Source organism: Anopheles cruzii, chromosome 3, assembly GCF_943734635.1.
Source record: "Anopheles cruzii chromosome 3, idAnoCruzAS_RS32_06, whole genome shotgun sequence".
NCBI classification, from domain to species: Eukaryota; Metazoa; Arthropoda; class Insecta; order Diptera; family Culicidae; genus Anopheles; species Anopheles cruzii.
This window is the reverse complement of record NC_069145.1, coordinates 80111849-80355422: the sequence shown is the minus strand read 5'-3', so window position 1 is coordinate 80355422 and position 243574 is coordinate 80111849. Positions and strand designations below refer to the sequence as shown.

General features: G+C 49.9%; 22 protein-coding genes and 1 non-coding gene across 25 annotated transcripts; 3 read left to right on the top strand and 20 right to left on the bottom strand.

Moving 5' to 3' along the window:
* Positions 1-2723: 2723 nt before the first annotated feature.
* Positions 2724-80958, bottom strand: LOC128274422 (bone morphogenetic protein receptor type-1B). 2 transcript variants are annotated; one of them, XM_053012620.1, is made up of 4 exons: positions 80907-80958; positions 30393-30500; positions 5442-5629; positions 2724-5379 (listed from the first exon to the last, which is right to left on the bottom strand). In XM_053012620.1, exons 2-4 carry the CDS (start codon positions 30478-30480, stop codon positions 4075-4077), a joined length of 1581 nt encoding a protein of 526 aa, XP_052868580.1. In that variant the 5' UTR covers positions 30481-30500; positions 80907-80958; the 3' UTR covers positions 2724-4074. The 2 variants fall into 2 exon arrangements, with proteins under 2 accessions (XP_052868580.1, XP_052868581.1); XM_053012621.1 differs by lacking the exons at positions 30393-30500; positions 80907-80958 and adding an exon at positions 20706-21619.
* On the bottom strand, positions 80330-80397 carry Trnak-cuu (transfer RNA lysine (anticodon CUU)). The gene has a single exon. It is a non-coding gene; the product is annotated as a tRNA-Lys (tRNA).
* Positions 80959-81197: 239 nt separating the features above from the next.
* Positions 81198-82610, bottom strand: LOC128272423 (ras-related protein Rab-14). Its single transcript, XM_053010228.1, has 2 exons — positions 82241-82610; positions 81198-82179 (listed from the first exon to the last, which is right to left on the bottom strand). Exons 1-2 carry the CDS (start codon positions 82421-82423, stop codon positions 81733-81735), a joined length of 630 nt encoding a protein of 209 aa, XP_052866188.1. The 5' UTR covers positions 82424-82610; the 3' UTR covers positions 81198-81732.
* A 367-nt stretch (positions 82611-82977) lies between these two features.
* LOC128271631 (60S ribosomal protein L34) lies at positions 82978-84142 on the top strand. Its single transcript, XM_053009233.1, has 3 exons — positions 82978-83017; positions 83306-83384; positions 83714-84142. The coding sequence occupies exons 2-3, from the start codon at positions 83320-83322 to the stop codon at positions 84054-84056; spliced, it is 408 nt and encodes a 135-aa protein (XP_052865193.1). The 5' UTR covers positions 82978-83017; positions 83306-83319; the 3' UTR covers positions 84057-84142.
* A 52-nt stretch (positions 84143-84194) lies between these two features.
* LOC128271754 (protein l(2)37Cc) lies at positions 84195-85740 on the bottom strand. The gene is made up of 3 exons (XM_053009383.1): positions 85624-85740; positions 85317-85424; positions 84195-85249 (listed from the first exon to the last, which is right to left on the bottom strand). The coding sequence occupies exons 2-3, from the start codon at positions 85402-85404 to the stop codon at positions 84519-84521; spliced, it is 819 nt and encodes a 272-aa protein (XP_052865343.1). The 5' UTR covers positions 85405-85424; positions 85624-85740; the 3' UTR covers positions 84195-84518.
* Positions 85741-85878: 138 nt separating this feature from the next.
* LOC128273361 (vesicle transport through interaction with t-SNAREs homolog 1A) lies at positions 85879-86961 on the bottom strand. The gene is made up of 3 exons (XM_053011304.1): positions 86815-86961; positions 86309-86718; positions 85879-86240 (listed from the first exon to the last, which is right to left on the bottom strand). Exons 1-3 carry the CDS (start codon positions 86903-86905, stop codon positions 86091-86093), a joined length of 651 nt encoding a protein of 216 aa, XP_052867264.1. The 5' UTR covers positions 86906-86961; the 3' UTR covers positions 85879-86090.
* Positions 86962-87134: 173 nt separating this feature from the next.
* Positions 87135-88584, bottom strand: LOC128271103 (general transcription factor 3C polypeptide 5). The gene is made up of 2 exons (XM_053008540.1): positions 88453-88584; positions 87135-88385 (listed from the first exon to the last, which is right to left on the bottom strand). The coding sequence occupies exons 1-2, from the start codon at positions 88582-88584 to the stop codon at positions 87135-87137; spliced, it is 1383 nt and encodes a 460-aa protein (XP_052864500.1).
* A 3710-nt stretch (positions 88585-92294) lies between these two features.
* On the top strand, positions 92295-95746 carry LOC128273793 (adenylate kinase isoenzyme 5). Its single transcript, XM_053011833.1, has 9 exons — positions 92295-92316; positions 92439-92603; positions 92691-92801; positions 93619-93761; positions 93835-94017; positions 94076-94578; positions 94667-94883; positions 94946-95110; positions 95360-95746. The coding sequence occupies exons 1-9, from the start codon at positions 92295-92297 to the stop codon at positions 95744-95746; spliced, it is 1896 nt and encodes a 631-aa protein (XP_052867793.1).
* A 1620-nt stretch (positions 95747-97366) lies between these two features.
* Positions 97367-101060, top strand: LOC128275527 (adenylate kinase isoenzyme 1). 2 transcript variants are annotated; one of them, XM_053014064.1, is made up of 7 exons: positions 97367-97413; positions 97496-97686; positions 98636-98743; positions 98963-99237; positions 99316-99400; positions 100328-100477; positions 100543-101060. In XM_053014064.1, exons 2-7 carry the CDS (start codon positions 97684-97686, stop codon positions 100627-100629), a joined length of 708 nt encoding a protein of 235 aa, XP_052870024.1. In that variant the 5' UTR covers positions 97367-97413; positions 97496-97683; the 3' UTR covers positions 100630-101060. The 2 variants fall into 2 exon arrangements, with proteins under 2 accessions (XP_052870024.1, XP_052870025.1); XM_053014065.1 differs by lacking the exon at positions 98636-98743 and having other exon boundaries at positions 97374-97413.
* On the bottom strand, positions 99409-100007 carry LOC128275528 (uncharacterized). Its single transcript, XM_053014066.1, has 2 exons — positions 99970-100007; positions 99409-99904 (listed from the first exon to the last, which is right to left on the bottom strand). The coding sequence occupies exons 1-2, from the start codon at positions 100005-100007 to the stop codon at positions 99409-99411; spliced, it is 534 nt and encodes a 177-aa protein (XP_052870026.1).
* Positions 101061-101071: 11 nt separating the features above from the next.
* Positions 101072-102149, bottom strand: LOC128271102 (uncharacterized). The gene is made up of 3 exons (XM_053008539.1): positions 101711-102149; positions 101338-101644; positions 101072-101270 (listed from the first exon to the last, which is right to left on the bottom strand). Exons 1-3 carry the CDS (start codon positions 102147-102149, stop codon positions 101072-101074), a joined length of 945 nt encoding a protein of 314 aa, XP_052864499.1.
* A 2301-nt stretch (positions 102150-104450) lies between these two features.
* On the bottom strand, positions 104451-122529 carry LOC128271672 (adenylate cyclase type 3). Its single transcript, XM_053009284.1, has 18 exons — positions 122322-122529; positions 121436-121607; positions 118866-119025; positions 118596-118745; positions 117296-117414; positions 113385-113496; positions 112644-112771; positions 112366-112524; positions 111622-111760; positions 110125-110229; positions 109608-109894; positions 109341-109428; positions 107852-107968; positions 107273-107468; positions 106217-106289; positions 106031-106103; positions 105552-105860; positions 104451-105482 (listed from the first exon to the last, which is right to left on the bottom strand). Exons 1-18 carry the CDS (start codon positions 122527-122529, stop codon positions 104451-104453), a joined length of 3627 nt encoding a protein of 1208 aa, XP_052865244.1.
* Positions 122530-128848: 6319 nt separating this feature from the next.
* On the bottom strand, positions 128849-133955 carry LOC128272560 (alpha-tocopherol transfer protein-like). The gene is made up of 7 exons (XM_053010386.1): positions 133891-133955; positions 131310-131664; positions 130946-131148; positions 130709-130859; positions 130433-130580; positions 130206-130362; positions 128849-130129 (listed from the first exon to the last, which is right to left on the bottom strand). The coding sequence occupies exons 2-7, from the start codon at positions 131416-131418 to the stop codon at positions 129716-129718; spliced, it is 1182 nt and encodes a 393-aa protein (XP_052866346.1). The 5' UTR covers positions 131419-131664; positions 133891-133955; the 3' UTR covers positions 128849-129715.
* A 354-nt stretch (positions 133956-134309) lies between these two features.
* Positions 134310-135262, bottom strand: LOC128272856 (uncharacterized). The gene is made up of 2 exons (XM_053010739.1): positions 134707-135262; positions 134310-134647 (listed from the first exon to the last, which is right to left on the bottom strand). Exons 1-2 carry the CDS (start codon positions 135241-135243, stop codon positions 134378-134380), a joined length of 807 nt encoding a protein of 268 aa, XP_052866699.1. The 5' UTR covers positions 135244-135262; the 3' UTR covers positions 134310-134377.
* Positions 135263-135485: 223 nt separating this feature from the next.
* Positions 135486-147685, bottom strand: LOC128271101 (uncharacterized). Its single transcript, XM_053008538.1, has 6 exons — positions 147558-147685; positions 141752-141971; positions 140944-141684; positions 137588-137728; positions 136396-136511; positions 135486-136328 (listed from the first exon to the last, which is right to left on the bottom strand). Exons 2-6 carry the CDS (start codon positions 141891-141893, stop codon positions 135618-135620), a joined length of 1851 nt encoding a protein of 616 aa, XP_052864498.1. The 5' UTR covers positions 141894-141971; positions 147558-147685; the 3' UTR covers positions 135486-135617.
* A 1680-nt stretch (positions 147686-149365) lies between these two features.
* LOC128275500 (eukaryotic peptide chain release factor GTP-binding subunit ERF3A) lies at positions 149366-154609 on the bottom strand. The gene is made up of 9 exons (XM_053014022.1): positions 154264-154609; positions 152562-152753; positions 152334-152480; positions 151908-152256; positions 151573-151846; positions 151419-151505; positions 151173-151349; positions 150928-151096; positions 149366-150855 (listed from the first exon to the last, which is right to left on the bottom strand). The coding sequence occupies exons 1-9, from the start codon at positions 154607-154609 to the stop codon at positions 150812-150814; spliced, it is 1785 nt and encodes a 594-aa protein (XP_052869982.1). The 3' UTR covers positions 149366-150811.
* A 1143-nt stretch (positions 154610-155752) lies between these two features.
* LOC128275742 (trithorax group protein osa-like) lies at positions 155753-159036 on the bottom strand. The gene is made up of 2 exons (XM_053014352.1): positions 157112-159036; positions 155753-157042 (listed from the first exon to the last, which is right to left on the bottom strand). The coding sequence occupies exon 1, from the start codon at positions 158850-158852 to the stop codon at positions 157167-157169; it is 1686 nt and encodes a 561-aa protein (XP_052870312.1). The 5' UTR covers positions 158853-159036; the 3' UTR covers positions 155753-157042; positions 157112-157166.
* A 2187-nt stretch (positions 159037-161223) lies between these two features.
* On the bottom strand, positions 161224-164251 carry LOC128275630 (uncharacterized). The gene is made up of 2 exons (XM_053014196.1): positions 164162-164251; positions 161224-163644 (listed from the first exon to the last, which is right to left on the bottom strand). The coding sequence occupies exon 2, from the start codon at positions 163079-163081 to the stop codon at positions 161735-161737; it is 1347 nt and encodes a 448-aa protein (XP_052870156.1). The 5' UTR covers positions 163082-163644; positions 164162-164251; the 3' UTR covers positions 161224-161734.
* A 9069-nt stretch (positions 164252-173320) lies between these two features.
* Positions 173321-179644, bottom strand: LOC128271100 (uncharacterized). The gene has a single exon (XM_053008537.1). It carries the CDS (start codon positions 179642-179644, stop codon positions 173429-173431), a length of 6216 nt encoding a protein of 2071 aa, XP_052864497.1. The 3' UTR covers positions 173321-173428.
* Positions 179645-202011: 22367 nt separating this feature from the next.
* Positions 202012-207050, bottom strand: LOC128274836 (multidrug resistance-associated protein 1-like). The gene is made up of 7 exons (XM_053013159.1): positions 206715-207050; positions 205977-206638; positions 204389-205885; positions 204237-204316; positions 202762-204124; positions 202322-202703; positions 202012-202263 (listed from the first exon to the last, which is right to left on the bottom strand). Exons 1-7 carry the CDS (start codon positions 207048-207050, stop codon positions 202069-202071), a joined length of 4515 nt encoding a protein of 1504 aa, XP_052869119.1. The 3' UTR covers positions 202012-202068.
* Positions 207051-208616: 1566 nt separating this feature from the next.
* LOC128275361 (multidrug resistance-associated protein 1-like) lies at positions 208617-214345 on the bottom strand. The gene is made up of 6 exons (XM_053013838.1): positions 214310-214345; positions 213401-213700; positions 211192-213335; positions 209666-211123; positions 209226-209607; positions 208617-209139 (listed from the first exon to the last, which is right to left on the bottom strand). Exons 1-6 carry the CDS (start codon positions 214343-214345, stop codon positions 208945-208947), a joined length of 4515 nt encoding a protein of 1504 aa, XP_052869798.1. The 3' UTR covers positions 208617-208944.
* A 1838-nt stretch (positions 214346-216183) lies between these two features.
* On the bottom strand, positions 216184-220953 carry LOC128271099 (ABC transporter C family member 8-like). The gene is made up of 4 exons (XM_053008536.1): positions 220933-220953; positions 220561-220836; positions 219818-220365; positions 216184-219565 (listed from the first exon to the last, which is right to left on the bottom strand). Exons 1-4 carry the CDS (start codon positions 220951-220953, stop codon positions 216184-216186), a joined length of 4227 nt encoding a protein of 1408 aa, XP_052864496.1.
* Positions 220954-223033: 2080 nt separating this feature from the next.
* On the bottom strand, positions 223034-231819 carry LOC128273266 (transient receptor potential-gamma protein). The gene is made up of 17 exons (XM_053011202.1): positions 231529-231819; positions 229791-229921; positions 229489-229726; positions 229240-229382; positions 228967-229156; positions 228703-228885; positions 227574-227685; positions 227040-227162; positions 226796-226942; positions 226471-226610; positions 225864-226132; positions 225686-225796; positions 225400-225595; positions 225146-225340; positions 224184-224745; positions 223612-224126; positions 223034-223507 (listed from the first exon to the last, which is right to left on the bottom strand). Exons 1-17 carry the CDS (start codon positions 231817-231819, stop codon positions 223034-223036), a joined length of 4020 nt encoding a protein of 1339 aa, XP_052867162.1.
* Positions 231820-243574: the final 11755 nt, after the last annotated feature.

The window sequence follows — 243574 nt, the reverse complement described above, 5'->3', positions numbered from 1 at the left end:
GTTCGAATCAAACCGTATTCGCATTTAATAACTAGACTACCCATATTGCCACGCTGATACTCTTTACGCAACTTTACTATTTCGGCTCGTGCTCGATGTTTGAGACGACGACTTGACCTGGAACTCAGAATTGCTGCGCGATCATTTCTCAGCGGACATAATGACCCGTTTTACTGGATCTACTGATATACTGGATCACCGAGGACTGGAATTCCATCCCATTTTAAGTCTTTACCACTTGGTGTTAGAGTATTCCGTTCCGTTATATTAATCGCCGCATTGCCCTGGATTGATCACTTACCCTAGATGGTTCAACTTATTACTGTTTTTTTTCAATAACCATATCCACCTTCTGGTGGAAATGTGTTAATGAATGTTTCAACACTGCCCACAACCATACGCTGATGTGTCTCAATTAGCCGTAATGGCAAACCGTTACTCAAAAACCCAGCGACAAACGCTGAGGTTTCCGATTGCGCTGTGAACTAGGCGCCATATCTGCCGCTTGGGTCCGCTTCGAGCTGTTTTCGGCCCCCGAACCTTTTGCTTTGCTGGTTGACTTTTCCATCACCATTCTGAAGCGGACCACGGCCGTCAACTGTCTCCCAGATCGACTCCGGTGCTCCGGTGCGTTGATTGACAGCTTTTCGTTACAAAAAAAGCGACGGTGCCTCGCTAACGATCGGAACCGCGTGAAGGCGGATGCTAAATTGTCCGGCACAGGATACGTTGCGTTGTGTGTTTTTGTTTTTCAAGGGGACCTATTGGTTTGCCCCTATTTTACATGTAAATCTATTCTAGTGGTTCATCATCGGCCGTGATGACGTGCTGTTGGCGCTGTTCGGTGTTCGAAACGGAACGGCACGGAATCCCGTGTCATGTGGTAATTTGTTATAGCTCGTTGTGGCCACCCTCCAACTGTGTTTGTCCGACCGTGCCCCGATGGTGAGCCACGCATGGCTTTGCGATGTTTCGAACTACTATCTCTGCCTCTCGAGTGCGGTTTCCGGCCGCAGTTTGGGGATGCTCCTCACGGGCAAGGGCAAGAGGGAGGAAGAAACCTGTCAAGTGACCCATCCGAAGCAAGAAAAACAATCAATGGATATTCCGTGTAGCCTGCGGTGGGTTGCATTTTCGGAGCATTTGCAGCTGTTTGCTGCGGATGAGTATCTTACTGGGCCGATGGTCTCACTTGCGACACGATCCGAACTGTGTGCGGCTAAAGCAATGACCCACATCAACTCAAACATGCCACACGCTTGTGATGGTTGCATCTCTTGTGCCGAGCATTACCTTGACGGATCAAATTGCCAACCGAGGATACTTACACCGGGGAGGATGAATGGATGTTGTTGGCCGCGTCCCACGGACGAAACATGGCATTCGTTAATCCAACCATGCGTGGCTTCCAACCGGGGCCAAGGAGCCGTCGGAGTGATTGTTTTTGTGGAGAAATTAATTAAAATTCGCTTCAAATACTTGTTATCGTCCGGCTGGACTCGTCCACCGAACAACTTGAACCTGGAGAAGGGTGCACGTCAATGTTTGCCAATTGATGGGGCAAGTGATAAAAGTGGACTGGATAACAGTCTCCGGAGGCAATGACCGCACCGCAAGTGCGCCGTCAATCAACGGTTACACTTTGGAAAGATGGCGTCAACGGAGCACCCGTTCCTGGACACTTGGAATGTGCGTCTAAATTCGTCTCCCGGTGGATGTTCTACCCCTTCACCGGCAAGCCGGGCCGGTTCAACCGGCGTCCGGAAGGCAGCCAGACGGGAGAACGCTTCGATCCACGGGAACCACCTCCCCCCGTTGGACTCTGACATTGAAACACTCTGCGCGAGGAAAATAAAACCACGGCCCCGGCGTCGTGCGTTTTCCCGAACGCAAAAAACGAAACGGAAATTCCAATCTGGCTTCGTTTTCTTCCGCCTTGCGTTCTGTTTGGTTCACAGTGGCAACGGAATACACAAATTTAATCTGAGCACCCACAACCACCGCCACTCCAGACGAACCTTCCGGCAACGCGGGATTCCGTGCCCGGGGGGGGCTGATGTGTGTGGACTAAAAATAAACAAAACAAACGGTGAATCCACTCGCCTCACTTTATAACTCATTCTGGTGCGCCGGGGCCGACAGTGGCGGGGTGCGTGGGAAAGATGGATTCCGCCATTCGCGCGAATCGCGGATGGGAGGATGTGGACAAATCGGTTACGTTTTGCCGTTTCCGTTTACTTGTTGTGCGTGTTTCACGGATCTACGAGCTCTAAATGAAATGTTTCTGCAGGGGGCAAAATTATTGCCATTTCTCTGCCATTACTGTCATCTTTTGTAAACCGTATTTAGGTTCCAAAAGTTTGAAGTTGCTAAATGTGCAATACCCATTGCCTACATTTGGGCGTTATCGAACTTGCAACAAAGAGTGCTGATTGTATTAAAGTTGCACACAACGTGGATTGCCTAGGCAAATGGATGACATTTTAGTCCACCAAGCCGATTTCTCACGGTGTCTTGGCTAAATGTCGACATGGTTGCTGTCCCCGCTATTCTGTACCTCGCCGACAAACGGCAATTCTACAGGGTGGTCAAACAAGCGTGTACTTTTTCATTTAGTTATAAAACAAAGACGGCTTAATGTTTTTCGAACTGATTAAACTTTCTTTTGAAAGGTTAATACCATTTTTTTATGGAAAACAATTTTGGTCAAATGTTCACCACATTTCATTTCATTTTATTCCGATTTCACAACTGTCGTACAGTAAGTTTTGCTCGCTTTCAAACACATTTTTTTCCAATACAAAACGCTACAAAAATAATTCATTCGTGGCTTTTGGAGAACCTTTTCTTCTAGTTTTCTACGCGCGCATACTATTAGACAAAAAAAAAACAGGGAAGAACATCGAGTGCACCTACAGTGCACGGAAAAAAGCTCTTAACCGCAGCAACAGCTCGTTTGCCCAAGTTTGCTTCCTACCTATGTACAACACAGACACTGAAACGCAGCACTGTAAGAGTAGTAAGAAAATTACACTACTTGTCTACCGTTTTGCCTGTCAACACCGAAAATGAAACGCTAGCCCTACAATCCTACAAAGAAAAACAGTTTCCACTACAAGCGATTCTACGCTACTTGCTTAAATTCTAGTGTTGTACTCCTAAAGCGCCTGAACCTGCCTGAACACACACCTCCGCCCTGCCCGGCGGCTCTTAACCAAAACGAAGAGCGCCTCGTAGGGCTTGCAAAGTGCGGCACACAGCAAACGTACTCTTGCGACTTGATTGCGTTCATATATGTACATGTAAATGTGAATCTCGACAACAAAAAGCCTTCTCTCGTATCGCCTTGAAGCGAACTGAAATCTATCAAATTATATATTGCCAAATCTCTCTTGGGTGGCGCGCCATCCTCTTTTCGCCTAGGTGCCTGTTTGTGTTAACAATTGTAGCGCGGGACATGCCGTGTCCCGGAGGGGGGTCCTGTTATCAACTAGCTTAGATCGTTACGGCGACGACCCGCCTCCCTATTACAATAAACGGAAACGAACCGTTCGCGCGTGAAGTAAAAGAATCGTCTCTTGACACCGCCATCGACCCGAATGCCGAATGGCGGAGCTTAACGTAAAACAAACCGACGCACGTCGACGTTTCAAGGTGACGTGTGCCGCACATTCCCTTAATTCTTCTAACACGCTCTAAACGCTTATCACTAACTTTTCTTCTATATGGCATACAGAGTAAACGCACAAAGACCCCACCAAACCCCAACGATCCGCGCGAACCGCGGGTGCCTTTGTGGTTGGGGGATCGGTTTCAGGGGTTCCCGTGTGAATGGATGGGCAGCTTAGAAAACAGTATGATGTGGCACTAACTAACAGTGGCACCGCTATTTACACACGGATCGGTCCGAGTTCCTCGATCACGGGATGCGGCGGCCAGTGCAGTGTTACGGCAAATAAATAAGGCGTGGTTTGCATCCGACTCCCACTCGGAAGGAAGGATCGCACCGGTCCCAGATTAAGTGGCTCGAGCAGTGACTGCCGTTTCTGTTGGCGTGTCTCGCCCTCCTCCGTCTTACACTATCTTAATCGTACAATCTGTCTCGAGCTTGACGAGCGTCTTCTTTACCCGCAGCGCCGTAAGCCGGACGGCCGGGCTCGGGTGCCAGCACTCTTGCATGATCTTCGATAATACTACGAGAATGTCCTCGTCCTGCCAGCGCTGCGGGATCGGGGGCCGGACACCCTTGACGCACACGACCGCGTACATGTCCTCGAAGCTTGGATCGGACGGCACCACGTCCTGGTACGGGAGGGCGTAGTCCTCGCAGGTCGTCGTGTTCTTGGCACTGCGCACCGTCGTGATGCAGCGCCGGGCCATCTCCCAGAACACCAGGCCCACCGAGTACATGTCGGCCATCTTGAAGCCCTCGAACATCTTCAGGTCGAGCGTTTCGCTCAGCACCTCCGGCGCCATGTAGCGGCGCGTTCCGACGCGCGGGTTCGGGGCGATGTGGATTTCGTCCGATTCGCTCGAATACTTCACCGCCAGCCCAAAGTCCGCGATCGCGCACTGGCCGTTGCGCTTGACGAGAATGTTTTTGCTCTTGATGTCCCGGTGTGCGATCGACGGTTTGCCCGGTGTGCCAAAGATCTCAGTGTGCAGGTGGGCCACGCCGGACGACAGCGACAGTGCCAGCAGCTTCAGCATGTGCGGATTGAGGACCCGCTTCTGCAGGTAATCGTGCAGCGAGCCGAGCTCGTGATAGTCCGTAATCAGCAGCATCTGCGTCCACGAGCCGGTCCCCTTGATGTCGGCCGCGATGAAGCCGAGAATGTTCTCGTTGCGCATCAGCACCGTCTGGTAGATTTCGGTCTCCCGGAACCAGGACGCTTCCTCGGTGGTGAAGAATATCTTGACGGCCACCCGCTCGTCGCGCCACTTGGCCAGCCACACCTCGCCGTACCGGCCCTTCCCGACCGAGTGCACCATCTGGATCTGCTTGGCGATCGTCCGCTGCACCAGCAGCGGCAGTCCGGAGCCGCTTCCGCTGCTTTGCTCCACCAGATCGGCGATGGGCAGGTGGCCGTTGGTCGTGTTGTAGAGCGAGTTCATCAGGTAGCCCGGCTTTCGCTTCTCGCGCCTCCGGTACACGCAGTACATGCAGGTGACCAGAAACACGAACAGCACCGAGCAGGTGACGATGGAGGCGATGAGGGCCAGCATGGGCATACTGTGCGGGTCAACCGGTGGCGGGGCTTCCGTCGTCGTCGTCCGCGGATTGTACTCCGGCATCAGGTCGCGGTTACAAAAGTTTTCGCTATCACAACACACGATACTCTTGCCGTGTATCTGCGGTGACATGGTTCCAACTTTGCACTGAAAGGATAAGAAATGGTCAGTGGAATGTTCGGTCAGTGGAATAGGCGCACTAGACCAACCTGTAGTAGTCCGCCGCCCTGCTCGGGCGACATACAGCCGTGACTCCACTCGGGCACCCACTGTTTCGTTTCCTCATCCAGGACCTCCTCGACCGACGCGAAGCAGGAACCACCCGGGCGCGTTTCGCACGTCCCATTCTGCACATTCCCGGGACAGTGGCCCTCGCAGTAACACTGGAGCGCACGGGCTGTGTTTCGGAAGAAAAACGGAAAACAATCGATAGTTAGTTTATGATTCACAGGATTCGGTGGGAAAGTCTGGCCTGTTCAAGGACAGTGTGCCGTGTTCAGCACCTATCCTTGGGTTGTTTTGCGCAGCAGCGCTCTTGGGGTTCCAATTTGATTTTCTTTATCGATGCGACGTGAGGCCAAGTTGATAAAGTTGATTCTCTACTTAACTGCGGACCATCATTACGGACGAAAAACGCGCTTTGGGCAATAATAATGCGCTTCGAGGCTGGAAAGCTTGCGTTCTACGCCGTACCAGATATATGCCAATGAGTGGAAACACGCTCCAAGAAACTCCCGCCAAAGAACTTGTTCATCGAAAGGTGTGTTTTTACAAAATTTGGCCATTTCCAAACGAAATAAATTTAATATAATTCTCCCGTGGTTTCTCACATAAAAGGGCGAAGTCACTAGATGGCAATTGCTGGCTGTCAGCAGAGGATTGGGATCAAATCAGGAAGAGGCTTATCACGGGGGGACTCGAAAAGGTTTGATTAATCGACTCTCGAGCGCCCAATGATGGCTGGCCTCACCAACGGGGGGCGCCATTCGTCAGTCGAAGGCTATCCGAGGCAAAACGGATTGAATTGATGTTCATTTTCGGGCTGATAACACCCGATAACTCGCGACTCGGTTTGAGCGGTTCATAGTTTTGTTGTGTTTCCCCACATCTGGGACTCGGTTCCGTCCACGGGGGCCGGTCTTCCTGTTGACCGGCCGAGGAGAGCCCCAAGTTCATTACCGGGTTGATTTTGAGCGATACTAAGATAAGCTTTATCGCAAGGGCCGTGGTGTTCTTGGTGATAAGAGAGAGGCTTCCCATCACATCGTGACAGGAGATGTTGTTGACTGGTGAATGCAAATGGGCAAGTAGTAAGGTGGTAGACGGCCAATCGGTGCTGTTTACAGACACACAAAGACACACAGCACACAAAGAGGTAACGCGCATTCGGCAAACAACGGTAATCCGCTGCTCAGGTGATCGTGTTGCACTTTTCCCCAGAACCGGAGTGGAATCGTGACCAGCTGATTCACGAAAAGAAATTCGCAGTGCACGGCGGCGACGCTGGCGGTGGACGCACCCCGCGCGCCATCATGACCCTAATAAATTACGTGAAACAAAACGGACCACGTTACCACGTCCTCCCTGTGTGCCAATTATGATTATGTGGCTCCCGTCGTCGCCACGACAGGATCATCCTTCAGCCGGCGGCCGCCAGGAAGGTAAACAAATGCCCATTCTGTAGGCGTACCGAAGCCGGCGCGTCCGGCCAACCTCCGGTGAAACTCGGCGCTTATCGTAAAGTGCGGCGAGGTTCAGGGTTTAACCATTTTTACCTCCGAAAAAAGGGTGCCGTTTTCGGGTTTCGGTCCGCCGGGATCAGTCAGGGATTGAAACTTGGCACGGAGCCACCGACGCGACGCGGGGCCGACTTAAGATACTTGACGCCAGGCCGGGTCCAAAAGACTGGGCTTTTTGCCTGTCGGTAATCTGTCGCCATTTCGCTTTGTCTGAGGGAGCATAAATTCGCATATCGATCGATGACGGTGGTGGGTAATGTGTGTGGGCAGAGAGACAATCCATCACCATCTCGGGGGGTTGGATCCCAGCATCGGGCATCGATCAATCAAAGGGGCGACGAAATCCGAATCCCGTCCGTCCGAATAGGTAAGGGTTGGTTCCGAATCATCCCTCTCACTGCAGTTCCTACCCTAGCATCCCGCCGTTCGTGATTTGAGTTTTGTCGAGACAAGTCGTACCCGTTCGCTTCGGTGTGTCTTCACCCCGGAGGCCACAGGGTGTTGTCACAGTGGCCCTGGCAGTGTAAGCCTCTTATTTATGATAGCCGGTGAGGGGACACAGTTTTCGACCACTCGTGTCTCAGCGTAAACCGTGCGTGGTATTTTTAACAAACCTCAAATACAACAACGTATCAAATACGCCGCACGGGACGAAATAGGTGGAAACGCTCGGTACTCTAGCCAAACACACAGCCACAGCCAATCTGTGTGTGACAAGTGATAAGTTTATCAGCACAAATGGTTTAATGGTTGGACAAATTGTACTTCACCGTGGCCGCTCGCACCTGGACCTGGGCTGGGGGGCTGGGATTGCAGGGAACTCTGTCCCCGTATCAGAGAGCCCTCCATCAGCGCGCCGCCAGTTGCACGCTAGGAGGGACAGATAAGGGTGCTCGAACGACGCCGAACGGTGGTGCTCGATTATACAAATTGATAGAGTGAACACTGCCATATTCTCCCCATTCGGCTTCAGGCTGTATCGACAACGATCGAGGTTTGGGCGACTTCTCGAAGGCGGAGGACGCCAAAAAACTTGTACCAACAACGCCACATGAGGGTGTTCTGGATTGCCTCACCAAACACATTCCACACACCCCTCGTCCCGTGTCCCACCATCCGTGCGCTTCCGTTCCGATTCCCGGGGCCCGATGGCGGGGACGGACCGCGGCGTTTTTTCTCTCCGGTTCCAGAGGCCGGGCCCAAAACGTTACCTCATCTCTAGGAAAAACTCCAAGACTTCGACAGAGAGACAGAGAGAGACCGGAAGACACGCTGTGGTGCTTCCCCCCGTGGCGGACACGCCAGCCAGTCAGACAGACAGCGAGCGAGCGAGAGACAGAGACCCAGGCATAGAGAATAAACAAAAAATATTATTTATATATTCTGCCTCATCCCTCGTCACGAGACCTATTTAGGGTAGAGCAGCAGCAGCAGCCAGATACGCGCGGCCACGGGGCTCTGCTGCTGCTGCTGCTGCCGCTGTTATTATGCTACAAACAAATGTGTACACTAAACCATCGACAGAGCATAACGCTAGCGGCCGCGCCTAGAACGCTCCTGGCCATCGCCAGCCAATAGTCTGGCGCAGGGCCCGCAGCAGTTTAATTGCTTTAGCATTCCTCTTTGGAGTGATACTAATTTTGGCTCATTTCGTCATGAAAGTCGCAAGAACCTTTATCATCATGATGAAGTCCGAGAAATGACCCACAGAGAATGCCTAAAATGCAAATGGAAGTGTTTACAACCAACGGCAACCAATTAGAACAAGACAGACACCCCCAGTCGAGAGCCACAATAATCCCGAAATCATGTTCCGACGTCCCTGGATCGGATCAGTACCCAGCACGGCCAAAAAAGGTGCTGGCAAACAAAACGGTCCCGCCCAAAAACCCGATTCCGCGTGATGATGATTGTGCGGAGGTTTTGCGATGTAAATTACACAGTGACACGCGTTTATGCTCCGACACCGAACTCTGCTCCGTCCGTGGGCGCGCATTGATAAGGCTCCGGCTCACCGCGACCCATCGCACTTACGTCACACGGTGACGACAGGCGCGCGCGCGCGAGGAGCATCTCAGTTGACAGACAGCTGACATCCTTCTTCCCACCGCGGTCACCATCCGCCGCCACCGCCGCCGCGCGCAAACTTGTTTGTTTGTGTTTCTGCTGAACAACTCGCTAATTGTTTTGATATTCCTCGCAACGGACCAACAAAAATGGAACCTGATAGGAACCTGGGCGGGGTGTAGAATCACTGCACGAAACCCTTCATTCTTACCCCCCCACGACAGACACGACGACACGGTGCCGCACCCTTTTTCGCGGGGGGCTTCCCATCATAAAGTTTTGGAAAAGTTTTAGAAAGCTTATCAAAACGCACGAACGTCGTGTTCAAATAACAACGAGCGGCACGCACGGTGACGTTGCGTTTTGAAAGAGGACAAGGGCTCAAGAATGAAGAGCTATAAAAGCCGAGGGGACGGCTAGCATTTGTCGCAGCATAACGACACCAGAAACTGTAAAGTCACCAACGGCAGGGTGCGTTGGTGGGATTGAATATTCTGGAGACACAAACACCAAACGGATCATGTTGGGCGCCCCCGACGACGGACGGACGGACGATGCCTCGCGCGCTCTCTGGAGGACATCTTATCTGTAATAAATTATTTCTCGGGTTTCAACCACAGACTTTACACCGGCCAGCCAACACAGCACAACGGCTGGCTGGCTGTGTCGCTCCTCTGTTTGGGTTCCGCCGTCAATCCGTCCAAAGAACTGATCGTGCCCCGTTCGTTGCCTTTTCGGGGTGATGGAAGAACGAGTTGGGGACAGAATTTGCATAACAAAACTCACACGCACACACGCACATTGAGTCGATCCCTTGCCTGCGGCCGTCAAGTAAGCATCTCACCCATCGGACGCGGACTGACTGAAGTCGCTTGAACTTGAACCCAGTATATGAATCTTTCTCGCGCGCCCCAAAGACACGGGCTGATGACGGCGTTAGTTTTGCGGCGGACGCTGGGCAGCTTCCCTTCTGAGGGAGGGAAGACGACGGCACACAATGACGCGCATTGTCAGCGAAGTCGAACGTTTTTCTTACTTTCTTTCCGTCGGTCGATGTTCCCTGACGTCTTCCAGCGGAGACGCTCCCTTCACAACATGCCAATCCCTTCCGGTCCTGTCCTGCTGGGGGAGGGTGATTTGTTGTGCCATTTATTTTCCCTCCCACATTGTGACACTTTGTAGTGCGCCGCAGACCGACCGAGGACCGAGTGTGCCAACGGATGGGGCGAGCTGCGCAAATGAAGCTGCTATTAATATCCTTTGCGTGTTGTTGTTGTTGGGTTTGTGGCGGCAGATTTTCTCTTCGTGCCAACGTCGTGAACGTGGCAGACAGCAGGGCGCAGTAGAAGCAGCGACAAGGGGCGACATACACGACGAGTACCCCCCGCACCCGGCACGGTGCGCTGTACGTCACGGATGGATAGCGAGCGACGACAGGCGGGCGGTGATGATGGACGTCATTCCCCAGATCATCTGGAGAGGCTAGAGATCTCTCCTCCATTTGGGCAAGTTTTGTTCCATCCAGACCATGTTCGAGAATGGAATTCCATCATCCATTTCCCGGAACTAGGTAGCGATCACCAAACATCGCCCAAACCTCAAGGTTGCCGATCGAAGCGGATCTGCGGAGTTTGCGTCCGATCGCCCGATATTAGCATACAGATGATATCGTCGTGTCGATCGTGACTCACTCGCGTGCGCTGTCCCGTAGAACGTTGGGAATCTGAGCGCGCGAAAACCTTTCCTGTTAACTTCACACAGCCACACGGAAGTTGTCATCCAATTTGCGCGACCACCGTCCAGCAAATGCGTCAGCCAGCGTGGCGTGGGATTTATGACGCGAGTGAGCACCTCTGGAGCATTGTGGAAATATTACGGACCACGACCCGGACCGCTAACGTAGTTAACCAAATCCAATTTGTACTATTTCGCCGGGTGTCCCGGGTGGGAAGATTACCGACCCCATTGTGCCCACGACGTTACGCCAGTCGTCAATCCTTCCTTTTCCGACGTCAATGGCGGCCGTTAAGGACAGTGTGTACTTATTCCTGTACTCCACACGGACATACACATAACGACCTCCGGGGGTCATTAAGGGGTTTCTCTAAAATTTGATGTACTGACATCGTTATGATGGACACCCCCAGATTCTCTCTCTCTCTCTCACTGTCCGCGTGTTTATGGATCGCACGCTGTGTGCGATCTCCGAACGATCCCGAATGTATATCGTAATTAAAATGGTGTAAATCGCGGGACCACAGAACCTAACATTTCCGTGGGTGTCCTCCCCCACTGGGCACACCCCTGCTGGCCAGCCGGATGTGCTCGGTGCGCTACATCTGTTTCGAAAATGCTGATTGATGCGCCGCGGGAACCCGACTGCTCGGGTGTTGGTGATCAGTGAGTGATAAATCAAAACCATATGGTCCTGGCATCGGGGGGACGCAACTGGCAACCTGCCCCGCGCGCGCGTACGATCGGGAAAAGATTGAATTTCGAATTACACACACAGATGTGCATTTGTGCTCTACGTAACGAAAAGTAGTTGATCGATTGCCTCTCTCTAGCAGAACTCCCCCTTTCGCGGTCGCGCCCCGCGTGATCTCACCGCGGTTCGGTAACGGTGTTCTCGGTTTCGTGAACCCGATTTCCCCTTGCGGCCGCCAGCCAATTCAACGCCTACACCATCCGACCTCACCGATCGACTTCCCAAACCAAACGCGGCGTGTGATGTCGACGACGACGAGCGATGTTGAAGCGATCAGAGATCGTTGATCGATCAATGCACACACCGATTCCGCGCGCAAGAACGCGGAAGGGGGGAGGCGCGGATAGATAATTTGAATAAACCATTTTCTAGCGCAACTCCCTCCCACAAACTCCCCCGACGGCGGTGGGCGCAACAATATGGTTTTTCTGAGAGCATGATCATTCGATCATGCGAAGCATCAGCCTCTCGCCTACGTTTATGCACAGCACGGAGCATTATTATAATTGTTCTACCGTGTAAAGTACTTCCTGCACCGCCCCGCCCGCCCGTTGCCCGCCGAATTCTTGGCTCGGAAGGAGCACATGCTATGCGCGCGTGTGCTGCTGCGCGCACGCCAACTTCCATGGCTAATGGTACCTCCTTTTAGCTCTTTTCGATCCACCGAGCACTTCCCCAAGGCAGGCCGGGAACGAACATTCTAATGTTGGGCGCGCGCGTAGGCCTGCGGTGGCGCGAGTATCCGCCGCAAGTCGATCAGCGATGGAGCGATGATGAAGATTTTCGAAGCCACCGCGCGAATGGTAATTTTCAAACCAAATAAGACGCTCTATTTGAGGAACGTTGAGAAAGGGAATGTTAAACAGTCGGGCGATCTTGTTTCCGATCGATTTGGAGCTATCCCTCACTCACCGCTAAGTGGTTCCGCTCACAGACGCACTATTTGTGCACGGTGGCGGCGGCGCAATTGCATCGAAGGTTGTGGCAAGTTTCGTCTTCATTAGTGAACCGTTTCCGGATGATTCCCTAGAGGTGCCCCCAGAGAAGCACCTCCGCGATCCGCGGGTTTTGGGGAAATAATGCTCTGCGCGATTCCGCCAGCGGCTACCGAGCTCATAAATTTCAATCAATTTCAAAGCCAGCCCCCCTTGTAATGGCCGGGTCCACCCCGGGCGGGTCCAAAATGGCGCGCTGAGCAACAATTGCTGCCAATTAATCATTTCGATCAGCCGAAAATAAAAACCATAAATTATACGATCGTGCGAGAAAGGGCGCGCTGCGTGCTGGACTGACACTCCGGAACCGGTCCGAAGCGATCCTGCCGGAGCGGCGGAATCGGTGGCGCATTTTATCGCGCGCCTGCCTGATTCATAAAACCGTTACCGACCCCGGGATCGGAAGGAGAGATTGATTTTAGATTCCACACCGTAAAGATGTTATTACCTCCAGAGGAGGCGGACAGAGAAAGAGAGACGGGAGACGAATGACACGAAGGTCGTCTCGCCGGGGGTCAATGACAAGAGACGGATGTATCGGGGGGTGGCCGTGATAGCTCACGTTTTGCTCCCGCCTCCCGCGATATGTTGGCCAACATTTTCGTCCGACATTTACGATCGCCGACCGCCCCACGGAACAAAAGTATTGAATAATAACAGGAAGTAGATGGTAGAGCGACGAGCGCACGCTTCTCCGGGGAGTAACTCCAGCGCATAAAGCAGCACACACGCCGATCGTGATCTTGACGTTCGCGCGTTCGCGAAAGAGCGATTACTACCATCCACCTCCATCTGTTGGGAGTGGGGTTCACTACCACCACTGCACGCGTGGCTCCGTGTAGCGACAACACCAACAACGGTAGCAGAAAGCCCCACACCAAATGGGCCAATTGATTATAATCTGTGTTTTTCTCCAAACCCTCTGCTGGGTTCCAGCCAGCTGCTCGCGGCGCGCAGCAGCACACGCCGCCATTCGTGCGTCCACCATCTGTGTATGTGTGTGTGTGTATGTGTGTCCGGGCAAAAGCGCGATCGCGTTCTCGCGTCGCGCGGCCACTTACGCGAGAGGAGCGCGCGCAGAACCCGTTTTAATTTAACTCTTCCAGCAGAACGCGACGGGGCGATCGACGGCGATATACACACACAGGATATCAGCAGCCCCTCGGTGGGGGCCACGTGTTAGAGCGAGAGAGCCAAGGCGCGCACACACACACACATCGACAAGCGCGATCGCGCTCTACAAACACCGCTATCGAGAGGCGACCTTCTCGCGGATGCATAATGACGACTACGGCAGCAGCAGCAACAACAGCATCAACCCATATGTTTATAATCGTCTAACGAAGCGACGCCCCAATTCTTCTCGTGTTCCCCTCCGCATTTATTGTGGGCCACTTTTCATGCCTCCTTTTCCTGCTCCATCCGAGCGTCACTCGGTTTTGCCCTTTTTTATGTTCCAAACACGTCAAACTGCACGATGGCGCGCAAAAAAGTACCCGATCTAATGGCCGGAGGGCGCGCAAACTCTTGCAAAGGTTATTAAATACACACCGTTTTTGTTTTGGCTCGATATGCTTCGTGCAAGGAGCACCACATGCGATCGTGTCGATCTGGTTCTCAGCATGCAACAAATGCTGATCAAACGCGCGATCAAAGGCACTTATTGGGATTGGAACCGTCGAATGCAAAAGTTCGGTAGCGTGGCTCAATTAAACAGACACCGAAAATGAATGATCACTTCGCTGGAAAATGACTCACACCCGGCGTGGCCCGACGTGAGAAGGAGTCGGAGTCGAATGCATGCGCGGTTTTGCAATTGCACAGCGGAGCGGACGCTGAGACAGCGGAACACCCGTAATTGCCCTGGCGAGATGAGAGGAAAAATCCCAATTAGAACACGAGCCGCGCGCACTCGCGGAACGAAGAAGCTAATTAATTCATTTCGTTTGATCTGTCGGGGTCTGTTTTGAGCAACAGATTTCTTACTTCTTAGGTCGCCAATTACGCACATTAGATAGTGTGCGGAATGGAAACCCGCCCGGAATGCTAATGCAGCATCGGCTCGGAGGCCAAAGTGAGTCTATTATTCGGCTGGTTAAAAATGCTAAAACCTTCGCGTTGGAAGCCGAAGAGCCCAAATCTTTATGCCCAAATGTTATCACTTGATGAGCCGCTCCATGGCCAGTCTCTAAGTAAGGAATTTATGAGACAGACTTGGACCACGTTGCTATAGTTTGAGATAGGACCGCGAAATGATTGAATTTAAAACAAAACCTAGCCAAATGACTTCTTTTTCGAACCAAAGACACATCTTTCGTCGAGCGAATGCAAATAGGGCAGGAGCCATCTCTTTCCACCGGCAATGGCGGCGGCGATGACTTTCGCGCGCGCGTTGCAGCCACGCAAATCCCTGGCCGCGGGGTTCATTCATAAAACTTTGCTCAGATTGCGTGCGCGCGCGCGATCCCGGACGTCAGAGCTCAGCATCATCCGCAGAGGGCTCCGTGGACACGCAGACACAGGCGCCGCGATCGTTGTCGATGTGTCGCCGCGTTCCGCGGTTCGGTGTGTGTCTGTCTCTGTATATGCTGCTGCAGCGCCCCCATCGGGATTGACCGTTGCTCGGAAGAAAGGAGGGCGCGCGCATAAAGAGAAGCTCTTATGTGCCGCGAGATGATGCACTATTTTTAAAACGAAACGCGCGGCGGTCATCAGCGGATCCCATCGCTCGGGCGGCTCGGTCGGATGCATTGCGCAATTCTGCGCCCACCCGACCGACCAAGCACTGGCAAATTTATTGCGATGTGCAGCAGCGTGTGGCCGTGTGTGGGTGTGCGGGCATTCGTTGCCAAAACAGAAAGCACTGGTCCTGGGGCGGACCCTGTCAAGTCGGCCAGGCCAGCCAGTCACAGCGTTTCAGAGCTCATTTGTCAATTGAATATGTCCGAAGAAAACATGACTCATTATGAGTAGCCTTTTTTTCCTATAACGTTGGATTGGAATGCCATTTGGGGCCAATTCGCCACAACCGCCCGCGAAACCGGGGCCTGTCAATGGAAGAGCTATTTCTATGCTTTGTGTGTGCGCACGACGCGGCGGCGAGTGATAACACCGCCGAGCGCTGAAGGTTTTGCCGCCGCGAATGATGTCATTGCGAAAGGGCGGCCGATCACTTTCGGCGGCGGCCCAAGTGTGACTCGCAACAAATACACACCCCAGAGAGCCCGGTCTCTCTTTTGGCCCGGATTCTTATCGTTAGCCCGCCCCGCAATATTGATTGCACCCGCGGGGAGACTCCGGACGGGTTCTCCATCAAAGTTTCGTCAAATCAGTGTGTGTCAACGCGTACGTGGAACGAAAGAGTCAAGCTCCCATCCGGTCCATTAGTAGCCAAACGGTATGTCGGGTTGGAGGGCCATTTATAAAACAGCTGTACTTCGGATTCTGAAGTCGTCAAAGGGTGACCCTCTCGCGTTGCTTTTCGTGGGGGGTTGCTTTTAAGTACCGCTAATGCGGTACTTAAATAAAAGAAATTCCTCGATCGTCACAAACGATCGTCTAGAGTCGCACAGCAGGACGGCCTAAAATTTTCCCCGTGCCTTTCAAACAAGCTGGGGCGGCGGCGGGTAAATAATTTAACAGCAACAGCAATTTCCATCTCCACGGTGTAATTAACATGCAATCCGGTGGTGCGCTTCCGAGAAGCGACTACGGCAGCCGCAGCAGTTGTTCACCATCGCGCACAACAACTCAGAGCCTGCGCCGGACAGATTTCCGCCGTATTTGCTGGATCAGTTAGCGAGTGGGAGATCCCACCATCACCACCACCACGCTACCGCTGCTCATCCTACGCAAAACGCGTCTTCCCGTGACAAACCGAGCCATGGGGAACAATATAAAGGTAAAAAGAGGACACGTCCCTGATCCGAGGGACGCCTTCGAGTTTCGACAGCCTCCTACGGATCAGCAGCGCACGCGCCTAACGAAGTGATCTACCGTATCACGCGGTGAGTTCGTGAACTTTCACGATCGCGATCGAGAGTTGGTAACCGGAAGCGTATACACGCCCGCGCGAAGGATTATGGCGCGTGAAATGCGGATCAAAAAGGGGAAAAATATGCTGCAACGACGACCACGCGCAAACAAATGATGCCCCCGAGATCGGAGCATCGAAAGGAACTGGGCTTGGTGTCCGCCAAAGGGGCGCGCGACATGAGCTGACATTTCCTCATTTATCATCTTTCACGGGCTGTGCACGGCGTTGGTGAAGTCGACGACTAGCCTTACGGAGTCCACGATCGAAGCGCGATCGTTTCTTATGCGCGCGATAATTCCTCCGCCACAAGACCTGGAGTCATAATAAGCCGCCACAATATGCAGAGCGGGGGCGACCGCCATAAAGGATGACGATGGCGCGGCGGCGGCGGCGGCGATGATGATGATGAAGAAGATAAACGATTAATGGGGGGCCGTGGGGGCGGCATGGCGAAAGTAAGTGCAATGAAGCACAAATAAGGAGAGATAGTGGGGGATGGTGGCCTATGAATAATTATGTGCAGTTGCAAAGGAGGCCCTAGAAAGTTTTGAGTTCCGACTCCGACCTTTCGACTTTTATGTGCGCTGACGTCGAAAATAGAAGTCCTGTTTAATGAGGATGATTGCAGACGAAACGTTTCAACCATCCGTTCGTTCCATAACGTTGACATTGAGCACCGGGCGGAAGAAACTACGATTCAGGACAAACTTTGGCCCCTTCGATCAACGAAAGAGTGCCTTTCTTATGGCGGCGGGACAGCGTTTTAGGACGCTTATCATAGTTCCGAAACACAAAACGAATAAACATAATCGTTCACGGTCTCGGCTCGCGGCCGAAACCAAACAATCCGTTGATAAGGCGCCGTGATTTGCAAAGTCCGCGATTTTGACAATCTAGAGCGTTGCGTCGCGAGGGTCATCCCCGTACACGGTCGAACTTAGAAGTGGGTTAGAACCTGACGTGCGCTGATCTGCGCTAATCTTTGGCGCTTTTCCATTCTGTCAGAGATTGTTGTACGGATTTATTGGTTTAGGTGTTTACTGCCATTTAATAAGTTCCATTAACTTCATTAATGGGAAAGAAAACTTGAAAAGGAGGCCAAATTTATGGTGATGGCATTCACGGGATCGATAAATGATTCATCTCAATGGGCCTCTGGTGGCGGCCAAGTCCCCTTTCACCTGCAGAACGCATTTCGATATGAAATGAACCAAATGTTTTACCATAAGCCACGGGCCCACCATATGGTCAACCGAGCGCAATCGCGTCCTAAGTGAGCAACCCGGCTCCATATATGGTCTCAAAAATGGTGGTCAGCACAAAAAATAAACTACCAAATGAACTGCAGCTCAGGACCCCAAAAATATGGCCGCATTTATTAATCAATGCAAACCATCACCAAAAAAAAAACATTTTATTTTTGTATTTCGATCACAAGCCTTTTGGTAAGGTTATCTCTGTAAAGCAATGTTTATCCCTGTTGTTTTTTTGCTTCTACATCTGGCTTTGCCTCCTCGGGATCGTCGTAACTCCGGTTCGTTGGATCCCCGGCAGTTGCCCTACATAAAAAGACCGTAACCTATCGTGGGTCTAAAACTATAAAAATAACAAAAATATGACCCACATGATGCGCTGCCACCGGCATCCTTTCCACTCGGGAGAGTTTTGTTTACCTTCCAGCAGTCGAGCGGCCTCCGTGTTTTTTGGGATTGCTCCCCGAATCGGTCGAGGTTCTTTCTCTACACAACCACAAAAAGTTAGGGACGAAGCTTTAGTTTTGGGAGATCTTAGAGTCGATCCCATTTGGAATTCCCTGAAGGAGCCACGAAGCGACGAAGAAACACAACACGAATCCCACCAGAAACTTAACGCCCAAAAATCGCCCCGTAATCCGAGCGGACTCTCCCACACAGCGGAAATGTGGAAATGCGTATTGGGTTTCAGCCCAGTCCGGGGACATTTTAACATAAACGGTACCTTTGGCAACACCATCCATTACTCTAGCCGGAGCTTAGGCTCATTTGAGCCCAGCCACCAACAAGAAGCAAGGGACATGCTACAAGTGAAACAAGGCGCACAAAAATCCCCGAACAGGCACAACGCAAAAAGGATCAAGAGCAACGACGAATGTTTGAAATTGTGTCTGGCTAACGGCGGCAAAAAAGTGCAGCATTTTACAACTAGAGCCGAGGCTCAACCATCCTCGAGCAATGTTTCTTCCCGAGAGAGAAACGATCGAATATCGAATGTCCCTTCACGGAGCACAGAGGCGAGGCCCAAAGGCGTCGCAGCGAAACACAACTCGAGACCGTTCTTTGTCGGATTCCCCTCGTGCGCCCCCTGGCCGGCGGCGCAAGGATAGGACGCACACGGTTTCTAGAGAACCGAAAATACATTCCAAAACACATATCCCGGTGGCAACGTGTTGTGTCGCATCTCGGCGCGCACTTCTTGGGCGTTATTTTTGTTATTCCTGCCCCGAATGGTGGCATTCATCTGTTTTCGCACCATTTTCGCTGGGGTGTCTGGCCTGTAGCAGCAGCAGCAAATTTCCCTTTTCTCGGTTCCACATCCCACATTCGGCCCGTGGGCCCGAGAGATCGGCACACGGACTCTGCAGCAGAAGTCTCGCAGTCGTGCACATTTGTCTTTCTTCGCACCATCATTGTACTCTGTGCTTTGGTGTCCCCGTCGTCTGTTCTCTGCCTCTACTTCGGGGACTTGCGGCGTAGATGCCCTGCCGTGCGTCGATTTCTGCAGAACGCAGTTTTTCTGTAATTTTCAAGGACGCAAATCGGTGTGGACGTTGTGTGTTGGGCCCGAGGGCCGCTGAGAAAAGACCGAGCCGGAGAGAAGCAAGATCCTTTCGCAAGTGAGAATATACATTTGAGGATGGCAATCTGCCCAGCAGCCAGAGAATAACGAGTTCCAGACATTGTAAGGCCTTCAGCGATTCCAGACATTGTAAGCCCTTCAGTTCATTAGTTTTCTACTTGATTTTACAGTAGACCAAAAATAGTTTCCGTCTTTTTGGGAACTTCCATCGGAAGCCTCTGCACGGCCCGAGAATGTTCAATGAGGCAGCGCTGTGAACTTCCGATTCGGATGGGAATCAGAATTTTCAAACTACACCGGAATAAATAATCACTTTCCTGTGCTCCTGTGGCAAAGCGTTCCACGGAATCGAAAGTTTCATAAAGAGAACCCGCGCGCGGAGCTTCAAAACGGAAACCGCGCCACTGCCTAATTAAAAACTTTTTCACGTGCCTCACAAAATAACGTTCGACCGATCCCCGCGTCGTCTCGAATGCTTCAAGAGGCCCCATTTCACGTGCTGGAATTTCAATGAGCAAGTGCGGCATTATAGGGATTACACCCAATAAAGAATAACGTCCCAGAGCGTCCCGGAATGATGAAAAACTGAACAAAGTTAAATATTACAACAAGGACCATCGTCTTAGGGCAGACAAATACCAAGAACCGACGGAAGGGGGCTTCTCGAAAGTCTCGAAGTCGAAACAGAACAGATTGTCTTGAAGAAAAACGAACCGAAAGCACGAGCATCTAATCATAACATCGCGATTATAAAATATGAGTCTCTTCCGATTCAATAATGCAACCAACACATCCCTCGGGCGCGCTCTTGGCTTGACACAGAAAAAAAATGGTACGGTTCACGATTCCACGGCGCAACGGAGGAGACAGGGCGCGACGGAAAGAAGCCCTCGAAATGATCCTTCGGAATGATAACTGGAGAAGTTGCTCCAATGCGTCCCGCCATCATTCCTTCTTCGTGGCCCGTAATTTCCCACTGCCTTTCTCGTGCCGTGCGCGTGCGATGTCCCCCCTTTGCCTCAGCTCGCCCCGGACGGGGATTCTGAGGAAAACAATGAACCTTTTGGCCGTGGCCGGCCGGCCAGGGAGAGGAAAAGGAAAGCAAAAACCACGCCACGCTGCGAGATGCGGAAAACCAGAATAACAAGCTGCGAGGCGCGCGAATTGTTGCGCGCCGTGGAAAACAAACTTCAAACGATCCGGGCCATCGCATCGCTCTTGGTCCGGGGGGCATGGCCGTATGGCCAAAGGCCACGCATAAATGACGGGGAGGGGGGAAGGAAAAAATATATATTTTCTAATTTATTATTTACCGTTTGCCTTCTTTTTTCTCGATTTCGGCGCCATGTCTGTGGTGCTGCGGCTGCTGCGGGATGCTTCTTATTCGGGTTTCTGTTCGCCTTTTGCTCTCCTTAGTTTGGCCCTTCCCGGAGCCCCTTTGGCCTGGAAATCGCGGGCGCACACACAGCAAACACACGGTGCTGTCACTGCACACTGTAATGGCGCCTGACCTGGCCCCGGTCAGTATGTTCGATACGTTTTCCTCCTTCCCTTCACGTGGTGGTACTACTCGTCACAGCCTCTTTCCGGCTCATTTTCGACGGGCGTGTCTCGCCGAAGGTTTGAACACCTTCCGGGTTGCTAGATGCCCGGCGCTATAATTCACTTTAAGAGTTTCTTTTTTAAGGCTCACAATGGGCTAGGATTGATGCTCCAATTGGCGCGGTATGGCACCGCAGTTGGTGGTTCGCGAAATCACTTAAATTGGATTGGCACACAATCTGCACCGGTCAGGTTATCAGAGACGGGGGTAGAGCATTAGGAGCTAATTATGCTGGCACGGACTTTTCGCGAGCCACTCCCGCCACCTTACTGTGTTATCAGCCCCTCGCCCGAACGCACTATCGTTTTTGTGGTCCGGTTTTGGAACTTTTGGTACCAACGAATGGAACAGAACGGGAACCGTGGAACTGTCAAATCAATCGCAGCCTGCTCTGGCAGCAGTAGATTACATAGCAGCAGCTGTCAGAATTCGCATCGCTCGAGTGTGCGAGAGAGAGGGAGGCGGTGCATCTCTCAATCTAATCGTGCTGCGTCATTTTATCACCATCTATTAAGAAACGATATAACCAGTAACGAAGGTATTCATCACGGCATATCGTTGGCCTTTGAACGATGGTTAATTTGTAAGTCGTTCGTGGCACGCGCAGCCAACTTTTGCCCCGTACTGTCGTCGTATTCTATTGCTCACTGCACGCACGACCCGCACGACGGGATCTTAGTTGGCGTGTAGATTAGGCGACACACACGCCTCGTAATCGACCCGACATTGACGAGAATTCCCGAACACCAGTTCCGTATGACGTAATTTCCGAAAGCCACGCCAGCTCCAACATCAACAACACACTTTACAACCGCAAAAACACACACGTTTCCTCAAATGGTTGATTGTTCCGGATCAATCGACGTCAAAGGAAACCCACTCGCGCGGGGGGTTGGCAAATATCCCGCCGCTGTTTGCGTTATTGAACGGCACACACGATAAACATCCGTCCGCTTATGACAGTAACTTCTTGGCGTTTGAAAAATCGATCGACGACGACGAACGAGCGCACCTCCGTCCGTGGGCAGTTTTTCGAATCGACTAAAAAAAATCTCAACTTACAAGCATCGCCTTGGCTCTGAGCATCGCCTGAGAGAGAGAGAGCAGGATTGAAAACATTGCACCAACACAATGCACGACCTGTGTGTGTACACACGCGCGCATGTTGCTTTTGTTTTGCTTTCGCCCCTGCTACCCACACACACACTGGCTCTCCGGTAGCACTCACACACCCAAGGCTCCCGACGGGCGTTCTCTCGCTCTCTCGGTGGGGCGATATGCTCTCGGCAATGTTTCATGTTTCGCTCGCAGCTATGTGGCGAAGGAGCGAGCGAGACGCACCGATGCTTCTCTCGCAACATGGTTGGCGCGCGCGGAAACTCTGTCCACATTCTGGCCAGAGGAGCCAGAAAGCGTTATAAATATGTGTTATAAATAATAAACGGTAGATCGCTCACGGGCGATAAAACATAAACATTCGGCCATCATCCTTTTTGCCTCCTAGCTGCTGCGCTGGTGCGCTGAACGAGAATCCGTCTCCACGCGCGCGGACGATCGCGGTTCCAGCCCAAACGCCCCGGTTGGCCACGATCGAAAGACTCCTGAGCCAGCCTGAGCGCTGGTTGAGGCTGGTCGTAAAAGGCGAACGCACACACCAGAAAAAGGGCCCCCGTTTGAATGCCGTTTGTGGGCGGCTACTAACGCGGGGACAATCTTTCGCCAGAGATTCAGACAGAATTTAAATTTCGACACGGAGAGGGTCGGAACTTGGCGCCCACATCGCGCGTAGATGCTCGTCCACCCATACATACCGGTTCCCCGGTCGGTTTTGGTGATTATTTTATTCACTTTTGTGGTTTCCCTTTTGGGATGGAGAACCGCGGTTTTTCAGGACAGTGACGGTCAGTGCCGACCATACAAGTGTTGTCGGGACCGAGAAGAGCCGTCAATCAGTTGGTCCTTCCTCGGATGATCAGGATGTGTTGATCTTCGAGCCGAATCCATAGAAGAAGTCGAATTAGGACATTTTCGATGCATGGAAAATGCCATCTAGCATTACGCTTCTTAAAAGAAACAGCAGCAGGATGTAGCCCGACGGAGGGAAAACAGTTTTGTCGGCTGGCGGGATCGGTGTCGCGGGTTGCGTAAACAAGAAAACAGTTTCCTCGCGTGGCCGCGGCCGAAGAAACGGACACACGGGTCGGTAATATTGTTGTGTATTTTGCAAAAATAGATTACCGACAGACGACACAGATTACACGCCGCCTCGGATCGACGATAGCGATCCGTCTTCGGATGTCCCGAGACATTAGCGCGATCACCAGCAGCAGCAGCGACCGTGGTGGTCGTGGCTCAATCTGCGCTAGACCGAGTGTCTGACGCCTAAAAATAGTTGTTTTCCACTTTGCGAGTGAAGTATGGTCGCTTTTCCGTTTCGTGCCGCATTTTCACCGTCTAGCAGCTTTTTTGTTCCGATTAAATCCGTCTCTGAAAACCATTTTGAATGAGTTGTCATCGTACCGTACGGTTCCTTCTCTGGGTGTCGTACGCGCCCACCAGACTGGGGAGGACGACGTCTTCCGAGTGTGATATATCGGTCTGGCATTAGTCGGGTCGGGCCAGCAACGCTCATATAAATTACGCTCTATAGATTGCGAGAATGTTTGCGAGGAAAAACGTTGGCGTTTTTCTCTCACTCTGCTGGCTGAAGATAATAAAAGGAGCAGCTAAGCTAGCAGCCAGGTCTGCCATGTCCATTCGCCCCAACAAAAACAGGAACAGGAATAAAACTATTCCACTTATTTGTCTGTCGACGACGAGAAGCATGCTTCGCGCCCAACGTCAATCAGGTTGATGCAGGGATTTCGAAACGAGTTTCTCTAGAGAGTGTTCTAGATTATGTTTCTTACCTTTATGCAGCTAACGTAAGAACTTGTGGCACCTGTGTCAGTAAATTAACTTCACCACCAGCGCACCCATGTAAACGGGAACAGGTGCCAAATGGCCTCTAATATTCCCATCGCCACGAGAACATTGGGATGCATTCCATGCATGCTGCATTCATACCTCTATCGCCCAGGTATCAGTGAACAGACAAAAAGTGCGATTTCACAAATATCCGCCAGAGGCCAGGCCAGAGATTGTAATACATCACCACAACAGCAAAAATAAAAAAAGAAACGGAGAAGGTACAGGATCGACGGCCAAACTTTCAGGTCCACCGGTAAAAGGCGTATCACAACACTTGAGAAAAATCGTATTTTACACCCGGCTGTAAGGAACCGAACGTCGTCGTCGGGCAAAAGGAATATGGTGGTGCCTTTGTGCTCCGAAGACGACGGGATGAACTGTCTTTACGGCCCGATACGAAACAAACGATCAAAACACAATAGAAAAGCTGTCTGGCCGGCCAGCAGAAGGGCCACGCCAAGGTGAATGCGCGTCCTGCGCGCACCGTTTGAGCAGCATGCTGGCAGAACCTTCTGGCAGCAACGCGGCAGGGAGATCCCAAAAATCTTGACTGTAATATTTATCTCATTTCAATACCGGCCATCATCATTTTTTACTTCCCTCAGTTTCTATACAACAAAATAATCGAAAAGGCAAACCACAGAACAGCTTAGCAGTCGGACGATAGGTTCCCTGGCTGCCCCGCCAGGCCTCGACCCGCCTGCCTGTTCGGTGCGCGTTCTTCGTCTTCTCCGTCGTCCGCTTTGTGTGTCCAGAGAGGTTTAGGTCCAGGAGGCTTCAGAGCGCGGTTATGATTTTCTTTTCGTTTCAGACTACACTGCTCTCTTGGGCTTGGGCTGCTGCTGCTCCTTTGCCTTACTCCGGGAATCGCTACAGGAATTGACGTTTGACTGTTTTTGTTCCCCGTTTCCCCTGCGCTGGCCGCCAGTCTGGGGTTTCGTTTCGTTTCTTCTCTCTGCACCGGGGGTTCGGGGTTTCTCCTTCGAATCTTCTTCATCATCTTAATTCTTCGTTTTGCTCCTTCTACTTGCCAGCGCTTTTGTTGTTCACAGATCGGCCCTGGTTGTCTTCTTGCCCCGTTCGTTCCACGAAGCAAAAGCGGTTCCATGGTTAGGCACGGTCCCGACGGCAAGTGGGTTGAAAAATGAACCAAACCCAGAGCCGGGCGACAGGCGAAGTCGAAGAGCGAGTGAAAAAAAAACCGTTCTTCTCAAGTGTTAAGGAATCAGATTTTATTATTACACTCGTTTCTTTTCATTTCACGAGTAACCCCCGCCAGGAACGACCGGGACCAACAACGGCTACAGATGCGCAAGGCGATCGTACGCGAGAGGTGGGACGATCCCCGAGTGCGATGATCGAGCATAGGAACGGATCCAGCTAATGGACAGCGACAGAATGATGGAAACACTTTTGACCGCCACAGGCCCGAGGATGGGAGTGCTTTTTTAACACGATCCTCCACCCAAACCGAGCTCGGTAGGTGCCTACGCGTGGTTAAAAACGGGAAGAAGACACTAAACAATAGTAAACCGTTCCCCGTACAGGGTTTCCTAACAAATCTCCACTGCTGCGTGCTGTGAACAATAAGTCTCAAGATACAAACTACGAGAACAACACAAGTTCTGGTCGATCGCTGAACCAACTTACCTTCGACATCACTTCAGGGCGAGGAATATAGGCAGGGTGATCAGAGATCCACATACGAGTAAAATGATGTATTTGGGGGAAGAAAAAGATCCCAACTTTACGCAACATTTATATGGGGTGGGTCCAAATAAAGAAAAATCCTCCCAGCATTTCGCGGCTACCCCTAGTAATAAACTGTTCGGAATTTCGCCGTATAGCCGATATATTTCAACACCTTGGAAGGCTGACAGGGCGTTGACACTCGCCTGCCGCTGCGTGTCGCATTTCGCGCCGATCGCGATCCCGCGCGCGCGCCGCGCCGTTCGTAAAGTATGGCCCCGCCGCGCACTTTCGACTCAATTTATATTTAAATCCTCGCAAAACGGTTGCTGTAACGTGATGGGGTGATGTGGGAAATTTGCATTTTAATTAAAATTTCTCCATCACCTTTGGCCGCAATAAAAAAAACGGTGGGGCACACATTGCATTGGCACCTAATTGCACCGGCGGCGCTGCACTAATGCCCGATTCTGAGCACGGGACATGCCGTGCTGTGCGCCGAAAAGTATGTCGTTCATTGTGCCAGTAATGAGTGCAATGAAACGTCTCAGGATTTTACGCATAAATTGCGCAAATTTATCTCGCCTCGTGTGGGACGACGGGCCAAGATCAACGACGGCCCGCCGCTCATTACCGGCTGAATTTGGCTGCCGTGCAGGATACTTTGTATGCTCCATATTCAAAACAGTAACGTGGGCCATTGCGACGATAACGGGCTCCATTAATAGTGTCTGTGGTGGGGTCACCACAGATGAAATAGTTACTAAAACGCCTTGAACGCTCGTAAGCCTATACGCAAACGGGCCCGGTACAGTGCATCCTTTTATCTTAAGTCGGTGTGCTCTGGAGGCTTTTGAAGTTCTTTAAGATAATCCAAACCCAACCCGCACGCCCCAATAATCCTCAATAATCCAATAAAAGAAACGATTCGTTCGTGTCAACGACATGATTAAGCGCTTATTGGGGGCCTCATAAAAAGGCGTTCATACTTTTCGTAGAACAATTTGCCCAAACTGAGCCACCCTACAACAGAGAGTAATTCGCGAGCGAAGGAACTCGCGAACTCGATTTCATTTGACGATTAAATATGTTTCCCATTTAGAAATCGCTCGGAATCGTTGCAGCGGCTGCGAAAATATTTCGCACAACAGAACAGAACACCGGCGCGCGCTGAGCTGAAATGGAAGCGTCGCACTTAATAAATACCGATCGCTGGTTGGCGGCGAAGAATAGGAACACCACAACCCGCGATTTGCATACGGCTGGGGGGCTTTGAAGTTGATGCGGAACGCCGCGCGCAAGAAGAATCGGCTCCCGCCGGGCACGGAGCCGGCGGACCGGAGACGGAGCGCAAAGGTGTGGCCAAAACGTGGCGCGGTTTATGCTTAAAAGCATAACAGTGTTCTCGTGTCTGCGCGTAAATTTGTGCGACCACCCAGCCCAGCGTCTCCTGCCGGATTATGTTCTCCGTTCTCCGTCCGTGCGTAGCCCCAACAGAACGCACCCCTCCCGAAGAAGGATGATCAAGTGAAATCGCGTAAAGAAACGCAAACAAAAACGAAGACGACGACGACGGCGAACGACAGAATCCAACGTTGGCTCCAAAGCCAACGATGGTGGTGGCTGCTGCCCACAGACAGGGCCACCACTGGAAAGAAAAAGGAGGAACGGAAGGAAGAACTCTAAAAGCTCCATGTGCCATGTTGATAGCGGCTGGCTACCGTTTGTGGGTCGAAAATGAATCACAATGTCTTGAAACCAACCGAACATTGTAGCAGACAGTTGTTTGGCAAGTTCCTTCGAGCACCCCCGGGTCGTTCTTGTCCTGATGTTATTTCTGTGGTATTTGTGAAGTTCAGACCGATTCAGGCGGGAATGTTGGTCGCAAGTTCTAATCATCCGTAAGAGTATCTTACTGTTCCGACTCCGACGTGACTGTTCCCCGATGAATCAACAACTGGCAACGAGATAATGTTAGTAATGAGTTGGCATTAGAGTCACCTGCTGGAAATCCCTACGAAGTCACATTCTACACACGCCTGATCTTTACACCGATCTTTGACGTATCCATCCAAACAACTTCATTAGAAATCTATCAGACCAACGTGCAACAATTATTACTGCAGGTGCTGCGCCCAAGACACGTTCCAGCGTTCCCCGATGGCCGCCGTGCTTGAAGCGCGGCAAACATTATTTCCACTGCATCGAGTGAGATAAAAAAAAACAACAACGGTGTGAACAACGAGCAATCGATAGCGAAAAACAAGTGATTTAACGCCGTTTTAAATGGTGACGCGAGACACGATCCACTTTCACGATCCACGTCGATCGCGGATCGAACGTCGGAGGGAGGGCCGGCGATAATCGCTGGTTGTGCGCGGGTCGCGCGGGCGAGCGAGAGCCTTGAGAGCCTATGAAGTGTCACCTGCAAGAATTACCGTGGAATGTTGAGAAGGAGAACTTGTCGAGGGCCGCCAGGGCCAGGGCTTGGCCAGGGTGGCTTTGCATACCGCGATAAGTACGAACTGCGAGCGGCGATCGACAGCCAGCGCGCGGGAAGCACAGATTGTTGCCGAGGTAAATCAAGGGATGTCTTGGAAGGTTCTACACACTAGGCAAGGGTTTCTAGGCATTCTTTGCGCCTGCGCACGGTGGCGCGGGCTTTGTTGGGTGCAATCATATTGGATAATGCCTGTTTGTAAATGGCCGCTGCTGGCTGCCTGTCGATGGACGCGTGGCCCAACAAGTAACTGGCCCGGGGTTGGCGTCAAAAGTGCCATAAAATCGCAGTCTCGCGGCCAGGACGAAGGAAGAACTGGTTTGTGTGGGAGTGTTTCACAAAATTGGGCTTTTTTGTCGCTTCCATTCACACGGACGCTGCACGGACGGTTACGCCAACACACGCCCGGGCTTCAACCAAACGGGGGGCGTTAAATTGTTTTACAGCTCCCATGGTGCCGAGCGTGTGCCATAACGCCCGTAAAGGATGATACCGAAGCCGCGCGCCGCGGACGTCGGAGTCATCGCACTCTTTCGGAAGTTTGCCTCGGCCGGGTCGTATCGCACTCGCAGGCGATAGGCGTCATTTGTTCTAACGAGAGCATGAGCATATAGCCAAAGTTTATGGCCAATATCATAACTTGAAATCAATTAAGCCAGCTGTAGGCCTGCGGGCCACAATGAGTAACACCGCTTGTGCCGTAACGAGGGACAAGAAATACATTACCGGCAATCCGCCAACAGTTCCGCCAACGCGGCCGGAGCTATATTGCGCAAAATCGCAGTAGAGTTTTGTATAGAACCCCGCACCAATTAGACGCGGGGGCCGCGCGGCCGCAAGTGGCGCAAGACGGAGCAAATCATTCAAGCATTTCATTCATAGCTTTTCGCTCGCCGATGATGCAGCCAGTTGGAACGCGGTTCGGTGGTGGTGCGCCCTCTGAGTGACGCGCGTTGTGACAGACCCCCTTTGGGGCGGAACCGAGGGGGGGAGCTGGGCCCGGGCGTCACGGGTTGAGCTGCCAGAGCACGAAACACCCACACGGTCGCCAGACCAGGCCGCTGTCCATAAGCGGTTCTCATTAGTTTGTGTTTCAAAGTTTTATCTCGGCAACATTTTGTTTTGAAGTGCAGTTTCGTTGGCCTCACCTCAGCATTGACCAAGCTCCTCTCGCGGCGGCGGTCCAGGCAGCCCAATCTTTCGCGAACGGGGCAATGTAAATTTCCTGTTCACTCGGCGAACGAGTTTGCGAACGCGGCAGGGCTATTCTAGGCAGGGTGGAGAATTTTCGATCCGTCTTGCTGTTGGTCCCCGGGGGTGGTGCATAACGCGTTTCGCGCGAGAGTGTGATTATTTATAAACTTACATAACCATATGACATACACCTGTTTCGGGAGATTAGGGCTGACAGGGCTGAACGCGATCGCGGTTGGCGCGATCGCGACTGCATCATCGGCCGGGGTCCGGGTCCGTAGTCGCCATTCATCAAGCCCCACCGGGCACCTGACGGTGGCGACGAGGAGCGTGATTATTTATTGCCAAAGACAAATATTACCGACAGCCCACGGGGTACTACAGCGCGGTCGTGACCGTACGCGCCCGATGCCAATTAGCCAAGAGCCAACAAGGCGTTGTGTGTGTCTACCACCGAACGGCCAACGCTGACAGCTGCTTCCTACTTCCTGTCCACCGCGAAAGACTTTTGCGCGACCGTGCTGGCGGATTCGCGAGCTACGTTAATTAATACCGCCCTATGTCCTAGTGTCCCACACACACCCGATGCTGTCCCGATTTATGCTGTCTCCGAAATCGTCCCCAGAACCGATCTACGAGCCATCTTCGTTTCAATATCCGTGTGATTCGAACGAATCAAAACACCAAATAAGTCCGCAACCCCGAAAAGGAGCCCCCGGAGCCGGATTTTCTCGTTCAACGCGCCAATCGATCCGATCGATGACACGGATCGATCGCATCTTTGGGGCCCCAACGCCCACCCGGCGGCGGTTTATGTCGTCTGTCGAATGCCAGGTCGGTGAAGCCGTGGGTTGACAAACTTGATACTGGGGGAAGGATGATTCACCTTTAGATCATCATGGTGCGCGGTTCGGGGTCTGAAGGTGAACTTTGCATAATTTATCGACCACCGAGGACCGGTCGTGAGGACATTCTGATTTTGATTTGATGAACCATTCACGCTTTGGGTCGATAATGATGATGGTGATTAGCCCGTTTACTAACCTGCGCCATTGGTGGTGACCGATTCCTGTGGATCATCTTGGTGTTCTTGATCGCGCCGATCATCGGGAACGGGCGTTTGCAGTTCCATATGTCCTGATTGTTGTGTCACTGAAATAAAGAATAAAGCGGGGATTTATAGCACAGTATTTCAAAGTGTTCAAGTAGAGAGATCAATACGATCGCCATGCGATGACGTTGGTGGTAGAAAGCGCAGATACTGTAGCGGTAGCGAACATACCATTCCGCGTTCGGATGGCAATTAGGCCGCATTACTTCTAATTAAGCCCCGAAGGGGAAATCAATCTTCGTCAGCAGTGCACCCTAGTAGCAGGGCTTGGCTCCTCGCGCACACATGAATCATATGGAAATTTTAATTTCAAACCGTCTGTCGCCAATTTATCCAGCCAGTGGACCCTCGGACCACTCGCGGCTGTTGACGCCGAGGAGGTCATTAAAGATTGCTTCGAAAATAACGGTAACGAATCGAGAAGGGTTGATGGTAGTGGCGGTGGACCCAGATTGGGTTGGATGGTAGCCGGTCGCAGGGTCACATTGCACGCATAGCTCGGGACGGGATTATTGGAAAGAATTACGCAAGCCGCGAAGTTTGTGAGTTGGGATGGTTCGATTCTGATTTATCAGCGTAGCGTTATGACTGTTGACTGTTTCCTGTTCCACTGGCGCCGAGTGGTTCAAGTGGAACAGAAAAAATGACACCGGAAGAGACCCCACCGAAACCCCGTTTCAAACGCAGACCCCTCGGAGCGATAGTGAGTGTTAGCGCGCAGGAGGAAGAAAATGTTATTTATGGTGTGCTGCAACCAACCTTATCAGCGTGTTTTTAGTCAAACTGTCTCTTAAATTGTCGTAATTGATAGAGTAATTGGTTCGGCAGAACCCCTCTCGGGGCTCGTGGCTCGCGTGAGGCATCGATCAGGCGCTGCGCCACGCACGGTGAAGTGAATTCAACGCGATAAAGCGAGAGCTGCACTGGCGCGAGGCGAGAACAAACGGTGCATTCAGGCGCAGGCAGCATAGGGGCAGCACACACAGGAAACTCAACATACTTGACAGATAACACGAACTGTTGACGCCGGCCGCAACATCGGCGCCGGGCAGGGCAGGTTGTTGAGAGTTTTTCACCCGCCGCCGCCTCTCGTGGCACACGTTATGTGTGTGTGCATGTAATTAAATCGAGAGCAGGTTGTGGGTCAACAGCAATTAAGTTCCGTTCAGTACGCGCGATCGTCGGGGCGAAAGCACGCATCTAGAACATGCTTTTTTTTCTGCACCCAGACCCAGGTAACCCACCCGGGGGGGTTTATTGCCACAGAACTACTGACGACGACGACGACAACTGCCTGGAACGACCAAAGTCTGGGTTGGGTAGCGAACAACCTAACGACCGATTTGTTTGCACCCAGCAGCACCGGGACCAGATGTGGCCAAACTTTTCAAAGAGAAAAAAGGCTGGGAATCCCAACTATTCCATGAATGTGCCTTGCGAGGACCTTTTCTTCTAAACGGCATCAGGCACCGTATGATGGAACTGGAATTCTTCCAACGTCCAATTACGTATTGTCTACCATGCCGACTCCGACGGCAAGTTCCGCGTACCTTGGAAACTTCGTTTGCAATTTACCACCTCGCCCTGCACCCGATCCTGCAGCAGAAAGAAAACTATTGGCCCTCGAGACCCTCGCATCACAGCTCCTTGCCAATAACGGTGGCCCCTCGCGATTTAAAAACGGACAGCAACACATACATTACCCGCCCGGGCCGGGCCGTATCCAATTTTCTTTCCACGGCACGCCGCCGCGGGTTCGTGTGCAATTTTTACTACCGGAGCGAGGAAACTTATCGTCGGCCCTAGGTCGTGGGTCGGTAGGAAGCACTTACTGAAACGGGGAGCGCGTTGCACAAAAGTGGGCTTGGAAGTCCGGCCAGCTCGTGGGTGATTTTTCACGCCTTTCGCCTGTGCGCGTTAAGGTTAATGTTGCCACCGCTCCCTCTGGTGGGAGGACCTCGCATTATGCTGGGGCGGCGGCAGCGACACAAGAATGTAAAGGGATCGCTTATGTACGCGGCACGTGCAGCCGCGTATTATCACAATCTAAGCCGTGCGCAACAACGAAATCAACAAAACACAGTAACAGGCAACAAACAATCAAGAAAAAGGGGTGGAAGCGAATCGATTGGTCCACGGATTGGTCTTTAGAAAGGAAGGCTTCGAGATTCGCGTGTGTCTGGCACGGAGTAGCATGAATTCGTTTCTAATTCAAAGCATTATTATGCTGCTCCGCGTTTTGTTTGTTCGATTTGAGTGTTGCGATTCGAACATGTGGCCCAACCCCGAACCGAGCTGTGTGTTTAAGAAAACGTACGTGCCGAGCAAAACGTGCTGACCACACGAGAGAGATTTGCTGCAGTTCCGTTCCGTTTTATGATTCCAAGAAGCGACGCAAACATCTGCAGCTGAAAATCCTGTCCCAATCCCGTCCTGAAAACCACACAGCATCAGGGCATTGTCAGGAAATCTGGGCTGGCTTTTTATGGCCTGGCTCGGCATGACCCCGTTGGGAGTACACCAAATCCACAAACACTTGCGCGCAGGCTGCCACCAGCATAAGCCACGGCACCGTGAAGTAATCCCTGTCAGAGGATGTGAAAAAAAACTCAGTGCCACATGCTGGAGAGTCCTTTTGCCTAGCACATCGTTCCCAGGCTGCTCCGCGGCGGGGGCGCACAACGAATGCAGGGCCTGGCCGGGCCGGGGGCGAACCGAAACCGAACATCCTTTCCACTTCACACGGTCACACACTTGGGCCCACGGTCACACATGTTTTGAGAATGCATAAGCATTTTGGACACCCAAGTGCAGCGTCTTCTTCTTCTGCTTCTCGTTGTGATGAAAAATGAACCCGAAACCCAACGACGACGTCTTGGCCAACGCAACCGTTTCAGGGAACGTTTCAAATGTGTTACCACACCACTACCAGCGCGAACCGGCGGAACTGAATATGTTTATGATTTATTAGCACCGAGACTCCGTGGCTGTGTCTGTGCGTCCGTGGTTCAGGCGGACTCGGGACCTCTTCCGGGAGAGCTGCAGTTCCTCGGAAGAGCCATTTAATTTGGGATTTTGGTCGGCCGCGAGTGGCGCGAGATTAACACAGGCGAACCTTTGATTCCGGCGTTTTATCCCGCGTTCCCGGCGCAATTTCGTTAAGCGGCAGGAAATGAGCATCATTTTAGCACTTTGTCGAGTGGGTCCGTCCCCGGGCGGCAGGATGGAAGGGCCGGCCGCGCGGCTGTGTATGTGTGAAGATTAAAATTTATTCTCTGCTCTCTGTGCTCCGGAAGGGTCTCCGCAAAGCAATTAATATTTTACCACAATAAACTTCTGCCAGCCTGCCAGCCAGCAGCCGGCGTGTGGCCGGAGAGAGAGAGCTTGACGGAGGTTTTCCTGCGGGAAGGTTCATATACTTAAAATTAGTTTACTAATTAACAGATGGCCTTACACAAAACTGTTTGGGAGCTGCATTCAGCAACTCGCAGCAACAGTACTCGAAATCGGTACGCTTTGGCGCCCTCTAAAACAGAGCTGGAACTGGGGCCCCCAGAGTGTCCTTTTTTGGAGTTTTAACTACGCTACCAATTCAGTCCGTGCTTCATTGCAAGAGCGCGCGAAAGGAACTGAGCACGATGTCTCATTAAGCCGCAGTGCTCTCTCGTGGCGGTGTCAGAGTTCCCATTTCGATGAATAATGGGGTCAAATTAAGCGAGTCGAATCCGAAAAGCAGAATTACGCCCGATACGGGGCGGTGTGGTCGGCTCGGCCGAAGACGAAACCACCACCGGATTGACCGGACAACATGCGCCGGGGCCGTTCTTAATTTCGTTGACATTAATTTGGCAGTGAGAAATTAATCATTGCTGTCATATTGCCGGCCGGTCCGGAGCCCAACAAGGGAAGTAGTGGAGGACACCGCACGCATCAACGCATAGAGTGCTCCGCGGTCCATCAAGTTTGGTCGGTCGTCGACGGACGCTCTATACGCAGAGCAGTTCGCCAAATATGGAAGAAGCTCATTTTGCCTGTTTTTGCCTCTTGCGGTTCATTATTCAATTGCGTTGCGTACTCTACGGGCACCGTCGGCACCGGGTGAAGCCATTTTTGTAGCCTCCAAAGCAAATTTGGTACGTCACCTGTAGGGCGCGCGCTGGTGGACATAAATGGAGCCTCGAGCGCATTTGTGGACTGCGAAACTGCGGTGGTGTAGGACCGATAAGTCCGCACGCACCTGTGAACTGCTGTGGTCTCTTTTCAGAGGCACTCCCTTCTCGGAACGTTCGTATCTAATCACGGTGCAGGATGTCTGCTGTAAGGGCTGCGTTATCAATCGCCTCGCTAACGAGCCATAATAATGGGCTTCGGCGTAGGCACAGCGCATGTAACTGTACCATTGCCGCGGTTTCCACTGTCGCCGGTTACTTGACAGGGGGCCTTGTAAGTCGATAAGGAGTCCCGCGGTCGGTTCATGTTGTCCTAAACTTAACAAGCAACAAACCATCGTTTGACATAATTCGGAACCAAGCACTCAGATACATCACAAAGATAACAGAGTTCTGCCAAACCGAGGCCAATTCTTATCAACCCGGCAGTTCCGGGAAATGTCGGCCGTGTCATCTTAATGTCTATTTCATGAAGCGTGAACGGAAGCTGCAATGCAAATGTGTCTCCCAATCAATTATGCGCATTCACAATGCGCCAACCAGCAAGCACCAAGCTCTGCTAGCGGCCATTACATCGTCGGCGGATGGGATGGCGACCCATCCGGCATAGAGCGGCCGCCGCATCCGGCCGCAGAGACCAAACGCAACCGGGACGTCGCCGGTAGATAAAGAACCCCGAAACAGAAGACATTGTTTCCGAATAATTTTAATTAAAAATTCAAATTTATCACACCTCTAGCGTGGCCGTTCCGAGAGAGTTCTCGGAAGGAAGCGCTCTCGCGACAGTCTACCAATCCTGTTCGGATCGGGGGGCTCACGGAAAATACGACGGTACGACACGATGGCGCGTCCGGGTAGCAGCATTCCAAAAGAGCACCACCGGCAGCAGCAGCAGCACTGTTACGGACCGGGGATCCGTCGCTTCCCAGGAAACCGGTTCCTTCCGACGCTTTTGGGGCGAGCGCGCTCAGATTCCGGCGACTTGTCTATAAATCTTCCGGCGACGGCGGCGGCCAGAACTCGTTGATGGCGACGCGCTTTGCGGTTCGCGCGGGAGAAAGCTTTCTAGGAAGCCATCAACCTGAACCCGAACCCGCGGGCGCGGGTAATTCTACTTTGTAATGTTTTTATGACTTATGCATCATTAATGGTGGCTAGAACCGCAGATTCGCCATTCGCGCGGCCCATAATAAGGCTGAAAGCAACACACGCGCAATAGAACGATGCGCTGCTGCTGCTGAATATCGATCGCAACACGGCCGAAAGCCGAGCCGAGAAAAGTGAAACGAATATGAAAAACGTTTTAAGACAGGAAGAAACCGATCCTCTGCCTTTATGCTTTATCCTGGCCCTGGCCGGTCGTCGCCTTGGCCGTCGTCGTCCGGGAGTTCCCTTTGTCGGAACGGAACGAAAGCGAAAAAATAAAACGGAGCACACACATTTTGTACGCCACGAGTCGGCGGCGCAGTTCAAAGGCGTTCACGCTTATCTTAATTTTTTGATGAACTTATTCCTTTCCCTTCCACACCTCTGGGGCCACCAGCTAACACTTCCACAGGGCCGCCCTGAGTGGTAGAACCGAGCCCAATGGAGTGCCCTCTCGTTTTCTGCGGCTCGCTCGCCAACCAATTTCGGGGCCGATGTTTCACGGTTCGCGGTCCGGACCGCTGGAAAAGGATGAACGCCGTGAGGGAATACTGAGGCGGCGCGGCGCGTAAATGAAGCTAAGTAATAATCCAAGTCGTTGCCGTTTAAAATTTGTATGTTTCGGAACGCAGGTCGCCACCATTCGATGGCTACGAAATGCGTAGCTAATGGGTAATAGGTAGAAGTTTCCGCGGGGGGGTTCCAGTAGCACGCCTCCTGCTAGGAACCTTGCGTGGTGGCACAGGCGCAGATCGCTCGCCGGTTCGCGCAGCCTGATAAGATAAGTAAGCAAGTGAGCACATTTAGACTCTCTACCGTGCCTTCGACACGCTCCGGACGATCAATGTCTCGTAAAACGTGTCCACAAGCAAGCAACGTTCGTCCGTGACCGTGTGGGGATCACTTTTTGATGGTGGCCGCGGATAGAGATATTAAAACGCCAACCAGCACACTGTGGCCCCTGCTGTACGGGGTTCGAGGAATGGAACGAAGATCGTTTGATAAGCGATAGCCGCGGGCAACAACAAATTATGCGGATCCGAGGGGAAAACAAATTGATAAAGGCAATTCGTTGAATCCGTCTTCGTCACCACCGAAACCGACGGCGAGCCCTGAAAGTGTTGCTTCTTCTAACGTTGCCCCATCAATTTAGCATACCCCGAACTGTCCGGAGAGCCCGGATGGGGAATCTAACACTTGGCGGGCGCGCGTAGCCAAACCCAAGAAGGTAGAAGCTACCGATCGCATCCTGGTCTTATCGCGGGCCGAGCGATCTCCAGACATTTTCCATGGCGATCACGCCGCGCCGATCACGATGCGCGGGACCGGCAGACGCCACGTGATAACGAAAATAAAATTAGTCAATGTTGCTGCCCCCGTCGGATGGCCGAGGCTGGGGCTATCAAAAACATGCTGCTGTTGCTGCTGGAAGATCGACGATTTTATTTCACAGCCCCCACGAGGACGACCCACGGCGCGCACGAATCCATCGATTGAATGATAAAACAGGAAAAGGAGTGCGCGCCTTCTGCGTGAGAGAGGCACACAGCAGTGGTGGTGTGCCGTAATCGTCACCGGATCTCCGTGCTGATACGAGCCTCATAAAGTGGCCAACTTTAGGGGGGCCAACCGAGGCACCATGGAATGGCGGAGGCTATGAAATTGGAACTGTGGAAGGAAGTTTCGGGTTACGCACGGCAAAACAAAAACAAAAAACCCAAATGTAAACAAATAAATTACACAAAGTTACCGTTTTCCGCGCAACGAAACCGGCTTCACGGCAAAAGATGGACATCTGAGTGATGGCAATAGTCGGTGTTCGGGTGAATGGTCGCAAAACCGCTCATATGTTCAATCAAACCGAAATTACGCTACTTTCCGGTTTGATAACCTGAGATTTGTCCCCGCGACCGGCTTGATAGTGTAATAAACTACGTATCTGATAAGTTGCTTTTCGACCAAAACGATCAGTCGATGGCGATCATCGCCCAAACCATTCCGGAAATTTTCTGTTAAAAATGAAGAAAACCTTGAGATGAGCGGCCAAATTAGGGACATGCGCAGTGTGGCAAGACTGGAACACGACACGAGGCGACCAACAAATTGAATGTAAAACCAACGGCTTGGTGTAATTATTTGTATCCCGCCATCGATTACGATCTTCCTGTGACGAGAAATGTTTTAATTACCGCACAGATTGTGGTGAATGGGCAAGGTGTTGACTGATATCGGATATCAGATTACGGCGCACGCAAGAGTCGCCCCACGATCGACACGGAATAACTGTGTTATCCCTTCGAGTATTCATTTCTTCGCTCAAGTGAAAGGACTTCGCGTCAGGATTGTTGAAAAGATAACATTTTAATCGTCCACATTCGGGGACTCACATTTCGTGCCTTTAATTCCCATTTCGAGGATGCATGCAAGAAAACATGTCCCGAATCAGATTCAAAATGGTTTCCTGTCGGATACTGCGAAAAATTATTAACAGCAAGATCAAAACGAAACCCAACAAAACGAGATACAACTTTGTATCCAGGATGTAGCCAGCAAATTACACAGACTGGTTTCCGGACCTAAAGGGACGTCAATCAATTTCGCCAGCAGCCAGCCAGCGGGGACCGCAAGAAACGCCCGTCCACAGTACACACAGAGGCGGGGGTCAAAAGACCTAGTGTACGATCTCATCATCTTGACACATTAATTTACCGGCCCAAATCATTCACAGCATAACAAGCGAGAAGCTGACTGACGGTGGCGAGAGGAGCGCGTATGAAAAATAAAGCCTTCACACCGCGCACTGGGCCGAGGATCACTGTGGCCTACCCCGTCCCGAAGTTGAGCAGAAAAACAAAACAACCCAAACGCAATCCGGCACGACGCCCAACTGGCGGACACGAGAGACACTGGATTTATTCCCGCATTCGAGCTTTTGATTGTCTCCTGACAGGGAAAAATTAATGTATTTTTTGGCTCGCCAAAAAGGCCGTCTATTGAGACCGTTCTTTGGCGATCGTCGAATGCGGCATATGCTCCGGTGCTCGATTCTATAGCGTTTAATTCAATTCTTCTCACACAAGACTTATGACGCGAAACCAAAGTGTCGGGAAGAATTTAGGGGCCTCAAGGAATGGATCCCATTCCTTAACACCGTCTGGCCGTCTCGCATATTTGGATAATCCCTGGAGTCCGCTTGAAGATCATGACGATCGCCCGGGGAGATTCAAGCGGTATGACAAATGTTGCTCCGCGACCCGGATCGACAATAAACGTTGATCATCTTGACACCAGGTCTCCAGAGGAAAAGTAAATCAAGAACCCCCACCGGTAAGATCTGGCAAATGAAGAATTTTGTGGAATCCCTCTTTTGGTTTCCAAAATTCGGCGTAGATTTTAAGGCTGATTCCAGAGTGTCATTTGTTTGCGGGTCACACGTCTCGCGACATCAAAACGTATCAATGGAGTAGGCATACGTCACCATTTGGACTACGAGACTCTGAAGGATCTTCTTCTAGACTCGGCCATCTCGGCTTCGGACTCTCGGGCGTCTGTTTTAGCGCGTGTATCGGTTCCATACGTTCCAATTTCTTTCCCAAAAAGAAAAGCGCACGACAGATGACGGGGACAGTGTCAAACCAGGCGAGTGACATTTTAAAGAGAGCTCGAGGAATTTATGCCGCGGCCGCGATTGAGAACGCGAACAACACATCGAGCATCATAAAAATGTTCAAGCCGGGAGTCCTTTTTTTAGATGGCCAACATACTTCGGAAGTTTATTCGGCCTCGGCGGGGGGATGGTCAAGTGCCGCCGTTTATTCGGAATGGAATGTGCACAATAAACCCATTCGGTGTGTCTGGGATCTTCTAGGCCGTTGGCTTGGCCTGTTCTTTTGCATCATCATGATGTTGGCCTCAATCTCTGGCCGGGCAGACGGGCTGCTCTCGTTTTGTTTGCTCTTTTGCCACCACCGCCAGCCGTCCCTCAACTGCTACTCCGCGGCTAGAAAGTGTGGCCCCCTTCTTGCCAGACCGGATACGTCAAGCGAGTGCGAGACAAACGTTTCCCGGTCACTGTGCTGGGCGGCGGTTGTGTCCACCCGGACGACGCGAAGGTTGACAAAATGCGGACGAAACCATACGTCTTCGCACTTGGTCTCGGTTCGAAAATAAATATTTATATGACTCTTATGCATATTCTGGCGTTAAGACCACGGGGCTTAGCGTTTCACCGAAAGGCAAGGCAGCAACCGCGCGGCCATCTTTTTTGACGGTTTTCTGTACTTTCGTCGCAAGTTAGTTTCACCATCCGAATGTCGTCGGGGATCGTCCATCGTCCATTTTCACGTCACATCGTCTGCGCGGATTTAAATACCGGCGGCGCAATAAGTCAGCAGGACGCGCAGTAATGCGATCGGTAGCATTAGCCGGTGGTTAATGATGGCGGCAATAACTGTTGGGCCCCCCCTCAAATTGTATCCCTTTTTTATGTGCTTGATCCAAATATACTTTAACGTTCGTGTTGCTTCGTTCGTTCGAGTGATCTGTCTACGCATTCGAGACAATTGTTTGTGCGAGTGTGACACGTGCCACACGTGGTCAAACCTCGGGTATGATTCAGCGGCAACAAAAAAAGGTCCAGAGAACGCTGATCGTGACATATTGAGTGGCAGCCATCGCGATCGTATCGCGATCTTTAATCTGAAGCCCGCAAAACGATGACTAATCGATCGCCGGGGGAGACAATTTATGCGATGCTGTTCTAGCCACGTTCCGTCACATGTGGCTCGAGCATTAGCATAAGTCGCGCTAGGGACTGGCCGCTCGCTAGATGCTCGCCACATCGGAACGGATTAAAGTAATGATCGCAGGGAATTCATTTTATTTCACTCAATGCCGAGATACCGTTTCATTGCTCGAAATTGCGGGCACAGTTTATGTTAATTTGTAAACGTACCGCGGAGCTGCATCGACGTGACATGATTGTTCGCGACACTTTTATGCCAGGCGACGGACCACCCCGAAGCTGCGCGTTTCGCGCGCCATTCACTCCGCTGGTTTCAATTACAACTACGCGAACAACTACGCGAACAACAATTTTGTACTAGAAACAGAGGAAACGAAACGAAAATACAACCCAACACTGGAGGTTGATATATTGGCTCAAGGCGGGATCCGAACTGCGGTGCAGCTGTCTCGCGCGGTTGAATATTTCCATTTTCCGCGGACCGCATCCTGCAGCTGGCCGGTCACAAGCAGCAGCAGACGGCTACTAATCGACGACGCACAGCAATAAGATTCCATTAAGATTACATCTGAATCTTTTACAATACCTTCGGCTCCAACGGCTGGCGGCCGAGCGGTGCTCAATTGGATTAATGCGAACCGAATTTGATATGTAAATGTGGGCGAACCATTTTTGCGTCAAACGACATTTGACGTATCCCATAACCGCCAAACACGGCAGAGGCACTCGCCCCCGGGCAAAGTGTTACGTTTCGCTAAACACGCCAAATGGACGAGTTGGAATTTACAGTTTTGGAGCTGGTGGCGATAGCGGCCATGGCCATCATCAAACGGAACCCCACATACTGTGAGTCTGTAAAATGTTTCAGTTCCTATAGGAAAAAACCGGCAATCCACCTACATCTCCGATAGCCGATAGCATTTGTGGACTGGTTTCGTTTTTGAGTGGTTCAATTTGATATACCATTTTTTATGGCACCGAACAGTATGTTAATCAGCAACGTGCTGCTGCTGTAAGAGAACTTATACTACGGTTGAATGAATATTTATGATAAAGCAGTGTGAAGATTGTTCGTAAATTATTTGCATCAATTTCCCCCAAAAACATTTGAACTATAAAATCGGTCCCAGACCCCCGGCTACCCCAGAAGGCTGGCCGGCAGCAGACCGCAACACGCGCTGTGGATGAGCTTTCGGGATACAAATTATACGACCCCAGCTGGTGATAATGCTTCGCACAGACCCGGACGCAACCCCCTAACAAAAGCCAGCAGCGGCAGCAGATGTCCACTGCAAATCTCACTAATCAACATAATCCCATTAGAACGGCTTAACGGCAACCGGTTGGCAACGGAGAGCGCGCGTATGGATAAATGAGTCCCGGATTCGATCCCGGGGTCGTTGGTTGAGCTAAATCTCGTAAATCCTCTTTAGCCAATAAAGGCGCGAATGCAGGTTGATCACTTCCACCACACGCGAATACACGATGGATGGACCTGCGTAAAAATCCTGCGGTGACACACTCCAGCGCGCTCAGCTCAGCTCAGGGTTATGTTTGCTCACCTCCTGTGTGTTGAGCGAAAACAGAGGCTACGACAACACGAACAACGTAGAACCGTCACAGCAGCGGCCCCCTTCGACGACGCGCGTCCTAACCCACAACGGGCGGCGCAAAAGTCAACGAGTGTCAAGTGATTTAGATAAGCGCTTGCGGATTGCGACGAAGCCGGTCGCTTGTCGCGCTGCGCTTCAAAATGCGCATCCAGCGAACGTTCCACGAATGACACTCGCGTCACTTGACACGAGGAGGTTTTAAAACTTCACTCGAAACGAAGCAAAAAAAATGGTAACAAATTAACATGAAACCTGACGGATAATCCGTTATTAACCACCGGTTTGTGCATGTAAAGCGCGGTGTCTTACTACTGCGCGATCGCGATGTTTCGCAACGATCATGTTGCATGTTGTGCTGCGATCAGTAACCTTTTGACGTCACATGGCGGCCGTTACCTCCTATAAAAGTGTCCACCGCTGCAGTTTGCTCGTTTGCTGACATCTTCGCTGCAAGACCTTGCGTTGGGGTTTTATGTCCGACACACGCGAACCGTTACCACAAGACGGTGACTACATTCCTTTCGAGCGATTGTCAACGGTAATTTGGAACCCTGTGACCGTGCTTTGATTAGACACTGATTGTACCACCAACACCATGACGGAAAGTGTTTGTTTGTTGGTGCCCAAAAATGGCACCCCAAAATTTCCAATGCCAATGTTTGGTGCATTTCTACGGGGTTTCTCTGCACCGGACAGTTTTCGTTGTAAAGATTTGCTCTGGACCCCTTTCGCACCGAAAAGGGTGGTGTAATTAAAACTGAAACGAAGCTGACAAAATGGTTCCCTTTCGAAAGTAGTCAAATTCCCGAAAGATGGCATTCGCTCGAATGCCGGGAATCATTAACCGCACACATCGGCAACGGCGGTGCATCACGAATCGCATTCAATTTTAATTGATTTCCAGTTTCTTCCCAGCGTCACAACGTGGGCCACATGCTTTCCCACAGCCGCCGGATTCGGTTACGAATGTGAATGCACCATTTTAATGCACCTCGATGCGGGGCCGATGCGTGATCGAAGATGACTCGCCGTGGTCAAGCATTTGCTCCGAGCACCGTCCAGCGCGCGTCCGTCGTGTCAGTCATCGGTCAAGGAAGGCTTTTTGGTAATCCTGCGGTCAGTCCGGCCAGGGGCCATTCAAAAGACGGCGTCGTCGTCGTCGTGCATTCAAGTGTCGCGCCATTGAGGTGGAAATTTCGCCCCGAACGGCAATCCGACGTGCAATTGAAACAAATCGGTGCAAGGTCCCGCCGGGGCCCCCGGTGTCGCCCGTCGCCGGACACATTCTGTGGACTGTGCGCGCGCTCGCGCGTATGCATCTCCACAAGTGCATGGTGGCGATTTTATCTTTCTGGCACCGGGCGTAAAAAGTATTGGTAACATGCACTTCGCCTCGGCAAGAATCCATCGTGGGGCGTGAGGATCGGAACGGTCATGGGGCCAACTCCAGGGTGATTGCCGAAGAGGCCCCACCGTTGGCGTGCGTGTCAAGCAGCAAATTACAATCTTCACGGCGCACGGCTTGGGCCGACGGCCAGCGAACCTGACCCCGGTCCGGATTGATGGAGCGCTACACACTAAAATAGCCGTTCATATATCATCCTCTAGATGCGGCCAGGGCACCATTGCATTGGTAATGGTGTGTCTAGCGGGTCTTCTGGCCAGCGCCAGTCAAAAGCGCAATTACGCAGTGTTCGCGGCGTGGCGGGTTCAACATTTTCTTCACTTCCTTTTACAGCCAGAGTGCAGCAGCAGCAGGATGGTGGCAAGAAATTGGACTTGACGGAACGGAGAAAATTACCCTGTACGCCGTGGAACGCGGTAGCACACCCGTACACCCGTGGCCCGGCTGCCGTGTCAAAGTGTTGACCGAAGGAGCTGTCCGTAACGGTAGAAGCTGGGCCCACCGGACCGGACGATCGGTGTCATTCGATCTGTATTTGGTTGGTTCTGTTCCCGAGGCTTTTCCGAAACGATTCACGGCGACCAGTAGGAAATGGTGACCAAAACAGGGAACTCGCGTGGTTGAAATAGTTCAAGAATGGACCCCAAGGCGGCTATGCCCGTTTACGGAAAGTCCTGGAAAGGGGGGCTGGCAATTCACACACGACCAGGCCGGGATGTGGCGGATCCTCGCGGCCTATGGCCATGCACGACGCGGGCCCAGAGAGTAGGGAATATGTTTAAAGTTAGTTTTAAAAATAGCCAATAGAGCTCGGCTTGTTTAGCATCATGCTGATAAAGGGAGACGCTTATTTGCTTCTCATTTTTCCCGCGGTGGCGAGCACGCTAAACGACCACCGACGCCGTTGTGTTGGGAGCATTGTTTTGAAATCGATCGCATCTTGTTTCCGCCGGTTTGGCAAGGCACAGCAGTTCTGCAGTTCTTGAAGGTTTGCACCCAGACAGAGGCACAAGCTGCATTATTTTCGCGCAGTCGACACGGGCCATGGTGTCACAAAACATCAGCCACCCAGAGCACTCCTGTCCTCCTCCTGTCCTTGCTGGCGTGCTGCTCCGTTCGGGTCGTTCGTTGACAGTTTCCCTGCGGATGCCATAAGCCAATGCGCCAACAAACGGTGGACCCCTGACGGCAAAATGGAAGCATAAATCTCTCTCTCTCTCGGTCTCTCTCTACCCTTTCTTGCCCACGACGACGACGACGCGACGACGGCGAAAGGTCGCCATTATGCGACAATGGGGCCGATGGCGAGGAAAACGAGCCCCCGGTTGCCGGTGCCAAGTATTGGAAATAATCTAAATAAGGCATATAAATTCGATCCCAGGCCCCCGGGTGGCATCCGCGCGGACCGAGCGGATTCTGTCACGGCCCCACCGGATTTTTGCTCCGCCGTAAAATGATCCTTCAGTTGGTGCGGAGCCATGCGCTCGGCTCGGCGTGAAGTTTTGCAAACCAACAGCAGCAGCATAACAATGCAGCATAATTTTATATCGCTCTTTGCCTCGTTTCACCGCGCTCCGTGCGAAATCGACGTAGTCAGCGCAAAAACAGAGGGCAAAAATCAAACGAAACGTGCGCCGCCCCGGGTTGCAATGCGATCTGCGCCGTTGGAGCGAAGCCCAAGGCAGCAGACGGAGCTCGGACTCAGGCGGATGGCGGATAGATTTTTATCAACCGCCGCCAACGACTGGCGTCCGGTTGACGCTTCCGAGCGGGCGGCCGCCAAGAATGCGGCGGAGAGTGTGCATCCGAGCCAATTCAATTCAGTGGCCATTCGCTGGGACTGTGGAAAAATATGAACCCGGCGCCGTTGTTTTTACGTTCTTTGGCCACGCGGATGTGTGCCACACGGATCGTGGCGACAAAAACTAATTTGAAGATGCCAAAAACACTTGGGGCTTGTGAAGATTATTCCCGCATTCGCTGACCGTCGTCGGTCACAATCCGCAATCCGTCGCAACAAACTAACCCAACACGCCAGGTTGGTCGGAGGGGGGCTAAAATTGCTAGCTACCAGGGCCGCCGCCCCTCGGTTCCTCTCGGTGGTGCAAAAGGTGGTCGCGTTCGCATAATTTACGCTTCCATTTTGCGCGCCCACTTCCGTCGGTTCCTGCGGTCGAGCCATCGTTTCGAAAGACTGCATCGCCGTGCGACGCGACGAACTTTGGTTCGCGGTGGCGACTACGGCTCGCATCGGCCGAGGGACGAGGGCACAAAAGGGATGTGCGTTCTCGGTGTTCCAACACAAGTTTTCCATTCGTTAACCAGTGCACCGTTTTGGGTATTGGGGCCGCGCCGCACCGCGCCTCGCCGCTGCACGACGACGTGGCCAATGCGAATGCTGATTATGTTGCTGCGCGGCCAACGGAAATGCAACCGCGCGAGGCGTTACTTGAAAGTATGGTAGTAGGAATAATGACAAAGGCTGGAAACTGGAGAGCCCCTGGCTCCAAATCCACGCGCGGTTCAGCCACACTGCGTGCACTCGCTGCTGCTGGCTGGCCGTCGCCACGATCTGATTGCTCGGTAATTTACAGGATTCGGTCCAACTTTGGTATTTTGTTCCAACTCGCACTTGGCCCGTCCTGTGGCTCGGCAATTCCGTAATTGCATCCCTACGGAACACTATTGAGGCACGGAATCGCCGTCATTAACAGCACCACACACAGCACACGGCAGATGGGTGCTGTTGGTCGATTTCTTAAATTATACCCTTCGGAATCAATATGATTTTCAAAGAAAGGACTCCCTTTTGGTGTTACGTGGTGTGGCGACCCGCAACGGGGTTATAGCTAAAGGGCAACACTAATTCTAATCACCCAATCCTAATCCCGCGTGAATCCTAATCCCGCGAGGCCAGCAAACTTTATGTTGTCTCCGACCAAACAGATTCATTGAAACGGTTACAGCACCGCGTGGCGGAGTCAGAAGGTTAACCGATTCGCGAACATTGTAGCACCATCCCCGGACGGTTCTCCGATCTCCGGTTGTTAAACTGCCCATAAAATAATTTAGCTTTTATTGTACTTTCTGCGCGATCGCGACGCGACGCTCAAGTCACAGCGATCTTCGCTGGGCCTGATTTCCGAGTGGGGCCACTCGGAATCTGTCCGACACCTTTCCCGCAGGGCCACTACTGATTCATCGTTAGCAAACCAAATTTTGTGACCCGTACCGCACCGGAAAGCGGGACATTAGCGCAAAATATGATTCGCACGACCAGCGACGGATAGAAATTAATTTTATAGTTTTATTCAATCACCCGCGCGGGCGCGCGCGCCACGAAAGCGATCGCTTCCTTCGGGTGGCGTGACGCGGACGAGCATCCTCCCTGACGCCGTGATCTTCGAGATGGCGACGGCATGGCGGCGCGCGTCTCCCCGCTTCGTGACCCCCCTGGGTTCCTCGTTAATTTGATCCGTTATTTTTCCGCACATATTTCGCCAGTCCGGCCGGGCGTCCGGGTTTATTTGATATTTTGCAGTAAATAACGGCGACCGACTGGCACAAACCTTCGTGTTTCCTTTCGTTATTTTATAGTGCCGATTTCGGCTGGCATTGGCTTTGGGTCCGTAAGACTCCGTGGTTTGGGAGTTGCTCACTCGGCTGCCCCACTGATTGATATCGATTCCGGTGTCGGGCCATTTTTGGTTCTCCGCAACCTTTACACGGAACGGACGAATTTAAGGACGGACCCCGGGACCATTACTCGGGCGATTTTCCCTCCCCGTGCCGTACTGTTGCCGATCGCATAGCGATTATCTGAGCATAGAACACGAAACGAGGCTGTGCTTCGTAAGGATGAGTCCCAAACTATTTCTTGCCCTCTATCTCAATGGACATTGTTGGCGAGAGGACCGAGAAACGTGTTCACAAAATTGAGCTGAAAATTCATAAACTTATCAAAATCGCACAGGAACTCCGCTGGCGTAAGCCGATCCGGAATCGGAAAAGGGGCTATAAAAAGTGCGATCCAACCACGTATCAAATGGCAAGAATGCACTCGCCGGAGAAGCCGAAACCGCGGAGCGGTCGTTTGGATCACCAAAGTGCAGTGCGGTGCAGTGCCACAGAGAACGCAGCGCGCCGGGAAATAAAATGAGCCAGCCCAAAATGCAAGATGACAGACAGCAGATATGGGCCGCGGAACTGTCGCGCTTTGGCGTCAGCGTGGAGCCATAAAAACAGGAACAAGAGAAACAGTAAAGTGTATAAAATTTGGCCCCGACGTTCTGTTGCCGTGGCGGCGGTGGACGGTCGGACCCCGAGGACCCTTGAACGAGGTGAAGTGTTGCGCGAACGATTTTAAACATTAATTTTATTATTAAATATATAAATGAATAAATTACGCCAATACAGCGGCGCTCCAGGTTGTGTGAACCTTGTTGGGGGCCGCTCGAGAATCATATCAGCATAGATCGTGTACACGGAGTCCAACATTCTCCAATTTATGGCCGTGGCAAAATTTGCGTGGATTAATAAACGATAGAATCAAAGCCGAAGCCTCTTCGCTCACGTGAGACGCTCGGGCTGGAACGGCGGATTCGGAACCCCTCTGGCCGACGATGATCTGGCCGCGCCGTTTACCATAAATCATACCGTTATCGATCTCTTCCTTCGAACAGATGGAGGTTTTTTGTCTCCACCGCCCCCTTTGACACACAGTTCACACCCGCGGCGGAAGAAGCTGCGCGAAGGTGGAACACACACCAGCATCAGCCTCCGCGAACAGTCCGTTTTTATGTGTATCGTTCGCGCATAATAGGCGCAAAAAAAAGAAACGCATTTCGCTTTCCATCAACCAGACCCAAGCTAGCACCAAAAGGCACCAGGCTATGGGGCCGCCGGTGGGCATTAAATCTAGGAATGGGACAAAATTATTGTGCCATTAAGTCTTATAATTTACGACAATCCCACCCATAACGGCGGTTAGTTATCATAACTAGCCATGTGTATTGAAATATCGACTCAAGCATTAGGTTTCATTCACGAACCCGCTCTGTCCGCCAGTGTTACGTCCGCGATGACTCACTGCACGCTTACGGGGCTCGCACGCGGAACTTGGTGTTCTTTGAAAGGATTTTGAGGCGCAACATCAGGTTCGTGAATGTCGAAATGTCGAAACAAGCAACATGGATTACTTCCAAAGCTTCCCAAAGCTTCAAGATGCACTAATTTTTGCCAAAAAGTATCATTTTAGGCCCCCCGCAGCCCTGTGCCGTGTTGTGTGCCGAAATGTCCCAAAGTTGAATCGCAAAAGCCACAAAAAGCCGCTTTTGCTGGCGTCGCCGGCGTGCGCGCCACGCGAAATGGACGCGATCAAACGTGACGGCTGATATGTTGTTTGGATACAGCAGAGGCGTCAAACTGACGCGCCTTTTTTTGCTTCTTCTCTTCCCTGGGCTTGGTTCGCCGCGTTCCACACGGCGTTGCGGGGGGAGGGGCGCGCCTCCCGTCCGTGTCCGGAGCACAAGCATAATAACGAAGGAATTGACGCAGAAAAAGGAATCCCGAAACGCCAAGGAGACGTGCCGTGAGGCTGTACGCCGTCGCCGTCGCGGCACGAATGGAACCTGGACGTACTGGAAGATAAATTAAAGTCCGTAAGCCCTGCTGAGTCGTGGCAGCAGCACCGAGAACGGAGTCCCAGCGCTTTTCTGCCTGCGTTCTGTTTTGCTTTCCGTTTTCGAATCCCGGCCTTAATCCGTCCCGGCCGGTGGGCGCTCCATGGAGCCTCGGTAGGCGCTCCGTATCGATATCCGTATCCGGAGCGCCGCGCGAGGTTCACGGCGAGGCCACTTGGCATTGGTGTGTGTTTCGATCTCGGTCGATTCGCCACACAGCATTCGCGTTTTGACGAATGCCCATCATTTCTGGGGAGTTGCCCGTGGCGTGTTGCCGAGATAATAATCGTTTTTTGCCTGCTGTTTTTTGCGTTCCGTGGCCCCGTGGCCCCGGGTCGTGCTCAGGTGCTCGGCAGCGAGCTGGCATATCCTGGCCAGCGGCGGGCCCGTAGACGATCACAAATCACATTAGAAGCAATCATCTGACGTTGGCCTGACGTCTTCCTGTTGGATCTCCTGCTGTCCTGTGTCTACTGTTGTGGGGACCAGCACCACCAGCACCGCTCGATGGGCTCGAAACTGCACCCGAAAAGAACCCACTGCGTCCGTGAGGGCCCCCGGGGGCCACCTCTTGGCCGGGGTGAAACCGGCAATTAAAATTAACATAAGTGATATTTAGCCTTACCCTCTGACTACCGTTTTCGGTGGAGCATAATAATCACGCTTTGCTCGGACGCGGCGCAGCGTACGGCCCAGTCGGGATCACAGCTCGCGAATATCAATCGCGAAACGGAACCAGTGCGAGGTCAGCAACAACAGTGTTTCGCGTTTGCTTTTTGTTAATGTGCATTTTTGCCCCATCGCTGCCGGCGGCCGTCCTTGGCGACAGAATTACACTTTCGACTCGCCCGGTCCGTGGCGCAAGCGTTCATTATGCTAATGCCAATTTTATGCTCCACGCAACTATTACTTCGGGGCTCCGCGTTATTACGGGTTCAGCACATTTTTCCGTTTGAAAACGCCATTCTCAAAACATGAACCGAGGCGCAGCCGTCACCGGGGCGTTTGCTCCACGGATCCGATTTCAGTGATTATGTTTGACACGGAAAGAAGAATCCAATCGCCTGAAACAATAAATCTTTCGCAATTAAGCGCTCATTTTCACACCACCACCATTCGCGCATAGACCACTACGGGGACCCCATGGCTCCCACGGAATCCGGCGTGAACACTAATTTATGGGAGATGGCCGATCGATCGATGCTTAATCAGCACACACACACGTTCGACACGGGAAGCTGCTGGGGCGATTCAAATCAATTCCTCCCGTCCGTATAATTAGATTATTCCACTAACTATCGATGGACCATAACTCGTGGCTTATCCCATCTTTTGGAGGTTTTGGGCACAAAATCCACCAGCGTACGCACCGAAGGAAATGGCACGTCCGCGTGATTTATGGAAGAAGAAAACAAAACCCGGAGGAAGACAGCCTGTCTTGTTTTGATTATCGCACGCATTGCGATCTTTTCACCGATCGAATATCTTCCACCGGCTGGCTGATGCCGTGATAACTCCGCGCGCGCGTATAAGCATATTGGCGGATTAAGATTACCATACAGACGGAATCTGAAAAAGGTGTCAACACTTTATAAAAATTAACATCCAAAACTACTATCCATCGGCTCGTTTGCCATGTGAGGGCAACTCAAGCCGTCCTGGAGTCGTTCTTGTTTGTCGGACGAATAAATTCCCCACAAATCACCGGCCAGTATTTGCCTAATTGAAGACTATTAACTAAAGAAATTGATGGTGTAGCTCGTTTTTTTTCCAGACCGCGAGAGAACTGCAGCACCACCAACCTCGGCCATATCGGGGTTGATGTGGTCGGCGGCCCCGGCAGATATCCCTATCTAATCTAAAGCACTTGGACGATAAATTACCCGAAAAACCCACCGAGCGAGCGAGCCAGAGCAAGAAGAATGTGTCGCGCACGCCACCGAGAAGAGGTGCAAGAATTGTGAATGAAAATCCAGGCCTTTCTTGGGAGAAAGACCGGACCAATCTTGCGTCCGCAAAGTCCGAAGGATCCACCCGTGAAGCTCTAGCTAAGCTTCGCCATCAGAGAGAATACGGTTATCTTCGTTGGCGCTGCCCACGATTATCTGGGGGTTTGTGGCGAGCATTTATTGCTTCTCGGCTTTCCTGGGGGCCAATGGGCCGCGCAACGTTTGCCAGAAATATGGCCCCTTCATTGGCCACACAGATAAGGCAGGCTCCCCGCCACGGATCGGTTGATGCAAATCAGTGTAGCCTTCACTATCCTTCAGATTCCAGCGGACCGTCGCCAGGATAGTCGCCGACCGACCGGGGCTAGAACTTCTCACCGTCGGTCACATCAAACCGAAGAGGGAACCGAACCGTACCGTCAGACACCCGGGCTGGTGTCGCCCGGGAGGTCTCCCTGTCTGGGTGTTATTTTAATTGGATTTCATTTTTCTTTGTCGGCAAGGCGTACGCCCTGCCGACACATCCTGCATTCTTCTGCCTTGTTGGACGGTTGGAGCCCGTCGTCAAACGGCCGTGGACCGAGTCGAATTATGGTAATGAAATTACCGTCAAAATTACCCGCCGAGCGTCCGAGAGAATGCGTCCATTTGTGTCCCATTCGTGTGGCTACAAAATAAAAAAACGCGCCACAAGGTTTGAAAAAATCACACGTAATTTGTCTCGATTCAAAGAGAAAGTTAACCGGCGGTCTCGAACCATTTTGGCACAACGATGACTCCCGAGGACGGATCGGCTGGATGTGCTGGTGTTTGCAAGGAACAGTGGCCACCCAACCCAACAACAGACCGACACAGATCCTTTTGCAATTAACGTCACCGGGGCCGGGATTGATAAAATGGAATGTTTATTTCATATTTTACTCACCCCGAAGGATGGCGCCTGCTCACGACAGTTTGATGTGGCCCGGGAGTCGTAAAACGGGCGAAAATGTCAAGCTACACACGTAACGAATGGCGATCCGATAGCAAAAACCGGCCGTCTCAAGCGCTGTGATAGACCGGAACCATCCCCGTAGTCGGGTTTTGGTCCCGCAGCAAAGGATTGGGCCCCCGAACATTTTCGGCCTAATGCATTCTCTGCCCCGGTTCGACCCGAGCTTGGGACGGTTTAAACTAATTAGAAAGCGCCTCGCAGCACAGGGAATGGGGAGGGGGGGAACTGGAAACATTTGAAAGCTCGAACCATCGAAAAACGGTTGGACCCGACCGCGATGGTTCGTCCTTTCTGCCGGTTTTGGGCCGCCGCCCCCCCAGGGAGCATAAATAAAGTTTATCATTTGTCGCGCTCCTTTATCGCGAGCCCCGGCACGGTGACGGGGGTCCGGCACGTTTGGCCATCGCCATCGCCGCGTTGAGATGAGCTCCACACAACACTGACCTTGCGGCGGGTGGACGGCTGATCGCCGATAGGTCGCCCCCCGGGGAACCGCCGACAAAACACGTTTTGGACCGCCGGCTCAACACCCGAAAAACTATTCCCTCCACCACGACACGGAGCGCGCCTGGCTATGGGTGGCTGAAAAGTGTGCCAAACCATAAACTATCCATTATATGATTGACTGGGATCGCTTGGTTGGGGGCGATCGTTTAGCGAAACGCCACACGAAGCAGCTTAGAGCCGTCCCTCGGGGCGATAATCGGCCACGGATCCGGCGCGCGTAAACCGTACATTTTTAATCTGCCCCGGAAATGGGTAATATTTTCCAACGAGGTGGTATTTATGAACCTCTCTCGCAAAGGGGTCCGAAATTTAACTGCAATGGAAACTACGTCTCTCAGGCCCAAAATGGGGGGCGATCGTCGAAGGGAGATAAGCAACGGGTTGACTTGGACCACCGGGGTCGTGTGGAGATTCGGGATCAAACCCGGCCCATCAATCGCACGGTTTGGGTTCCGTTTAGGCGAATCCGAAGACAAAGGGGTTTCAACAACGAAACAAATTAAATGTATGCATAATTAGGTCCGTATGTTAATTAGAGGCAGCCACCAAACTCGTGGTTGTAAAATGCCAAATACTGAAAAACCTTCCGCCAGCCAATAGGTGTCAATAGGACCAAAATGATAAAAATTACACTGTCCATTCGGGCAACAGTGGGCAATCGGAAAAGTTTCACCTTCCCGTGAAAACGAGCACCAACAACGGACCATCTTGGATACGCTTAATTATGATGTCAAATAACGCTGTTTACATCCACCGACTAACGGAGGCCGTGTATGGCCGCGCTCCGGTGGCGACCCGTGGGTTACTGCTGTGGGGCAGCATGGGGCCAGCGTAAGAAGCTTGAACCACCAGCTTGAATAAACAATAGGACCTATTCACGCCACTCATCACGCACCCGTGTGCCACCCAAGACGAGCAGCGGCCCGACGAGCTGCGCTGCCCTATCACGGACGACAAACGTTTACCACCAGCAGCATGCACCGCGTGCATGCTGTGAATTAAACAAACAAACCACCAGCAATCGAGCTGCCGTTTTCTGCTGCTTGCTGGTGCGATGTTTGCACAGCTCTTGTAAGATGATTGCAGTGTGTGACAAGCCAAACAACCCACATGCATGCATGCATGCACAACCCCGGAACGACCTGCCTGAGAACTGTCTCGACCCCTTTGCGTATCGGTCTTCTCAGATTTGAAGCTTTCGGTAGCGTCGCTTGAGATGCTAGCTGGGACTGAGGTTTCATTTTAGCATACATTATGGAACGAAAACATTTTCTTCGTTTCTTATATGCCCAACGGATTAATGTTGTGACTAAAAGCAACGTTTTCTGAAACAGTTCAATGGTCGCATAATTGCCTCCGAGGGTAATTGCTTTATTTCTAGTTGAGCCAAGTGTAGTTGTGACTCACAGTCGGGTGCAGCAAGAGTTGGCAGTTGGCACACTCCCAAGACCTCATACGTCCATCACCAGCGGTCGATGTAACTCAATACGCTTGAAGTGAGGCCACAGTTTAAGCCCCGACTCCGACGGTGCCGTACCGTTTGATCGTTTCAATCAAAGTCAAAGGCGACGCTCAACATTTATGCGATGCAACTTTACTTCACAGTTTATTAATTTACGTTTTAAAAGTTGCAAAATCAAAAAAGAAAAACGAGTTGGTAGCAGCTGCAACTAACGAGTCCTGCCCGTTGGTCGTAAAATATGTATAGTGACCAGAAATGGCCCACGAGCAGCAGCAGAGCGGTGGCATTTAGCACCCGAACGCCCGCCGCAGTAAACACTATTTTGGAGACCGCCACTTTAACGGCCGAGGTGATAAGGAGCAATACTGCAGCAGTACGACCTCCACCGGCTTGCACCCGGCTGTGACCCGGCCCGGGTCCGTGTGGAAAAAACGGGCCACCCCATTCCACGGCGGCGACCACGTTATGGGGGTAAATCGTTTTTTCGCATTTCCTGCGGCCATCCTTTTGCCCTTAATTTTTATTTTGTCTGCCACCGGCCGGAACCATAATTATTGATCATATTTTTTGTTCCTCAACGAGAGGTGCAATTTATGATCTGGTTCGGTGCCGTCGACGATGCCGAAGGTTCTCGGAGCGGTAATTACTCGCGCCACTCGCATGTACCACGCCGCCGCGCCGAGGATTACGAGCCCACCAATTAGCGATTATATTTTATTTGCCATATTTAAACATAATCAGGGAACCGCGCTGAAACCGTTACGTCGGTGCAGCAATTTCAACACTTTTTTAAGCAACTCGTGTCAGCACAGCACAGCACTGTGAATGAAATATTATTATTAAATGGAACTTGCGGATGCTGTGCGGGGCAAAGGCTTGCCTGCCTGCCGGTCGCTCTAACCGGGGCCAAATTTCGTTGACATTTACGGCGCAGAGCACGAAAGATTAATCATCATGGCCAGGGCGGGCATGCGACTGTGCGCAACGTGTAGTTGGCATTTGAGAATCTCACCGCCACTATCTCATCCCGATTCGTGATTCATTACCGTGAACAAGCTCTCCCGGTCCCGGAAATGGATTAATGATCGCCCATCGCGCGCACTACATTTCCGGGGGACTTTCCTTCCAAGGAAGGCTACGAGATCTATTTTTGACACATTTTGTCACGGGGACATTTCCTCGTTGCAGGCGCAGAATTTCACCTCAAACGCAGTGCCGGCGCACCGGATCGAATGGTTATGTGACGCAAGATGGACGCAGCGCACTCCGGGACTGCCAATCCTGTTAGAGCCCTTCCGGGCTTTAGAGGTTTGAAGTGCGAATAAAGCAGAACCAGCGCTGGATGTGGTGTGGCTAACAAGCAGACGGTTGACGTTTCGCCCTCATTTGCGTGTCCGCGTCCGGGTGATCTAATTCGTTGAGCGAACAGCCAAGTGGTGAAACCCTGGAAGTGCTGCACGGCCACGACGACTGACCGACGAGCGACCCAAATGTGATTTGAACGAACCAACAACAGGGCGAACGTATCGATCACACTGAAGTGGTCCCCGGTCGAGAGGATACGCTGGGACGCGAACTGGGCAGCGTGGGCCGTGAATATTCAACGCGACCATCCATGGCCAACCGACCGAAGTATGCTTTGAAGCAGCAAGACAACGCGAATGGAACCCCACCCCATTATTCAGAGGCAAACACAGCATCCTTTGTCCAGCAAACGCCACGAAGGCGCACGAAACCCACGAAGGCCTTCCGAGAGCCGTTTGTCGATAATGAAGTTCGCATCGGAATGACGGCGGAGTGATAGAGCCGCGTAGAAACCGCGTGGCAGCAGCGTGTTCCACATGCAAAATCGACACCCGAGTGGACATTCGAGTCCGTCGGCCGAATGACATCGATAATACCCCCCCATCCGGGGCGACCCGGCTCCGGTGGTGTTGGTCCAATGGTTCTTGATTTGCATAAAACAGCGACCTACAGCGAACGGACCCCGTAAATGCTGGCCCAATATGCTCTATGGGTCTTCGCGAGAGCAGCACGGATTTCGTACGGAATCACTCACAAGGTGATGCTGGACAGTGCGCGCCATGTTGGGACCGCGCTTCGGGGTACTCGAACCCAACTCCCAAGCGCTACTGATGGCCGGGGGATGTTCTGACGAGCGAACCCACCACCACCGGTATCGTTCACCGAGAAGATTTGCGTGTTTTTTTTGTCTCCTATTTCCCCGAACACAAATCGAATAATTTACGATAACTGCATTTTGATGAGGGTGATTCGTTGGAAAGTCCGCGGAACGGAAACATGTATCAGGCTGGGGAAAAAGTAATCCATTATTTTCTCGGTAGATGACTTAAGTGATCGATATCTCGTGAAGTATCGATCGTACAGTTTTAAATTTAGGCTTGTTTTAAAGCTGATACTTCACACTTAAAAAGATGCTTTCGCTGTTTATTGTTTGTTCCATTCGTTTTTGAGTTATAGGGTGTAAACAATGGAAGTCACCAAAGAAAAAATTGGGTATATTTTACAATTTTTGTTCGATAAAGGCGAAATTTTAAGCTAGGCCGCTGAAATTTTGCATGGTGTTCATGGTGCCGATGCTCTAACAGCTAGCTACGTTAAATTTTGGCTTCGGTGATCCTATTCAGTTATTTTTTATGTTAAAGCCTAGGCAGATACGTCATCGAAAATGTCGATAAAATCATAGAAATAAACAAAGTTAATCGGCATGTTAGTAGTCAGAGCATCGGTCAGGAGCTGAAGATTAACTATCAAATAGTTTTAAGCCATTTGCGCAAAGCTGGATTTAGAAAGAAGCTCGATGTTTGGGTGCCACCCTATTTACACCAAAAAACATGATGGCTCGAATTTCCATCGGCGAAGTTTTGGCTAAACGGGATGAAAACGAACCATTTCTTAAACGGATAGGTACTGGGGATGAGGAATGGGATACATACGACAATACTGTGTGAAAATAATCATGGTCTAAGCGTGGTGAAGCATCTTAACCGGTGGTAAAACCAGGACTCACGGCCAGGAAGGTTCTACTGGGTATATGGTGGGACTCGAAAGGAATCGTTTATTATAAGTTGCTCCCGTGCAGCCAAACACTAAATTTCAGACCTCTACTGTCAATAACTGCACCGTTCAAAGCTAGCAGTTGCCCAAAAACGACCAGAATCGGCCAACGGAAGAGGTTTTGTGTTCCATTAGGAAAACGAAATGTCACGCACGTCTTTAGTGACTCACCAGAAAGTCCGAGATTTTGTTTGGGATGTTTTAATGCATCCACCGTATAGTCCGGACTTTGCACTAAGCGATTGACACCTTTTTCGCGCATTAAAAAATTTCCTGAGTGATGAAAAACTGAGATCAAAAAAGGGTTGTGAAAATGGATTACTCCAGTTTTTCGTCAATAACGACTAAGCCTTTTACAAAAGAGGCATTACCAGCCTACCTTTGAAAAGACAACAAATTTTCCAACAAAACGGTACATATTTGACGTAAATCGGACCATCGAAAGTATCTTAAATAATGTTTTGAATTTCACCCAAAAATAATGGATTACTTTTTCCCCAACCTTATATTAGCATCACGGGTTTCCGCGGCCTGACGGAATGATCTCACGGACGCGACTGATACCCAGGCAAACGCGAATCTCCGGTGTGAAACGGTCCGGCATGAGTCACGGCCGAACGCTGACATCGATTTGGTGAGGCAATTCCGGGCTCATTTGACTTGGGTAATGAAATTTTAAGCGGCTACATACCTCGCGCTTCGATATCTACGAAGAAAAAGAAAGAAAAGTTTATGTCTCATTTTACCAACAAACATATTTTCTGTTTTGTAATAAAACTCAAAGCTGGGCCCCGCACGGTTGATGCCATGAAGCACTCGCCTTAAACGATTGCACACAAGTACGAGTATCAGCTCCCGGCCACTAATGGAAATCCTACGCGCCGGACGTGTCTGCGCAACAATGTATGTCCACAGCAGTGTCGGCGACATATTTTCGGACACTTGGCGTCACTACAGTCGCTACTTTGCCCTCCCCAGTGGGCGTCCCGCTAGAAAGGGAACCGCCGCGTGTGTTAAAACGGTGTCGCCGCTCGGTAGCGCTCATCAAACGGCTCGACAAGATGCTCCTCTTACGGTACCAAAAAAGGAAGATACAACGGAGGTTTGTGGTCGAGTTGATAGATAGATTTTGCGCCAGCAGACACTTTCGAGCTGACAAACACAGCACGTGAAGGTCGGCATCGTCGGCCAACTTCAAACCACTAAGCGGTTTAGTGGAGTAGCGCGGAGTACTGAGTGCTGAAAGTGCTTATGAAAAAGATTTTAGCGCATGTCGCATGGGCTATATTTACCGTGCAGTTTCCTATTTGCAGCTCCCTCACCGATGCTCCGGCATCACGTGAGTCTGGCGACGCCAAGTGCGTTTGTGCTTCCTGTTGCGATAGTTAAGACGTGAAGCGGCTAATTGCTCGGGGTCGCTATTTTTAAAGCCAAACACACCTCTATTCGATGCGACAGAGAAAGAGAGAACCAGAACGTGTTCCATAAAGGGGGGCGAAACTGATGTTTTAACACCCAGCAGAAGAAGCCCATCGTCGTCCCCGCTCGCCTGTCAAACATTCGCCGACAACACGGCCCTCGCCTGTGTCCCGCTCCCGCCCTGCTCCACACACGAGTGACGTTAATTAGCATTTTGATCGACGTTTTCCGCTTTCCAGGGAGTGCTCCGAAAGGGTTATTAGGTTCACTTTCCCTTCCTCGGTTCCGCGGTGCAGAGCGGTTCCTCTCGGCAAACTGGAACGCGTTATGATAAAGTGCCACTCATATCGCATCCCCAGCGTCAATGGGGTGGGTTTTACGCAATACCCCCCCAATAGCCGTGATGCAACTTTACACCTTCGAAAGGTGCTTGAATTGCGGTTCCGTGCTTGCTTTCTTACAACCGATTGATGTGGGCCCAGAATAAACAGGATGCCGGACGAGCAGGACGAGCTTGCAGCCAGAGACTGACAGGCTGAAATGCAAAAATCAGGTTTCAATCCACAAAGCCCAATCCGCCTACGATCCACGCGTGCGGTGGTGGTTATCCTCCAACCTTTCGGATGTGACGAGCGAGCAGCTGCGCACCGCAACACGTTGCGGTGTGTAATTTGAGAGTAGATCTGAAGAAACGAGTCAAAGAACGCGCCAAGCCACGAACGAGTGGCGGACCCGTGACACCCGGGACAGCGTAATAAATGTGTACGTACGGTAAAGCGCAGGTTTTGGTGCTGATGCTGATTCGCAAATGTTAAACTCATTCATTTGATCTACTATTTAACTCCCCATTAGTCATCGGGAAAGGAATTCGCGTCTTGATCGTATCCATTTCGGTGATCCTAGATGTGGTTCTTACTGCCACCGTCGGCTCCTGCATCCAACGGACATTCGACGGAACAATGTTGATGTCCTTCAACGATGCTTTCCGTGAACAATACAACGAATGCCAAGCAATTTGTAGGATCGAACATCACGAGGGATACATTTCAATAACCCAAAAATTTCTACATTTGGTTAAATATCCGATCCTCTATCAAATGAAACTATTTTTAGACTAACCATTAGCGCAGCCCAATAAAATGTAAGATCATAATAACGTTTAAGAGCCAAATAAAAAACAAAACTGCCACACACATTATGCCAGACGGCGTTCGGTGATATAAAGTATCCAAATTAGTCGTCGAACACTTTTCAACACGCTGCCGATAACAATGAGCTGACAAATTGCAGAAGTTAACGTTTTAAGACAAAATTTTAAACATAATCTCAAAATATGGTTGCGCCAACCCGTGACACCGGCTTAGTTTCGTAAATGGCAAGCGCTACCAGCGATTTTCGGTGATAAGTATAAGACCCAAAGGCCCGGGTTGGCCCCTTCGGCCTAAATATCACCATCGGGCATCGCGCGTCTCGGGGACGGAACAATGCGGATACATCGCAAAGCTGATCGTAAATAGTGGAGTTAGAAACGTTACCGTCATACTCGAGACGTCGTTCGACCGGTGGGATGCGCCCTGCCCGATAATGAGCGTCCCCCTTCGACTTTAGGATATAGACGGGTCTCGTACAGAGAAACTCCTATCGATCGGACGCAATCGATCCGACGGCCAAGTACCATTTTTTTTGGGTTGTCTGTATATTTTACATATTAATAAGACGACGCGAAGGGGCACGTTAGAGCCACAGTGTCGATCGATGGCAACTGTGCTATACTTAATTTGTGGCCAAACGAGCAGAATACTAAAATATTCTAATCCGCACACGTTACCCGACGATGCGATGTGGTCGATTTCCGACCATCCTTAATGATGATGACCCATGATTGACAAAAGGACCTTGAGATTTCGAAAAACAAAAAGGAACTATTCCATGAGTTGTTCCAATGTTTAAAATAAGGATAAATCGTAGGTTTTCGCTGCTGGTCATTAGTTTGAACGAACACTCATTAGGCTATTCAGCGGACCGCATCAAAAAATATGCTGCCTCTCGTTAGCAGCATTTTTGCGGATTAAACTTTCGACTTCTGGCCATTAGCGTTCCCATGTGTTTAGTTAAAACACGTTAAATTTAAATGCAACGTTTAAAAACAGCGAAAGCCCACTCCAGGACAAACATTCACACCAAAAGGTGGCAGCAGCGAAAAGTGAACATAAATTTAATTAGGTGTTTAATTTACAATCACAACGAAGGGATCCACAAAGGGGATCCATTCTCCAGATCATCGCAGGTATGGGCATGGGTTGCGCATGCTTTCAGACGAGAAGCTTCGTGTGGCTGGGCAGTGCCTTACTTCTCCGCGTGTGGAACCATAGCAGCATAACGAGTGAATGCGGCAAAGAACTAGACGGGACAAGGGCCCCCTCTGTCGGGGTGGGTGAACTTCCCTCCCGAAAGCATGGACGCACCAAAAGAGACGGAGAAAATCATGGCCGCTGGAAAACGCGGCTCCGACGGCAGCATAAATGAAACATAAAGCAATGGAAACCTGAAACGTGCGAGCGAACGGAAACTGATGTTGCCGGCCGGTTGTCGTACAACACAGCATAGCATAGGGCACCCCAAGGTCCCGGGCTCGACTTTTCTTCCTCCCAAAGCGCGAGGTCAAGGTTCCGACAATGTGTGTGTGTGTGTTTTTTTTGCGTGCCGATTCCTCTCGGCCAACCTTGTTTTCGACGCGACGTTGTTTCGTTCGATTTCGATCGTTTCCAGAGCTTATTGTCCCCATTACACACCGTACTCTCTCTTTCTCGTACGGTGCCAGCCAGCCAGCCAGCCAGTTGGTGTCCGTTTTCGTTACACATTCTTTCGCAAAAAACCACGCAAACCCGCGCAAACATAAACATAAACAAACAGCACGCAAAAGCGAAACCCCAAAGCGACCGAACGCCAACCGAAGTAAACCTAACCGAGGACCTGGGCGCTCGGGCTCGGAAGGCGACAAAATGTCGTACATAAATAAATTATTTTGAATAAAATCAATTCAATGCAATTGCCGCTGACGGTTACACATGTCCTTATCGTTTCGGCCGATGGGGCCGGCCGGAATGCAGAACGAGCCAGCAGAAAGCTGTGGGCCGCACTTTGGGGGTGACAATAGCACAATGAATACGGCAAGGCAAGAAATTGTGCGTCAAAAATATGGCTCGATCCGATCAACAAACAGTGCTTAGTGGGTTTCGAAATGGTCACAAAAGATGCTGCAGCTTCTCTGACTACACAAGAGCATTGTAAGCGCAACAATTTCTTAACCTTAAAAGTTCTACACCATAGTCCAGCTCCGCTTAATCCACTTCGATCCGATGCGAACATTGTCCTTCCACTGCCTTGGGATCCTTCCTGTGTGCCTTTGTACGTTTGCACCACAATATGCATAATGTTTCGTTACGTTGACTTGGCCAACCTCCCCGCTTGGCGATCGTGATCGTCGCGGCCCTTTTTTTCTTCCTGTTCCTGGCCTCTTGAGCGCGTTATTCCAATTAGCGACAAAAACACTCGGATTGATGTGGGGAGAAACCGACGAACTCGTTGATCGTTGTTATAGAAAGGCCATTCGACACGTTCTCTACAACATTAAAATTCATTAGTAGCGGTGTAATTGAAGGAGCACACTGTTTTTGTGTGGCCCCCAATCTCGTTAACATAGTTCTGCCCGTTGGCCACAGCAATGGTGGGTCGCGATGGCCAACAACAAAGTGTGACACTGCTGCTCATGTGGCCGCGCCCTCGCATAAAACTGTGCCGCAGCGTGTCGTGGGTTATCTGCGGACAGCACTGCGGAGGGGGAATGTACATTTTTACCCGATAACTAGTTCTCTCGGCTCGTTACGCCACGCCACAACGAGCGGGCAAGGCGTTGAAAACGATCAATTTGCGTAGTGCAAAAAGCTAATAACTTACACGGTCCACCATCTCGCGCGCGCTTAATGTACGGGACCCGGTTTTGCTGACATCTGGTCCGTGGTGTCTCTTCCTAGGTGTCTCCGGTGGTACTCTTTGTGCCGATTCGTTCGCCCATCATCGTCGGGTGCTTTTTGCTGGGAGGGAAAAGCGACGCGTTTCACTTCCTACGAGCAAATTATACTAAAACGAACCAGTGACAAACATGGCTGGCCTATGCTTAGCATCAGTAATTTCATCCAGTAACAGTAAAGGATTTCAATGCAAGAAATATATTATTTCTACTTTTGGCCTAAATTAATTCTGCCATTTCATGCGATACAAAGGACACCATCGCGACCCGAGGGTGCAGCGTGGTGTGAACCAACAGACCATGCATAAACATGAATGCATCAAACAGATTTCGAGACGCTCGCACACCGGAAAAAGCTTTCGCGCAAATCCCAAAAAAGGTGTCACTCGAGCCGTTAGATCCCTGCCGATGCTGGCGGGCGCGCGCGTTTGCGGAATTATTGACACCGAGCCGTCGTCGGTAAAATGCATTCAATGTTCTTTCCCTTTAGGCGAAAACGAATTCAACACCCTTCAAATAAGCAACAAGCCGGGACCAAGCTTCTAGCCGAGCACTGGGACCGGCGGCATACCAGCAGCCCCGACCCAAGGGTGTAAAAAGATATGTTCCCGCTCGTCTTTCCCTCGTGGCCCGGGAGATCGCATTAAAAATCGCCTTCGTTTGAAAAAAGATCTGATCGAGGCACGCAGAATGCCGCCAGAATGCACGCGACGAGTGCATTCGTTGGCCGCGGAGTGCGGCGACAAAACCACGGCGCAAGGCACCTAATGGCGGGCGAGATCGATCGATTTGGGCCAGAGAATAATTGCCTGCGCGTTGTTTTACACGCTGTTTGTAATGTTCACACTTCGTTTAGGTCTTCCATTCCACGGGAGGCTCCACTGGTCCCTCGGGACTCCGGGGCGGTTCCTTTGATATCCTACCCGTCCTACTGGAGATGGCTGCGCTGAAATGTGTCAACATATTTGGCCAACATTACTGAGCGTTGGTTTTTCTCTAAACTTGAAGCAAGCGAAATTTAGTTAAACATCCCGGTTAAACAGCGATGCGACAACATTCACGGAGAAACTTTTACAACTCTTCGAAACTAACCAAAAAACGACAATCGGTTGCGGCGGGATTTCGACGAAAGCGTCTTCGTTTTTATGGGGATCACAAGCGTAAATAATAGCACCCAGCCACCCGGTGGAGCCCATTCTAAGATTTACGATTGGGTGCTCCGTCTTCTTGGAAGACACACCGCCGTGCGCCGTGGACGCCGGCGGACGATGGTTGAAGTTTGTTTAATTAGTTAGGTTTCCGTGTGTCGTTTTCTTCACTCGCCTGATGTCCACCGGAAGGCAGTGGAAGGATTTGGAAGCAACGAAAAAAAAAAGAGGTTGCACAAACCGGTATTAGTTCATGATCGCACTACTAAGTGCTTGAGGATCGTAAAAAAACACCTAGACCCGAGGCGGTGTCACCCTGTGTCCGGTACGAAAACGCCCCAAAAGGCCACCTTCTACGTCAGCAACGAGATCGTAAAGCGCTAGGACGCACCTCAAAGGGCTATTTTAGTTTCGTAGTGTTATTACCTACACTCTGCCCACCGAATCGGCTCCAGCCGTCGATAAAAGTGGAATTGAAGGAATCCCGCACGATCGGCGGCAAACATCTCGCAAACGATCGCTACCATTCACATATTTGCGTAAGTTCGCGCAATAAAAAGCCGAAACGATGTTGTGAGCCTTTAAACGTACGGCAGCTTGACCGCCACTTAAAAGCATTCTCCTGTAGCGCAACGATTAGCCAGATTTTGAGATATTTTATCGAAAGAATGGAACGCAAACCGAAGTCAGAAATCGCATCTAACGGCGAGGCAAAATCGATCGCCTGTCGGGGGCAGATAAGGACGATAAAAGCACTTTTCATTTGAAACAGTGAACCGCCGGGAATAAAGTAGCAATCAAACGGGGTCCCAAAAACCGCAAAATGAAACAAGAAAGGACCGCCGCCGACTGGCGTCATAGAGCGGAACTGGTGATGATGGAAAGTACTTAACGTGTCGTTAAATGTGACACTTATCAATTGGCGTATTCTGCCCTTTCAAGAGGTCGACTGAGTTCCTTTTTAATGAGCCGATCGCTCAGTCCGAGGGAAACTGAAATATATTCCAAATGTCCGAATGTCGGTAACGAACAACGAAATTTTCACCCATAAAATTGTTGGACACAAATTTGCTACGGCTGTGTGCTGTCTAAATCGCCGCACGCCGAAAATATGGCCCAATAAAACGCTAATGAAAAGCTAATATTGTTGGCCTTGTTTGCCGTGAAGCTAGGCCAAGGGTTCGGTGGTGCGCTTCTTTTTCAGGCATAACAACATCTTTTCCACAAACCCGGGGCCGTCTAGGCCCGTTTGTCAACCTGTGTCGGTTTTATGATTGCTACAATTAAATCCGTCGTAAATAATCACATCTTCATTCTGGCTCCACACCGCCATGGGCCGATGGGCTCCGAAGCCACGAAGACGGCGCGTTAGGGGCCCACAACATTTATGAAGTCGTAAATCGGAAATCAATTCGCAATAATTGATAATAACACACAGCGAAACCTTTTGCATATTATATGAACCGAGCTCAGCGCGGAGAGAAACCGCTGCGAGGCACGCCAGACACTACACACCCGGTTTCGAAAAGGACACAATTAAAATTCGGAACACGCTGGGGCGATTTACGCGGCAGTTCCGAGCGTGCTATCGGCTCGTCGTACACGTCTCTCGTCGCTGCGAAAGATTCATTCATCGATTCGAGAGACAAACGATGAAGGCACATTTCCATACCAATGGTTTCCAATATACTGTGGCCTGGGGTGGCCGCCCCACGATGACGGGCTGTAGGCCGGTGGAATAGATCTTCAGTTTTAGACGGGTTTTAGCGTTCGGCGTTTGGCTTAGATACGATTTATACAACCATGTCAAACGGCGTGTAATATTCTCCAAGCAAAGAAAGGCTCGGCGCGTGGCCAAGCACTCGCGAATCAGCTATGTGGGCCACGTATCAACACAAATAATGGGGAAATAACCTTTAAGTTTAATTTCACATTCGATAACATTTCATTCAAACGTCGTCCCTTTTGCTGCCATTGATTTTACCCGTTATGGCATTCATAATAAGCACTTTGTGCATCAATCAGCCAATAGTGTGTGTGGCGCAGCAATTATTGAATTCAAACGTTACAGAAGAAATAGCGAAGGATTGCACAAAATTAATCGTTAGCCATTTCATTTGCCCATTCGTTTACAACGAGACGGCCTGTAAACGCAAAACGTCCACCCAAATGCGGTAAGCAACACCACCGCGAGCAGCGATAGAAATGTCTAAATCCAATTACAAATGCTCGTTTGCTCATTCGCTTATTGCCATATTGAATCCATTTACTCGATATAGACATACGCGCGCCCGTCCACCGGGCCGCGGGTCATCCTCTACTTCGGGCCCCGGACAGCTTAATTTCTCAAGCTTCGATGCATACGCACGTTCGCACGTCCTCCGGCGGTACCGGCGTTGAAGTGGGAGGCACGTCCGTGCCAAGAGACAGCTCCAACCTTGTGGCGGACGTACGGATGGAAGCGTCCACCATGCGTCCGCCACGGCAGGAAACGAGGACAAGGCGGTCTTAAAACAACTCATTGCACTTCACAATCCCACAACTTCCTGCCCTGTACCGCCCACTCGAGAGTGTCTCCGTAAACGGTAAAATGGAATGAAATGCACCGATTTGGTGAGAGATCGCTTAATGTCGCCCCGAGTAAGGCGATTCATCGTTACCGATGATTTATGGGACTGGAATACCCGATGAGGGGGGAGCCCAAATCGAAGGCACCACCAAACTAAGGTGCATTAAATTGGGGAAAAGCCCTTTTATTTCATCCGATTTTTGGTGCACATCAACCAGCACGAGATACGAATACGAAGTATGAGCTGGGCAACGTTCCCGGTACACTTCGACACCTCGCCCCAATCGATCGCATATAAATCAATCAGCCGCTCACGGTGAGCGCGGTTCCCTTTATATGGGATGCGCATAAATTTGACCGATGCCAACCGATGGTTTATGCCGTCCATCTCCCAACCAGCGTTCATTAGTAGTGTCGCCGATACGCGTAACATGGTGTCGTTCCGTTCCACAAGATCAGCGTGTCCGTTGCTAACTACCACCATTTACTGCTGCTGCTGCTGCTGCCAGAAAGATCAGATAGCCTTATCAGAAACGAATAGAAGCGACAACGGTTCGAATTTGCCACCGTGTAAGCCGAGAGCTCCTCTGCCGGGCCAGCGGGCGCGCGAAAGGCGTATGTGGATCGATTTCGTTTTCTCTAAATGCGAAATCGATCGCCGTTGATGGCGACGATGGGTCACTAAAATTATGGACCCTCCCGTTGCCCTCTCCGAGCTCGGGCCGGGCCTGCTGACAGATGCTGTTGTGACGTCCGTTTGGTTGATTATGCAAATGGCCGCTCGTCAGGCATGCGGTTTCTTAATTAAGGCCCAAGGTCTGGTCCGCATCTTCACCCGGCGCGCCACACAACGGGCAGAGAGAACGCCAGAGAGCATAATCGGTTTTTGGCCCGTTGAGGTGCAAACTTGGGCAATTTTAGCACTAGGGCACTGCTTTTTGCCAGTCCACCCACCTGGGGCGTTTTATGTTTTTGTAATGCCCATCCATATCCAAAACGGAACCCTGTTCGCGAGGATCACCCCCAGTGGCGTCTCACAAGCCATTCGAAAAAAAAACCTATGCTATTTCAAGCTGGGGTGGGCTGTCCGGCACCGCCAACCCGGACACAGGAACAGAGACTATTTTTTCGAATGGGTCTTCTCAGAATTCAAAAATAACCAACAACCAGTGCCGTTTTTGATAAGCCATTTCGGCAATACCAGTTTCGGAATCTTCTCTGTCTCGAACCTTGGCCCGTAATCACGGCTAATCCGCACATTTTTAACGGCAACTTCAGGCATCGCGCGCGTCGTGCAGCGCGACATCGAATAAAGATGGGGAAAATATGGTCGTTTATCGTCCCGCAAATGGCAGCGATCGGGCCAAAGCGTAGAGCCACGTCTTATCTAGCCCCGAACGAACATTACGGCAAATTTGTATTTTCACACTTCCTCGACAGGCCATAAATTTACCCTGGGCGGGTTCCGGTGGCCCAATGCGCGGGGATTAACTCGATACGAGCCAAAAAAGGAAAACGGACGTTCGTCGACTTTAATTTAGCTCCGTGACGTTGTGAAACGGTGAATTTTTAATTTCCAAACATCCAAATATCTTTCGCCGCGCGGTAGTGCCGAATGTCGATCTCAATTAAAGCCACCGGGGCGCACTGGATCATTTATCATGCGGGGTAATAAATTGCCAGAACCGACCGTCGACGGCGACGCGACGGCGACTTGCCACCGAACGGCGCGCGTTTGCATTCTTGCCCCGTCCATTTCGATGCGAACGGTGATGCATTGTGACACCGATGGCGGCGGTGCAAGGGTTCGCGCACGCATTAGTCCATCACGGCCACAGAAATGGTTGATAGCTGACAACAGGCGGCCACCGTGCGCCGTGCGTTCCGTGCTCGTCGTAAAGGCCATACACGGTTGGCGTGAACCTGTTTGTCGCCGAACTCTGGCGCCACATCCGAACATTCCCGGACACCGAAAGTGTGTGTTCGCACGCACGGCACGGGCCCTACCGATGATTAATTTCTTACAATAATCGACCAGTGGGCCCGTGGGCCCCGCCTGGGCGGCGTCGAAACTAGAGATGTTTAGCGCCATCTAAACATAGTTATGTTTCCGCATTCCCCGCAGTTCGCCTGGCGGGCGCCTCCGTTTCGCACCGGTTGGAGAAGATTCACCTTTAATTAGCCTATCGATAACGTGATGATGCTCCAGATGATGCCGATGGACATTAAAAAATTCCCGTGAAAGTGGAGTATCTATATTTTGCCGCAAAAGACAACACCTTAAAAATAAAACAACGCTTGGCCGAGTTCGATTCCGCAATATGAAATTACACAAATATGGAAAACAATAAGATTTATGGGCATAACATTGCATTGCTAATGGCGTTATTAGGTTCCTTAGTCAATGAGTAGCAATATTGATTGCAATCAGCAACCGTATGGGGCTCCTCAAAGCGATACTCCTTGTGCTTGTGATTACGCCACACAACAACCAACCAAGTCGTCGTCGGTCGCCGGGCCGGGTAATGAAGCCTGGCCTGGCCTCCTGCTGCACACAAAACCTGATAAGTAATGGAATTTTAAATAGGCACTTCAGTTCTGCGTGCATAATTTATTTGAACCCATTCGCTGGCCGTGTGCCGCTGACTGGGCCCGCACCACCAGCCCACACAAATGGCCAGAGCGCAGGAGAACACAGTTATGGTAACATAACCAGTGCCGCTCGAGCCGTCGATTTACGATCTTACGATTTTCCTGTGCGCCCACACGGCGGCGGTGGCCGCTCTAGCAGAGCCTATTCAATCAGCCGTGTGTTTTTCTCCCTTTCCGACGGCTTGATGAGATCTCGACCGCCGTTGGGATCCGCCGTTATGATCGGCGTTTCTGATTTCCATAATTTACATCCCCAAACGCACGCGCAGACGAAACGGGCCACGAAAGTGCGGTGTGCGATGCGAAGGCGCAAACAGCAACTGCGTTTTATTTGTCTTCGGCCAGCATAGAAGTGTTCAGCACACGGCAGTGTAAACCCACCCAGCGTTTGTGCCTCTTGAAAATCTCTCCTCAAGAACGGAAGACCGATTGGTGGCAGCAAACACCGGTAGCTGCTCTCCGGGTTGGGACCGGGAAGGCCAAAGAACAAGATCGGACCGTAGTCAACCCATCCCGGGTAGCCGACACAAGATGTACGCAACAAGCACTAGCGTGGGCTTACGGGCGTTATTATGGAGAATTATTAGCCCGCACAGGGACATGTACCGAGCGAATCATCTAACAAATCCTGTGCCTCCGCCTAGTGAAATTACATCCCCCCGCACGGCCACTCCAAGCCGAGGACTCGCCCGTCGGTGGGGCGTGCTGTGCGCTCCAAAATGAAACCGCGGGCGACCCGTGGTCGGTCTATAAATAATTCCTCGACACCGCCGAGAGAGACGGTAGCATGCACTTTCTTTTGTTGTTGAGCAACTCTGTGGAATGTGCACCGCGCGCGCGGAGTGGATAAATTATGCTCCGACGACGACGACTTCGGTCGGCCATGCTCCTCCGCGCCGGCTGTCATAACGGGCGAAACGGGGTGGGCTAATTTTTTATACCTTACTGACGGTGAAAAACACGGACCACGAGCAGCCCCAGCCGGCAGTCGCTGAATCTAGTCGCTGGGTAAGTGCAGTAGCAGTCGATATGACCGATGGACACCATCAGTGCACGACACGCGGGTCCGCCAGAGAAGCTGCGGCTAGTGACGGCACGCAATTCGCCTCTGCACATACCCCGCCTTTTCCCCGCCGATCGGTTGCGGGAGCGATAGAGAGAAAGGAAACGAATGGGACCAGCAATCGTACCCATTCGACGCAAATGGTCGCACTTTATCTCGTGCACGAAGTGAGGCAGCCATTGGGTTGTTATTATTTCAAGCAGCCTGGAGTGGTCTCAGCTATGCAGTTAGGACTAAAATAAACTTAAGAACTAAGATAAACCATTGGACTAACCTATTTACGATATTACTTTGAACACTTACCACTGACGGCACTCAGTTTACGTTTTAGGTCACTTTCAAATGGTTGCTATGATCGGATTGTCGAATAAAGTTCGATGGCTATATTGTCACAGCCATCTAGTTGACATTCAAATTTCTAACTTTCAACACGGCCATATAAACAACGAATAGTGCCTTTTGAATATGTCTTTCGTTTAATTTTGTTTTGTTCTGAAAAAGTAATAGTTCAATCCTATTTACTACGTGAATCCGTATCGCAGCGATCTATTAAAAGTCTGTAACGTTACGGTTTTTGTCCAGATATCCAGAAAAAGGAAATGAATAAAGATCTTAAGCAATTGATACACAAATGTGAAATATTTGTTCAAATCACCACCATACACAGTTATTTCGCCGTCATCTGTAAATCCCTGCGACCACTGACGCAGTTTCGAGCAATTTTTCAATTGTCTCCTTAAAAGGAACACGAGCGTAGCTGTCAGAGTGGAACGTGCAATTTTGCTCACCAATCCTTCGTTAGGGCTGCGATTTACGTAACAAACCGCATGATCGAATAATTGTACCGTTTCTACGGCATTGACCCACTTTTTAATCGCTCCCCAGACGACACCGGATGATTCACGCCTTCCTGCACGATCTGCATTATCGATCGATTCGTACGTCAGCGTCTGGGCGGCTGAAACGCCTGGTTCAGGTTTTTTTTTCGTTTAATTTTAACAAGATAGTTGCCCCTCACGATCGTCGTTGGTCCCCGATCTCCCGATCGGGGAGCGGCTACCACCACAAAACGGTAAACAAACACGCCAATAATTGCATCCATTCAAACATTTAGGGCCTTCGGGCACCCCATTTGGGTGATATTCAGCCTCCCATTCAGCTTGCCAACAGACGGACCTACCCGCCTCAGCACAATCGGTTCCCTTTCGCAAAGAGCGGCCTGAAAAATCGGACACGATGAAGCTACCGACCGGGTGGTTGGCAGAAGCGACAGATTTTCATTTTAGTGGCCATTAGCTCACTTAGAAGGTCCTTCTCGTTCCCCTTGGGGCTGGCAAGCACATCTTTCCCGCGGCGTGTGCCACCCGAACGAAGATGCTGCACGATTAGAGGCCCGCAAACGCCCATAATCGATCGAAATAGGAACAGATTGGGGTCGGAGTTTGACGTGGCACCGAACGAACGAACGAACGAAGGATGGGAAGCTATCGGAAAACACCGCGCACACCCCGTCCGGCGCAGATGGTTACCGATCGATCGAACGCTGCCCCTGCGACCCACTGGCAGGCGGCAGTTCGGCGGGATCCGTGTGCGATCTTCACACGACACACGCGGCATCCGTGTCCGTGTCTGGAAGTCTTCATCCTCGGTGTCTTTTCGGTGCGATGCTGGCGTTTTGATATCTTACTGCCAGCCTGCTCGTGCTCGTCCTGCAGCCACCCGATCGGTAGCCGTCCGAACGACACCGCGTTGGGGAAAGTTGGCTGTCGGATGTTTGCGCAATTCTTCACCGGGCCCGGGTGTGTTGGGGAACATTATCGAATCGATCGTTTTTTTCTTCCACCCATCGGCCTGCGAAACAACGTTTTGACCTTTAATGGGCAGTCAGTCGCTTCCAAACGCCCTGCGGGAAAGTGATCGAGTTTTTATCAGACCACCCGACAACAACCCGTTTCGGCCCACGGCCATACGGTTTCGCGCCAGGTTGCCGAACAAGGTTCCGAAGGCCCCGGGCCGTGGTCCATCCATTTTGGCTCGGGCAACCAAATATGAACATCCACCCATCGCCGGTAAGGTAGCAGAGCCGGAGGGTCTGCTGCCAACCCTGCTGCCGTTGCAATTGATATCTTTCAATTAAATCGTATAAATCTATCTCTGGTTTCGGCCGGCCCGGGGCACGATGCACTTTTGCATAGCCCCCCCGCGCGTGTAGGCCAATGCCCCGTTGCGCTGCTGCGGAACGGCGTACAAGTGTGTCTCGGGTTTTACCGCCTTGGCCACGACGACCGGTGCCCGGGTCAAATATAGATTTTCCACCCGATTGCAGACCGCAAGAAGGGGCTAAGTGATTATCATCAATCATAGTCCATATCGTATCGTTAAATGTGCATCGTCGATCAACCATCATGTCACGCTTCGTACTGGTTTGGCCCAGGCAGCTCGCTGTCTGTGTGAAGGTTTTCCTCCCGACGGTTTCGCCGGTTTTCCTGATCCACGGATGGTGGAAAATGAAAAATTATGATCATTGCATGGCCAGGTACAAACACAGGCCCTCGTTCGCTTGAAACGGGACGACGTAAACGGATACTTTATAGTCGCTGATAATCATTGCGGAGATATGCAGTGAGAAATTGAATAAAATATGAGCACCGCTAGAATGCCCATATTTTATGCGTTAACGAGACGATTATTTTCGTAAAAGGATAGGTTTATTAAATCATCCATTTGCGAGACAGCGTACGTAACCTTCGTTGACACGAAGATCTTTCTGCCCACTTTCTAATGCTTAGCGTTTCTTTCGAGACTAAAGTTGACTATGTTAAGAGCAGCAAAAAATCACACAAATGAGTATACGTCACTAAAATGCATCACCAGCCAACGATCCCTCAGCTCATCGTGGATCCAGTTTTGAACCGAAACTAGGTCACCCCTCGTCACGTCCGTTTGCCGTGGCGCCAAAAATGGGAAAAGATACATGTAATGCAAAAACCGAACCATAACCAAACTGAAACATCACGAAAGCGACCCCGCAGCCTCATCAGAAAAAAAGGGGTGAACTTCAAGAAGATGGACAGACACTAATTGCGAAGAACTGGAATGGAAAACGCTCTCCTAATGGTCGATGCAATACATTAACGAAAACGGAGAACGCCAAAAAAAGGAGGTGGCAATCAAAATCTCGAACAACAACCGAGCTCATAATGGAACACCAACACTCGACGGCGCCGGGCGCAGTTCAATAGTTCACCCCGGCACCCGGGAATGGTCGGATTGCCTGGGCTGGCTTGGGCCGAAGTTGGCCGTTCCGAAACGGCCAGCGGTGAAGCTAATTTTCATCAATCAAGCAAACTCTCGAAGGCTGCTAATTTGAATAATTAATTATTTTAATCAAAACCCACCACGCTCCGTACGCAAATACACACGGCGCAGCGCAGCGCAGCAGTCAAGCGATCGTCAAAGCACGTTTTTATGTGTGCACGTCGCCGCGCGATCGTCGTCGCGGGACGGACACGGGTCCACAACAAATGGGACCATAAAATTCATTGACGATCGTTTGTAACATATTTCTAAAATTAGCAGCCAAATACAATAATAAAAAAAAATACTTTTTTATTTTTAAGTCCCCAACGGTGAACCAATTGAACGCCCGCGCGTTCGTTCAATATTCGATTACGGGCTGGTATAAATCACGCAATTAGCCCGTCGTGTCGGACCACGCGTCCTGTGGACGCCTCGACGTTGCACTGCGCTGCTGCTTATCAGAGCATGATTATGCTTTCGAAAGGGGGCCGCCAATGCATCTCCTAGACGCAGCCGCAGACAATAATCGCCGCACCGAATCGCGAGGCGTGTAGCGCCCCCCCCTCCCATCGCCAGCACAATTTGCATAAATTCTTGCGCGCTATCGAAACCAATATCGATGCGCGGTGCGGGCCTAGGCCGCCCGTGCGCGCCACACATTAGTATGCGCGTGAGCAAAACGTTACAAATCACGCCATCACGGGATCGGCCAGCAGGGAGATCGAAGGGGTACACCATTTAATCTGCACGCGTAAGTGGCCATTTCCACATTGACGCGCTGCGCGCAATAAAGAGCCGGGTCGGGCCAGGGCCCCGACGTCGGTTTCTTTCGGGGCGCGGCGTAATGGCGTCATTAACCAGTCGCTACAAATTACTCAACTGACGCCCGCCCGCGGAAGGGCATCGGGAGCCACGGGAGTCTGGCAATTACTTCTACTACCGGCCCTGCGCGTCCACCGGCTGAGGAAGTCCCCGGGCAATCCGAATTCAATTTCACCGTCGTAACGTGGAACGTGCGCCGGTCGAACAATTTAGAAATAAAAATTGCCCTCCAATATTCATTTACTTTTCGATGGCCATTTTCCTCCATTACGGGTCCTCTCTTAACGGGTTTCTGAACCCCAACGTTTCCCTGCCAGCCCGCCTTCTAACGGGCGACGCCGATGCGTAACAAGCGCAACCAGTTTTAGGCTGGGGAAATGACTTTTTTACAACTGGCCGCGACCAATTGTCGTGTGCAAGCCTCACATCCTCACACAGCCGATCATGCAGCGATCAGAGCACGATTTAGGGGATCCTTCCGATCCATCACTTCAGCGCCTCGTAACGGGCCCCTGGCGGGTCACTGTGGCTCTGGGTGGAGAAGCGAAGCGAAGGAAGTTCGAGAAACGATAAAACGTTTAAGAAAATTAATTTCTTACCACCTTCTCGTCGAGCCGATCGTCGATGGGTCGAGCCCCCCTAATAACAGTCCCCGACTCGTCCACCGGACAGATCGTGCGCAGTTTAGGTGCGCGTCCCGCACCATTTGACGCCGTCTCGCCAACAAGTGGAGTAGAAGAGAAAAAAAAAACGAACGCCCAAAACGCATTTCGTGTGGCCGGTGGGGAGAGGTTCGGGTTCGGGAGCGCGTAGGGGAGGAGCAGGGCTAAAAGTGCTGCACAACAAACCCCGAATCATCTCGCCATCGGAGCCCATCATCATCGCACTCAACCGGGGGCCGCGGCCAAAAAACCGGGCCCACAGTCCCCGCGTCGCCAGCGCTAACGGGGTTGTTTCCAGTTATTATTTTTTATTAATGTTCCTGCTCCACGATGGACGGCCTTCACTGATCGTCCCGCGGGAGTTAAAAATTACGCTCATAATTTCTTCCGCTTTGCGCATTTCAGGGCCCAGCGCAACTCGGACGCGCTGGGCGGTGATAATCATTACGCAAAAAAGGTGCTCCCCCCTTATGTGGCGATTCTGATGTGCGATGGACGTGGCAGCCATCAGTAACGACCGAAATTGGGCGCCGATGCTGCGCGTACTGGGAAATGCATTAAAATCCCGTTTACCATTCTGCAGGGGGTGCCATTGGCACCTACTTTTTATGTTTTCGGAATTCGGGAGGTTTTGCGAAACAAATACTGATCGAAGGCTAAGCTTGCGCAGTGGTGAAAAATTATCTGCACACAACCACAGACAGACAGAGAGGACGCTGTACGATGTAATGACGAATAATTCCACTCATCGTGCAGTGTACATACGCAAGTGGCAGAAACAGACTAACTATTGAAAGGACCAACTCAAAGACATTGACCTTTTATCCTACATGGTTTGTTTCTCGTGCGGTCGATCATCGTGGAACCCTTGGAAGAGCGTAGCGAAGACAAAAAGATGCATGATTAATAACCACTCATTACAAGTTCGATTCATTTCGAACACTATTAACACTTCTTCAACAGCACACCTCGAAGAACAAGGCTAATTACCATGTACCGGCGCTGCGACCTTTAGGGCGCCCCGTAACGGGCCACACGATACGAACAGCTATCACGTCGCAAGTCGCGCCACGGCGAACTCAATCGACGAGTGTCACACCCCGGGGAATGAGTTTTCTTCTGCACTGCGTGCGGGGCCACGTCAAATCTTCCCTCACCGGACAGACTCATAAATCATGGCGAGAGAAAATTATCCTCCAGCGCGCGTTTGTGTGCGAACGCATCACACAGCCAGCGGCCAGCAGGTCAGTATGCACCTGCGATTGGGGTGCATCGATATGGAGGATAATTTACAAGCACCCGATCCCCGATCGCTTCTCCGCGAATAATGAGCACCGTGCGCTGAGGGCAATAAAAACATCCTCACCATCTCGAGGCGGCTCGATCGAACCTGGCGATACTGTTTTATGAATCCAGTCATTAAATTGGACGGATCAGCATTGCTCCGTTCTCACTTGACCGAGAGGGACGCGGCGAGTGATGTTTTCGACGTTGCTCCACACTCCAACACCTTTTTAGTGTCCACCCTAAACCCCGCTGGTGCATCCTACACCGGTTTTGATACAACCCGCCATAAAGCTGTGATTCCAGGCGTCCCGGTCACCCGGTTCTTCCCGCGGCGTAGCGTTTGGTCGATCGATTGAATCGATTGAACCATAAAAACCAAGGCAAACGATAAAACTCAAGAAGGCGCATTGAACAAACATAAAACCTCAAAAAATAAAACTAAGGAATCGTTGTCCGGTGCAGTGAAATTGGAGTGTCCTCTGGCAGCCTAATATCCATATCAAAGGCAGCGACGGGGACAGGAACTGTGTGACCTGTACAGTGTCAGTCCAACCAGCGCGGCACGGACCGAACTTTGATCAATAATATTTAAATTACTCAAAAAAAACCCTCATTTGTGCTGGATAATCCGAGAACAGAATATGCTCCGCGTTCGTCACGGTCGTTCGCGGCGTGACAGCACGGCGACGTCACAGCGACAGCAGAGAGCTTTCGGGTCTTCCGAACCGAACTAAGGTTTCTCGCTTGTGCCACTAATCAAGTTTTTCGAATATCACCAATCCGTGACCGTGACCAAATTGGATTTCGGTTCAAAGGAAAGCGTTTTGTTCTCTCTCTCTCTCCCTGCCGATTGTCAATCGGGCTGCGTGCCATATCGAAGCGGTCGTGCGAGCAATGCTCCCGAAGAAGATACCAGATTACACTTCCGGCTGCACGTAGCTGCTACACGACGCCGAAAGGGCGAGCGTATTAATTTCACAAAACGTAAAACAAAACGGCGCCTTCGGTCACGGTTCCAGGGTAACAAATGTTAAGCTGATGAGAGAAAAACCCGCCATCGCGAGCCGCGAGCCGCGCCACGACTATCTGGCGCCTGCTGGCCGCTCGCGAACGCTCCGGCGGAAAGATGGACAGCGAAGAAAGAAGAAAACGGTTGGTCAACGGGCGACGTGCCACGAGCGACACCGGGGGCAAGTGCATGATCGCCACTAATCAGCGAAACGGACTATCGATCATTTATGGAGTAAAGGGTACCAACCACTCGAAGACAAAAAGAAAATGATAAAACTTTCACAAAGGTTATTTTCTGCTGATCTTTCTTCGCTGAGGCGACATTTTACATACTTTGTCACAATGGATAAAATATTTTCAAAAATATTCAAGTAGTTCTCCCTCGGATCTTAGCCAGTAAAGGGTTCCCTTAAAGTTCTTAGCCAGATCAATCAAAACACGGCATCGGAAGAACTCGAGCACGTCCCTTGCGCCGCCGCGATGATCAAGCATAAACTGTGAGCGTCGTGGCTGGGAGAACAAAAAGATGGATGATGGGTGTTCGCACACACACACGCGGGCCACGGGGTAGAAGCCACCAGAATTATTCGATAGTGTCTATCAGATGTCAAGCCAAGTGTTGGAGAGCTCGAAACAAAAAGTGATCCGTTGATGGACACACCGACCCCGCTGGAAGGCGATCCTTTACCAGCCTCAGCATGATGATGATGATGGTCACGAAGTCACTCTTCGCGGATCAATGAGTGTTTCATTTTTCGTCCATTCTACCGATGGCCATTTTTGGGCCAATGGAAAGGCCCAGCCGGCGTCTGCCTGTGGGACTTTGTGTAAAGAAATGGGAATCGATTACCTCACGGACTAGTGGCGCCTGATTGGCATACTCTACGACGCAAGAGAGTCTTGTACGGAGCAAAAAAAGGAATTGGTGCGAAGAAGGTAGCCTTTGTTAATGAAGCTTTTAATAGCATAAAAATTGGAGGACCTCCTGATGCGTAAATTAGGACATACTTTTATATTACGTGCAACTATTTTGCTGCCCTTTAACTCACAACTCCGCTCGATCTATTTATAAAGCAACTCTCGATCGATCGCACGACAACTGATCCATACCAGCTTGGGCAACTTTTACGCTCACAAGACAACGAGTAGGATGCCATCTGCTATTAATATGTTGACACTGGCGCCAACATGCTCGTCAACGTGCTGATTGTGCTATCCAACAGTACAAAAAAACCGAGCGACCATTTACTGTTGCTCCGCATCGCGACGCTATTTCCACACGCGTACGACATGATATTTCCCCCGATGGACATTCCAGTGAATGTCACTCCAATTGTAGAGTAATTCTCATCCAGCAACGAGAAAAGTGGCCCTTCGCCGCATCAACCGTCGGTAGACGTTGGCGGCCACCGCGGTCAATGCCATCTCCTGTGTGGGGGACTGGTGTACGTGCCCGGCCGCGGCCATGTTATCGGTTTTGCAAAAACCCCTCGCCGTTCACCGGGTTACCGGAAGAAGACACGTACCCGGTTGTCCCTTTTAAGGGAAACCAGCAAAATACGCTTCGACAGGAGCGCTCCAGCCTCGATCGGTTGCGATCGGTGGCGGCTGCCGTGACATGGCTGGAAAGCTCATGCGCGAGCGCGTGCGATAATTTATGATCGAAATTGCGCGCAAATGGAAGCCCAGCGTCAGCGACAAGTGACCGCTACCATAAACGCTACCACTCGAACCTGACCGAGGCAACGGATGAAACGGGAATCACGGCGACAGCATCAGCGTCTTCTCCCGTTTGCTTTTTTGTTTTTGCTGCTGGACACACACTTTTCCCCGTACGGTCGATCGCAGTACGATCGTCTGGAAAATATTTTCCCATAATGCTGTTAATGATATACGCTGGCGACGAGTGCCTGTGCCGTGCCGCCACTGCAGATCACACAGAGTGGGGCAGTATTTACAGGAAGAATAAATAAAATTTACGGCAAACTTCACCGGTCAGCGACAGGCGGCGAAATATGGAATCTTCATTTTAAAGTACAATCAGGAGTCCGCTGGCGACCTCGAAGATGTGTCAATACTCGTATGACACATAGCTGCTCTCGTCTGCTGATGGAGGCTTTCGTTTGACCATCACCGAGATGATAGACTGCCCAGTACGCTTCATTACTTCAAATAGCCACCGAACGAACGCTGGTCGGTGGCAATAGACCCGACCAAGCCGGTAAATCAGTCGGTGGCTGGCTGGAATTGCAGGTTTAGCGGGCTGATAAATATTTATTATTTGAATTTCCGGCAAACATTACCGAGTAAGATTTACGCGCTATTTGTTCATTCGTCTCAAACGGCCACGAAAACAAACAGTCGCCGCATTCGGAATGAGGAGTAACTTGATCGTTTATCAAGTTTATCGGCTTGATCGAGCACAAGTTTGTATCGGAGTATGCTTATTTTAAATCAACAAAACAGAAAAATCAATTCATGCTCTACATTTGGCTAACTCTGGTCCTACTGGTTTCACTCCATTCATCGTTTCTTACTTAATACAATCCTACTCTTAACTTTATACTTTATCGGTAGGTACAAAGTTGTATTGCTACTTTGAAATCGTTGAATGTCCCTGAAGACGCAACACCAAACAAGAACAAAGGCAGGTTTTTGCTTGATGTCCCTGTGACGATTGATTCCCTGAGCTGAGGGATCACGCGCGAATCAGTTTAACGAAAAGTAAACAAGATAATGTCGATAAGTGGTGGCGCAACGGAAAAAATGCAATCTGTGCCACTTTTCATGTGCTATGGTGCCGTTTTTCTCCTGCCTTCGGCATTATTGCCTGGTGCGCGGCGTCAGAATCCTGATCATGAACAGTAGAAAAAGGCAAACGTGTGATGACTTCGAGTACGGCATGGGAAAATAGTGAGAAAATTCCATTTTCATCGATATGGTAGAGGAACCTGTTCTAGCGTGGGAATCGATAAAATGGAGCATGATGCCGGGATCCGGAAATGGTCGCCACGAGCTTAGGGAAACCAAACGGACTGTTTCAAAGCGCAACAGCAATTTACGCATTCGTCAATGATCGTCACGATACAAAAAATCCGATTGCAAATAAACTAATAAACTATTCCATCCGTTAAAAAATGCAAAATAATAATATCGACGCGCCCAGCGTGGGGCTCGAACCCACGATCCTGAGATTAAGAGTCTCATGCTCACTGAGCTAGCCGGGCCTGTTAGTTGATCCTCGCTGACATTCGCAAAGCGAGCGTTTTCTTTCCTTTAACCGTTTAGTTAGATGTTTGCCCACAACATTTTCAAAACTCTTTTTTGTGAATTTTAATGCCACATTATGATCTCTAAAGATCACCGATCACCATGATGGCATAGAAAGAGAAGGCAAAACTAGCTCAACACATGGTATCTGCGACGATTGTTGCTGCGATTTCTTTAACCGACAAACACTCGTTTCGTGGTATTTTCTTGCTCAATTGATAGAATTTCGTGCTTTCACAATGCACGAGAAGCAACCAGCACAGTGAAAGGTCCGAAAATAACACATTCTCATTCGCTTCTAAATCACAACAAACCACAGATTTCCAGGCATGCCATTTCTTTCTCGCGCACCTGTCGGTCCGGGGGCCGAGATTCCGATCGGAGCCAGGATGTCGCAATGGTTTGGGTAAGTGAGCGACACTCGCTTTCTACGAAATAACAATCACAATAGAAAATCTGCACCTACCTTTACCTTCTGCCGCCAAAATTGCACCGGAAAACAACGTAAACAACACTAAATAGCCACAAATACTCTCACCGTCCGCGGCCATGTTTGATCCGATCACTTTACTCCTCTTGCGATGTTCGTTGTTTTTCCAGCATTTTGACGTTTGGGGTTTTGTGTACAAATCAACAACATGCGATGTTTTACCGCACAGTGGGATGATTATTCGGGCTAAAATTTACTGAGTACAAATAATCGATTCACAGCAAAACGCACTTGTTTCCAATAATTTATTCAAAAAGCGATCGCGCTGAATTTGATTATTTAGTGCATTTTAAACTTACGGAAAAACTTATAATGTGTTACGATAAATACATAATATCGACGGATTAAATAATACGCTACACTAGCCCTACTAGAAGCCCTATAAGCAACTAAAACGCACTTTGACTGGTTAGCTTGATTGCTCGTGGCGCAATGCAGCAGATTCCTGGCTGCTCTACGATTGTTCCTGTAGGTGGAATAAATTGAATTATCTCCTCATCGTCATCACCGCACCTGATTTCTTCGTCGTTTGATGGCACTTTGTTGAATGTTTGTTCTCATAGCTTGGCAAGCGAAATACTCGCACAGCGAATAGCACTCCCGTGTGTTCCAACGTTGCTTTTGCTAGGACGGTTTCACTCAATGGAAGGCAACCGCTAGAAGATCCGCTGGTTGTTTAAAGTTCGATGATCAAATGAAGAATGGCTTGATGTGAAGATCTGTTGGCTTCTGGGAAGCGAACTAAACCGAGAGTGCAGCAAAGTCGAGAGTAAACGCTGCTCCAGCTCCATCAATAGATATACTAGCACAGGCATCCCGGGTCAGTCACCTCGTCCGGTGGGTGAATCTTGAAACCGTGACTCTCGAGTGCCTGCAGCTCAAGCCGGGAGCGGTTCGATTCTACTAGCGAGGATGCAATGTCGCGAAACATTTCCTCTAGGCCTTCGCCCGTTTTGCAGGACGTTTTGTACGTCGCACTTATCAGACTTTGGCACTGCTCGCAAAACGATTCCATGTCTGCATCGGTTACGGGTGGATCGCCACTTGCTTCTATGTCTACCTTATTTCCTACCAGGAATATTTTGGCATTCTCAGCATAGGACACAACGTCGAGCATGTGCTGCGAGAGCGCATGGAATGAGGATTCATTGTCCAACGCAAACACCAGGATGGCAGCTTCGGCAAACTTGTAGTAACTGGAGGTGACCGAAGCAACCCGTTCCATACCGCCCGTGTCCCAGAGTTGAAGCTGAAAGGTTCGTTATTTACTGTACAATTCATCCGACCTGTCGCCCTTTGTCCAATCAAACCTTAATTTCCTTGTCTCCAACACCATACGTTCTAGCGAAGTGGTCCAACCCGAGGGTAGATTTCCGATCGGTGGTGGTAACGAAACTGTTGGTCGCAAACCGCCGAAATATGGAGCTCTTGCCGACGCCATACTCCCCGCAGAGGATGATTTTCTGCTCCGGTATTCGCACCGATGCCATCATTTGCGACGCCCGTTGTTAGCTTTCTCCGTTAGGAAAACGTTCGAAGTATTCGCGAAGACCTGAACGGAATTGCTGCGGCACAGAACTCACCCAGAGCCGTTTTATGACTCATTTAATTCTGCTGCTGCAATTATTTAACCGATTGCTTCTTCCGGCCGGCAATAGTGTTTGAAAAAACACCTGCCGAGCCCGTGTAGTTGTTTCACTTTCTGCACTGATTTAATTAACAATCGCAGAAAATGACAGTCCTTTATTTTGATCCTGCAAAACGCAAGCTGTCAAAAAATGCGTTACCGAAACAGCTGCAGTAACGCCAAATTATCCCAAAACCTCTCTTATTTGTTATTAAATCGAAGCTTCACGCATAATTAGGAATAAATATTTTTTAAAAATGGAGCTTGAATTTAAATGGAGAATATGTGTTATTTTATTCGAGAAACATTACAGCTTAACAAATCGTTCAAACCACTGTCTAAAACGCAAGCTGTCATCGGTGCGTGGAGTCTGCGTTTCTCTGCTTCCGGGCAAACGTCAGCCGCCAGCTTCTCTCTTTCCATCACTTTACGTGCTGCCTGGTGGACACATTTAGTGAAGGTGCGAATTTATTTTTGGTTTTCTGGACAAAAATAAATATTATCTGTAAATATACTTACGAACGGTCGAAAGCTCAAGCATCGGACGATGGTTCTAGGCACAGTTTTGTTGGATTGTGTCACAAAATGTCCATAACCGGCGCTGGTTTGTTTTCTATCGCAGAACTTCCCATCGACAGCGAATGACGTTTGAGCCTTCTCCGATGATGCCGATGTTGCAATATTACTCTCTTCGTGATGTTAAAACCGCAAATCATTTACCAATCATTCGTGTTTTGCTTCGTTTTAGGTTGATTCGGTAAAATGGTCCAGCGACTGACGCTTCGACGACGCTTGTCGTACAACACCAAGTCCAACAAACGCCGTGTGTAAGTATTCCATCGGATTCTGCATTTTGTTTCGGTTTCTAGGATTTAGCTCATTCTCGTGGCTTTCTAAGATGTTGTGCACAAAGTATGCTACCATCGACTCACGCTACGCATGGTGCGTTAGTGTTTCGATGCTACTATTTGTGCTAGATTACCGGATGGTCCTCTTTTGCCTGTCTTGCTTCGAGGAAATGAAACAAGGCACTTCTTTAGTAGGATACAAATTGTTTTCGTCAATATTTTGCTTCGATATCCGCTGATGCCTAGGAATGAATTTGTTTTCTTTAAATGTTATTTAATCGTTCATTTGTCATCTTTTTTGATTTCAGTGTTCGTACACCCGGCGGTCGGCTTGTGTACCTGTACGTGAAGAAACAGCGTACCCTACCGAAATGCGGACAGTGCAAGGAGAAGCTTGCTGGTATCAAGCCATCGCGGCCAAGTGAGCGTCCCCGCATGAGCCGTCGCCTGAAGACCGTGACCCGAACCTTCGGCGGTGTGCTGTGCCACCGTTGCCTCCGTGAGCGCATCATTCGCGCATTCCTTATCGACGAACAGAAGGTCGTGAAGGTGCTGCGTGCCCAGCAGCAGGCCAAGTCAACCGGTAAGCCGCCCAAGGTTGCCAAGCCGACCACCAAGCCCACTAAAGCTGCCGCCGGCAAGTCGAAGTAGGCTGTGGCAACGATGATGCCTGTTTGTATAAACATTAAGGAAACACTCTTCAAGCAACAATAAAAACAGATCAGTTGGTGCGAAAAAGGAAATGATTCTTTCGTCAGTTTTTGAGAGTATAATACGAAACAAAAACGATAGGGTATTCTATTTATTTTATTTTCCCACAATCCAAATGCAGTGTACAACAATGCATTGTTCGGTGCGAATGACCTACGGGAACTGCCCAAATGTAGTGTACGTCCCTATTTTCCACCGGATTATTATCATAAATGCATTCCTGACGTTTTTGATCAATGCACCGCACGGTCGTGTCGTGAATAGGTCCACAAATAATAACACTCGACCCTTTCACTGCCTCCAGATCACGTACCAGTATTTGCACTTTTGCTTGACCGATGCAGAGCTCTTGGCTTAAAACATATTGTTCTTAATGACAAGGGAGCAGAGCAGCGCGTGCAATTACTGCGGAAGACCCAACAGTGTCTGCTGACCGGCCGGCAGATAGCTCACTCCGCGCGATCTGCTCATCTGGTAGGCAATGTCTTCGGCAGCCTCAATTCGACGCAGCTCGATTAGACCATCGCCAGATTCTTTCAGCGATCGGGCAAGCATCTGAGCGGCCTGTGCGTCACCTTCCGCCGTAATGATCGCAGCCTGTTTCATCTGCTCCGCCTTTTCGACCAAAAATCGAGCCTTTTCTGCTTCCTGCTGCGCCACTTGTTTCATCTCGACGGCTTGTGTGAACTCCTTGCCGAACGTAAGGTGTGTGATGGAAATATCGTCCAGAATGACACCGAACTGTGAGGCACGCTCGGTCAGATCGTCCGATACCTTCTGCGAAACCATCTCACGCTGGGTGATTAGCTCACCGGCATCAAACTGAGCCACCACCGCCTTCAGCACTTCGGTCGTAATCGATGGCAACACACGTTCGTCGTAATCCTGGCCCAGGATGGTGTAGATCTTGGGCAGCTGGTCCGGCACTGGGCGGAACAGGATACGTAGGGTGATGTTGACATTCTGCAAATCCTTGCTGCCGGTCACCACCGGTACATTGCGTGGTTGCGAACGAATGTCGAAAATGATCGGCCGCTGAACCCACGGCACAAAGAAATGTGTTCCTTCACCGGACACCTGCTGCTTGACACCACTGAATCGATCGAAAATTACTGCTCGATGGCCACCGTCAACTAAGAATTGAAGAAAAAGTAGGCGCACTTTAGACCATGAATTTGCCGGTGCCCTAATGCTACGAACCGTTATATAATGCAGAGTTTACTACTCCACCGACGACGGCTACTCCCAAACCCAGTTGTCCGAGACGATTCAAAAACTGTGTAGCCATTTTGTTACTTCAGGAGGTACCTGCAAACATAAACCATTGAAGTGTCGCAAATAGAACCTAGTGTTACCATCCAAATAACAATTGCATCAGCTTTTGTAAATGAGGTTAAGGTGCGATTGCCGATCTGTGTTTGCTTCGATTTTGGTTGTAACTTTTTTCAACTCAATTTCATCTCACAAGCGGTACTGGAATTTGCAACTAATAAAGAACATGTCGTACCTTGCACAATTTACCGGTTCGAACACTTTGCGTAACACAAAACGTGAATTTATCGCAGCTCCTGACGATTGTAGCAGTGCGATGTTAATTTGGACTCCGGTTGACACCGGGGCAGTGATGCCGGTTGAAACGATTACTGCGATGCAGTGTTGCCAGAAAGAACCAAACACAGCAAATATAGTACAATTCTGCGAAAATGGATTTAAATTAAAACAACGATCGCAGGATTGTTTATTAGGCATGTATTTTGTGGTTTATATCTATCAATGATACTGCATTAGAATGGAAACATATTTACTGGATTCTTTAGCAGAAAAGTAAAATACAATCTGTTAACGGTACATATCACAAAGCATTCAAACGGGGCTTAACTAAAAGCATTTCGTACCTACCTAAGCTGCTATATAACAAGTTTAAAGCAAAAAAACAAATTAAAAATCAACTGGACTGCCTCCGGTCAATGGAGTTTAGGAAATGGAAAAATAAATACTTAAAACAAGTACTAGAAATATAGCGACAACTACCACAACGAGGATGAATTTGTCCCTCATTGCACGCATTATCATTGAGTTCAGAATCCGCGAAGATCGACTCAAATCGGCGTCGGCTTCGCGAAGCTAAAACGGAAAAAACGCGTTAATCTTACGCTGTTGGTGGTTGGAGAGCACGTTCCCGTAAATATTACCCTTCCACGTGACCGCTGTATGGTTTCGCGCTGTTGGCTCAGGTCGGCCAAGACCTGCGCACCAACCTGTTCCGTTTCGATCGAAACCCGGTATGCATCGTTAAGATAGTTGCCGGTCCGTTCTAATCGCTCCGTGTTATCGAGCAGCCGACGTTTCTGATCTTCCTGTATGCCGACTTCGTCAAATTCGTCAACGGACGAATCGTAACCCGCCTTCGAGCGCACTATCTTTGCATTGTTGAATTCCTGTTGCAATCGTTTCCATTCGGCCTGATAGCAGTTCAATCGGGATGTATAGGCGGCCCGGGAAGTCTGCGGGATGTCACGAATTTCTAGTCCGATTTGCTCGAGCAATTCTTGTGATTCTTCCAGCTGGCGGTCAATGTCCGAAATGAGTTTGTTTCGTTCCGCTGCAAAAACAAAGCCAATCCAATGATTCAGAGTGAAGTGGAGTGAGGCATGCGATCTACCATATTCTACTGATAAGGACCATAATTATCACTTACCGCCACTACATGCAGCGATCCGACCGATTTGGGCAGTAATTTCAGCCGTCTGCACAGCGTATTGCTGTTCGTAATCTTGTACCAGCTCCATTGGTGTATGAATCACGGAAAAAGGATACTTTTCATGCCCTATTTTGCACCATTCAATCAAGGATCAACACTGCTTTTTCTAATATCGCGTCAATGTTTTCGTGTCAAGGCATTTGACAGTTTGTCAGTACCGTGTGCAGGGTTGCTGGAAGAGGCTTCAAGAATGACGAGCAAACAAAGCTTCATAGCAAATGCAAGGACAATATTGAATTTATTCTTTTGTTTTCTTATCAATTCAGTTCATCAACCGACCCCATGCTTGCATCTGAAAGTGGTTCATCATCCACTTCGCTTAAATCTGCCAAACCATCTGCATCCTCCGAAACGGAGTCCATTTCTTCGTAGGCTTCCGGATTCGATGCTCGCAGTTTGCGGATATTGTTCAGAACCACCTCCATCATTATGTTGCGGCATTGGTCATCGAAACGGTTCGGCAGCCAGCCGTTGCGTTCGTCGCAAACTGTCCCACTCATAGGAGATGGCACTTTGTTTAGCATTTCTTTGATTTTTTTCAAATGAATGTCACAGTACTGGTAGAATATGATGCGATGATGTGGGACAGTATCTTCGGTGAAGATGCTGTTTTCATAGGTGGGTTGCTCATCTTTGGGAACCTGCATACCGCCGATACGGTAGTTGAGTTTGCCCGTGGCACGTCGTTTAATTTTAATCGACTCGTGCAGCGCATCAATGGAGCGTACGCGAAAGTCCAACAGCTGGTACATCCTGGCTTCGAAATGCTTTCGCGGATCGTACCCATACCGTACCCAGGTGCCCCGCCAAGGGCCGTTCACGTAGTAGAATCCGACGGCTGGCAGAATCGTTGAGATCGTGTCGTGGCTGATATCGAACCGATTGATGTTCCGCAGCGCACTCTTGGTCCATATCGGTCTCGCATCGAATGCCGCCTGTATGTCTTCGATGTTCTTCTTCGGGATCATCCGAGTAGCCAGCATCTCCTGGTACTTTTTGTTCGATTGCGCCGGTATGGGTTCGGTCATGGTGTACGGGTGATATATGCCGTACTTTTGTCGTAGCAGTCTCGACTTTCGTTCTGCCGGAATTTCCGAGTCTGTCAATTTTTTCTCGCGAAGCACACTAAAATTCACCACATCCGTGCGGCTGAAGCAGGTCGGAGGCAGAAAGAACGGAATCTCGGTCTTGCGATCCAAGGGGCTTGTAGTGCACACACCTTTAGGAACGATTTCGTCGTGCAGGCATTCCACCTTTCTACTTTCAGCATTCCGATAAACCGGCAGCTGCTGAAAATCGCACATTGCGTTGAATTTGTAGATCCGCCGTACGCATCCGATAATTTTGGTCGATTTTATAACCGCTTCATCCGGATTCGTTTTCTTCCGTCGCACCACTACTTTGAGGGCTAGACCTGTTGCTCCTGCACCGTCAGCATAGGTCGGTTTCGCGAACATGCAATCGGGTCGAAAGCGTAGTTCTATGCGGCGTTTATCTTGTTCAAAGGTCTATAGAAAAACGAAAGGATCTGGATTGGCCAAACTTTGCAACCATTAGCAAACGATCGGCACTTACGGTACTGATTTCACGCAGGCCACCAAGTGTATGCAACATACGGTCAACGTTTGAAATCGCCCCAGGATACTCAATACATATCAAACTGTTATCGAACCGGTGTCCTTTGGACGATTTCGGTAGTTTTTCCATGTTTTTACACAATTAAAGAGAAAACTCTACTTCAAACTTTGATGCTGATTTGTGAAAACATTAGAACATCAACAAAACAAATGTCAGCAGGGCTGAGCAAAAAGATACAGTTGTACTAAAACAGGGCCGTAGCAAATTCACGTTTTGAAAATATTTCATATAATTTAAATCAGTTAATAAAAGTATGTGAAACATTCAACAATTCCACAAACTTCAGTAAACTAACAATTTCAATAGTAAACCACATTGTGAACAGTTATTTCCCATTTATTTCATGGTTTGATAATTTCTGTTACCATGGCTCATAGAAACTGGAACCGAGCACTCGCCTAACATATTGACGCTCCTGAAATCATTGGACATTAGTTTATCTTGCCGCTCTATTGGACAATGGGATAGTTTTAAATAGCTTTGACACGAATTAATGATTCATCCGTGAAGTTAAAACGTCTTAAGATTTTTTGGGTACTTGTTGTATCATTTCCAGTGTTATTATTCATAGTATCGAATACACGAGGCCGTTTATTTTGAATTATTCACGTTGGGAATTGAAGCAGGTGAGGCCGTGCTTGCCGTGTTGATTTTTAATAATTCACTCGAACAATAGCACGAGCCACATGAAAACGATTATTTGCCAATTCGTTTGCTGTGTGTAGTCTTGCGATAATTTCTTATTTGCATCCCATTGCCGCCAGTTCCTCGGCCTTGCCATGCAACACGAATAAGACGATGAGCAACAGTGACTGATGGCTAAGCTAGATGGCTAAGCTCTGTTTCACACATATTTCAAGCACGTGAAATTTTAGAGCGATGTATATTTTCTTGCTTATTTATGTATTTACGTTTGCTAATATAATACACGGTGTTACAATGTATATCCTTCCCATCGCCGGTTCTTGTTTTCTTTTTGCTGTGTCAGTATTTAAATTCAATGGCCGAGATCGTCAACCCGCTGATTAGATTGTACTCGTCCCATGACTGTTTCATAAATGATAGAGTGTATGATGCGACGAAAGCAGGTGAAACGGTCGAAGCAAAGAAGGTGGGACACCACCGTATCAAATCATAACCGTAGAAGCGAAGGCTCTGACCTAAAACGTGGACCTGATGTAATTAGCTCGAAGAACACTGACACCGCCAGTTGTCGCCAACTTTTAGAAGGGATCATTAGAGGTCCAGGACTATGCTTGCTTCTGTGTGAACTTTTTGTCCGTGTGACGCATGGCTTCCAATCATCAGCGCACCCGGTAATGCCGGGCAAGGGCGTTGAAAAATGCTATTAAAACCAATCGATGGGCAAAGAGGTCCTTCCAGTTGGAGCATCTGGTAAGGTTCCAGTAATTTGAAATAATTTATGGAATTTTCAAGATCGTCACGACCATTTGGCGATCGGAAACTTCACCGGTTTTCCCACCACCCAAAGTTCGTGTGCTTCGTGTTATGGCCAACGTTCAAACAAACTGGTACTTTTTGTTGCATATTTAATCAGTTTGAGGTAAACAGAAAAGCGGATACCGCGAAGAGCGACAATCGAAGGATATGAATTGAACATATGAAACAAAAATGGCTTATAAATGATCGTTCCCGCTAAAACAATTGCAAATACGAACTGGGCGCCTCCATCGAACAGGGAAAGCCGCCGCGAATCAGGGAACAGAAGCATTCTGCGCGCCCCAAGCCATATCAGGTATGTTCTGGGTACACTTCTTAGTGTGGCCCTCCTGGGTATCCTGGGTGGCTATACTATGTTCTGCGCTGCGTGACCACAAACACTGACACACACTCTGGTTGCAAGTGACGCGAGATAGTAGTACACCGGAAATGGCAATCAGTATGGGATCAGTGTGAAGAAGTACACATGGGTTCGTGGTCTCCATACGGACCTCCGCCAGGCTTCGGGGGCTACAATCAGCCACACGAGTAGCGTAGGAGCGTAGCACGATAGGTTCACGAGAAGCCGAATCGTCCTCGCTAACTATCAATTATTCAACCCCAGGTCCCGCTGGTAAAAAGCATCGGCCAGTGCCACGACAATGACAGTGAGTGTCGGCATTCGGGACGGTGTGCTTGTAACATGTTGGTCACGCTTTCTACGACGTGTCTGCTAATTTGTGGGCTTTACTGAGACCCACGATTCTCTACTGTTGCGCTCCAGGATTGCTACGATTTGGGAAAAGTGTAGTAAAAGTTTCGTCCATTTCAAATGTATGATGTTTGTGCCGTTTACTATCGCTGCGTTACGGTGAAACGGTTGGGAAGATTGTGTACTACGAGATACGATGAAGATTATCGGCTACGGTGATGATGGTCGATAGACTGTACTCGACGTAATGTTAAAGGTCGTACAAGTGTTTAAATGACTGACAAAAGCACATCATAGAGTGGTAGTGAAACAAGCGACTAGGTCGTCTTCTAGAATGCCCCGTGGTCAATAGTAGAACTCGTATGTTGATCTCTCGTAGGACCTCATATAGTGCACCTATGCCGGACGTACCTTTGTTTGGCGTTTTTGCCGTTGTTTCGATCGAACATATCGATTTTTCACCATTACTACCGGCATTAGATTGAAATCGCAAAGCACGTAGCTGTGGGTGCTGTGATGTTGGTTCAATCTATATGTGTCTGTTGGAAAAAGTGATACGAAAAGGGTGTCAGTATTTAAATTTTACTGAGATTTTTAAATTCTACCATCAGTGCGTGATTTTAATTTTACTAGGATTATGTTTTTTCATTTCATTCAAAAGTTCCCAGAGGGATCAAACAGTGATATGAGTGCGTTTGAAACACAATTCGAAAAGAAAGATTTATGGACATGGCGGACATGAGGTGAAATTACACTAAATTGTCGGTACATCTACATGCATGGCTCCAGCAAGCCAAAACATGATTAATGTTTCATTGAATGTACACTCAGGACACTTGCCGCCGGCATGACCAAACGGTGCCGTGGTCCGCGACAGACCAGTTGTTGTCCCCTGATCCGCTGATTCATCGGAAATTTGCTCACAGCACTCACGCAATAAAGCTGTCGAACGGTGTTTTTCCTAGCTCTATCTGCTTACTTTGAAGCTTCCATTCATTGTCCGGCGTTCGAGTTGAAATTTGTTCGTGACCAATGGCACCGTTAGACTCCTCTCCTTACTAATGTACGTAACGATCGAGGACATTTCATTAAACCACGGTTCCTGGGGGAGAACCTCTTGATGGTTTGTTTTGACGAAATAATATCTTATAGTACACTCTTATCGAGTTATAATTGTGTTTACTCCTGTGGCAACGTGCACGCTATCGGAGCGCCCGGTAGCGCCCCGTCCAGGCATATTGACGATCCGTATCCGCCCTTAAGCATCATCATTTTCCGCCACAAGGCCGCACGCGGCGTTCGTTAAGGGCTCTTCGGTCAGTGGACAGCAATTAAGTGGTGGCACCGTGAAAACACTTATTTCTTTTTCGTCGACCGCTCATCGATAGTTTGGTGTAGAATCAGATCAGTTTAAAAAGGTGGACAAGTGAAATAAAAAGTTGCACCGCACAGGAGTATTGTGCGCGACGAATACGGCAACCGCAGAGGTGGCGTACTATGACACCATCGGTGGCGATAACCTAACGATCACTTCCATTGATGCATCCTGGTGGGATCGCGTGTGTCGCAAAGGCATAAATTGATTGTGTACAACTATTTGAATATCACAATAAAACTCGAATGGATAATGGGTATTTGTCTAGATACAGGTAAGAGCGTCACATGATTCAAACCACAACTTCGCTTCGATTTGCCTACTGACCACTACTGGGGCGACAGATAACATGACCTCTTATGGATACTTTGTTTCGACTTTTTTGTATCGGTAAAGACAAAAACAACAGTGCGTCCGACATAGAGGACCCCGACTGGAAAGGTGGAGGACAAGGATCTCGTTCCACCGCAGTGCGCACTCCGCGGAGCGCCAACAACGGCATGCAGAACGTCGGCAAAGTGAAATTCGATCCTCCGAAAGTGCCTGTCATATTCGTTCTAGGTATGGCTCAGACTTTGATCCGGCAGTAATCTGGCCATATCTGTTAGCAAGTATTTTAATTTACAAATCACTGATTCACTCGTCCAGGTGGCCCCGGTAGTGGTAAAGTGACGCACTGCGATACTCTGATGCAGGAGCGCCGCGGTGTAACGCACATCAACATGATGGACTTACTTCAACAGTACGCCATCGGGAATGGTAGGTCTTGGTTTTCGGGATCGGTCGTCGCAAACAACACGTGCCAATACAGTAGTAGTAGAAGGGAAGGCCAGTCTGCCGCCGGGGCCAGTGTCTTATTCGTTAGTCATAACCGTCCGTTTCGGTTCATGAATAAATTCCTATGCAGCCCTGTCTACTGGCGATAATAGGATCATGCAAGTAAAATGACGGTGGCCAGTGGAACAAAATCAATAGCTTAGCGTAATTATCATTCGATACATCGTAGACATCTTCGGCACCACGTAGACCCCGCGACCAGACAACGTCAGAGCTTTCGACGTCCGTTTCGTCACGGCAATTTTCCTGCAAATTGTCAATGCTTTGCGCCTAACGCTGGGTCGGCCAACGAACAGGGGAATCGATTCCGTACAGTCCTGATGGCCAGTCCTCCGGCCGGGAGATAATTGCGACATGAACTTTTCATCGTTCGATTCCCACAAGAAGCAGAGCGCCGTCCAATTGACCATGAAGAATTTTACCCCTATCGATTTCCGATAGTCCTTGATTGGGTTCAGATTATACTGAGGGCCAGCTGGACCTCAAGAAATGTAGGATACCGGCGTAGGCAGAAAAAGACCCTGACAGGTTGATGAATTAATCAAATATTGATTGAGGTCAAATAGCGCACCTAACACAATCATTTAACCGAAACGCTACACATTACCATATCAACTCCTGTGGTCCGGACACCACTCCGGTTTATTGTTCTAGTTTAGAGCTCAGTTCGGGGGTGGTTAATTGAAGAGGATCCTCAAGGAGCGCTGGATTAACGAAACAAACCTTTTCCTCCCCACAGATATGCAAGACTTCTCCCAACTATCTTCGCGAACGGTAACGGAAGTACTGATGCTTGAAATGAAAATGTCCCCAGCTGCCAAAACATACCTTGTCTCCGGGTACCCACGATCGATGCGGGACGTTGTCGAGTACTCCGAGAAGGTTGGTCCGGCACATCCGGTGCAAGGAACGGGAAACTCACTCTATCTCTGTCTCTCTCTTTCTCTGTTCGCAGATTCAGGTAATAAATGGTGTAATACTGATCTCCTGGCGTCAGGCTGTACTGCAGAAGCAAATAGACTACGGTGCCAAGCTGGGCCACGTCGTGCTGTCGTTGGCCAAAATGGAGTTGGAAAATTTCTTCAAAAACGTCATGCCCGTGGCGGACTATTTCGATCAGAGCGACATGTTGATTGCGGTAACTAGTTCGCAATCTCTGTGCAAGGGGTTTCCTCTAAGAATGGTTCTCTTTGCAGATCAACGGGGAACGATCGCCGGCGGAGGTGTACAAAGACTTTCGCACCGCGGTGCTAGACATTCTCGGTGCGCAAGAGAATCAGGAAGCACTGTTAAACGGAGTCGCAGGTATGGGCAGGGGCGTAGATGACATTCCCGGCAGTATAGTTAGTGTAGACACGGCACCTAGTCAACCTAAGGTCATTGCAGCTCCATCACATCAAGTAGAATTAAACCATACGCGTACGTCTCCGCCTGTCGCCCGGCCGTCCGGTGAGCAGATGGCGCGCCCCACGTCCCACGGACTGCGGCAGCAGTCACGCACTGGTCTGCGCCAGTCGGCTCGTCACGATAACAGCGAGACGGCTTCGACCGTTGACTTCGGTGATGTGGAGCACGATCGTCCGCTGCCACGGAATGGTCGTGTTCCACCGGTTCTTTGGGTGATCGGTGGGCCGGGAAGCAATAAGGCCAGCCTGTGTCTAAAAGTGGTCGGCACAAACCCCGGGTGGGCCCACTTCAGGTAGGAAAGTGATGGCAAAATGAAACTAATGCCTTCCGTGGTTTACATTTCAATTTGACCTATTTTCGACTACTCTTTACTGTGCCAGTGTGGGAAGATCCTTGCGGGCGGTGGCCGAATCTGGACCACGGGTTGGGTCAGATAATTACGCCATCAAGGAGGCAATTACCGCCGGCGAGATGGTTCCGAAGAAGTCGCTGAACGCGCTGATCGAGAGCCAGTTGGGTCAGATGGCCGACAGGCGAGGCATCATCATCGACGGCTATCCGCGTGACATGGACCAAGTTTCGGAGTTTGAGCGCAAGGTAAATACGAAACGTAAACAACACCAAAAAAAAAGTAATATTCTTTCCAATTTCATCCACAGTTCAACCAGAAGCCACCAATCATTCTGCTGGACTGCTCGAAGCTCCAGCTTGGCCGTGGTCGTCTCGATGATACCGTTTCGTCCTTCAGGCGCCGCTTGGAACTGTTCCGGGAGCTAACGCTACCGATGCTCAAAGAGATGGACACCGCCGGAAGGCTCACCATCGTAAGTAGCGCGGGCGTTCGCGGCCGTTGGCCGTTTAGCAATATAAATTGCTCCATCGTCACCGCCAATCGAATAAGTTAATTTCCCCGATCCATAATTAATTGGGTGGAAGTTTGTCAATGGATCGCCCCGGGGGGCCGTGGGCCGGCACGTGTGCTCTTGTGTTTTTATTATTCACTACGTATCACTCGAATTAGGCATCCTTGAACAAGTAATCGGCAGGGTTTTTGTTCTGTTTGCCCACTCAAGGTTGATGGGGACACGGACAGTCCGTCGGTGCAGCGAGAGTTTGAGCGGATCGTGCGCGTCAACATGGAGCGTGTGTTGAACTCGGGCGCCACCGTCGACCCCGCCAAGGACTCCGATGTGCCGGCGGTCCAAATAGGCACCTTCAGGACCGTTCTACAGCGTGCGTCCCAACGGAACAGCGCGGATGAGATCGTACAGGATCTGGAACCGGACATGCCGGGGGCGGTGCCGACGATTAGCCACCACGTTAGTCTCGTCAATGGGCACCTGCCGGGCAACGGGAAAATAGGCAGTGGTGCGAAGAATGGCTTCGTCCCGAACGGACGACCGAATTTCCGCAACATGCTCGAAGAAGCCGACAGCTACCAGATTGATTCACATATTTAATGTTATTGAAAAATTGTTACAAAAAGTTTTAGGAACCCTTAAGTAAGTAAGCCGAAAAGCCGTCCCGTTCCTGGAGAACACTAATACGAGGGACAATCGCGAGGATTCAAACTTTGAGCAGGACTAAAAGTGGATCGTGTTAAACAGCTTTAATAGTGAGGAACGAGACGAAGCGCGATCTGAATGAGACGCTTTTCTATCTTGGCATTGTGCCAAAACCGGAACCAGCTACAAAGTGTTACACAGTTCGTTTGGTGCACCACATGGGAGGCGCAAGTAAAACATTAGTAATATTAGGGCAATAGCAATAATTTTCGTAGTTGACGGGCCCGAGGCAGACATGTTTGGCGTTAGGTTTCACCGTTTTTTCTGGTAGTATTCCACCGCAACGCCTTCACGACCTTGTTGTACCATATTAACGATTGTAAAAGCATCCATGCGGTACCGTTGAAATAAAAGATCTAGATCTAGGTTTTCATTAGTAACACGTGGCATTTTCATTGCGAATGTCCCTTCATCCCTTTTGAACGGGGATCAATCATCACGGTTAGTCTCTCCTTTAAAAAGGAATCGAGAGAACTGCACATCTCTCTCTCTCTTTCTCTCTTTCTCTCTTTCTTTCTCTTTCTCTCTCTTGAGTTCAGTTGAGAACGTTGTTTCTTTCTCTCTTGTCCTTTTATTCTCTTCGGTACACTAAAACTCTCTTTTTTCGCTCAGAAAAGGGTCTTGCGGGAGCGTCGGAGAGAACCGTTTACTACCAATGGGAGTAAGAGGATATCGATGTAAACAAAGTTTTCATAATTTTAGTCATCAAATTGCTGCACAAAATTGGGTTGTGGTTACAAAAATCGTGCCACCGTTTAGTACGAGAGTTTCGATCCAGAAACGAAGTGTCGTTTGAAAGGTGTGTCTGACGGAAAGGGTCATTGATGGTTGTGTTGAATGTTATCAATCCGCGTGGAGCAATATTGGAAACTCGTACGGAAAAGCCATTTGTTGTGTTACTCTATTGATCGTTGTGTTTTTTTGCCTTCGCGTTGTACGTGTGGCATGTTGGTATCCTGGGTCCTGGTATCATAATCGGTTGGTGTCAGATGGGCCAAGCTCATGCTTTATGCAGTTTTCAAGGAAACTCCGTCAACAGCCATGTGTCAGGGTTCTACAGAAATGTGACCTTGATAACGTTATGTCATTCATAATTTATCATTTTCAAGAAAACCTAGCAGCTACATGGAAATAAATGGCGGGTGTAATTTATTGAATTCTATTTCGGCTACAAAAGAGGTTTTATTCTACGCCTTGTTTACTATGCTTCCTTTAGTAGAGTTTTGGTTTGACCTACAAAAACACTTTCCACAATTAAAGCCCCTATTGTTCCATAGAATGTTACAGCTGCAAGGTAACTGATAACGGGGACACCTTAATTGAGGGTAGATCCATTCACACAAACGGGAAGTTCTCACTCACTGTCTTGTCGACTCTGTGGCTGTTTAATCTCATCTTATCGAGTAGATCTGGCTCCAGTATAAAGTGCTAAAGCTGGTGTTTGTTTACCGACCGTAAACAGTTGGTCGCCCTTTCACAACTACACAAACGCAACACCACCGCACTCATGCAAACGGGGTTGTTCTATTGATTCACTTAGCCCTAGCCGGACGGTTGTGGTGGTACGTAGAAATAAAAACAAAAATAAACACCGACCTTAGACGATCGACACCGACGCGCGATCTCTCCCGACAAACAATTCAGAACGCACACACGCAAGTGCGAAACTGACCGTGCTTAGACCAGCTGCTGCTGTGTGCCCCCTCTGCGGATCCGCGCGGCGAGTAATTGCGAATATTTAGTGGCAGCTTAGGAGCTCGCGTTTACACTAGCTAAGCTCAGTATTACTTGTGGATTTCGTGCAGCAAGCTAGTCTCATAAAGTTCGTCATAATGGTGAGTGAAAAAGGGGGCCCGACAGGCGTTCCATAGCGTTTTCCGTTACAACCCGTTCCGTGCTCATGATTGTGAATAATATTTAGTAAGCGTCATCTGCGCCCATCCTGTCATCTTCAGCGCACAATCCAATGCTGGTCCAATGGTGTTTCGTGTAAAAAGTATTGAAAAGAATACCTGATTCTGATTCCATTTTCATCACCCCAAACTATTGCGTAACAGAATTTGAACCACTGGCAGAGTATTGAATGAACTCGTTTTTCCTTAAAATCGACCAATTCGTTCGCCTTACAAGGGTTCACACTACACCGGGAATACGTCCGTGACCGCACGGGAATGTGAAATGTGTCGTTAACGACGTTCCCTAGGCTCAGCAACAATCTGTGCACGCCAATCTCGAAGCTGGTCGATTGGTGATTGTCTAAAAATAAGCCGGCTCGTTTGAAAATCCGACCCCCACCGAGTTTTCGTTGGCCGAAAGAAGGTCAAGACATTGAAAACGTGAAAATTTTCCCATGTAAACATGAAGGGGGTTAAATTACCCAAATTACCGTTAGCAGTTCGTGGGTCCAATTGGTTTTTTTTCAAATTCACAGGAAAATAAAAAAAAAAACGATCGCAAGTGTGTTATTGTCCGAGTTTGTCACTATTTTTAGGAACGTCCGCTTTTGGGCGCCTATCAGAGGGCAGGTGTTTCTAATTGTCTAGTAAATCACTAAGCTGAGGGTCCATCCGATGAACTGGGTTTTCACCTTTTTAAAAGTAATAGAAAATGGCCAAACGCACTATGAAACTGTTCACTGATCAACGCCATTGGGCGGTACTCTTTCGGGGGTGCCCTCCTAGTTGCTTTGGGGGTCCGTCCCGGTTATGCAATTACGTTGCGTCTACTTTTGTCTCCTCATTTTGGTGGCGTGCGATCGCTTGTTGCGTGTCCGTGTGCGCTTAGTTATTCATGTGCCACCAGATGGCGCTGGAGCATGAATCGAAAGCCAAGGAAAAGTCCGCCACTTCCGGTAGCAGCTCGCCGGCTGTGCAGCCCACGTACGGTGGCCACGTAAGTTGCAATCGTTTTTGTTGTCTGGCTCAACTGGTTCCACTACGATCTGTGTCTTGCGCATCACAATACAATAACGCTTGAACTCTGCTTTTAAAAATCCTCCTCTCATGCGATCGTGGCTTGTTTGCTCGTAATCAGCGTACAAGAAATTGTTGTTGAAATTCTGTGTCTGCCGTAACGTAACGTAAATCACAACACGAATCGATCTTGGTCTAGATGCGCGATGCCAACGTACCGATCATCTGGGTCCTCGGAGGGCCCGGCTGCGGCAAAGGCACCCAGTGTGCGAAGATCGTGGCGAAGTACAACTTTTCGCACTTCAGCACCGGCGATCTGCTGCGTGACGAGGTAGCGTCCGGTTCGGAGAAGGGCAAGGAGCTGCAGGACATGATGAAACAGGGCATCCTGGTGCCGAACGAGACCGTGCTGAAGCTGCTGGAGGCTGCCATGGTCAAGGCACTCAACGGAACGGTCGGATATCTGATCGATGGGTAAGCTGTCCGTTTCACGGTTGCCTTCGTGTGCGTTGGTTCGCTAATGTTGATTGGAATGCTCGACACCTACCTTAGCTACCCGCGGGAACCGGCGCAGGGACCGGAGTTTGAGAAGTTCATCGCCCCGGTGGACATCATCCTGTACTTCGAGTGCTCCAACGTAAGTACCTAGTCCTTGTGCACCAGAAACACGGTAGTGATGATCCAGAAGGAGGCCCCATCGTGCACGGACTGGACGTAATCGTCCTTATACGGGTCCAGGATGTACTTCATTTTGTAGTGCAACCCTTGGAGCTGCTTCTCGACCACCGAGCACAGGCACACGAACCGGTAGCGGGGCAGATTCAGATTGCGCAACCGATCCTTGACCGCTTTGGCAATGGTTTGGCTCATCTCGAGATTTTTGGCCGGATCGTAGACCCACTTTAGCAAATCGCCGTCCTCGTTCCGCACAATGAACTGCTGCTTGACGACCCGCACGATCATCGCCTTGATCTTGCGTATGTTGTAGTTCGGCACGAAGATCTCGTCGTCCAGCTCCTCGCGGTTGATCCGGTTATTGAGGTCCTTCGAAACGTCCTTGTACTTGTTCTTTCGGTTCGCCAAAGCGGCCGTCAACGTTTCGGAGAAACGCATCGGAGCCTGCTTGTTGTTTGCCGGAGGCCTAAGTGACGAGAGCACGGAGCAATTGATTTGTTTGGCACCCGATTCACGGCGGGCTGCACTTACTGTTTACTTCCGATTTTCATGCCACCCCAATTGGCCATCTCGCTGCCGGCCTCTGTTCGAGGGCGTGTTGGTTCAAGCGAGCCCGAGAAAGCACTGAGCCACATGCACTTTCGGTTGCAACGGTTGCAGTTGCCCCACATTTCGAGTGGGGCCATATCGATAAAATAAAAATCGCAATTAACACGCGCCTGACAGGCAGATGTCGATGGTTGGAAGTTTTGCATGACGTGTATGAGAAAAGCCAAGGACGAACGGCCAAAAAGTGTAGCGCCTCGTAGTGGCTGGCACAATGTGGGGAAAAGGTAAACTTGGCGAGTGAAACAGTTCTGATTTTGTTTTTCTGACACATCTGACACAGGAAACACTGGTGGCTCGCATCATGAAACGGGCAGCCGAATCGGCCACCGTCCGTGCCGATGATAACGAGGATACGCTCAAGACACGCATCGCCACCTTCCGGGAGAACACGGAAAAGATCCTCGTTCAGTATCCAACGCAACTGCGGCGGGTAACTAGCAGCTTGGGAAGCCTCTCGAACATCGTCTTCTAACCTCCAGTTTCGTTTCCGAGCAGGTTAACGCGGAGCGCGCCCCGGAAGACATTTTTGCCGACGTCGAGAAGGCCATCGACGAACTGTTGGTGAAGAAGGGCAAAAAGTAACGCGTCGGGTGCTGTTTCTGGACGGGCCTCGCAAAAAACGTTGCACTTCGCCTCAGCATGCAGCAATTTAGCACAATCACAGACCGCGATTCGGATTTTCCAGGACAGTGCACCTATGCGAGAGGGGGCGTTCGGACAAACAATTACGCTTAACAAGTTTCAATAATAGTTTGTAAGCGTTCAGCCAACGGGCAGGCAAGTGTTGAATTGAGTGTGGAATCGATCACCAATCGACTTTCTGTGTTTCCTTCGGAGTAGCCAGAGTAGCCGTCGTCGTCGTCGTCGTCGTCGTTTTCCCGGTTCTCGGAGTACAGTACGATGTTTATAAGCTAAAGAAAGCCAAAGATAGCTAAATTTTACAGTTTACCGTCTTTTTGCGCCACGCGTCGCTACAAGCAGCAGATTGTTCTAATAAATAAGACACCAAAACGAGCGGCGGTTTCTATGTATTAATCCGTTTTCTAGTTGGCCCGAGCCGATTGTTGGGTCGTTTCACCGAACACTTGCGTCGAATGTTGGGCTTAAACAAGGCAGGACCGGAAGTGTGCAGCTCACAGATGTACGGCAGCGCTCGGTTACAATTAAACACCTTCCAGGATCCTTCGTCGGTCAGCGCAACACACCCCGGCACCCGGTTCCTTCTGCCCGGGGCAGGGAAAGACATGAAGTTAGATCGATCGTGAAAAGCGCCACTTGAGCGCTACTTACGCCGGATGTCCAGGAGCCCAAGCACGGAAGGTGAAACACTCGAACCGCTCGTCCGCGGACGTATGAAACCGATCGTAGACGGATTCATTTAGGCCAACGTAGTACAAAGGTTCGGTTATAGAGGATTCATTCCCCTTCGCCACATCCGAAATAAACCGAGACAGGTGGAATGTTCTCATGTCACTGACCACGTGAGCAAGACTACCACCGAACGTTCGGCACGCGTTGTATGCCCTCGAGTAGTTCAGCTTCGTGTCCTCGAACAGAAACACACCGATCGACGGAATGCACGTCGCGTTTGTTGATGCTACACCAATGTGAACTAGATTAGCAAACTGAGCAACGTCGAGCACCAAGGTTGATGTTTACTTACGGAGAACCCTCCCGTAGAGGGTATAGTAATCGAAGCGGGTATCGTTCACGATCGTCGACAAATTGCGATACTCGGGACAGTCCAGCACCTGGCAGTTGTACAAGTCCGCAAACGGCGAACTGGTCGTGGTGGTGGTCTTCCACGGAGCAGGGGTGCTACTATTTTGGGCCAGCTCGTTTGCCACGTCGTACCAATTACTCCCGTTGCGCCCAGCGGGAGCATAATTGAAAGCCAGCCCTTGGGTTGTGCGTGCCAAATCGGCGCACTCGCGTACGGTTCGCGTACTAGCGAGTCCGACGATGTTCCGGTCCGATCGTTGGCAGTGTCGCAATAGGTGGAAACGGTGAGTTATCTTTCTGCCCTGGACCGCACATGTTCCCAGGGCGTCACTGTTGGAGCCACACTGAAGCACGAGCGCCAAAACGCCGAGTAACCGCATGGCTGCGAGTGCTTCGAATGTGTTCCGGTTCCGGACCTGCAGGCAACATTTATGGCATTAATATTGAGCGAGTTTGTGGTTACTCTGTCAACGCTTTGATTGACGGGACAGCCGCTTTTGAATGGAAATAATCAAACGAGAATCACGCTTTGACCGTTTGCTGTACTTGGCCTCTTTATTTCACCGCAATAGTTCCATCGCCAACTCCCATTAGTCGATGTGTGTGCCTACATTAGAGAAGTGGCTGGGCCGGCGGCCATCGGCGGATTGGTTCTAACTCATCTACTGGGTGGTTTACAGTTTTTTTGTGAAATGAAGCGAAAATGATGCGAATGAATCCGTACGTGCTGCGAATCGTTTCGTGATCGATTTTGTACTTAAGTTGTCGTGGTTTTGCGCCGTACCGTTAAACGGTGGCCAGGGGACAGTATAAAAATCCACCAGTCAGTAGAAAAATAATATCACTAAAAGAGTTCAGCTAGGTTTTGTCATCCGTGGTCCACCGGACTTGGTAGGTTCTGGTACTCGCTCTAAGGGTTAGTTACTACTGCGACTATCTTGAGACTGCAGAGAATTTGTATACACAATCAGTTTGTTACTGTGGCTTCTCCAGTATCCAATTTGCTTGTGTTTGGTTTGAACGACGACGAGGGGAAACTGTTAACACTCTTCGAGACTGATGCGTACCGATGACACACAGAGTTACGATTGTTGCTTTGCAATTTTACCTTCCTAATGCTACTTGCTACTTGTTTTCTCTCATTCGGTATTCTACCTGCAAGGGGTCGCTTTCGCTCCATTCCCTCAATTTGCCACCCTTTCATGCTATCCTTCTTATCAGTGTAAGTGTCTTCATTTATTCCTACGATTTTCTAACAACAACATCGAGCTTTTAGTTTCTAAATGGGTTTGGTTGGGCTGGTTTTAGGGGTGTTGAATTTAGCAGTGTTCACTCTTGCTGTTTATCACTTTTCCAACGTGTCACTGTGCCCATAACCCGTGGACCAACCCACTCTACGACGAAGCACAAACATTGTAGAAGAGCAAATCAATCGGTCGATGCGCGTTTGAATCACATTTAATATAGCAATGCCGACGATATTCGTTCCAATTGTGGTTTTGTTTTTTTATTGCCAATGCGAATCCTAACTGTTTCTGTGTGTTCTGTTTCACTTGGTAAACTGGTGTTTTTATTTTAATGTTGTACTTTCGAATGAAAACGGGACGTTTACAGCACTCAACGTTTGGGGTGAAAAGATGGATTAGCCAGAAATGAATGAATGATACACATAAATCCTAGCGTTAAAAGTATGCTTCTTAACGGCTTTGCGCAATCGATATGTCTTTTGACATTTAAAATATAGCTTTCTAATGCCTTCGCCGGCTCAAACCGACTTACGAAACGATTACGATGAGCTAAAGTAGTTCGCAAAATGGTTCATGTTTTCGTTTATGCCGTGTGCGGTGTGTCTCGTTATTCGGTGGAATGTATTTTACACACTGTGTCGTGTGATTATCATTAGAGCATTATCATAGTTAGACCTATAATACCCTCGTAACCGAATGTGGAACCAAACGGAGAAGTGTGATTCAGACGTGACTAGAAAAGCGTCTTATTTGTTTCTTCTAGTTAAACCTAACCTCCTAACGGTAAAGTGTGTAGCTTCGTTAAAATAAATCACCAAAGACTAGTTCCATTTGTGCAGCATATTAAAGTAAATATATTCGTTTCTGGCAGTCTTTTTAACCTTCGTTCTGAGTGATTCCGGTTTTCTTCCCTAATAAGTATGGTAAAAAATGTCTAGATTATCAATAAATTTTACAAGCTTCAACATTTTTATAAAACTCACAAAAGTCAAACGAAACCGGAAAAGATATGGATTTTCGAACGTTGCTCGCATAAATGGTATGCAAAGAGGACCCACCTCAGCAACCGTGTCATTAAAGTGAAGCAATTCAATATGGTCGGAGGCAACCAAGTTCCAAGCTGGTCAGGGCATTTTACGTTGTTCACGGCGGAGCCAGGAAAAAAAATAATACTTTTCCCTACTTCTCATCTTTCACGCATGGCGCTTTGAGAATCGCTGCTCATTTGTGGTTACGGACAATCGTGCATAACAGCAAAGTTTTCTGCAGTTGAAGCATTTCACATTTTTATCGTTAACTGTCGCATGCTCTAGACGTTCCGTCCATCTCCCCGGGCCATCGGAAACTCGCACTTCATGTGTTTTGTTTATGTTGTTCAACATTAAAGCTTACGCAAGTACGCATATCGAATTTCGTGGAGCGTCCGCAGCTCGCTTACGAACCATTTTCGAGCAGGGCATCCTTTTCTCCTTCACCAAAGTGGCGATTAGAAGTGGAGTTGGTGCTATTCTTGTCCTGGAGGAGCGGTGTCTGGACGTCGGTTTCATCGACCGTCGCTTCACTGCCGTTGAACAGACTCGACGACTTCGTGCTGGATTGGACGAGCTTAGTGACGTTGGTGTCGATGGTAGAACTGCTACTGTTGCTGATGGCAATGCTGGCGCTGGCCACTGTTTTCTCCGACACCATCGTCAGAGTGCTGCTCGTCATTTGCAGCTGCTGTGACTGCTGATGCTCTTGTTCCTGGTGCTGTGTCTCCTGCATCGTACTGGCCGCCGTCGAGCTGCTAACCTTCAGCTCTACGTACTCTTGATTGAGACGCACGCTGTTGGGACTGGTGGTGCTAGAGGACACCGAGTGGAGCTGGTGGGCAGGGGAGATAATATCTGACGGTGGGGCTAGGGCCGATGGGCTCTCCTTGGATTCGTCCACTTCCTGGACCGTCTCCATGGCGGTGAGATTCTGCAGGATTGGCGAAGCAGTCGAAACGGCCGGTCGCGGGATCTTACCCTGCAGATAGTAGGTCATCAGTTGACCCTTTCCCTTGACCGCCACCAAACCACGCTGCTCGAAGGTGTAACCGAAGGTTTGCAAGATTTGACACGTTTCCTCCGTCACCTGGATGGCCCCCGCTTTGCCGGTGCTCTCCATGCGCGACGCCACGTTCACGGTGTTGCCCCAGATGTCGTAGTGGGGCTTGCGGGCGCCAATGACACCCGCCGTAATCGGTCCATGGTTGACGCCCATCTTCAGGACGAAATGATTGAACGACTGCTCGTTGATACCCTGCAGCGCTTTCTTCAGCTCGAGCGCAAACTCTACCAGCAGGGCCAGATGTGCCCACCGAACCGAAACCGGATCTTCCGGTTTGACGATGCGTGATGGATTGAGACCGCTGGCAGCCATGTAGGTAGAGCCGATTGTCTTGATTTTAATTATATCTTGAAACTGCGGAAGTTCCAACAACTGCCAAAACACAAAGGAAAACTTGTAATGGACCCGATAGACCCGACCGTCGGCCCTCCCAGGACTTACCGCATCAAAGTCGGAAATAACTTCGTTCAGAAAGCGCAGACATTCCAGCCCCTGATTGTTGACCGTCTCCTCGGAGTAAAAGTCGGAAAAGTTGGGCATGCTGGCAAAGAGTACCCCGACTTCGGAGTAGCTCTGGGAGTAGAGCTCGTCGTGAGATCGCTTTCGGTTTCCCATAAAATGTTCGGCAACGTGCATCGGTAACACATTGTACACCAGGGCCTCGTTCCGCCGTCTCATGTCGCTGGCCTTCTCCTTCTGATCGATCACCTCAGTCTTCCACATGAATATAACACGATCTACTTTATCGATCTGGTTAGTTGTTTTGTAGATCCGCCACACACAAGAAAGAGTTGGAGAAAGAACGAAAACGAAATGGTTAATGTGCCGCGCCGTAATTGGAAGCTGCCCTCATCCAGAAGCATCATTCGCCGGAAATGGAATCGGAACAGTTTTCGGAGAGCAAAGTGGAGGTACATTACGTGTCGTGTGAGGAACGATAGCGCTATCGTAACGGCCACCAGCAACGCGGAAAGGGTGTAGCGCAAGGGGAACCTGCAAAGAAAAGCATCGTGAAAAAAGGCGTTCGCAAATTAGTACCCCCGACGCTGATTGCAATTGACGTGCTACGTGCTCAATATTTTATGCGCGTTGACCTCGATACCTACACGTTCAGGATGCCGAAGTCCTCGTTCCGGAATGCCTCGTCTAGGTGGAAGATGTTCACGTAGCAGTGAATTGCTGAAGTAGCGTGCCCACCACCATCGCCACCATCATGTCCATTTGCATCGGCGGAGAGCAAAGGGAAAATAAAGGAAAACATCAACAGCCATCGCTTGGGATGATTGGGTTTTCTCGGTAGAGCTTTCAGTGAAGGGATCTGGCCGGTGATGGTGGCTGGGATATATGGGTCAGGATGATAAGTTAGGGTTTTGTTAGCCTCCAGTCAAGCTGGAGTAGTTGCTTCACGAAATCTGTCAAGCGCAAAGGTCTGTGACCAACCTGACGACGTCCGGTACCGAGAGCTGTGTCAGAAAATTAAAATGTACCGGAGAAGAAGCACCGATGGCTTTTAAACTTCCCGGGCGTAAGGACATTACTTTTTAATCTAGACGTAATTAAAATTTCATGGCTCCCAGCACAATTGGCAAGAGTTCCGAGCAAATTACTGCGAAAAACCGATGCGGCCCCAATGCAGCGAAAATTGGCGAGTTTCATAGCAAAGCACAAGGACTTCAGCTTGCGACGGGAAATTTTAAACGAAAGACCTCTCACTGTTTAAAGAAATGCATTCATTATCATGGACAAGTTCTACAAAAACTCTGACAGTCCATCAGCAAGCCACCACGTCGAAGTTAGGCTCTGCGAGTCTATCACCGGTACATTTGAGGAGCACCAACGTAGTGCTGCTTCGAGCTTGATTGAGGATATGAATAAATTTAATCTGCTTCAGGCTCCAGACAAACCCCCAGCGGAACCATTTTCGCAATCATTTCCATTGCATTTGTGTTTCGCTCTCCTTCCTATTCGGAAAATGCCTTCTATTTGGTCTTTGTTCTTTGAGCCTTTCAAGTGAAGAGTAGAAGGATGAAGATCGTTTTAGTGCATTCGGTTCCGCTGCAGCGGGGTCACATTAGGGTACAGGGCGACTGGGACGGAATCGTGCGAAGGTGGGCCTGGCATAAAGCAATAGATAAGGCGAGGGATAGAAATGCAGTATTTACCGGTTATGATGATCATTAATAAAATTTTGCTGAGATGCGATAATTGCGTTATGATTGAGGTGGCAATTAGAATTAAAACGGTATAGTTGCTGAAGTACGATGGAAACAGACACACGCCCGACGGTTCCATCTCCGTCGACGCGAACGAAATGTTGGTGATGTTGAGGGCTTGCGGTGTCCGGTGTGAGGCGGCCAGCTATTGGGCGAGCCGAAACGTGCGAGCCGATGCCGTCCAGAGTCCGAAAAGAAGAAATACGAGACGCATCAGACCAACCGGGAGTAATCGAGTTAACGGTGGAAACTAAGGATGCTCGGAGGACGTGCTCACGTCACTTGGGCGCCTTCAGTCCAAGGCATCGTTTGCTTTGCGGAACTTTTAATACCGCTCGAACAAAGTGTGTGGCTCGAGCCGAGATGCACAAGGAACCACAATTCAGTTACCACGGCTTCTTCATTACCGTTTTCATAATTCGCGATAATCGAGTGCGTGATTTCCAGCAACGTTCCTCCACTTCCTCTATTTTTTCCACTCCCATGCTGAAGCGTCTAATGTTCGGGCGTGTTGCTTACGCTACTTACCATGTCACTCACGTTCGAAACGCCCAGCAGCAGGACGATGATGACAGCCGTGGACTTTCGTAAGCTGGTGCTGTCGTTGTATCGCTTGCTGTTGAGCGTGATGAATGCCGGCAAAACCTAAAATCGTAACGCACAGAGATGAGTTTTATGTTTTGGAAATCGGAATAGAAATCGACCCGCCGTAGACGTGACCTCGTGGAAGGCTTCTGTAATCATATCGCCCTTTATGTTGACACATGTGCTTATTGTTGGCCAGGGCTTGGAATTGCCAATGGCGATGATTCAATTTCTTCCAACCGTAAACAACTAGACCATGTGACCAAAAGGCATCTAAAATGGTCTCGTTTAAATTCAAATTTCACGTCCGTGGCTGGCTTCTTCTTAAGGTACTGAATCCGCGGAAACTGTGAGCGACAAGCATACTACGACCCCGTTCCGTTGGCACACCCTTGGCAGCTACGAATCCGATCGGGGACGTAGTTTTCTATTACATCCCATTACGCGTTCTATTGAGACGATTTTTTGTAGCGTTTGCAACGTGCCATCCTCCATTTTGCGATTCGCGCTGTTCAACTCGCCTCGTGTCATGATTATTCATTTCATGCCAGGATGTGCCCCCGCAGACCATTCCGCTCGATGATTTATGTGTGCGCGCGCGACACACTCACCGTTTCACCCTCCCCTGCCACCCCGTTCTCGGACATGTTTCGATAAAAAAGATAGACAGGAACTCTGTGTATGGCACAGTGTTAATGGTTCTAAATCGTGGAATGCAAACGATGCTCGCAAGGAACCCGCTCAGCTGTGAATCGTTTCCCGTTCCGAACAAAAGCTTCAACACTCCGAGTTTGCTTCCAACGGCGTGGTGTTACTTGGCCCATACTGGAACGCGAAAATGATTCCATAGGACGGAGAGAAACAGTTAGAAAACGGCACCGTAAGTATGACGGGAAAGTGTGAGAAAAAAGGGACAGCCATTGCTATGTCCGTTTCCGTTGGCCAGCGAGCTAGCTGGCTGGGATGCGGGAGCGGCCATATAATGCGGTGGAGAACAATGCGCCATGTTTTACACTTCGGCTTCGGTTCACACCACGAATGATCATCGTCGCACTCTATTTGTTCCTTTGGTTCGATGTGGCATAAAATCGTTATTTATCGTTAGCAACCCGGGGATGGTCCTGCTTCTCAGGGGATTAGAGCTTCTGCACTGTCACTGTGCCATATGGTGCGTGGCAGAGACACGCGAAAACGATGGAAACTTTACGACGGGAAAAGTTTAAATCGGTCGCTATCGGCCCCATCCGGAACCATTCGTTACGTCCCCGACCACTCCATTCTACAGTAATGAGTTTGAAGTCATTTAGAAGAACTATCGCAAGATTGTTGGAAGGCACTTCAGAGACAGAGATTTGTTGCAGTTTGCGTGTGTAGTTCAATATTCTCGTTATTACTGTTCGATAGTGCGAAACGGATCGGATGCTTTACTTACATCGGTGAGACTTTCCGCAACGGAGATGAATACCATGATGAAGATGATCACTAGCGGTGGAACCACAATTTCAAAGTGTACCGCAGTTCTGTCGGCCGTCGAAAGGTATGGGAATAGAAAAAGGCAAATTAAAACAATCGCTCACACACCATTTCGCACGAAAGTCGGCATCGCGCGACGTTCTTCGAATCCACTAATGAGCTCCAAGAGGTTGGAAATGAGAAAAAGTAAATAACGGAACGATAAACCGTGCCGATGGAACCGTACCGTGGAAGAACGAGAAGAGCGTAGACGATGGCTACGAACTGGACCAGCAGCGCGGCCAGCAACGGTACGGCACTGTGCGGTTCCCGGTACTCGGTGTAGGCCGTCTCGTGGTTCTTGTCGTTGAACGTGAGGAAGAAATTGGTATCCTTGCTGATTTCGCTGTGCCCGTCGCGGCTGACGAGCTCTTTGCGGAGGCGCATCTTGTACTCCTCGACCACCTGCTCGTCCTCCAGGTCGGGCCGCTCCGTGCCGGGCGTGGACGGTTCGTCTCCTGTGCCGCTGGCCGCCTGGGCGAGCGTCGGCGATAGGACCGGAAAAGGACAAAATAGCACGACTCAATGCCACAGACTGTGCAGCGCGGCTTCCGGGCACGGCGATTGTCGCTGCGCATCGCGAGATAAAGGTTGTACAGTGCACACACATACACACACACACAAAACCTATATATTCACCGGCAACCAAGGCAACTTGCAATGAAAATTAATTGCCTCACCTTGGCCCACGGCGGCACACTTACCTTAGCGTCGTCGTCCTCGTCTCGGAACGCTTCCGAAGGCCCGTCCGGCTCGATGACAACATCCTTCGGGTCGGCCGAGCCATTTTTGTGCTCCGACGGACAGAACTGCGAATCGAAAGGAGCCACAGTTATTGATGGGCTACGGTTTATGAGGCCTCAGCTATTCGCCGATCCCGCCGGTTTGTGAGTGGTTTTTCTGCGAAAATTCTGAAACTGATTTGCCTACCGTTTGATGCTGCTGCCGAACATTGCAGACGTACCGTATTCGCTTTATGGGGAGTGCTTTTTAGCCTGGAGCAAATCTCAATAAAGCCCGTACTGTGGGTGGAACGCGCTTCGGAACTGACGGCAATTTTCACATTATGATTAAGGTACCGAGGGAATTCACGAAGCGGTCAGCTCAGCGACGGCATCGAGAGGGACTGACACAGGAACGATGTGTAATTACATTGCTCACCGACGGAAAGCTCTCCGAGCTCCGAGCTACTCTCCGGACAAACTACAAATTAATGGCCATATTGAGACGGTCCCACGGGATGCCCGCTTATGTCTTCCGAGCGCTGTCTTCGACAGAACGGACACAAAGGCCTCTCGGCACAGGGAAGTGATTTAGCGGTTCGTTTAGGGGTGGACGATAGCATAAATCAACACCGACCACCGGCCTGACTTTTTTTCCGTTCCCGCGTGGAAACACAATACTCTACCGACTGGCCGGCCGGCTATTGAATATTTCAATTTGAAGTTGTCCTTGAGCGAAGCATTATGCTCGCTGGCGTTTACAATGCTCTGGCGAGCGTCCGGCGAAAATGTGTGTGGAAATGTCGTCCAAGGTTCAAGGTATCGATCGAAAATTATTTCGATTCCGCTTCGCTTCACTTCAACGAACCGTATTCCAACTACGAACTTCTCCATGGTGATTGACACGCTGCCTACAGTTTCTAGAGACATTCCGCATTCACGGGAACCTTTCGTCCATGAACGCACGGCTTTATTCTGTGAAAACTAGCAACTTCGGTCGAACAATGATTGTCTCGTTTAAAAATTTTAATCCATGCTTTTATTGGAATCCGTTGTTCGTCCCACCCGATACAAACCACAATCCACTTGCGCCCATTGCGCCTGTCGTCGTCGGTTTGTGCCTAAAGCGTTATCGGGTCGGTCGAATGAGAAAATGTGAAATCGAATTCCGCTAACAACATTTCTAGTGCTTCGATAATGGGCCCTCCCGAACGCGCGGATGCGAAAACGGTTTCGCAGTCTCGATTGCGCTTCACTTCCACTTGCCGTCTGAGAAGTGGCCATGGGTGCGTGCGTTAGACTGATTAGATTTTGGGGCGCGCCCGAAAGCGCCGTGATGAGCCGTTTAAAGCGTATTTATAGCCGAACCGTGTGTACCGACATGATGGAAAAGTTTACGATACAATCCGGAAATCCGCCACCACAACCGGTGAAAGCTCGGCCCGAAAATCAACAATCTTATGTTAATCATTTGCTTACCGGTTTCAGCACTTTCGAGATGAAATACGTCTTCAGGCCCGCTATTCGGAGCGCCTCTTCGCGCTTTTCGCCGTAGGCCGGCTCGACCTCGAACTCGCCGTTCAGGAAGCTGAGCGTTTTCTCCGAAAGGTGCACGCGCCTGTGGGCAGAACATGAGGGTCAGGAATTTGGATTAGGCTCGCTAGCTACCGCCGTTTTTCATCAGCCACTGTAAATCACATCATTAAACGAACGGATCGGCGCCGGCTGCTGCCCAGCGGTGAAGATTTCGTTTTCTTTTCTCGTCGAACAACGACAACAACAGCGCGGGGAGAGAAATAAATCTCAAACCAAGCCGCAGGCCAAAGGTGGTTCCGGAAGTCCGGTTCCCCCAAAGGACCCGTTTCCCGTGCTGGAAAGGAAAACAAACTCAAAACCCTTCTCCGAAACGGGTCCGCCGATTTGTTGTACGACCACGGCCTAATGGGACCACGGGGAGGCAATGTGTTAAGGCTTTGGTGCCGAATTAGTAGTTTCTTGGGATGTTGGGATCGTATCGTATCCGAGTCCTGCAGCCAACGTTCGGGTGTGTGTCATGTTCTCAAAGCACCAGCGTCACCAGCGTTCGGTTCCGGATTATGTAGATTTTTTCCTTCCTTTGCAGTCCGTCGGGAATACGCGGCTCAGCTTCACCGCATCGCCGCCGGCGAATGTTTCGGAAGATAAAGGCACTGCCGGCCGGCCCACGGCGACACGTGAACTTACCCCGCTTTGCCGCTGGACTCCATCTTGTTCGCCAGCTCGACATCCTTCGAGTAGACATCAAACTGCCATTGCCGCTGGCCCAGGATCCCGGCCAGCACCGCTCCGGTGTGTATTCCGACGCGCATATCAACGGGTGAGTTCGTTTTTTGCTGGACGTATCTGCCACGCACGCAGGAAACAGATAACGCGGGTCCCGGGAGAGAGAAAAAAAAGAAACGGTAGGTCAGCCGTGTGTACGGGACCGCGCGGTTCGCGGTGTTCCGATCTTCACGACTTACTTAATAGCTTTCACCATCGAGAGGCCCATGTGGACGCAGAGGACGGCATGGTCCGGCCGCTCGACGGGCGCCCCACTGATGCAGTAGTAGCAGTCGCCAAGAATTTTTATCCTCAGCTGTTGATATTTCTGTCGGTACACGAACGAAGAAGCCTCGGTCAGAGTGGCGTGACACGACGTGGAAAAGTTCGTCAAAGTCGGCATAAAAGTCTCGTCTGAGCGATGAAGTCTTCCCGATCTCCCGGTTGCCTTCAGGCGACCGGGGGCTTTCACGAAAAAAGCCTCCTCAACGACAATGACAAGACCGGCAGAAAGTACATAATGCTTTTTCCATACACAAACCCAAGCCCAAGACAGTGGACTTGCTACAAGAAGAGGAACTTTACGTTGACTCAGCGGGCGCGAACGCGTGGGGCAACGGCAACGGCAACGGAGGGACTATGACAGGCTAAAAGTGCTCCAGCACCGACACCACCGTCGTCGAGAGAGAAGTGCATTGGGTAACGTCGGTTTTCACTTTTCACCTCAAGTGACACACATATCAGATTCAATGCTGGGCGGGCGGGTGTCTGTGTTGGGCCATTACCCCTCAGCGTCCCGGCCGACGTTTGCTAAATTTAATTTATGCCAAATTCAGTCTAGCCTGCCTTAGGTCGTGGAACAGTCCTTCGTGCTTTGAGGGTCTGGGGTCAGGGAACGGGGCGTAGAAGAAAAAGATGACGTGCGATCCGTGCGGGCTTACCTCTGCCAACCGGTCGAAACGGGCAAACAGCTCGTTCAGAATCTTCACCAGGTCCTGGGCCGAGTACGTGGACGAGATGGCGGTGAAACCGACGATATCTGCATACAGGATACTGAAACGAGCGAGTGATCAGAGAGAAGCTGACAGAGCAGTACACGTACAGGTCGTTTTTTAGAATAACTGCGGCCAGGACGAATCACAATGGTGATGAAATTGAATGTGAACACTCATTTGCTGTTTTATTCTATTGATTGCGCGGCTCTAACGGATTTGTAGTGACGACATCGAAGAAAAGAGCATTTAAAATAACCGACCAGGACACACCGGTCATGGTCCCAATCACGGCCCACCACTAACATTTCGCCAGGTGTGCCACGTACCGGCGAGACAACCGCTCCACGCGTTGGTCTATCGTACCGAGCAATCAACATGCAACACATCAACACGCGGCCATATAAATATAAATAGTCCAACCTAACGAAAACAGTGGTTATTTCTGCGCACACACAGGCGAGCGCAGCGCACCAACGACGGAGGCCAGGCCACACGCCAGGCCAGGCCGGGCCGGGTGGTTTCCGGGCTCCGTGGAGATTTGGCAAATAAATAAACCAAAGTTGGTAAAATGTTTCACCCTTAGCGTTATGATAAGCAAACACTCGTTTGTGGTTGCCGTGCCGGGATCGTGCCAGAGCGAAAGAAATGTTGCCTCTACGGTTTTGGATGATTCGGAACCAAACACATGCCCGTGAAGTAATAAGGCATTTCTGGTGAAAACATGTTGGACCGTGTTCGGAATTACAGGGAGTGTCTATTTTTTGTGTAATCACAAGAAAATTCTGCCCCCGTTCGAAGAAGCTTCGGTGCTAAAAATGTTATCCAACATACAACAACGTCACAAGAATTGGCGTTGGTTAAGGGTGTTCTGGTAATTCTACTTACTGAATATTGCATTTTCGTCCACGGTCCAATTTAGTTCCAGTTATGCGGAATCTTATCCGTCATTGTGTTTTAGTGAAAAGCAAATTTAAGTCTAGTCGTTTGAGCAGCTTGCCGGAAAACACCTAGCGAAGGGACAAATTACTCTGCAAACCAATTTCCAAGCCAAAGATTATTAGCACCATACGAGGCTAAGACCGTTATCGAAGCACGTCAGAACTAGTTTCGGCGAAAGCACTCCGTAAGAGGATTATTGGAAAATGGTACGTCCCAAAGGTTCCGCCAAGGTTCGGTATCGGCCAACGACGTGATCTTTTGCAATATTGCGAATACAGGCAACTTCTCTGTTGTTCCAGTGTTTGCTGATAACCGGAAGCAAATACCCCGAGAACAGCGCACCGAATGCCACCGGTTTCGTAGCGATGGAAGCGGTTTTTCCTAGCGAGAAACTGCATCCGCCACGTGCGGCATTCACGTGCTTACGCTCGACACATTACGCTTCCGATACCCCATGGAGTCTTGTGCAACAGTTTTCCGTATCACGAACTCTGCTATGCCGCCACTTGCTGGGTGAAGTATTCCACAACGAATGAGTTTTAAGATTGGTGGCTTAAATGTTTCCACCGAATCACCACTGAGGTGTTTTCATCACTTTCCGGGAACCTAAGGCTATTGCCATCAACCAGATGGCTTACCGGCTAACGCTAGAAAAGGGCAAGCGACCAAACATCGCCCTGTTGGCAAGTTTTGTATTGTACCGTCCATTGTCCAGTGCCCATGTCCGGCCAAGTTGAGGGCTAAAACAGTCGCTTCTGACAACTAATTTTAACATGGACCTCGTTACGAAGGTCGGCTGCTTTTGACAGTGGCTGCAGTGTTTTGCGTATGACGGAACCAACGAAAGGGTAATTTAATTCTCCACCAAAACTCTCGTATCACCAGCGCGGCAGAAGCACTTGGAACCCGTCCGCTGTGGCATGTATGCTCTCGGCGGAACCGGCGCATCAGAAACAGGCGGAAGACGAGCGTGTAAAGAGTTGCAGTGGTTTGGTGAAAAATAAAAGTTGAGAACGAAACGTGCAGGCCCCTTTCAGGACTACGACGGAAGACTACATCGAGGCACCGGGTTGGAAAAGTGTTTCACTTGACAAAAAGTCTTCGCGTCTTCGCCGGAAGCCACTGCACACGAGGTCCGTGTGCACGGAGCGACAGGGCGCGCGCTCTTCATAACTCATTAAACAAACAATGGAAAATGTTTCTGTACCTTGTCTCCCGACAAGGTCGGATGGTTTTCGACTTTGCCGGAGCGAAACATCCGTCTTACACCATCTCGGGCAGCGCCAGCCAGCCTCATAGGGGCCGTCCAAGGACCTGTCTCCTGTCTGTAAATTGGTCTTCTTAAGTAGAAACGCATACACACTCGCATGTCTTGGCCAGGTCCACTTTGTGTGGTTTAAATACGGAATCACGGGCAACCTTTTCTCGGGCACAGACCCCGCCTGTGGAGCCTGTGCAGTCAAGCCAAAAGGTAAATGTTCTGTGTCTAAACCACATAAATTACCATTTCGTTTATCTCGACCAAACAAACGCGAGAAGCTTGAACGTAACGTTACTTTTATTAAACCACTCACAAAATCAATAGTCTGCATCGTATCGATGCAGTAGCTGCTCTCCACGAAGGAATCATCATGGTTGACCGAAATATCCGAAACCGTGTAGAGGTTGCATAAAAATGCTCTCAAGCGTGGACGGATCACCATCCGTCAGGGAGTTTTCGGCGCTAAAACGCCTTCACAATGTGGATTGTAGACAAAAAAGGTGATGGTGATATTTTTAATTGATTGGCGGTCGGACACAACTTTACGCTCATAAACAAGAAAAAAATGCGCCCCAACCTGATATTGTCCTTGAAAAACCTATTGACCCAAACGGGCATCGGTTCCACGAAGTATTGGATGATTGATTTTTCGCAAAAGGAGCGATGCTTCTAATAATCCCTTTTACTTTGGCAATCGATTGAAAACGGAATCACTCCGTTTGCGGCAACCCTTTTTGGTTCAATGTTCAAAGATTAATTTTTAATATTCTTTAGTGTTTTTGAAAAGTCATCATTTACCTACCAATACCCTCGATCACGGGAGTCTAAGCAATTCTGCGATCCGTGGGGTGAAAAACCTTTCCACCACGTTGGGGCTTGACGGACTGAGTCAAGTAACGCTCGGAATCTTACCCTCTTCCAACCATGCTATTGATTTAAGTGCTTGGTTCTTAACAAAAACAACAACAGTGGCATAAAACGAGCTCCCTTTGGGTATTTTATCGCTCCGTGCCAAACGCGCCGACCTTCACGCTTCCTTCTTATATGCCGATCCGTTGTCCAAGCTGGCGGCCATGTTTATTTACTTATGTTTCATTATTATGAATTGTTCCACGGCTTCCCGCAACCCGTCGGACCCGCCGTTGGTACGGTTATTTTCGTGCAGTATAGGGGCTGGGAGGGTTTGGGAAGTTTTACCACCCCGCCGGCCGCTCGGTACATCCTCCTTTCCATCGATCACAAACACGAAACCGTTGTCCTGGTCCCAATCTAATCAAAGCTCCAGAGGCTTTGCGCCCTCTTTCTTTTGCCTGTAATCGTCCCGCTGGCGACACAAGACTTTCAAGCATCACTGGAGTAAACATTATTTTTGGGCATCGACGACTGCGTCAAAGCACTTCGACTGCCTGTGTGCTCTGGGCCCTGATTGGCCCCCAGTGGAAGACAGAAATAAGGTACAATACATTACATAGCAAGATGAAGCAAGGCAAAAATAAAAACACCAACATCGCGAGAATGACACGCGTTGACACGCGATTGTTCACGTTGGCAACGATCGAATCCGACGGGACGGGAGGATTTGATTTGGGCGAATTGGATGTTTCCATACGCGCGACCCACGTGTGCGGGAGGGCTCCCGACGAGGGCGCCAACTTACCTGACGTTCTCATGGCGGCTCATGTAGATCTTCTTGAACTGCTCCGAGTTGGTGGACCCGAGATCCTGTCGCATCTTAACCGCAACGTGCTCGGGCAGCACCGACAGTAGCAATCGCTCCTGATGGCAAACGAGAAGAAGATGGGACGCAAATTGTTGGACAAATTAGATTACGTTAAAACTGACCCTGTGTGTGTGTGCGACTGACGGTGGAATGCTACTTTCGCAAGTCCTCTTCAATCACAGTGCAGCACAAAACAATTGCCATACAATTTACACACCCAAAAATAACCAACTCGTTCCGTTTCCGACAATGTTTTACGGCAAAACTTTTCCACCCCGAAGACACACACTTTGTTGGCTGCCAGGGCAGAAGAAGATAAAAACTTTGTTTTACGATCTCTCAAACCGTGGCCACTACTACTTTCACGGACCGGAAGGTTATAGTTCCACCGGGTGTTCAAGGTAAAATGGATCTTGACCGGCTATTGTATACATTGTACAGTTCGGTGCGGAAAATGCTCACAGAAAAAGTAAATGTTGCTTACGTGACCGCCATAGCGTCGTATGGACACACAAGTAAATTGTTAATAGATTGAGAGAGGATTTTCCGATGCGGTAAAGGATGTTTTCATGTGTCACATGAACCGGGTTCGATGAGCTGACCTTGATGTGAATGATTTATGAGGCACTCCGTTTCTCAAGATAAGGAATCAAAAGAACTCATTAGAACACTGTTTCTTAGAGCCCATTTCGACATGCGATGTTGAAATGAAATAAATTTCGTAACTAACTTTATCGCAACGCAAAGCTACGAAAATAAATTCAACAGAGCGCCACTATCGTTGCTATCGTTTATCGAATTAGCTTCGTTTTGGCCTTTCGATGGGCGGAAAGTCAAACTGTTGCATGTGCCGCTGTCATAGACAGACCGGAAGATAGAGCGAGGGAGAGAGAGCGAGAGAGGGTGATGAATCATGAAGCCCAGGTCCCATTGGTGGACTCAATCTGCCATAACATATTCTGCCAAAAGAGTCGTTTTCTCACACGAAACCCTCCAGGACGCACGCCACATTTCCGTAAGCTGGCCGTCAGTGTTGGTTGATTTATCGTGGCCTGCATGTTGCCAACCGACCGAGCCACTAGCCTACAAGCATCTGTTTTGGTGGCAGCATTCAAAATCGGGCGTAATGCGAAAACCAAATGCCGCTGGAGGCTGCGGTGGGGCCGTAAATCAATGCCCGACAATGTTCGGGCTGTTGCCTTATGATTGATTTATTCTAAACCCCCCGGTAACTGACCTGCTCCGCCGACTGCTCCTCGATCAGCATCTTCACCTCTAGGCCTTGCTTTGCTTCGAGAAAAGCTCGTCGTTGTTTGGCCTCGGCCAGGAAGTAGCACAGCAAACCGATCAATGTGGCCACCACGAGCAGCATCACGTTGGCTACTTGCTGCGAACACCGGAGGGCAGGATGAAAAATTTAGATTAAAAAAAACAATCGAGCATAGTGGCATAGTGAAACTGTTCCTGGTACTCCTGACCGCCCGACCGAAAGCCCAGTGGAACTTACCTGTTCCCAAAAATAGTTTTCCTTCTTCGCCAGCCCGATAATTGCGTTGACGTAGGTTGCAAAAGAGCCGAGCCCGAGCAGGATACCGGTGAACTTCAGCAACACGGGCAGGGTCACGTAGACTAGAAAATTAAGCAATATTGCCCAGCCGAGCGAATCACTGAAAAAGGGGAGAAGAAAAAAGGCATAAAATATTACTGACCCCGTGCTGACTGTGGGTGAAAAAGACGGTCTTCCGGTGGTTTTTGGGCATGAGAAGGCCACCGTGTTCTGCGCTTCCCTGGTTGGTGTTCTATTTCGGAGAAAATAATTTGGTTTGGGATTTGTGTGGCACCTTTGGAACGGGTGTTTTGTTACTCCAAATTTCCATTTCAACTCACGAGGGACCAACGACAGCATGTTAAGGGTCATATTTATTTTCCATCATCGGTTTGTTTCGATCGTTTAGCATAAAAATTTTGCATGGATTGAAAAGAAAGTGTAAACAATGTAACTTACATTCAACAACTTAGCTTGAGGAGCATCTTAGCTTAAGGAGCATCTCAGCATCAGTACCACCTTCATTAATATCATGACAAATTATTGGCCAATCTTGGGCTTCAGGCCACACTCATCCATCACCAAATTACTAAACTCATTGCCCTGAGCGTTGCTTTCCATCCGGCAAATGTATCCAATCAATAGCGGGATCACCCGACTACCATACCGCAATCTGTTCATCCACCCAGTTCCCCGCCAAAGTCGCACGGGATGTTACTTGTCCGATAATTAAGTTTAAATTAAGGGGCGCCTCCATTCGACGATGGCATGAATATTCATTTACGCTACTTTGGCCAACAGATCCGTGCTGGTGGACGCGTCCTCTGTGGCATATCGTTTGGTTGGATGAAGAGAATTTGTGTTTTCAGCCGACCGTGGAATGCTCTGTTTGTTCTACGCACGCGAGTGCGTAGGTGCAAATGGGCAAATATTAGTCACACAGGCACATGGGCACACACAAATGGTCCCCAAAAGCCCCATCATCGCACCCGGTTTTTGGATAAAGTTACCGACGGTACTGTCAATAAAATTAATGGACTCGTCTCTATCACGTGCCGGCTGCGTTCCAAAGCCTCGACACTCTTTCGTTTTCTGTTTTTCCTTTTCCAACCACTCTCCATTAGGGAGGAAATTGTTCATCCTTTTAAATCTCTCTTATCGCTATCATCGTTGCCTTCCAGCGCAACACAGGACGTTGCCGCTGGGCCGCTAGCTAATGTCAATCGAAAATTGATATTTGCTTCCATCCATTCATCAATAGGGTAACTACAGACCGCCGGCTCCAAGTCAAGCCAGGCAATGGGCCCATTTTGGCCCGTTGTGGAAAGCGTAGTTCGTGTGACCGATACGATCTGTGACACATACGGGACAAAATTGTGCCTCAATGCGCACTGAACAGACAGAACCCGGGCACGTTCGCAGAACTGTTGAAACAGCTCGCACATCATCTTACGACGTGGCGTTTAATAAAATCGCACCGCATGGCTTCACCGACAGCCAGAGTACAGGTGAAAGTTCAGTCCCATGGTTGCCACTCAATAGTTGCCGTTAATTGAACCGGTTAACCGGTCTTTCGGTAAAGCACCACCTGTCAGCTGTCAGCTTCCTATCGCCGTCGGTGATTAAACAGTCACTTTCGAGCGCGCTGATAGCTGTGGGCCCTTTCAACCCGATTGTCAACGCTCAACCTTCCGGGAGCACACCGAGGCACAATTAGATTGGAAATCGAGTAAAACACAGTTCCTGTGGGTGGTGAAGTGGAAATGGAAATAATTTCCAATTGCCATTGATTTACAGGACACGTCCCAGTGGGATTGGATTGGCTGCCGGCGCCCTCGATGAAAGGGAGGGAGGGACATATTATGTCGCATATTATGTTACCGTTCACCGACGCAGAAAATCCATTCGGAGCCAGCATTCTCGGTTCATTTCCTGGCTGCACCGCACCGTCGGCGAGCAAGGGTGCAGAGAACTAAGTTGTTATTTTTCTAAGCCACTCATCTTTCCGCAAGTCCCTGCCTGACCGCTCCTGTCTCCGTCCGGTGCGGTCTGGGCTCTTCATACTCGTTAGCTGCCAACGTCGTCGATCTGTAGAGACAAATCGGCCCCCGAGGCAGTCCCATCCGAGGAGCGATGCACAATAGCAAATCAAAGGAACGTACATTCCTCGCTTAGGTTCCAGTTTTCTTGCCCGGTTCTTGTACGTCTTCTCTCGCCGGCGGAGTTATAACTGACTCAGGCAGTCGTTCATTCGAAGTCGTTCTGCTCGAGCTGCCGCGTCGACGAGGAACATGAGTGATGAACAGAAAACATCACCCTCCCATCACCCGCTACATCCCGCCCTGATGCCGGTCACGGGGCGTGTTTGATTGGTTCGGTCGACTGCATTTCCGGCGGGACGGTCGGAAAAAAGTCCATGCCAACAAATGACATCGGGCCCGAAGGAGTCGGTACCGGGTCGGGCCCGGTACCGACTAAAAGAACCTCGGAAATTGTCTACCGAAGAAAAACACACAAACAGACACACTCACCGTGGTGTTACCGAGCCCTTGAGAAAAAGCTGCAGAAAGAGCTGCTTAATGGCGAGTAGCCACGCCAAATGCGGGGCAATTTCCCAGATGATACCGCGGAACCGGCCTCGCCCGCAGAAGCGCAGCACGATCGCCAGAGCTACGTTGATGGTCAGGAACACGCTGGTAACGGCTGTAGGAAATAAAGATAAGAGAAGAAGCGATTAGATTAGGCCAGTCGATACGAAGTTACGATTTAGAAGGAACGTGTCTCGTCCTGAAAAGTTGCCTGCCCGAACGACTACTTCGATGCAAACGTTCCACTCTACGGCTACGACTCACGCGTCACGAGAACTGTGATTGCGAAGTGTGCGTAATAAGTTAACAGCGAAAGAAATTGGTGCAGCGAGTGCACTTATTACAACGGACCAATTGGCCGCAAAAACTGAGTGCGATCAGTTGCGAACTGCAAAAAGCATAATTTGAAAGCAAATCAGGGCCCTCCGCGTAACTTATTTTAATCAAATGCTTATTCTCGGTACCGCCAGCTGTCTTTGAATTCTATTCCGCGAAACGATGGGTACGATGGGAGAGCGTGTAGAATAATTGGAAAAGTTTCGAGCGATAAGAAAAGTTCATTCTGCGTGGCACAGAGACACATCGACAGTAGTCCCGGCCCCGGAGTTGTTCCGATGCCGTGGTTTGACTTCGCTTCAAGTTCATTTGGACTGTTTAACGGTGGCCACAATTTACTTTGTTTGCATTTTTATCGTCCGGTCATCCGGACATCGTCGGGTAGCTTTCTATTTTTGAAACTCTCTCTCTCTTGCTCTCGAGTGTAAAAAATACGAAGCAGAAACGGCTAGAGACACACCTCTTCTGCCGAGCCGAGGAACTGTGCACTCACCTATGCTCTCTACGCTTTGACCCTGCGGTACGGCGATGGCCCAGATGTCGAACAGAATCGAGGCGATCAGATAGCACACGAAGGCGACGCGCTTTTGCTTCAGCGCGTAGCTCTGGTACAGCTTGTCGAGGACGGCATCGGGCAGCAGGACGCCCCCCGTGCTGGCTGCCTGATTGATTTCCACCGCCGTAGAGAGCGCCCCGTCCATCATGGCGCGACAGTGCTTCCTTCGAATGTCACCTGTAATAGGTAGCGACGTTGCTGCCTTTCCTGGTTTTTCGCCGAGTTCACTAGGTCACAGCCGCACACATCCACTGACGCACGTGTCCGATTGCCAAGGGATCCTGGTTTTTCACACTCCACAGTCTCACTCAGCCCGAGCACGAATGGACTCGTCGTAAACACAAGGTCTACGGCTACGGCATAGTTTCACTAGAACACGGCTCGACGGCAAGTGGCGAACTGAGTGAATGTCGATCGTCCGAATGTCTACCACGACGGTTACGACGACGACAACGACGACATCGATGCTGATGTGGATGATAATGCTAACGAATGTTTCGTAGACCAGAAGCACTTCGCTCACCTTTGCACACCCGATCCGTGCCACAACACTGCGCTACATCATCATCATCAAACAACGGCGACAGCAGCAGCAGCAGCAGCAGCTAAATGCTCATCTGCCACAGACACTAGGTTCGTCCACCGTGAAACAAGCTGTTCTGCAGCTGGCACTGATGTCGCTTTGCGATGGCCGCTTCGGTACCGTGTGTCTTTGGTGTTTGATTAACGAGATCATATGTTTGCCGCCTGTGAAGCTTTTCTATTCTGCTGTGTCACTTTTTAGCTCTGCTCGGTGCTGGCTTGTTACGGGCGCTATCGATTTATTCATCTATACAACGCCGAGATACAAGGTAAACAATTTACATGTTAGAAAGTAGTGTGATTCGAGCGTCGAGCTCCTCAGCCACATCATCTCTACTGAACTATAGGGCCTGAAGTATAGGGCAATGCATGGATTCCGCCTCACGAGCCTATTCGAAAAGTTCTCTAAGCTGTCCACTATTTGTAGCAGTGAATTGATTAAAAGTTGAAAAATTGTATTCATCAATTAAACACTCTTTACCGAGCACCGAGTCCTTGAGAATCATGGACTAGAGCTTTCGTTAAATTGCCATGAAGCGTCTGAACCATAGTGATATTAAATCGAATGAACGTTCCTCTAAGTGGTTTTATGGTCTGCTGCATCACCTGTGCACCCACTTTCACATCACATACCGTGGAAAAAGGTTATCCTTTTAGCCGCAAACACTTCCGGCAGAAAGAGCTCCAAGCTATGGCACATCTGGAGGGTCAAAGCGTAAATTAAACTTAAATCGTGAGCTTTTCATCGCGAGAATGAATGCATCGAGCTCTACACTCTCTCGTTGGCTATCGGACAGTGTTTCAAACAGATGTAACCGGCAAAAGAAAAAGCTAGCACGATCCCAAGAGTACCATTATTCCCGCCCTTTACTTCGTTCGAATGGTTTCTTGTTTTCCACTGTGAATCGACCATTAAAGCTAAACAGTTTCATGGAATTTCCTATCGTCCGGTAACACAAAGTAGTGTAGCATTACGCTTTTAGAACGCAAAGTCAACTTACACCCGGCGCGTGCATCCAATCCAATCAAGCCGTTGCTCGACAGCATCCTGCTTTTTGGAAAATAAGTTTACTTAATCGACTGTGAAACCACCAGGCGGCTCCATCGGGCGGTCGATAGCCCACCGGGCGTCTCCATTTGCTGGAACCGTAACGCCAAGTAGCATCATTTGCTCGCTTCGCAGCATGACGCGCATCTTGGCAGCCCCGCCCCCCCCCAAACCGGAAACGGATCTATGCCATCGCTGATAATGTGTTAACAGTCGTCGGAAGGTAGTTTGTTTGGCGCAGTTTCTAAACAAACACCCCGCGGTCTAGAACCCGCGGTTTCTACACATCGAATCCATTATTCAATCGTTCGTAGTTAAGCTACGGCTTGTGGTGTAGTTTATGTTTCATCTATTTATAATCACACTACCACCAGATCTTATCATCCCATCGCAACCAGCCGAACGAGTTGAACATCCCCATTGCAACCGCCAACCCGTGGGCCAACCGCCGCCAGTCGGTTTAATTGTTTCCGCTACGCCGTGCAGGTGTGCAAAGGCCTCCACGGAGTCCGGGGAGCTTCCGCGGTAAAAACAGTACATCGCACAGCACACATTTCAATTATGGTCTGTTCGACGTAAAATTTATGATGCCTCCCGCTAGTTTGGCAGCACCATGGAAATATGCATTCGGTTCTTTTGAAAATTCAATTAGGTTAATGTATTCCGTGTGCCCAGGTCAAGAACGTGAAGCATGTTGCGATTGTCCAAGGTAGCACAAGGGGAATAGACGGCTTCCACGGCATGGCAGTTTACATGGAAAAGCCATTGCTGGCAAAGCTGGTACGGCTATGGTGAAGTGAGCTGACGGAACAAATCGCTGAAAGGTCAACACTGTCAACATGGAGTACGATCGTTTGCCCTCCGAGTGGTGCCAAAATGTTTGCTTGGCACGGAGGTTATGTTAAAATCTCGACAAATCCATCCGGACATCTTGCAAAGGCCATTCTAGGTTTTTTGTTTGAAGGTAGGAGAAGCGATTCTGAACTAACCTTCACGATTGGCACGACCGAGATCATTCAGGAACCTGACATGATGAACGTACCAGCATTAGCCTGAGTTGCCATATTTTGGTTTTGTACCCTTAGTGTGGTTGGAATAAAAACATGGTCTCGAATTGAACCAGTCGTTCTCTGTTGTTGATCAACCAGAAAGATTTGTGTCAGACCAAGCTGCTTTTCGCAAATTGCGAGATTGTTTGGTAAACACCAATACTATTTTGGTTGCAGAGAACATTTGGACGAGGTACATTAACAATTTGTACTGCTCATCTTCCCGTTTCAGAAATCATATTTGTAACGCATGAATTTCGCTTTCGAATGGTCAGTAAGCGAAAGGCCCTTAGGGGGGGTAAACTACTTTCTGTCGCTGCGGTTGACTGGCTTCTTATCAATTTGTTTATCTTTTACGAAACTTTGCCACGGTTCGTCGTTTGCTTCGCTTAGTTTTCGTACGTCGGCCTTCCCTTACGGCTTCGAGGGTGTTCGTCTGGACCGACACATTGGCCAATTTATTGCTAACAAGATAGCAAACAGCAATCTTGTCTCACCAATTCGAAACTTGTTTCATTAGATAAATAACTGCCCGTGTTCCGGAGTTCAGCAACATGTGGCGGAACTAATTTGCAACGAGTTTAACATCTCTGGCGCGGCATATTTGGTAGTAGTAGCCAAATTTGCGATATAATATTTGCAATTTAACGCAACGACGCAACGAGTATTACCACGTCCCTCGGATTTTGCCATCAAGGGCTAAATGCGTGAAAGTAATTTCCGTAAATGAATGGGTTTATTTTCCCCAACGTTTTACCGAAATCTTAATCGTTTGATGCCACGCTTGGCCAAGCGCACGTTCCCATCGTTGAGATGAATATTTTAATCGAAAACATCCGGAAGCACTTACATAAATTTTGTGACCGACCTTCACCAATTCCCCGGGCGGGTCGGTGGATAACAGGAATCGGAAGCGTACGATTGGATACATATGTGACATTCTGACATGGTGGCTTTCTGAAAGCCGGCGACCGCTTTCGAACGATGTTCGCCAGCATGTTCATCGGGCTTTGTAAATATTTTTTGTCAACCTTCCAGCAATCGATAGTCGTGAATAGATAGGCGGATTTCAGGCGGACCGACTCTACTCTACGGGTTAACCGGTTTGAATAAATAACAAATCAACATTCGCATGTTATGGAAGCGCGAATCCGGACGATGAATCGTTGAAGTGTAACGTGGGCTGGCTGGATTAAATTGGAAAACAAAGTTACACCCGAACATGAATAAAATTTCAATGTCAGCTTCATTCGTTTGATGTCACAAGTAAAAATTATAAAAAGCAAACTTTCAACATAGGTTCGTCTGTAACGAAACCGAGACTCCCAAACAAAACGAAGAGCAACAAAAGAAGAGCATTAAGCATAATTTCTTCGCTTTTCTCAATACCACTGGAACTCGTCACGAACGACTAAATTTATTTCCATTTTACGGCACTTAATGACATTGTAAACCGATTATAATGTCAGCGCGGGCAATAAACCTGATACCTACAGCCATCTAGGAAAATGCTCCCCGGCGTCGGGCGGAATTTTATGCCCGAAAAGTGTTGAATATGACTGGTCGTTCAAATTGGGACCGCTCGCTGGGCACGACAACGTTTAACGCGTTTTCTGTGGAATATTTGCTTTGCTACGTTGCCGGCAAAGTGCTTTCGACTAGACAAAAGTTTTCTAGAAAATAATAGCTTCCATCCGTCAGCGATCGCCACCAGCGAGGTTAATTAGACGCATTAATTTTACGTAAATCATTTACCGTCGGCGACGGTCAGTCTAGTACCGCGTTGGCCCGCGTATAGATGCATTCACTGTGTGCACGATACATCAGTGAGAGAAACTTTAACTTATAGAACCAATCCGTGAAAGGTGGATTAACATTTTCGTGTTCTTCGAAACTAGTATCGAAACACGTTTTTCGAAAACTATGGCATTACTAGAACCAACTATACCCGGGTGAATGTCTGAATTATGAATTTCTTGTTGCGTAGTTTGCCATCAATTCTTGAGGGTTTTCTTGTTCATAGAAAGTTAATGCTTCTACCACATTCCATGGCCATTTCTCACACATACACACTGGCCGATGTCAGTAAAAAAGCACTGGCCGTTCATCGGTAAAGGACCTCTGAACGAGGTCATAGCAGCCGGCACTTGGTACAGCGATAGACGCAAGCTTTCTCCACATGTCGTGCGTTCGGTGGGCGTCCAAGAGTAAAAATAAAAATATCCATCAAACGAACACCAAGTTCACGCTACTCAGACGCCCCAAAACAATTCTAGGATTCCGGGTTCTGGCGCCTGTCGCACAAAACGGATAACGGCCTGGTTACGTAACGTAGTTTTTGCTATTCCGCGCCTTCCATCGGTCATCATCACCGGAGCCGCTCGACGTGGTTTGGATGGAACATCTTGAGCCACGAAAGCCTCGTTTACATCCCAAATTTGGCGTTCCACCGAGCCCACCGATCAACCGAACAAATCGATGCACGTCCACTGGTAATAGCACACTAACACCACCAACGCGAGATAAACAGAATTCGGAAAGGACTCGAAACGGCTTAAGCCTCAACGAGTACGCGGCATAAACGCGCACTCCGAGAGGCACTCGGAATTCGTGTCTTGAATATATTGGACGCACAGCACTTCACAAACTTCACCGGACCAAAAGCAGCGCCAGCGGTGGTCTCGTGTCAGATAATGATGGCCCGAGGCATATTCACGCGTATCCTGCCTCGGAAGAGGTCCCGTTCGCGCGCGCACTCACACTACTAGAACGCGTTGGCGAAAAGCGATAACGGCCAACTGCCCTGATAATGCACGGTGGCACGGTGGGTAGGGGGGTACCGCGCGCGAATCCACCACCATCCACGGGCACGAGGATACGACCGATTGCTTTAGTCACACACAGGCACACGATACGCGGCGGCAAGGAATCAGGTGACCCACCGTCGTCTTCGCCGATCCCTGGGGAGTGTCGCGGCACCACGGCTTTTGTGCCAGGTTAAGATGGAGGATACAACTACAGCAAATATCCTGCCACTGGCTCTGCTGTGCAATGTGCTGTCCCGAAGGCACACACCGAGCGGGACACGTCCAGGGATGTCAATCTTCACTCACAGACTGAAGCCAAATCTGGAACGGACGTAGCGGTTAATGGCTTCGCTCAGCTTGTCGCTTCTCGGCAACACTCAGAGAGTTTCCCCTTTTGCTTATATTGACGGGGCACCTTCCCGGTGAGATACCCGGAGTCCGGAGCCCTTTCGGGGGAACGAAATAGCCGACCTGGAAAACACGCGCCCGTGTGTTCATTTTCCAGCTCACCATTGCAAACAACATGAATAGATAATTCATACCGTATTGCCACATCGCAACGAACCACATTTCATTCATGTGGTTTGTAGCTTTTTAATACTACGAATTCTAAGCTCTATCGGAAATTTGTTTTGTGTAATAAAAGAGTTTTTTACTTCTTTGGACTTTATATTGTTTTGGGTAAAACTAAATTACCATTTACCGGTGCAGCTTGCTGCTCTCGTGGCGCGGCACTCTGTGTGTGTTGTGAGTGCCACGTTGAGTGCTGAATCCTTGGCACAAAGAGGGTCGTTTGAAAAGCGACTATTCTTCGTTGTTTGGCGCCATCATCCGCCGACCGGTTCTGGACTGTAAAGTAACTACTAAATAAGGAGGTAAGACGCAATGCGTAAGTCGTACTTCTATGACTGAAAATATATGCTTTATTTTGTATTTTCGTTGCTGCATGATAAATTAGTTACTGTTCGCTAATTATTCGTACTTTACGTGATCTATTCTTTCTCTCTCGCTTTATCTGTCTCGTTCTTCGCCCTCATCTTAGGACCGTTAAATATTTCTACCTGAATTGAATGTGAATAGCAAATCTGTTCTAGCTAAATATAATCGATTGTTTTGTTTTGTAATGTGGTTTTTGTTTCGATAACTTCCAACTAGAGTGTGGTGCGTGTACCGTGTTTGAGTATTTTGCTGGAATTGGATTTGCTTTTCGAATTGAACTAGATTGAGATTGCTCTTTTGCCATGGTAACGTTAAGTTCTTTAACCTTTCTTCAACTAGCCGTCATGTACGCTTGACTGTTTTTGAACAATATTTGCACTTTATGTATTTGATGAACTGTGAACACTTCCTATTAATCTCTCCCACTGTCTCTATTGTAACGAAATTTTGTCCTTTTGAAATTGACTTACTTTGATTTTGTTCTATTTGGTTTTTCTTTGCTACTTATCGCTCATGAGGAGGACATCACTGACAGCTTCTATCACATTTAAAGCCATTCTGCCTTCCATCGCGTTGATAGAGAGCCAAGCAAAGTGCAGCTACCAGCTTCCGGATTTCGCCTGAGTTTTCGACTCTTTTTTCCTCTTGGTGTGTAACTGTTGTTTGTTAAAATTTTGCTAGTAAAGAACACAGTTTCATACCGACAAAAATCCCTCAATTCCTCGTGGAAATAACTAACGAGAGAGGGAAAGTCGGCCGCAACTCGCTAACGTGTGCATAACTTTTTTAAATACTTTGTTTGTCTATTATTTAAGCTAACTCAAACGATTGTGTGTGACTAAGTTGTCTTTTGTTTTCTTTTGCGTCCCTCAGACCCCCACCGTAGTGTCTATGTTTTAATGCTATTTACTTTAATTCCTCCACTTCCTTCTCCTGGTCGACTTCTACGACGCGCGGTTCTAGGCCGTCGTAGCCGTTCTTAAGGAAAATCTCCTCAATGTTCTGTATCGAGCGGGCATTCCGCTTCGGGCTCAACACCCGCCGATCGTCTTCGTCGAACTCGCTGTCCTCCGTTTCGGTGTCTCGAAACTGCAAACTGTCGATACTTTCGGCGTCCCCATCGGCGTTCGCTAGCTGGTAGCAGCTTTCGGACCGATGATTGTACGTTTCAAGATCGATAAAGTACTGCTCGTTGTCCAGTATGGCCTGGCGCCATTCTGTGTTGTCGAACGGACCGAGATTCCCGCCGTATTCTGCCGGTAGCAGGTCCTTTGAGACGTACTTGTGCAGCGAGCTGAGACTGTTTCCGTGCAAGTGTATCTGAGCGAGCGCAGCGTAAGAAAGCATAACTCAATTACTGGCGAATCTTGAACCGCACCCAGCATCACTCGCTTACCCTTCGGCGGATCTTGTCCTTCAGGAATGGTTTGAGCACGGCAAGGACGGCATCGAAGTAGAACGGTTCGTGCAGCACGTGGAATGCTTTGAAGCGCAGCGGGAACGCTTCCTGTACCACCTCGACGGTTTTCCGGGCCAAATGAGGAGAGAGATAGCTTCGGAGACAGAAGCACACAAAATGTATCAAGTACCGTACAGCAAACGGGATGGAGCGCCATATCTTACCGAGCATGAGCAAACCCAAGTCCAGACATGTCCAGCAGCACCACCAAGCCACCGATCTGTGTTTCCGGACTGCGGACAGCGTCTTCCAGCGCTAGCACGTTACTTCGGAAGACATAATCCACCGGAATTTTATACGGATCACATTTCTCTTCAGATGCAGAGCCGGAAAAAAGAAATGCACAAAATACAAAAGGTGAGCTTAGAAGATAATGGAGGCACAGCATAAAAGGTACGATAGTAGAAAAGAAGAAAAACTTGGGTTCACCCAACACTTACCGACGCGAAACAAATAGATTTGCCGACCGTGCTCGTCCTTCTTCGGCAGCATCGTCTGTATTTGCATCTCAAGCATAAACTTCATCTCCGTCGGTGGGGACACTTTGAAAATCTCCGGGTATTCTTCCTTCATTTTGTAGTACTTTTGCATCTGGTCCGGAGAAAAAAAAAAAAGGTATTGCAAATCGCAAATCAGAGGGTGCACGGTCCGAGCGAAGGGAGCACTAGGCCACTTACCATTTTGAACGCTTTCTCGACGTCAAACTTTTTGGCGCGTAAAAATCGCAACAGAAAGGAATCGTCCCGCCGGCACCCGAGGTCTCGCTGGTGGTTCTCGTTGTAGATGTTGAGCTGCTGACGGAGCTGACGGATTTTTGTGTACGTCAGCTCCCCGCCCGTTTCGCCCAGCTCTTTTTCCGCCTTTTCCCGAAACTTGCCATCTGTCGGGGCCAGGGAGATCGGGCCCACAGGAACGGCGTAATATGTAAATGTGGAATGAGAAAATGTTAGAGAGGCCAACATCAGTTCCACCGGCAGTAATTGCACAGTGACATGAGAAATGCAGCAAATGCAGTCGTGAAGAGGCCGTTTTCCAACTGACCTAGATTTTTGTTCATCTCGTACTCGAGCATCGCATTGTTGTCGAGCGTCGCAGTTTTTCCGAAGATTTTCCGCGGGCTGTTCAGCGGTGTACTATCGTTGCTGGACATTTCTATCCCCCCACCGGTTTTACGGTTCCGGTTCGACGACGGTGGTATGTTTTGAGGAATTTTTAAAGCACCAACAATCGTATGGGAAAGAATGTCAGATAGGTTCCGTCGGTGGTTCCGTCGATTGTCGATTTCACTTTTCGAATACTGATGGAATTTTATTTTGAAACTTTGATTTCTGATGCCAATAACAGCCTTATTCTTTCAACACATCTTTCGCCCTTTGTTTAACGACACTGTTATTCACTGTAAGCATTTGAGAGATATTTTATGTGATTGATGGTTTAGTATTCCACTCTTATTAATTCTTCGTCGCTATTTCTTATGCACGCACTGAGCAATATGAGATGAAACTGTGTCCGTTGGCCTACGAAACAAACGTCAAACTATAATATTTTCAATCAGCTTTCGCTTTCTTCGCCTTGAACCGCGGTCAATTGAAAAATGGTGACGATTTCCCCGCCGTAGGATCCTCATTAAATTATGGACGCTTTAATACAACTGAGTAATTAATATGCCCATTGCTAACCACCAGCCGTTTCGTGGATGGTACCGAACTCGATACGGAATGAGGGAAAATCTTAACATACGATAGTCCGTTCACCGCGCGATGCTCTCTCCCTCTTTTCTCTCTTTATATCTCCGTAGCAAAAGGCATAATGCAAAGATTATTTTTAGAAAAGAACAGTTCCCAACCATTCTTCTACCGGCCTGCGTTCATCCGCTTCGGTTTACAAAGGGGAATTACCTACCGTGGGACCTTTAGATTGTCACCTGAAGGCGCCAAGCGCCGCAGCTTGTTTGATTGATATGTTTGAAGGCGTGAAGGCAAAAGACGTTGAAAGGAGGTGGTTTTTTTAAGAGTAAAATATTAGTGCGATGAATTTTCGATTAAAAATCGATAAATAACACAACGGCCAACCTAAACCTGCCCTACCCTATTGTCAAATTCGTTGGTACGAGATGGACGATTCAAAATAATTCGCCAATAGGATGGGTTAGTAGGAAAGTTTACTCTTCTTCTGTTCAAAATGGTTCAGCTCGATTTAAAACAGTTTATTCGGCTCGTATGCGACAATTTTATGTAATAAAAAATCCCCTAATATTTTTAACTAATTCGAGGCTTAGAACTCAGTAATTTACATATCTCAACATGTTTCAAAAACTTGCCACACGCAGGCACAACGAACTGCCAATCAGCGTCCCCTGTTCGTTGCGGATATGTCCTGTACGTCTACTGATTCGATCCAACAAACGGCACGGCCCATTTTCTTCGCTCTACGATGCACACACATTGGAGTATTTTGCATTTCAAATTAACAATTAACCACCGTTCGTGTGGGTCGAGCTACTCGAACTTTAGCTCGAAAACGTACCACCAGGTCGATCACGATGTTTAGACATCCTGTCGTCGATAATTGGAAACGGTCACGCTAAAGTGCTCCATTTGAAGTGAGTTTGCTGCAAGGATCTCGAGCACGTTGCAGGGAAAAGTTGCCTTCATCATGCAGCGATAAAGACGACGTGGCGCCAAAAACAAACCGGCCGTCCTCCCAACCACCGGTTCAACAAACATGGAACATGGAACAACACACTGAGAGTCGTCATCATCCTTGCCTCTCCGGCCATACCGGCCCTCATGGTTCTCCACACACGGACACACGGCACGCGTTACACGTTGTGAGATACTGCACGAGCTTGAGTGAGACCATCCTAAAGCGCACGCTCCGTTGCATGGCTGGCGTGCCTAAACACATCTCAAAAATATAAAAAGGGCGTCAAGTGGACTTTTATCGAGATTCTCGAAACAAGTCAGAAAACGGTAAAATGTGGTTCTTTCGGATGTGCTACGAGGCTGCCACGAAAACATTCCACCGCCCCAAATGCAGCGTTACGAGACGGATCACAAAATGGTTGCGAAAGGCGTCACTAATGCTATTTTGCATTCGGGGCGAAGCTTGGGAGTCCATAGATTTCTCACACCCGAAAGTGAACGTGGTGTCTCGAGAGGGGTCAAGGTGCGAATCCAATCCGGAAAGAATGAGCAGGTGTGAAAGTATTGGCACTTTTCCTTGCACGGCTCCCCGCGGAGACCACCTTGTGGTACACTTATTTTAGCATTAAGTGAGAAATTAATTACGAATATTCTCGGAAAACACAGCCACAGTGCACCATTCTACGACGTACGCTAAAAATGTGCTGAAATGGGACATGCAAGGTTTATTCTGATCTTGCGAAATTTCATTCACTTGCTGACGAAATCGAATTTGCGTCCACGGCCAGCGACTATAAATCACCGTTCGTGTGCACAATGGGAGAGCACTTTCACTGGCCGTTTTTCACACTCATTCCTCATTTTTTTGGGGTCACAAACTAGAACAAACTTTCAATCGCGTAGCTCCTTGAAAGGAATGTAAACTGGTCGTGCAAAAAACGGCATCTTTTGGCGACACCCTTGCTGGCGAAAGTTACCGAAAATTCTTCATACTGGCCCGCACTGCTACGAAACACTCCGCGAAACTACCACGAAGGCTCCCCGGTCCGAACTGGCACCGCTCGATCCGGAGAGGGCGACCGAGAGCGCCAACAACGCAGGGCGCGACCGTGATTTTCCGCATGTTTTTCCCGCTCACGCGCCACTCACGGTCGTTGCTGAGAGGCCAACTCGATAGTAAAAAACACAACAGAAAGAAAAACAAAAGGACGCAACACTCAAGTGTTGCCGCTCTCCGCGGCGTGAGCACGCCCGCGGAAAACAGATGTTTTCCCGGCGTCACACACACACCCACAGCACACCCACAGCACATGCTGCCAGTGCGTGCTGTCAGTTCGTTTAGACAGCAAAAACTATAGCTCAAAGTCACTATAGATTCAAAGTCATTTGATGTTGCTTCTATTCTATTTAGTCAAATACTAGTTTATTCCTTGTAAGATTCCTTGTTCCCACCGATCGATTGAATCAATCTTCAGAAGAGTCCGACGAGTCCTTCGACTCCGACGAGTCCTTTGAGTACGACGGGTCCTTCGAATCCGACTCCTTCTGTTCGTCTCCCAAACATTGGATCACCTTGCCGAGGATCTCGTTGAAATCAGTTACGGCATCTTGCACAGCCCCACCCAAGCATTGTTCGGTTTCTGCGGCCAGTTTGGCCACCTCCTTGGATGTTTCGGCCACCAGCTTCGCTGCATCGTGGACAATCTCTTGCACTTTGTTAACCGCTTCCGGCGCCTGTTGAACGCCAAATAGTTATTTAGAGAACCCTACGTGTTTGACCCACTTTAACTTACGTTTTGCAACGCGCAATTGATTTGATCCACTATCCAAGAGTTATCCTCGAGACACTTGCGTCCAATGCCGATAATATCGTGCACTTTGGACAAGCTAAATTTGATGTGCTCTTCGACATTTTTCTCAATCAACCGTACACGAGCCACTGTTGCCTTTGCGCAAACGCCTGCCTTGTCGCGCGCACTTTGGACCATTTTGCTAATTTCCTCCGGAACCGGAGCGAAACACGGTGACACTTTGGTCTGTAGCTCTTTCAGCACATCGTCGTATTTTGCAATTTCCTTAAGCACCTTGTCGTTGTAGAGTGTCTCCAGGTTCTCGATGGCATTCTCGACCGACTCAACCTCCTCTGCCGTACTTTGCCGTAGCGTCGAAAGGCTCTCGATGGCTTCTTTTGCGATGCCTTTGAGCAGATTATCAAACTCTCCAAAGAACCGCGTACGCGTTGCAAATTCTGCAGTTTGCAACTCAACCACCGGTCCAGCCTGGGACTGGCCGAGGCAAAGCCCTAGAATTGCCACTAAGAAGAGCTTCATTGTTTGGCACTTTATTTAATGTCCGATACTGATCGGTCGGATCCTCTGGGACGGACTTTATATAAATGACCATTTATTTGTAATCACTCACGGCCAATGCAAACTACTTGAAACTCTGAGGTGAATGACAAATGATAAACTTTCTTATCTCACGATAGCACGGTCGGGCATTTCGTTTGGAAATATTTTATTTTCTCCATACACTCTGCAGTACAAGTAAATTCACTTTGACGCTTTCTGTTTAGATTAACTCATGTCAGGGAACCACCGTAACCAAATCAATTTAATTTGTTCAATCGGTTTACTCAATTTCATTCCTAATACGTCGTTAAATTTTTTTACTTAGTAGCATAAAACATAATATTATTTATCAATTACTCTTCTATGACACACGCGACGTCTACTTTTTTGTTTTCGTTACTTTTGTGTTTTCCTTTCGGTTTTACGCCCTTGGCGGTGGAAGCACTAACTGCCGGAAGTTTCGCCTTTCCTCCGTAGACCAGCAACCGATCGTAATCGATGGCCCGTTCCATCACTTGCGCGTTGATCGCCTGGTAGTCAAACGTTTTACCACTCGTGCCACCGTACTCGTCGGGCAGAATGTCCGCCGGAATGTACTCGTGCAACGAGCTCCAGTTGGAGTAATGAAAGTGGACACTCTCCTTGATTTTTTTGCTCAACATCGGGTACAGTATGGCGACAGCTGCGTTCATGAAAACGGACGAATTGACCACGTGAAACTCGATGTTCTTGAGCGGTAGAAGATCCGCTTTCGCCGAGCCGACGCGAATGTTTTGCGGTGTCAGAAAGCGGAACCCCTTCAGCGAATATCCACTCATATCGATCAGGCACGTGACGCCTTTGTCGATCGTGTCCTGCTCGTTCAGCATCAGCTCGAACCAGATATCGTCCAGATTGGCGAGATCAGAGATGGCCATGGTCGAAAAATCGATCGCACCCAGCCGCGTTACGAAAACTCGCCGACCCCGTTGGTCACGCCGGTTCAGGGCAAACTTTATGTTCCGATTCAGCAGCCCTTCGTACGAGGCGATCGGTTTGTGAAAGAACCACTCGGGGTGTGCTTCCTAATGGGCGGAAATGGCTTGATTACAAGTTGCATATTCATTAAGGGCAATTTTCACATTCTTTTACCTTCAGTTTGATGAGCTTCACGATGCGCCCGAATGCTTCCTCTACGTTCCAGTCGCAGCAGCATAAAAAGCGACGCAAAAACATATCATCGCTTCTTCGTTGACAGTCATCAAAACCTGCAAAAAGTTCCAGATAATCAAACGATGCGAAATCTTGTGATCGTCTAGGCCTGCTGCCCAGAACGCAGGCACGAAAAGTGAATGCCAAAATTCGAAAATCGAAAATTAAAAGCTAATCCAGTGTATCATAGCCCAAGCTAATGACTTTGCTCGGTCCGTCATTAGTTTTGTTTGGCTAATTAATCACAGTCGATCTATACACGGTTCGTGTTCGGATCCACTCGAACTTGAGCAGCCCATTCCGCTGCAAAAGCCGAGAGACGGAAAAAAACTAATCCAAACACACCACATCACCGCGCATAACCTTGATAATCGGCGTCACGCCGAAGCGTTGACCATGACAGTGACCGCGCAGACCGCCATCGACCAGTCCGTTGGTGGAGGCTTCACAAACGAACCAGCCGAGGCACGTTGCGGCAGTTTTAGGCCGCGTTAACAGCCCATTCGAAGGAACTGTCAAACGTGGACCGATCGTTAGTAGGCACGATCGCTATTATTAGCTAATAGTGCACTTGGGTGGACTAAAACCCGAAACCTAAGGCTGGTCCGTAATGATCTCGTAATGAACAAACAGTATACTTTCACTGCATCAACACTAATTATTTCTTCATGCTGATCAATTGATTCTTTGCTTTGCTGCCACTGCCATCGCTCTTAAAATGTGGCACTGACGATGCCGTTGGATTGAAGTTTATTTGCATTTCGACTCTGGCACTCGAAACTCCATTGTCATTGCCACGATAAACAGCCCCCGTGTAGTCTGTAGGTCCCATCAGAGCTCAACTCTGATGGGTTGTTTACTTCCGATAAAGAACGACTTCCATTTACGATGCCGCCATCAAATATGCTTGATCGAATTGGTGCCATTACCAACCGCGGATGGAAACGTGCGTCGGAGTCGAATGGAATCGAACATGATATTGTCCGCTGCTGATGGATGATGATTAAATCGACGCACGTTTGGGGCCATCGTTAGGCTACACACACACACACACACATAAGCGCACAAATAACAGACATACTGACACGTTTCCGGTTTTCCGGAGCCTCATCGTGAAGAACGCGTAACTTACTTTCGATCAGCTTACGAAGTTCGATGATCTTTTTGGTAAGATCGCCATCGACCGAAACCTGCTTGCTATCGTCCACTAGCTTCTGCTTCTGGTCGCCTGAAGGGCCTTTGGGCATTGTTTTTATATCCGGCATTGGGAATCCTTGGGGGAAAAAATACAATAAGGTCGAACGACGTTAGACTATATTAACAATTTTACACACACCTTCGATTCCAGGCACGCCCCAGTGCGTTGTCGTCGCCACGCGAAATGATGCGGACATCTCCATCAGGTTGATAAGCTTGCGGAAGTTTGTGGATGTGCAAGGTTGCCAATAAGCATGGTTTTCGATTTAAGATTCATGCAAATGTGTGGCTCCGACTGTTATCGCTAACCCTAAACGTCGCCCAAGGGCAATAGCTGACAATACCCGATCAGAAAAGGCAGGTTTTTGTAACTTTAAATCGCTCTCAAATCCGATTTTCGAGATAAGAAGTCCTGGCCGATCCCACTACCAGAATAAGACATGTTTAAGAAATTTGTGTAGGTTTAGTTATTATAATTTAAACTTTTACTAAACCTGAAACTCTTACATATTTATGCGTAGAGTTCGAGCAACATTCTTTATTGTTTGACAATTGCGAACACATGTTTATTAAAGAATAATAAACGAAGCCTCCAACCATAAAAGCGGTGTTGGGACTGTATATATTTTATTACCACGCCACCATGCAATAAAACATACAATTAACAAGTGACACAATATACACTCAACGTCAGAGGTCAAAGGTGAACGAATTTCTTAGCCTTTGCAACCCATCCAAATGCTCGCGACAAAAGATATAATAAAGAAGGACTTGTGACTGTTCGTGAGACAAACAGTTGGCGGCTTTTGGCGATCTACTAATTGGTAATGCTATCGCCAAGTGCTTCGCAACTGCAGTCATGCTAATGGGTTTTAACTTGACCTCAACTGCCTGAAGCGGTACGGTCACTACTCACGATATTATCAATCAAATCAAAAACCAGATCAAAAAGCCTTTTCCGTTGAAACAGGCCACAGCTCTCGATCGATTCAAAACAAGTTTAAGAACTGTATTCAAAGTATCCATATCGAATATCTTAGCAAAATCTGTCTACATCAACCTTGACAGTTTGGGTCTTTTGAATATTCGGGGGCCACAGAATGAATGCGTCGACGGTCGTGAAAGTGGAACGGCAGGGCGGTGGAATAGCGCAAGCAACAAGGACGGCTGCGTTTCTTCGCGGGCCATAATTTGATCTTCCACAACTTTATCCAGCTTTTAGTGCGGGTCTAGTAATAACACGGTTTGCTTACTACTTCGGCACCGTCTGGCGACGATTCCTTTCTATTCCCACAGTTCTCCGCTGACGACGAATGAAAAAAATATATGTTGTCCACGGAATGGTTGCCCACCAGTAAGCACGTTATATTGTTGCGTGTTGCAACAGCACTCAAACTTTTCTTAACCTACCAAGCGCTGCGATAGGAGCAATAAAAAGAAGTTATACGGTGCGCAACTTCATTAGATGCCAGCATAAACGAAGAAATTTCAGGTGCCGGTTTTCGACGCAGCATACGCAAGCATGATCGCCATGCGTAATAAACAAGTACCGAGGGTGGGGACCGCCACAGGGGACAGGTACAGCACCTTGGCACCGAGCGGCTTTTGGGATGTTCCAAATTTGGCAAACCATTGTTTGAGCACCGTCGGACCTTCCACGCTTCGTCCGTGACCTCAACGCACAGAATTTGGACGTTACTGAGATCGTGTACGTACCACGTGGAGAGAGGCGAGAAGTTGAATTAAGCTCACAACCACAACAGACCGTAACAAGCTGTAGCTTATAAAGATTCTGTTCACGAAAACCGCCCACCGCACAATTGCGCGAAAGTGAAACTGTAAACCTGACCTGCCGCTCGTCCGTTGCATAATTTTCTACTCATTAACGGCCAACATGGCGCACCGCAGTTACTTTCCACTAGGTGCGCGAGTCGTAGCACCAGCACCAGTAACCTCCGTTTGTACGGAGACGACCGAGGAATCTTAACAAAACCGACCGCTTTGTGCCCATGACGGTAATACAAATCAAACGAAATAGGTTGATACTGAGGAGGGATTGCTTGGTTTGGGACACTTGCAGACGTACTTGGTCACACGAAATTTTGGTCAACCACCACCGAATGTGTGTTGAGTGAATTCAGACGAAAGACTTCAACGCAACTACCGACGGCGAACGAACGGGCCTCACTGTTGGCCTCACTTACCAAAGCGCGAAAACTTTACGCACAATAATCGGCACTCGGCGATCGAGTTTTGACTTCTTCACCGTCCGACGAACACACACCGACTGTTGTTACCGACCGGGAAACCGGATTGTTTTATTCGCCGGTGCGTTTACGATTGTCACTTTGTCGTTCGCACCACAAGACAGAACCAGCTGACGGTAGCAACAATCGACAGCGGGCAAAACGGACACGGTTGTTCCGCTAGCAAAACACTATTGGAAGCATATTTGTTTGGCTTATGTTTTCTTCCGATCGATTTTAGTGCAGCAATAAATGGGGGAATGTAATGGAATAAAAACTATTTTCGAAGCACTCAGTCGTCGCCGACGAATGCGTTGAACTCTTCCAAAAGAAGTCTAAGTCAGCAAATCAGTCGGGGTGAGGTTCGGCAAATAAGTCTTCTTCAACTTGTTACGCCAAGCACGTGCATTTATTTGGTTTTCTTTTTCTATTCACCTGTTGATAAAAATGCTAAGGTTTCATATTTTTTGGCGGTACTTTCCGAAACGTAAACTTCAATTGAAATGCTTAACTTCATCACGCTCCAAGCGGAATTCGACGAATAAGACTGATCGTTCAAGTAGAGACTGATCGTTCGCCAAAAGCGCAGAATCCTGGTTATTCTTTAGTGGCAAATTAAACCAGTAAACAAAAATTAATGGAAAATGAGCAAATAATTCAAATAAAATATTGTGAAATTTGTATCTGAAATACTTCTCAAGGAAGATTTCAAAGTAGCATATGAAAAGTTTCACGTAGCCACACGATCGGTTATTGTCTTCGCTTAGAAATTTAAACCTTTACAACGGTTACTAATTTAGCAATTGTTATTAATTTTAGTTTAAATACAAAAAAATATATAAATATATATATAGATATAAAAATAGAAAAGATAGAAAAGAAAAGAAAAGAAAAGAAGAAAAGATAGAAAAAACCAGCCAACACGTTGCTCTATATAAAGTCGACATCCTTTATTTTGTATAATTAAGAGTATAACTTAAAATTTATGTGCAAAATAATATCACACCATCAATTACGGTATGTGAAAAGAGTTATCATCAGCAACCTTCGTCATCCACTGGCTCGGACACGTAGCCCAACTGCTGAAGCTCGTCCACCACCTTCTCGTTCTTGCTCAAGTGCTCCAGCCAGTACGTGTAAGGATATTCCGGTTTCGAGCCTCCATAGCGTTCCGGCAGTGCCTCCGGGCCAATGTGCTTGTGAAGAGAGGTTCGATCGGAACCGTGGAAGAACAACCGCTGCCGCATCTTGTCCGTGAGCAACGGTTTGAAGATCTGAAACGCCGTATCAAACACCCATCCCTGGTTGACGATGTGGATTTGGCTCGTTCGCAGGGGCATGCTGGTTGCCAGCAGAGCAAGCATTTTCTGAGCCACGGCCGGCGTCAGATTCCAGGCGTGATTCAACGTCAATCCTTCCAGGTCCATAATGCCTACGCCACCGAGCACTTGCGACTGTGGTTCCAGTGAACCAACCTCCAACAGCAGCATCGTAGCCCTAAACAGATCCAAGATGGGAATGTTTGCCGGGCGCCATTTGCCAAACTTGAAGAAAATTACGCGCCGCCCTTCCTGGTCACGGTACGGTGAAATGGTGATGATATCGTCGTCTCCAAGCGAGCGCAATGCCATCGGGTTTACGTTTTCGTAAAACTCAGGATTGCTCTCACGAAAACCATAGTACCGGATCATCAAATTGTACGCGTGCTGCACATGCCAGAAGCGTGCCCGCAGAAATTTGACCAAATAATCATCGTCCACTCGGTGCGGAACGCAGTCTCCTTTTTCTAAAATGTAGAAACGTGCACATTAGACATATTTGGATCAGAGCATCACTACTTGATATCTGTGTACCATATATCATTTCTCGAAGTTCCTCGATCATCAAACTTGTTCGATCAGGATCTTCCCCCTGCGATCGCGCCACCTCCACGATCTTAGGCGGAAGGTCACGGTCCATGTACAGCTGGTGAATAACTCCCTCCGGTTCGGGCATCCTGGCACGGATAGAGGGACCTTTCCAACGACGACAACTGGATATCCTTGGCCCTGGTATTACAATTCTATGCTGTATCTGCGAGAACACGAAAATTTATTAAAATTTAGAAACAAACATTTGGCGCGTAGAGTAACACATTTTTGGCACACATTTTACAGAACGTGACAATGACCTAACTAATTTTCATTATTAATGGTTGATCCACAACAATCGTTTAATTTGCCATTTTCATATAACGTTGACACATTTGCAGTCCACTCGCCCCGAGTGCACCGAATCGGAACAGTCCAAAAAAATGGAAACGTGCGTCGGATGTAGAACTGGACCGTTCATTAATTATTTGATAGTGTTGCAGATTGGCCGGTAATTAGAGGATTTGATTGTCACGGCATTCCGGCTGACCCCGTTTGGAGCCCATTAAAGCAAATATTTCACTATCCACGTGGTTTCCATATAACATATAACTGAATTGGCACATCAATCGTGAATTTACACCAAATTTGTAAACCGTTTAACACTTACATTAAGGTGAGCTTTGTGCCTAATACTTTGAATTAGTTTTTTAACCATTTTTGCACAATTTTTTCAACGTTTGATTCTCAATAGAAGTTTCGTTTGATTCGGAAGTTGGATTCTCAATAGAAGTTGTATGAAGAGTTTGAAAAGTCTTCAGTCTTGAAATTAAAACTGAAGCCAGCAAGCGAGCCAATGTTGGCACGCATGTCGCGAGGTTTGAAACACAACTGGCCAGCAACCGGACCATACATCGCCCTGTGTTCAATATGTTCCTTGAGCGAAGACCCCCGATGGGTTTCATTCAATGACAAATCAGACTCGGGGAAATGTAAGGTCTCAAACGTCTTGAACGATGCCTGGTGCGAACGAGCACCAAGGAACTGCAAAGCGTGACACGATGTGTTTTTGGCTTTGCTTTCGACTGAGACCTCTTAACCTGTACCTTGCTGTGCGACTTTTGGCCAGCGGGGTAGTCAACAGTCAAGGCAGGGGAACGTATAATTTGCGATGAGCAATGCTAAGCAAAGTGGCCACCCGTTTCCGTTGAATTTAATCTCTAACATTTGTTTATAATATTTACTTTAGCCACGTCTCATGGGAAAATCATTAGTGAATATTTGCCAACACCAGAATTATGTTAAGAGATTACTCATAATAGTTTCATGTTCAATAACAAAGTCAACAATAAAGTCATTATTCGAATCAAAAGCCTTCCGATAATAAGCTGATTGCTGGTTACGATACAATACTGACTTTTATCGCGTAATAAAACATCATTGATCGTTTACATCACAACCGGCTCCCTGTTTCTCCCGGGCTCTCTAAAAACTGACCTAGACGTGGGCGCGTGTCATTAGAGGCCCTGGCTATTACGTAGTGATTTGTGACTAATCTAACCGGCAGACCTCCGGCAGTCGAACCCTTCAGCGAGCCTCCAGCATTGCGAATCGAATGTGCTCTCGATGGGAAACTGGTTTAGCATCCTCCAGCCATCGGATGAATGCACTATTGCACCGTCTAAATCTAGCAGGTTCCATGAGCCTGAACTTGACGACCGCGGCCGCGTCGTCGCAATACAACCAAGGTGATCCTGTTCGCAATGCACAATCCGCGGGTATCGGTTTTATCCATGAGAAACTGTTTTCTCCTTCGGGATATGTTCGGCAGGTCGTGCAGCTTTAGGCAGGCTATTGAACCTTGCAGTTAGGCGTGGAGTACGCTTTGACCTGATTTCCAGTCGGCATTGGCCACAAAACAATCCAATAAAGTACCATGACAAATCGCATTACCAGTACTTCTAGCACGGCAGCTGACCTCAAAACGCTGGAGGTTCTCGCAGGCGTGACACGCATGATAAAATGGAGCAACGGAGCGACTACTGCGGCCACGGATCGATGGCTTATGTGGACCTTGAATTATGCTATTGTTTTAACCAACGTCGCGACGCACAAAGCTATATCCCGAAGTAATTCAATCGATCGTACATGATCGGGAAATCTGACGCTGAATCTAGACCAGAGGAAGCGAAAAACGAGGTCAATGCTGCTGACTTCACTTCCATCTAACGGTAGTCAAATGGCAACGGTAAAAGGGTTGTCATGCGGTGATTGGTGTTATCTTACGGATGCGGTAACTGATACGCACGTCGAGGCCGAACTAACTGAACGTTTCTAGCGGCTAGAGGTATATATACGTCACTTTGAAACCTTCGATTCGATACGTTTGCATGTCGTAGGTTGATTAAATTTGTTGATCGCCGTTTCGAACGGTATCGTTTTGGAAAATCGTGTATTGTACCGTGCAGCAGACACTAATTCTACGAACGAACACTTATCTCTAATTCAATCGATCGTTAAGCGGCCCATGTGATGATACCTCCCATTAGCTGGCCTGGGAACCCAGCGTTTTGGCACACGTGTGCCTAGAATACGCGCTGCTCATATCATGCGTGATATCCGGGACGATCGAACGAGGTACTCTTACCGATTTGGGAACAGTATTCAAACCCCAGTAACTACCGGTACGAGATTTAATGGTCGCCACGTTCATGTTTCACCATAATGTTGTAATCTTCCGAACTAAGATCGAATCGTGCGTGGTGCGTGTTCTACGCTAGTTAATTTGCGTCACTAGAAACATTTTACATCAACGAGTTGACCAACCACTGGAGCTCACCATCCCTAACCGAGGGCTTTCGTCCCACTGAGCCACATATTCTGAACCCACCACCAGCCGCGAAACTAGTCTTATCGGCCCCGTCTGGACAACGGCAGAACCGGTTCACTAAGCCCCAACGAATCATCCCTTTTCCTTGTGTCGCCGATCCGGCGCTCGGGACTATCGATCGAAACGTGGAGACCTACAGTTTGTTTTAGCCTTCTTTTATTTTGTTCGCACCGCGTCGTTGACCCTTCAGCCTACGCGACGGGTTGCCGTGTAGCTTTGTGCTGAAGAACACGAAGTGCAAGGTTACCAATTGCAGATCATTTTTCATTCGATTCGCGTGAATGTTGCACCAAACCGGAGAGCGACCAGATATCGAGGAACAGAATGTCCTGACCAACGGCTTCCGGCTCTTGGCTTCTTTTAAAGTATGAATTTGTGGGACACCAGCAAAGACAAGTTTTACGATTCGTCGCATTTCGTTCAGTTCTTAATAGCAGCACTTTAAGTTTGATTTTTTAGGTCAGTTCCCACTTCAAGCCCTCCACATTTACGGTGACGCAATTGGCCCCGGGAATGACAATGGCGCGACGTGTCGATAATAACAGCAACCGAGCAGCTACGTGAAATCGGAAATGACCGCCACGTCTCTGTTTAGCGGTGACAATAACAATGGTCCCAAGTGAGTCGTATTCCACGAGATGCTGGGCGTAAATGAACAATAGGGGGAAAAATGCGAAGGTCTGAGACTCAGCATGAGTCAGAATGAGTTGGGCGCAATATAGGTTTCCTTAGAACGGGGATGTTTTAACATACGGAGGTTGAAAAACTCATAACCCCACATGTCCGCACATCTTCAGCACACACACTCGTCCCCCACGCTGGTGGTGGGTCAACAATCGTAGCGGCGTTCCACGACCACGCGACGCAGCGAGCGAAGAGGTTAATAGCATCAGAGACCCGCGCGCGACCTTAAACCCGGTCTAGGGCTCGGTTCGTTCCGATGCAAAAACCGGCTCCGGGGGCCAGTGTTTGATGGAAAAAAGTTCATTCTAACGAAGGGTTAGGCTATTATCCGCCCATTTAAGAATAGAACCGACAGATTAGCGGTTGTCTAGTGCACCGCCCCCAGGCGGTGGGCCTGTCCACACCGCGGCCGGCTAGGCTAGCGAACGGTCTCGCGCCCCACCAAATGTTCATCAAGTACTAGAGAATCGATTATTGCGGTTTTCAGCACGCAATCTTCGATCAGAGCCTCGGTTCTCGCTAACGACGGTGATCGAACGGTACGGTGGCACGTTCTCTGGCCCACAGCTGTCGGTTTATTGACATTTAGCGTCACTCTCGTGCTAATAAATTAGGTCACTTCACGCGACGAACCCGGCGGAATCATGAATCACAGCATCGGTCGGCCGATTATGATTCACACCGCAAGAAGAGACGGCCGTTAACGGCTTACTCAATCGGGTCGGGTCACTAAATGGAACGCGTACCATGACAAAAGTTCTATGACAATAAATAGAAACGAGCGTTTTGGGACCAGAGAGGTTCCGGATTTAACCAGTTTCCCTTGCGGCCGTTTGCGTGCACGATTTAAAAGACAGGAAGGAATGCGGGCTTAGAACTATCTTTTCCGGCTTATTTTTTGCGTCACCCACTCAGTGGGCTCATCAGGCAATATGACTTGCGCAAACATGTACCCCTTGAACATGTTTAAAGTCGTGCAAACTGTAATCGTCACCGTCGCTCGTGCGCTTGAACCTGGTTCATGTTATTCATATTTACAAAAAATATCCGCGCTTACAGTCGGTAAAGACTGGTGGGCATTGTGGACAGGGTTTTGGGCGTTTTTTGTCTGTTGTTTGGTACATTCCTTTAACTCCGTCGCATGAGAATATCTGTTCTATCAACGATTGAAACTTCCAGTTAACTTACCCTAACGCGGGCGCGTGTTTAAATACGCTTCTGTTAAAGTCAAACTCAGCTGAGTAAAGTGAGGGATTCTTATTCCACCAGAACCATTACTCAGTTTTTTAAATATTAGCATACCATTAGCACTTCATAGAATCTGGTGCCAAACTGATGTTCATACCTTTCCAGAGCCAGAGGGGCAGAATAGAACGATCGCACCATTCCCATTCTGAGCTTGGAGACCTTCACTTTCTTGCTGACATTACAAAGTGCTAGGTTTCAGTTGTAGCGGCAATCAATTGAGAAAAAGTGAAACATGTCAGCATCCAGCAATTCTGTAACTATAAATATGTATATTCCATTTCAAGGACCACACCGACGTCACCAGCAACGCAGTCAGCCTGCCTGGCGTGGAGGCTGTGGAAAGCCAATTGACGCAATCCTACTCCGACTTTAACCGTTTAAGTCAGTTTTAAGTACCGCCAGTCATTTCCATTTCAAGTACGCGATTGAGAGATAGATTTTAAAGTCAGCTAAATTAAAAGTAATCTTGCCGTGCGGAATGTTTAGAGTCAGTAAGTGCTTTCCCTATACGGCGATAGAACCAAGCACAACACATCTCGCACAAGGTCCAATACCGTTTCTCCCCTACAATCGAGGCCACGCAGCGATAATCCTTATCAGTTAATTGTGTTTGCCATGGGACGACTCTATAGAGTTGCGTTTTGATTTTTCAAGGTTTCTCGCCAGCCACTATAGTATAGCATGGATCGTTGGCTACTAACGTTTAATCCAACGGAAGTCGGACAGATTGTCCCCCAAAAACCCAACTTGGCAACAACGCTTAAACCCTCTCACGCAAGTATTCAGCCGTCAGCAGTGCCATAATTGGACCACGCTCGAAACTGTCCTTCCGAGTGCCTATTTACCCAGCCCCCCCCAACACTCTAGTGGTCACTTGAACGGATTGGAATAAATGCTTCTCTTTGTGACGCGATGTGACTGTTCCCACCGATCTCATCGCGCGCGATCCAAACCACACCGCAATTACTCCCGGCGAGCGATACGAACCCGAATGGAACAAAGAGGCGAACGCCACGAGTGCACACAGCCAGTTCTTGGGACTTCTTCTCCACCGGACGTGGGGGGGGCAGCACGGTTCTTAACTATGGAGTCCAGCCCGGCACCAACGTTCTGGCTCGACGCACAAACAGTAACTGAACTGGCCGGTTTGCCGCCGTTCACGATTTGTGTTTTGCGCTGAACGTACCACCCCTCGCCCTCACCATCGCCCTCGTTGTCCAGCATCGCATAAACGCTGGATGGATGAGTGTGTTTTGTTATGTTTTGTTTACACCATCATTCCGGTTCCCCCGCGGCCCCACTGTCGATGAACTCGGGCCGCTGGAAGCCTTGACGGAATGTTCCCTCTGGGCATGGGAAGAACGACTCGGCACCGACGGGTGACGCAGCACCACTACTTGCGTGGTACCGATTTGCTTGCGGCGGAGAACCTTCTTCCACCACGCAGGATAAGGAACGGGTTCTTCGGGTGCATTGTTTCACGGTGTCGCCAGGCCAGGCTAACTCGTACTATCGGTGCGACGTGCGGTTCTGCGTACATTCGGCACCAAACATGGAGCTCGTCATGGGGCGGGGAGTTTATATTTATTTATGAGTACTTGTCCTCGTAGCATAGAAAAAGCCAGGTTCTCCGCTATACGCTTTGGCTCTGTTATCGATCGGCTATCTCTGCACGGCGGTGTGTTCAGTTCAAATAATCTGCAGCATATCCGATCCAGCATGGCACGAGTGCGGTTGGGCACGGCGGTGTAATTAGCGAGTAAATGACCCGCGACACGTCGACACGAGCTATTCGAATTCAAGAACGATGAAATTGAAATAAAACACGTTATTAAGCGCGTCGCCCAGAACAGGTCTGTTGTTTATCTGTCGCGAAGGAACATTTATCAATTACGGCGCGCTTTTCTTTCGTATACTCTCAACCGACAAAATAATGCACAATGTTTCCAAAGAGACCTTTTTATTTTCATGTGTTTCATTCATTGTAACTTGTTTTCTTCTTTGTGTTGCTGATTTCTCTTTCTCTTTCTTAAAAAAAACGTTTAAAAAACAAGAGAAAAGGGCAAATAAATGTTCAGTATTCAATAATAATTATGACGATGCCTTATTAGGGGGAGTGGTTCGCCTTATTTTGATAAAATGTAACGGAGTGTGTGCTGGGATATGGATGCTGGAGCACTTCTTAGTTTGACCTTCACGCCACGCGCTTTATTATCCCACTTTTTGCGCCCCAAGTGTCTCGTTTTGTATCTTTATGTCAGTTTTTTCTGACGCAAGTTACCATAACAACCAAGCCTACGCATCTTTCGATTGCTTTCTATACTAGTTTTGAGCGCTGCGTTCTTTGCTTCGCTTGCTTTGTCGACAATCGTTTGGATGATCTTTGCGGTGGGACGCACGCGCGATCTTAGCCTTCCGACACTTATCACTTGTGTCGATGCTGAGAGCCCCCCCCCTCCCCTTATTATGTTTGCATCCCTTATCCCATTACACAGTGCGCCCATCGGTTCTGGCGTCTAGTTCGGTCGTATCAAAACAGCACACTCCAGGCGAAAAAGCTTAACTTAACGTAAGAAAAATTGAAGAACAAACAATGTCGCAAACGGATAAACTAATCGTCGTAATAGTATCAAATATTGTTCAAAGCAATGTGTAACAATCGGTACAAATGTTTGTGTCGCAATCCAAAATATACACACGACCGGTGGCGCCGTGCGCTCCCCTCCTAGCGGTCTGTTCAGTTTGGTTTCTCTCGCCCACCCCGGATGACAGACCCCCCCCCCCCCAACTCCCCAAAACGCTTTACGCGCGCGCGTTTGCTATGCTTCTCGCGTGACGATACATTTGTAAAACGAAGAGGAAACAAAAAGACGAAGAAATAGATCTTCTAACAGGCGATGGCGAGCGACTTTAAAAGTTACGACCCTGCTGCTGCTGCTGTTAACGGTGGCCGCCCTTGTTGAGTTCTTCCATCGGTTGCCGTTAACTGTGACCCACACACACCACACACACACCTTCCTTCTTGGTGGCCTCTCTCCTGTGGACATTATTGTTGGGGCACCCACAACAATTATTGCATTCTCGAAACTTGCAAACGCGCAAATGTAGCACGGCGTCCTGTACATGGTTCTGTTTAAAGTTATTGTTTCCGATGCGTTATTGGTATCGTGTGTGTGCCCCTTCGCCCTTCACCCAGAGAGCGCAATGGGGACGTACCACCGTTTTGGTAGGGTCCGTCCCTCCGTCCCGCCTTTCGCACCGCATCCCCCCTTTTGGTTATGATCCCTTTTTACACACATTTATTATGCTACTAGTGTTTTTGTTTCAATAATTCATTCAGTCCGCAATCGCGTGGTGGCGATCAATTGGTTTTGCCTGTTGGGATGTGTGTCTGAGTTCTCATTGTCTGTGTGTTTGTGTGCGTGTGTGTGTGCTGCCGCTTATCTCTGGTTTGGCGTCTGCTGTGTGTAAGCTACAATGTGTGAGAGCAGTGGTGTTTCATTATCTATTTCCTACCGAGTTTTCGCCCTCTTGATCGCCCACACAAGCAATTGATGCGCATTAGTTTCCGTGTGTGTGTGTGTGTTTGTGTTCTGTGATAAGCTGCAGTGGCTTGTTTTCTTTAACAACTCGCAAAAGGACAATAGGCTGGGTGTAAAAAACGCTCTATTCACACATGCCACCATCGGCGGCGGTGGTTCCGCTACGAGTTCTTCCTTCGTCGCCATGCTTTTCCGTTGGACAGGGACAGCGCACACACTCCCCGACACATCCTTGGTTTAACCCAAAGGGCATCGAAATAGTAGTTTACGGGATGGATTGTCGAGAAAATACTCAGGGGCACGGGAAGGACACGAGCGAAGGAACAAGCTCGAGCACACAGAGCGAAGCCCAAATAGGAGGAGCAGCAACGAAAGCAATATAGAAGACGACAAAAAAGTGATACTCGTTGCCAAGACGAGGAAATGCTGATTGATTACTCTGCGCGGCCACAGTATCCGCGCAATAGTCTCTTGCTTAACGGTGCGGCGCCGTGTGTGGTGCACACCAGCACGGTTTCTGATGATGCCCGTGGCGGCGCAGTGGCGCTTAGTCGTTCGTGTGGCCGCCTATGTGTAGACATGTTACGTGTTTCTCTCTCTCTCTCTCTTTGCTGGTTTTCTGTTGGATGGTTTAAAGACACTGCGTATCGCTGCCGTTGAAAAAACGTAGATTGTGTTGGAGTTTTGTTTTTGGTTTGTTTACTCCACAACCTTCAGCACCTTTCCAATGGCAATGGTTTTGTCTGCAAACGAAGCAAAAAGAACGTGTGTCATCGTCAGCTGCCGAAGGCAAATACTCTCTCCGTGACACTCACTTTCGTCTCGAAGCGTGAAGCGACCCATCTGAGGGAATAGTTTAAACTGCTCTAAGCATATCAATCCGGAGCATTCAATTCTCATGATGGCGACCTGATCCTGTTTCACAAAGCGCGGCCTTGTCTTGGACTTATCTCCCGTCTTCTTATCTACTAAACAAATAAGAGCCTAAGTAAGGGGAGAAGGAAATAACGAGAAATATATTAAATCGCTGACGCAAATGGGCCACAACCCAAGAGCTCACCTTAACAGTAATCTCCTCCGCCGCACAGTGTATATGCATCACCGCCGAGTATCCCGCACAAATGATTGACTTGTGTTCTAGGATGACGACCTGGGCGTCGAAAACCTTGCCCGTCTTGATCGGATTGGAAGCGTCACACAGGACAAACCCGGGCGAGACGTCCTCCTCCTCTATGCCCTGTGAAGAACAAGAAGTGCAGGCATTACAGGGTGCTCGTTCCTAACGCCACGAAACGCTGCGTTATACCTTAACTTTGATTTTGACGTTTTCACCTGGCCCCACGGATGTCACCTCTTCGTCGTCGGACCATAGCTGATCGACACACACTTGAGTCTGCAAAAAGCAAAGCGGGGGTCAGATCGGCAGGTGGTCAAACGTCATCGTCACGCATGCTACTCACTCTGTTGGGCATCACCAGCAGGTTGGTGCCCTTCTTCGCCATGCCGGATTCCACCTTGCCCATGAGCACCGTTCCCATGTCCTTGTACTTGTCGACGATGGGCATGATGAACGGGCCGTCGGTTTTGCGGTTGAGCGACGGCAGCTCGTCGATGAACGGAATAAAGGCCGGTCCCTCGTACCAGGGGCAGATGGAGTCATCGATTCGCTCCCGCAGCCCCTGCCCGGTGATGCCGGACACCGGCATAAACGTTAGATCCTTGAGTGGATTAAATCTGCCGGGAAAAACCAGTATCAGCCAATTGCCCGACGCCACGCCACGCGGTACACGCTCACCCTAGTTTCTTGAGGTATGGTAAGATTTTGTCCTTGCATTCGTTGTATCGCTCCACGTCCCAGTTGACGGTCGGGTCGTCCATTTTGTTGACCAGCACCACCAGATGCTTAACGCCGGCCGTCTTCGCCAGCATCGCGTGCTCTCGCGTTTGGCCACCCCGATCGAATCCGGTCTCGAACTCGCCCTTCCGGGCGGAGATCACGAGCACCGCCAGATCGGCCTGGGCCGCCCCGCCAATCATGTTGGGCACGAAACTCTTGTGTCCCGGTGCGTCGAGGATGGTGAAATGCTTCTTTTCAGTCTCAAAATAGGCACGACCAACTTCCACCGTTTTTCCCTTGTCCCGTTCTGGAAAGACCGTACCAATCATACTCCATGTCCGGCTTGTCTCCACTGGTGTCCCTACTGGGTGCCGCGCTGCTTACCTTCTTGATTCGTATCGAGGGCCCACGATAAGTACCAGCTTTCTCGCGATTTTTCACGTGCCTCGCGTTCGTACTTTTCGAGTGTCCGCTTGTCCACCATGCCGGTCAGGGACATGATCTGTCCACCGATCGTGGATTTTCCGGCGTCTGCAAGGAGAAACAAAAACGGAATTGCAATGATCACACGCGTGTCGGCAACGTGTTCGGGCCCCCATCTGTCTGACTTACCGACGTGTCCAATGAACACGACGTTCACGTGTTCCTTTTTGCTTCGACTTTCCTCAACCTTGGGTGGCTTCTTTTTCGACACTTTCGGTGCCGCGTCACCGTCCATCTCGCCATCCTCCAGCTCCATCTCTTCATCCTCGGGCGTCAGGATCGAGTCCTCTTCGGCGTCCCAGCTGTCGAGGGGTTCACTTTCTGTGAACGAAGCCAAGCAGCGAACTTAATGCATGGCGCACAATGGCAAGAAATAAACTACTCTCGGGGCTTCGTGCGTACGCTAAATTCGTCGGGTTCATTTACGACATTCCTACGCATTCCACGGCCCACGGCCGTCACGGCATGACGCCTAATCCACCCACTCGATTCCACTTCCTGCTGGTAGGGCAGCCACATCCGAAGGAGATTAGCTTTCTTCATCGTCCGTGTGACGTTGGTCGAGATCTTTTCTTGGTATTGAAGGTCTATTTTTGTCCTTTTTGGGTGGCGCGCCGTCCCGTACTGATTACCTTCGTTGATGGGACTTTAATCATCATCAAGCTCAGCAACAAGCGTGGCAAGACAAATCGGGTAAGCCACAGGCCAACATATGGGGCATCGATTGGAATCGACAAAAACTTTTGCATATCGAAATGCTAAGCGCCACTTTTTTATCTTTATGCTTTATTCTTTTCGGCACACACCTTGCAAAATCGCACGGGTCCATGATGACATCACCGCCAATATGGCGGTACGATAATGCCTGGGGCCTTAGTGTTGCAAAGGACCATGGGTCAAAAGGGCGAACAAATGTCTTGGTATCCATTTGTCGAAGGCTCAAGTATGTTCGTCCCGTATTCGGAGTTCGGTGCATCGAAAGTGGGCCCAATCCACCGTTCGAACAATGTGTTACCATTGTCTCGCTTCGGTCTACTGCATCGGCGGCTGTGCTCAATTATTCACCCGCAGGGACGATGAAAGTGGTACCAAAATCAATCCTTCCACTCAGCCAGACGATATACCACTAGAACCATAAGTGCCGGCCAACGAGCCATAACGCAGGCACATCGTAAAAGAAGCACTCCGAATCCCAGGATTGTATAAGGGTCCCAAAAGGATCCGGTGTAGCGCAACCCGCCCACAATAATTTCCCCGAAGCGCTCGAATATTGGCGGATCCTTGTTGGACCGTTGCCCATTCATAAAAAAACGAGGCCAACCTAGGGCCAGCGAGATCGGGAAAACCGTCTGCATGCCGCGGGCAAAGAGGACGTAGTTGCGGACTTTCGGAATGTTTCGTCATTCCGCAGCTCCTCACCGCAGCGTCAGAGGGGAGCAGCTAGCGTAAACCGGTACGCACAGGATTACGCGGTGAGCCAGACACAGCAGGCGGAGCATTTTTGACACATCATGCACCGCCGCTGTCATTGCGCGTTTCGCGGAGCGCAAACCACATGTCAACTAGGACCACCGCGCGATGGGAGAGAAATCGCCGCCCGCGAGAGAGAGAGCAAGAGCGCGTGAGAGCGAATTGAACTGTGTCGTTGCCATAGGCGGGGACGGGGGGGAATTTTACGCCAAAATGGAACACCGTCGCGAAACGCGACGAGGTCCTACCGAGAGGACAGGGAACGTTCATCAATGAAACTCGGTCCTCCGGAGCACGGCCGACGGGAAACGGAACAGGATGACCCCAGGAGTATCCCGCAAAGTAACCACCGAAGGTTTACCATTGTTTTCGGGAGTTTTGACCGCGTCATCGTCGCCCTTCTCCATGGGCGTCGGTGCCGACGAGGACGGTGGCGTTGGTGTGGCCGCTGTTGATGTCGGAGTGGTGGCACCACCACCACCGGCACCGCCCACTCCGCTGCTGCTTCCGCCGCTCGACGTGGCCGACGTTGGCACCGTTGGCGCTGGAGTGGCTGCCGTCGTTACCACCGGCGTAGCGGCGGCCGCTTCCTGTGTCGGGGCCGTCGTTGTGCTCGGACTGCAAAAGCTGGGCACAAACTCTTGTGCGTTCACGTTGAGCGTCGAGAACTTTGCGCTCATTTCGTTGTTGTCGCTATCCTGATCCATTTTGGGTCGCTCTGTTTGCTCCTTAATCGACGATTTGATTCTTTTCACAGCACGCGCGAACTACGGACACACGTAACGCTCCGCGGAACACGGGCCGGATGATCACACACGGCACACACTCTGAACGTGGCAGCACCCTTTCGTTGCGGTGCACCGGAATTTCACTCCCGACGTCTGTGATCGGAACTTTCTTCGATCCACTTGGGGTGCGGGCTTGAGTTCCGATAGCGCGACGGAACACGGGGCCGCAAACGTAGCGCTCTACGTGTGCCGCGGGGGAATTGAGGTAAAAAATGGGGGGGTAGAAATTAAAAGCCGAAAAACGGAAACGGAACGGAACCGGAGGCCCACCACACACCGAGAGAGAGAGGCCAGACCACACGCTCGCGCCACCGCCGCACCCCGCACAACTCCGTCCGTGATCTCGCGCACGCAACCGTGCGTGTGCCGATAAAACGGAACCGACCCGCGCGCCGCCCCGAGGAAACGGAAAATAATTGGAAAAACTTAGAGAACCAAGTGCGGAAATCGGCCGATTTCCCGTCGGTTCACACTCCAGAACTCGCTGGCTGGCTGCAGAAACTTAGGAAGCAAATTTTGCTGCAACCACACGCGCTCCGCTGTCACTGTCTTTTACCACATTCGTCAAAGATGGCCACATAGACGGATTTTTTTCTTCCTCTCTCGTCGGCTCAGCTACAAACTCGCCAAACCTGCGGTTGTTTCTTTCTCTCGCAGGTGCCGCTACATAGGCTGAATGTTTCGTGCTTTCGCCAATGGACCACGCGCTGCCGTTTCTTCGGAACTTTGACAGATTCACAGACTCTCTCTCGTTCGCGGGCTCTCTCACACCTCACTCTCTCGATTGCTTCGCGAGAGCTGTCAACGAATGTGTCCGTCGCGAGAACAAAGTTTACAGCCTCGGGTTCACTACTTTAGCTGCACTCATCTCGTTGGCCCTATGAATGGCCCCTCGTTGGCCTATTCTTTGTTTTGAAACGCCCGTTACTTGCTCGATACCAGTTTGCAGAACGGTTAAAGCAGTGCGACCTCATTTAAACGTATTATGCGTCAGATGCTTACAAGCTACGTGTACTTACTGCCAGCAACGTTGCAAACACATAATAAAGAAAAATGTTCCAATTCAGTTTTTTATTTCAATTGCTTCAACTCCAGCCAGCTGAACAAATAGTGCACTGTAAATAAATGAAAAGCACCTTTGCTATTTCTTTTTCTTCGAAAGCTTCAATGAATGGACAATGCTTAGAGCATCGATATCCTACAGTGTTCCTGTAGTTTTCCTACACAGCCGACGCCTAATACGAATTTGGAGCTCATGAAATTCCGCGGTCCATGAGTACGGTGAAAGATTGGCGCTTTTTTGAAGACCACTGAAGCTATTGCGAAACAGTAAAATGTGTTCAAAAACTTCTCCACATATGTGTGGGGGCATGCTCTAACAACATACCGTCCATTCTACAGGAAATACTTTGGCCCGGCACCGATTATTGTTCGATCGAACACCGCGTCACATTATTGGTGGTTTTAATCGTTAAAACAGCTATTCTCAATAAGGTTGATTTAAAATATCTGTGTATAGTAGTTTGGCGGTAGAGAAGTAGATAGAAATAGGTCACAGAGAGGGCAATTACAGAGAGAGCATAGTTTGTAGCGTCCTGATTGACGGAAAATACCAGCCTTTTGCTACTACACTTGCTGGTGGCGTACCGTTCGTATTGATTGGTTCAGTTTTTAATGCTAACACTAAGACACGACATTTCCCGTAAAGTAGGAGGTACAGTGAATCGTTTCAAAAGATTTCTACAGGAGTATTTTCAACCACAATATGAAAAAATGCTTTCCTAATACACGTTAAATTTTAAATACAAAGTCATGTAGTCGTTGCGAATGCTCTCGCCACTATTACCCAGTACTGCAGTTTAGGTTCGAAACGCTGCGATAGAGAGAGGTTAAATTTGGCCCAATGGACCAATGTCAGATTAACTGTTACCACAAAACTGAATACTACTTTATAGTCCATGTTTTCTGCGTCAGTTGGGTAAATAATATGATAATGTATTGAGAGAAATGCACATAATTTATCTTATATAGCTTGAGAACTGATAACCTTCGCTGTGTGAATAAACCGAAGTAGCAAAAACAACGTCATGAATCGTATCTTCTCGTAAATAGAGAGATCAACTAGCAAAGGTCAACCGGTTTTAATCCGAAGTGTGAGTTTCTTCCCTCCGTTCCATCTTTTTCTCTCTCTATCTTTCTTGTCATTAATCAAGTGAGTTAAATTATGAATTAGCAGGTTGCGTTCGCTCGTCCTAAAACTGCAATACTCACCACTCTCGAAATATGGAAATAGCCTCGCCTGTACTGTTTTCTCGCAAATTTTGCCTCTTAGTATACCGCCGATCTACGGGACTAGAAATGGGTAAAACTGGATGAGTACCTTCATACGTGTGTGTGTGTGTGTGGTGTTGGGTAGTTTACATAGCTACAATTTAGATGCGCCAGCGGATGATAACAGCGAGCGTAAATTACGGACTTAAAAGCCGACTCCGAGCAGCCGGAATCGGCCGGACATCAGCAGCGCACCGAGCGCCGTTACGACCGAAAGAGAGCTGCACGTTGCGGTGACGCCGCCACCCGTCGCTACCCGTTCCGATTGCAGCTGCGATGAGACTGCCGGCGTGACCGTTTCCGGGGCCGTCGGTGCACTCGGTGCACTCGGTGCAAGCGACAGCGGTGGATGATTAGGATCCGGCAAGAACTGACCGGTGGATTCGTAGCGACCGGGGATAAACATTTGTGTCAGCGGATCGTACTGTCCGGATTGGAAAATGTTCGTGTCCGGGATGTAGCGGCCGGGAGTGAATATTCCTGTGGCTGGATCGTACTCCCCTGGCGGGACGTACTGACCGGTGGCGGGATAGTACTGGCCCGGTGGGGCAATATACTGCTTCGAATTTGGACCCACGGTGGTCGTTTCGGTGGACGCAGGAGATACGGGGACCTCGGCAAGCGGAGTTCCAGACTCGGGTTCATTAGCTGACGGCTTCTGTTCCATGGTGGCGTTCTGATTCAAAATCATTGGCGCATCGGGTACTCCGGGTGGTGCTGACTGAGCGTTAGAGTTATCAGCGGCAGGGAACGGTGCTAGCGGAACCGATGGTTGACCATCCCCAGGAGCAGCAGGAGCTGGTACACCCGGTGCAGCTGGAGCAACTGGGGCTGCTGCGGGGGCACCTGGTGCCGGGGCCGCAGGAGCTGCTGCGGCCGGGGCTGCCGCGCCTTCGGCAGCCGCTGGGGGAGCATTGTTGATAATGGTTACACGGTCACCTCGATACTGACCTCGATCCTCCGGTCGGAGTGCGTTATAGAGCGCCGATCCCGCTGCACCGGCCAGCAGTCCTGTGCCAATGCCAGCAGCAATACCACCAACCCCAATTCCGGACGATTGTGGCTTATAAGCGCCCACCGGAATGGCAGCGATCGGGAAGGCAGGAGCCGGAGCGTAGTTTACGGGCGGAGCAGCACCACCTCCTTGGAACGTGCCGTGCGGAGCGCCATATCCACCCATCGGAGCATGATAACCACCACCGCCGAATCCTCCCTGCTGGCCAAATCCTCCCGGCTGCCCGAAGCCGCCCGGCTGACCCGGTTTGAATCCTTGACTGCCAGGACTGTACATCGGCGGAGGTTCGAAGCGTGAGTTCACGTTAGGATTGTTAGCCGCAGAGTACGGTGGCGGAGGCCCATGCGAGTAAGGTGGTGGCGGAGCACCCGGGGCCGAATGCGTCTGATGAGTGTTGTGGGTCTGCTGGACCGGGTATGGAGGCGGTTTGTTGGCCGTCGCTGGCTGAACGGCGGGTTTCGACTGCTGGTTGTTGGTATTCCAGCCAATGCGCTGCTGGTTCGACGACGAATCGACCGGAGCCGACGGTTTCGGAGCAGGCTTCGGAGCGGGTTTCGCCTGATAGCCTGAATAGCTCAGACTTCCGGGGTTCGAGTAACTGGAAGATGACGCGGTTGGCTTCGAGACGCGTCCAGAAGATGATGACGAAGACGAGCTCTTGCTGCGACTCTTGCTGCTCTTCAGCGCATCGGTCGTCGGTAGCAAGGTCGAAATGGACAACATCACGCAGATTGCCAGCACCTTCAGGCGCCTATTTTCGTAACCTGCCATGGCCGCGCGGGGCCGCACTTTCTCTTTCACCCTCGTATCGACCATAACTCGACTGCAAACACAACACCCGAAGGAATATTGCGTTGCTCTTGCTTGTTTTGGTCACTCAGAAACACTTTCTAAAATCCGATACCACACGTCTCCGATCTGCTGATGCAAAGAGGGACTTTAAAAGAAAACCAGCTAATGCACTAATTCGATTGTGGTTTTCACCTCGCTACGCAAATACGTCCACCTACGAACACAGTTTTTGAATGATTCAACCGCGATTCGCTAGCTCTCAAAAGCCAGCCCAAGCAAAATGTTTCATTCCGTCGAATAATCAATAGCCGCGCGCTAGTGTACGTGGCGCGTTCGTAACCAACTCGCATTGTGGTGTGCGTGTGCACAAAAACGTTAAACGTTTGCTAATATTGGTGATGAAAGTTTTTTCGTCATTTTTTTCGTCATCGTAATTTTTTCGTCATTTTTTTCGTCATCGTAATTTTTTCGTCATTTTTTTCGTCATCGTAATTTTTTCGTCATTTGACATTTCACACACACATTGGAAATTGAATTTGCTGCTTTTTCCCTTTTTCCCTTTTTTTTCAACCCTTTTCGTTCAAAACGAACGTTGCGCAAATTTACTTATAATAATATTTATTTGGCACCGATAAAATTGAATGGTGAATCCCGATCGCGTTGGAGTTACGACGACGTGACTCCTATAGGTGCAAGGAAGTTGTAGCTCCAGACTTCCAGTGGCGCTAAAGACACGGAATTTGGTTGAAGGATTTTGTGTTTTTAACCCGTTTGACGGGTGAAGGTAGTTCAGTAGGCCCCTGCGAAGAAACACCGGGTTTGTTTGTTGTACCGGTAGTGTCTTCGGGTCTTCGGCGATCGTAAGCTTACACGATCCACGTATAAACGCGGTAGCCTTCCGAACAGAGCACCACACGTAACAATGACGTCATAATGCTTGGTTTGAATATGGTGTAAAAAATAGTTATGATTCATCATTGCGCACCTGTCCAAAGTAAATGAATCGTGGAGCTGCTCTTACGCTGGCCTCAATGAGTAACACAATGTTACTGGCACAGGACAGCTTCCTTTTGATTTATACGATTCATACCCATCGAATGCTAATCTTTTTTCCCATTTGTTGTTTATGGTCATCGTATTGCGAAACTGGTCATTGCATAGAACTCTGTTTTGTGCGCGCGGTATTGTGTACGCACAGCAACATAGTGCAATTCGATGCACAATATGCGCTTCAAGGAAATCCCTCAAATTTCAATACCGTCACTTAACACTCCATTGATATAGTGGAGCCTTTGTGCCATAGCCTCGCCTCGACCGTTTTGATCGTTTGAAAGCAACAGATTGGCTCGTGTAATTCTATTTCACAACGTTCTGTATCCGCGTGACGTCACTAATGAAAACGAAACCGTTCTTCTTCGCTGCTCTGTGCGCTGTGATTTCTTTCTTTGTTGAATGGATTTCTTTAACGCCAGCTTCAGACGACGCTCAAGGTTCGCACGCGATTATCGTGAATTATGAAATTACGACAATCCACGCGAGAACACTCGATCGATTGAAAACGGTTCAGCGCGGAAAACACTGACCTTTCGTTTCCAATTGGCAAGTAATCGGTTTTTCGCGTGCCGACAAAGAAGGACCGTGGTTTGTGGTTTTTGTTTTTCAAATCACTAAAACGGTTGGTGTATGCGTGATGCATACCTTTGGGCGAACCAGTCTGGCCACGAGTTACGTGTCACATTATTAGTCCCACGTGTGTTCCCGCGGTTCGCAGTTTCGCGATCGCCATCGCCAGCTAGACTAGACCCATTAAAATAGAAACGAACCTTTGAGGGATAAATTAAGTAGAGTTATGTTTTATCGGTTCAAATTAGGTAGCCAAGAGTATTATTATTGCTGGAATTCCTTCACATGGAACAACAACGGAAATTGGGCTCTTAATCGTTTGCACAAAAACCACGCAATTTTGAATCTCCACCTTTGTCACGTTTCTCTGTCGTGCTCCAGGCCTGTTCAGGTACGATATTTGTTCATATGTTGTTCAATCCCATTATCGCGGCCATGTTAATCAACATATCCTCTGTTCCGCACCGCAGGGCCGCTTTTACGCAGATGATCATTTCGCAACACACACAAGTGGTACAGCGTATGTCGGATAACGTCATCACCGCCCCGGTCAAGTAACACATGCTTGTACACCAAGCTTTCGGCCAATGCGAAAAATTCGCGGAACAGGAATAAAAAACCTAATTAGGCCAGCGTGCGGAATTCCTTGTACGCAAAATGGCTCTCGCAAATGTCGGCAAAATGCTTATGACTATCTTCAGGCATAATTTGAACGTAATGTTCACGTGATATGTACGTACGGTCGAGAAAAATACACAGAAAGTGTGACTAAAATATTTATTCACATAATCGTTGTTTCGTGTTAGTTTGCTTCCTGCGTCGGCCTAGACTGAAACAATAGATACAACCAGTACCAACCGCATTGTTGATGGACTCAAACATTTCTGTCTCTAGCACATCTTTGTCTCTTCTGCAATATCGTTTGAACGTTTCAGTTGTTTTAGTTTAATACGTGTTTGTGCGTTTTCAGAAAATCATTTCAAATTACAATACAACAATACTTTTCCGGTGATAGACACCGTCCTCACCTCACACACACGCAGTGGCACACGATTGCTCTCGCCAACGAAACGGACTGATAATTAAAGGTATTTCAACATCGAAAGATACTCAACAACGATCCCCTCTTTGTCTACTGATCTCTGACATTAAACCTTGAAGGCAAACAATTTGATGGGAATTCGATGAACGATCGCACGCATTCGAGAATTAAGATCAAGATCGTTTCGAGCAAAACGGCACGCTATTTACACACCTGTTCCGCCGCAAGGGGCGGTTGAGTGTTAACACCGCAGATACTTCACAATCAGCGGTAGCAGCGTGGCGACCAGAGAGAAAGCGGATGTTAGATGGGCGGCACCACCCTTGGCTGGTTCCGCCATCGAGGCGGACAGATCGGGCTGCACATTGAGAGCCGAGCTGCGTGCTTCCACATCCGAACCCGTGGTGGCCGTAGTAGTGCTGTCCGTTGCTGCTGCCGAGGACGAAGTGCCATTGGTAGAATCTGGCAGCGGAGCCAGAGGTGCCATTCCGATAGGATTCTCCGGTGTGCGGTCGGTTCCGGCGCTCGTAGAGTCTGCCGCCAGTGGCGTAATTTCGGTCGGCAACGAAGCCAGTGGTACCTCAGCGCCGTTGGGACTCGTCGGCATAGGGGCCAGTGGAGCATCTCCATTCGGATTGACCGGGAGAGGAGCTAATGGGGCCTCTCCGTTAGGATTGGCAGGCGAAACGGGTGCTGGTGTTTCACTTGCGGCAGCCAGCGTACTTGCCCCTGCAACGGTTGTGGCAGCCGTTGTGGCAGTCGTTGTGGTGCCCTCATCTTTCGATTCTTTCGGTTTCAGCGCATCGAACAGGGCTGCACCACCAACACCAGCAGCCAATCCGGCTGCGCCAGCACCAAGAATTGTGCCGATGCCACTTCCACCGCTGGCGGGCTGCTCGTAGTGATGTACGGTTTGTCCCGGGTGTCCCTGGTAGTGGCCCTGATCGTAGTGTCCTGCGGGCACGTAGCTGGGCTGATGAGGGAATCCTGGCTGCGCCTGAGGGTAGTAGCCTCCGGCGGGTTGTGGCTGATAGCCCGGCGCTGGGAATCCACCGCCCGGATGCTGCACGGGTGCTCCAGGGAAGCCTTGAACCGGTGGTTGCCCCGGATACGACGCCGAAGCCACCGGTGGTGAGTGGGCCAACGAACCGAATCCTCCGGTGGAATTGTGACCATGCGAACGGTACACATTGCCAGCGACGATACCCGTGCCGGCAGCGCCCGCTACAGCCGCACCCGGATAGACACCACCACCAGCACCAGCCGGAGGAGCGCCCGGATGTGCTCCGGGGACATTCCAACCGTACGACGGTTGGTGGGGTGCAGCAGGAGGCGCCGAGTACACGGGTGCTGCCGGTTTCGCGACCATCGGCGGAGCGGCGTTACTCGGCGAGTAACTTAGTTTCGCGATGTCCGCATTTGCGTAGCCCCTGTGGGCGGTGGGTTTCGTGACACGTGACAGTGTCACCTTTCGGCCGTCGGCCACATTCGGCAGACAGAGAAGCACACAGAAACACGCGGCCCACAGTTGCTTATTTTTAGGCGAAGGCACAAAGCGCCGTGGACGCTCGCTTTCGACGCTGAACATTATGCTCCTCTGTTTGTGGTGTTGTGTTGGCCCGTAACACGTTTTCCTTTTTTACTCCGTTTAATCAGTGAAAATTCGAACACTTGTTGCGTTTCCCCACACTCACTACACTCTGCGGAGCACTGCCCGAGAGTCTCACCGATCGCGAACACTACCGATACCGAGCGGGAGCGCCTTCGAAATGTGGGCTACGAGCTTCGACGCGGGGAACTAATAATAGGTCCGCGAATGTTTCGGTTGCGATCACCGTTAGTTCGCCGCCGGCTCTCCCTCGGACCGTGGCCGAATTTACATACAATATCCACACACAAGGTCTTCCCGGTGATCGGGAATCGAGAAAAATCCCCCCGTCGGTCGGAGTGTGACGATGAGAGTTTTCTGGCGCGCAATTCACACAATCAGCAACACACGAGATCCGATGCGCGAACGGATGGCCGGTGCCTCTGCTGCTGTTATCGAGCCTCAGCAAAGGTGTGCGGCGCGTTAGGTGCGGTACCCGCCGTGTTTTTCGTTGAACGACCGTTTGCGGATGGCGCTGCGGGGTCCAACAACTCTCTCGTTATCTGCTTTTCAACAGCGACGACGGTGACGACGATGTGAAGAAAAATAGAAAAGAAACGTTACAACCCGTTGAAAAATGATCTCCACCGAGCAAATAGACGGCCACGGGAAGTGGTACGGATGTGTGGGATGTTTTTGCGTCCCGTGGCGTGTGTGTAGTTGTGGTCACACGGTGTGTTTGGCGATCTTCTCGTACAGGTGATAATGAGCAAACACGTATCGCGAAACCACACGTCAACCAGTGTGTGTCACTCTAATTTGCATTCGGCCAAAATCCGCGAATGAGCGATCGTCAGCTGTATGATCGAGGCAAATTCAGAAGCTTTAGAGAAAAGCGGTTTCACGTGACTTAAAAAACGACTTTTAATGAAAAGTTTACGTATTCGACGTAGCCACTAGATAAGTCAGGTGGTTTTGGGTACTGATTCCGAGTTTGATCCAATTTTTTATCGGCCACGAGGCGGAGGATTAATCTAAGATAAACTGTATAAACTCTGTCTGTCCAGGTCTACAACCTACCTCTACTGGAGGACCTTCCAACGCTGTAGGCTCTGCGCTCCGGACACGTCTGCTTTTAGCACCACCAACGGTTGAACGATAACTGACCGCGTCTGGCTCTGGCCGCTCCGTACGTACACTCCGGTGGCCCGTTTGATATCCATTCGATATGGCGCACACCAACCAACACATACCCAACCCGATTAGCACATACCTTTGGCCAGGGCAACGCATTAAAGGGGGAAGGAGCCAGAAAAGAGGAAAGGAACAACCGGCCCGATTGTGTGCGTGTTTCGTCACCGGTTGTGAAACCGAAAGAGGTCCTGTTCCTTAAATTTCTTATCCTGAGTTTGCTTCCACATCCTCTTCGCGCGGTAAGTTTTGGCGTTTGAACCAGGTGGCTAATGGAGAAAGAGGAACTGGCGAGACTCGAAGGACCTTCACGGTCCTTCGGGAAGTGAAAAACATAAGGAATTGTATTTTTCAACAAAACCCTATAGGAACCCGTGCTGGAACGTAATTGGGATTGGCCGTGCTTGAAAAGGAATTGATAAAAGTGTGCGAAAATGCCGTTTTTCAGCAAGGTTGAGGCTGAATGTAATTTTCTTTATTTTGGAAACAATTCAATTTCTATTAGAACTAAAAATTTGCACATTTTACCTACCGTGTTTGAAGTTTTTCAACATCCCTCAACAGCTACGTATCACACACGTGGTACATATCATTAATTTTCCGCCAATTATATGAATTAATATGTACAATTTGCGCATTCGCTCCGGCGAACAGCCATGGTCAACCTTCGGATTCCTTACCAACACGACGGCACCCAGAAGCATTAGTTTGTAAATAAAATGTGAATCATCAAATTGTTTCCACACCTCGGAACCGTCGGGATTAGAGAGTTAATGTGCGGGATGTGATTGTCGTAATTTACCCATTATAGTTTTCCACTGCGATGCCCTCGCAATTCAGACGGTATCGAGCTGGCTACCGTTTCGCGCCCTGTCACCGTTCTAGTAGTTAACTCCTGTGGACAACCGCTCCCCTCCTTTGGGGCTCGAATCGATCAGGGGGACTACCAACACCGGCCGTCTTTGCGTCACCGGGGTGTGCTTCCTCTGACGAAATGAGGCAGCACACCGCGGGTGGAAATTGTGTGTGGGGACTCGTTGTGTTAAGCGGTCATAATGGACGCGTGCGATGAAAGTAAAGGCGTCTCGCTCGTCAACGCTTTGCGCCACCTATTTTGGTGTTTCATGCGTAAAACGAAGCTATCGATTATCTTTCCAAACACGCAACACAAGAAACAGAAAGCAACACAACAAACGCACGATGCACCGTTAAAGATGCATCATTCACCCATCAAGGGTTAGATGACAAGAGTTTGCATACATTTAGGCGCGCTATAAAAATGTTTCTTTCCTTCCGGAAATAACAACTCATAATATGAACCAACGATTTCTCATCACACATCCAAATTTATTGAGCTTAATTGTATTTGCAGCCTTTCACACACCCGGGCAAGACATTTAGCCTTTAAAAAATGAGCCCGATTTTGAAACAATCCACCGAAACGGGTCCATTTCCGGCACGTTCGGTACGCTGCTGCTACTGCCGACGTTGGGCTGCTGTTCACTGGCTTCTGCCCAACGGACCGGTGATGCTTCCGTTTGGGCTATGGAAGCCCCAGATACCGGATACCACATCTGTACACAAACAGACCCGAGCAGGAAACAAATCAACCAAAACACACGAGTGTCCACCATAGTGGCAGCCGAACGGACGGTGTTGCGGATCAATTGCGACTGAACCACAACTTCTGCCAACGACGAGAATTTCTTTAAATGGGAAGGCGATAACGAGAGCTGATAGCTTACGAGTAGCACAAACATTTACATATGCGCAAGCATCTTCATCAGAATTGTGAGGCCTTGCAGTGCGATAACGGTTTGCACTGCGAGAGCTACAGGAATACATTGTACCGGTGGTGGATTACGATTCAAATTCCATCAAATTCTTGCTCGCACCATTGGATTGCTGAGAACCTGAGAACTGAGGGTCGTCTGATGATCGCTTTCTTTCTTCCACTTTCAACAATTCGCGTTCGCGTTCACGTTCTCTAACAACATTTAAGTACAATCCCAAATTATTAACATACGAACTAACATTCGGATCATCTCCAAGCAACATCAATTCCACTGGCGATGCTTCCGTTGGGGTTATGGAAGCCCCAGACACCGGAGACCACATCTGTACACAAACGGACCCGAGCAGGAAACAAATCAACCAAAGCACACGAGTGTCCACCATAGTGGCAGCCGAACGGACGGACGGTGTTGCGGATCAATTGCGACTGATCCACAACTTTTGCCAACGACGAGAATTTCTTTAAATGGGAAGGCGATAACGAGAGCTGATAGCTTTCGAGTAGCACAAACATTTACATGCGAGCAAGCATCTTCATCAGAACTGTGATAACGGTTTGAACAGCGATAGTTACTGGAATACACTTGCTAGACTGGCCCCCCGTTGCGTTGAGGTACCGATGGTGGATTACGATTTTGAATTCCGTCACATTCTTGCTCTCCCCGTTGGATTGCTGAGCTGCTGAAAATTGATGGTCGTCTGAGGATCGCAAATTTTCTTCCATTTTCAACCGGTCGCGTTCACGTTCTCTAACAACATTTAAGTACAATCCCAAATTATTAACATACGAACTAACGTTCGAGTCATCTCCGAGCAGCATCAACTCCACTGGGTCTAGGTAATCCTTTAGATTCGCAGCCGGATCCGAAAGCACTCCGGCGAGACGTTTCAGTCTATTGCTGGTTGGTGTCCGTCCGCGGGCGGATGTTTTCGGGCGGGAGTCACCGTAGCGACGGTAGTGGAACTGAGAGTAAGCATTTGGAACCGTGTCCGAGGTGAAGAAATCCTCCTTCCTTGGCGACAGTCCGTACCGTTGCCGGTGGGACTTGGCCGGCTCGAAGGCCGACTTCCAGTCCTTCCGGAGCGTCGATCCGAATCGGGAGCGCCAGGTGCGTTGTTGCCACGTTTGCACACGATTGCGAATCTTGGACTCAACTAGGCCACGCTTTTCGGTCAGCTGATAAGAAAGTAGGACCAGTGTTACCCAAACGAACCGGAGAACGTTCATCGTTTCTGCAAAACCACCACGTATCGCGAAACCGGACCACCGATATGCCACTTGATGCTACGTCTACGGATGCCGGAGCCCGTCTGGAAGTGAGCTGGAGCTTTTTGGCAGACGCACCAGACGCTCACTCTCTCGGAGGGTTGGATGATAATCAATAAAATCGGAGACAGACTGGCGCCGCCCAACGGGTGTGCCATCGTGTGTGGGAAAAAGTGTCTTCCAGGAAGTGAGAATCTTATCCAGACGGTCCACTTCATAAGATTGGCCTGCTTCGAGGGATATTCTGAGGAGAAGAGATGATCAGTAAACCTTGATGAATAGAATCGTAAACTTTCCATTTCTTTGTATCAATCATCCAAGCTATCAACAAGCGTTGGCCGCGGTTACAATGCCTAAACCGGAATTATAAACAGGAATGGAAAAATAGGAAAACAGGTTTGCTCGCTTTACTATTAGATCTGTACTGTTGCTCTACGCGATCGCGGCTTACACCAGTTCGACGAGTAGGATTCTTGATCTGCCTTGGCCCTCATGCACTCTTGTGAACTAGGTTGGCGCGCTCCCCTCCACCTCATACAAGCTGGCCCCAGTCTCACAAAACCGCCCTTAACCTAGTGGTGGAGCGCACAGTTCTCCGCTTCGCGTATTAGGTAATGACACCGTTCGTGCGCTTCCGGATTCCGAATCTGGCCATTGGCCCCGATTGCACCCAAGAAGTGCACGACTTCGACTGCGCGGACTCCGCGAGGGGAAATGGCAGTCATTATAGCATTCGGTTTCATCATGGCGAAGGTCGTCGCCGGCTCTCTCGATTGCGCGCGACTTGGACTAGAAACGCCAAGCTGCGTGGTGGGTTGGGCTGAGTGTGAAAATCAAAACAATCACGATCGCGATCCGGACCGGTGCCGGTGTGTAGGGCCGCGGCCCCGGCCCCGGTAACACGAGAAATGTCGGGCCGCAGAATTGTTTCGTGACCGGTTTGGTCCGAATCGGAAAGCGTTCGGCGTTGCGTTGGAGTACAGCCCCTCCGGTGGCTAGTCCGGTGGCTGGTTGGCTGGTTCGCGTGGCCACTCGCTAGCGGGCAGTGCCTTTCTAGCGACCGTAGTGAGTGGACAAACTGCCCGATCCCGATGAGACTTCCGTGGAGCTTTCCGAGGCCTGCGGTCCCGTGGGCCGTTTGGCTGCTCGTCGGGAGCTGTGTGCTGCTGCTGGAACAGGCCACCGGAGACGAAGCGCAGGATGCGGTCCGATCGGTAGGCGTATCGGACGTACAGGACTGGGACATCCGGTCGCTGTACCGGGTGCGCTTCCAGCACATCACACCGCGTACCCCAAAAGCCCAAAGGATGGCCGAGCGAAAGTCGAAACTGGCCAGCCGGTGGTCTGCCCTGAAGGAACGAATTGCGGAATTTTTCCCTTCGCGTCACACCAACCCACGGACGGTCGTGACCTTCGACAAGCTGGCGACCGATTTCGTAAACGTGGGCATCGTAAAGCTGGCCAAGGTGCTGGACCCACCGAAGACGCCGACGCGCAGAGCGAGGAAAAGCAAAACGGGGGCCACCGTGGATCCTCCGGCGCCGGGGGCTGAATACGACTCGCACGTGCTGGATGTTACGGAACCGACCAAGCCGAGCCCGGACGATGTAAGACCTAAACGGCGCGTTACCCTGCTTGTGGATCTACCGGAGTTTTTCAGCGATGACGACGACGACCCTAAGGCCAATGAACAGGACGTCGACAGCGTCCTAGTTCCCACAACACCCAAGCTGAAAAGAGCTCCGCCCGTACATCAGTTCCTACCTTCAAGCCAAATGAAGCTCGTCGATGAAGCTCCTTGCGGTTTAAGTACGGCCACCAGACAACTCCCGAGGGTACTGATTATGTTCGCTGCTGTAGTGTTGCTGCATAGTGTACGACGCTTTTGAGAGTGTTTTGGCCACTGTGACCTTCAACCCGAAGACCAGCCCGAAGCGGTGGTAGTAGTTGATAAGACTTTTCCGGTTTGTTGTGCAAATTTTGTTTGCATGTTCCGCGTGTCCCGGTCAGTCGCATTCTGTGATTAACTGTGCAAGTGTGCGGAGTCGCGGCGCCCGTGTCCGTGACAGAAAAGAACCGCCACATTTGGAAAGAATCCACCTGAAATTAAAGGCTAACGGCTTCTGTGGGACTTTAGTTTCAAGTAATAGCACAACTTTCACGCAAGGAATCGCTGAACGTAATTGGCTGTGAAGGCTGTCTTTGGCGTCGAAGCAGTTGGAGCGGTCAAGGCTTACTTCGAACCGGTTACACTGATGGCACGAGCACGCAAGAAGCAACTTCCTTCGCGTCAGAAGCTGCATCTATAAGCTCCAATAGCAATTATGTGGCCCAAAACACGGCACTGACCGCCGGTGCAAACGTCATGGACCATCGTGGTTCCTGTTGTGTGTCGTGCGGCGGAGTTGCGTTTTAAATTAACGGGCTCGTGCGTGCGGCTCTGTTAAACGGTGCCTAATTTGGTAGCCAGAACACCATTAGTTAGGACGGTGTCGTGCGTGAACATTGCAATGCACGGTGTGTGAAAGCTGGGGCCAGTGACTAGCGGCGGCTTGACCGCTGTTGTGTTTTGTGATTGCGTCGAGCTACGGCCGCTAGCCGACGACGACGCCGCGCGCGGCACTATTAATGCAACCTTGACGCGAATGTCTTGGCTTGGCCGCAGTCCGCGTTGAGTGAAAGGACACTGGAGAGCTGGGAAAGCGACGGCGGCGCCCCAGTTGATCCATCGAAAGGTGATTGGCTTGCTGTTTTTGGAGAAGAGATTGGAATTTAACATTGTGGTGGATTTCAGTTTTCGGGGGCACCCCGAAAATTCATCTTAGTCTGATTGGGCTCGACGAAATGCGCGCCACACCAGCCCTCTTCGGTCACGCTTCGGATGGTTTACATGTTCCCTAGCTTTTAAGCATGGCGCTTTTTATTACGTAGTGCTTAAGTATTAAATGTGACACAGATCTTACAAATGTTATACAATAAACTGCTCTCATTTTAAAACTTTCCTATTTATTTATAACGTCACGCACAGTAGCGATCGATATGCCCGCACGTGATCCGCTGCGTGATAGAAAATACCTCGCTTTCGTTTGACTGGCATAAGTGTAAATCGCTCGCTCGTCGTTCGTTGGATTATCAGCGAACAGCGAACGTTGTAGATTTAGTGCCAGGAACTGGCCCCTGTAGTAAGTCATTTTTCTCTGCCTGTTCGTCCTATCCATTCAGTCTAGGGGGCTTCCAGGAGCACGCCGTAGAGATCGAGAGGTCAACTGTTGGCCGAACATTGCATTGATAAGGGGTGTTCCACCGTCCTTGTCGGAGCGTTCTTTTGCGTCAAAAAATCACGAGTCATTCGGTGCCCAGTCGCTAGCTGTAGCGGTTCGAAAGAGATCTTTCAGTTGTCACGCATTTTGTTTCTAATACCACTACTGGTAACGGTGATTGAACGGTGACGCATCTGAGGAGTGTTGAATTAAAGTGTCCGTCTGTTAACCTCAGCCCACGATGCGTCTGGCAGTGTTAATGAGCCTCTATCTAACCTTTCTCGAGGCGTCCGTCAGCAGCCTGATCTATCCGGAAAGAGCCATCGTTCAGTTGTTTTGGGAGGAGACCCGAATGATGCTATTCAACGATCACGACCGGTCAGACGAACAACGGTGGCCGTCCTCAACCAATCCATCGTCGTCCATGCTGGCCATGGCCGATGGTACGGCTAAGCGCAGTGCGGACAACATGTCAGTGGAGGACCTACAACCGTTGCCGTTACGAAAATTTAAACGCAAGCCAGCCACCAAGAAGCCCGTCAAAAGACTGATCGTCCATCGTGCATCGGTTCGGCCGAAAACCCGTGGAAGTGCTTGATCCCGCGTCCCGGAAATTGCGATCGTGATCGAAGGCAGAACACGGCACATTGTTTGAGCTCCAACAAAGGTTTAGTTACGCTACCAAAAACAACAGAAAATTCAATAAATTCGAGTATACATTTTACAAAACCAAACAGGACGCTCGCTTGTTTCCAATACTTTTTCTAGGGACTGCATTTTTTGCGATTAAATCTATGATGAAAAAGCATGATAATGAATGTAATAATGAGTCAGTTTCGGACGTAAGGATTGATGGTCGAGCTCTGTTTCAGGGTTGGTTGCAATCAACATTCAAAAACAACTTACTTTATTACTTGAAACTCAAAGACAAACCGTTGACATCGATAAACGCACGCACGACCAGCGAGCAGAAGGGGCAAACGATCAAAATTACACCTTCCGTCGTACAACACCGCACGTAATCTACGTAATATACCTTTCAGGACAATATAGTTTCTTCCTTGCGTTGACCCAAGCTGGCCATCGATCGGCGAGGGAATGTATTATAGCATAGTCAATAATAGTTTCTGCTCTGCTTTGCTCGTCACGTCCACTTCTATGGTGAAAATTTTTCCTAAAACACACCCCAATGATACAATGATGTCCAACAAACTTTTTAAACATGTTTCGCCTACTCTCGTTGTCTCATTTTTGCCAGTAAATTGTCTTTTATCAAATGCTGTAAAATACCTGCCTCCGAGCAACGTGCTTCCTCCGTTCGTTGCTGCTCGTAGTTACAAATCAGCTAGTAATAGTAATATACGCTCTTACTTATATGTTTCTACTTTCTCTACAATCTACCACCGTGGGGTGGTGATTATCGGGTGTATTTGGTATATGATGGGTTGCATGCGCTTTGTGTCCTCGGTGCTACCGGCGCGCCGGAGAGCGCACAATACGATGCCTCTCTGGCGCTCTCGTCCTTTCTACTAACACCTGAAGGCACTGACAGTTTTACGTTACATTTTACGTTCTCTCTACTATTTGGTTCCGTTATAGATAAGTGTTTCTGTTTTGCGTAAAACCTACACGTACAGCAATAGCATATGGTAGCGTTGCGTGGACACTAGAGTTAGAAATCATTCCTTTTGCGTTGCATTTCGGTTGATTTAATTCTACGCCTTGAACCCTTAACGAACTACTCTTAAACATAGTTCAACGTACTTAATGCCTTCGGATTTACACTACAACACGTGCTGCGGGCGACCGTTTAAAAACGCAAGTTAAAACATTCATTTTTCCGTTCTAGGGAATGCATACTGGAACACTTAGCACTGTGCTTTGTCTACCTTTTAGCAAATGAGGTGTGTAAAACATGTACGTGTGCTTCCTACAAAATACCGTTGCCCCGCTATAGTAACACCATTTATTTTTTTAAAATTTTCTCTCATCTGTTGCATACGTTTACAAACGCCACCAGCAACAACAATCGCTGACTCCTGACTAGAGATGAGTGATTATGGTTGTCCAGTGCCGTGTGTGGTGTGATTTGTTAAATTCATTGTACTTTTCCGTGTCCGTCCATCCTCCGTTTGCGCAATAGGCAAAGGGTTCCTCTGTGTTGTTCCTCTCTAATTCCTTGCGTTGCATTTTGCGTGCCGAAGCTTTGGGCTCCCGCCATGTTGCACACAACAGTGAAACCATAAACGAGGCATCCGCCATAAAGCTTTCCTATAAAAGCTTTCAAAGCTCCCAAGCAGGGCCGTTATTTCAAACGCAAAAATGGGTATAATGCTGTTGGAGTTGTGTTGGGTTTCGATTTTCCGCTTAAGTACCAATGTAGGACGGCCTCTTCCCAGCGTGGGGAATGCGGTAAGATACACTAGGCCTCAAATTATCTAAATATAATGCCATATAATGTTTGGCCACGAGCGCGACAAGAGGGATAAAAATCAAACCTATCCGTGGAATGTGAAGTTTACGAACCATGTTTCGGAACTCCTTCGAAAAGGGTTTCCTTGGGGTTCATCTGTTAATCAGTTAAGGAGATCGAACTGTATCGTATAACGTATTGTAAGGATAAAACTTATTGCGGCCTACATGAAACCGAGAGCTAAACATTTTACTAAAACCACCGTACACATTTAATAGCCTGCGGAATCGGACTACAGCCATTGCGAAGCTTCGCTTTAGTACACACTCTCCCCAAAAGTGTGACTGATTCGCGTTTAGTGTTCGATTACAGCGCGCCTCCCCCGGGGTTGCACCTCTTTCCAACGACACACACACGAAGGCCTACGAAGACCTTGGGTAGTGCTGGCGGCGATAATTTTCCGCCAGTTTTTCCGCGTAATCGCTTCGCTCGAGCCGCACGTACGGTACGGGCGACCGTGCGGTGCTTTCGATGAGCTGCATCAGCGCTGGTGACGGCGGGGACGCCGCTGTCGCCGACGGTGATGCACTTACCCGTGCAGCGGGCACAGGTGAGCGCGGCAGGGGCGAGCAGCAGCAGCTACGGCGCCGCACCAGGGAAGCTTTCCGTCGGCCCAGCTCACGAACCCGTCGACCGTGCTCGGAAATGGAGCGACTGCTGTATGACGGCGAGGCACTGAGGGATGTTCTACGGTGTGGCGGTGGTGTCATCGATTTACCTCGCGAATCGGCCACATAAGCGGTGGTGGTGGTCATAACCTCGATCGAGGGTTTGCGGTGCCCATTGACGACCAGCACCTCCGGTTGATCGTCGGTGGTTTGGTCGAAAATCTTGTACGAGGGTATGATCAACTTGCGGGCCACTTCACGCTTGTTGTTCACGTTGACAATCACGTTTGGACGTGCCGCTGGTACCACCACGGAAGGGCTTGTCAATCGACTGCCCGCTGCCGCCACAGGCAACAGTGTGGGGCTCGAGGGTTTGCGGTACATTTGCTCGATGTGTAGCAAACTTTCCTCGAACGATAGCTTTTTCTTTTTTCTCGAAATCGGCGGCGAAACGATCACTGTACGTGGACGATCCGTTGCCGCGTGGGCTGCTGCCGCTGAACCAGTGATGGACGGGCTGGTATCGCCCTGGCTGCTGCTGCTGCTGCTTCGAGGGCTACTGGAGGGGCTGCTTTTGGGGTTGCAAGCGTCGAAACTACTACTGCTTCCACTGTCCACGGGAGCAGGGCTCCGGATGTCCTCAATGCTACCCTTTTCCGGCGACTTCGGAAGCCGATCATCCTGATCGCCGGTAGATTCGGCTCGAGATTCATAAGGTGCTGCACTCTCCAGCTTCAATGGCGATGAAACCACAATTTCATTGTTGTTCGTCTCCAATGCGTTGTTTCTCGACAGATCTTCTGAAGCACTTTCGGTGGTCGAAACGATATCGATCGTTTCCTCTTCCGTCACCCTGCTTCGTTTGCTGTCAGACGATGAGCTGAAGGACGACGAACTCGACGAGGAACTGGCGGAGGAACTGCTTGAGGAGCTGCTACTACTGGAGCTGCTAGAGCTGTCGGAGCAATTGCTGTCTTCATTCTGCCGATCGATAGGCTCTGCCACATGCACCGGAAGTCTGCGTCTTCGTCGATCGATCAGTTGACGCAACGGGACACTGGCCCTTGCTAGCACCTCCGTCCGCAATTGAATGAAACGCTGGTGGATGAGATATTTTCGTAGCATACGATGACGAAACGTCCGTCGATGGGCATGATGGGACAAGTACTTCGATCGGAGCTGTCTGATAACACCCTCCTTGAAGTACTGTTCCTCGTCCACCGGTACGATCTCTTCGTACTGTATACACTCAGCATCCTCATCGAACGCAAAAAGCTCCGATTCCATCACCATCGCGCCCGGTTCAGGCTCCGGTTCGATCATTATCACCTCACATTCGTCCTCCGAGGAACTGGTGTGCATCATTTTCTCGATCTCCTGCTCGACGCGAAGAAATATATCGTTTTCGCTGTCCGAGAGCACCGCTCGTTCACCGACGACGCACGGTGCCGGTTCCTCCGTGTTTAGGTTGGCCATAAAGATCTCGTGATCTTCGCAATCGTCCTCCGAATGTTGCCGCATCACCACGAGGTCCTCCTCTTGCAGCTGTACGCTTTCGCGCAGCAGATCAGCAATCGTTCCCCGGTCTTCTTCAACGATAAATACTCGACCGCCGGACGGAGACGATTGTTTTGCCGGCAGCTCAATTTCGCCGACCGCGTCACCATCTTCAGTGTTGTCGATAATGCACACCGCACCATTATCGGTCACATCGATAAAGATGTTGGTCTCACTCAGAACATTCTTGCACAGATCCTGCAGCCGCGGTGGTTCACTCTTGAGCTCCTCGATGATGTAAAGGTGCTTGTTAACGCAAATCACCCTTTCGCACAGTTCCTTCAGAGGTGCCGGCTGCAAGTACAAATCCAGCGCATCAATTCGCTGATAGCACAGTTCTTTCAGGGACGGAACAATCACCCCATCGTTGGTCGCTGGTGGTTCCTCCTGCTGTTCCGTGTACGCTTCCGGAACTTCGCCTTCTGCAGCGAGTTGCTCCAGAGGCTCCTGCGATTCCACCATAGCAACCGGCGCGGGCTCTTGCTGTTGTGAATGTTGCTCCTGTCGTTGCTCCAGCTCGTGTTTGGCCCAGCGCCGGAATGGCTTCGAGTTGAGCGTGTCCAACAGCAGACTCGCCAGGCTTTTCGGGTTTCGCCTGAACGTTTGTACTTTGAATTTCGGCATATCACAATTGATAAACTCTTCGATGCTTGACCGACGGGCTTTCTTCGGGAAACGGGGCATATCGTAGTCGTAGAAGCGCCGTTTGCGATACTTTGGGTAACAGCGTGGCACTTTGAACGTTTCTTCATTAACCACCGGTTCGAAACCCACATTTTCCTCTGGTTGGGTCTCCGGTGGGGCCTCCGGGTGGTACTGAGTCTCTTGAGGACTCGCGTCAGCCATGACACTTGGCTTGGCCTCCCCCATCTCTTCCGAAGCTTCCTGAGATGTCTGTTGTTCTTCGCAGGAGTTTTCTTCGTTCAGCATTTCTTCGTGTTGACTATCAGTTTCGTGCTCTGGTTGCTGTGATTGCTCCTGAGTGTCCTGTTGCTCTGGCAGCAAATCTTCCTCCTGAACGGTGCTTTCGACCTCAACCTTTGGCTGCTGTATGACGGACTTTGGATCAACGTTCGTCCGGTCCGATTCCTCTTCGCTGGCGGTTCCATCTTCCACCTCCAGCTCTTCCTGCTGTTTGACTTTCTCGTCCATCTTGCGATCCTCGTACACCACTTCCGACTCGAGCTCCGTTTGGTAGTACTTTTCCCGGTTCGATTCGATCTCCTCGAGAAACTTGAGCGAATCGGCACTATCGTTGATGGGGACCACATTCTTCGGCAGCTCGTTGATGACGTTTAGGTGTTTGTACTTGTTCAGCTCCGAATGTGGCACATCGTACGTCTCGAGAATGTACAGCTTTTCGTCGTCCTTGCCCTGGGGTTCGTCGGGTTTGGCCGGCTTCTCGATATCGACCAGAATGTCCGGCAGATTGCCCGTATTCTGCACGTTGGCTACGATCACGCCCGTGTGCCCGGTAACGGGACACTGCACCGATGGTGGAGGTTTCACCGGCGCTTCCTCAGGCTTAGCAGGCTGTGGCGAAGCTATGGCCATGGTTGTTTCCGTCGGCGGCTTCACGGGCGCAGGGCTGATGGTTGGTTGCGGTGCAGTAGTAGAAGTAGCTACTAGCGGTTGCTGTTGCTGCTGCTGCTGCTGCTGTGGATAGTTGTATGACTCAAAGTTCTGATGGGCGCTTAAGTTATTGTTAGCTTCCTTCGGCACTCCCTTGCTCGCATTGGGGTCCTCCTCTTCCATCTCGCTCCAGCTGGTCAGATAGTCGCGAAGGCTCTTGTCCTTTAGGCTATCATCGAGCGCAAAGCTTCTCGGCAACAGTTCCAGGTCCTCGATCGTGGTATATGCTCCAAAAGCCCCCATCGCTTCCGGATGATGGAGCTGATGATGATGAGAATACAGATGACGCTGTGCGTGATGCAGGCTCCCACTGGCAGTCGATAGACCACCGCTGATGTAGCCCCCTGTGTTGCCACTAGCGGTCGAGGTGGCCGGTTTTGCGTGCAAATAGCGATTCTGTAGGTACATCTGCTGGCAGTCGTAGTTTAGCGGATGGATCGCTTCATACCCGCCACCAGCCATAGCATTGGGGGGGTTCTTAAGGATCTTGACGCTGTTGATCTGTTCCTCCAGATCAATGAGCGGGTGGTTGATGTCGATCACCGGATTCGGTGTGTCGTAGTAACAGCTCGTCTGTTTACTAACCCCTCCTCCGCCGCCACTACTCGGTGGCACCTTATGTGGCGGTACGATCGTTTGCGAGGTATACTTAACCCCATAGTGAGCCCCGTGATGGCCGCCACTGGTTGGTTGCATCGCGGACACTGGTGCACTGTAGTGTTGCTGCTGCTGCTGCGAGGCACCCGAAGCCACGTTGGGTGAGTAGAAATCGTTTACGTTCTTACTGAAGGTCAGCTTTGGGTTCGGGTAGCCGCCGAGTCCGATCGACGTTTGGTGATGATAGCTGGCTGCGGTTGATTGCGCTGGCAGCGGATTGGCGTACTGTGTTGCCGCGTGCACCGGATGATGATGGTGCGGATCGCTGGTATAAGGATGGCCGCTCAAAGGCACACGTGCCATCGCCGTGCGCTGATGGTACGGATCGTCATAGGAGGAACTGGCACCGTTTGAGCTGTAGCCGTAACCCGCACCGCCGATCACCGTCGTGCCTTTGTGTGGATGGGAAACGTGATGCGGGTGATGTGGGTGGGTTTGTGGGTGAGGGTGGTGGTAGTTGGCATTCGGGGTTTGGCCTGCGCTCGCATACGCCATACGATTCGGTGGTATGTACGGGGTGTGGTTTGGTGGGTGATGATGGCCGTGGTGCGCTGGTAGCTGCTTCACGTACGAGTTGCCATAGTACTCCGGTCCCGGGTTCATCATGCCCTTCGCTCCCGGCACCATTGACGGGTAGAACGCACCGGTGGTTGGTCCCGGCACCTGGCCGTGGGCGCCAGCAGCCGACGAAAGGTACGCGTTGCCGCTGGCATAGCTACTGACGTAGCGTTGAGATCGTTCGTTGTACATGAGATCGGAGCTGCTGGCTCGTGATCCACCCGTCATGTGTGGTCCCATGACCGACGGGCCGGACGTGTACTTGTTGTTGCGCACAATGTGAGGATACGCCTCGTAACCTACGGCGCCCAGGGCCGACTGTTGGACCGGCGACACTTGCACACCATCCGGGTGATACAATCCATATCCTGCGCCTTGCGATGCGTAATGTGCACCGTGCTGCTGCTGCTGACCTCCTGACGACGGCTGACCCGTTTGCTGACTCCCACCAACGTACTCGGATGCGTATCGGTAGCCGCCGCCGGTCATACGACTTCCGATGCCTCCCGTTCCTGTGGCACCAACCACCATCGTGGGGTGATACTTGTTCGGGTTCTTGGCTTCAAAGTTCCCGATCACGGAGGCTTCATGTTGATGGTTAGCGTACTCCGTCCATCCAGTGGAACCCGCGCCGCCGCCGCCGCCACCACCTACTGCCGCCGAGTACTTGCCACCGACCGGCTTCCCGGTCTGATACGGCGGCACGCCATGGTACGGGTACGGTGGGGCCATTATGTTATGATTGTTATTGCTAATGTTGATGATCGTCGGATTGCTTGCACCTTGCACGCCGCCCGTAGCACTGCCGCCGTTCACCGCGATCGACCCGGAGGCTGATGTGCCGGCCGCTCCGGAACCGTACTGCGATCCGCCGGTCGTTATACCGCCGCAGAGGAAATCGACAGTTCCCCCAACACCACCACCACCATTGGCGATCGCCGCTACCGCCGGTGGGCCGGTCTGGTGGCCGGCGCTAATGTTGTTCACAATGTTCGTGTTGATGTTGTTGATGTTGTATGTGATGCTGTCCCCGGTGTTTGTCTCGTATTTGCGCGAACTGTTCGACACGCTCGAGCTGTAGCTGCTGTTTTGGTTGCCACCGGCGAGTGTACCTCCGCTGCTGCTGTTCGTGTTGCTGGTGGCCTCGAATAAACCGACGGTTTCGTTCGGGTAGAGGTCAGCTCCCAGGTTGCCAACGCCACCGTTTACGGTACGATGGGTCGGTTCGGGATGCTGATGTTGCCGCTGGCTTGATTGTTGCTGAGCAGCATGCCGCTGGTGGATCTGGTGGTGGGCACCAGCAGTAGTGTCCTGCGCCTGGCCATAAGCCCCTGCCGCTACGCCGGATTGCGAGTGGAGCAGGGAGCTCAGGGACGATGGTTGCTGCTGCGAATGGTGGTACTGGAACTGGCGGGAACCCAGGGCAGGCCCCGATCCTGGCACGGGAGGCGGCTGGGGTGGAATCTGCGGCGGATTGTGAAGCTGGTACTTCACGCTCGTGCTCGGTAGACCGCCCGCACTGGGGAAACTGTTCGAGATGTCCGCATACAGTCCATGGTGGTCCATTGTCGGATCGCGGGCACGCCGTCTCCTTCCTAGTGATTCATCTGATACTGCTGACGCTGCAAGAAAAAGCAGAGAGAGAGAGAGGCGAAACCCATCGGATTACTAACGGTTGTTTGAAGGGGGCTGCTGTTCCAGAATGTGGCGCCCGCGAATCCTTTAAAAAGTGAAACGCTACATTACCGCGCGCCCGGCCCGCCATTGACAGGAAAATTGCTTTCACTTTTCCCATTTTTCTAGCCCATCGCCATCATCATCATCAGCACCAATCAATAAATCGTTTTCTACACTCCTCGCCCCGGAAGGCCACCGCGACCATTACTATCTATCCGCTGTGTCCGTGGTCCGCGTTAGAGGCCTCTCTCAAAGGGGAAGGAAACAATGACTGGCTGGCAGCTACTCCCGGCCGGTCCTGAGGTCCTTCGCTCGGTCCTAATGGACGGTGTGGGACGACGTTGCATTACCATGGGCCGCCGCCGCGGTTTAGTTGCCACGGCACGATACGGGCACGTCCAGGGTCCAGAGTCCGCAGGACGGCTGGCTCTCTGGCTGGTGGTGGGCGCATTTTGTCCGGCGGCGCGTGAATTATTCACCATAATTGATTTGACATATATTTGAATAATTACACGCCAGCCACGCCGGCCGAAACGAAAGCGAACTCGTGGAAATGTTTTCTTCCGGTCGCTTAGGCAATTATTTTCCGCACCTTCCGGACCGGGGCGACCGGCGCGTGGACGACTTGTTCCGGTGGATGGATATGGAAATTCATTAGTACAGGAAATGGTGCAAGCGAAGATCGATGCATTCGAAAACGGGCCACGGTCTCGTGCGGACATCCTAATGACCTTTGCGGCCCGGAGCGCGACACGTACAGGTTACGGAGGTCTCACTTGTATTCCTAAACAATTCGCATCACGGTTGTTGTATGCGTCAAACGTTGTCAAAAGAACGCGAGCTTCTATTGGTTTGTCTCTTATGTAAATATGATAAATGATTGCCGTGTCAGCTGTAGTTTCGGACGGCTTTCGACAACGTTCGCCAAACGTGTTGTGGCAAGTGGGGTTTTTGGGATTAGGCTAGGGCTTTTGGTTGCCATGAATAGCACAAGCGCTACGAAAAGGAACGTTTGTTGTCGATAGTTGGTCGTTGCGCTCTCATCTCTTACTAACTGGACGGACGGTAAAAAATCGAAACCATTACCTATCCCAAGCCGAACGGAAGCAAAGGAACTAACAGGTGCGTTGGGTCGCAATAAAACAGATGCATAAACACAAATGCTCGATCGACCCCAATTGTGAGACGGCAGCGGCGTAGTAAGGAGATCCTGCCCAAAAGCTAGCTGGATAAACTACACACAAACCGGCGTGTGTTGTTGGCGTGTGGAAAAACCTTTTAAATCATCCGAATGGCGTGTGCTATGCCGCCGGAGTGTAGTGAAAGCATTCACGGTTCTCCGAGTCCGTTTGCGTGCGCCCTATCGTTGGGATCGATCGCGGAAATGGCATATTAACATACATTTTTTTTCTACGCCGCACACACGACGGGCCGTGTAATGCGGCGGCCATGGCGTAGGAATGGCATAACCAGTTCAGAACCCCGTCGTGGAAGCCCTAGAAATGTAGGGCCCCAGAGGGCGCCTCGGCCGCGACCGACCAACAGACAGACAGACAGGCACAATCGGGTTGGCAACCATCGAAACATGACAGATTGCCGCTGAAAATGACGCGCTTAGACGGGGGAGGGGGGCAGGAAACCCGAGACCGACCCGGCGGCCGATGATAAGTGAATGGCACCGGCACGGCACGGCACGGTAACGATCGAACATTCTGGGACGCGTGTAGCGGAAGTGCTAATTTCCGATTTCGTTGAAAAATGCTCCTACGCGGCGGCGAAAGACGGAACCGCGTGACGAACAAATCGAGCACGGCGGCGGAAGAACTAGGTCGACGGACCGGCCGTCGACCGTCATGCGAAATGTCATGCAAAAGTGATGACTTTCGTGCAGGTGCTGCGCCGCTGCCGTGCCGTGGACTCGGAGCCGCACGGAACGTAAAATGGGAAAGGATTTTTCTAACGCACGCCATCCTTTCCGTGAGTGAAACAAAAATGCCACAGCCCCCCATACGACCGGCAAAACCCGACGAGGACTTCAATGGTGGCACGCCAACCGTTGGGGACACTGCCGGGGAGAAACACATGCGTCGTCGCCAGAGCCATCAAAGGAACGATTTAAATCGTTGAAAAATAACAACATTCCAATGGAGACGCGGATAGTGGGCCGTAGAAGTTGGGAAAGCTGTACAGGGGGACAACTTCAAGTTCAGGTTTATGGTAACTATTGATAACTACTGAACCATACGTTGCATCAAAACTTCGCATTTTTTAACATAAGTTTCTAACGCTCCGAAAAAGTCTTTAAAACCTTCCCGAGCCGAGTCGAGAGGCCGTTCAGTGGCAGTGCCCTTTTCGAGCCCGTCTGTATATCCGTAGCTTGGAGCTTTAACATTCCGGCACGATGATGTCAACACGAACGCGGTGGTATGACTAAGAGAATAAAAATGGGTAACGAAAACCGAGGGGAAATTCGATCAATCGAGCGCTATCGAGTGGATTGGTCTAGGAGGAGGACACCGCACGAGCACGCGCCCTTCCCCGGTGGTATTAGGAAATCAATAATTTATTTGAATTTAATAAATTGTACCGACAGGGACGAGCGCGGCAAACGCTTGGCTCTAGCTGCTGCTGCTGCTGCCGCGAAGTAACAACGCTGAAGGCGGCATGACATGGCGAACTGGGTTGTCGCCGGACCGTTGGAACGAAATCCTGGATAGAGAAAACATTTCAGGATCCCCCCCACACGGTTGTGAGGGATATATTCGTGCAGGTGCCGCGCGGTGTACGGAACACATGTAATATCGTTTTTTCCTGCTATAATAATAACATTCGTCGGGGTCGGGGACGGCAGAGTCGGGCTCCGAGAAATCATCCGTGAGATTGTCGTACAACACAACACCGTTCTGGTTGTTGATCTTTGTCGAGATGGTTTGTTTGTGTTTGTTTATTTCAACATCTGACCACTAGGCAGAGAGATATGTTTACGGTGCTCATAATTAATTCAATATTTATCACACAGAAAGGGTTTGTTTTCTGTACCTGTGCCCTTCAACCAAGCGCCTGGTATTTTGCTACACTTGTGATAGATTGTCTTAATTGATTAATCTATTTATTGATGACTTAATGGTAGCAGCTTAAACACATAGGCCACAGAGCAAGAGCGAAGACGTGGCGTGGTGGTGGCTATCGACATCATGACCCTCCGCGAAGGCAGCTAAACGATCCGGCACGCACTCGACGGCGCCTCTACGCACAGTACGCGTCTATGTTGATGGTTCTGGTCATTCAAAACCTCTCTGACAAACACCGTAACGGCCCTTTAAGTGAGTCGAAATCCTGCGCGTCGCCACCTTGCAGCGTGCAAGAATTCAGTTAGCAGCGATTCGTTAATTTGCCCACAGCCCGTTACTCCGTTACTTCATTCTCGTGTGAGGGAACGGCCAGAGAATTGGAGCATAGTTGTGACGTGCCACAGCCAAGTCGTGCCGCGTCTTTCCGGTACATGAATTTCGATTTTTCTAAACCCAACATCGCCCCTTTTGGTTTGACAATCGACCTGCCCCGTTTCGAATATGATATTTAAGTTGAAAAAGGAGCCAACTCGCCGGTGACTCGCCGGGCAAAAAGGAGTTCCGTTTGACACAATCATCATTATATTCGTACGTTCTCTTGAGCAATCAAGCGGTGCGTCGAGGGTCGCGATGGCCACACAATGGTTCCGTGGTAAAAACGGAGGCTTCGTTATACATACTTTCCTTTGCAACATACCTGAAAACCTGCGTGAACGTAATGTCTTTCGGCGGAGGAAAACAATAACAAAAAGGGAGCACGAGGCTAACTTTCTTTGTGGGAGGATTAATGATCCCCTCATATGCCTCATATGTGTGGAGTCATATGTCACAAGGCGGCACGGCATACGATGCTGCAACATAGACGGTCCCCGTAAGAATGTGCACTGATTGAATGTTCCAAAAATCGATCAAGTGCTTTTACACAGTTATTGTACTAATTTTTTTAAATTATTCGTTCCAACAATTCGTGGCTACAAAAGCTTTAGAAAATCAAGGGCTTCTTTGTTGACGGTGAAAGTCACAACCTGATACGTCCTGATTGGTTCAATGTCGCGTTCTGCGTTTAATGATGTTATCGTCCCAATGTGTCGAAAATTCTGCTCCTTGATTGGTTGAATAATGGCGATTTCATGGACGCAATGTACGTATGTTGCGACTTTGCCAGTAATTCCACACATGAAACGCAGCACCACTCACAAATGACGTCCTGTCTACGTACAGAAAGGACACAAAAGGCGCAGCACAAACAAACGTCCAGTAGATGGTAATGTTTGGCGGTGCGCCGGAAGCATAAATATCCAATGCCCTTTTGTGCTGCCCAATACAGCCGTGAGGAGTGCCACGGGGCAGCCCATCAGGGAAATTGTACCCGGTTGTGGATATCCGGTTGTAAATAACTGTCACCCTGGGCTCGAAGGGAAAAACGGCTCGAAGTGGCTCGGCGAGACTCGTCGAATGGTGGCGTGTACTGCTGGAGCAGCGGGAGATCAATACAAATGACCAAGTCCGCTTCAAAACACCACGGGTCTCCATTTTTCAAGTGCATTTTTGATGAAGCCTCCAGCTGAAGCGGATCCAGCCCGGAGGTCACCTTCGCAGGTGACACGCCGCTCGGCGCGGACACCACACATTCCGATCTCACCAACGAGTGTTGGCTCCTCCGGTGGTTTATAATTAATACGTCATCACGTTTACGTTTAATCGTTCCTGCGACGTTCCCCGGGTGTCGCAGATAGCGTTACACTAATTGATTAAGCTGTTTAATTAATGGAAAGCGATTGCGATTCGTGCTGCAGACGTCGACGAAGGTTTGCCGAAAATCGAATGGGGTCCCGCCGGCAGTTTGAATAACTGCCCGAGGGGTGTGCGAAGGTTACCGGCAACCGGACCACAAGTGTGTCGCTCTGAAGTTGCGTAAAACCGTTCCGGATCGACGCCCTATCGTTCAGCACCAACCTCGGTGCGCGTATCCTCGGGCCGGTGAGGGAAAGGGAGCTATTAATTTCCATTAAGGACCATGCAGCCTTGGCGCACGGTGGCCCCCCAACAAGTGGGAAATAAGTTTTCAGGAGGCCGATCATGTAATCGGTTGGCTTCGATGTTTCTTCACGGTGCTAGGGTTTCACAGGGGCCAGAAAAGCCCTCGGTAGGTCTCACGGGACAACCAAGGTGAGCCGCCGCTGAGAGTGCGGCTCTGACACATCGGAGAAGGTAAATTGAAATTTATTTTCCCCGGTAAGTCCAGGTCCAGGACGCTGTTGGAATAGAGAGTGCCCGCCGCCGGGAGGAAAAAGTTTTCGGAAATGAAAAACACATGCTTCTCGATACAGGAGAACAAACCGGGGGACGACGACCCACGAGGTCGGATATTTCGTTAGCCCCAAAACGGGTTGCGTTTGAAACGTTCCGTACAAAAAGTTTGACTGTCGTTGCGACGCGCTACGTGTCCAGCAATCCTCCACAGTTCATCTATCGGAGCGGCAGCAAATCCAATTGAATAATTTTCAAATTAATAATTCAATTGCACCCATCATCATCATCATCGTGGTCGTCATCAACTTTGCGCGTTGTTCCATACGCGCGCCGCGCGATCTATTCCCTCCCGGTGGTCAGTCCGCGTCCAATCTGGAATGAAATTGCTTGATGTTTTATTATCTTTAATGCGCAAGCCGCCGTGTGTCCGCCTGCAGTGCACCTCGGCACGATCGTCCTCGAAGTGATCTATGAGTCCAAGGTTTGTTTTTTATTCTTCCAGAGCTGCCACTTGTTCTCGTGGGGCCGTTTTAAAGCAAAGTTTACCACCAGAAGCTGAAGAATTATGCTGCTCAATCGATCGCAAAGGAGAGCAGCGTCAGTCGGCTAGCTAATTGATAATCGAACCGCGAACGATCGACGAAGACGACGACCTCATTTAACTGAGCGGACCCATCATAGGGCGCCCAGACCACTGGGGCCGCGGTCTGAGCTTACGCGTGTTACTGCTCCCTCCGTTCTTAACGCAGTCGATCCGATGGAGCACCGATTGACGATTACGAATGCAGTCCCGGTCCCGGGGGCAAGGTTCAGAAAAAGTGTTGCGGTTTAACCGCCGTGGGAAGTGACGTACCGTCCGCGGCAGCCAATTATTATGTAAAACGAAAAGAACGCAACGCGTTTCAGTTCACGGCGGTAGCGCGACCTTTTACCGCCGATCGGCGGCGCGAGACATGTTGCCAAGTTTATGTAATCCTCAAAAAGTCGCCCTCTCTTGGGAGATTCTATTTCTTTTGAAGGTTCTTTTTGTAAAGCAAAAAAACAAGAGACAAGAACCGTAACGTGCTGCATCGCGTACGTTGATAACCCCTCGTTGGTATAAGTGTGCCGCCCGTGACTTACCTTAGCCCGGTGTGTGGCTGGCGAATTGCTGGCCAGGGCGGTAAATAACAGCAAACACGACACACGCCGCGCGCGCGGAAGGTTTGTAAGCAAAAATAATAACAAACATCGTCATCATCACGGCCACCACCATTATCATTACGGGCCTCTCGGGGCGTCCCCTCGCGGCGACCCCACTCTGCGTACGCGGTAGGGTGGCATCTTCTCCCCCACTTGACTTGACCAATGATGACTTGCGCCATTGTGGTTCCGGTCGTTCCAGGCGACGTTTCTTGTGTTTCTTCTTGCTCGCGCATATGTCGCCTCGAAAGCTAGAGCATATCGCACTGGGCACTGGGAACGAAAGCTGCCAAAACTATCACAAAAGCAACACATTTTATCGTTACTGCCACAGACCTCGAGAAACGGGCGCTAGGGCGAACGATTGCGTATTTTGCGCGTAAATGCGTCGTCGCCAACAGAAAATAGTTCCAACGCCCCACAAACGCTGGCCACGAGAGCTTGTTAGTTGAATAATTGAGGAACAGATAGCTGGCGGATGTGGCTGAGGGTGTTCTGATAGTAGCTCCTTTGAAGGATTAAGGGTGGAAGTGCTAATGCTGTGACAAAAGTACGGCCAGCAACGGACGGAGGTTATGAGTAGTGTCCGTCCTAGAGTACACACACAAAGTTGCGCCGCGAGGTGAAAAAAAGGTCCACGTAGGTCCACGTAGGTCCACGTTGCCCTCTTCAGTCCACGGGGTCGGCGCGGTGTAACTCGGTTGGAAAAGGAAGCCATAAATTAAGGGAAGCCAGTTGGACGCGTTGTCGGCTTGGACGGAGTGCGTTGGCAATGGAGGACGGTGGCACCGGAGACGTTCGGAGCGGTGTTTGAAGTTGAACCGTGTGTCCTCCTGCACCGGGTTGACGGCCGTGTGTCACCACCGCACCGCAACACGGCTGTACAAACTGGGTGGTGGTAAATCAGTTCCCGAGATTTCGGCGCTACACGTGCTGTTTTGCTTAGAAAGTGTCGGGAGCCATAAAAGCGGGTGGAAATAAGTGTTGTTTTTCGCTGGCTGGCTATCGTTAAAAACATTTTCAAGCGACACGATCGAGAATCATTACGGTCCGAAGTCAAACTAAAGTCTCAGTCGCACAGTGAACAAAGTATGATGATCCGTTATGCTGCGAGCAGCTCCTGTTAATTCGTTAAACAAACCGGAGCGATCCTAAGCGATTGCTCCACTTTTGAAAGCTTGTTGCAGACTTTCGGCCCCCCATCCCATCCCAATGGGCAGCAGAACGATGTCAATGACCGGCACCACTCGCCGGCGATCTACTGAAGAGGTTCTACCGTAGAAGAGCTCTCTGATGGAATCCGCTTCTTGCAGCTAAAAATATTGTCGGGCCAATTATCATCCCTCCGGTAATTGAGCGCAACGGGGCGAGAAAGCATCCTCCACAGTCTACCACCAGGCGCACTGGATCTGGAGCAGAGCAGCGTACACGCTTTATTTCAACTGATTGCTTTCCAAGTCTGGGCCGCGCGCAGTGCTACCTGTAATCTTTTGACCGCACTTTTCTCGGCCTCTCTTTCTCTCTCTAGAACGGGGAACTGTTGGGGGTTTTCCGCCACCCATCCACCGGCCAGAATCTCGATGAATCTGAATGAATGGTGCAGGAAAAAAGCCATTACACTCGGTAAACATCCTCCGTCAAGAGCACCACACGGGGAGCCGCAGTATGCGCTATTTAGCATGTTGGTTGGTGGAGTGCAATTGAAAAGATTTCCGTTTTGGTGCATGCCGGCTGTCGGACCGGCTGAGCCCGGGTTTTCCTGGCCCCGGAGACGCTGGTGACAGACCAGCAGCCTCGGTGTGACCTTCAAGGTTTTTCCTGCAAATGAAATCTTGCGCCACACAGCAGCTTTGCACTACTAATTCCTTCGGCGCGCACTGTCCTGAAGAGGATGTGGGGCCGACAGGCAGACCGGGCCATCAGTGCAAGCGAGACGGCCGGTACGAGAGGATTTCTTATGTACATTACACTTCTCGGCTTATACTTATTTCTCCCCGGGGGCTTACCGGGTGGCCGGCGAGGACACGATAAGAAGACAGATTATTATCTTCGTTGACATGAACCGGTTTATAGTTCGCAGCAGCAGCAACAGCAGCCGGGGGACACTGTTTTTGCTTGCCTTTACAAAGCAACAGCAAACGATGGTTGCTATGAGATGTCGTCTGCTTAATGGGTTGCAGTTGCCGTTTTTTGAAGGTTGGCTTGCCGAGAGCCTTTAAGGACAGCGACCACACAAACAAACCCACAAAAAAACCAGTCGCAGTAAGCCTAGCAAGTAAATCATTTTCAATTAATTAAACAAACAGCAGTAATTGAAGCGACAGAAAGAACATCGTCAACGTTGATGGTTCGTTGAGTGCTGCTAATCTGCCATTTTGCAGATTTGCAGGTGCACGGCCAGCGGTCAGTTTGGCCGTGTTGTGATGATGTCCATGTCTGAGGTTCTAGCAAATCTTTCCTAGAAATCAAAGCGGCGCCACGGTGATCGCTCTCTCTTTGGGTACCATTCTAGCACCTCACGAAGCACACACGTCGTCGTCATGGAACTATTCGACTTGCTGTCAAATGTTGGACGGGGTATAAAGTTTCTTTTCTTCGCTCGCTAGTGCCGAGAGATGGAGGAATATCTTACAAAAGATTATGAAAGTTTTTAGGCGCCAGGTTACTGATATTGATGACGTTCACAATCCACGGACGTGGAGAAAACGCAGTCGCCACGCAGGACTCAAGGATACCACCACCGTCAGACCTAGAATAGGCTCCCCATTTGGCTTGGTGTCACTTCATCAGGTGTCATGTTTCACATGACACAGCAGACCGTTGGCGGAGAAAGCAGCAGCATTGTTTCATCCCTTGTTTTGATGGCTCTTTTGATATATTAAAGTTGTTATCTCTCGCTTTAATAATTGAATGATGGCGGAAAACTTACTACGGGTTCTTATTTTTGGAAAGCTCCTCCTTGGTGATAGAAAACGTTATTGCATTTATGGCCTGGGATTTCTCGGGACCACACATTGAAACTCTCACGAAAAAATCTGCGACACGTTACGGATGTGGCGCTTTTATTTGGCGTCACCTTTTTATTGCCGTCAAGCGAAGGATCCGACAGTATGTGCAACAAGTGGCGCAACAAACCTATCAGCAGCCACCATCGCCTGTGGTCACCCGCCGGAGGACTATCGAACGCGATTGGATTGGAACGAATGCCGCCACGCGAAATCCGGTGACGAGGCTCACGAATTAGCTGCCGGCCGCGGTTGTTGTCCGGCGCACGCTTATCATGTCCCAGAAACAGAAAAGGGTGGCCGTTCGCAGGTGGTTAGAGTTATCACGATTTTGTCGTGCTCCGCGTGCCGTGTCAATGAAAGTGGTGTTGGTGGACCTTAAAACCGCTGTGGCGGCCCACCACTCTGTTTACTTGCTCGGCTGGATAAGCACTGTCCATCTCGCAACTGTTGGGCGATCAGATAAAGGGGCGCAACAACACGCGGAAAAGCATAATGACACATCACCACATTACAATTAATATCGCGAGAACAAGAACGATTTATCGTGTGCTGTTGTCGTTGCTGGGCGAAGCAACCGCGTCACAGCATTCGCCGAGAGCCAAGCGACAGATAAACACAGCAAGGTTACACGGGCTAATGATCGGCATCTGAATTTGGACATCGTCAAAAACATTTTTAACCAGGGGTAACGGGTTGACATGACCGAACTAATCTGCACGAATGAACTTCCGGCGGACGATTACGTGGTGGTGCGATGGCACGGAAAATGGGAATGTTTTTCCGGCTGCCTGTGCACGGTGACCAACGGTGCCGCGTGTACGAAAAAAGATGATGTTAGATAGCCGGTTGATGGAATGGTTGATGGTTGTTGGTGATTTATGTTAACTCACGGCCAACACCGGCAATTGGTGCATTTCCAACGGGGCGCGTTGGATAATCACACACGGGAAGTCATCTGCTAGGTTAACGATTAACGGTTCACAACCAGTGTTTGATTGCGGAATAATTTGAGTTCGACTGTTGGGAACAGTTTGGCGTGTCCCGTCAGTCCGGACCGTTCGTTATAATAACGCACAATGCGTTCTGGCGTGCCACCAAACTCCACAAAAATATATTCATGTAGTCCCCCGGATCGTATCTTATCGTAGTCGTAGTAACCGCGATGATTGTTGTCACCGCCAAACCACGGCGCCGGCGATAAGACGGAAGGGCGCGTTGTTTCAAGTTCGATCGTGGAAACTCTCTGTATCTTATCGTATCACAACCGAAATATCTACAAGCTAACTCACAACCCTTTGCAGTGTGGTGAAGGTCTTGTTGCATGTCAATTGTACCTTCTGGGGTTCTTAGAAAGTAGACGGCGGCGTATGCTATCCGACAGCTGTTAGACTTACACATATCGGGACATCAACCTTGCGGGCGATGAGTAAGGTCGGGTTGACTACCGATGGCAAAGAAAAAAAAATCGGCCACCGACTGTAAGTCCAAAATACGTTATACGACGCGGCAACACTGTTGCACCAGCCCGGGGTTTAAAAATAGCAATCCGTATTAATCGAAAAACAAGTAATCAAATTTATTGACCACCGCTTGTGCACCTGACTGGGGATGGTTAATTCGTTTTGACACCGATCCCAAAAGATGTATCTTCTCCAATAAATTAGAAATGTCCGAAAGAGTACGAACCGCTGGGCTTCCGCTAAGCCGCCGGAGAACACGAGATGCCGGCATGCAAATTAAGAGAACCGTACACAATCTGCACCGCAGGAGACTTTCGCAGAAGCCGGCGTATTTTTGCGAGCACGGTCTACGGACCACGGGACCGAATAAGAAATGTTGCGTGCTGATTATGCTTCGGGCAACACCGGCAACCGAGAAGAGCAGATGCAGCGAAACCCAAATCCTTGAGCTGTCTCCAAATGAACGTGATAGGTGGTTGATTAAATGCATTCTTTTCGCTGTGAATTGTTTTGCTTTTTTTTAAGGTTTAAATTTGAAAATTATAAAGCGGTTTAACCAGAAAAAAAACCAGAACGTATGGCTGAGTAGTAGTCAAGCATGCCTTCCGAGCGCTGTGTCAATGACTTGTTGTTTGCCATCCATAAATAAAGACCTCTACAAAGGGACCGAGGGTTAAAAATGGACTTAATTGCAAGTTCACAAAAAATATGGGCAACATAAAATGGGCTGTTACCTTTTATAAGCACTTTTTGCAATGATTGACGAAGCTTCGAAGGTAAGTTTTTACATCATCCCTTCACAGTCAGGTGTTACTCGTTCAAGCGTCGTACAGTTTTTTTGCTATCAAGTTTTAAATGGCCAGCGTTAGGGTAATGTTGGCCGCACACCACTATGGTATGGTTGCGGAAAAAAACAAAACAACATTAATAAACGCAGCGAGATGAATCCGCACGGGGTGTTTGAGCAAATTGTTTTCTTTTCGTGAAGCTGCCGCTATCCTACGAGGAATGAAGCTGATAATTACTTTATAATGTACGCACTTACCAACATCCGCCAATTTTTGAGTACTAATAATTTGAAAAAAAATTGGATCGAATTGGAGCACTTAAAAACACATCAAACAGAAAAAACCGATAACAGATAATGCCTTTTCAGACAAAATCGTTACAATTTCTGGCCCAGATGTGGAAAGGTTAGTAATTCTACTACACTGTGACACTAATGATTTGATACAATCGTAGTTCCTGCGGCGCCAACTCTGCGTAACGCAATCGAGTGCAGCAGCAGCACCGCGCCACGCGGCCGGGTTGGGGTATTTCATACGTACAGCCACCACCCACAGCTGTCACCCGCCGGCCCGGGGCGCAGAAGTTGAGTGAAGCGACATTTCGAAATCCTTCCGTGTCTCCTATTACACACCCGAGCTCTCTCCGACGCAATCAATCAGAAACACTTGTTCCAACATTGAAACGCGCGATATTATGTCGTGCTGAGGGAACGTACAGCCGTACACGTTGTGTTTATAAAATCTTTACAGCATTCTGTGCCCGATCGATTGATATTTGAAAATATTGCACTTCAGAAAGGGCCACACAAAAATAATGCTCATTTCCCAACATCCGCTTGTTATCGCGCATCGCGGAACATGCCGCGAGGGTTTTAGCTCCCGTTGGTCGCGCGCGCATCACCGCACCTATCACTCTACAGCACCCCGCAGCACCTCCTTCGCAAAGTGTTCATATTTCTTATCTGATAATTTATCAAACGGAAATGTCCGCGGGACACGAGCCAAACATACGCCGGAGGCGATCGTCCCACCACTGCAATCTCCATCGGCGGGGCACTCTAGCGTATTGCAGAGTACACCGTAGTTTCCCCGTTCGAGCCCTTGAAAGAAGGTTTCAAGGTGCGGCGTACATTGTTTGGCGGTTAATTACCACTCTCGTAGTCGTGTGCGTGGCCACGGTTCTCGTACAATGTTGTTACATTTTCTACAAATTTGTGTGACGTAGCCACAGTTTCACGGAGCCGATTTACGTTTCCCACAAACTAATATTGAGGGGTTGCCTGCCGGTTCTTGTGGTGTCACTTTCTTGGGCTTGGGCTACGTGGATGCAGATTTATGCCTTGCGCTATTTTACATCTACACACTATCAGCCGCTGTAACTAGAGCGCGTCACGACTTTCAACGCAGCAGTCCATCGGAAGTGTAGCGACGCAACAGGTGATCTTTGAAGCATACGTAATGCGGCGAGTGTTGCAAGATGATTTAGTCGTGCTACGTTTATCACTTAATAAGTTGCGTGAGACTCCGTAAATTTATCAACTTTAATTACTACAGTGAAAGTTATTTATTAGCCAGCGTGCGGTGCCCGCGTGTGGAACGACGCGGCGACAATGGGTTAATGGGCAGAAAATTAGAGGAAAACTCAAATCAATCTAGCGTCACATACAAATTTGCATCCGCGGCCAGGTCCGTACCGAAAGAGGACGAGAGACCAATAAAAAAACTGTCATTCCATTACCACCGGCGGAGCAAGCAGTGACATTGTGTCCAAATCGCGGGCAACCGCGGGCGGTGTGGCCAACAACCATGGAACCGGTTACGCCGTCAACTCGACTAACTGATGAATGATATTTTTTTTCTGCTGTCGGGCACAAATCCGACCATTTAAATTAAAACTGAGCTTGCTTCGCAGCTGCTACTGCTGCTGCTGCTGCTACATTGTGCCCGAAACCTTCCTCGAAGCCGAAGGCAACTCACACTGTTGCCCGGGGCGACGGTGGCGGCGCAACGAAAATGAAAACGTTGGATGCGGAAAATGCGGTAAACAAAACATTAAAATGTGAAACAAAAAAAATAAACAACGTGGCCGCGGAATCCAATGAAACGTGCAAAATTCATTTGCCTCACCACCTTCGTGACGAATCCACAAACACACACACGCGCTCGCGCGCACTCTGATATAGGGGCCACCGGGGACCCGCTGGACATACTAAGAACCCATTACAAGGATGGCCCACGGACCCAAGGCAGGAAAGAACAAAATGAAACTCCACCATCCCCCACCAGGGTTGACTAGGTTTTATGCGCCACAGTACCTTGAAGACTACACTACGCGACAGAGGCAGTGTATGACGGCGGAATGTTAGGTACTTGGGCGTTGATATCAAAAACAATGTCTGACATGCGGCCGCGCACACACCCCGCCACACATGGTCGGCCCAACGCCGTCAGAGATAGACGATCTTCTTTGCGACATTTTTCAGGGTTGGTTGAGGGCCCGCGTCGTCTTGTTCCGCGCTCGCCTAACTCGTTCTGGAGCTACGCTTGGCGGTGCAAAAATCCATGTCATATTCACTGCGCCGAATGCACCAGAGCATGACACCGGGGCGGACAGCGGTCTCCCCGTCCCTCTGTTCCGCGGCGCGCGCGGTAGACAATCTTCTTGACTTGAGACGACGGCGGTTTCGATGGCAGGAACCGATCAACCGTTTGCATCTCAAGGCGGGCGTGTTGCGGTTGATCACACACATCGAGACTCACGGACGAGAGTGGATAATGTTGCCCCGCTCGGAGTGGGTATCGGGGGCCGCTGGGCCAAACTTTCGCCGTTGGGTGTTACATTCTACCTTTTGCCGTAGCCTCGCAAAACAAAACCCTGGTGGCGAATGCATCCGCCGGCGGCGCAACTAGAGCTTGAACACCTCCGCCGCCGGCGCAGCAGCAGCAGCAGCAGAAGGAAAGTTGTCGCCCGTAACAGTAAAATAAATATAAAAGTGTTGCCGGCTGTTGTTGTTGTTGGGCAGGTAAAATGCGCCATGAAATCCATACCAACTACCGCGAAACAGTAGCGCGGAACGAAGCGACGGTGAAGTTCGAAGCCGACGAGAGAGAGCCGGACAGGGGACCCAGTGGCCCTGCCAGCCGATCTATAATAAGTCTGACGGGGCTCGATTACCCACCCTGGTGCTGGGTGTGGCTCAGGCTGCGACTTTGGGAATCATTTCCACTTTCCCTGCCGGGGCCGTAATTGTCGCCACGGTGAAACCGATATTATTGTATTAGGCGTGAGCTACATCGGAGGTTCCACCTCCGATGCACATCGTTAACGACTACGTGCATCTTTAAACTTCCCCAGAAAGATCGGAAGATAGTGGCGTGTCTCCTCCTCCGCTGGTGGTGCAATCATCGCCCTATTGATTCTGGTGTTACGATAGGTGCACAATCGATATTCAAGCACGTTACATGAGCGCGCGCTACCTCTTCTTAACTGAGTGGGCTTAAAAACTTCAGATCCTGGGTCGTGCTTCGCCTGTAACGTCTATTAGCTTGTCTAACGGCCCGGAACGTGGAGACATCGTTCGATAACGACAACCCTTCGCGCCCGTATCGCGGCTCGCTGGCTTCTGATAATGACGGACAGAATAAGTGTAATGCAACTGTAAGGTTGCAATCGGCTCCCACTGCACGATAAGCCGGAAATAGACCCGATTTAAGGTCCGTGTAACGGAGCAAATGACGCAGCTTTATCGCAGTTTAATAACGTATTATCGATACAGCATGATATAGCTACCGGCCGGCGTATTTGCCAGTTTTGCCACAAAATTAAGCCCACAGGTTGTGGTTAATGAAACAGGAGCTAATAACGAACAATTTACCACAAAAACGGAACTGAGTGCTAATAACTTACTAATGAATGCCTATGGTGATCAGTAAGATAGAGAAAATTTGCTCAAAAATATCCCTCGATCAAAGATGCACCACTCAACCCAGACTCGTACTTAAGGCCACGTCCATAGAACTCTTTGCCGTGTAACGAGGGTCCGCTGATACGTCGAGCACCGACGGACGACGGAGAGAAGCCAGTTATTAAATCATTTGTTAACTATTGAACAACTCCCCCCACAGGTGCGCTCGATCGAGAAGAAAGATCACGACAGTAAGAAAGTCCCGCGCGACGTAATTAACCGTCTCCGTAGCCGATCGCGACCGGAGCCGCCGCGATCGCGGGACCTCTTGTTAATTAATCAGCTAACTACGGTCACACGCGACAAGCCTGAGGTGTTGTTGGCCTTCGCGACCGTGAAGCGCATCAAATCGTGGCCCAGCTAAGGTCGTACACCTAGCCCTACCATTACCTAACACGGACGGGCGGAATGTGCCATGGAAACTCACATTTCTGTTCCCAAAACAGTGCCACCCATTCTTGCGTGTGGAACGTGTTTTCTTGGTACGGCATACTTTAAGTCCCATTGGAGCCGACTCAACTAACGTATCAATAGCCATCGGCACGGGCAATAAGAACTCATTCCCTTTTCGGGGATATAAACAACGTGGCGGCGGCGGCGGCGTTCCGCAACAAGTGTCCCCATTGTGGACGAGCGGCTGGGTGTTTGTGGGAAAGGGTCAGCACCAGAAAGTTGCAACCAATTATACCCACCATTACATATCGCGTGGCACCATCGCTCCTCTCTTGGGAACCGGCTCTTCCAGGCGTTAATTTGTTGATCGTCGAGTGTGCGTCTCCGCCGCCGTTAGCATAAGATGAATCGCCGCGCACACCATCAACATCATCGCCGGGCTGACACGTGAGCTATTCGCCACGCACACGGAGCTCCGTCGGAAGATGGTGCCCGGCGGTGGTGTTCGGAAACAAAAGCGAAATCGCCGAGCGCAAACCACAGCGCGGTAATTGATTAATCACTTCGTTAAGTAACACTCCGTTTGATGGGCGTCCCTGCTGCGGGGTGAGAGCCTGATTTCCTTTTCGTTGCGGCCCCGTCAATGGCCGCGATTGGCACGCCGAGATTTCGGCGCCCGATGGGGTCCCTCGCAAAACCGGGTTAACGTGATGATCTTGGCCCGGAGCCCCCTCTCGGTGGCGTCCAGCGTTGTTTTTTTGTTTTCTTTCTCATTCCTTTCAATGTCACCCGGGGCCGTAAGTGGCCCCGGCGAAGCAGCACTTGCATGTTTGCATGCTGTGACGGTACACTATGGCATTAATTGAAGACTTGTGTAAACGCACGCGGCCCGGCTCCCGGAGGGACGACCGCTGCTGCTGCCGTTAGCCGCGCCAGCGCCACCGTGACGGGGATGAGTAATGACAATTGTCATGCTGCCTGCCATGTATTTATTTGAGTGTTTTATGCGCCGCCGGCCACGATCATTCGTCGGCGGCGGCGATCACGTGGTGCATGGAAACAGTTCCTCTGTCAAGACGATGTTCTTCGGCGCACTGCGCTGCTCCGTAACTTGGGCGCCGATTTATGGCACTCTTTCGACTACTACTTCTCAGACTCACTTAATTATTGTGGCTGGGAGCGCTACTCTGGCTCGGTGGGTCTAGATTTGTTCCGCTTCCCGCTAGGATTTGCCCTATATTTTGCGCGCGTACAGTCGTCGAATCGTCATTGAGCACCCCGCAATCGTCATGTTCTAATAATTATTTACGCCAAAACCATCAACCCAAGACGAAACCAGGACGGTGCTAGATTTTGCGTTCAGCTTTATGATGGTTTTTCCAACGCACATCTACCAGAACTAGAACATCCACCAAATGGTGCACGGCCCGTGCGGAATCGGTATCGTTTTTTTCTTTTCCAACCCTTACCGCGTTGTCTTCGAGCTTTCGGTTACCTCCTCACACCGCCGCACACCCTATTTGCCGCGTGGTCATAAAACGTTTTCGGTGAGCAGCACCCAAGCCCTTGCGACGCTTGCGAAGAGGCACCACCATTTTTGTGTTCAACGAAACTGGGTCGCATGGCACCTTGGGGGGGCTCTGCAGGGACAGTAAGCAGCGGGAGTGGGAGTGGGAGCGGTCGTTTTGTTTCGTTCGATCGCTTCCGTTCTGACCCCCGGGGGTTGGTGGTTGGGGGGGGGGGTTCGTGACACCCACCGCGCCATTACGACCCGAACGTCGATCGCACGATTCGCGGAAACTGCACAACAATTAACCGGCATCGGCCATAGAGTGGTGGTTTTTTTTGTTGCGTTGTGGCCATACGTTTTTGTGTTCCACGTGTCACCGACGCCGCGGTCATATTGAACCGAACCGACGAGCTCATTGGCTAAAATTTCAAAAATGTGCCATTAAAATAAACACGCTTTTTTCTAGTCGTGACCGAGGAGTCCGCCTCAGGTAGGGTCTGTAAATATTTGCACATCCCATAGGAAGGAATGCCATGGCACAGGCACAAATTGTTGCTGAAAATTGAAGTTCCAACACGCGAGAGAATATCGACAAAATAAATAACACAGAAAATCGGCCACCAAAGGTTGTTTTGAGAGGATACAAACAGGAAGAAAGCAGTATAAACGCGTACCCTACCTGGAGGGGTCTCTAAAGGGAACCGAGCGGCACTTGTTATCAGGCCGGTCGAGAACGGGACGTAAATCTTCTACTGAGGAACCACGAATGTAGGGTCTGAAAAGATTGGACAATCACTGGAGTCCCTTGACCTAGCCCTCAACGGCATGTTGTGGGCAAGCTGCCATTTGGATCGCTAATTAATGCATTTTAATTGTTGTCCAATTTTGTCCTTTGTGAGCGAGGTGTCGACGAAACTCAGAATCTGGCTAGAATTTGGCCTTAAATCCTATGGTTTTGTGTATCAGGCTTATGGCTTAAAGATCACACTTCTACCGTGGCATTTTCAGTAAAAAGTCCAAGAATTAGTTCGTTTGCTTAGTAACTTTAGCGGCCGACCCTTAATTTGCTAAGGAATTTATTGACGTTTAGCAAAGAACCTTCCCGCAAAAAGTAAGCGAGCGAGAGAGATAGAGAGAGAGGCGTATGGATTAAACAGTTTCACTTCCGTTGGGTAACTCCATGGAAACTCTTACCTTCGGGGGGTTATTTGGCCGTATACTCTGTGTGCACCGTTTCCAGTGGCAACGCGCAACGGCTCCGTCGACTCGTTGGTACGTTTCAGCGGGCGTGGGGGCTGCTGTCAAACCGTTTGACACTTCAGTGTCGTCGTCGTAGCACTGATCGCGCGCGCACTTCGACTTGGGCGCAAAAAAACGGCCAAAACTCGGGCAAAAAAAAACCGAAACGCGCACCTCACATAAAACCAATGCCGCCGTGCCCGACGACTTCGGCGGTGGCGAAAGACATCGAAGAAGAGTTGTTGACGTGTGGTACGCCGCCTTTACGTATTCGCGTTGCACTATTGTTGTTGCTGAGGTCGTGCTTTTGATTATTGATGCGCTCGCCCGTCATCATCATCATCGTGCACATGCAACGGCTGCCCCACCGTCAGCAACGTGCGGGAGCAGGGCCAATGCATTTAAAGTAGCATCGGCACCCTTTTCGACCCCCTTCCCCCCACTATATTATGGCCCACTTCCGATGGGTGGCCCCGGCCAGAAGCAGCACCCCATTTACATCGGATATCGCGCTGCCGCCGCTCGGAGGCACCTGACGCACGGGGCGCGTTGCTGCATCTTATGCATGAACAAACACACACGCACAGACACGAACCGCGCACACACACGGAAAGGGGGGAATTAGCACACGCCACCAACCAACATACACACACTCTATTGCTGCGCCGATACTAGTCACGCAAATTCCGACAGCCGCGCTCAATTTTCCTATTACTTCGTCGGGCTACTAGATTTGCTGCGCCGTTGTGTTGTTGTTTGGATGCTACTCACACACTCGCACACCCCACACACACAGTGGTTGGCTGCGTGCGGTTCTAATCGCAACGAATCGGTTTCGAAACACGCTGTGAGAAAGAGCGCGCACGATTCGGGCCTTCGATTGGTTCACAGGTATTGGCGGCTGTGGTTGTTGTTTTTGGTTTTCCTTCTTCGGAGGCTTTTAATTTCAAGGTGCACGGGCCACAATTTTCACACAAACCGTTCCCCGTACCGGCAGGTTACCTTCTGCGGCACCGAGTTCGCCGTTTTCACACCCGCGAAGAACGATTTTTCGCTACCATATGTTATCGCCTGGGGCCGCCGCCTCCGCCCGCCAACTGCGGCGGGCCAAGTGGGTGGTTTATCATTACTTATCACTGCACTGGCGCTGCCACAGACGCGCTTGGTGACAATCTTCGCCACGCAAGCAAACACACATACACACAGCCTCACACGCGCGGTTGTTTCGCTGTCGCGGAAGGCGTTCGTCTCGAAGCCGCAACAGCCGCTTTAATCATTATTTTCAACGTTCGTTATCGGGCCGCGGTCACTTCCGTTGTGCGCCACTCTAATGGGGAACACGTCGAGACGGAATGAAACCAACAGCGCTCGGGACACGCGAACTCTTCTACACGTGTTGTACGCAAGTACGAACGCGAACCCGACGGATTGACCGCACACTAGAAACCGCCGGGAAAGTGAAAACAAACCACCAACACACACGCACGGAACGAACGAACGAAGGAGATGATGATTGCGCGCGCTTTCCACTCACTTTCACTCGGGCCGGAAAAACACGAGCCGCGCGGAAAAGCTTCCAACCCACGACGGGGACAACCGAAGGCACGTTATGGCGCAATTCTCTGGGAGCTGGTGAGTTCTGCTGATCGACCCGCGTTTTTTCAGTCTCTTTACACGTGTATCCTTTCGGCGCGTATCCTGTCGCGTGGACGAGAATGTTATCTGTTTATCGGCACTTTATTTTCCTTTCTACGCGCACTGTCCTGTACCACTCGAGCACGTGCCGGCGAGAACAGTAAATGGGAGCAGATCATTCGCGCGGCGCATCCTCTGCAAATGGTGGGTTAATCCCAAAAACACAAATGGGCTATTTAAAAGCGGGCAACTTTAGACGGATCGCACTCAAGTCCGCCACTATTTCCACTTCCGGCGGTTTCTTAAATTTGAAAACGGAAGAATAGACACGGAGTGCGAAGTCGCGCGCTAGAACGTCGATCCTTTATTCCGCGATGTTTACGATGAACGTAATAAGAGGACGAGGACGAAACACCGGGAATCTTAGTGCAAGCCGTTATGTTATTCTGCGGTCAACACGGAATCTACACGAAATCGCTGCGAAAAGCGACCGGAACCGGAAAACACGTCCGAATACTTTAACCGAAAACACGTAACATTCGACGGGAAATTATCCGATACCAGCGAAACAGTGAAAATCAATCGTACATTTGACTGTACTTAACGTGGTCGAAAATATACGTAACAGCGCGCAAACAACAGCCCGAACGAAATGCAACCGTTCGCTTCCATTTTTGTTTGAAATTTGAAATTTGCTTCTGGCTGTTTCTAAATCCAACAAATTTGTGAACCTTACTTTGAACCTTCGAACCTGACGAAAATTCCGAATGAAATTACGCTCTTTTCTCTCTCGTTTCTCTGCGCTCTCTCTAAATTTGACTTCCGAAGTTAGCCGAAGTCCTCGTTCGTGCATTGGTGCTCTAGTAAACACTATGGGAAAAGGCTGATCATCGGTCATTAATTTATTTTAAAAAGTGAGGATTTTGGTTATATTTTCCACATTCAATATTCCGTATATTCCGTTCCGTATTCTATCAAACGTTTAAATAATAGTTCATGGTTTGGATACTGCGGATGGCAATGGGTAAAGCTCAAGTTCACAAATTCTTCCCAAAAGCAAATATGTCCGGCTTTCGTATCAAATTCCCCACTGTTCCCCAATCATTTTGCGAACTCCCACTAGCGACACCTATGAGCGTTGACTCCACATGTTTTCATACAAGTCATTATACGCAAGTTGCACCCAATGTGAAGAAAATTTCAGAATTTGAAAATCCTTTTTTTTATATCAACAAATTTTGTATGTTTGTGTATTTTTTAAATATCACTTAAGTGTACAAAGGCAATATGGATAAATCGGACGAAATATTGCTTTTGTTCTCAACTGTACACCGAAAGAGGTCTATTGGGAGACGCGTTGTGAATGATATGGAATGTTAACTAACCGGAAAGAGAAATCATCAAGACCATTGTTTCACAACCGAAAGGAAGGTCACACAATAGCTAGCAATTAATCCACTCTAAGTAAAGATCCACGTGAGATTTTTACAACGTACAGTGCCCTTATCTTATCGCATTTTGGTCGTATAAAATGAGCTCGACGAATGTTATCAGAAGGTTTCAGTTATTGGCTTGTCAGCCGTGGGATGATAACTGAAGAATCACAATGTTGGCGACATTATTCGGCAGAAACTGTAGATAACAAACGACCGTGTTTTGGATCTAATTGTACAATAGGATGATGTCAGTTATGTACAGGTTTTATTCAACAAGATTTCAACGAATACATGCTTGTAAATGCTAAATCTAAGGCTAAAGGAGCGTAGAACTATGTGAACACAAGCGAACGAAGCACGGCACACTCGGCCACTAGCTTACGATTCCCGCATTCTTGGCCATGCTGTGGAAAATAGTATCCTTATTGGCGAGCAGACTCTGCGGTGTGTCGCACTCGGCCACCAAACCTGCGTCGAGCACCAGCACGCGATCCGAATCCAGGATCGTGTTCAATCGATGGGCGATGGTGAGAATCGTACAGTCGGCGAACTCGGTTCGGATTGTTTTCTGTGGGAATTGTAAACTCTTAGTAACAGATTTAACCGACGTAAGTTTCGGCTTCTACCTGAATCAAATCATCCGTTTCCAAGTCCACCGCCGCTGTAGCTTCGTCCAAGATCAGCACTTTAGTCTTGCGCAGAATAGCTCTCGCCAGACACACCAGCTGCCGTTGACCGACGGACAGGTTCTCGCCATTTTCTGCGATCTCGTGGGCAAGTCCAGCCGAGAGACCTTTCACGAAGGTTTTCAAATGGGACAGCTCCAGTGACTTCCACACTTGATCGTCGCTGAAGTTGTTGAAGGGGTCGACATTCATTCTCAGCGTGCCGGAAAAGAGCACCGGATCCTGTGGGATGATGGTCAATCGACTGCGCAGCTGATGGAGACCCATTTGGGAGATGTCGAGCCCGTCGATGATGATTTGTCCACCGGCCGCTTCGACGATTCTAGAGAACACAAGAGCTACTTAGAACTGAATGGGTTAAAATATGCTGTGCTACTAACCTGAAGAGGCCAAGTGTGAGACTGGACTTTCCGGCTCCGGTACGGCCGACGATACCGATCTTTTCTCCGCCCATAACATTTAGCGAAATACCGCGAATGACAAGATCGAGGCCATCGCGGTACCGGATCTGATAGTCCTTGAATTCCACCTTGCCTTCCGTTGGCCACGCTTTGTCTACGGTTCCCTTTTGCCAATCTGCCTCCCGTTGCAACACGGTGTATTCCTCCAGCCGCTCGATGGCCACAATATTCGTTTCCACTTCCGCCGTCATTCGGACGAGGAAACTTAGGACGTTCGAGATTTGTAGCGCGTAGCTGATCGACAGTCCAACCGTTGCTTGACCGATCGAGTCTCGTGCAAGGATGGCAAAGAGTGCCGCAAACAGAATAACCAAACTGCCTATCAACTCCAGCCGGACTCCCAACCATCGGTTGGCGAGAATCGTCGGATAAGTCACCAACTGATTGTAGTCGACCCGATGTTCCGATTCGTGGATGAACCTTTCCTGCTGCCCGTAAGCCCGAATGGTCGATTGCCCGCCAATACTTTCGCCAAAGTGCGAATAGATTGGACTGCGGGTGACCGACTCCAGTCGCTTCAGCTGCCGAGACGTTTCGATGTAGAAGCGTTGCACGAAATAGTAAATGACCATCAGTGGCGGCACGATCGCGAGGAACACTGGTGTAGAAATTCCAATCACCACAAACACACCGATTACACTGAACAACATCAGCAACCAGGCACGGATGGTGGCGGGTAGAATGTTGTCCACTACGTCCACATCTTTCGAGAATCGATTGATTATACGTCCAAGCGGGGTTGTGTCGAAGAACGACATCGGCATGCGCATGGAACTATCGAGCAACTTTTCGTGCGATTCTTTGGCGGCCTTCAGGCAACCCAACGCCAGCAGCACCGATCCTATGAAGAGGGCGATCGACTGCACACCGCCCAGCGCACCGTACACGCCTAGGTACATATCCCGGACGGATGTGTCGGTGATGGCTTCCGGGTCTTCGGACCAATCCGTCAACCACATGCTGGAGTAGATACCGCTGCCCTGATTGATGATGCTGAACACGACCGACCAGAACCCAAACTGGAACCCAATGGCGGAGATGTATTTTTTGTACACGAGCCACGTAACGGCACCGGTGGCCGATTCTTCCTTCTCGATGAGTGTCGCCTTGTCCAGGTTCTGTATCATTGGCGCCTCCTTGTTGGAACTCGCTCTCGATTCCTGGCGACTGATGCGTTTCCTCTTTTGACTTCCGTTCGATCCGCTCGACCGTACCGATAGTGTACGCTCGACGATTTTCTGTGTGGCCTCATCCTTAATCGATTCTTGAATTAATTTGATTTCTGGTGACGAGACAGTGAGGTTAAATGTTTGAATAAGTTCTGTAGGGAGTGGATTCAAAGCAAACCAAAAATTTCTTAACGAATGAATTTTGAGTCCCTTCCGCGTACCTACCTTCATCATCGGTTTCGTCCATTTCTTGAATATGTTGCGTAAGGAACTCGGCAAAGGCGCCCTTCTGGTCGAGCAGCTGCCTAAAGATAGGATCAACGGGCATTAATCGATGTGTGTCGCTAGGCATCCCGTAACGGTTTCTTCTAACTTACTGGTAAGATCCGCTTTCTGAGATTTCTCCGTCCTTGATGACAAAAATGTTTTCCACGAACGGCAGATACGATATTCCGTGCGTGACCAAAAGGCGAGACCGGCCGACGAGCATCCCGGTAGGACCGATTACCTGCTCGAAGATGTGCTTTCCCACGTGCGCATCGACGGCACTGAGAGGATCGTCAAAGAGGTAGATCTCCGCATCAGCATAGACGGCACGAGCCAGCGCAACCCGCTGCTTCTGACCACCGGAAAGATTGATTCCCTTCTCTCCGATTTCCGTCGAGTCTCCGCCCGGCAACATGGCCAAATCCGGCTTCAGGGCACAACTTTCGATCACCTTGTCGTACTTTTTTGGATCGTACGGCTTACCAAACAGAATGTTATCCTTAAGGGTTGCGTTCTGGATCCAGGCTTGCTGAGGAACGTAGGCAATCGTACCGTCAGTGTTAACGGTTCCGCCCGTTTTCTCCATTTCACCCAACAAGGCCGAGATGAGGGAGCTTTTGCCAGTGCCCACTGTTCCGACGATGGCCGATAGTTGGCTCTTCCGTAGCGATAGGTTAATGTTCTTCAACGTTGGAGTCTCGTCGCCCCAGGAGAACGTGCCATCTTTGATGGTCAGTGCTTCGTCGCTCTTGGCATGCGTCACGTTATTGGGATCCAGTTCGGCGCTGTTCAGGAACTTGTCGATTCGCTTCACCGACACCCAGGCCTGCATGGAGAACGTCACCATCATCGGCAGCATGCCGAGCGGGAAGCGGAGAATGTTGAACAGTGCCAGCGACACGAACGCTGTCTGCGGATCCAGAATGTGCTCTTCGTCGGTCAAAACGTACACGGCAAACGACACTAGCGTGACGAGAAACGGAGCGATGGTGAAGGTAAAGTAAATACCCGCACCATAGTAGGCCATTCTCTTGAGAATTCCAATCTCTTCGTTTCGCACCGTCAGGATGTTATCCTGGAAGCTGGGCTCCCAGGCGTATAGCTTCAGCACCTTGATCCCACCGAGGATCTCGTTCATCTTCTTCACACGATCATCTTTGATCTTCATCTGGGCAACCTGTGCGTCGCGCATCTTCGTCGCAATCACTCCGGAAACGGGAGTGATCAGTATCATCACTCCTAAGCCGGCGAAAACGGCCGCTCCGAGAATATCGTACAGCAGGTACACGCACAGCCCAATGATCAGCAGTCCGGACCACAGAATGTGCAAGTAGGAGGTCAGCTCGAAGAACCGTTGCGCATCGACGGCCATCAGATTGACGATCTCGCCGACGGTCGTGTCCTTTTTGGCGGCGCTCGAGATTCTCAGCGCCTTACGGTAAATGGCACTCACCAACCCGGTACGGATGCGGAATCCAGCCAGGAACGTGTTGTAGAAGTATTGTCCATTCATCAGCGCTAGCAGCAGGGAGCTCACGAACAGCGCAAACATCAGCAGCAAACCCTTCCACACGGGCCCATCCAGGGCAATAACGGCCATCATTTCTCTGTGAACCGGAGAACAGATTCCCAATCAGAAAAACCCTATTGAATTCAGATTGACGTCACGTTATCGTGTGACGAAGCGAAGCGACCTACTGCATGAGATAAGGCGAGGCAAACTGTAGACCGGATATCGCCAGTTGGATCATTCCCGCGAACCAGAAGGGTGCCCCGTACGCTCGGACCATCGACGACAGGCACGAGCCGTTCGTTGCCGAATGCGGTTTGTAATCGACGAAGGGCTTTCCGGCCTTTTTGTCGGCCGCAATCTGTTTCTTTCTCCCGCTGGTTACGCTTATGTTCCAGTACTTGTCAAACGGTGGCACCAGCTCCCGCGATGTGTCCTGCGGATTAATGTCGTACATGTCCTCCATGGTCAGTGGTTTGCGGAAACCGCGCCACGCGAACGAATCGAAGTGCAGGAACAGAAGTTTGGCGAAGAAACTGGACCTCAACTCCGGACTCGGCTTGTTCGATTTGGGGTAGAAGCTCACGGACGGATCCTTATCGGGGAACAGCTCCAGCAGCAGCATCAGACAGGTGAGCGAGTACTGCAGGATGTAGCTGACGTACTGATACTCCCAATAGTCCACGGTATCACCGGAACCGATCGAGTTCGGTCGCTCGTCATTGATCATCACTTCGGTGCGCAGCTGAATGATGCCGAAGAACATTCGCAGGAACCAGAAGATGAACATCGTACCCGAGGTGCGAACGCCGTACTTGCGCATAAAGAACAGCAACACTAACAGATCGATCTACGAAGGATAGCGAAGACAAAATATTGATCACCAAACATCAGCTACAGCCGGCTGGCGCACTTCCGTCACTCACGTAGACCAGGGCATTGAAAACGGCCGTCAGGATCAGCACATCGAACAGGCCCTGCTCTTCCCTGTACGTCACGACCATTCCGAGGTCAATCCAACACATGCACATCAGCAGGAAGATAACGAGCATCTTCGACAGGTTGTACCAGTTCCATGGTATGTCTCGGTAGCGGCTACTGGTGATTCTGTGGATGTCGTATATCGAGAAGACAAACAGGAACAAACAGGGCGCCCACTGCAGGATGACCCGCTGGAAGCAGAACGTGAGATCGGGATTGTTTTCGTCCCACACGAACTCGTCGTCCCAGAACGGGCTGCCGCAAAACTCCTCGAAGGTCATGGTGGACCGGTGCGAAACACTTGCAGAACTTCCAGCACGCAAGCCGATCACGTTCACTGTCGCAGCGAGACTGGAAACGTCCGCCCGGTGCTTGATAGCGTTTTATACGTCCATAGGACGGCTCTTATCAACCCTTTTTATTGGTGCGATACAGGATAAGTACGCAGGCACAATTGGTGCTTCGATAGCGTTACAACGTTACCCGTTTCAGGCCGTCATGCGGACCGATGAATGTGTTCGATTGGGGAATTGGACAGTGCATTGCCTTGCAATAATTCATCTCCACTTCCCTGTTCGGACGAACCGATAAGCAATTGATGCTGTGTCATTGTGAGATATTCGCCAATACATCGCGAGATGAGCATAGTGGAGCCAGTCCGCTACGACAAAAGAGCCTCGGCTATCGCTATCACTCACCGCGTCGATCGTCAGGGTGTCCTACCGATATTTTTCGGGCTCTCGACCGTTAAGCTAATCGACGAACGGTTTGTTTGGCCGAACGACCGAGAGTGCAAACATTCCACTTAACTGACCGTTATCGTAGCCGCTTGTGTGCTGATTGCGCACTGATAGCCGCACCGATAACGGTCATTTACTATTAGTTTCAACACCCCCCGGCCAGAATCTTCTTGGGGAAATTAGACCAGGTGATCGCTTATCTCATATCCACCCGGAGAGGCTCGTCCGCCAAGTTCGCAGGCACGCAAGGAATGTGTCAAGCATCATTCGGCCTGGTCGCTACGCGAATAACGATGACTAAGTGACGTAGCTTACGGGAAAGCCTTGACGGGGCTGTGCAGAAAATAAATATCAAACACCATCATCCAACTGTTCTAGTCAGTTCGAACAACGGAACGAGTTGCCTTCGGTCTCTTTCATTAGTTCATGTTTGCTGACGACTCATGTTTGCTGACGAACGGTGACGAGAACGCATTTTACATATGATGATGCAATTCGGGGTTTTGGTGACGCCTTCGTCGCCATTATCTGCCGATTTATTGTGAGAACTACGTGGTTCGCACGAACACATCCCATAGACAGCGACACAATCGAGCAACATACAAAAGCCCTCGATAAGCAGCATGCGTGAGTTCGAAGTGGAGAGCTCACGACGGCGGCCCAATTTTTGGCACCTGACGAAATGTGTCGTCTGTCGTGTGACGGTCCTTATCGAGCCCCGCGCGTTTATGCAAAAGCCGGCGAAAACCTGTAGCGTAGGTTCGTTCAATAACCTTATTGGCAACGACAGTGTTCGACAGTCGCATCAAATCGGTAGGAATAACCCGTTCTCGGGGGCACTCATAAACTTGCTTGATAATAGCAAGCGTCGGCTCTTTATAAAATGAATCAGTCAGCGGAGATTAGATAAACAGGACGATAACGGGGCTCCAATGCGGCGCGAGATAAGGAGCGGTGAATCGAAGTTCAGAAATTACCAGTATCGCGCATCGCGATGAACCAGAATGAACCAAAACTTATCGCGTGTGCCACTGGGGGCCACTTCGTTTGCAAAACACAAATATTTGGTACGTTTGAAGTATGCTTTTATTCAATATCATAATTGTTTTCTTGCTATAATAAATATTCTTGCTCACACGCAGTGAGTGTCTCTGCACTGCATAGGCAACAGGCGATGCCTCGAAGAGAGGCTACAACTAGGAACATCGTTTTGCTCGCATTATTCGAAGCAAGCAATACCCTTGTCGGTCTGATTCTACAACAGACAAGGATACAAGAAAAGTCCTGCTCTGCGTAACGGTAAACGGGGGGCGTGGTGTGCTTGTGGCTATGAGGTGGCGACCCATGTGACCGAAACCGATCGAAAGCTTCCTGAACTTTCATTGTACATGATATCGATTCCGAGATTCACCAAGTATCGATACGGTGCGTCACCCTAGCTCACGATGCCGGCGTTTTTGGCCATGCCGAAGAAAATGGATTCCCTGTTGGCGAGCAGGTTCTGCGGTGTGTCGACCTCGGCTACCAAACCTGCGTCGAGCACCAGCACGCGATCCGAGTCCAGGATCGTGTTCAATCGATGGGCGATGGTGAGAATCGTACAGTCGGCGAACTCCGTTCGGATTGTTTTCTGTGGGGACACAACAAGATGATGGGAAATATTTTTTTGAAATGTCCAAAGAAGATTCCTCAGACGTGAGTGTTGCCTGAACCTACCTGAATCAAATCGTCCGTCTCCAAGTCCACCGCCGCCGTGGCTTCATCCAAGATCAGTACTTTTGTTTTGCGTAGAATGGCTCGTGCAAGACAGATCAATTGTCGCTGTCCGACGGACAGATTCTCTCCGTTTTCGGCGATCTCGTGATCCAAACCGGCCGCTAGTCCTTTCACGAAGGTTTTCAAATGAGACAGCTCCAGCGATTTCCACACTTGATCGTCACTGTACGACTTAAATGGATCAACGTTCGCCCGGAGCGTACCGGAAAAGAGCACCGGATCCTGTGGGATGATGGTCAACCGACTGCGCAGCTGATGGAGACCCATGCTGGAGATGTCGAGCCCGTCGATGACGATTTGTCCACCGGCCGCTTCGACGATTCTAGAGAACACAGGAGCTAGTTAGAACTGAGGGCGTTAAAATATGCTGTGCTACTAACCTGAAGAGGCCAAGTGTGAGACTGGACTTTCCTGCTCCGGTACGGCCGACGATACCGATCTTTTCGCCGCCCGTAACATTAAGCGAAATACCGCGAATGACAAGATCGAGTCCATCACGGTACCGGATCTGATAGTCCTTGAATTCCACCTTGCCTTCCGCTGGCCACGCTTTGTCTACGGTTCCCTTTTGCCACTCGGCTTCCCGTGGCAGCACAGTGTATTCCTCCAGCCGCTCGATGGCCACAATATTCGTTTCCACTTCCGCCGTCATTCGGACGAGGAAACTGAGGGTAGCCGATATCTGTAGCGCGTAGCTGATGGATAAACCGACAGTAGCTTGGCCGATATCGTCACGAGCCACCATAGCGAAGAGAGCCGCAAAGAACACGACCAAGGCACCGACCAGTTCAAGGCGCACCGCAAGCCACCGATTGGCAATGATGCTGGGGTAGGAAGTGAGCTGGTTGTAGTCCACCCGTTGCTCCGACTCGTTCATGAAGCGGTCCTGCTGATTGTACGCACGGATCGTACTCTGGCCGGTGATACTCTCGCCAAAGTGCGAATAGATTGGACTGCGCGTCACAGACTCGAGTCGCTTCAGCTGGCGCGAGGTGGCAATGTAGAACTTCTGGATCAGATAGTACACCACAAGGAAGGCCGGTACCACGGCGAGGAAGATGGGCGTCGAAATACCGATCACCACGAACACACCGACCACGTTGAAGAACATCAGCATCCAGGCACGGATCGACTGCGGCAGAATGTTGTCCACCACGTCCACGTCTTTGGAGAACCGGTTCATGATACGTCCAAGCGGGGTTGTGTCAAAGAAGGACATAGGCATCCGCATAGAGCTTACGAGCAGACTGTGGTGCAGTTCTTTGGCAGCCCGCACACAACCGAGGGCCAATGCGACGGATGCTATGAGGAGTGCTATTGATTGAGCACCACCCAGGCCACCGTACACTCCGAGGTACATGTCCCGCACCGAGTTGTCCGTAGCCGCCTCCGGATCCTCGGACCAATCCGTGAGCCATATGTTGGCGTAAATCGAGGCACCCTGGTTGATCGTGCTGAATAAGATCGACCAAAAACCGAGCCATAGACCGATGCCTTTGAAATACTTAACGTAAACTTCGTAACCGACGGCACCCGTCGCTGATTCTTCCTTCTCGATCAGTGTGGCCGCCGATATAAAGGCAGCAGATTCCTCTGCTGGTCGTGGTTTGTTACTGTTGCGCGACTCGGCCCGGCTGACGCGCTTCTTGCGAATGCTACCGTTACTGCTACCGGATCGCTCCGAGCGTGTCGACATGGCACGTTGCACGATCTTTTTGCCTTCGGTATCCTTGAGCGTCTCCTGGATCAGTTTCAACTCCTCTTCGTCTTCATCGTCCATTTCCTGGATGTGCTGGGTAAGGAACTCGGCAAAGGCGCCCTTCTGGTCGAGCAGTTGCCTGTGCGGAAGGAAATAGCCAGTTGAGCATAAAAAGCATTTGAAATAAAACTATCATCAGGAACTCACTGATAAGAGCCGCTTTCGGAGATCTCTCCATCCTTCATGACGAATATCTCCTCGACAAACGGGAGGAAGGAGATGCCGTGGGTGACCAGCAGTCGCGACTTTCCAACGAGCATCCCCGACGGGCCAACGACCTTCTCGAAGATATGTTTTCCCACGTGCGCATCGACGGCGCTCAGAGGATCATCAAATAGGTAAATGTCCGCATCGGCGTATACAGCCCGAGCCAGCGCAACCCGCTGCTTCTGACCACCGGAAAGATTGATTCCCTTTTCTCCGATTTCCGTCGAGTCTCCACCGGGCAACATGGCCAAATCCGGCACCAGGGCACAACTTTCGATCACCTTGTCGTACTTCCTCTGATCGAACGGCTTTCCAAAGAGGATGTTATTGCGAAGGGTAGCGTTCTGGATCCAGGCCTGCTGAGGAACGTAGGCAATCGTACCGTCAGTGTTGACCGTTCCCTTGGTCTTCTCCATTTCGCCGAGCAGCGAAGAGATGAGCGAACTTTTGCCCGTTCCTACACCACCAACTACGGCGGACAGTTTGCCGTGTCTCAGCGCCAGATTGATGTTCTTCAGCGTCGGTGCATCGTCACCCCACGAGAACGTGCCGTCTTTAATTTGGATGGCTTCGCTGCTCTTGGTGTGCGTCACGTTGCTCGGGTCGAGCTCTTCGCTGTTCATAAACTTATCGATTCGCTTGATCGACACCCAGGCTTGCATCGCGAACGTGATCATCATCGGGAACATGGCCAACGGGAAGCGAAGGATGTTGAACAGTGCCAACGCCACGAACGCCGTCTGGGGATCCAGGATGTTCTCCTCGTCGACCATCACGTACACCGCGAATGATGCCAGCGTCACCAGGAAGGGCGCCATGGTCCACACGAAGTACGTTCCGGCGCCATAGTAAGCGGCACCCTTCAACACTTCCAGTTCTTCGTTACGCACCGTTACGACCGTATCCTGAAAGCTGGGTTCCCAGGCGTACAGCTTCAGTACCTTGATCCCACCGAGGATCTCGTTCATCTTCTTCACGCGCTCATCCTTGATCTTCATCTGCTCGACTTGTAGATCACGCATCCGCGTTGCAATGAAACCGGTTACTGGGATCATCACCACCATCACTCCCAATCCGGCGAACACAGCTGCCCCGAGCAGATCGTACAGAAGGTAGATGCAGAGCGCGATGATCAACGGTGCAGACCACAGGACGTGCAGGTAGGAGGTCAACTCGAAGAACCGCTGCGCATCGACGGCCATCAGATTGACGATCTCTCCGACGGTCGTGTCCTTCTTGGCGAAGCTCGAGATTCGCATCGCTTTGCGGTAAATGGCACTCACTAGCCCGGTCCGGATGCGGAACCCGACGAGGAACGTTCGGTGAAAGTACTGGCCGTTAAACAGTGCTATCAGCAGTGACGTGAGGAACAAGCCCATTGTGATGATCATGCCCTTCCAGAATGGTCCGTCCAGCGAGATGACGGCCATCATTTCCTGCATCAGGTAGGGCGACGCAAACTGTAGCCCCGAAATGGCGAACTGCAACATTCCCGCGAACCAGAACGGGCCCCCGTACGCCTTGACCATGGCCGGCAGCACCGATCCGTTGGTGGCCGCATTCGGTTTGTACACGAGGCCCGCCTTTCCAGCCTTCTTGTCCGCCGCGAGCTGCTTTTTGCGTCCCTTCTCAATGCTTTGGTACCAGTATTTGTCGAACGGTGGCACCAGCTCGCGCGATGTGTCCTCCGGGTTCAAGTCGTACATATCGTCGTCGGTGAGCGGCTTCCGGAAGCCTCGCCAGGCGTACGAATCGAAGTACAGGTAGAACAGCCGCGAAAAGAAACTCGACCGCAGCTCGGGGTTGGGATTTTTCAGCTTCGGGAATTCGCTATACCGGGGCGCCTGATCGGGGAACATCTCCAGCAAAACCATGCAGCAGGTAAATGTGTACTGGATGGTGAAGCTGATGAACTGGAACTCAGCAAAGTCCTCGGTGCCCGAGCCGCGGATTTCGTGCAGCTGGGCTTCCGTGCGCATCTGAATGATACCGAAGAACGCTTTGAGGAACCAGAAAAGGAACATCGTTCCCGTGCTGCGAACTCCATACTTTCGGTAGAAAAAGTACAGCACAGCGGCGAGGATCTGTCGGGTGGAAAGAAAGCTTCAGAGTGCTTCAGGAAGCAGGCGGCACTGAATTAAGAACTTACGTAGGCCAGTGCGTTAAAAACAGCGACCAAGATTTGCACATCGAACACTTCGGGTTCGTCGATATTCTGTACGACCACACCGAGATCCATCCAGGACAACGCCATGAGCGCCAGGGTGAAGCACATTCGGGATATGTTGAACCAGTTCCAGGGTATGTCCCGGTACCGGCTCGTGAGTATGCGGAACAGTTCATAGCTCGAGAACACGAGCAGAAAGAAGCATGGTGTCCATTGTAGGATTATCCGCTGGAAGCAGAACGTTAGGTCCGGATTCTCCTCTCGCCATGTCAGTTCGTCGTCCTGCAAAGAGGATCACCCTTGATGAGTAAACCTAATCGTTCTGCTGCTTTTATGCACGATCCTGCTTATCTGTCATACTCGTACACAGTTATTTCATAACTTTGAGATTAATATCTAACGTGTCATAAAGCTCAACCCTGTTGACACTCGTCGCAGAAATGTAATCGAGTAATCAAAGTCCAGCCCCTTCGCGGGAGCAGTTCTTCCACGGCGTGTTCGTCTTTTTGAAAAGGTATTAAATATCCACTAGCAGGCATCAAGTGTCAATGTAAAAGTCTACTATTGTCACGCCCCAACCTACACCGAAATCGCAAGAACGACACGCAAACTTTGAGTGTTCTTCCAGCCTTCATCGGAGGTCACTTTGGCAACGTCACAGTTCGATATTTTTTACTAACTCATCATCCACTAATCTCATCGCTAAAGCATGCGATAAAGATCGGTACGCCAGCCATTTCCTTGACTCATCGGACCGCGGATTTTGATGCCACTTATCAGCCAGGTACATCACGGAAAAAACGGACGGCTACAGGAATCGATCGGGGAACAATTTTTCGGCCATTGCAATCGAATAATCTAGTAGTTCGGTTGCTGGTTGCGAGCACTTACCCAAAAGGGACCACCACAGAACTCTTCGAATGTCATTGTCGACCACTAATGGTATCGCGGTGGATTGTGTAACCGGCCGGACGAGAATTACTTTCGAGTGCACGTACTCGAAAGAGGCTTTACTTTACGCGCAGACTGTACTGGGGTATTTTCTTTAGCTTCTAAAGAAAGGCCAGTAAAATGTGCACAAAATGTTGCGGAAAAACCCGCAAAGCACTACACAGTTTTATTCGCACGTATTGGCACTTGTGCAGGAGCACCCGGTTCGGAAGTAGTGCTACCTCTCGCGCTACCTTCGCGGTTCGATGTCTGTGGTCAACTGAATTGAAGCCGATCACGGAACGGGGTTAAAATATAATTGACACCCAGCGTTTATCGTATCGACGATAAGACGACTGGCGGTTGGGGAGTGTGGGGCGGGATTTCGCTTGCATGGGTGTGTGGGGCAGCTATGGCGCACCACATTCGCTGCAGAAATGTATTACACATAGCCCGAAACTTCCGCTTCAAATTTAGTGCACTCTCGGGTTGCGACGGCCATTGTGCTGAAGGTGGAAAAATTATCAAATGATTACTTTGTACTGTGTATAATCTCATACAATCGGTCAATTACAAGAAATGAATTACAATGTTTGAGTTACGATATGAACTATTTGTTTTGTAAAATTTATATAATTTTCGATTCCTAGAGAAGCAGTCTGCGCACATCTCAATCCCCTAGGGAGCCAACGCATCGATTCGACGTAAAAATGCTGAACATCGGATGAACGGCAAAACGCATGATAAGCGGGCCAGCGATTAGTCCCAAAGTCGGTCGATAAGACCTAGACTTTCGCTTTTTAGTGCACGCTCACAGCCCATAAAACACCCGTAGTAAGGCTGCAAGTCATGCCAAACATCATCGCCTTATGGTTTAGGGCTGATAAGGGACAACGCATCGAGAGCGTGACGCCAAAAGTGAACCACTAAATGGGTATAAATTCCCTGCCAGGCACTATAGATCGGCGCATAGATATTCTCACCCTTTGCCTTCGCGCGCCACGTTTCTGCATAGTTCAATTGACCGCATAGGTCACCGCGATCACCACAACGTTAGTGGACGGTTCAATTGGAGCTCGGGCGTATGATAGATCACTGGCCGAGATTCGAGCGTTTGTTGACCAATTGGCCTACCTTTTCCGGTGCCAAAAACTAGACACTAAAACATATGTAAAGTATGTTTGCTACCGCACTCCGGTTCGCATCACGCGTGATAGCGTCACGGCCGCAGCTTTCCGGAAGCATTGTTCCAGCCCCGAGTAAATGACTAGTATGTTTCGTTCACCCTGACTTGCAGTATTTTGTGCAATTCCCCAGAGCGCGAAATGTAACGCAACGTGCTCATAAAGCAATTGCGGAACTGACGCTGACGGACTCGCATCCCACGCTCGCTCGTAACCGATAAGATAAGCGAATCGCGCCCATTGATCACCGTGAGTAGTGAGTTTCTGGTTTCGATTAAACCCTCGTGTGCTCCGTATTGCCCGTTAATGGCCATCTCGTGTATCGAATGTCCTGTCCTGAAGATAGTAGACACCTGAGGGCACGACAAACAACCGTTAAACTTGCAGTAATCGTAGCATGCTTTGCCCGTTACTTAGTTAACCATCCACAGATGGCGCTGCCAACGGAGCAGCGTGAAACATTTCGCATCGGTTAACGGATAAATATAAATTTGAATATCTTTCGAATTGCAAAAACGTCGTAAAATTATTACTCCGATGGAAATAGGCAATAGTGTTTTTATTGTTTCATTGTAAAATGTAAATAGTCATAAAAATGATTTCATGGAAACATTTTCCATTTTTTAAGTAACTTAGCAACGCGCAACGCGTCTATTCGCCCGATTGTAGCGCACTCCAGTCGCCGTCGGTGTAGTCGCCAGACACCGCCAGTTTCTTGATTCTGCCGTCCTCTATCCAAACGATACGATCACAATCCTGGACGGTGTGCAGCCGATGGGCAATCATCAGCACGGTACGGTCGTGAAAGTGTTCACGAATCACTTGCAGAATGCTGGCTTCTGCGGCAGTGTCCACGGCCGATGTGGCCTCATCCAAAATGATGATCGGTGTGTCCCGTAGCAGTCCTCGAACCAGGCACAGCAGTTGTCGCTCGCCAACGGACAGCTGCTCGAGAGCCGCCCCGAGTGTTACGTGCCTGAGACCACAACGGACTAGGGTGGAAATAATTTTCTCACTCGAATTCTGCGTCTGTGGGTCGACGAAGCTTTGCACCAGCCCCGTGAACAAGGTGGTGCTCTGTGGAACAAGTGTTAGTGAATTGCGAAGGCTTTTGAGTGAAATTTGGTCCAACTCGACACCATCTAGCAGTATCGCTCCCGACGTTTGCCGCGGGTAGAACCGAAACAGTGCTCCGATTAAACTCGACTTGCCGGCCCCTGTCCGGCCGATGATTCCCAGCTTTTCACCGGAACGAATCGAGATGTTTATGTCGTCCAGGACCTTCGATCCGTCGGCGTGCGTGAGCGAGAAGTGACGATATTCGATGGATCCCCGCGAAAGCCCTCCGCCCGGAACTGGTAGACCTCCGTCGAGGGGCTCACACGGAAGATCCAAATACTGTGAGAGACGCTCGACTGATATTACGTTTTCTACGAACTGACCAACCGACACCAGCAGTGCATTGAGCGAGGGTATCAGCCGCAGCACATAGCTCACGATGATACCAACGAACGCCAAGCCCACCTTGGACTGGAACGTTACGGTGACTAGCGTGACCGAGTAGATTATGATTACGCCGACAAACTCCAACCGTATTCCGATCCACCGGCTGGCGGCAAGGTTCTGGTAGGCGTAGCCTTGATGTCGGTTCACTTTCTCGACAAACTGTTCATGGAAGCGGCTTTCCGCTCCGTACGCCTTGATCGTATCAATGCCTTGTACTGTTTCGTTGTACTGCAGCACGATCGGCGATCGCGAGCTAGCTTCGAAGCGTTTTAAGGTTCGCGCTACGCGCAAGTGGTAACTTAGTAGGTAACATAGACCGCACATGAGTATTGCCACACCTGCTAGCGTGACAAAAGTGTACATAATCTGGACACTGCTAAGTTTGTACACGAACAGGCCCAGTGTGCCAAGTACGCTGAACAATGTGCTCAGGACTGAGCGCAAGTTCACGATGATCCACGAGTCCAAGATGTTCAGATCGTTCGAGAAGCGATTCACAATCACTCCGGAATCGGTGCTGTCGTAGAACTCCATCGGTTGCCGCAGCACGGTGGTGAGCATTTTGCGATGGACGAGCTTGGCCACTGATCTACCCCGAGCGTGCAGCATCCCAGTCTTGACAAACAGCAAGATCGACCAAACGGTTAAGATCAGGGCAACGAACCATATCGCCGCGATACTCTTCCGATCCGATTCCTCGGACGTGCGTTCTGTCGAAGCCCATTCGGCTAGCAGTACAGTGACGTAGATGTCCAGGATGGTCACCGCAGTTTCCAGTGCAATGATTGCCCAACTCCAACACCAACCAAGCAGGCGTCCAAATTCACGGTAAATCTTAAAAGGCACAGTTCCTTGTACGTTGTGTTCAGTTCGTTTCTCAGACGGCTTCCGGAGCTTCGTCTGTTGTTTGAGCAATTTGTGTAATGTTTTGTTCCGTTTCAACGATTCCTTCGAATCGTTCGTTGACTCTACGTCGTCCTCTTGCGCATAGTGCTGCACGAATTCTCTTGTTTCCAACAGCTTGATGTGTCCCTCGGTTACATTAACGATCGTATCGGCGGCCCGCAGGTGGTCCAGGTTGTGGGACACGAAAATTATCGTTTTGTCTGTCAACACACCGGTCTTCCGATTAAATACCCGTTGGAAGACCTTCCGGGAAATGTTGTTATCGAGCGATCGGAGCGGATCGTCGAAAAGGTAAACATTGGCCTCGTGATAGATGGCCCGGGCAAGCGAGACGCGCTGTGCCTGACCACCTGAAAGCGATCCCTCGCCTATCACACGTTCATCTCCATCGGGGAAGGTCCTTAAATCCTTTTCAAGGCAGCAAGCACCGATGACTTCCTCGTACCAGGGCCGATTGTACGGTTGACCGAACAGGATGTTGTTGCGGATGGTATCGTTCTGGATCCAGGGAGTTTGGGCACAGTATGAAAAATTTCCTGGGCCCACCATACGTTTGCCGGTTGTTTGAGAGATCGTGCCAAGGATCGCCCGGAGGAGAGAAGTTTTCCCTGCGCCGTGCGTACCGTAGACGGCAGTGAAGCTCCCTCTAAGCACTGTGAGTGTAATGTTGTGCAATATTTGTTTATCACCGATTGCAAAGTTTGCGCTTTCCAATTTCAGCACTTGAGTTGAGATGAGCGTAGTGATTTGTTGCGAAACCATGCGGAACCGTTCCTGGGACGATCCCGCTGGTTCGACCGCTGTCTCCGATTCGATTCCGTGCACTCCTGCGCGGATAAACACATTAATGCGCTCCAGCGATACTTTGGCACTGTTCCAGCTGGTGAATAGGGTCGGTATCATGGTCATCGGGAAGCGCGTGAGGTTGAAGAGCGCGATCGCCACGAACATTGATCGCACCGTAAGCAGGGATCCGCTGCCGACGAGCTCCATGAACACGAACGTTTCGAAGGCCACCAGAATGGGTGTTACGATGCTGAGCAGTTGCTTGGTGGCCTCGTACCATATGCTGCGAAGCGAGTATCTCAACTCATTTGTCCGATGCTCGCCAATACGCTGTTCGAAGCAAGATTCGAGTTGTTCCGATTTGATTTGCTGGGCGTGTTCGATCGCTTCGGTTGTAAGCCGGACGCGATCGTCCTGACAGCGCTTCATTTCCCGCTGCAACAAGGCCAGCTTCTTCGAGAGCCACTTTGTGATGGCGATCGTTAAGATCATCTGTATGACGCCGACCAGAGCGCTAGGGCCTATCACTAGCCAGAGAGCACTGATCGTAACGACGATAATTAGCGGGCCAGACCACATCATGTGGAGGTCCTGCACCAGTGTGATGAACGCTCCCGTGTCAGTGGTCATCACAGTGCTGGATCCTCTGGGAGGCACCTTGTCGGTCATGCTTTCGTAAATCATGCCCATCAGGACGGATTTGATGCGCAGCCCTATGTCGCGCGTTGCATGCTGGTATTGAGTGTTCAGTACTGCAATGGCAATCGACGTGTAAAACATGCTGGCGACTACCCACTTCTGGATACGCTGTGATTGGTCTTCCTCCAGCAGCACGCTGCAAAAAAAGTATAAAACTAGACATTAAATCATCAAATGGCGTTTCAAACGGCCAGCGCAAGCGTACCAAATACCTCAAGCACCACTTGGACAAAACCGAACGACAATCGCTTCAAGTGGTAGCTTAACGGAACCGCGTTAAGGTACCTTTAGTTGCGTCCCCCGTCAACCTTTCTCTTGATTTACAGAGCGGAAACTCTTATCAGTAGCCCTGGAAGCACTCAGTCAACAAAACTGTTCACCAACTCACCTCAACAGGTACGGACAAAGGAAGTAGAAGGAGATCAGAACGAAGCGGTTGATGCCGGCGATCCAGATATCCCTTCGGAACGGGCCCAGTAGTTGTGCGATCGTCAGTCCTCGATCGGCACCTTCTTCTTCGTCGTCGTTTTCACTCAAGGCCGCGTACTGTCGTTTTGGTGCCCGTCGACGGAACCACTCCAAAAGTACCCGGCAACGTCGGTCGTCCGGCAATTGATTGTGAAGCTTTCCCGCGTGGAATGGTGAGTCACTACGCTGAGCCTCACGGTACATGGGATCCAGCCATGAGAAGTACAGTTCCCGGATGAGATTCGGTTCCGGCAGGGTATCGTGGGGCACCGACCGATTCTTCGCTGCCAGCACGCTGCACGTGGCCAGCCACAGTAAGGCCAGCGTGCTCTGGAGCACGTCGTAAGTGTTCCACCAATCGCTGAGCTCCATCGTCAGCGCCAGCAGGCGCACTGCCCAGAACGAAAACAGAAAAACGTGATCCACACGGTGACGCGCGGAGTACATCTGAAGGCCAAACACGGTCAGCTAAGATGGGATGCGAAAGACATAAGATACGTGGTTGATCATCGCTTATCGTGCACGCGTTGAGCTTTGGGGCCAAACAATGCGCTACGCGCCATGATAAGACACGGCCCCAGACACGGTCAGGTATGCTAAATTACGGAGCTCGGCACGGGAGCAACATTGTGGCCACCTAATATCTCTTTGCTAAACACTTACCATCGAGATTGCTTCAATAATGGAACGCACCGGTCCCTTCGAATCGCAAACCATGCGATAAGCCGCGAGAAACGCGGCTAGCGCCGTAATGAAATGCAACCCGACACCCAGCCATCGAAGGGAGGATTTCGACCACGTTTCAACCGTTTGTCCATCCGGTGACTGCGGATACTTTTGCCGGCTTTTCGATCGGTGGCAACCGACGTAGCTCAGCTCGGACCAACCGAACACCCACAGCAGCGTGTGTTGGAGCGCGTAAACCACTGCATAGTTGATCTGTGATTCGAACCGAAAAGAAAGCAAATCAAACAGCATTCTCTCGGATTTAAATTTTTCTCCCCGTTCAGCGCTCACTAAGATTTTCTCACTCACCAAATCTGCCTTTCCACTCATCCTGAATGGCTGCTCTTTGTTTGTTTTCGGCACAGTGTGCGCTGCGATGATCGTATTCCTCACATTCGCGAGGCGCGGCGTGACGATATTCACAACAGCACAGCGATAAACACCGTCGACTTTAAGAGTGTGTCGCGCACTCGAGCACAAAAAACGGACTGCGGCCACGGATTCGAATCCGTTCAACATTTTGTGCCTTCTCTGTCGAGAGTCCGAGAGTAGCAGGTGCCCGGACAGAGATCGAGAGAGAGAGCGCGGGTGAGCGAACTCCGCTAGGACCGGTCGATAATGAACTTCCTTCTCACAGCTCCTTATCGTCAAGATACTCACAGAAAGAGTATTTTCATTCATAAAAACTATGGACCCAACAGGGCGTGCCATTTGTAGCGCACAGGATGCTCTCAGCGTCAACCACAACCGTTTTGTTTCAAATAATTAGTATATTTATTAGTGTCCGACTGTTTACGTCTTTCGTCGATTATCAACTTTATTTCCCACTCACGTTTCGCAACCGATTTCGCGCGCCCTATCTACTTTCGTTTTCTGTTCTCCGCAAACACTCGTCTCTTAACTAACCCGCACGGAACGTCCCGTAACAACACACCTTCTTCAACAAACATACCCATCGGACCTTCCGATACTACAGCCAGGATACTCTGAGGGGTATAGGGTCCTAGTTAACTACTCCGGTAGTCGCGTGTGACAAAACGTTTTATAAACCGTTACACACTCGGCGCTAGGAGACATGACTCTGGTAAAAGTTCATTCAGCTCCCCATCGTAGCAAAAACGCGAGCCAGATGAGGCTAAGAACTGTCGATAGCTCAGCCAAGAACCAACTTGGGGCCATGGCATGAAACGTTTCAAAACAAAACAAACGAACTGAATGAACTTTTACCCGCTGCGGTTGTTACTTTTTCCGTTACAGATTGATTTGGAACGCTAACCCTCTGTCTGCTATACACGTACTACTATGAACTAGTTATTTTCTTCCAATAGCTAATGTATCGTTGGTTTCGCTACCATATTCTCTTTCTGTTTCACTTGTTTGACGTTTTGTGTGTTTTCGTTATATCATATATTATCTGTTACATTTTACTATAAGGCCTCCTTTTTACTTCTTGTGTTAAATGTTAGTTACCACTGTTACTGCTATTGGTAGAAAGGGTGGTTAGTTTGATTAATGTACGGTTGAACCCTTTCTCCCCGCCACATCCATTGGGGGGGCCTATATCTGGTGTGTGTGATGTGTCTCACTGTTGGTGCTAAAATGTGTACGGTTTTTTATGGTGCGCATTGACGCCTCTCGAGAGTGCATACCACACCGGTCTTAAGGTCTAAAGGTTAAAAGAGAATCCTGGCGTAGCTTAAATAGAGAGAGAGAGAGCGAGAGAGAGACAGGAACAGAACATCGTCAATGAAGGAATTCTCTCAACGCGACGCCTACAAACGGTGCGGCGCGCCTTATGTATCGACCACATTTGGGTTTTTCCTGTACGATTTCCGGTAGCACAACAGATAGTTAACCTACAACGTACCCGTTACGGTTAAGTACACAATACTGACTGCTCCTTAACAACCCCCTCTGTTCAAGAGACCTGGTCCCTTTTTTTGAATTTCTTATTATCCATACTAATTTACTACAAACAAAACCCGCTATCCACTTAGTATCACTCACTCAAATCGCTGAGCCGCGCTCTGTCGGATGATCGTATCTTCGATCCCCGGGTACCCGGCGCCCAAAGGATCAAACCCTTCCGGGAGGGAGAGCTCGATAGGATCGTCCAGCAGTCACGTGTCCCGCGTACCCCTGCGTCTCCTACTGCTCCTACCTGCTTTAGGCCCAATTGAGAATTTAAGAGATCCGATATTTTTTTGCGATTCGTACGAAAACTTAAAAGTAACACAAACTCAATTCCACCGTCGTCCACCGTAGGCTCACGAAACTGGCGCGCACGTTCGCTCGTTTAGAATTGATGCTTTTGACTAGTTTACACTCCTGAAGATTCTCGCCCGCGCGGCCGCGTGGGACGCTATTTACACAGAACCCGCCCTGCTCGACGACAGAACCGTCGCCACTTCTACAACCAGCCCTGGGAGTGAAGATGGCCCCGCAGTGGCGTCACGCCCGGTATCTTCGGTGTCGAACGAAGCACGGACGTGGCCACCGACGTGGACTGTCCTGCTCCTGGGGGGCCACCGATTGCCGTTACTCCGTCGCCGGCACCTGGTCCGCCAACCGTTCCGTCGCGTTGCTCCTGCAGACGCAGGAGCGGCTCGTGGGAGCTGTTCCGACCGCGCACAATCTTCTGATGCTTGTGCACCGGCAAAGTGGTCTGCGCGTTCGGGGTGAGCATCGTCGTCGCCGACGATGGCTGCTGGTCGACGCTCTCCTCCGTGGTGGATGGCGTTAGTGGCGCCGGACCGTCGAGCTGCTGTTCGACGGAATGCTGCTGGCTTTGGGTGGCCTCGTGGCGCCCGGGCCGCACGCTGCTCGATGGTTCCGGGTCATCGCAAGCATCACGCGTCGGTACGCTGGAAGCACGTCTCAGTACCTAGTGGGGGGATTGGTGTACGCGGTCACGCAATCGATTAAACGGTGGTCGTCGTACGTGTCAAATGGATTAATGTTGCGCTCGGCGTAACACGCGCAACTTACCTTACTACTAGCGTTGATCGTTACGGCGCTCGATTTCGTCACCGAGGGCACCTCTCCCGGGGGCTCCAGAACCGGGCTGGAGTTGCGACTGTTGGAGAACTTTTTCCGCTTCCGCTTCAGCGCTGCCAGCGCCCCAAAGTTCAGGTGATAGTGATGGGAGTGTTCCTTCACGGGCCCGTTTTTGCCACTGTTCGTGCCACTGCTGTGCTGCTGGGTCCGATCGCTTCCACCGTGCTGCCGACGATCCTGCTGATGGCTCCGACGTTCGCCTCGCTGACTGCTGTGATGGTGTGGCTTATGCTGCGGATCCGGGCACTGCTCCACGTCGGGCCGATCCAAGCTGGGGTTCGAATCGGACGGTGACTCCGTGATGGCCTCGTCCGACGCCGGACTGTTGCTGTGGCTAGCCGATTCACCCCTACCACCCGGCCCGTGGTTACACACGGAATCTTCCGATCGCGAGCGTCCAATAAACTTCGAAACACTGCCATGTTTGGCGGCTTCAATTAGTGTGCCTAAAAAAGGGGGACATTAAGTATCGCTGCGTCGTATTGCGGGCCACCACGCCTTACCCCAACGCTTCTTGTGTGATCCGGGCCGTCCCTTCGAGTGGAACTTTGGGGCCAGTTTGGCCAGCTTGTGCATCGGATTGTTGTTCTCACCGAACGAGCTCTGCGACTGCGACGAGTACTGGTGCATCGGGTTGACCTGATGGAGGGCCTTTTTCGGGGTCAAACCCGGCCCAAACACACCGGCAAACAGTTCGTGCGGTGAGTGCTCCGGTAGCTGACCCATAAACTCCGACACCGGCGTCAAGTGCTGCGGTGTATCCGGTGCCGGTGGAGGCGCAATGTTGAAGCCCTTCATCAGGCGGCGCTCCTTCTGGCGGTTCTTCTTGCCACCGACCCCACTGCCCTGGCCGGTCGCGATGGCTGTGTTCATGCCGCTGTTCTTCAGGATCTCCACCAGTTCGCACCGAAACGCCGATATGTCCTGCTTGATCTCGTTCACGTCGTCCTCCGTGACGCCCTGCGATTCCGCCTTCCGCTGTTCGACCGTCACGTACCGGCGGACCAGGTTGCGCATGATGCTCTGGTACCGGAAGTCACGCTCGCTTGCCTGTTTCACCTTCCGCTGGAACGAAACGCAACCAGAAACCACCAGAGCAAACAGCCGACAAAGGCGAAGGGGGGTCCAGAAACACACAATCACACACAGGGTGGTCACACAGGGGACATTGAGAGATCGAGAGAGAGCGAGAGAGGGAGGGAGGGAGGTAGAGAAAGAGAGAGCGATAGAGCAGAAAATGGAGAAAAAAAACCGGAAAAGAAGACGTAAAACAACACACGTTAACAACAACCCCGTAAGACCTGCGGTGCGCCATCTAGCGGATGTATTTGTCTCGGGGTGCGCCTCGATGGAGAGTCTAGCGGATCTAGTGTGAGCTACGAAAACGATACATGGACCGGAACCCGGACCCCCGGGGAGGGGGAGGTGTGGAACGGCTGCCCTGACTCCCGACTTCCCGACTTACTCGAATCGTTTTCATGTGCTCCTTCTTGACGGCCTTCGAGTGGCCGCAGAACTTTCGCTTCACCCACTGGAAGACGTAGAACAGCGATTTCGGCGTGGGGATGATGTTGAACGGTGGCGGACACGTCCCACCTTCCTCGAAGTAGCTGATCCACAGCTTCGAGCGGGCAAACTTCCACTCGACATCCGCCCGTTCCTGTGGCGAACGAAGGATGCGATTAGTGCAATTCGGGGTCACGGGTCAGGTCAGCCTACCGATATCAGTTGATATGAGTGATTCATCATGGCGATCAGCAGGTTCAGCAGCACCACGATGTTTATCACCGAGTACGTGCCAAACATGAGCATGCCCCAGAAGCGGGTGAAGATTTTAATACCGTCCAGCTCGAAGTTCTCCAGGTCCACTAGGCCAAACACGGCCCAAAACAGTGTCTGAATTGTTTCAAACAGGCTACCGACAAAAGAGAGCGAGAGAGAGAGAGAGAGAGACCGAAGTGTTGTACTTTAAACTGGAACTCCGGGGAACCCCACGAAGGCGTACTTGGCAAAACGGCGCCACACGATGCAGGCATTCGGATCCGTCGCCGTCATGTTGATGCCGGAAAAGTTCGATACGTCCGGGCAGCGTTTCTTCTCCAAATCGGCGTAGTACCTGGAACGTAACCGGAAAGCTCCTTTAAAGGGGGCCGCCTCGACCTTCCCCTCGAACAGGTCCTTACCATAGAAGCTGATTGAGACCGCTGCTGAACGCAAACAGCACCAGCACGTACAGGAAGAAGAACTTCATGATGTCCATCACCATGCGCGACAGGGAGACCTGCAGCGGGCCCAGGTGCGGGTTCACCGAAAAGATGTACACCAGCTTGAGCGAGCTGAAAATGTTGGCGGCCGAGAAGAGCCCCTCCGAGATGAGCATCGGATCCCAGGTGTCCCACTTTTCGCGCGGCAAATCGGCCGCATACTTGTTGTAGGTCATCTCCTTTTGGACCTGCAAAAGTATGTCGATGAAATTTAATTGCTTTTCGCTTCAGCGGCACCACGATATGTGACAGATTCCGACACACGACACAGAGCGAATTCGATTCCGATTTTCGCTGGAAATGATGGAAAGAGACAACTTTCGAAGCGGACACTCGGAGTTGCGTAAAGTTCCTACCTGTGGTGGCCCATCAATCGCTGGGTCGTTCTAACCGCCCTTCAGGTACCTAACAAGCGGCCTCAGTTTGCGGACCATTTAGTCGATGGGGCTCACGAAAATACGGTTTCCTGTCGGGTGTCGCTAACGAGTGGCGAACCACTAATTGCGGCTTCCGGCTTTCCACTTACCTCAAAGTACGACACCACCCGTAGGGCCACCGTGGCCACGTACAGCGAGTTGGTCACGAAATCTATCACATTCCACATATCATTGACGTACTCCTGGAGCCCCACGTCCCACAGCTGCTTCACCTCGCTCCAGATCAGACCTGCCGAGGGTGGGGAGGGAAAGGGAAGGCTCTGATAAAAATGGTGACCCCGTTCCCCCTACGGGGAGGCGGCACCGCAGATCGATCCGCTCTGTAACGAGCCTTGAAATTGATCAACGGAGCGCACGAAACTTTTTAATGGGATTTTCCAATTTTAATTCTCGTGTGCGCGCAGGTTCACTTACCGCTGACCCAGGCCAAAATGAGCCACTCGATCAGTGTTGGGCTGGCTCCCCGCTTCGTAGGCACTTCGTCATGCTGCGGGCTCACTTCGGCTCCCCACACGCCCCCCATGACCGTTTCGATGCGTTGCGAGGCCAACATAAGCAGAACTACCGAGAAAGAGCAACAAGACGAGAGCACGAGATAGCTTCCACGACTAACGGTTGAGCGTTCCGGGGTTCCTCCGAGGTTCAGCCGATAACTTACACAAAAACGTAAAATAGGACGCACTGTGGCAGATGAACTTGATGAACGGTTTCCGCATCGTTTGGCCGAGCGACGAGTGCGGTGCGATGATGTAGGAGAAGGAAAACAGTGGAAACATGACTCCTGGAACGGAAAGAGCCGGACCCGGGCCGGCGTGCGCCGGAGATGAGTTGGTGATGACATGATTTCCGATTAATTATTACTAAGTCGGGCGTCGCCCGATCGTGGGCCGGTCCCGGAGGGCCACGCGGAAAAGCCCACCCGTTTCCGTCGTATGCTTTTCGCGACTCCATTTCGGGCCCGCCGGGTTTCAAGGTTTCCAAGAAATGTGTTTCTTAATGAGCCAATTAATTAGAAGATACAATTGGGAGCAGCAGCCTTGTCAGTGGGGCAATTTTTCAAGGAACTGTTTAGCAAATCTGATCCCGCTGGTTGTGCTCAAAGGGCCACGCTCCCACTCTGTACCTTCCCATTCGATGTTCGTGTTTGCGAAAACAATTTACGCCGCTCGCGGCACCAACTGTCACAACTTACCTATTCGTACGATCTCTACCGCTTGCAGTGCCATGTTTTTCCTCCGGAAGCCCGGCAGCCCCTCGTACCAGATGCTGGCCAGCAGCTGCTGCACGTTCGGATGGGACACGAACTGTGCGGAACGGGGAAGAAGCAAGCGGACAGGGTTAGTGCACCATGTGCGAACTTCGGAGACCATGTGCTGTACTGCGTTGTACCGTCTTTTATTAAACGTGTGAGAATCCGTTCTTGCTGATGATGGTGTGTGAAACAATTTATTCAAAAAAGCGCCGCAACGACTAAGTCGGTTCAGTGGAGCGCAAATGGCGCACGGTGGGCGGAAGCACAATCCGCCGGGCACACGTCCGGCATCGTACCGGCGTTTGGCATTTGACAGAAACACAATGCGTTTCATACTTTAAGAAAGCCGTCCCTCGGAACAAATGTAGATTTGTGAGCGAATTGTTTAAACCCTACGTTGAGCCAAGGTACTGTTGCGGAACCCTAAGGGTGCCAACCAAGCACATATTGGCCCATTTTTGAGCCTTGGCCCATCACACTAAGCTCGTGTACCATGGTAATCATCGAGGACTACTAGGATGTGAATGGAGCAACCGAACGTCAATTGGTGCGATTCGATTCGCCTCCTGGGATAGAACGCTCCGAAACAAATGCTAACGACGGACCAGAACGCAAAATCACGCTCTACGCGATCCGCTAGGGTCTTTCTTGTAATGGCGGGTGCTCGCTCGGATGAAATGGCACAATAATGTAAGCGCACAGCGTACCGATGTACAAATGTTTGAAATTTATTAACTCCCCTAAACACGCCCGAATGTGTACGAACGCGTAAAACGTCACCCGAATGCAAATGAAACAACAACAAAAGGCATATGGTTTCCACCCCGTGAGTTCGCTTTGAAGCGAGAGAAGATTTTATGCTAATCCTGTGCCAAATGTAAATCTCATAACTTTGCACTCAACGGCGACGGCGGCGACGGCGGTGGCTGGTGCCTTTTACGTGATTTGGCGAAGGACGACTTTGCCGGCGACATCCAATTAGGGCCGGATGTTGGGTGGCTTTTAGTGACACCTCCCCCCCAAAACTGCATGTTAATTAGCGGCCATGAATATTGATGCACCCGGTTACCTTCTTCTGGCGCAGCTTAACCGCGAGCTTCAGGCGGTTCAGATGCATCCGATCACCGTGCTCAAAGGCCGGCCCGGTCGGATCGTGATTCAGGAGCACCTCCAGCTCGTGCGACGATCTCGTGTGGTCCAGCAGGGCCGTGGCAAAATCCTGACACTGGCGGCGCAGCTCCTGGTACTCGTTCTGCGGAGCGGGTGAAAGAGTGTGATAAACAAAACAAATTACAACCGAAGGCAGGACCTCGGATGGCGGGCGGCGGCGGACCTTAAATTCGTGCTCCAAGAAACTTAACCTTCGCAGCTCCCAACTCAACTCGAATGCCGTCAGTATCGGGTCCTTCGACGAGAGGGCCACCAGGGACGGGCTGGCTAGGGCGCGGTACGCATTGATCCTGGACCGCGAGTGTCGCAGCGAGTCCTCTTGCCGCGAAGTGACGCAATCGTCGCACCCACAGCTGCCGGGGAGAAAATGCAGCGTATTAAAAATGCTTAAAATATTGCACTTCGCAAGTTTGGGTCCCAAGAGAGCCGTGCTTACCGTACGTCGTGCGGCATCGGCAGGGTGGCCCCTCGGTCGAGCAGGATTTTGATGATTTCGTAGTTGTCCCGATGGGCGGCCAGTATCAGGGGCGTGATGTCGGGCGTGAAGGTGGCCGTATCCGGCGGAAGTGCTTCCCAGCTCTGGTGGGGCGGGTCGGGTTTTGGGAAGAAAACAGACAAGGCACAAAAACAGCTCCATCGGTCAAAAAGCCGGTGATCAAGGTTCGGCACCGTCCGGAGCCCTTACGTGAGGATCACCACTTTTGTGACAGCTGTCCTCGTGGTCGAGCAGGACTTCGACCGCCTCGACAAACTCCTCCGAGATGGCGTGAAGCAGTGCGTCCTTGGTGTCCATCCGGTGATTGATGAGCAGCTCGACCATCTCCAGATTCTCGTTGTCGATGGCCATCAACAGGGCGGATCGGCCGAGCGGATCGACGCAGTTGATGTTGATGTGCGCCTCCGCTTCCGCTTTCTCCAATATCCTGCAACCAGACACCGAAAGTGGCGTAAGATGGATTTGCTAACCCCCTCCCTGCTGCTACCCACCTCCGAGTCGTGGCGACATCACCCCGCTCGACGGCGAGCAAGTATTTTTTCTCCTCCAGCGACAGGGCGGCGATTTCCTGGTGCGGCCGCACCACGTTTTCCTCCTCCATCATACCGTGAATGCTGTGACGCTGGTGTGGTCGTCCAAAAACAACACGAAACAACCGTAAAAGGCAGTTAATTACAAACTCGCGGGGCAGCAACCGCAACCGGATCGGACTCCACAACAACACAACACACCGGAGACCATCCCCGAAGTGATCGGAGTCATGGCGCGGCGCGACGATAGCAAATCTGACAAACTCCGTTACCGATACCGTTAGCAATCCTACATCCGGATAAGATGCTGGTAAGGATCGTAAAAATGACGAACCAATATGGTTTCTTTCCTGCCTCTGGGCGTCAAGTTGTCGGCGGTGTCACATGGGGGCTCTGGGTCTTTGCGGTCGTAAACAAAATCTTTAAATCCAGTCGCGACGCAGCTGGCGACGATGGCGTCGAGTGTAATCATTTAAATGGTCGTTAAAATGGTCGGCAAAACAAGTGGCGGACGGACCGTTCCGGTGCGTCTTTGCGCCTCGCCCATTAGTCGTTTTATGATGGGCCACATTCAGATTAAATTTATCTTTGAAAGGAGACTTCCGGAGATTCCGAGGAACCACTTATTCTACAGTGTTTATCCGAGTTTATCGCGTTTCGAGCTGAATGCTGTCGCACATGTACCCAGCAGACCAAGTTGGGTCACAAAGCCATAGTGGTCAGTGCATGTTTTGGGCATGTTTTATTAAATTCTGTGCCGCTAAATTTGTGCCGCTTGTCGGTTGCATATTTTGGGCTTTTTAATTCAAGTTTCATTTCTGCCGGAAACTATCATTCCTATAACAGCAGTACTTACTTACTTGTTTGTGTTCAAACACCACAGTAAAGTTGTCAAAATGATGAATATTTCTTGAATTGTTTTTATAACCGCACGCTTCAACGCGCACTTCGGAATGCGAAACTCGTTTTCAAGCGTCAAGCGTTTCGTCTTCATTAGCAATTTCCGAGCGAACGAGCGGGTTTGTTTGTGTCACGTGCAGAATCGTTTTTATGGTGATCCACCACCGTAACAATGTGTACCTTTGGGGCACACGTCGGTTCCACCAATAACGATGTACCGATAGCAAACGGCAAAACGACCGCAACAGACATGGATGTGTAATCCTTTCGCCTGCTTGTCAGCGACCGAAAAAAGGAGAACGTGCAGTTGACGGCATAACTTAAGATCCCGTGGAAAAAGGCACATCTGCCGCTGGATCCGTCATGCGCCGCAAGGCACAACTGTGTCCTCCAGAAAATTCGCATTCCTGAAAATCTCCCCCCAACCGTGCCGGTCGTACTGGAATGCCTGCCAGCAACTCCAGAGGTCGAGAAAGTCGAGACAGCGAAAGTTGAGCGAACCAAGTGACTCACACGGCGCGCACTCGACACTCGAATGTATTATTAATGAACGAAGAGTGACGTATTCTTTGGCGTGCCTTGCGTCCTGTGCGCGGAACTGCACTCAAAACTTTCGTTCGTTGACTTCTCCGTGCGATTACCTCACCGAACGTTCACAGAACGCGCAATAATGTTCGACGTTACCATCCGGCGCCGTTCACCAGGACGCCGTGCCCGGTAATGGGGTTGCTGACGTTGATGGACCCCCATATAGCCCCGTAGCGCTAGGATTACCGGCAAACAGCTCATCACAACTTACCTTAACTCGTTTATCCGCAAATTTCTCCGCCGTCGGTATCATGTACGCCGGCAGCGGGATCTCTACCTTGGTGTCTCGCCGTTCGCTCGCCACGCTCGGACCGCCGCCGGCGGTGCCACTTCCGGCAGCCGGCTCGGCCGCCGTCGAGTCCGCATCGCACACCGCCGGGGGCGGCCCACGGCCCGAGGGCGCCGCGCCGCGCTGGGTCATGGATTCCGGGGTCGACGTACGCCTAGCAGTCGATTTTTCATTTTTGATAAATAGTTTACTCTTTAGTGTTGTGCTTTCCATCGAGTCGTTTTGCCCCACATTTTCTTCACCACTTTCTGCGCCGCGCCGATGTCGAGAAAAGGGGGAAAATGTGTACGGTATGAGTAAAAAATGAATGCCACGAAATTGGACATTGAAATTAGGTAAATGTTATTCATTGCGCTATAAGAAAAGTGTTTATGTACAGACATACAAGATTTAAGGATAGTTTTCTATCGAAAAAGATGCACAATCAAACCACACATCTGACTAGTTATTCGAGCAATCAAAATGTGAAAGTATTGAAAGAAAAGGACATCAAGAACCTTAGAGGTATGTTAGAGGTTAAAAACTCGAAGAGAACAATCATACACTAGAAAAATGACGTTAATCTGATTCGGACAAGAAACACGGAAGTGAACAAAAGGGGATTACACATACATAAAGCGGATTTATAGGAGATGTAGTATCGGCTACACTACTGGAGCATGCCAAAGTAATAATGAAACAGATTACCATTTCATCCCATTCTATCTCCCACTACTTATTGGGTCCCAAACAACATTCTCACAGATGCACCAGAGAACCTGCGGCGCACTAAGACCAAGGGAAATTGTTTGTAGAAAATATTAAAAAGTTTACCGATAACGGGAAACTATAATTCTTTTTAATGGGACCTACATCGATCGATTGTGACAAGCACGAACCAATGCTTTGAGTACGCACTGCTCGTGAAGTGGAGCCTAGTCGACGGAGTTACAATTAACGGCACATTCTAGTTCATCAACTCGAAACGGTAAACGTTGTTCACCTTATGTAAAATAAAATGCCTCTTAGCCTATTGACGTACACAATCATTGTGCGAAAACAGATCGCTACGAACGCGAAACATTAATCACGCTCACAGATTAGATTCGGGCGGGGACAGTCGTCGGAAGTGTTTGTGGTTTCCCAATTAGCTTCGGAACAGCGGCTGGAAGAGAGCGGCTTGTGCTACCGAGCAGCTTTCAGCTAATTGAACGTGCAGAAACATGATTGCCAATTTATGCTACCAATCGGTTTAACGAACGCCCTTCGAACGCGAAGGGTGAACGGTGATCACCAAACATCTGCTTTTCCCGCGCCCTGAGTGCCATCCGAATGACATCTGCGGTGCTTTCGTGGATTGCATCCCACGATGTGCTCGACTGAATTGCGCTCAATCACGGTTCACGGTACTACGACCAACCGAGGATCAAACCGGTGAACGGAGGCCAGACCGTAGTGGGAGAAATATTTACAAAAATCTAGATGCAATGGTCGCACCACAGCTGCAACAGCACCACAGATACCGTGCGACGGGTTCGTAATCGGATTTCTGCCGTTTACGGAACTGAAGCGCTGTGAAAAAAGATTCTCCCGATCTCTATCCTATCCGCATAATCCGCATGGAATCAATTTCCTATCGTACCGAATGCCGTTTCTTATGTTTATTCAATCGTGATGAGAATAGCATGCATCCAGCGTCCTAGGTCCTAGTTCTATAAATTAACTTTATTTAAAACAGAAAGTACACCAATATCGAAGTTTGCTTTAGATTAAGATTGTTTAGCACAGAGATGATAGAGAAAAATGTTTAAGATACAGCATGCCATTCGAGTCAAATAAGGATGAAACACGATTAAAACTAGAAACAATTAAATTTAAAACTGTTAATAAACGGTATACGAATAGAGGTGTTGCATCGTTATGGGTGAAGGTACTATTATGCTGACTAGCCGGGAGGAAGAACGATAAATACAATCAAAAATCCAAAACATAACGAACATGGACATGGGCAGACTAAGAAATGCCTTCAAGTACCATTTATAATTTAATCCAACATCATTCTCGCATCCTTGGAAACAGTATCACTGGGAGGGTAGCAAGAGTTGCAGGCAACGGCAGTGGAGTCCTTCGCGTGGAAAGCGCGGCCACGAGCGTACGGAACAAACGAGAATGTCGTGCGAAATGTACAGTATTTTCACTTTATGTGCATCTGCTGGCCAGTTTTTCAGGCTCGTCGTTTTGAGCCGCTCAAGATTGGCACATCGGTTGGCGTCGTTTCACAGTCACCGCGGATGATGATGGGATGGTATTGCGCTACGCTTTTTATTTGTCACGAAAATTGAATTCTTTTAATCTCTACGCGGGACTTGGATAGTTGCCCGTTCATACGCCGCTTAAGTGGTAGCTATAAATTTCGGTTTTCAATCCTCATGTACGAGAGCGAATGCACATAGTCACAGCTGAAAAGGTAACACCAAGCATAAAGAAACAAGCTATAGATTGAAACGACGAATGCCGGAACCGTTATGAATTTGGTGTAAAACATTTAATGAACGAATTGACGAAAACCACAAACAGTTGTTGAACTTTACGAAAGCATTTCTCCATTCACAGCAGGCCTCGTGAAACATTCCACAAGCAACCATGCGTCTCCATCGAAGCCTGACCAACAAACTGAAACTCTCGGGCCGAGCAAGATGAAGGATGGAAAACATATTTTATATTTATGACCGTTTGGTAGCTTGCCGAAAATAAGGCGAAAGAGTTCAAAGAACGTGCCACATCTTGATCGGTTCGAGAACCTGCCATAAAACGATGAAGCCGGTTAAGGGAAAAGGAACCCTAAAACGATACCAAAATGGCAGGCGCTTGATAACCATGTTCAGAGTATGATTGACAGCGCGCAGTTAGCAATCCCTTTGATTTTTCAATGCCCGAAGATTCGAAACGTGTCTGGAATGATCTGCCAAAAACTAAGAACTTTTACTTTTGGGTTGTGATGTGTTTTTTCCTATCTGTTTCAATCAATAACATCAAAAGTAAACGGTATGCACTAGCAAACGAACAGAAAGTTGATCTTTCGGATCTAACAGAACCAATATATTCTTTGCGTTCAATTTCACCCGAATCCAATTAAATGTTAAACGAGTGAGATAAGTAAGGTTCATATACGAAACACTTAGATCCCGATCCCACAGTTGTAGGGGATGCTTAACATGGACCATTCCTGCACATCATAAATCCCTTTTTCAACCAGTACCCGCCGAGGCACACGAGGAAGTAAATCAATTTCTCAGCTGTCAACTGCAGCCAATCAAACATTTACAATCGGAACATTCAATTGAAGCGATGAGTGCAATCAAATCCTCCCCGGGGCTCTCTATCCGACGCACTCCCGATAGAATGTACACAGTCCGAGGTAACTTATGGCCATCCGGTACATCTGGTAGTTGTTGGCTGCAATAATACCCGTTTCCATTTGGCCGCACGACAGCCATCTTATCGGCAAACCGTTTTACGACCAAGTTAAGCCATGCACTTCGATCCTGTGCTGTGGGCCCGAGGCAAACTGCCGGCTCTTCAGCACACTTGAAAGTAAAAGTATACGCTGTCGAACGAGAGAGTAGCGCTATGTGTGATGCTTGACCGTGGTGGAACCGGGCATCAACCGGGCATCTTCTGTCATTTGTGGAAAAAATCATTGAACTATTCGATCACTACGGGACTCCTAGACCAACGTAGCATTAAAGTTACAGTTTTGAAACCTTCCTTCCTGGTAGACAAGTTAAAAGAATTTCTCCTTTGAAGACCTACGCACAACGCCCACTCAATCGACCTTCAATTTTGGCATAAAACGAAGCATGAGACCCAAACCAGCAACCGTCTTGGGGGCGCCTCAGCGCAAACATAACTCTACAAACAATGTTGCTGGAATCGCACCACAGCTCGCTCGCCGCTCATCGATGGCTACTAGATGGCTGCCAATGTGGGATCATCTTTTGGTTGCTAAGTGTTTCCTACTTGGTGGACTAACCTCTCTACCATGGCACATTTATTCCGTGCTGCTTGATTTCAAGTCAATCGAAACGGAAACGATAATGGAAAATAAATAACTATTCCCGCTGCGATCGGTGGCGCCGCCCAGCCATGATGATGTGGTCCCATTTGCTTTTCTGCTCCTACCTTATCACCTAAACCTCGCGTATCGGGGTTTTACGAGATGAGATAAAGCTTGGTCACTGGTGAAGCCTGTACCATATACTCCAGCACTGGAATCGTTTCGTCGAGTTGTTGGTTTCGTACTTTCCACAGTAAAACGAACGGCCGGTGGGAGAACGCGAGCTAACAGGACGCAAAATTAGCTGTTCGTCGATCGTTTAATTAGATTTATTTAGCAACTGCTACCCACTGCGGTGCACTTGGTCGATATTAATAGATTTTTGTTCCATTACAAAATGCAAAACTTATTTATCGTTCCTGGGAGGTTGGCGTTTGGCCGTAGAATCAGTCCCCTAACAGAATCAACCGCATCGCATCCATAAACAAAGACCTCTCATAACGGCATGGGAATAATGTTTTCCAAAACTGGTAGTTGATAGTTAAAATAACCAAATTAATGAGGGTAGAATACCAACTAAACAAAATAATTAGAAATAATATTGATTACACGGAGAGTCGGAGAAATTGATTATTTAATTATTAGACTAAGCCAAACTTCAGTTTGGAAGGTCTTATTTAACCATACAACTTCCTTCCGCATCATCCGTGCGTCGTGCTCAATCTCTTGCTGTAATCTTTATTATTTTCCCTGTTTTTGTCGCACAATTTTACTTTCGCTACAATGAAAGAGTTCATCACAGCACATCGTTTGAGAAGCAAAAGGGAAAAAACCTATCTTACCTTCGTCCGGTGCATCGTTATCATGATGTTCGGTCCATTCAGAAAACTGGAAGGAGACAGAAAGCAAAGAACCTGAGGGTTAGCAAATCAAAATAAACAATGGGACATAATTTATCCGTTCCAAATGCGGACGTCAAGGCAAATATCGAGCGCGTGGTCAGATGCAAATCAACCGCACACAAAAGGCATAAGGGCACGTTTGGGATAACCCGGAAAAGTAGCCTTAAAGCACGACCCTAGATTTTCGTTATGGGATTGAAAAGGGACTGAGTCTTTTGTAGCGATACTCGACGAGAAAATATTGATTGACTTTTTCACCCTGGAACATGATGAAGATTTTGTCCTGATGAGTGCCAGAAAAGCTTCCACTTTCATTTCGATTTTGCTACATCACGGTGAATGAATCCTCGCTATTCGCCGGCACGAGTCTATGCGCACTGCCGAAAGAAAGGTTCAACAAACTAAGGTTCTTGCGAAGCGCAAACGATGGCGTTTATCAACGCCCCATGCAAATAGGTCCGCGCGAGTTCGTTGACTTTTTAACACAGTTTTCCCTGTTTGGTTGTTGCAGCGTCAAACAACCTAACGCCCAGTTTACATAACGACCCGTTACAGGAGGCGGCACCGGTGGATTCCGGTATCAATCGCTGGAAACAGGAAGCATGCAACAGACCGCATGCTATAAACTCGAATAAACTTCGTCGGTCGAAGCGCTGGTGGCCCTACCTGGCGAGAGATACTGGCCCGTTTCGTAGCTGACCGCAACCATGAACGTGGTTGCATGCCGCGTTCTGCGTTCAACAGTCCTGAACGGCGGCTACCGATTGCAGAACGTGCCACTTTCCGACCTGCCTCGGCCTCGGCCTACGCCTACAACCATAAATGAGCCTTAACTTGGGGCCACCCAGAACACGGGAGTCCACCACATGTAAATAGGCCAAAAGTGTTTGCCTGCGAGCAAATCGATCGAACCGGGCATTTTATTTTATGCCCGCCGCGCTGCCGTGCCGGAAAATGGCGCCTGAACACGCAACAAATTTAAAAACGGAAGAAAATGCAAACTCACATCCGAGCCCCCCGGCGGTAGTCGACCGTGTAGTGCAGCGTGACTGTAGCCCGTCTTCGGCCGAAGAACTCCGGATTATGCAATCAGCCCCCGAGCACGTGCGCCACTGGCTTCCGCTGTTGCAGACGGCACACCCATCGTTTGAAGAAGACATTAGTGACCAGTTCGTTGGACTTTCAAATGTAGGCAAACAGCAAAAGTGAGGTTTCCATAAATTGTTTTACACAGGTTCCCAATTTATGTTTATAGTGTTAACCATCTTTGCCATTTCTTTGACATACGCAAATCTTACTAATTATTTGTAAAACTTACTAATCGTGTTCAAGCATTTTATATTCCCTTAGAAACCCATTGTAGAAAAGTTAAGTGCCCATAAGCAGCTTCCAGGATAATTTCCCACTTTTTCCCATTCCGTGGCACTCCGTTCTTTGTCCTTCAACCGGCATCCTGTGCGGTTTCATAGTCATAATTACTCGCCAATTCAATTTTCACTTGCATCCATTGTTTTGCCCACCGCCGCCGGCGGGTTTAAAATCTCCCACGGGAAGAAAGGAAAAACCTCGTGTTGCAGCTAAACGATTCTGCAATTCCCATTCAACGGATGTATTCCCTCGATTGAGTGGTCCTGCCGGCGTTCTTGCTGCCTGCTACAAATTGCATTAAAGTGGCGTTCTGGCGCGAAACGAACCACGCAGACGACGACGATGAAGTATGGTGACACTCCTTGCCGGTAAAAAATGCAATGACTGCAGGACCGCCGCGAATCAACACTGAATCTGTTATCGATGGTGGTCGCAAGAAAGAAACTGGCGAATAGTTGAGGTTCAAGGTGCTAAGCGCAGCACCGGGGGATTTGCACCTGCACCAGGCGCAATGTGAAGGTGCTAGGATTTATTGTTCCTGCTCACACAAACGTCTATAATCGTCATCACACAATCATTATCACCTACGCATTGGGTGACCCTAGGGGAACTGTATTCATCGGTCTGGAAGGCGTTAGCTTGCTGAGCGAGGTGCTTCAGAAAAAGTAGGTCACCTATACGTTTGGCTCGATGCTTATTTACGTTGGTTATGCTTTTCCGTTTCTTTCTGCGGTCCCATCGGGTAACCCTTGAGAGTAGAAGGGTGCAGGTAGGAGAAATATGAACCGTACCAATCATTAGAGCCGAGCCGAATACAATCAGGGTCTCTTTTCCCTGAAGCCGTGAATACATTGGACTGATGTGCTCGTCTTGGGACTGATCTTGAAACCAACCAATCTTGAAGTTGTTGTAAGCATAACTATGTTTTTGGCTTATTTGAATGTAGGTTGTTGATTTATTATGACTACTTGAACCATTTTAAATTACTTCTATTGCGCGTAAAAGCGTATAATGCACGACATTTGCCATGTGATTGATATTCTTTGCCGGAAATTATGTCCCGTAAATGAACAAAAAATCAGAGTTTGAGGATACCTCAGCATTGCGGCGCAAGGCAAACAACCGACGACCGTTGGCGGGAACCGAAAGAACCATTTCCTCGCATCGATGCCAATGTCAATAGGTATTTAAATCATCCGCCAGCGCCGGTTAAAAATCTGTATGTATTTTTTTTTTGCCACGCTTTCGTTTGAACCGCACAGTCGCAGAATCAATCTATTTTCGTGCGACCGTGCAACACGAACGTGTGGCAACATTTTCACTGGTTCCAAGTTTTTTTCGTCGCGGCCGCGGCATCCAATCCAATTTCAATTCCGGTTCCCGGATGAGACGATGGGATGAAAGAGCGACCATGCTTTAATGTGCCTTCGTTATGGTATGTAAATGGAGTCCTTTCGGTCCTTTCCTATCGGCCGGGGAGTGACCGTTGGAGAGTCGTGGAACCGACCGATTCGATTTGTGGCTGTCAAATCGATCTCCAATTCGCTTCTTCCTGTTTGAGCACCAGAAAGTACGGTGCCATGTTACGTACAAATAAAACAGAGAATCATACTTTTTTGGGATCAGTAAATGTCATTTTGTACGCGTGTTTATGCGACACAGTTTGTCGGCCTTATTTTTGTAAACGCGATGTACCATGATAGTGAATCGTTACGCAAAAGGGGTAGAAAAATAGGTTAGGTTTTTGCAATCACAGTTCCTGCTCCAACGCTGATCGCCGAGTCAAAAGGCTATTAATCGATTTATGATACCTCCATTTATCTTCATCGTTCGGTGCTTCGGGCTGAAACCTAATCCTTCAATCTCGAATGACTGATGCTGTCAATAAATTAGCCATCATTTAAATGCTTCCCGTTATGAGCTACAACAGCTGACCACAAGTGGCGAGCACGGAAGCACGTGCTCGCAGGGAACACAGTTTAGAGATTCCAATTAAGCTAAATTAATGAGCGGTCAATCCGGACGTGCTCAAAATCGCCACACGAAATAATGAATAAACGAGTAGTTGATTGAGACGTGTTGGCGGATGTTAGGTTTTATTGGTTGAAGGGCAAAACACGAGAATCCAAAAATTTGTGGACGTTCAGAACACTTAGTTTGGTATAAAATTGTGGCAGAATGGGCAAGATGTTTCAAAATTATTTTCACTGTTGTGTTGCAAAATACGAACCCGTGTCTGGGCCATCTATCGAGCGACATGTCATTCGAAAGTGCAAAGAGTATCGCTCTCATCATTCATCCCGATGATGAGTAATCACCCTCGCTAATAGTATCCTGTTGACAGATTGTCCTGAGAATGGTCGAACATGAAACCATGAACCAGTTCAATTTGTTCAATTTCACCCACCCGTTCTCTCGAGGATAACATCATCCGCTATCGGGGATCGTCCTCTCTGGTTACGTGAAACTATGAAAAATCGAAACGAAAGGGACACGGGCACATCGTTCACATATCGCCTTCTGGGACCGGGATTGAACGATTGCGATAAACGGCGAAAATGGATAAAATAAACTGACGTTGGGTAGCTCTTCAGGGTCCACCTCTTTCTGGTCACGGCTTCAAACTCAAAGTACATGTGTCCCCGCTACGAACGAACGAATGAAATGGTAATGTACCTTTTTATCAGTCCTTACTACATCCGTTGAGCACCAGAGCTGAATGCTGAACTATTTGTTCGGCAGGCAATTGCGATTTTTTCTTTGCACTTTTATTGCATTAGCACCTTATCGTTTGGCCCACGGGTACGTGAGATCGTAAAAGGATGAAGTGAAATTCGTCCGGAAAATTCTCTGCAGCTTCACCCATTTTTATCACACCCCACGCTACGGGCCAATGGTTGTTAGAAATTGGTGGCAATTGGTGCCGCCACCGATGGGTAATCATCTATCAGTGGCAATGACAGTAGCGGCCCCGCTGTTACCGGGCCCACCGAACCGAACGGTGAATGGCTGTCGTTGGGTCATTTAACATTACACACCATCATTCCATAATTACCGCCGAACGGTGAACACAAAAAAGTGCGACTTCCAAACGGTGTGCAATCCGCAATTCGGGGCAACTTTTAGGGATACAATGAGGCCACGATGGTGACATTCTGGATGGTCGGACCGGTTGTGGAAAGATCAACATTGTATAAAGTTTATTTTCCATTCGGGACCCGTACCGGTTCGGCTTTTTATGCCTTTTTCTCGCCATCGTCTTGTTTAGCTGTGTTTCTGTGAGCCACCATGCGTCTCCATCGTTACCTCTCGCTACCAACGAAGCATGCTTGGATGTTGTTTGAGCGGCGATGTTTCGATTCGCTTCGAATCGGTTACGTTTCGCGACGCGATAAATCGAATCCGGTAAGCATTTCTCTTTTCATCCTAAATTTTCCAACTTCAATATTTGCCTTGCTACGCTTCAGAGCTCTCCTTCAATGTGCTAATCGTGCAAGGTAGTGAAGTGATGACATTTCTGCGCCACAGACGAGGAACGGAGGCGACAAAAAACACCAGCGGTGAATGCGAAAGTAATTAAACCTGAGGCACCTTATTTCCATCGACATTGCGTCCGCTCAGAGGAGCTCGAGAGTTGATTCTTTTCCGTCATTTACTGTCCCAGCCGGCCGGTGGAATGTGCCGGCCGTTGGGACTAATCCCGGTGTCCATTATCCCGAACCGCAACCTTTTCGGAAGGCGCGACACTTGGCGTCCTCTTTTCCTGTCCGTGCGGAATTACGAAAACGAATGACTGAACATTAAGAATATTTATCGGGTAACCCAAGCGACTGACTGTTAAGGTTGAAAAACAAAAAATAACACTCACTTTAACCAACTCTCGTCTCATTTAAATTTAATCCATCACTTAAATGGCATCAAAGGGCGCCATCGAAAGGGCATCCATCAAGGGAGCAGAGTTCCATCACTGTACGAAGAGTTCGAAGGGTATTGCCACGTTTATTCACCCGGTCAAATGCATTATAAATTGCGCAAACCTATTCGATGCTTATGGTGCCCTTGCACTCCGAAGGATTTGCTTCATCGATCCTAGTTGTGGATTAAATCATCAACATTTTCTGCACCACAGGATATCCACACAGCAGCGGGTAGTCGACGGTCATAGGGTCAGTTACGATCAATTCCCACTGATTAGTAACCACCCCAGCCCCAGCTCTCTATACACTCACACAGTAAGCCGGATCGGATGTTCCGTTACACGGGTGATGAGCATGGCAACGAATGTGATGACATTCCTGTGGGGCATTCCACTGCGGAAACCGTTTAGTCCGTCTGACGGAGGCCGAATGTCAATTGGATCATTGGAATTGTTCCAAACAATCAATTATCGCTCTCACAGCAGGAATAAACATTGTAACTCCACCATAGGGGCTTGAAGAACCCGGGGCAGGTAATGGTGCGGTGTCCAGACCCCCGTTTGGCAACGACCGGTCACTGCCCCCACGGAAGGCGTTTTTCACAATTAGGGCAAATGGAAGTCCCACCTGTGGTGGAACCATATCAAATATTATTTGCTTTCTAGCACCATACTACACGCTCGCTAGAGGTTTGGCCTTGTTCAGCATTGTCCATGCCGAGCAACACGGCGAATGTATGCATTGCGAATGTCCGTTTTACTGCCACACATTCACGATATCCAAACGGGTAGCGAAAGGTAACCGTAATTGGAATGGAGCTTGCGTAATATCAATTTACCACATTTCACTACATTTCGCCATTGTGTGGAATTATTTTCCCTGGAGAGCTCCCCAGTTACCCAATTCGTTCCCCGTCATGTCCCATGTAAAGGTCAATAAACTGGAGGAGAATCTTGACCTCCAATCTCTCGCACATCAACAGCAAAAGTGGGGTCATAATGTGCGTACTTCTTGGTCTCCTTCTGCTCTCGGCATTCTTTTCTCAGAACGCTTCCGGACATTGGCTCTGTGTAGAACATGCATTCCGATTCGTGCCGCTTGTACATGCTTCCGTCGCCAGGCGGCCTCAACTTACACTATCATAAACGCTTTCCGGCTGAACATAAAAATGCGCACAGTATGGGGCGAGGCGTCAAGAAACCAACACCGACACGACGAGGAGCGTGTAGTTTTCTTTCGTGAGATTGAGCATAAGAATGCGATAAGAATGGGACTGATTTGATGATAATCTTTACTCACATTACATGGATGGAGAGTAAGATAGAGATGAACAGCATAGAGCGAAGAGATATTTCCTGTTCTTATGGCGTCCGCTTGCAGGACACAATCCCGCCATGTGCACTAGTGGATACTGTGCCTGTAAGTGGATATTGCCGAGTGAACACAGCCGATTCGTAATTGCATACACACGCACGACGTAAGAAACAGAAGATAACTTCATCTTAACTTTATTCTGCTGGGTACCCGTACGCAACTTGAATGCTAGATTCGCAGGGCGAATGGCTTCTATAGAGTGAAGACTGTAAGTGTGGAAAGTAATTTGACCACGACGTACAAACCTGAGTTTCAGTCAGTCGGATATAGCATAGATTAGCATCTACAATTGACTTGAACGCAACGTGTGCATAATGTAAAATTATCATTTCAGGGCAGCGAAAATTCTTACTGTGAAACCTTTCTTTCAG

What these genes read in the sequence shown, in the direction of transcription:
- LOC128274422 (XM_053012620.1), bottom strand. Translation starts at nt 30,480, where the DNA reads ATGGAACTGCAAACGCCCGTTCCCGATGATCGGCGCGATCAAGAACAC. An exon ending in GGTCACCACCAATGGCGCAG is followed by an intron (nt 5,630 to 30,392) that starts GTTAGTAAACGG and finishes TCCGAAACACAG; the next exon opens with CCCGTGCGCTCCAGTGTTAC. An exon ending in AGGGCGGCGGACTACTACAG is followed by an intron (nt 5,380 to 5,441) that starts GTTGGTCTAGTG and finishes TTATCCTTTCAG; the next exon opens with TGCAAAGTTGGAACCATGTC.
- LOC128272423 (XM_053010228.1), bottom strand. Translation starts at nt 82,423, where the DNA reads ATGATGGCATCGGTGCGAATACCGGAGCAGAAAATCATCCTCTGCGGG. An exon ending in TTGGAGACAAGGAAATTAAG is followed by an intron (nt 82,180 to 82,240) that starts GTTTGATTGGAC and finishes CGAACCTTTCAG; the next exon opens with CTTCAACTCTGGGACACGGG.
- LOC128271631 (XM_053009233.1), top strand. Translation starts at nt 83,320, where the DNA reads ATGGTCCAGCGACTGACGCTTCGACGACGCTTGTCGTACAACACCAAG. An exon ending in AAGTCCAACAAACGCCGTGT is followed by an intron (nt 83,385 to 83,713) that starts GTAAGTATTCCA and finishes TTTTGATTTCAG; the next exon opens with TGTTCGTACACCCGGCGGTC.
- LOC128271754 (XM_053009383.1), bottom strand. Translation starts at nt 85,404, where the DNA reads ATGGCTACACAGTTTTTGAATCGTCTCGGACAACTGGGTTTGGGAGTA. An exon ending in AAACTCTGCATTATATAACG is followed by an intron (nt 85,250 to 85,316) that starts GTTCGTAGCATT and finishes TTCAATTCTTAG; the next exon opens with TTGACGGTGGCCATCGAGCA.
- LOC128273361 (XM_053011304.1), bottom strand. Translation starts at nt 86,905, where the DNA reads ATGGAGCTGGTACAAGATTACGAACAGCAATACGCTGTGCAGACGGCT. An exon ending in GATCGCTGCATGTAGTGGCG is followed by an intron (nt 86,719 to 86,814) that starts GTAAGTGATAAT and finishes TTGTTTTTGCAG; the next exon opens with CGGAACGAAACAAACTCATT. An exon ending in TACAGCGGTCACGTGGAAGG is followed by an intron (nt 86,241 to 86,308) that starts GTAATATTTACG and finishes TTTCCGTTTTAG; the next exon opens with CTTCGCGAAGCCGACGCCGA.
- LOC128271103 (XM_053008540.1), bottom strand. Translation starts at nt 88,584, where the DNA reads ATGGAAAAACTACCGAAATCGTCCAAAGGACACCGGTTCGATAACAGT. An exon ending in GCCTGCGTGAAATCAGTACC is followed by an intron (nt 88,386 to 88,452) that starts GTAAGTGCCGAT and finishes GTTTTTCTATAG; the next exon opens with ACCTTTGAACAAGATAAACG.
- LOC128273793 (XM_053011833.1), top strand. Translation starts at nt 92,295, where the DNA reads ATGGGTATTTGTCTAGATACAG. An exon ending in AGAGCGACATGTTGATTGCG is followed by an intron (nt 94,018 to 94,075) that starts GTAACTAGTTCG and finishes TTCTCTTTGCAG; the next exon opens with ATCAACGGGGAACGATCGCC. An exon ending in CCCGGGTGGGCCCACTTCAG is followed by an intron (nt 94,579 to 94,666) that starts GTAGGAAAGTGA and finishes TTACTGTGCCAG; the next exon opens with TGTGGGAAGATCCTTGCGGG.
- LOC128275527 (XM_053014064.1), top strand. An exon ending in GTCGGATATCTGATCGATGG is followed by an intron (nt 99,238 to 99,315) that starts GTAAGCTGTCCG and finishes CACCTACCTTAG; the next exon opens with CTACCCGCGGGAACCGGCGC. An exon ending in TGTACTTCGAGTGCTCCAAC is followed by an intron (nt 99,401 to 100,327) that starts GTAAGTACCTAG and finishes CATCTGACACAG; the next exon opens with GAAACACTGGTGGCTCGCAT.
- LOC128275528 (XM_053014066.1), bottom strand. Translation starts at nt 100,007, where the DNA reads ATGGCCAATTGGGGTGGCATGAAAATCGGAAGTAAACA. An exon ending in ATGAAAATCGGAAGTAAACA is followed by an intron (nt 99,905 to 99,969) that starts GTAAGTGCAGCC and finishes CTCGTCACTTAG; the next exon opens with GCCTCCGGCAAACAACAAGC.
- LOC128271102 (XM_053008539.1), bottom strand. Translation starts at nt 102,149, where the DNA reads ATGCGGTTACTCGGCGTTTTGGCGCTCGTGCTTCAGTGTGGCTCCAAC. An exon ending in CCTCTACGGGAGGGTTCTCC is followed by an intron (nt 101,645 to 101,710) that starts GTAAGTAAACAT and finishes ACATTGGTGTAG; the next exon opens with CATCAACAAACGCGACGTGC. An exon ending in TGGGCTCCTGGACATCCGGC is followed by an intron (nt 101,271 to 101,337) that starts GTAAGTAGCGCT and finishes TGCCCCGGGCAG; the next exon opens with AAGGAACCGGGTGCCGGGGT.
- LOC128271672 (XM_053009284.1), bottom strand. Translation starts at nt 122,529, where the DNA reads ATGGACGGGGCGCTCTCTACGGCGGTGGAAATCAATCAGGCAGCCAGC. An exon ending in GAGTCCAGCGGCAAAGCGGG is followed by an intron (nt 111,761 to 112,365) that starts GTAAGTTCACGT and finishes TTCTGCCCACAG; the next exon opens with GCGCGTGCACCTTTCGGAGA. An exon ending in TTGCGGAAAGTCTCACCGAT is followed by an intron (nt 107,969 to 109,340) that starts GTAAGTAAAGCA and finishes TTACGATTTTAG; the next exon opens with GTTTTGCCGGCATTCATCAC.
- LOC128272560 (XM_053010386.1), bottom strand. Translation starts at nt 131,418, where the DNA reads ATGTCCAGCAACGATAGTACACCGCTGAACAGCCCGCGGAAAATCTTC. An exon ending in CGAGATGAACAAAAATCTAG is followed by an intron (nt 131,149 to 131,309) that starts GTCAGTTGGAAA and finishes TGGCCCCGACAG; the next exon opens with ATGGCAAGTTTCGGGAAAAG. An exon ending in TCGAGAAAGCGTTCAAAATG is followed by an intron (nt 130,860 to 130,945) that starts GTAAGTGGCCTA and finishes TCTCCGGACCAG; the next exon opens with ATGCAAAAGTACTACAAAAT.
- LOC128272856 (XM_053010739.1), bottom strand. Translation starts at nt 135,243, where the DNA reads ATGAAGCTCTTCTTAGTGGCAATTCTAGGGCTTTGCCTCGGCCAGTCC. An exon ending in TCAATTGCGCGTTGCAAAAC is followed by an intron (nt 134,648 to 134,706) that starts GTAAGTTAAAGT and finishes GGCGTTCAACAG; the next exon opens with GCGCCGGAAGCGGTTAACAA.
- LOC128271101 (XM_053008538.1), bottom strand. Translation starts at nt 141,893, where the DNA reads ATGCCCGAACCGGAGGGAGTTATTCACCAGCTGTACATGGACCGTGAC. An exon ending in CGAGCCAGTGGATGACGAAG is followed by an intron (nt 137,729 to 140,943) that starts GTTGCTGATGAT and finishes TTTTCCCCCAAG; the next exon opens with GATTCCCAATGCCGGATATA. An exon ending in ACTTCGTAAGCTGATCGAAA is followed by an intron (nt 136,512 to 137,587) that starts GTAAGTTACGCG and finishes AACTTTTTGCAG; the next exon opens with GTTTTGATGACTGTCAACGA.
- LOC128275500 (XM_053014022.1), bottom strand. Translation starts at nt 154,609, where the DNA reads ATGGATCAGGATAGCGACAACAACGAAATGAGCGCAAAGTTCTCGACG. An exon ending in ACGTCAAAATCAAAGTTAAG is followed by an intron (nt 151,350 to 151,418) that starts GTATAACGCAGC and finishes TGTTCTTCACAG; the next exon opens with GGCATAGAGGAGGAGGACGT. An exon ending in CTTCACGCTTCGAGACGAAA is followed by an intron (nt 150,856 to 150,927) that starts GTGAGTGTCACG and finishes CTTCGTTTGCAG; the next exon opens with ACAAAACCATTGCCATTGGA.
- LOC128275742 (XM_053014352.1), bottom strand. Translation starts at nt 158,852, where the DNA reads ATGGTCGATACGAGGGTGAAAGAGAAAGTGCGGCCCCGCGCGGCCATG.
- LOC128275630 (XM_053014196.1), bottom strand. Translation starts at nt 163,081, where the DNA reads ATGTTCAGCGTCGAAAGCGAGCGTCCACGGCGCTTTGTGCCTTCGCCT.
- LOC128271100 (XM_053008537.1), bottom strand. Translation starts at nt 179,644, where the DNA reads ATGGACCACCATGGACTGTATGCGGACATCTCGAACAGTTTCCCCAGT.
- LOC128274836 (XM_053013159.1), bottom strand. Translation starts at nt 207,050, where the DNA reads ATGACCTTCGAGGAGTTTTGCGGCAGCCCGTTCTGGGACGACGAGTTC. An exon ending in TTTTCAATGCCCTGGTCTAC is followed by an intron (nt 206,639 to 206,714) that starts GTGAGTGACGGA and finishes TATCCTTCGTAG; the next exon opens with ATCGATCTGTTAGTGTTGCT. An exon ending in AAACGGATGATTTGATTCAG is followed by an intron (nt 202,264 to 202,321) that starts GTAGAAGCCGAA and finishes CAATTCCCACAG; the next exon opens with AAAACAATCCGAACCGAGTT.
- LOC128275361 (XM_053013838.1), bottom strand. Translation starts at nt 214,345, where the DNA reads ATGACATTCGAAGAGTTCTGTGGTGGTCCCTTTTGG. An exon ending in TTTTTAACGCACTGGCCTAC is followed by an intron (nt 213,336 to 213,400) that starts GTAAGTTCTTAA and finishes TCCACCCGACAG; the next exon opens with ATCCTCGCCGCTGTGCTGTA. An exon ending in CTCACACTTGGCCTCTTCAG is followed by an intron (nt 209,608 to 209,665) that starts GTTAGTAGCACA and finishes TGTGTTCTCTAG; the next exon opens with AATCGTCGAAGCGGCCGGTG.
- LOC128271099 (XM_053008536.1), bottom strand. Translation starts at nt 220,953, where the DNA reads ATGAGTGGAAAGGCAGATTTG. An exon ending in TTATTGAAGCAATCTCGATG is followed by an intron (nt 220,366 to 220,560) that starts GTAAGTGTTTAG and finishes ATCCCATCTTAG; the next exon opens with CTGACCGTGTTTGGCCTTCA. An exon ending in CTTTGTCCGTACCTGTTGAG is followed by an intron (nt 219,566 to 219,817) that starts GTGAGTTGGTGA and finishes CTTTTTTTGCAG; the next exon opens with CGTGCTGCTGGAGGAAGACC.
- LOC128273266 (XM_053011202.1), bottom strand. Translation starts at nt 231,819, where the DNA reads ATGGAAAGCACAACACTAAAGAGTAAACTATTTATCAAAAATGAAAAA. An exon ending in TTAAGCTGCGCCAGAAGAAG is followed by an intron (nt 227,686 to 228,702) that starts GTAACCGGGTGC and finishes CGTTCCGCACAG; the next exon opens with TTCGTGTCCCATCCGAACGT. An exon ending in CATTTTGGCCTGGGTCAGCG is followed by an intron (nt 226,611 to 226,795) that starts GTAAGTGAACCT and finishes CACCCTCGGCAG; the next exon opens with GTCTGATCTGGAGCGAGGTG.